We start from the raw sequence: 288,358 nt of genomic DNA, 5'->3' as shown, positions 1-288,358 counted from the left end.
ATGTGAACGATTACAGGAGGACCTTGCGAGACTGGGAGAATGGGCGTGCAAGTGGCAGATGAAGTTCAATGTTGACAAGTGCAAAGTGATGCATGTGGGTAAGAGGAACCCGAATTATAGCTACGTCTTGCAAGGTTCCGCGTTAGGAGTTACGGATCAAGAAAGGGATCTGGGTGTCGTCGTCGATGATACGCTGAAACCTTCTGCTCAGTGTGCTGCTGCGGCTAGGAAAGCGAATAGAATGTTGGGTGTTATTAGGAAGGGTATGGAGTCCAGGTGTGCGGATGTTATAATGCTGTTGTATCGCTCCATGGTGCGACCGCACCTGGAGTATTGTGTTCAGTACTGGTCTCCGTATCTCAAAAAAGATATAGTAGAATTGGAAAAGGTACAGCGAAGGGCGACGAAAATGATAGTGGGGATGGGACGACTTTCCTATGAAGAGAGGCTGAGAAGGCTAGGGCTTTTCAGCTTGGAGAAGAGACGGCTGAGGGGAGATATGATAGAAGTGTATAAAATAATGAGTGGAATGGATCGGGTGGATGTGAAGCGACTGTTCACGCTATCCAAAAATACTAGGACTAGAGGGCATGAGTTGAAGCTACAGTGTGGTAAATTTAAAACGAATCGGAGAAAATTTTTCTTCACCCAACGTGTAATTAGACTCTGGAATTCGTTGCCGGAGAACGTGGTACGGGCGGTTAGCTTGACGGAGTTTAAAAAGGGGTTAGATAGATTCCTAAAGGACAAGTCCATAGACCGCTATTAAATGGACTTGGAAAAATTCCGCATTTTTAGGTATAACTTGTCTGGAATGTTTTTACGTTTGGGGAGCGTGCCAGGTGCCCTTGACCTGGATTGGCCACTGTCGGTGACAGGATGCTGGGCTAGATGGACCTTTGGTCTTTCCCAGTATGGCACTACTTATGTACTTATGTACTTATCAAAAAGCATGCATCTCCAAAGGCAACAATTAACAAAACAAGATATATAGCAAGACATTCACCCATTAACCACTTGACCCTGCTTAGTCAGAAATTTCCTTAGCATGTTCGGATCCTCGAAGGTGCAGGTCTGATTGGCAAATGTGACCCGAAGGGCGAGCACGATAGAACAATCTGTATTGACTGCCTAGTTATTTCAGAGATGCTCTGAAATAGAGCAGAGCAATTGCTTTCCTGTTTGGGCAGTTGCTGGAGAAAAATCCAGAACAATGGTAATTCTCTAGACCCTCGCCAGGAGAGGTTAGGAGTAGCTTTCACTTTGGCCAGGATATCCAAGACTTGAGGATGGCACAGAACTTTCAGGATAAATGGTCGAGGTCCTCTCTTGGCATCCAAACTTCTAGCAGGAGTGTGATGACCATACTCCATCTCGAATGCATGTTGTGATCGCAGGCCGAGAAGATTCGGGAGTCACTGCTTTATGAAAATGATGGGGTTAGACCCTTCCAGGCACTTGTGAAGGCCTAGAATGTGCAGGTTAATCCAGCGACTGAGATTGTTGTCCTGTTCCAGGTCAGACTGAATGTGCTTGATATGTCTATTTTGATGCTGAAGACCATGCACTTGATTTTCCAATTGCAATACTTGACCATCCAGTAGGCCTTGTTGCTCATTGAAAGACTGTACCTGGGTGCTGAGATATGAGAAATCATTTTTGAGATGCAGAACCTGATAAGTACTTCCCTGAATCATAAGTTTGATTTGGCTGAGTTCAATGAGAACCAGCTCCGACAGTTCTTGCAGCGTGGCCATCTTGATCGGCATTGGTAGTTCTTGCTTGGGATGCTTGGCACTGACTGTGTCAATCTTCTTATCCATTGGAGCAAACATGGTATTGGCACCAGAAAATGGCTTTAGGAGATGGAAATCATAAGAAAATCTGCTAGGGAAGAAAGTAAATGAAAAAAATGTGCAGGAGTTCCTTCCTAGCCGTCCATGCTGGTGCAAGAGCAAACCAGAAATCAATTTTATGCATGTTATTTCACAGGTTAGCTTGTGTTAATCGATTTTGTATTGCACTAAATTTTTCAGGCATACTAATGAACTGATTGCGTGTTTAAAAATGTACATCTCTACTAAAAACAAAAATCACTATTGACATACAACTGAACCACTGCCTTCTACGCCGTCCCAAAAACCATGACAAAATGCATTCAGAGCTGACTGCTTTCTGGAAAACAGTGCCTCATATTTTTTTTTATTTGTATATACATTTCAGTCATGTGTTTTGGAAATAGAAGAGATCAAGCACATACTGTATAAGGTTCCAAAATCAGGTATTCTGAGTCACCACATGCTCAAGGAATAGGCGACGTTGATGATCGCCAGGAAGACAAAAGCCAAAATTCTCATAACATTGAACAAGAAGTTTATTTTCCATTGCCTCAGAAGAAAATTAGATGTAAGTCTGGTGGAGCAGGGAAATACTTCCTATAGCTGTAACTCACCTCGAGCTCAAGCTTGTAAAGATGAGTAATGAAACCAAAATTCAGTCCAGTCCTGATCTAAGCACATAGAGAAGTAGAATGAAGAGTGAGGGCTGTACACCCGCTTCAGTTCTTGGGTTAGGATCCCTTGGTTCTGTAACCTGCTAGAGGGTTCTATGTTTGTTTGTTTTTTAAGTATTTGTATGGAAGTGAAGGACAATTCTGTAGCTGGGTATCCACATTTACATGAACCTTGCACAGGACATTTATTCATGAAAGTGCCAGCAGGGCTATTCTATAGGGGAACACAAAAGTGGCATGAGGCTGGATTCTGTAAATGACACTCAAATTTAGGCAACAAAGAAAAAAGAAAAGAAAAAATAGGAGATGACCAATCGAATTCCAACACAATGGTTACTTGTTTATTAAAAGCAGAACAAATATTTATTGATAGCAGACTCGATACAACCCTGTGTTTCGGCCCAAGGCCTGCGTCAGGAGTCTTTCTATTTAATCTGGAGAATAAAACCATCCAATGGTGAATGTACCAAAAGACATGGGAAGTGAGTGGGCTTTAAAAACACCTTTTAAAGAAATTCACAAAACAAAGCATAATCGTGCTAAAAGGGTGGCTGACCACAAAATTCAATAGAATCCCAGAGGTTGTCTTTCTTACCAAGGAAAATGAACAAAGAAGCAATGAATGCAAAGAAAGAATTTTGAATCACAGCAAAGTGTCCCACGAAGGCTCTCCTCCACAAATTCTGCAGGATAAAAAAAAAAAAAAGACAAACTGGTCAATATTCAGCTTGTGGAGGTCAATGCTTTTTTGTTTTTTTTGAGATGGTGACTGCAGTGGGCAGAATTAACCCTGGATATTCAATGCCAGGCCATGTTAGAGCACCAGCATTGAATATCTGGGGCTAATTTATGATATGGAAGCTGCTGGGGATTATACAGGTCCCACTTTCATAACCACTTATTTGGGCACAGGCTGAATATTAGTCTGGATCATCCCCCCTCACACCCCCGAATTGTGATCCCCCCCCCCTCCCTCCCAAAGCGACTAAGTAAAGGCTGGCCACCCTATTAGCAAGTACTACAAGACTGCTACTAGGGATCACAGAAGCCATATTGGAAAAGCAGCCATGACAGGCAAGAGAGAGTGGGCATCACTCCTGCCTTATGGACCCTGCTAGACCACCAAGACATTACAAGATAAACCCAGAAGCCTATGGGGTGGGGTGGGGCCCAGTTTCTACTTATTTGTTTTAGAGGGAGGGAGGGGATATCACAATAGGGGGGAACAAGGGTGCCCCAGAAAACCCTTCAGCCACTTCTGGAAGGTAACTGGGTTTTGGCTGACATTCAGCTCTGTTGCTAAAGCTAGGACAGCCTTTTTGCCGCTTACTGGCTCTTCCCGAGCTCTGCCCAAGCTCTTCACATGGACCAATCCTGCAGGGGCAGTTTGTGCTGATATTCAGTGGCACTATCTGGTTAAGTGCCACTGAATATCATTGGTTAAACTGCCATAAGCGATTTAACCAGGGAGGAACCTCTCCTGCCTGGTTAAATCATTTTGAATATCGGATGGAAAGTCTTTGTCATTCAATTTAACACATTTGTCAAGGAAATTTGTTGGAAAACATTGCTTCCAGAGCCACTGCCTGGCAGCCTAAGGTCAGCTTATACTTCTCTTGCGTGGCTCTTGAAAAATCAGAAAAACATATTTATTAGCCCCAAAACAGAGCTCCCTTAAATTAGAAATAGTTTCATAATTCAGTTCCTGTCAATTTTTAGAGCAAAGGTGACTCAAAATAGTTTTAGATGTTATATTCTCTTGAAACCTTTCATGAAAACAAGCCTGTTCAGACATTGGTAACATTGAGCTTTAATTGATGAACTCCAGACTCAACATAATAAGCCGTAGAGAAAGGGGCTCAGCTTCTTTAAGGATGTGCAAAATCTCAGTACAATAACATGTCCATTACATTTTTTTAAGGCACAGTAATGAGTGCTTATCCCTACTACTTATGTGTCTATCAGGTCAACTTTGCTTCTTCTGGTATTTCTATCAACTTAGCTGTACTTTATCTCAGTTATGGCATTTTAGGAGTGGTTCCGCCGATTCGGGTTCTGCTGTAAATATCCTCTGTTTCAGCATATGCCTCTAACTCACTCCTCCACTCCTTTGGACATGGTGGTTGAATAATTTGGGAGCGATGGAGTTGTTTTTTCCAGGTCCAAGAACGTCGACGCTCCTTCGCCGGCGTTAATCAAAGGACTCGCCAACCCTTTCATCTGTGGGCAGTTCGTTGCACAGTGGTCCCACACTTGCTGCTCAGGGGACAAAACACTGGCCATCGGCAGCTGACCGCTGGTTGTCCCCTTCCTTTCAGTTAAGGTAACTGCAATTGCAGAGAGGAAATTTACGTAAAGAATACGAAACTTCAGAGAGCAGCTGGGCCGTTGGGCATATGAACTTCAGGTTGCCATCTTACCACTCTCCCAGTTTGGGACACTCTTTGTCTGGTTTCTCCTCAGAGGCCTGTCTGATAGGGGTAACCCTTCAGCATAGCCCTCTGAGTCATTGAAACACAGAAGCCCCTCCACCACTACAAGGTGGTGTCCCTTCGGAGGGGGGTTTTGCTGCTTTTTAACATGAATTAATGGCAGAAACCTTACTGTGAGTTAGCAGTTTTACACTAAAAATAATACCTCAGCAAGTTTAAAGGCCTTTAAAGGCCTAGTCTGCTTGTGTCTGTCACTTAAGTTAATAAGCTAATGTCCCATCCACTTGGGATTATGGCTTCAGTATGTTAAAAATAAATTGTCTTTTCAATGTTGTGTTCTTTTTGTTTCAGTCTGCTTTTCCAGTTATGTCATGGCTGAGTCTGTAAAATTATGCAAGAAGGAGCTTAAGTTTAATTACGTAGACAATGCGAACAGTGGCTATTTTAAGTAAGGGTGGAACTCTCTTCACTCACAAGATGCAACACTGAGGCACGATAAATTGTTTTGCTTCTCCTTGACATACAATCTCCTGTTTACCTGAACAATTCAGGCCCATGTGTCACTAACATATGTGACCCACTGAGTGAAAGGGTACCAAAAGTGGGGTTACAAATAATAGAGGTAAAGGCTATGTAGGTTTGGAGAGGCAACTTTCATTTTTGAAAGTTTTGTGTACTATAAGGTCAGTAGAATGGGACTATGTCATTTTTTTCACAACTTTGATGTTTTTTTTTTTTCATTTTCTACAACCTAAAAACTGCAGGTACCTTAAGTGGGGTACGTGATTTCTGGGGTTAATTACATTTTGTATTGATAAATGTTTTTTGTTTTTTAAAGATGTAATAAGTCCATACCTGAGGCTGAAATTTTGCAGGACTATGCAGTTGATATTCTTATATCTTGTGGTATAAATGAGTTACATACCTCACATTTGGTACCTTTTCACTCAGCGGGTCACATATGTTTTAGAAAGGCAAAACATAACAAAACAAATGGGTGACTTCTGCCAATGTACCCCTAACTTGACTGACAAATTTTTGCTTTCTTCCATTTAGAATCCGCATCTTCTCTGGTATCTGTTGATTTGATCATATTAGTCTCTTGCTTAAATATTATCATTGACTTCCAATCACCTTCTGGATTCAGTACAAAATTCTGATATTAACTCATAAAGTTCTTCTTTCCGATGCCCCTGCTTATCTTTCATGTTTGATGATCCGGTATAGGCCTACTCATGTCCTCTGGTCTTCTACAGCCAATCAGCTTTCCATCTCTGCTCTGTCGCATACCAGACTTCCAACTACACGCCACTCTGCATTTTTCTCGTTAAAATCCTTCTCTTTGGAATTCTCTGCCCTTTACCCTTCGTAACGAAAACGGTAACGGAATTCAAACATGCGTGGGATAAACATAAAGGAATCCTGCTCAGAAGGAATGGATCCTAAGGAGCTTAGACGAGATTGGGTGGCAAAGCCGGTGGCGGGAGACGGAGATGGTGCTGGGCAGACTTATACGGTCTGTGCCAGAGCCGATGGTGGGAGGCGGGACTGGTGGTTTGGAGGCGGGGATAGTGCTGGGCAGACTTATACGGTCTGTGCCAGAACCAGTGGTGGGAGGCGGGGCTGGTGGTTGGGAGGCAGGGATAGTGCTGGGCGGACTTATACGGTCTGTGCCCGGAAAAGGACAGGTACAAATCAAGGTAAGGTGTACACAAAAAGTAGCACATGTGAGTTTATCTTGTTGGGCAGACTGGATGGACCGCGCAGGTCTTTTTCTGCCGTCATCTACTATGTTACTATGTTACTATGTAATGAACAATCTTACCAGCATTTTAAAATTTTCCTTAAAACTCACCTTTTGTATCAAACCTTTGCTATATAAGTGGTCCTTTTACAAAAGCACGCTGAAAAATGGCTTGCGGTAGTGTAGGCGCAGGTTTTCGGTACGTGCCGATCCATTTTTTAGCATGACCGTAAAAAGGCCTCTTTTTTTTTTGCTGAAAATGGATGTGAGGCAAAATCAAAATTACCACGTGTCCATTTTGGGTCTGAGACCTTACCGCCAGCCATTGACCTAGCGGTAAAGAATCTGGGTGGTAATGACCTATGTGCATCAAATGCCACTTGGTGCACATCCATTAAGCGTGCCAGAAAAGAACAAATATTTTTCAGGCGTGCAGTAACTGGGCGGTAACTCCAATTTGGTGCACATAGGTGCCTATCAGGCTTATTTTCGAAAGGGATCGCCGGCAATCTTCCGACACAAATTGGGAGATCACCGCGATCTCTCAATCCTGGCCAAATCGGTATTATCAAAAGCCGATTTTGGCCGGCGCCAATTGCTTTTTCATTGTGGCGTCGGCCAACCTTCAAGGGGGCGTGTTGGTAGGGTAGCGAAGGCGGGAAGGGAGATGGAGTGGGGCGGGGTTACGAGATGGCCAGCTTCACCTTATTATGAAAAAAAAAACGCTAGCTCGAACGAGTATTTCGCCGGGCGGACTTGGTCCTTGTATTTTTAGGACCAAGTCTCAAAAAAGAGCCCTAACTGACCAGATGACCACCGGATGGAAGCGGGGATGACCTCCCCTTACTTCCCAAGTGGTCACCAACCCCCTTCCACACACACACAAAAAAAATTAAAACATTTTTTGCCAGTCTGTATGCCAGCCTCAAATGTCATACCCAGCTCCCTGACAGCAGTATGCAGGTCCCTGGAGCAGTTTTTAGTGGGTGCACTGCACTTCAGGCAGTTGGACCCAGGCCCATCCCCCCACTACCTGTTACACTTGTGGTGGTTAATATTGAGCCCTCCAAAAACCCCCCAAACCCACTGTACCCACATATAGGTTCCCCCTTCACCCCTTAGGGCTATGGTACACTTGTGGGCAGTGGGTTTTGGGGGGGTTGGGGGGCTCAGCACACAAGGGAAGGGTGCTATGCACCTGGAAGCTAATTTTGTTTTTTTTTAAAGATTTTTTAAGTGCCCCCTAGGGTGCCCGGTTGAAGTCCTGGCATGTCAGGGGGGCCAGTGCACTACAAATGCTGACTCCTCCCATGGCCAAATGCCTTGCATTTTGCCGGGTTTGAGATGGCTGGGTCCGGTTTCCATTATGGCTAAAAATCAGAGCCGGCCATCTCATCTAAACCCGGCGATTCACCGGCGATCCTATTCTAAACCCGGCGAGCGATTTGGCCGGCGCCAAGCGTATTTCGAAAATACATTTGGCTCCGCCCGCTTACTGCACCGGGCCCAAAGATAGCCGGCCATCAATTTTCGCTGGCGCCGTTCGATTATTCCCCTCCATGCGGCTTAGTAAAAGGGCCCCTAAGTCCTTTATCCTAGTCACTCGCCAACTGGCTGGTCAGCTTTTATGCTCTCTGTTGCTACCTCTTCTCTTTTCTGGTCTGTCCTTTTCTTTATAGTTGGTATTTTTTGAAATTAAAGAAGTCTTTATTAAATAATGAGAAATAAGACAAAGAGTCAATCACAACAGCAAATGCAAACAATAATAAACAGCGGAAAAGTATCAAAAACAGGTTTTATTTGCAAACTGCTTTGATTTTATGAAAGGCAGTATATTAAATGAAAACTAAAATAAACTTAAGTGCATAAGACATTCAAACTGAGGGGCCCTTTTACAAAGGAAAGCCAACAAGTGGCCTGTGGTAGTGTGGGTGCATGCACTGGACGCTCGCTGGACCATTTCTCCCGCATGTCTGGAAAAAAGGTTTGTTTGTTTTTTTGTTTTGGGCCAGAAAATGGATGTGTGGCAAAATGAAAACCAGCGCCTGAGCCCTTAATGCCACCCATTGACTTAGCAGTAAGGGCTCACAGGCTACACGCGCAGTGATGGGTTGATGCACGCCAACTTCCGATTACCGCCGGAAACACTGCACATGGGAGGAAATAAATGAATCATCCAGGAGTTATGGGCGTGTGGCAAATCTGAAATTACCGCCAGGGGGGCGGTAGTCTCATTTTGGTGTACGCTGCATATGCGTAGTCCCTAACGTGCCTTTTTAAAAGGGGCCCTATGTGTACTCATCTACCAAATAATCCGTGGTTTATCTCCATCTTACATGCAAAACCTAACTGAGTTACCGATATGCAATACTGAGAAATCCTCCAGAGACTTCCTTGCATTATATTTCCCACAATGCAATAAAATTAAATATAAAACAATTCATGCTGCTGGTTTCTCATATCAATATACCAAGAGATGGAATTCATTACCTAAACAATTACGTCACACTAATAAATATCTCTCTTTTTGCAAATTGTTAAAAACATACTTTGTAAAATTGACAATGTTGAAAACAACCAACCTAATATATAATCCTCAAATTGTAAATTCATTATTCTCATTGTATTCATCGCCTGTTACTCAATTGTTCCTCACTTATATCGCCTATAAACCTGTTGTCATTGAGTTCTATATTATAAGTTTAATATAATGCAGCAATGATTTATTGATTCGATTTGTTCAATGTAAGCCACATAGAACCCAAACTTGTTTTTGGACAATGTGAGGTACAAATTAGAGAATGACATAGGGACAAAGTTTGTCCCTGTCCCTGCCCCATCCCCATAGATTCTGTCTCTGTCCCCACCCCATCCCCGCAGGCCCTGTTCCACCTCATCCCCGCAGGTTCTGTTCCCATCCCCGCGGGCTCTGTCTTCATCTGCAGGAGCCTCAAACACTTATGATTTCATACTTAAATCTTTTTATTAAAGTATATAAAGAAACAAAATGCTGTGCAACTCTTGTTTATAAATCACAAATAGAAAACATTAATAACAATGAGCAACTACAAAAACTATATTAACCCCACCACCACCTCCACCCTCCACCCTTCCAACCCCAACAATAGCTGACTTCTACTACCCCAAGGAATCCTAATCCACCCTGTTAAAATGTCCAGGGGTATAAAATACAACCCGTTCTGTATGCCCAAGAGGGGAAAAATATGCCCTATGAAGCACAGTTGTGATTTTTTAATCTGTGGATGAATAAGAAGTCATCAACAATCTCAGGATTCAGTCTAACTCTCCTGTCTTCCACAGTCCTTCCTGCAATAGACAATAATCGAAAGAGAAAAACGCCTATATTGCGACCCAAATCGGGAGATGGGCGTCTTTCTCCCATGGGCGCCCAAATCGGTATAATCGAAAGCCGATTTTGGGCATTTCCAACTGCAATCCGTCGCGGAAATGGGTAAAGTTGACGGGAGCGTGTCGGAGGCGTGGTGAAGGCGGAACTGGGGCGTGGTTATCGGCTGAGGAGAGATGGGCATCTTTAGCTGATAATCGAAAAAAAGGCGTTTTTACCGCGATTTTGGGTCACTTTTTTTGGACCCTTTTTTTTCACGAACAAGTCCCAAAAAAGTGCCCCAACTGCCCAGATGACCACCAGAGGGAATCGGGGATGACCTCCCCGGACTCCCCCAGTGGTCACTAACCCCCTCCCACCAAAAAACCCCCACTTTAATAACTTTTTTTCCAGCCTCTATGCCAGCCTCAAATGCCCTACCCACCTCTATGACAGCAGAATGTGTTCTATCCTGTGACAGCCTTTCCCTGGTTCTGATGTGGCTCTCGGGTGAGTGTGACAACTTTTCTGTTATGCGTACTGCAGAGTCACATCAGCAATGCATTGTGGTGGGTGTAGGGTATTGGGCTCCGTGATTCCACTAGCTTGTGGCAAATGCTCACGATGTTGGTAGTTGGTAGGCTCTACTCCCATGGTGCTTTTCCCCCTGCTTACTGGGTCAGAGTGTGCCCTGTTTTGTTTCCGGTAGTCCATGAGGTAGTGGCCATTTTTGTAAGCCAGTTTTAGATCCCTTTCACGTGTTAGCCACGTTACAGAACTTAGTTCTTACCTTGAATGTGGCTGAAAGAGGGCATTGTACACCATTCTGCCAGCTCTGACCTACTGCTAATCTCAGTACCAGGGAGACTCGTTGCCAGTGGGGCACAACCTCTGATCTGCAGTTAACTGTGAGTAAACGCGGTTATTCCAATAAAGGACGTTTTCGGAGAGATTAGTCTTCAGGTGTAAACTGGTGTGCCAATGTTATATAGCAGCAACCAGTCCTAGAGGCCTGCATGTATGCAGGTCCCTGGAGCACTTTTAGTGGGTACCGCAGTGCACTTCAGCCAGGTGGCCCCAGGCCCATCCCCCCCCACCTGTAACACTTGTGCTGGTAAATGGGAAGCCTCCAAAACCCACTGTACCCACATGTAGGTGCCCCCTTCACCTCTAAGAGCTATGGTAGTGTTGTACATTTGTGGGTAGTGGGTTTGGAGGAGGGGGGTTGGGTGCTCAGCACCCATGGTAAGGGAGCTATGCATGTGGGAGCGTTGTCTGAAGTCCACCGCACTGACCTCTAGGGTGCCCAGTTGGTGTCCTGGCATGTCAGGGGGGCGAGTGTACTACAAATCGTGGCCCCTCCCACGACCAAATGGCTCGGATTAGGACGTTTTTTAGCTGGGCATTTTTAGTTTCCATTATCACTAAAAAAAACCAAATGCCCAGCTGAAAAACGTCCATTTTGTTCGAAAATACGGTCTGTCCCACCTCTTCACGTACCCGTTTTCGGACATAGACGCCCATGGAGATAGGCATTCGTGTTCGATTATGCCCTCCACGTCTTCTTAGAAGATGTGCTGGTAGCAGTATGTTCAGGATCCCCCATTCAAAGTTTGCTAGCTGTGGCCAGCATGTTTGCTTATTTTCCCAAAATATCATTCTCTGTAACTCATACATAAGCAATAGTCCAGTTTATTAACAGGCTTCAAAGTAGAAAATGATATTGGGACAAAGTTTGTCCCCGTCCCCATCCCTTCCCTGTCTCAGTGCGATCTCTCCCCGTCTCTGCCTCATCCCCACAGTCTCTGTCCTCACCCCGTCCCTGCGGGCTCTGTCCCTGTCCCTGTGTCATTCTGTAGTACAAATGTCATAAATAAATACAATAATTAAATAACAGCGTAAACTGGGCTACATAAAAAGCAGTCCAATCTTATGCAATTAAAGGCTGAATATTGCACTTAACCGTATGTTTTAATGGCCAACATTCAACCAGATATTCAATGTCAGTGACTAGACATGACCTGGCATTGAGTATCCGTGAATCCTGCTGGCAAAGAATCTTGCTGGCGAAGGACATAAAAACACTGACTGTCACAGGCTGAATATTGGCTGGAAAATCTTTGGCTGTAGTGACTCCTGTAGCTTAAACTCATATATTGTCTGTGCCAGCAAATTCATACAAAACCACGTACGTGGCCAAAACCTAATGCTGCCCACAAAAGAGTTTCTGAATATTGGCCCGAATCTTCACAGCACCAAATGTTCACTGAAACATTGTTTGTGCAAGTTTACTGCCAGTAAAAGAAGAGTTAGTTTGTTTTATATTTCACCAGGAAATAGAAACAGAGATTTGTAATGTGAGCCAACAGTCACCTATGGGCCCACGGAGAAGAGGTTAGTGTAGCGGACTTTGATCCTGTGGAACTGAGGTCAGTTTCTACTACAGCTCCTCCTGATTCTGGGCAAGTCACTGATCAAGTCCCATCCCTTTTCCCTTTTACTGAACTGTGATAAAATTTGCAGTTGCTGCTGCTTAACGTGGGACTTCACCCTGCAGCAGCTACAAATTTCATGTGGCAGCTATTGGGGTGGGGGGAGGGGGGCTTCCCAGTATTTTTGAGTGCAAAGAACCTGCTCCTGGATAACACAGAAGCACTTAGCATCTCCTATTTAAGTCCACATTAGTCAGATATTTATTTATTGGGAATCTATTAACAGCCTTTATGAAGAGATTTTACCAAGGCGGTGTACAGCAGGTGCAGTTTAACATAAAACTTACAATTTTGTTAACAGCATAGCAATAGTAAAATAACCAAGAATAAACATAAATACAATACATGAGGTAAATTTGAGAACAGCAAATTAAAACCTAATAATAGGACTACCATGAAACAGTGTCAAAAATATACACATATTAATAGCACTGAAATTCAAATAGAGATATACCTGTAATACAATGTCAGCATAATATTAATAAAACAATAAAACAACTTATAAGCATACACTCAAACATTCAGATAACATAGCTATGATGTTAATACTCAGTGTATCTGAATGTAACTCACCCTGAGCTACTGCTGAAAAGGTGTGAGCAAAATCCAACTAACTAACTAACTAACTAACTAACTAACTAACACTTTTCTACAACACAGATATCTCGCAGTTGGGGGTCCTTTTACTAAGGTGCGCCAAAAAGTGTTCTGCGCAGGTGTAGGTGCATGTTTTGGATGCGCGCAGGTCCATTTTCCAGCGCTCCTGGAAAAAAGGCCTTTAGTTTTGTGGCTGAAAATGGATGTGCGGCAGAATCAAAATGAGCACGTATCCATTTTCAGCCTGAGACCTTACCGCCACCCATTGACTTGGCGGTAAGGACGCCAACCCAGGAGGTAAGCGTCAGCACACGTACACTTCCGATGGCCACCCGGTTAGCGCCACGCGGTAGAAAATAGAAAATATTTCCTGCCGCACATTTTGGACATGTGTAAAAAATGGAATTACCACCCGGGTCATGCGGTAGCTGGGCGGTAGTTCCAATTTGACGCATGTTGGGCTCACGTAGGTGCCTATGCGCCTTAGTAAAAGGACCACACCCACTATTCTTACTTGCTATGCCCCTAGACACAAAAAGCACTTAGGGCTAGATTCTATATATAGTGCATGAAAACTCCACACAGGAAACAATTAAATCTAAGCGTTTTCTCTAAAGTATGCCTACATTTTATGGAATAGACTTAAATTTCAACTCGGTATATAGAATACGCTGAGCGGCTCTCCACGTGACTAAGTGTGATCACCTCCATTTAGGCCACATTTTACTTGGTGTAAATCCCAATGCCTAAATTAGGCGCAGATTGGGTGTATTCTATAATAATACGCATAGATTTTAGAAACACCCATGGCCACACACCCTTTTCAACTATGCAACTTAGAATTTAAGCTCACCATGTTATAGAATACACTTAGCGAGTTGTGTACGTAAATCTCAATTAATGCCAATTATTTATTTCATTTATTTATTTGTTACATTATATCCCACATTTTCCCACCTATTTGCAGGCTCAATGTGGCTTACATATGAGCGTAACGGCGTTTGCCAGTTCCGGTATAACAAATACAAGGTTTAATAGTGGTAGGATAAGGTTCAAGTATGGTAGATACATTGGGGGAACATAGGAGAAGAAGAGGGAGAGTTGGGTTGTGTCCATTATGATAAATTAGTGCTGACAATTGATTGTTAACAACCAATTAACAGTGCTGATTAGCTAGTTAACCAATTAAGTTATGTGCATTATTATAGAATACGTTTTGGCTTCCGCACAGATTTTCAGGCGCCATATACAGAATCTGGGGATTAACGCATAATAACTTGTAAATTACTAGAAAACCTTTTGTGTTAGCAGTTACCACATGGTAAACTCAGTGGCGTAGCAAGGGGGGGGGGCGGGAGGGGCGGTCCGCCCCGGGTGTCAGGGGGGGTGCTCCCTGCCAGCTCTCCCGCCTCGGCGAATCGACACCCCCCCCCCCCTCGACCAGCTCCCGCACCCTACCTTTAAAAAGAATATTGGGAGGCGAGGTGCTGCACGTAAAAGAAATGTGGACCGTCGGGTCTTCCCTCGCTCTATCTGTCCCGCCCTCCGCTAACGCAACTTCCTATTTCTGCAAGGGCGGGACAGACACAGCGAGAGAAGGCCCGATGGTCCACATTTCTTTTATGTGCAGGGCAGGCGCGAGGTGCTGCACCTCGCCTCCCGATATTCTTTTTAAAGGTAGGGTGCGGGAGCTGGTTGGGGGGTGTCATCGTGCTGCACCCGGGGGGGGGGGGGTGCAACGGCGAACCGCCCCGCCCCGGGTGGCAGCCCCCCCTGCTACGCCACTGGGTAAACTGCATGTTAAATGCTTAATGCAGTTTAGTGAAAGGGCATTCATGTTATCCTTTCTCCATGACCTCTGCAAAAACAACGAGATCCATTGTTTCAGGACAAACTGATCAGCCCTGGTTATATACCACCAAAGTGATTTGCAGATCACAAGAAGCTGCAGTGGGATTTGAATTAGAGAGTTGCACAGGGTCATAAATCTTACCTGTCCCCGCCCGTCCCTGCTGGAATCTTACCGATCCCCACTCGTCCCCACTGGAATCTTACCAATCCTCACCCGTCCCCGCAAGAATTTAATGATACATAAAAAAATTTCCAGTCAGTCTCTCTCTGGGTTCGAGCCTCAGCACTGCAGGCAAGGAAGGAACAGAAGTTGGAACTTGGAACACTCTGGTGCGCACATGTCTCTGACATGTCTCTGATTCACTGGCACTGTGTACTGAGATAGCGCCACATGCACGCGCCAGTAGGTCAGGTGACATTTGATGCTCGTGCCTGTGTCAGAGCTGAGGTCTGTGCATCAGCCCGCGAGCAGAGAGGATTAATAATAACATAGTAAGTGACAGCAGATAAAAACCTGAATGGTCCAGTCTGCCCAATATTCACACTCATTATTAATATATAATTAAATCAACAATGAATGTGATATTATATACTTGATTTTGGTCTTTCTTTGGTGTTTCTGGGACATAGACCATAGAAGTCCGCCCAGCCCTATCCTTATGTTCCAATTGCTGGAGTTGTTGTCGAAGCCCACTCCAGCCTATTTGTCTTCTCATTTGCGGGAAAAAGACTGTAAAAGTCTGTCCAGGATTGTTCTCATGTTCCAGCCACTAAAGTTGCTGTCTAAGCCCTTTCCAGCCCATCCTAAACCAGATTGCCATATATGAGACACAGACCATACAAGTGTGCCCAGTATCGGCCCTGGTTCATCATAGCCAGAGTCACTACCATCTAAGCGTCACTCGACACATCCACACATCCATTCCTGTGCACCCCGTTCCCGTTCAAGTCTCTAATTTGAACCAGTTCTCAGTCTGCTACTCTAAACATTAGACTATTCCTACTGAATATGCATGAGATAAATTTGCATACCATAGAGGTAGCATGCATGCATATCTATGTCACGCATGCTCAACAGGGAATATTCTGAAAACCCAATCTATTTGCGGTCCTTGAGGACTGTCGGCAATGCTGTAAATCATGTGTACTTGAAAATGTTATTCACCATGAGTTCAGATTTGGAAAATGAGAGTAATTAAATCTAAACTGTCAATCCAGTTCTTGATTTCCAAAGGCAATAGCTGATGGTTAATATGCTGGGGCCACCTTCAACCAGACAATGGTAATTTTTATTGATCAAAAAATTCCTACTTTTCCCAGCTTTAGCTATCATTTAATATTTATCGTTTATTTGTTTACTATACCATCACATATTGCATAGCAAGCCAGAATGGTTTAAAAGTTAAAAATGGTACAATAACACACAAATTAATTTAAAACTAAGAAATCCATTGTATGATAGGACAGAAAAGACAAAACTTCCATACTGAAGATAAAATCATAGGCACTCATTCCAACAGTCATACATAATTATCTAATGATTAACATCTCCCAGTATAGTGTTAAGCACTCTGTAAGCACCTGTGTGGTCTTCCTACTAAAATACAACGATCCCCTTTTACTAAGCCGCGTAGGCGCCTAAGCGCGCCGAATGCACGCCAAATTGGAGTTACCACCCGGTTACCACATGGCCCTTGTGGTAATTTCAATTTTGGCACGGGTCCGCTATGCGCGTCTGAAAAATATTTTTTCTTTTCTGGCGCGCGTAACGACACGCTCCAAGTGGCATTTGATGCGTGTAGCTCATTACTACCCAGACTCTTTACCGCTAGGTCTATGCCTGGTGGTAAGGTCTCAGACCCAAAATGGTCGTGCGGCAATTTTGATTTTGCCGCACGTCCATTTTCGGCAAAAAAATAAAAGACCTTTTTTTACAGGTGGGCTAAAAAATGGATCGGCACACATCCCAAAACCCATGCCTACACTACCGCAAACCATTTTTCAGCGCACCTTTGAAAAAGGATCCCAATGTTACATATCAAAGGCTGTTTGGTAAAAATAAGTTTTCAGAGCTTTAGGAAAAAGAGGGTATGATTGCTCTAACCTAATTGATTGTGGTAGGGGCAGAGCCGTAGCAAGGGGAGCTGACACCCGGGGCGGCTCGCCGCTGCGCATCCCCCCCCCCCAGGTGCAGCATGGTGCACCCTCCTCCCGCTGGAGCGCACCCCCCCGGAGCGCATACCTGTGGCGAGGGACGGGCGGGAGGGCCGATCTGCCCCGACTGCACGTTGCTGGGGTGTGTCGGCTCCGCACTGGTTCAGTGCTCTCTCTGTCTCGGAACAGGAAGTAACCTGTTCCGGGGCAGAGAGGGCAGTGCACCAGCGCGGAGCCGACACCCCCCAGCGGCGTGCACCCGGGGCGGACCGCCCCCCCGCCCCCTTCCTACGTCACTGGGTAGGGGATTCCACAATGCTGGGGACTTCAAGAAAAATGCTGACGCACGGGTTATCTAGCCCTTGAGGGTGGTGGTATTACTAGTCTGTTGTCTGTGAGTGAATGGAGCGTTCATGTCGGTGTGTATGGAATAGTTTAGGGTCACAAGGTAAGAATGAGTTGCTGTATAAAGCACTTTATATGTCAAAATGAGAACCTTAAATTTTACTCTTAAGTCTATTGGGATCCAGTGAAGGTGGCGTAAAAGAGGAAAAGTCAAATATTATGAGGCTTGTACACCAAAATGCATTTGCATAGTGCTCTAAGAGGTCCTGTTTTAGAGAAAATTAATTTTCCCACCCCTAATTATTTCAAGGTAAACACTACTTCTCTGTTTGAGCAGCGCCCTCTTTTCACTGAGCTGTGACAAGGAATTCAGACCCAAAGGAGTGTAGGTAGCTGAAAGAGGTGTACTTTGTACAAAGCAGCACAAAGGAAAGTCACTCAGAGAAAGCAGCAGCTAAAAGGATCAGTGTAGAAGCCTGACCTGCCTCGACAGGTTTAACTTGCAAGTTAGCCCTGATAGCTGTGCTTTACTTACTGCCTTCATTAAAAAAACACACACACAATTTCCTCAGCAAACTTTGAATCACAGTACACAAAAGGCCTCTGCAAGAAAGGACCGTCAAGAGATACAGTACACTGAAAGATTTTTTTTTCTTTTATTATTTTCTTTTAGAAAATTTAACATAACTTTCAAGCATGAACTTGAAAAAGAAATCAGAAAAAGACGTAGAAATACAGGGAACCCCAATAATAGAGGAAATCAATATCATCCATTAGTTCACGATATTGCTGGAGACAAGCAGGAAAAAGAAAAAAAAAAAACCCGAACAACAAGGCAGATAAATCCTATACACACTGAGAGGCAGATTACGTGCTAACCAAAGGGAACTGCCATCATAGTCGGATCACCCTCCCAAGCCACCAAAAATTGCAACAATTTCTTAGGTTCGAAAAATAACAAATCACCACCATAAAAGTTTTACATGACATATAACAGGAACCTTTAACAAGTAAGACGGCCCCGTCACCAAGACCCTTGGGCAGAGTCTCAAAAATTTCATTACAGTGCCTTGGGGTCACCTAAGAAAAATCAGGAAAAAATACAAGCATTAGAACCAAGAAATTGTTCATACATGTATCTGCAGTAATTACATTGTAAGTCACAGTTTAGATAAATCTCATGATTTCAGAGACTATATAAATGTATAGCAATCGATCACATCCCCAGTTCAATACGAGGTGGGGATAGGGATAAGAAATTAATACAAACCGAACAAAGATGGATTTATAGACTGGGGTCTTTGACCCCGGCAGGCTTAAATAGCAGGGTTGAATGGAAGGCTTTTTTTGTGATAGAATGGGAAGCAAGAACGAGGATGTCTCTTTAACTAGAATCCAAACAGAGGTTGACTAAATGATGAGCGTCTGACGTATTAAAATCAGCTGACAGGCGCCATGTTTAAATTATTACTGAAGCCGGAAGACACACAAGGCGGCAGATTATAAGAGGTACAGCTAAAACCAGAAAACGAAGAGTGAGTACATGAGTTAGAGATACACAGTTGAATACTAAAGAAATGTATTTGTTTTCAGGGCAATATTGAAAGAGGTTCGGCTCCTAACGAAGCGGAAAGCGAAACAGGAGCTCACTGTAGAGCGAACCTACTAGAACAACGCCAGCAAAATAAGATAAGTGTTACAATTGCAATATACCTATATACACTGTATAACAGTAAGCGATAAAAGGAAGTTTTGACTGATGAGGATTCCCGCTGGTTACCGCACTGCGATTAGCAATACCCAGCGGTAAAGCGGAGCGGTGCTGTTCTCATATATAAAAAAATAAGGAGAATGATACCGGCAGTGGTGTGCTGGTAAATTTTTAACAAGCTCTCTCCCCGGTCCACCTCGGTGCCCCCCATCCACCACTGTGCGCCCCCCATCCACCTCTGCGCCCCCCCCCCAAATTGCAAAGCTGGCTATAGCCGGGGGGGGGGGGGGGGGGCAATGCATTACTCTCTCCAGGAAAAAAAAATTAAATAATCCCAGGTTCCAATCTAATTCATGTTTAATATGGAATAAAATGTCATAAATAAGTAAATAAATATAAACTTTTAACGTTCAGCACCTGATTCTCAAAGTGGACATATTCCAAACACTATAATGAAAATAAAAAAAAAAATTTCTACCTTTGTTGTCTGATGACTTTGTTTCTCTGATCATGCTGGCCCAGTATCTGATTCTGCTGCTCTCTATCTGTTCCCTTGACTCCGTTTCCAGGGCTTCCTTTCCATTTATTTCTTTTCTTTCCTCCTTTCTTCTTCATTTCTGGTCCTCCGCAGACTTGACTGTACAGTGGATCCAGCTTCTGCCTATTTTCTCCATCCATGTGCAGTTTCTCTCCTCACTACCTTTTCCCTCATCTAATCTCCTTCCTCTATCTTCCCTCCATGTCTAGCATTTCTTCTCTCTCCCTTCCCTCCCCTCCATCCATGTCCAGAATTTCTCTTGCCCTCCCCTCCATCCATGTCCTGAAACTCTCTTCTCTTCCCTGCCTTCCTCTACCCATCCATGCCCAGCAATTCTCTCCCCTGCCCCCCTCTGCCCATCCATGCCCAGCAATTCTCTCCCCTGCCCCCTCTGCCCATCCTTGCCCAGCAATTCTCTCCCCTGCCCCCCTCTGCCCATCCATGCCCAGCAGTTCTCTCCCCTGCCTCCTTCTGCCCATCCATGCCCAGCAGTTCTCTCCCCTGCCCCCTCTGCCCATCCATGCCCAGCAATTCTCCTCCCTCCCCTGCCCTCCCGCTCCCATCCATGTCTAGCGATGTCCTTCGCCCCCACCCTCCCCTGCCGCTCCCATCCGTCAGTTTCAATTACCTCCCTCGAAGCGCCGCATTATTTAAGGCCCTGCAGCCCGTCTCCAGCTGCCTTTCCTGCTTGCTTCTGAGGAGTTTGCGCCCTTAGTTCCGCCTTCGCGGAAAAAGGAAATGACGTCAGAATGACGTCAGAAGGCGGTACTAAGGGTGTGAACTCCTCAGAAGCAAGCAGGCAAGGCAGCTGGAGACGGGCTGCAGGGTCTTAAATAATGCGGCGCTTTGAGGGAGGTAATTGAAACTGACAGATGGGAGCGGCAGGGGAGGGTCGGGGCGAAGGACATTGCTAGACATGGATGGGAGTGGGAGGGGAGGTAAGCATGGCGCCCTCCTGCCATGCTTACCTCGTGCAATGGAGCCGGCTTGCCCCGAACAACAACCGGCTCGCAAGAGCTGTCAAAATTTAACAAGCGGCTCTTGCGAGCCGGTGCGAGCCGGCTCCAGCACACCACTGGACACCGGGGATCTGAAGTCTTTTAACCTCTTGATTAGAAGACTGTGTGGAGACATATATTATTTGCTACAGAGGGATTGGATTGTTGAAACTCACAGAGCAAATAACCAGATAGTATAAATATTCAGTAATTACATAACAGCAAATTTCTGTCCAGTTCCAGTTCCAGGGCAAAGGTTACTAACAAGGTGGATCTAAACACCCTGTATTTTCACTTTAGCCTGGATACCTCAGACTTCTCCAGAAATAGCTTCACAGTTTGTTATAGGGACAGGTCCAGCATCTTGATGGTTTCCCATATGGTGTCACAGTCGACTACCACTGGTTTCTGTAATCCACCAAGGGCAGTGTCATGCTGAACCAACCCAGCAGTGCCAGAAGTTTATTTATTTATTTATTTATTGCATTTGTATCCCACATTTTCCCACCTATTTGCAGGCTCAATGTGGCTTACCATATTACAACAAGACAAGCATCTTTACAATATTACAACATGACAAGTTGTTGCAGTGTCAAGCAGTGTCATACTGAGGGGGGTGGGAGCAGCCTACCCCGGGTGAAGATAAAAAGGGGGTGCTGCCATGGGTATCTCCCCCTCCCCTGACATGGATGTTTCCCCCCCCCCCCCCCCCCCCGAGTGTGGTGCTGCCATGGACGCTTCCCCGACAGGTGCGGTATCACTCTCCCTCCTTTCTTCACCCCCCTTGCCCGCTGCAGGCCTTTAAACTTTCAGACCTCCAGCAGCATCAGCAGCATCGATGTAAGTGCTGCCTTCGGCCATCCCCAGATGCTTCTCTGTATAGCGTTCCACCTACGTGGGAAGCTGTACAGAGAAGGCTTCCAGGGCAGGCCGAAGGCAGCGCTTACAACGCTGATGCTGCCGGCGGGCCTGGAAGCTTAGGAACCTGTAGAGTAGGGCGGGGCTGGAGAGGTGGGAAAGTGATGCCAGACCACAGGAAAAGGGAAAGAGAGTGGAGAGAGGATGTTGTGATATCAGACCGAAGGGGAAGGGGGACGAAGAGGAGGGAAAGCGATGCCAGACCACAGGGAAAGGGGGTGGAGAGAAGAGGGAGAGTGTTGCGATGCCAGGACCACAGGGGAAGGGGAAAGAGGGATTGAGAGAGGAGAGAGAGCAATGCCACACCAAAGGGGAAGGAGGAAGCGAGAGCAAGGATAAACAGTTGGGGAAGAGAGGGGGCAGGGAGGGGAGAGAGAAAGATGGGATGCATGAGGGAGGGGAGACTGGGAGGGGGAGAACGAGATGCAGTACTATATTCCTCCACTCCCACCCCAGGGCTAGCAACATGGGAACTGAGGGGAGAAGGGATGGGGACACAGAGGGCAGATGCTGAACATGAGGAGAATAGGGACAGGGACACAGAGGGGAGGTTATGGACAGGAGCCAGAGGAAATGGTGGTGGACATGAAGAGTGAAAAAAAGTCAAATAGTCATAGGATACTGGAAAGCAGAAGATGGATGGGGATGGGGGTCGGGAACAGAGAGAAGAGAGATAAAGATGGACAGAGGGGTAATGCTGGAATGCATCATATATAAAGGAGAGAGGGGGCACAGGTTGGATGGAAGGGAAAGAAGGGGCAGACAGTAGATGGAAGGGGCAGAGAAAGTGGGCAGACACCATATGGAAAGGGGGAGAGGGCAGACAAAGAATGGAAGAGAGAGAGAGTCAGTGGATTGAAGGGGCAGAGAAAGTAGGCAGATGCTGGATTGAAGGGAGGGAGAGAGAGAGAGAGAGAGAGAGAGAGAGAGAGAAAAGGCATATGCTGGATGGAAGAGGAGGAAAGCAGAAACCAGAGACAAGAAAGGTGTATATATATATATATATATATATATATATATATATATATATATATTTTTTTTTTAACTTTAGGATAAAGTAGAATTGCAGCTGTGATAATAAATAGAAATGAATATAGGGTGATTTTTTTATGCACTAATATTAATACCTCTTTGACTAACTTTCAGAGACCAAACCCTTATCCTCAGGTCAGGACAGGATACTGTACTGACCTGAGAAAGGAGGGTTTGGCCTCTGAACGCTAATTGAAAAATGTATTAGTCCAATAAAATGGTATTATCTTATTTTCCATTTTATTCTGTTTTATTTCTATTTGTTAATTTGTAAAGTGGTGATTGATATTTGAAGTTTTTTTTTTCAAATTTACATTTGCTACCTTTATATTTTGCACAGTACTAGGGAACGTGCATCACTGTTTCTGTGGTGTTGCATTGTATGCAGAATCTGGCTTCTTGGGGGTTCAGTTTAATTTTTGTCTACATATTTCTATTTTAGGTTTGTCATTAATTTTTCAATACTGAGTAAGGATGTATCTGTGTTCTATGTTTGTAAAAAAGACATGTTTTTCTGTTGGCAGGATCATCTTTACTAATCTGGCTTGTTTAGTTTTACAATGGGTGTTTCTTTCCTGTTTCTGGGTCCGGCAGAGCCAGCGGCAGCACGCAGAGGTGAACATCCCAGGGGCGTACCCAGACCTCGGTGGGAAGAAGGTCCAGAGCCCAAGGTGGGGGGGGGGCACATTTTAGCTCGCCTCCCCCAGATGCTGAACCCCCCCCCACCACTTTCGACCCCCCCTGCTGACACTCCTCCACCAAAAGGTACCTTTTGCTGGCGGGGGTCCCCAACCCCCACCAGCCTTAGTCTTCTTCAGCGCCGGTCTCCGGCGCATTCGCTGATCTGTGCTGTAAGTCCTGACATCCTGCACATTCCTTTAAGTGAAACTATCTCAGTTTCACTTAAAGGAACGTGCAGGACATGCTGGACGTCAGGTCCTGGAAACAGAGTTCAGAGCACAGAGACAGGGAAGCGGAACCAGAGACAGAGAACAAGATGATTAGAAAAATAATATCACCAGATCACAAAAGTAAGAAAAATGATTTTATTTTCAGTTTAGTAATTGAAACACGTCAGTTCTGAGAATTTACTTCTTGCTGTCTATATTTTTCTATATTTTGTACTGAACAGGAGGAGATGTGTGCGGGATGCTTTACGCGATTAATCGCGTGATTAAAATTTTTAGGCGATGAGCAGCCCTAGTAATGAACCACCTACAACTAGTTGCTTGATCACTAGGAAGGAATTTAGGTGAGAAGGCTCAAAGAAATCATATTTAGAGGCAGATGCACTAAAGCTAAATGAGCCTTTAATGACCCTCCAACGAGGAAAATTTGATCCGTTGCATGCATCAAAGGGCTTTTACCGAGGAAGTCAGCAGCTAACGAAAACGGAATGGAGATGAGCAATTAGTGTGAAAACCCCATTGAAACCACATGCACTAACCTTTTCCGATTGCCTTTACGCAGGAAATCTAACGAGAGGTCTGGACCTCTCATTAGGACAGCTCTGTGCCAGGAAAAATCATTAAGTGAAAAAATAAACAAACTTTGAGCCAATCCCAGCGCATTAGCAGAGCTAAAAGCGCTGTGATTGGTCCAAAGGACGTCAGAAAACACATCAAATAAAAAAAAAAAAAAAAGGATCGGGAGGGGGCAAGGGCGCTCATCAGGAGCATCCTGTATGGACGGCCTTGCCCCCCCCCCCCGCTGCTCCCCACTTTCCGCCGCTCCCCCCACCCGAAAAAGCAAAATTCTAGCAGCCCCGGCCCCCCTCCCTTCCTCACTACTCTGTCTCCCCCCAGCTCCGCCTCCCGACATCCTCCGCCCTGTGCCCCGCCCCCTCTTGGGGTCGTCACCGCCATTCCCCTCCTCCATCGGGTCCCCCTCCCTCTTACCGGGCCTGTGCAGCGCCTCTCTCCTCTGTCTGAAGGCGCTGCATGGGCAAGAAGAAAGCTGATGCCTGCCTTCGCCCAGCTTTTGTCGCGCGTCTCTCTCCTCCTGCGCCCGCCCCTGTCTGACGTCAGTAACCTACGTAGGGGGGCCGGGGCTGCTAAAGGTACGTTTGCTTTTCTTCTTGCTTTTTAATTTAGAATGCAGGGGGAAGTGGGGCGGGGGGAACGGCGACCACGGGTGGGGGGGGGCAAGGACGGCCATACAGGACGCTCCTGACCAGCGCCTTTGCCCCCTCCCGACCCTTTTTTTTTATTTTTGTTTTGATTTGGGAGCCATGTGCTTGTGATTTGACTGTGTTTTGACTGTTTGTGGCATGCGCAGAGCAGCTAACATAACGCTTGGCTGCTCTGCGCATGATTTGGGGGCCGATTAACGATGTGTATTGTGATTCTTTGATACATTGTACGTTTCAATACCGATCTCAGTATGTGTGACTTTTTTTTTTGGTGCATTTTTCGTTATTTTAAAATCGTTAGGGACTTTAACGATTTAGATTTTTTTACGTTTGGTTGCTGCATCTGCCTCTTAGATTGGTACCTAATGACACATTTGCACAGAACTCGAAGAAAAAAGGTAACACCTATTTGAAGAAAGTCTCAATAGCATAAATTGCTTCCTATGTCTTTGGGTGTCTCTTTAGTCATCCAGAAAGGACCTAATCTTAAATCCATAGAAGTATTGTCTCTATTTCTAAAAATACATTCTCAGGAGTCATTGTTTGTCCGGGATTAAAGCCACAACTGCAAGCAATGTAGAACTACCTGGAACTTCAGTATCCGATATCTCAAACAATTCTGATACATCTAATGGAGCATCTACTTCATTTGATGTTTGTTGAACAGTATTGTATTGATCTGTTTAGAAAGTGGCAAATAATAAACTGAGAAAAAGGTGATATATTTTCTTCCAGAACATTCAAAATTTTAACAAGATATTTTTTCAACATATCTCTTGGAGTAACAGTAGTAAAAGGGGGAAATTCTTGAGAGAATCACATGATGAGTGGTGTCATTGGAAAGTTGTTCTTCCCCTACTTGCTCTGGAGCAATTCCAACAGCCTCTGTTCAGAGCACTCAACTAACTGCTCTTGGTGAAATTGAGAAGCACGGTTGTGGAGAAGGTACTCTAATGTCAGGGCTTAGCATGACATCAAGTTCCATGCCAGGGTTTGATGTCATGCTAAGCCCTGACATTATACCTTCTCCTCAACCGTGCATAAATTGCTTCCTATGCCTCTGGGTGTCTCTTTAGTCATCCAGAAAGACCCTAATCTTAAATCCATAGAAGTCTTGTCTCCATTTCTAAAAATACATTCTCAGGAGCCATTGTTTGTCCGGGGTTAAAGCCACAACTGCAAGCAATGTAGAACTAGCTGGAACTTCAGTATCAGATGTCTCAAACTGTTACTCCAAGAGATATGTTGAAAAAATACCTTGTTACAATTTTGAATGTTCTGGAAGAAAATATATCGCCCTCTTCTCAGTTTATTATTTGCCACTTTCTAAACAGATCAATACCGTTCAACAAACATCAAATGAAGTAGATGCTCCATTAGATGTATCAGAATTGTTTGGTTTAAATCTGGAACTGATAATGACAGTGACTGTTGGGCAGACTGGATGGACCGTACAGGTCTTTATCTGCCCTCACTTACTACGTTACTATGTTACTATATGTTACTATGGCACCTTTTTGCCAAATACTAGGAAACTGAAATTTGAGCAACACATTCAGTTTTAATGTATTATATTCTGCTGAGTAATGACAGTTGTTGAAACTGTGACCTTTGTCACATGAATGTTCTATGTATTGCACAAGTGCAACATTTCTTCAACAAGTATTGGAATGCAGTGCGTTGCAGTCACCAAATTCTTGTCTTTGATTTATAACTTAGCTTCCAAAACTAATCTGAATATGTCTTACATGGTAAAAGCTTAATTTTCAGTTGTTTGATTGGCTGCGAGCCTTATTATTGGAAATGTTTTTCCATTTTCTGATTATGATTTAAAAAATGACTTTGTCCTAGTCAGAAATGTGGGAAAGTACTTGTGATTCTACCTGGCTATATTAGACCAGGATCATCAGTGTTGAACCCTATTTGGGCACTGGCATTGAATATCTAGGTTTTTGGTGGTGCCTGGAGTCAGTTTTAGGGAAAGAAGGCAAATAGGGTGATTGCTTAGGTCTCCATTGGCAAAGATGGCTGATTTCATTGAGGCTTCTGGCCCTGGCTGAGTCACTTCTTAGTGTCTACCCTAAGACTCAGTCCCACTGATATTCAGCCTGCGGGAGGCAAGCCGACTAAGTCCTGTGATCGGCCCTGTGCCCGGATAGTCAATGCTGGACTGTTTCCAGTGATCGTCATTGAATATCTGGGTTTTTGCAACCGGCTTAAACTTAACGAGCCAAGTCAATGTTCAGCGCTGGCCAGTTAAATTTATAGTGGCCAAAGAAAGACCTTTTATTTGGGTGGTCTGATTTGGCCACCAAACTTAGCTAGTGATATACTGAATATTCATGGCTAGCTGGTTACATTGTGCAATATAGGCAGTTAGCTGCTATGGACCAAGTTCTCTATATGGCGCTTAAAAAATTAACATGGAAAACATTTCCACTTAGACGTATTCTATAAGATTTAGTTATGGTATATAGAATACGCTTAGTTGATAGCCCAGCACCTAAAACTATGCACCTTTGTTTACACTAATAAAAATGTGCAGTAAATCCCTGTGCATAGATTTATGCAGACTGGGCCATATTCTATAACAACATGTGTAAATTTGGGAATGCCCATGAACTACCCATTTCCCCGCCCAGGGCCACACCCTTTTTGAACTGTGTGCTTTAGAATTTAGGTGCAGTTCATTGCAGAATGGGTCAGATTCTATATATGGTGCTTAAAAAATCCGCACATTGTTATGGAATATGCTTAGCTTTCAGCGTGGAACACTAGGTGTGATATATGGAATCTGGAAGTATACGCTTAGCGAGTTATGTGCGTAAATTCAAATTATTTCCAGTTAGTGCTCATTGTCGCTTGTTAAGTGCTGTTAAAAATGCTGATTGGCTTGTTAAGCTAATTAAGTTACGCACGTTGTAATGGAGTACGCTTAGATTTCAGCGTGGAATGCTAGGCGCAATATATAGAATCTGGCAGTCTGTGCTAAGCGGTAATATTCAGTGAGGATAACTGGCTATCTGGCATTGAATATTAACTGCTTGCCCTGGGATTTGTAGTATGGTGTGTTGCTACTCTTTGAGATTCTGCATGGAATCTTGTCACTCTTTAGGATTCCAGAATTTTGCTATTCTTTGGGGTTCTACATGGAATGTTGCTACCAGGGGTGTAGCCAGACTTCGGTGGGAGGGGGGTCCAGAGCCCGAGGTGAGAGGGCACATTTTAGCCCCCCCCCCCCGGCGCCGCCGATCCCCCCGCCGCCATTGCCGACACCCTCCGCCGCCGCCAGCACCACCACCACCAACTTTGATGCCCCTGCTGACGACCCTCTCGACCCCCCCCCCCCACCTGCCATCGTGCAGGACATCAGACTCAGAAACAAAACGAAGGAAGAAGACTTTGGGTGGCGGGGGTTGCGGTCCCCTGCCAGCAAAGGTAGCAGACGGTGATGGCGGGTTGGCGGCGGGAGGGGGGGTTGAGAGGGTCATTGGCAGGGGGGTCCAGGGCCAAATCTACGGGGGCCCCATAGTAGCTACGCCCCTGGTTGCTACTATTTGAGTTTCTGCATGGAATCTTGTCACTCTTTAGGGTTCCAGAATCTTGCTATTCTTTGGGGTTCTACATGGAATGCTGCCACGATTTGGGTTTCTGTTAGGTACTTGTGACCTGGCTTGGCCACTGTTTGGAAAACAGGATACTGGGCTAGGTGGACCACTGGTCTGACCCAGTATGGCTACTATTATGTTCTTATGTAAGTGCTATTTAACTGGCCAGGAGCCGTTCCTGGCTGTTAAATAGGACTGAATATCTGCCGGAGTGTTTCTAACACCTGTTCTATACCTGTGAGCAACTCACTTTATCCTCCATAGCCTCTGCTAATGAAGAGTTCTTTCAGGACTGTGGATGCAAAGTCACAAACCCACTTGCAGGAATTTTTGTTCTCTTGCTTTTTAAATCTAAGCTGAAGTGTCACTGGGTGCATCGCATAATTTACATCCCTATTAACTGTTGTCTCTTCACACAAATGCTTTAGCTCTGCCCAGTCTCCAATTAAGCTTGTACCCATGAATCCACACCCCCTTCTTTGGTCTTCTGACATTTCTGAAGGTCACATCAACATAACCTATTGAGTCAGGTCCTGAATGTTGTCAACTGACAGCAGAACTGGAATGACCAACAACAGTGTATGAACACAGTGTTTTCAATGGTCCCTGTCTTCTCCTTATCATTCAAGTCTGTACGTGGAAGCTTTATTGGGTATGGCTGGCACATGTACAGTGAAATTGCCTCAATTTTGAAAATTAATTGTTTTCTTTCAGAATACAGAAAATTAAGAAATTCATATATTCATATTATTTTATGTATGGTTTTTTTTGTAAGACGCTTTGTTTTAGGCATAGACATGTTTAAGAAAGAAAGAAAGAAAGAAAGAAAGTATTTAATGAGTTTCTCCCTCGATATTCAATGCTATTTAACCAGCCAGGAATGGCTCTTAACCGGCTATCTGTGAATATTCAGCGGGAGACAGCTGATAATCTCCCACTGAATATTAATGGTCAGCACTTAGGGGTAAATTCTATTAGTAGCACCTAAAAATCAGTACTGATAATGTGATGTGGTTAGTGCAATTCTATAGTGAGGGAAAGGGGAAAGGGAAATGGGACTTGATATACTGCCTTTCTGTGGTATTTTGCAACTACATTTAAAGTGGTTTACATGTACATAAGTAATGCCACACTGGGAAAAGACCAAAGGTCCATCAAGCCCAGCATCCTGTCCACGACAGCGGCCAATCCAGGCCAAGGGCACCTGGCAAGCTTCCCAAACGTACAAACATTCTATACATGTTATTCCTGGAATTGTGGATTTTTCCCAAGTCCATTTAGTAGAGGTTTATGGACTTGTCCTTTAGGAAACCGTCTAACCCCTTTTTAAATTCTGCCAAGCTAACCGCCTTCACCACGTTCTCCAGCAACAAATTCCAGAGTTTAATTATGCGTTGGGTGAAAAAATATTTTCTCCAATTTGTTTTAAATTTACTACACTGTAGTTTCATCGCATGCCCCCTAGTCCTAGTATTTTTGGAAAGCGTGAACAGAAGCTTCACATCCACCTGTTCCACTCCACTCATTATTTTATATACCTCTATCATGTCTCCCCTCAGCCATCTCTTCTCCAAGCTGAAAAGTCCTAGCCTCCTTAGTCTTTCTTCATAGGGAAGTCGTCCCATCCCCGCTATCATTTTCGTCGCCCTTCGCTGCACCATTATCTTTCTTGAGATCCGGCGACCAGAATTGGACACAATACTCAAGGTGGGGCAATGGAGGGTTAAGTGACTTGCTGACAGTCACAAGGAGCTGCAGTGGGAATTGAACCCAGTTCCCCAGGATCAAAGTCTGCTGCACTAACCACTAGGCTACTCCTAAGTTTCCTTTAGAGATTTGCGCTTAGCATTAAGGTGTGCCTAACTATAGGCAGCAGTAATTATGATTAAATACTGGCACATAAGTTAGGTCAACTTAGGCATGATTCTGTATAAACATGCATAGAATCCGGGAATGCCCCTAACCATGACCCCATATTGTTATGCGTGATAGGATTTAAGCGCAATCCATTGTAGAATCCGATATGCGCCTAAATTCTAATTATTGTCAAAGCTTGTGTTCAATTAACTGGTGGGCACTCAGGGCTTTTTTTGAGGGGGTACTGAGTACTGGCACCTTTTCCATTGACTGCTAAAGTTGACCCATGGACCACAAGTTTTAATGAAAGAGCTCAGGCTCTACACATCAATTCTGTCTTATTTATTTATTATTTAGATTTTGCTCACACCTTTTTCAGTAGTAGCTCAAGGTGAGTTACATTCAGGTGCTCTGGATATTTCTCTGTCGCAGGAGGGCTCACAATCTAGGTTTGTACCTGAGGCAATGGAGGGTTAAGTGACTTGCCAAAGATCACAAGCAGCAGCAGTGGGATTTGAACTGGCCACCTCTGGGTTTCAAGACTGGTGCTCTAACCACTAGTCCAGTCCTCCACTCCACTGTCATAGATTCTGTGACTGGTTGCAGGGGGCCTGGCTATTATGAGGTAGGTCCCTCAGTGACCACCCCACTCCTAAAGGGTGGCCTAGCATTTGAGTACCAGCATCTTTTTCCCTAGAAAAAAACGCACTGTGCGCACTTATTATAGAAACATGCTAAGCGTGTCTTTAATCGACGCTGATTTTTCAGGCACAATTATAGAATTTGGTCCTTAGAGGATAACTGGTTATATCACATGATATAACTGGCAATTCACTAATATTCAGTGCATTGCCAACTAAGTTTGGTGGCCAAATTGGGCATTGAAATGGCAGGCCTATCTGAATATTCAATGCTGATCACCGGAAATGGCCCAGCATTGATTATCCGGTCTCATAGCCGACTATCTGAGTTAGCTGGGCTGCTTCCCGTGATCTATATATCGGCCCCTTTATGTTTATTTCAATTTGAGATCTCTCTTTACAGTATCAAGATAGCTAACAAAAATCATACATATAACATAAAACAGGGAAATCTGAGTGGCAGATAGCAAACCAAAGTACTACAGATATACCAAGCTCCTAGTTACCAGACTAAGCTACAGAAACACCAAGGGTTTGATTTCCACTAAGATAGACTATCCCCCTCATTCTATAACTTGGTTCACCCCTCAGTCATGGCCAGAGTAGAGAGACACAGCCGGGCCAGGGGCAGAACCAGACAGCCAAGTGCCGTCCCCCATTCATGCCACCTCCCCACTCGCATCACCCAACCCACTCATGCTGTCCCCACCCGCACTGCCACTCCCTCTCGCCCACCCCTTACCTTTCTGTCTCTGCCTTGCAATCCTTTACTTCAGTAGTGCTTCTGTTGAGTTCCAATTATGAAGATTCTGCTAATGTGCCTCCTCCCTTTTCATGTCCCAGGAGTCGACTTCATTTATCTGTCTCGCTCCTATTTCCAGTGACGGATTCAGCAGTGCTGTCAGTGTTGCCCCCAGCTAAACTTTAACCTCCCTTGATATTCTTTCATTGCTTTGAATTTCAAAATTAAATACTGCCAAACTGCAAAGTAGTGGTGTAAAACCATCTAGCAACAATCTTCCACTGATTTAGGTTACTGCGATGCTTTTACCCAGCTGTTCCAGGAAATATACATGCAGGGCTGAAAAGGTATGCAGTGCATGTGAGTACTATTAAAATGTATGAGATCACATGACAGTATAACAAGTGGCCAGGTGGAAGTGGAATGGATCAAGGTACGTGTGTGTGTGCGTGTGTGCTAAGAATGTAAAAAGAATTGAAGCGGTGCAAAGAAAAGCTACGAGAATGGTATGGGATTTGCGTTACAAGATGTATGAGGAGAGACTTGCTGACCTGAACATGTATACTCTGGAGGAAAGGAGAAACAGGGGTGATATGATACAGACGTTCAAATATTTGAAAGGTATTAATCCGCAAACGAACCTTTTCCGGAGATGCGAAGGTGGTAGAACGAGAGGACATGAAATGAGATTGAAGGGGGGCAGACTCAAGAAAAATGTCAGGAAGTATTTTTTCTCAGAGAGAGTAGTGGATGCTTGGAGATTTCTTTATTTACAGCAACGAATAACAAAAATACAGAAATCATATAAATACCAATATTCACATGCCTAACACAAACCATTCTATCACCAAAACAATCCCTTCTGCCCCTATACATATATACACCCCTCCCCCTCCCTTTTCCCCCCCTTATTCCCCCCCTAAAATTACAACCAACACAACATCACAGTAACTATAATCATAAGGCCTTTAACCTCACATGCTTCCACCACAAGGACACCATCTGTGAATCCCTCTCCACTCTTTCCCATTGCGCCACTTGCTGTACAGCCCGCACCACATCCCAACTGACCTGTTCAATGGATCGATCTTCTTGGTGCAGGGATACCCGGCAACGAGCCATCCAAAGACAGAACCGGAGAATGAGCGAAATCAAGAACCCCGTCCCCGGATCCAGCTGACCTCTCTTGAATCGATATCCATACACCCAGTCCGCATACGTATAGGAACGGAACGTGGGGATCTGGAGGAGAGCAGAAACCCTGTCACCCACCCCCCGGGAAAAGGGACAGTCCTTCAAAAAGTGGTCCATGGTTTCTAACTTCCCCACACATTCCCCCCTTGGACAATTCCTGTCCTGGATCTTCCTATCTCTCAGATTCTCTCTGACATATAATTTGCCGTGTAGGGACAGCCAGGCAATGTCCCGATATTTAGCCGGAATCCTCTCCGAATTGATATTCCGTAGCCCTTGCCTCAGCACTTCCCCGGGAGCATCCCTAAGTACCAGAGGGGACGAGAACATCTGGGAGCGCACTCTCTCCACCCAGATTCCTCTCTTCCCATCCCTAATCTCCCCCACTAGAATCCCCCAGACCCGAACTAATTTTACTAACGTTTTATAGTACCCTACCCTTTCCGGAGCCCCTTTCCGCAATACCCCTACCCTCTCCCCTCTCCTCCACCCCACCCAAACCCTCTCCCACCACCCCAGCACACTACTCGCCCACCCTGGAGGAGCCTGACCCACCGCTCTCCCTAGATTAAAGTGCACAAACAAAGAACTAAAAAACAAAACCGGATTGATCATCCCTACCCCCCCCTCCTTCCTAGATAGATATGTGGTGTTTCGTTTGACTGGATTCAACCGATTGCCCCACAGCAACTGGAAGAAAATGCTATACAACGAGGCATAGCACTTTTCAGGTACCAAACAAATGTAGCTGATGAACAAAAAGAGGGGCACCAAATGGGTCTTGATGAGTTTCACCCGATCTTCCATGGACATTTTCCACCTCTTCCACCTGTCCACCCGCCCCTTTGCTTCCTGAAGACAACGGTCCCAGTTGAATTTAGCATAATCTCCTATCTCAAAGTAAATCCCCAAAACCCTCATTCTATCCACCACCCCCGGGAAACCCCCTCCTAATTCAAACTGCTCCCCTACTGGCCCTAACCACAAACTGTTGCATTTGTGGATATTCACCCGTGACCCTGTATCCCCTGCGAAATCGTGGATGAACTCCAAAAGTTTATCCCCTTCTGCTTTGTTTGCCACCCACACAGTAATATCGTCTGCGTATGCCACCACCCGCAACTGTTCTCCCGTGCTTACCTCCACCCCCCTCAATCCTCCCACCCCACCCTGCTCCAGACGCCTAATAAAAGGGTCTATAGAAAATGCATACAGCAAAGGGCTTAAAGGGCACCCTTGCCGAACCCCTGCCGTCAGCTCAAATTCCCCCCCTTTCCACCCATTGATCAATGGAAATGCATGTGCATGAGAATATAACAACCGTAATTGTGCCACCCAATCCCTAGGGAACCCGTAATACTCTAAAACCCGCCAGAGGAATCCCCATTGGACCCTGTCAAAGGCTTTTTCTTGGTCAAGCGCCACCATCAGCCACCCTGACCCCTCCTCCCGACTCCGCTCTAAACCTTCCCTCACCCATGCCGCAGCCTCCAGCACCCCTCTACCCGGCACCCCACAAGCCTGTGAGGCTGCCAACAAGTCCCCCGAGAATTGCCGCATACGCTTGAAGAGCATCTGCGCAAAGATCTTACGATCACAGTTTAGTAGCGCAATAGGCCTCCAGTTAGTTAACAGCTGCGGATCTTTGCCCTTACTTAACAAAATCAATGCAGACTCCAACAAGGATTTTGGAAGAGACCCCCTCTGACGTGCCTCTTCCCAGAGATCCAATAAAATCGGAGCCAGGCGCCTGCGAAACGTATGATAGAATTCTGCCGGCAGCCCGTCCGGCCCCGGAGATGTCCTCTTTCTCAGGGCCCCTATAGCCTCCTCAACCTCCTGCAGTGTCCAGGGGCACGAAAGGGCCTGGAGATGAGACCCCCAATTCCCCACCCCCGGAGTCCCTTCCACATACTGATCCATCCTCCCCCCATCCAAGTGCTGATCCGAAAAAAAACCCCTGAAGTGCTCTTCCACCACCTTCAATATTCCCTCTTTGGAATCCTGCATCACCCCCCTAGTATCCCTAAAACCCTCCACCACCCTATGCTCTCTTCTTTCCCTACAACAAACGAAGGGATCTGGGCTAATCAATTTACCAAAGTCCCTCTCATAAACTAAAGAGGAATACCGATCGTATTGAGTCTTCTCTAACAGAGACTGTAATTCTTGGATATCCTCTTTCCTCCCTCCCTTGGAAATCAAATAATCCTTCCTTTGCTTCAAGGCCATCCCCAAACGTGTCCTTTCCCTTCCCCTCCTCCGTGCCTGTCCCATGAAAAGGAAACGCGTCCGTTTTTTCACTACCTCCCACCATTCTCCTCTGGAGGGAAAGATCCCCCGTAAGGATAACTGGTCTTCTAAAAAATTCAAATATTTCTTTTGAGCCTCCTCATCCTGGACCCATCTTAAATTCATCCTCCACAACCCCCTACCTATCCTATGAGCCGCCGACCCCCCTACTTCCACAAGAAGCAGTTTATGGTCGGAAAAATCCACGTCCAGCAGGCGAGGCCCCCGCTGGCATACCCCTCTACGAACCAAAAAACCGATCAATTCGGCTCCTACATCTCCCCCTGCTAAACGTGAATCCATCCTCATCTGGGAAATGTTCTATGTGAACATCTATCAGCCCCCCCTCTTTCATGATCCCGAGCAAGCGCACCCCATCATATGTCACCTGTACCTTAGTACCCCCACTATCCTGTTTCCTAATAATTAAATTGAAATCTCCCCCCCAAATTACCTGGCGTGCAGTAAACAAGTAAGGCCTGATCTTCCCTAATAACAAACTGCGCTCCTTCCTAGTCTGCGGCCCATAAAGATTAATAATTCGCAACGCCATACCCTGCCATAATACGTCTACCACTAAACACCTCCCCACCCCGAGTTCCATCACACGCTGAATTTCCACCTTATGTGTCTTAAATAAAATCCCCACTCCCCCATATCGTTCCCCTGCCAGCCCCCACACCGAGGGTCCCCATCTCCAATCCCTGCGCGCCCTTCTCAGCTGCTCCAGGTTCTGCAAACGCGTTTCCTGAAGCAGAAAACAATCGGCCTTAACCTGAGAAAAGCACTCATAGGCCAAACACTGAGCTCTCTGGGAAGCCACACTCGCCACATTTAGGGTGGCGAACGTCAGAAGAAGCCCTGCCATACCCCCCATTAGGAGTCATGCAACTCCTCACTCTCCTCCTTCCTTTGCATACTATCTACTCTCTGTGGCAACCTGCTACCCAGAATGTAATCCTCCTCTCCATTATCCCCTATCTCTGCCGCCCAGTCCCGTATCCCTGTATCCTGATCCCAACCTTCCCCTCCCCCCTCCCTCATACCTTTCTTCCTCCCTTTCTTCTTTTTAAACCCTACGGAATCCCCCCCTGCAACCTTCCCCTCTTGAACCTCTCCCCTCTGCACCCCCTCCCCCTCCTTTCCTACCTCTACATTACCGTCCCCTTGAGCTTGCTCCTGGCTAACCACCCCCTGCCCCATCCTCCTCTTACCCCCCCCTCCCTTCCCTACCGGAACCCCCTCCTCCTCCCCAACCTCAACATCTTCCACTTCCATCCCCCCCTCCTCGTCATGGGTACCCCTTCCCTTCCTACCTTGACTCCTTTCCCCCTTGACCTTTCCCCGACTCCTCTCCCCTCCTCCCTCTTCCTGAGGTCCCTTCTCCCCATCATCCCCCTTCCCCTGTATCTCTGCCCCCCCATCCTCTTCTTCCAAAATCTGAAATCGATTACCCCCCTGCCCCACCCCAGGCAACCCCTGTAATGTCAAACCCTTTCCCTTTGAAACCTTCCGTTTCTTTAATTTTGACACTTGAACCCACTCTCCCTTTCCCTCCTCCTCCTGTCCCCCTCTAGTCTCTAGACCCCCGCCCTCCTCTAACCGTAAACCCTCCTCTTCCCCCTGCAAACCACCCCTCCCCTGTACCCCCAAACCTCCCTCTCCTCCCCCTTCCTCCCAAGCCCTCCCAACCCCCAGACCCCCAGAACCCTGACCTAGATCCTGCCCCTCTCCCCGAATCATATTCCCCCTGCCCTCATCCCTCCTATTATGACGCGCCCTCGGGCAGTCTCTAAAGGCATGCCCCAGACCCCCGCACAAATTACAACGGATAGAGGAACAATTTTCTGTATAGTGCTCCTTACTCCCGCACTTTACACACTGTTGCACTGGGCAAGACATACTATAATGGCGAAAGGATCCGCAACGGAAACACTGCCGTGGCTGTCCCTTGTAAAAGCAGAGAATCCTGTCCCGGCCAATAAAAGCCGCAGAAGGAATGTGCTTGACCACTTGCCCTTCCTGTCTTAGCTTAACCCAAGCCCCCCACCCCCCTGCCCACACCCTACTTGGATCCGGGAGTTTGGATAACGGGGTTCTCAAATCCGCATGCCGCTGTAACCAGTAGGCCAGGTCTGCCCCTGAAATGGACTCGTTTCGTACCAATACAGTGACTTGCACCAAGTCAGGTCTACTAATAGGAATAACCACATAATTGCTCCAATCCCCCCTTCCTTTCACCCCCTCATACCTCTCCCAAAAGATTTCCATACCCCTCTGCGTTAGAAAACTAACATCGTACTCAGGCAAATTAACTGGGTGAATACAGGCATAGAAGTCCTCCGGCACAAACCCCAGGCCCATGACCATCCTCAAAACCGTCTCCCGAGAAGGCATAGCCCCCTCCCCCACCCATCTAATCTGCACCACATTCCTTCGTTTGGGGATTTGCCCCACCCCTCTCCCTTCCCCCCCTTTCCCCCTTGATCCCTCCACAGACACTGGCCGCCCCCCCATCTCCCCTCCCCCCTCACCCCTCACCACCGCCGCAAAGGAAAGAGCACCCTGCCCCTCCCCCGCCCCCCCTCACTTCTCCCCTACCCTTCTTCCCTTCCTCCGAATCCCGGCTCCCCACATCCCCCTCCCCCACCTTCCGACAAGAAAGCATACCCCTCTCTTGACCAAGACCCTCCCCCCGCCCCCCACCCTCCCCTTGCACACAGCCCCCCCCTCAACCAGTTCAAACCCAGACCTTCAACTGGGACATCAGGAGCTTTAAAAATTAGTGCACTTTCAGAGCTTACTCTGGTCTGAGCAATTGGTCCAATGTCCTGCTCCATTCCATGCAACTCCTGTTCCAGTTCCTCTTTCTCCTGCTGATTCTCTATGTCCTGGGCACCATACCCTAGCAGGTCCCCTGCAAACTTGGCTGCAGATTGAACAGAGATCTCTCCTGATTCTTCCTCCTATCCGTCCTGACCTCGCGGGCAGACCTGCTCTGAGCCAAGCTGCACAGCTGATGATAATTGATCACCAGAAACTGCTGCCTCAATCAGAGCACCTTTGGAGTGCTCCTGCAGTTGGAAGCCTGCTGGTTTTTGCTTCTCTTGCAATCTCTCCACACAGGTAAGTTCAATACTTTTTTCCACACCCTGTTCTTCTTCCCCACTAGTGGGTACTGAAAAAGTGTCCTGGGTGGAAAACCTGTCTCCATCCGTTTCAATAATATGAAAGTGTTGTAACTTTGTGTCTTTTCCTTTCTGTTCTACCGGAATACCTGAGGCCAAACAATCCGCCCCTCCCCCTTCTCCTGGAACCGTATCCAACCTGAGTACTCCCTCTTCCCTTGGGCTCATCAGGGCTTTCATAGTTTGCAATGTACTTTGACTGTTTGGACTTTGTACAATCTCTGTTACCAACTGCCTTTTGTGAAACAATGTTCCTGAGCTTAAACTGGTAGAATCCTGTGCTGGGGAAAAAACCTCCTGGCTCATAGTTTTAGATGTACCAGCCTGCATCCTCTCTTGATTCTCATAAACCTCCCTCAAGGGATTTGCAGAGCCTGTTTTAAACAAGCAATTCTTTTTTCCTTCTGTTTCAGCAACTTTGTTAAGCGCTTTTCTTCAGTCTTATACTTTTGACCATGCTCTGCTGGGGCCAGCCTACTCATGGCTTTAGTCATTTTCAACCGTTTCCCCAGCTCCTCTATTTCCTTCTCCAGAGACTTGATGTGCCTCACCCGCTCCACCGTTTCTCTGGCACACTGTCCTGGGTCCATATTCTCCCACTCACCGGCCTCCTCCCCTTCTTCTGACCACTCTTCTTCACTGCCGGCTGCCTCAAATCCCAACTGGGCCTCCTGCCCCACCTCCATTCCTTCTTGTCCTTGCTCCTTCTGGGTCTGCACCTTTAGGGCCTCAACCTTCCTCCTTCCTCCCCCATGATCTTCAGGCTCCTTACCTGGACGCCGCTGGGTCATGGAGGAGGCATCAGATCCACAATCCTCCCTGGCCCTGGGCGCTTTACGGTCCAGGGGACTACGCTCCCTTCGTGCTGGAGGAGGGACTGGCTGAGAGCTACTCCGCCGGGCCTTCAGATCCTTCGGCCTTGTAGGCCCCATAGCCTGGGAGTTTCCTGGGCCTCCCTCCCCAGGCCCCCTCCGCATAGCTGGGGAAGGGACCAGGCCTGGCTCCCTTTCCTCAGAGCCTCTGACCGCACCTCCTTCCTGCCCTCTGTCTGACACCGACTGACGCTTGGAATGCCCTCCCGCGGGAGGTGGTGGAGATGAAAACGGTAACGGAATTCAAACATGCGTGGGATAAACATAAAGGAATCCTGTTCAGAAGGAATGGATCCTAAGGAGCTTAGCTGAGATTGGGTGGCAGAGCCGGTGGCGGGAGGTGGAGATGGTGCTGGGCAGACTTCTACGGTCTGTGCCAGAGCCGGTGGTGGGAGGCGGGACTGGTGGTTGGGAGGCGGGGATAGTGCTGGGCAGACTTATACGGTCTGTGCCAGAGCCGGTGGTGGGAGGCGGGCCTGGTGGTTGGGAGGCGGGGATAGTGCTGGGCAGACTTAACCGGTCTGTGCCCTGAAAAGGACAGGTACAAATCAAGGTAAGGTCTACACAAAAAGTAGCACATATGAGTTTATCTTGTTGGGCAGACTGGATGGACCATGCAGGTCTTTTTCTGCTGTCATCTACTATGTTACTATGTGTGTATACATGTATGTATGTGGCTGATGATAGAAAGATGAAGAACTAGAAGGTCCAATGTACTGTCAATTCATGGCCAGCTCCAGGAAATATTTTTTCACAGAAAAGGTGGTGGATTGGAGAAGGTAATGGAGACAAAATTTAGTGCTGGAATTCAAAAGGATATGCATAGAAGATCCCTAAATAGCAAGAGGATGGAAAAAAAGAATTGAATGCTTCAGCTTAAAACAGTAGTAAAATGACTTTTGTCTTGTTGAAGAAGACATGGAGGAGGAAGGGTATCCATACTGAGCAGCAGTTATAGCAGACTGGATGGACCACTTTGATCACTTTTTGTGGGCCCAGTACTCTAGAGGAGATATTCTGCCACTTTACCATTCTGTGGTGAGTTAAATGGGAAGACATGGTTGGGACAGACTGGGGTCCTATCAAAAAGTTATTCAGATAGAGGCAAAATTCAGCTGCTCTCCAAATAACTTTTCCATTTAAATTGGGCCAGTGAAGTAGCATGCTTAACTCAAATGGATAAGTGGCAGCACCAGCCACTGCTCAAATATGTATTCAGTTGCACTGTTTAAATACATAGGCTTCACTGAATGTACGTATAAAGTGTCAGCCAGCATATTACTTTATCTGGAGGTCGATGCTGCTGAAACTCAGGACTTATGTTACTATTCTGGGTATTGTAAATGGCAAAGACAGATCAAGATCAAGGCTGGAGAGGGCTTCAAGGCAACTCCAGCAGTTGGGAAGTAAGACTAATGCTGGACAGACATTAAGTGCCCCAAAAAATTGCAAAGAAAAATCAGGTTTAAGTATGTGTATTTTATATCATATATGCAGGTGCTGCATATCTCGGTGGAGGAGGGAAAGACAGCTTAAGACTGAAATTAATGGCATTGTGGTATTATGTTCCAAGATTGAATCATATAACTACCTATAAAAGGTTGGCAAGATGGAAAATTGCTGACTGCCCTGTTTATGACGTTTAATCATGAAGAAATGTAACCTGCACAGAGTGCCAGATACAACTCTGGCTGCCCTTGTTGGGCAGACTAGATGGACAGTACGGGTCTTTTGTTTGCTGTCAATTACTGTGTTACTATGGTACTATCACGTTAGTGAGTAAGATATAAAAATTCTATAAATAATAGATTATAAATATGTATGAATAAGAAAGCGGAAAAGGAGGGTAGAGGGAGATAAGAAAACTAAATAGAAAGGTAAGGGATATCTTAAGAGGAAGTTTCCATCATTTCTTCCTCGTACTAGAGACTCTGAGGCTTAAGCAGTTCCTTTATCCTTCAAGGTTTGGACTTGCTTTTCTTCTTTTAACTTGCTTTAAGTTAAAGTAGTTGATTTATTTTTATTTTTTATTTGTCTTTGTTTCAGCTGTGTCAAATTTGCACTTTTTTTTTCTTTGCAGACACAGATGGTGACCTTAATGAAGTCTTAATTGGGTCGGGTATTCATTTTTCACATATTTTAATTATTTTTGTTACCGAATGTACTGTCGGCAATAAGTCAGGCCGCCACATCCTTCGACTCAGTTCTTTCCGGTTGAATAATTGAGAAAGGGACACTCCTTGAAGGATAAATAAAGGGTTAATGAAGCATGAAAAGTCTGTAATAGCCAGACTGCATTCTTGGGGAAAAAACATAATCTATTTTGCACATATTTGTAACCAGTTCAAATGAGATGCTACGCTTCAGCTTGTTGTCAATTTTATTTTTTCTTAATTGCTCCATATTTCTCATCTGTCTCTCTCTTATTCAAGTGTATTCAATATTTTTGAATCCCAGATATCAAGGGAAATTATTCTAATGAAGACTAGCCTTTGGTACTCTCAGGGGTAGATTACAGGCAAGAGAGCATCCCTCAAGGTTGGGGAGGGGTCCTCCAGCTTCCCCCAGGGAGTGATGTTTTTAGTTTTTTGCTTTCCCTTCCAGGGAGAGTTGAACAGGGAGCAGTAGGGCTAAGGGCTTCCACAAGGTGGGAACAGAGCAGTAGGTCTTCAACCTCTTCAGGTCATATTAGGGAGATACAGGCTATCAGCAAGGAAGGCAGAACCAATGGTTTGACTCTTCAACTCCTGTGTGTCTCCTGGGAAGAGGAATGTCATAGGCAGCTTTACTCATCAGCCTCCATGCTCCTTCATCTTCTCTTCTGGTAGCCTGGACATTTAAAAAGGATCTATGCATGGAAGTCTTCAGGCCTGCAGCACAGAAAAGCAAGACGTTGGAACAGGAAAGCAAAATTAGAAAAGGTTCAAAGAAGGGGGACCAAAATGATTACGAGGATAGAACTCCTTTCATATAAGGAAAGGCTTAAGAAGGAACCTTCAGCTTGGAAAATAGACAACCGGGGGGGGGGGGGGGGGGGGGGGGGAGCGCATGTGATAGAGGTCTACAAAATCCAGCGTGGTGTAGAATGGATAAGTTTTAATCAATTTTTTACTCTTTCAAAAAGTACAAAACTAGGGGACACTCAAGGAAGTTACATGGTACTACTTTTAAAGCAAGCAGAAGGAAACATTGTTTTTTCACTCAGTGAATAGTTAAGTTCTTGAATTCATCGCTAGAGGATGTGGTGTCAGCAGTTAGTGTATCTTGATTTAAAAAAGGTTTAGACAAGTTCCTAGAGGAAAAGTTTATAGTCTGCTATTGAGAGTTATATAGGGAAAGCCATTGCTTGTCCATGGGATCAGTAGCATGAATCTTGCTACTATTTGTGATTCTGTCAGGTACTTGTAACTTGGATTGGCCACTGTTGGAAGCAGGATACTGGGCTAGATGAACCATTGATCTGACCCAGTATGGCTATGCTTATGTTCTTAAAGCCAGCACGAGGATAGCAAGAGAAAACGGCTTTATCCAAGATCAACTATTATGAGGATCTGCTAGTGGAAGTTCATTTATCATCAACTGCTTTGAGTTTCACCATGGATACCAGTGCTATGGGTTAAATAGTATTGCTATAAGGTTCTGTTTCTAAACAGAATGTGAAAATGTTGAAAATAAAGCCCACAGCATTTAGGGCTCTATAGATTCAACATGAACAGATATTTCAGGTTGCTGAAGAACTGTGACTTTTTGTGAACCCAGTGCATGCTAGCACTCCCTTCAAAAGCCTTCATCTGGAGATCAGCACTCACACTATCTAGCAAAGACGCTCCTGAGGAACAAGGGGGTATGGTGATATTACCTTTCACTAGGAATCCACAGCAGATTCCTGCTCAGAGCTCCTTATGGCATGTGTAAGCACCTTCAGGGATTCCAACTTTACCTCTTGGACTTCTTCTGCAGAGATATAGCAGAACGTCTATGCTCTTTGAACCTGATTCACCTAAGAAATCTAAGACACTGCCCAATGGGGAATCTCTGAAAAATCAGTATACCTGACATCAAGGCTATGTATCATAGAAATATAGAAACAGAGAAAATAATGGCAGATAAAGACCATATAGCCCATCAGGTCTGCCTATCCATACCATCTACTATCGCTTCTTCTTCCTTAGAGATCTTATGTGCTTGTCCCATGCTTTCTTGAAAACTTATACCTCATTAGTAAGGGGCAAGAACCTCATGGACACTCTTACTTAAAAAGTAGGGGGTGGTGTTTGTAAAATTTCTGAAGGAGGTGTATAACTATTCAGATCAAGCCCTTCCACCTATACAGGGAATATACTATCTTAAAACTTTGCCAAGATCTAATAAGAATGTTCCGGGAACTTCAGACAAGACTCCTGAACTATTGGACTTAACAAACATTCTGGAACAATCGAATGAAACTATTGAGACTAGAGCTACTTTAATTGTCTCATTTGTTTTCTTACAAGACAAAGAAACTCTGTTGAGACTATACTTTAAAAACATATACCCAGAATTTAAGGGTGCTAAAATCTCAATTTTTCCTGACATATCTCGTTGGTCTCAGCAGAGGAGAAAGAAACTTCTAGAGATGAAACAAGAATCTTTGGCTATACAGGCAAAGTATCAACTACACTTTCCATGTAAATGCATGTTGACTTTGAATGAAAAAAGATATATTTTTTATGAACCTGACCAATTATGTACGTTCCTTGATGCGCAAGGCGAAAAGGGTTAAATCCATATAAAGAAAGGTTGTATAATTAAGGGTTATCCTCCTGCCATTCTTAAGGTTTATATTGTTTAATCCAACTCCCATTGGTTTTCTTATTAACCATCTTGAATCTCTCATTTATTTTAGTGGACTATAAGCAACTAAGGTTATTATTATTCTTATTATTGGAAAGATTTTCCTTTGTAAATATGTGATATGGCTGTATCTTATCAAAGATGATATCTTTGTATTGTATGAAACTAATAAACAAATTTAAATATAAAAAGTAGGGGGCGGTACATCTTCTTTATTATCTGGAAGCTGGTGTTGGTGCCTTGTGTAATATATGTAGTGCTGGAAGGCAGTAAGAGCTTCCTGATTCAGGAGCACATGCAGCTTTTGGCATGAATTTAGTATGATATAGAACACATTGCTATATGTATCTTTGTAAAATAGTGTTTCGAACAACTATAATCACTGGTGAGAAGTGCTGCAATACAGATACTATTTCGGAAACTGAAAATCTTCTCAAGTCAGTCCTGGAGCACACCCTAGCCATAATGAATCTGTCTCATGCATATTAATTGTGCCTTTGCATAAGTCTCTGGTAGATGGTAGATGGAATCAATCCAGAGGGTGGCTACTAAAATGGTCATTTGTCTTCATCATAAAGTGAATGGAGATGGATTTAAAGATATCAATGTGTATATTTTGGAAGAAAGGCAGAAAAGGGGAGATATGATAGAGACATTTAAATACCTTTGCTGGAAAAATACACAGGGATCAAGTCTCTTTCAACTGAAAGGAAGCTCGAGAAATAGGGGACCAGGGCTGGTCTTAGGCAGAGGTGACAGGGACGACCGCACGGAGCTTCGTGCTCACAGGGGCCCACGGCTGGTGGCGTCCCTATTGTGTTGTGATTAAACTTTACCTGCCTTGTCATCCCCAGCCCACTCCCACAGCAATTTCTTGTCTTACTGAGTGTGCTGGGTGCCTCGCCACCCCTCACCCCATTCCCGCTGCCAGCCCGCTGCACCAATGTCTGCTGCTGCATTGTGCTGCCTGTGCATATCTTCTCTGCTCTGCCATGCTGGTACGCCAAGCAGTTGCAGCACTTGTCGGTCCTACTGAATTGACACCCCGCCCGCCTGGTCCGCTGGTTGTTGACACCGGCCCACCCCCTGATGTAACTTCCTCCCTCAAGGGTGAGCCACGGCAGAGAGTTCCAAGGCAGCACTCACTTCAGCAAAGAAGACCAAAGTACAAACATGGGGGGGGGGGGGGGGGGGGGGGGAGGAGGTTGGACTGGAAGAACAACTTAATCAAAGTCTGAGTCTCAATAATTTGTCTTTATTTCAAATTTCATAAATAAAAAATGTTTACAAATTTAAATAATCTTGTCAATGGAGGCGGAGCTAGGGTAGGGGTGGGGCTATGATGGGGCCCTACCAAATCAGTCTGCACAGGGCCCTGCACTTAATAAGACTGGCTCTGTAGGTAGTATAGGATGAAGATTAAAATGGATAGACTCAGGAATAATCTAAGGAAATACTTCTTTATGGAAAGGGTGGTTGATGTGTGGAGCAGCTTTCCGGTCAAGGTGATAAGACAAACTGGCCGATATTCACTACTATTTACAGTGGGGGAAATAAGTATTTGATCCCTTGCTGATTTTGTAAGTTTGCCCACTGACAAAGACATGAGCAGCCCATAATTGAAGGGTAGGTTATTGGTAACAGTGAGAGATAGCACATCACAAATTAAATCCGGAAAATCACATTGTGGAAAGTATATGAATTTATTTGCATTCTGCAGAGGGAAATAAGTATTTGATCCCCCACCAACCAGTAAGAGATCTGGCCCCTACAGACCAGGTAGATGCTCCAAATCAACTCGTTACCTGCATGACAGACAGCTGTCGGCAATGGTCACCTGTATGAAAGACACCTGTCCACAGACTCAGTGAATCAGTCAGACTCTAACCTCTACAAAATGGCCAAGAGCAAGGAGCTGTCTAAGGATGTCAGGGACAAGATCATACACCTGCACAAGGCTGGAATGGGCTACAAAACCATCAGTAAGACGCTGGGCGAGAAGGAGACAACTGTTGGTGCCATAGTAAGAAAATGGAAGAAGTACAAAATGACTGTCAATCGACAAAGATCTGGGGCTCCACGCAAAATCTCACCTCGTGGGGTATCCTTGATCATGAGGAAGGTTAGAAATCAGCCTACAACTACAAGGGGGGAACTTGTCAATGATCTCAAGGCAGCTGGGACCACTGTCACCACGAAAACCATTGGTAACACATTACGACATAACGGATTGCAATCCTGCAGTGCCCGCAAGGTCCCCCTGCTCCGGAAGGCACATGTGACGGCCCGTCTGAAGTTTGCCAGTGAACACCTGGATGATGCCGAGAGTGATTGGGAGAAGGTGCTGTGGTCAGATGAGACAAAAATTGAGCTCTTTGGCATGAACTCAACTCGCCGTGTTTGGAGGAAGAGAAATGCTGCCTATGACCCAAAGAACACCGTCCCCACTGTCAAGCATGGAGGTGGAAATGTTATGTTTTGGGGGTGTTTCTCTGCTAAGGGCACAGGACTACTTCACCGCATCAATGGGAGAATGGATGGGGCCATGTACCGTACAATTCTGAGTGACAACCTCCTTCCCTCCGCCAGGGCCTTAAAAATGGGTTGTGGCTGGGTCTTCCAGCACGACAATGACCCAAAACATACAGCCAAGGCAACAAAGGAGTGGCTCAGGAAGAAGCACATTAGGGTCATGGAGTGGCCTAGCCAGTCACCAGACCTTAATCCCATTGAAAACTTATGGAGGGAGCTGAAGCTGCGAGTTGCCAAGCGACAGCCCAGAACTCTTAATGATTTAGAGATGATCTGCAAAGAGGAGTGGACCAAAATTCCTCCTGACATGTGTGCAAACCTCATCATCAACTACAGAAGACGTCTGACCGCTGTGCTTGCCAACAAGGGTTTTGCCACCAAGTATTAGGTCTTGTTTGCCAGAGGGATTAAATACTTATTTCCCTCTGCAGAATGCAAATAAATTCATATACTTTCCACAATGTGATTTTCCGGATTTAATTTGTGATGTGCTATCTCTCACTGTTACCAATAACCTACCCTTCAATTATGGGCTGCTCATGTCTTTGTCAGTGGGCAAACTTACAAAATCAGCAAGGGATCAAATACTTATTTCCCCCACTGTAACTGGAATGGCTCCTGGCCAGTTAAATAGCATTTAGCCAGCTAACCACTGATATTCATCGAGAGATAGCCAGATATCTCTGCTGAATATTCACAGTTAGCGCATACCTCTGAATTCTATATATAATGTGACTTAAGTTGCGAATGCAAATCCGGTCATATTCTGGATTTGCATGCACAACTTAATTAGCTTAACAAGCCAATCATCACTTAAAAAGCAATTATTGACACTAATTGGCATTAATTTGAATTTACGTACATAACTATTGAAGTGTATTCTATAAAGTGATGTGTGTAAATTCTAAGATGTGGCTCTGAAAAGGGGGTGTGGCTACGGGAGGGGCATGGATGAGTGTGGACGTTCCTTGAATTTGTGTGCGGTGTTATAGAATATGCCTGTTTCACATGTAATTTAGGCGGCATTTATAGCAGGTTTTCATTGGCGTAAATGGCCATGGCTAAATATAGTCCCAGAAAATGGGCACTGGGCATATTCTATAAAATACGCCTAAATTTAGGCGTTTTCTGTAAACCGCTCCTAACTTTAGGCGTGGTTTATAAAATACACCTAGGTGGGTTTTTTCAGCGTCGATTTTGTAATCATGATATATAGAATCTAACCCATAGTGGCTAACCAGCTATATGACATGATATAGCTGGATAGCCGTGAATATTCAAGCACTGGCCAGCTAAGTTTAACGGCCAAACCAGACCACCTAAATAACAGTCCTATCTTTGGATGCTATAAACTTAACCAGCCAGTGATGAATATTCACTTAGCTGGTTAAATTTGAGTCAGCCATAAAACCCCCGGATCTTTAAAGCCAGTCAGCGGAAACAGCCTGGCAATGAATATCCGGGGTCAGTGCCGATCTTGGCACTTATGCGAGCTGCCTTCCACAGTCTGAATATCGGGCCCAAAGACTTTATCTTAATTCAAGAAAGTTTGGGACTTGCGCATATGATCTCTAAGGTAGAAGAAGGGATAAGTAGATGGTAAGGATGAGCAGAGTGGATAGGCAGAATGGTCTTTATCTGCTGTCATTTTCTGTTTCTATATCCTGAAAAGCACACTGGCTAGGCAGTGCTCTAGAACTGACTTGTGGAAAGCTGCCTCATCTGATCCGGAGAGCAGAAGACCTGACCTTGGCATGAAACCTATGTCCGTCAGCACTACAATTCACAGTAGTGCCCCTGAGCCATTGAACTGGTCCCTGGAATGTGCTTGTAGGAGGTAATTCCTGGTATAGCAAAAAGAGGGAGCAAAGTACAAACAAAAGTCCAAACAGCAAATAACAGCACCAGGAGCCTTTAAAATAGGGACACAGTTCCTTTAATCATACACCTTTGTAAAACAATCTTTGAAAATGACCCGACACAGGCCGTGTTTAGGCGCACAACGCCTGCATCAGGGATCACAAAGGTAGCAGGAGCAATATTCAGCGATATAATTTAACTCAACAAGCGTAATGGAAGCTATGTGCAGCGACGGTATTTGTTCCTCCACACAAATAGTGAAGTAGAAGCGCTCTCCTTGCAATTTTAGAGTCCGAGCACATTCAAGGTACATTCCTCACCCATATATGCTAGTATTTCATAAAGACAAGGCACTAACTAAGGAATTCCATAATTGGCACCAAAATTAGACACTAATTCCATGCCCAACGTTCGGTACAGAAATGAGTTCTAATGGATGCAAGGTGACAAAGTGGGGTTGAAATTGCAGATCGGCGCATAAATACACTTACACGCCCAGTTATAGAATAGTGCCTAGGTGTATTCATGCACAACTGTTTGGCATCCTACCTTGTACACACTTGTCGATTCGGAGTCCATTATGTGTACTCTGACATCTTATTTATTAAAAGCCTGGTGTTTTTCAAGGCTGTGTTTTGTCAGTATATAAGATGACCCCTGAAGAAGGCTTTATGCCAAAACACAGCACATGTTGGGTCAGGATTGTTTATGCCTTTGGTGGGTCAAGATTGTACACACATTTGGTGACTTGTTGAAGAGTAGAGTTTTTAGAAGCTTGGACTTGTTTTGTCTGATTACCCTGGAACATTCTTCTTCCACCCTTTTTGTTTTCTTTCGATTTGCTGTGGAGGTATTAAAGCAAAATACTAGCTTTTAAAATGAAAACCCTAGAGAAAGTGGACCTTTAAAGATATAAAGTGTGGTGGAGGAGTAGCCTAGTGGTTAGTGCAGTGGACTTTGATCCTGGGGAATTGAATTCAATTCCCACTGCAGCTCCTTGTGACTCTGGGCAAGTCACTTAACCCTCCTTTGCCCCTGGTACAAAATAAGTACCTGAATATATGTAAATCACTTTGAATGTAGTTGCAAAAACCTCAGAAAGGCAGTATATCAAGTCCCATTTCCCTTTTCCTATTTGAGATTCTACATGGAATGTTGCTACTATTTTAGATTCTATGTGGAATGTTGCTATTATTTCAGATTCTTATGAGATTCTACATGGAATGTTGATACTATTTGAGATTCTACGTGGAATGTTGCTACTATTGGAGATTCTAGATGGAATGTTGCTACTATTGGAGATTCTACATGGAATGTTGCTATTCCACTAGCAACATTCCATGTAGAAGCCTGCCCTTGCAGATCAACAACGCGGCTGCGCAGGCTTCTGTTTCTGTGAGTCTGACGTCCTGCACATACGTGCAGGACGTCAGACTCGCAGAAACAGAAGCCTGCGCGGCCGCATTGCTGATCTGCAAGGGCAGGCTTCTACATGGACTGCTGCTAGTGGAGGAGTAGCCTAGAGGTTAGTGCAGTGGACTTTGATCCTGGAGAACTGAGCTCAATTCCCACTGCAGCTCCTTGTGACTCTGGGCAAGTCACTTAACCCTCCATTGCCCCTGAATATATGTAAACCGCTTTGAATGTAAGTTGCAAAAACCTCAGTAAGGCAGTATATTAAGTCCCATTTCCCTTGCCTTCATTAGAAAATGTTGTTGATTCTATTTAAAAACAGTAAGAATGGCTTTTTTTTTTTTTAGTTCTTCCATTCCTGTGAATTTGAATGCATGTGATTCTGAATGTGAGATATAAATATGAAACTTGAGTGATGGTTGTATTGCATAAGGAGGATGTGGTTAGCTTTTCTTACCTAGTGCCACCATTCACCTCCTGCTGATCTTGTGATGTGTCCTCTGCTTCTGATGCAAGCTCCGCCTTGAGCAAAGATTGTGTCAGCTTGCACTGAATTGTCTGGCGATGTTATGAGGCAGTAAAATGTTTGTCAAGATCTTGAGTTTAATCACTAATTTAATTTCTGGCCTAAATCAAATTTGAACCTAGGTCTTCCAGTAGACTAAAAAAATGTCACCAAGTCATCTTTGATCAAAGCTCATTAGCATGAATGATCATGACTTGGAAGCCGACCAAATTTCAGTTTGGGATTTTGGCTGAAAATGCCAGGGCATTTTCGGCTGAAACCAAAACTCCCCCACCCCCAGCTGCTGCCACTGTACACAGCCTCCGTTCCCCTCTCCCAGACTCACCTGTCAGACAGCTCCCCCCTCCCCCAGGCCTACCTTAGGCACCCTGGTGGTCTAGTGGCCTAGCAGGGGCAATAGCGATTCACAGTTACTCTTGGCCTGATCATCTCTGCTGCCAAAATGGCCACCACTGAAGCTCTCAGTGGCCATCTTGGGATTGGAGCAGGTATAGGCAGGAGCAATTTACAGTCGTTCTTGATTATACCGACTCCAAACTCAAGACGGCTGCTGTGACCTTCAGTAGGAGTCTTGCAAGACTACTACTGAAAATCTTGATAGTCATTTTAGTGGTGGAGATGACCAGGGTGAGAGTGACTGTGAATCACTCTTGCCCCAGGACATCTAAGGTATGCTCAGGGGGTGGGGAGGGAGGGAGCTGACTGACCGGTGGCTCCGGGAGTGGGTAAGGTATGCTGTGTGTGGTGGTGGTGGCAGGGGGAGGGAGGATGGGTGCAGTGACAGTGGTGGGGTGGGGATCTGGATGGTTACATTTTCTGCTTTGGTTTCTGCCCAAATCGAGAGACCTATTTTGGTCATGGATTTGGTTACAGTAGAAACCAAAGATTCTGGGTTCAACTGGGCTCTATCATGTGTAACAGTCTGCACAAAAAGGGGTGTAGTTACTAACATGGGCTACTATTAAGATGTATTTTACCACTAACTCCTGCTATTTTAGCACAGGTCCCATTTCATGCAGTGAGACCTAGTTACTAATAACTGGGGTTAACTGCAATATAACACTTCTTAATGGTAGCCCACATTGATAACTTCCTCCCAAAGAGGTGCTGTAAGCAAGAAGAGGCAGGTTGCTCCAACAGATGGTTCTGATTGTGTCATTCCTGACAGCAACAAAGACCCACTAGCAGATCTGATGTATTGTCTCTTAATAAACTGGCCATCAACACAGACTCGTGCAATATTTTCTAGACTTTGATAGCAAAGGTTTGTGGGAACTGCCCAGATCAGCCTAAGAATGGTCACGACTAATGAGGAAATGGGGGAGGAGAGAGAGAGAGAGAGAGCAAGCAAAACTATGTTGCATGAAACATCAAGCGTTAGTCAAACTAAGCCAAAACAGGACACAGAAAGGTAGTGGAAGTCTTTTCGATGTGTACCTGAAGAAAGAATGGCTTTCTGGTGTACTATAAGGTTAAAAAATCAAAATGTTTGAGACATTGCTCTGTAAAGGACATCAATCTTTTAATTAAGAGATCTTGTAGTTTGCTCTTATAAGAATAGATTGCCATGGCTGACGCCATGACTCAAAGCCCACTCACCTCCCACTTCTGGGGAGGAGGGTGCCAGGGTCGGGTTCCATGCCTGCCTTTTAGGTGCATGCCACGGCCCATGTTTTAAAGATTCAGTGGCAGGAAACCTACAGAGATGCTCGGAGATGACATCATGGCCCTAGGCCTATTTAAGGCAGCCATGGACTCTCCAGCACTACCTTCACAATTGGTCACTTAGTCTAGTAGCTACAGCTTGCCCTGCCTGTCTCCAGTCCAGTTTACCCTGCGTGTCTTCAGTTCAGACCGCCTTGCCTCAGCTCCTGCCAAGTCTTCAGCTCCAGTCCAGCCTTGCCTCTGCTCCTGTCTAGTCTTCTATTCCAGCTGAGCCTCATCTTCAGCTCCAGTTGGGCCTGGTACCTAGTTGCCGATTTGGGTGCCGTTTATAGAATAGTACCTAGTGCCGGGATCTGCTTTGATTGCAGCTGCTATTTTCTGTCCCCCCTCCACCTCCTCCCCCACCCAGAAGCTGGTGCCCTAGGTGACTGCCTAGTCATGCCTAATTGGTGGGCTGGCCCTGCCTAATTTTTATGCATGTATGCCTATGCATAATTGTATAAGAACCTTTTCCCACGTGCAAATCATGCTTTATACAGGGCAAAAGTTATAAATTACTGCCACCATGAAGAAACAAAGCAACTACTTCTGAGCAAGACCGATGTGAGACGAAGCTAATAATTCATGATCATGACATCGTTTCTTGCTAAATATAAAGATGTCACGCTCATGTGATTTTCCTGCTTATGACTCAGACTGTTATGTTATGCCTTTTTCGAATGAAAGTTACACCTCTGGGCTTGAATAAAAATACGATCAAATATCCATTGAATATAACTAAACAACATAAAAACACTGGCGGGAGCTGGCAGGTTGGAGAGGTGATTTTGTTAGTGCTGAAGATGTACAATGAGCAGACTTGTAGTTTACTTTTGCTGCCATTTTCATGATACTTTACTAAAAGCCGCCCAAAAATAATAACTTTGTTTAAAAGCAGGGTGACTGTATTCTCAATATACTGTACAGATTCCTTCAGTATACAACTGCTAAATGTTTAATTTCTCTTTCTACCATTCATACTGCGTGTGATTTGCCTGATAGGGAAAAGAATTTGTCTTCCATAATTAAATAGAACCGGATGTTGTAATGCTCTGTTCTGAATATATTTCCAGTGCGCTCCGCCAACTTTTCCTTGCAAATGCTCTATGTTGCTCCAGTAAATTTTGTTTTGGTATGAATTGTTATCTGAAGTCTTCTCCTAAGCTTAAGGAACAGAAATCTATGCAAAGAAGGCACTGGGGCAATTTTCAGACTACTAACAGGCCTGGCAGCTGAACGAGCTCTTTTTCGAAGTGCAGGCTGACAGGGGAGTGTGGAGGGGCATAAATGAATGGCGCCAGCCATCTATATGGCCGGCGCGGTAAAGCGGCGGCCGAACCTTATTATCGAAAAAGATAGCCGGCTATCTTTTGTTTCGATAATACGGTTGGAGCCGGCCAAATGTCAGCATTTGGGCCGGCTTTAGAGATGGCCGGCATCGGTTTCTGGCGATAATGGATACTAATGCCGGCGATCTCAAACCCGGCCAAATGCAAGGCATTTGGTCATGGGAGGAGCCAGCATTTGTAGTGCACTGGCCCCCCTCACATGCCAGGACACCAACCGGGCAACCTAGGGGGCACTGTAGTGGACTTCAAAAATTGCTCCCAGGTGCATACCTCCCTTACCTTGTGTGCTGAGCCCCCCAAATACCCCCAAAACCCACTCCCCACAACTCTACACCACTACCATAGCCCTTAGGTAGCATCGATGGTAAGGAGGGCGAATTTTAACCAGGTTCGGTCAGCCGAGTATTCTCCAGTGGTTGGGTCCAACTCATTAAGGAAGATTTCGATGTCAGTGTTGTCCTGAGGTAGCATGTTGCGTAGGTTTGCAATTTTTTCATTGAAATACTTAACAAGTTTGTCTGCAGATGGGATGTCTGTATTCGATGTAGTGACCAAGTTGGTGTCTAGGAGTTTGTTCACGAGTTGGTATAATTTCCTCGTGTCTTTGTAATCTGTCCCTATTTTAGTTTTACAGTATGATCTTTTGGTCTGTCTTATTGCGTATTTGTATTTTCTTTGTGATTGTTTCCATGTGTTGAGTGTGTGTTCGTCTTTTGTTTTTCTCCATGCTCGTTCGGGTTTCCTGGATTGTGTTTTTTGCTTTTTCAGTTCATCATTGAACTATGGTATCGAGTTATGCTTACGTGAAGTTCTTGTTCGTAAGGGTGCTATTTCATCTAGTATGTATTTGCATCTTTTATCCCATTCCACGAGGTAATATATGGAGTCTGTTTGTGTTGTCCATTCATTGTTGTATATCTGTTGCCAGAATGTTTTCGTGTCTACTTGACCTCTTGTGCTGTAGGATGTGTGCTCTTGTATTTGGTGTAATCCCTTCTTCTGCCAGTGTAGGGATAAATTTAATTTGTAGTGATCAGTCCAGGGTGTTTCTGTCCATTTAATATCTGTTAATATTAGGTTCTGGTCTGTTGAAAGTTTGTGTGGGATAAGATCAAGTGTGTGCCCTTTGATGTGGGTTGCTTGCATTTGTGGCCATTTGAGATTTCATAGGTGGAGGAATTCCTTACATTCTCGTGTGTTGATTGAGTTGATGTTGATTGGGCTATCCCTATTGCAGGGTCTTTTAGAAGCAGGGAGATACTTGATTTTCTAGAGGGGGAACTATTCCAGCAGTTGATAATGGAACCCATGCGGGATGGGGCCTTAGTGCTTACTAATGAGGAGAGTGTTTCTGATATTAGGTAAAATAGTAGGTAAAATGAGTTTATCTTGTTGGGCAGACTGGATGGACCGTACAGATCTTTATCTGCCATCATTTACTATGTTACACACGTTAGGTAATCATCTGGTATCCAGGGATCACCAGATAGTGTGGTTTAATATTAAGATAGGTGTGGAGAGGATTCATTCAAAAGTGAAGGTTCTAGACTTAAAAAAAAACTAACTTCGTTCATATGGGGAATTAACTTAAGGAACTGTTGTCTGGATAGGAACATCTAGAAGAAATTGGAAAGCAGTGGACAAAACTGAAAGGAGCTATTGTAAGGGCAACAAACCTTTTTGTAAGGAAAGTAAATAAAAGTAAGAGGAAAAGGAGGTTGCTTTGGCTCTCAAAAGTAGTAGCTGAACAGGTTAGGAAAAAAGGTCAGCCTTTATAAACTACAAGAGATCACAGAAAGAGGAAGACAGGTAACAATATTTGGAAAGGCAAAGAGAGTGGGACAGCACTTCACAGAACCAGGACACTGTACCAGTGATTTCATAGTGAGAATACTGAAAGGTAACTTTAAAACCATACAAGAACGTAAGACCTTTGAAGTCAGAATGATTGAATATTTTAACACCCAACAGAAAGGACTTAACAAGGATCTGGGGTTCCTAGCCCATTATAAACCATAAAGCTGTATGTCTCTGTTGATCACCCCACCCCTCACCTATCCACACCCATCCTGTTAGAATATCAATGATATGCTTTGATGTCCCCATGCATACCTCCTACCCACCCCCATCCTCCCACCCTGTCAGACTGTCATAGTAATGCTTGAATGTTTTCACTTATATACACTGTCAGCTAGCACATTTGCTTATTTCCGATCTGAGGAAGAAGGGCAACCTTCGAAAGCTAATCAAGAAATGTATTAAGTTATGCCCAATAAAAAAGGTATCATCTTATTTTCTTTTCCATGTTTTATTTTGTTTGATTTCTATTGATAACCTTAAGAGTGGACTAACACGGCTACCACACTCCTCAAATATTGGAGTAGTTAGGAAAGCAAAAAAGACATTTTTTAGATAGGTTAGTGATAGGATGAAGTGCAAAAGTGACTTTGTGAGACTCCAAGGTGAATATGCAGAAGCTGATAAAGGTAAGACAGAATTGCTTAACAAATATTTATGTTCTATGTTCACAGCTGAAGGGCCAGATGCAGGACCGCAGAAGACAAATACAAATAGGAATGAAAGGGTGGTAGTCCTCGAATGATTTTCAGAGGACTGTCTTCATGAGGAGCTATCTAAACTAAAGGTGAACAAAGTGATGGGGCTGGAAGGCATACATACAAGGGTACTGAAGGAACTTAGGAAGTTCTAGCATCTCCACTGTCTGATCTTTTCAATGCTTTTCTACAGTTGGGATTGATCCCGGAGGACTGGAGAAGAACAGATGTGGAACCTCTCCACAAAAGTAAGGAAGAGGTTGGGAACTAACAAATCTAAAAAATGGGTGCTAAAATGACTGACTGGGTTAGGAACTGGTTGGGTGGAAGACGACAGAGGGTAGTGGTAAATGGAGTTCATTCTAAGGAAAAGGATGTTATCAGTGGTGTGCCGCAAGGTTTGGTTCTTGAGCCGGATCTTTTTAACATTTTTGTAAACGATATTGCTGAATGGCTGTCTGGTAAGGTTTGCCTCTTTGAGGATAATACCAAAATCTGCAATAGAGTAGACACCTCTGATGGTGCAGATAACATGAGGAAGGACTTAGCAAAGCTAGAGGAATGGTCTGGAATTTGGCAGCTAAGATTTAATGTTAAAAATGCAGGATCAAGTATTTGGGCTGCAAAAGCCTGAGGGAACGGTACGGTTTAGGAGGTGAAGCACTTTTGTGCATGAAAGAGGAATGGGACTAGAGTGTGATTGTATGTGATGATGTTAAGGTAGCCAAACAGGTAGAAAAGGCAATGGCAAAAGCTAGAAGGATGCTTGATAGATATTATTATTCTTGGGGTTGATAATTTAGGAGTATGTTTACTAAGGTGCATTAGTGTTTTTAACGCGCCTTTAAAGTTAAGGCACGTTAAATGCTAACATGCCTATACATTTCTATGGGTGTGTTAGTGTTTAACACGTGTTAACCATTAACATGCATTAACCATGCTAAGGCGCCTATAGCACACCTTAGTAAGCATAGGTGTTAGGTTGCGAGACCAAGGTTTACTGCACTTTCCTATGCCCAAAGGAGTCAGGTATAAATCTATTCATGCAATGGGTTTTGTTTATATCTCAGCAGAATGCTGGAACTTGCTGCCTTCAGAATTAAGACTAACTTGTAATCATTTAGTTTTCGTAAGCCATTAAAAATGCACCTACATGAATGAGGTATTTAGTTAGTAGTGTTGGCCATTTGTTTAGAATGATGTCACTTCTTAGGATTTCCTAGTTTCATTTATATATTGTAATTCGCACAGATCCAGTAATGGTATGTAGCGGAATATAATTTGTTTTTATTGTATTGTAATCTGAAAAAAATACTTCTTCACAGAAAGGGTGGTGAATTTGTGGAATGGCTTCCCGATTGAAGTGGTGGAAATGAAAATAACATCTGAATTCAAGAGAGCTTGGGACAAGTACATAGGATCTCTAAGGGAGTGATAGGGAGAGGAGATGGCATGGATGGGCAGACTGGGTAGGCCATATGGAGGCATATTTTCAAAGCACTTAGCCTACCCAGTCTGCCCATCCATGCCATGAAATCTATCTGGGCAATTCTATCAATTGGTGCCTCAGTTAGGCGTCCCAATCCCAAACACTTAGCACCAATTCTAATCTAATCTAATTCATGATTTATAGACCACATTGCTCCCAACAAAAGGTTCTAAGCAGTTTACAATTCAGATAAAGACCATGAGGCATACTTTCAAAGCACTTAGCCTTCCAAAGTTCCATAGGTCTTTATCTGAATTGTAAACTGCTTAGAACCTTTTGTTGGGAGCAATGTGGTCTATATATCATGAATTAGATTAGATTAGAATTGGTGCTAAGTGTTTGGGATTGGGACGCCTAACTGAGGCGCAGGTTTTTTAAAATTACCTTCCTGAAGCATCTTGCTGCTTTTCTTAAAAACCTGATGTGACTTTTCTTCAACCATTTTAACGTCACCCTTTTATATATTTTCTAGGATAAAAAAAATAGTAGTTTGGAATCCATTGAACCAAAGTTGATTTAGTATTTGGGCTGTTTATCTTTTAAACACCATTAGGCACAAATTAGCTGAATTCATCTGTGTCTATAAGTTAATAGATGCCATTAGTAAATTGTCAATTATCGCATGATTACTTTTTCAACCAAACCCTTTTAGCTATCTGGGTTTTTAATTCTTCCCCCCCCCCCCCCCCACCCCAAGAATATGTAAGCAAAAAAAAAAAAGGTAAAATGAATTATTGCATTTATCAAGCAATGGTAATATATTAATCTGTCAAGAACTGATGTAAAATTTCTATGTTACATCTCAACTTAGCTTCCAAACTCTAATGACCATTCTTGCGAGTAGGCTTCTTCTACAGTATTCTGTGCTTGTGTGAAGGATCTTTACTGAAGAGGGTTCAAAGAAAAGAAATCATGTCCACAGAAACATGAGTGGAGTTTATTAATATTATCTAGCGATTGGTACCCTTCTATGACCCCCTGACATAAATTTGGAATATTTGGCAGGAATAAGTTTTCTCCCCTAACAAAGCATTTTATGGTGCATGTTTGTGTAAGAGGGACGATGACAGGGTGGGAGGAAAACATGTTGATGCTTGTAACTGCTATTCATTGTTTGATTCCTTGGATCCGTGCCTGATGTGCTATGGTTTTCTTTTGGAAATACTAGTAAAAAGCTGACCTTTGCACATGCAGTACGTTGATTATTCTCTTTAAGCTGTTGCCTCCTTAAATTATTTAAATGTTTGTTAATATTTATTGGGAATTGATAAAACCGCCCTTGTTACAGTTGCAAATTGGAGCGATGTACAATCAAAAATTAATAAAAGCAAGGAAAGGAACTCTATAAAAATAGATGGAAACATACTAGGAGAGAAGGGGTAAGGAACCTACTGGCAAAATTGCCTTGATAAAAGAGCAGAATATATCAGCGAATTGTGAATCATCTATAGAGCGTAGACATCTATCAGTATGAGGCAAAAGGAAAAAAAAGTAAGTTTTCAGGCCACCTTTAAAATTTATAAAGGAGGATTAAGACCAGATTGAGGGAGGGAGTCTATTCCATAAAGAGGGTACTAAAAAAATAAAAGGCTCACTTCCTAGTAGATTCTAGTTGTGCACGAGAAGGACCGCGGAGAACAAGTCTATGATCATTTAGGAGCCCTTTTACTAAACCGCGTAGGCGCCTGTGTTTGCCCAATGCACGCCAATTCGGAACTACCAACCGACTACCACGTGGCCCAGGCAGTAATTTCATTTTGCGCACACGTCCACTACGCACGCCAGAAAATATATTTTATTTTCTGGCAAGCGGTGCTACCTGGGTGGTAATCGGCATCATACGTGTGCTGATGATTACCGCCCGGTTAACGTGTGAGACCTTACCGCTAAATGAATGGGTGGTGGTAAGATCTCAGGCTCAAAATGGATGCGCACCAATTTTCATTTTGGTGCATGTCCATTTTTGGCCAAAAAACGAATCTGCGTGCGTCCAAAACACGTGCCTATGCTAGCACAGGCCATTTTTCAACGCACTTTAGTAAAAGGACCCCTTAAAGATCTTAACAACTGTGGGGAAGAAAAAGGGATAGTTTGCAGAAGGGTGCAGAAGGATTGCCATTGAAGAGGTAATTGTATATAATACAGCAGCCAGGCCTATATTTGGAAAAACACGTTATGATAGCGCCAAACCTCTCCGAGAAAAACTGCACTGGCTCCCAATCAAAGAACGCATTGCTTTTAAGGTCTGCACCATGGTTCATAAAATTATATACGGCGAAGCCCCGGGATACATGACAGACCTCATAGACCTACCAACCAGAAACACAACAAGATCAGCGTGAACTTACCTAAATCTCCACTACCCAAGTACTAAAGGACTCAAATACAAATCAACTTATGCATCCAGCTTTTCTTACTTAAGTGCACAACTATGGAACGCTCTGCCAAAGATAATAAAAACAACGAACGACCACCTAAGTTTCCAGAAAGAACTAAAAACAAACCTGTTCAAAAAGGCATACCCCACCGACCCAACATAAAAACCTAAGTTCCTGCAACACTGCAAAACCAAAGACTGTAATGGACATACCTTAACCCTCATCCCCCCTCCCTAACTTCCCCAATGTATCTACCAAGCACGAACCTTCTTTTACCACAATAACACCTGTATTTGTTCATACCGTTGCGGTACCATGTAAGCCACATTGAGCCTACAAATAGATGGGAAAATGTGGAATACAAATGACACAAACAAACAAATAAATAAATAAATAAAGCTTTGTTTTACCGTGTTTCCCCGAAAATAAGACAGTGTCTTATATTAATTTTTGCTCCCAAAGATGCGCTAGGTCTTATTTTCAGGGGATGTCTTATTTGGGAGTAGTAGGGGGACTGTGGCGGTCGGGAACAGTATTGAAGTGGGGGGTGGTATCCTGCAGGAGTAGGCCGTGGCTCGCCTATCTGCCCACAGTGACCGCAGGACTCGAGCGGAGCAGAGCCGCCCTGGCCGGGCTGGGAATGGAGGAGGGGTATGAACTAGGGAAGGTAATGGAATGTGGGGCCAGGCTGCTCTGGCTGGGGGTCTCGGGAGGTTGTGAGAGGGCTTAGGGCGCAGGATCATCCCTACCGTATTACAAACGTTAAAAAAAATTCTACTCCGTTGGTGGCGCTTTTTGCGCTCCTCCTGTACATTCGCAACACTTTCCATCCTTCTAGTCTGACTTAGCCCTTGGGCGATGGAGCAGCGCCGAAAGGGCTCGGTTACTCATTTTCTTTTCTTTTATTATTTCTGCAAGGGGGATGTTTCTTTTCTTTCCGGGCTCACTTACCAGTAGTTGATCTTCACTTTCGGGGGAGGCCTTATATTTAGCAATTCAGCAAAACCTCTACTAGGTCTTATTTTCAGGGGATGTCTTATTTTCGGGGAAACAGGATATGTGTGTAAAAATTAATCCAAAGATTATGGTGGCCATAAATTGGCTACCACAAAATCGCCGCGCTAAGCGACAGTTTTATAGTGTCACTTAGGCACAACTAAGTTATTATAGAATAAATGTTGCATTCACACAGCAAAATGTAGACATGGCCACTGATGTTAACTCAATGGCAGGCATAAGTGGGAAGTGCCACTGGGCTACTACAGCACCCTGGCAGTTGTTTCCTCCCCCAGAATGTGCCATTTGTGGAGCTGTGCAAATATTTCAATTGTCGTAGGGCCGGTGTGTACCCAGCAGTAATCTGGCAGTGCCGTGCACTGCCCGGTTACCGTCAGGTTAGCGCGGGAGCCCTTACCGCCACCTTAATGGGTGGCAGTAAGTGCTCTCCCCCAAAATGGCCGCACAGCAAGTAGTTCAGTTGCCACATGGCCAAGAGAAACCTGCTTTTTACCCACTGCGGTAAAAGGGGGCCTCTGTTCGTGTCAAAAACAAGTGCTGATGCCAGCATAGGCCCCCTTTTGCCACAGCTTTGTGAAAGGACTTCTAAGTTTTTGGCCTGGGGTAATGGAGGGTTAAGTAACTAGCCAAAGGTACTGCATTTGGGACTTGAACCCAAGTTGCCAGGATCAAAGCCTGCTGCACTAACCATTACGTCACTCCAGGGTGTCTCTACTTTTTAGTGCGCACTAAAAAGGCTAGCATGCCTTTGTAAAAGGCCCCCCCCCCTCACACACACAGTTTGAGGTTGCCATAATTCAATTTTATTAATTTGGGGGGGGGGGGGTTTCACTCTCTATACAGGAGCAACTTATATGAAGTGCAGGCAATGTTTTTTTTTTTTAAAGCTTTAATTTAAACACTCCTTTTCCAAATTCTTGACTTAAAAATTTTCCAGTTTATTTCATTTTCTCTTCGTTTCACTGCTGTTGCTTTACTGTGGCAAATCGCACCTGTGTATGTTAGAAGTTCACAGGAAAAGTTCTCAGTAAATTCTAGCACAATCCTAGGCAGCCTATTTATAACATTGAACATAATGAATCCTAAATTTAAGAGGCTTAGTGAAAATTCTTTTGAAACCAAAGAACAGCGATTACAAGCTGAGGCTAAATGGGGCAGTTCGAGACTTGTGGAAAGTAATTTTATAACACACATGTTTCCTTGCTGAGACCTCATGATCGTGGTTGCAGCAACACCCACAACCCTGCTGAGGTGTGCCATGATAACAACGCCTATGTAGTGCCCGCCTAGCTCGCAACTCCCAATGTAGAATGTGGGATCTCATTTGGGGTCGCAACCCACAGTTTGGACATCGCTGGCCTAGGTTGAGAGAGCAAGGAGGTGCCTATTTTGGTCTATTTTACATAGATTATACATAGGTAATTATATGACTTTATTAACTCAAATTCAACATCAATAGCCCCTGCATTTGAGGTGCTGACATTACGCATGCTTAACAGCAGATGTAAATATAGGCCTCAATTCTGTAAAAATTAGCGTATGGCGCTCAGAGTTGGGTGCCATTTATAGAATAGCATTTGGGGCTGGGATCCGAGAATTTACATCAACTGAAACCTGGTGTAAATTCTTGCGCCTATATTAGGCGTGGATCCCCTGAATTCTATAACATTGTGCATAAATTCTAGGAATGTCCCTGATCTGCCCATGACTCCTTTTCTGATCCGTGAGTAAAATTTACTGGTGGATCCCGAAGCCTAAAGCTGTGCGTGCAAATTTTAATTAATGCCAATTAATGCTGATAATTGATTATTATTAGCGCCCAAATATTAGGACTAATTGTCTCATTTATCTATTAAATTGCTCCTTTTACCAAGCTGCAGCAAAAGAGAGACGGTGCTAGCATTGCCGCATGTTTTACACGTGCACCGAGGACCCCTTTTACTAAAGGAAATAGCCGGGTGGCAAGTAAAGCACTTGCCATGTGGCCATTTTGGGGGGGGAGACATCAACACCACCCATTGAGGTGGCGGTAAGGGCTCCCGTGTTCACCTGGCAGTAATCGGGCAGTGTGCGGCACTGCCCAATTACCGCTAGGCATGCTCCAGCGGTACAAAAAATAAATAAAACTTTTGTAGTGCTGGAAATGATGGTGCGCTAGGTGTGGGAAGTACTGCTGGGCTGCTGCGGTAGCTCGGTGGTACTTCATGTATAGTAAACGGTAAGCCCACGTTGGGCTTACCGCCGCTTAGTAAAAGGAGCCCTGAGTGCACACCTAAATTTGCGTGTGCGATTTTGAGCACCATAAATAGAATGAGGGCATAAGCACATACTTTACACATGTATATGCACGTTATATAAAATAAGTGCATACATTGTGACTCCACCCATGCTCTTTCTCCCTGCCTACTGTACAGCTATATTCCAACTTGCACTGCATGTTCCTTTAGTTGTGACCTAATTTTATAAAAGCCCACTTATCCCTGGATTCTATATATGGCGACCAAGTTGCACACACAAAATTGTTTAACAAATTGGCACCGATAATTGGCCACTAGCAAGCAATTATCGGCACTAATTGACGCTAATTAGAATTTACATGTATTCTGTAAAGTGGTGCACAAAGATTCTTAAGCGTGGATTTCAAAAGGGATCGTGGCCATGGGAGGGGCATGGGAGAATAGTCCTGATCTGTGTCTGTTAGGCACGGACATTTACACCAGGTTTTAGTTGGCATAAATGGTGACGCCGACATTTTAATCATGGAAATGAGGACTACGCATATTCTATAGAACGAGGTTTGTAAAATAGCACTAAGTGATTACAGAGTGGCGATAAGCCCTGCACGGGCTATGTAGAATAGATTTTGCCATATTGAGGAAGACGATTCTTACTGATATGGAGTCTTCTTATTTTGCTAGTGTATCTTACTGATATCTTGGATCGAAATGAACTAGGAACCCAAAGAGAAGGAGATCGGCCCTTCACCCAACTGACATAAGAACACAGGTGAATTCACTGCTTCAACAGAGACCCAAAAATCAGATTCAAACCTTCTACTGGAAAGTTCTTAATGTGGCCTTTCTAGAAAAAAGCACTAAGTTTTTGTCTTAACACACTATAATGCAGGATTTTAATGTTTCGCAAGCCCAAAACTAATGCTGCATCAAGAAGGGGTATTCCTACTGCTTTTTATTGCAGGTCGGATGTTAATATTCAGATTAACGTGTGATACCTGCTCCCAATTAATGTGGAAGCACTTAGCACCTCTTATTTAGTAGGTGGTAAATAGTCCTAGGTTAACTCTGCATTAGCCAGTTAGCATGTGGTAGATGTAGAGGCGTATTTTCAAAGCACTTAGACTTACAAAGTTACATGGAGGGGCATTTTTGATATGATTTCTAAGTCCGACGTTTTGCACAAAACTTCCAAAATTCGAACAGAAAAGAAGGCATTTTCAAAAAAGATAAATGTTTATCGTTTATCTTTTTTTTTTTTTTAAAATACTCTTTTGATCAAGGTTTTGTGCTTTGGACTTCTTGTTTTTTGGTCCATTTTTGAAAAAAAAAAAAATGAATAAATTCAAAACGTAGAAAATCAAGCCATTGGGATGTAGGGGAAGCCAAAATATTTAAAGCAGATTGGTCCCACAGACATCCCAGTAGAGCAATGGGGCACCCTAGGAGGCACTTCTTTGTCCTTAATAAAAATGTTCCCAGGTACACCTCTCACCTTTGCTCCCTTATCTTGTCCCCATGAGCCCAACAAAACCAATCCCAAACCTACTGCTCCTACCCTGTACACCACTACAATAGCCCTTATGGGTGAAGGTGGCACCTATATGTGGGTACAGTAGGGTTTTGTTGACTTTGGGAGGGGGCGCAGTTTCCACCACAAGTGTGACTGGTAGAGGGAGATAGGGACCCAAGTCTCCCACGCCATGGTGCACTACACTGACCACTACACTACTCCAGGGACCTGCATGCTGCTCCAATAGACTGTCATAAAGGCTGGTAAGTCATATTTTTAGTCACATATTTTGGGGGTGGGAGTGGGTCAATGACCGCTGGGGGGCATTGGGGGGTTCATCCCTGGTTCCTTCCAGTGGTCATCTGGTCATTTAGGGCACCTTTTCGTGCCTTATTCATCTTAATTTTTGTTTAGTTTTGTTCCATTATAGCTGAAAAACACCTAAGTCTTAGGAATGCCCAAATCCTGCCCTTAACACACCAACATGCCCCCTTGAGATTTGGACGCACTGCAGACAAACAGTATAGAAAAAGTCTGAAAAATAGGTTTCAAAAAAACGTTGAAATTATGCTTTATGCCACTTTTTAGGCATTTTTTCTTTTTAAAAAATGAGTCCCGTGCATAGTAAACTATGGAACTTTGCAAGTATAAGTGCTTTGAAAATGAGTTTTGAAATGTGCTACTTGACTAATGCTCCTATGCCTACTCTCTGCACATGCTACACCCCCTGACAGAAAAACTCAGTAATGCATGGTTTAATGAGCGGAAACAGGGAAACTACCGCAAAACCCCTTAATGTGATCCTGCAGTAGCCAGTTTCCAGGCATTAACAGCATGCTAAGGGCTGGATTCTGTAGAAGGTGCGGTGAGTAAGTACATAAGTATTGCCATACTGGGAAAGACCAAAAGTCCATCGAGCCCAGCATCCTGTTTCCAACAGTGGCCAATCTAGGTCATAAATACCCAGCAAGATCCCAAAAATGTACAAAACATTTTATACTGCTTATCCCAGAAATAGTGGATTTTCCCCAAGTCCATTTAATAACGGTCTATGGACTTTTCCTTTAGGAAGCCGTACAAACCTTTTTTAAACTCCGCTAAGCTAACCGCCTTTACCACATTCTCTGGCAACGAATTCCAGAGTTGAATTACATGTTGAGTGAAGAAACTTTTCTCAGATTTGTTTTAAATTTACTACTTTGAAGCTTCATCGCATGCCCCCTAGTCCTAGTATTTATGGAAAGCATAAACAGACACTTCACATCTACCTGTTCCACTCCACTCATTATTTTATAGACCTCTATCATATCTCCCCTCAGCCGCCTTTTCTCCAAACTGAAGAACCCTAGTCGCTTTAGCCTTTCCTCATAGGGAAGTCGTCCCATCCCCTTTATCATTTTCGTTGCCCTTCTCTGCACCTTTCCTAATTCCACTATATCTTTTTTGAGATGCGGCGACCAGAATTGAACACAATATTCAAGGTGCGGTCGCACCATGGAGCGATACAAAGGCATTATAACATCCTCATTTTTGTTTTCCATTCCTTTCCTAATAATACCTAACATTCTATTTGCTTTTTTAGCCGCAGCAGCACACTGAGCAGAAGGTTTCAATGTATCATCAACGACGACACCTAGATCCCTTTCTTGGTCCGTGACGCCTAACATGGAACCTTGCATGATATAGCTATAATTCGAGTTCCTCTTTCCCAAATGCATCACTTTGCACTTGCTCACATTAAACATCATATTAAATTGTGTGCATGGCCAATTTCCATGTGTTACTCAGTTGAGTAACGAGTCAATCAATGAGGCATGTGGGATCTCTTAGGGAAAGGAAGAGATAATGGTTGCTGAGGATGGGTAGACTGGATGGGCCCTGCGGCCCTTAGCTGCTGTCATGTTTCTACATTTCTATGTTTCTATAACTGGCTGATGACAACCAGTTAACATCGCTAGTTGGCAATAATTGGAATTTACACGTGCTTCTTTTTAGTTATATTCTAAAAAGAGGCACACGTAAATTCTATCATGCATAGCTGAAAAGAGGGCATGGCCACGGGGAGGAATGTGGGCATGTTGGGGACGTTACTCAAATTTACGTGTGTTGTTATGGAATTCTGGGGAACATGCCGACATTTAGGAATGGGTATTTACACCAGCTTTTTAGTGGCATAAATGTCCCTGTCTAAACGTAGGCACATTCCCTGGTCCTATGCGCTATTCTATACATTGTGCCTAACATTAGGCATGTTACTTGGAAGCGTCCAAATTTTAGATGCCATTTACAGAATCTGACCCTAAATGCTTAGCGCCCTTTAGTTGAAGGGCCTCTGTAGGAAGTATGTTAATGTTCAAGGAGAACGTTACTAGAAATTCAAAACTATCATCAGCTCATTGTCAAGTTGAAATTGAAGACCCTGAGCAGAAGCCAGGCAGCAGTGTGATAGAAAGTCTGTTCTTGAGGGTGGCTCTCTGTAAACATTTTGATAAAATTATCCTGAGAATGAATTGTTGAGAGCACACGAATATAAGATAAAGGAAAGAACACAGGTGCATGGTGTACTATCAACTTTTTTTTGTTTTGTGGCAAACCGAGGAAGACACCATCTGTTGTGTTACCGTATAGAAAGATACACACCTGAAACATTTTTCCCAGCTACATTTTCTTTTTCTGATGCTCACACTTGCAATTGTTTTGCATATATTGACACTTTATAAAGATACATAGTAGCAGTGACTTTTTCATCTTGTTTTAAAATGTGTCAAGGTAAAAAATTATACTTGCGTAAATAATGGAGAGTTGACTAAATTCTGAAGCAAACTTCAAAATGTCTTAGCCAAAACTCTTCCAAAAAAATGCACACTCTTCTGAAAGAGTTAACACTATTTCCCAAAAGTAGGGGCAAAAACTCATTACTTGATTTGTGCATGCATGAATAGTACGCATATGCGGACACTATCGGGAAAGAGTTCACACTCTTCTAAGAGAGTGAGCATCATTTCACAATAGTAAGGACATGCACTCATTATTTGCACATGCGTGAATAGTACGCATATGCAGGCACTAATAGGAAAGAGTACATACTCTTCTAAGAGAGTGAACACCATTTCACAACAGTAAGGACATGCACCATTATTTGCACGTGCGTGAATAGTACGCATATGCAGGCATTAATAGGGAAGAGTACACACTCTTCTAAGAGAGTGAACACCATTTCACAACAGTAAGGACATGCACTCATTATTTGCACGTGCGTGAATAGTACGCATATGCAGGCACTAATAGGAAAGAGTACACACTCTTCTAAGAGAGTGAACACCATTTCACAACAGTAAGGACATGCACTCATTATTTGCACGTGCGTGAATAGTACGCATATGCGGACACTATCAGGAAAGAGTTCACACTCTTCTAAGAGAATGAGCACCATTTCACAATAGTAAGGACATGCACTCATTATTTGCACGTGCGTGAATAGTACGCATATGCGGACACTATCAGGAAAGAGTTCACACTCTTCTAAGAGAATGAGCACCATTTCACAATAGTAAGGACATGCACTCATTATTTGCACGTGCGTGAATAGTATGCATATGCAGGCACTAATAGGAAAGAGAACACACTCTTCTGTGAGAATTATTTCACAATAGTAGGTACATGCACTTGTTGCTCGCACATAGAGAAACATGGAAGCAAGACGGCAATCTGTCTATCCTCCACTATCTCCTCCGTTCCCTAAGAGATCCAACGTGCCTGTCCCATGCTTTCTTACATGTAGATACAGTCCTTGTCTCCACCACCTCCACCAGGAGGCTATTCCATGCATCCACCACCCTTTCCATGAAAACGTATTTCCTTAGATTACTCCTGAGCCTATATCCTCTTAACTTCATCCTGTGCCCTCTCATTCCAGAGATTTCTTTCTTTTAAAAAAGACTCATCTCCAGTACATTAATGCCATGGAGATATTTAAATGTCTATCATATCCCCTTCTCTCCTGCCTTACTTACTATCTCCTAAATAGGAGGCAGTAAGTGATCCAGTGTTACTTTTTGGAGGTTCTATGTGCTAATAGGAATATTAGCATGTGACCTGCAAAAACAAAATGCGCCACGTTAAAATATGTTACGCCCAGATTTTATTGCACTTTAGTGAAAGGGGCCCCTAAATTTCTTGTATACCATCAATACCCTGAACTCTAATTAGTTATAAGTATATAAGAACATAAGTACATAAGCATTGCCATACTGGGACAGACCGAAGGTCCATCAAGCCCAGCTTCCTGTTTCCAACAGTGGCCAATCCAGGTTACAAGTACTTGGCAAGATCTTAAAACAGTACAACGCATTTAATGCTGCTAATCCTAGAAAAAAAATACTAAAATTCAGTTTAACAATGCAAACAACTGATCTACAAAAATAATACATGAAAATTAGTGTAAAAGTTATACAAACAACCAGGATTTCAAAAATTTATGACATTTTTTCAATAATTTATTTCAGCCAGTGGCGCTCCTAGGGGGGCTGACATCCGGGGCGGATTGCCGATGCGCCCCATCCCCCGGTGAAGGAACCCCCCGGGCGCATGCCGCTGGGGGGGGGGGGGTGTGTGGAGCGCGCCTGTCTGCTTTGTTCGTTTCCATACTCCCTCTGCCCCGGAACAGGAAGTAACCTGTTCTGGGCAGAGGGAGCACAGAACGAACGTAGCGGACAGGCGCGCGGCACCCCCCCAGCGGCGTGCACCCAGGGCGGACCGCATCCACCGCCCCCCCCCTAGGAACGCCACTGATTTCAGCCCTAATCTGTCAGCACAGCATTCCAAAAGGAAACTGTAGGTATTTCCACATGATTGGAGTAAGTGACTCAGGGGCCCCTTTACTAAGGCGCACCGAAAAATGGCCTGCACCGGTGTAGGTGCGTGTTTTGGATGTGCGCAGGTCCATTTTTCAGCTCGCCTGCAAAAAAGGCCTTTTTTTCGTGGCCGACAATGGACGTGCGGCAAAATTAAAACCTGCACGCATCCATTTTTGGCCTGAGACCTTATTTGCCACCCATTGACTTAGTGGCAAGGTCTCATGCATTAAGTGGGCAGTAATCATCAACGCGTGTACACTGCCGATTACCGCTGGATAAGTGCCACGTTGGTAGAAAATTTCTACCGTGTGTTTTGGACGTGTGTCAAAAAATGAAATTACTGCCCGAAGCTTTTGGTGGCAGGGCGGTAGTTCCAATTTGATGCGCATTGTATGCGCATAGGCACCTACTGGCCTTAGTAAAAGGGCTCTTCAATTAGGGCATAATCCAGAACTAAATTGGATTAAGGCTGACATAGAAGGGGCAGCATCCATATAATATTTGAAAAATAATATACAGAGAGCTAATGGTGTGATTTTAATAATGGAGTAACTTGATCCTATATATTTTATTTAGATTTTGCTCACACCTTTTTCAGTAGGTAGCACAAGGTGAGTTACGTTCAGTTACACTGGATATTTCTGTGTCCCAGGAGGGCTCACAATCTATGTTTGTACCTGAAGCAATGGAGGGTTAACTGATTTGCCCAAGATCACAAGAAGCAGCAGTGGGATTTGAACCAGCCACCTCTGGATTGCAAGCCCAGTACTCTAACCACTAGGCCATTCCTCCAAACCAACCAGTGCATGCATTATCCAAAGATATTGTAAGGATCTATCTGGTATGAAAAGGTCAGTGTCCTTTTTTCTACAAACATCTTTCAATACTCTTAATAGAAATAAAACTAACATTGCATAGATATGATGTTTACTAAAAATTAATTCAAGACCAAACAAAACAGACAAAATATGAGTAAAACCAATCATTCAGCAACTTGAATGAGAACCAAATATTTTAATCCCTCTTACTAGAAAAGCTTTTCTGAGTTCATTGGCATACTGTTTATTTTACTTCCCTGAAAAATACATATGATGGAGAGGTATTATGATAATAGCACATGCTGAATAGCATAAAGGCATTCTTGGTCTCTGAATAGACTAACCTACGATCCTTCATTAAACAATTCTCTTTACCAGTGGCAGTGAATCAAATACTTGTGTGTGAGGTTTTTAGGACAAATATGCTGAAATGATGCTGTGGTTGATGAATCTGGTGCGAAGGTCAGAGGAATGGGATGGATATGATTAGAACAGCTAGGCCAGAATTAAAAGGTGGACACTGGAGGAGAGGGGAAAGCCCTACCCCCACCCCCAACAAAAGTTATCAAAGAAGGTGAGTGGGATTGGTTCTCCCAGAAATCATTGAGAAAGGTGATAGGAAGGAAGTCGCTTACCCATAGAAATCCTTGTCAGAAGGTTATGCTCATTCCTACAGCCATAGGAGCCGGCTCTGTGGGTGCTGTGGGTGCTTGAGCACCCCCAATGTTGAGCAAATTCCTTGTATATGTCCAGGGAGGGGTTATTTCCATTGGGCTTAGCACCCCCAATAATTTTGAAAAGTTGGCTCCCATGCCTACAGCCAATTTGTAGGTCTTCTCCAAGATTTCCTTACCTTTGGGTCTGCCGTCAGGTCAGGCACAGCAGCACTGTCATAATAGCTCAGAGCAGTGACGGCCCTACCATTAGGCCAACTGAGGCAGGTTCCTCAGGTGGTACTAATTATGAAGTGGCATCTTTCTCGCTTCCTTCCTTAACTCCCCCTCCACAGCCTACCTCCTTTTTTTGTTTTTCAAAAGTCATCCGCGTCAGCAATCTCCATATGCTGCCCTGCTGCCGACACTGGCGTCTTCTTTGTACTGCAGCCCGCCTCTTTGATGTAACTACAAGTTTCCTCGGAGGCGGGCCACTGTACAGAGGAGACGCCGGTGCCAGTGGCAGGGCAGCGTGTGGGGATCGCTACCACCTCCGACTTTTGAAAACAACACCAAAAAAAAAAAAGGTAGGTTCGGCTGGGAGGGAGAGGCAGGAAGGAGTTGGCAGTGGGGGGCATGATGCTGGGGGGCTGGGGGTGCCATTTCATCCCTGCTTCAGGCAACAGATTGCCTTGGGCCACCCCTGGCTCAGAGAAAGCTCAGCACAGGGCATTGGAGACAGCTTGCAATCTAGACTCAGTGGCACATTTTTCCACAAAATAATTTGAAAATATTGTTTACAATGGGGCTTCCCAAACCCGTCCTAAAGACTCCAAAGGAAGTTGAATTATCAAAATATACACCTTTACTGGGGCAATTTTATAAAGACATGTGGAGGGGCATAATCGAATGGGGCGCCCAAGTTTTCGTCTTTGAAGGCCGGCCTCGCGAAGGGGCAGGGAAACCTGTATTATCGAAACAAGATGGGCGTCCATCTTTTGTTTCGATAATACGGTCAGGGACACACAAATCTCAACATTTAGGTTGACCTTAGAGATGGTCGACCTAAATGTTGAGATGGTTGACCTTAGAGATGGTCGTCCCCGGTTTTCAGCCATAATGGAAACCGAGGATGCCCATCTCAAAAATGACCAAATCCAAGCCTTTTGGTCATGGGAGGAGCCAGAATTCGTAGTACACTTGTCCCCTGACATGCCAGGACACAAACTGGGCACCCTAGGGGGCGCTGCAGTGTACTTCACAAATTGCTCCCAGGTGTATAGTTCCCTTACCTTGGGTGCTGAGCCCCCCCAAAACCCCTCCAAAACCCACTCCCCACAACTGTACACCACTACCATAGCCCTAAGGGGTGAAGGGGGGCACCTACATGTGGGTACAGTGGGTTTCGGGTGGGTTTTGGAGGGCTCACATTTACCACCACAAGTGTAACAAGTAGGGGGGGTGGGCCTGAGACCGCCTGGCTGAAGTGCACTGCACCCACTAAAACTGCTCCAGGGACCAGCATACTGCTGTAATGGAGCTGGGTATGACATTTGAGGCTGGCAAAACAATTTTTTAAAGATTTTTTTAGGGTGGGAGGGGGTTGGTGACCACTGGGGGAGTCAGGGGAGGTCATCCCCGATTCTCTCCAGTGGTCATCTGGTCAGTTTGGGCACCTTTTCACGGTTTGGTCGCAAGAAAAAATGGCCCAAGTAAAGTCGGCCACGTGCTCATCAGGGACGCCCTTCTTTTTTACATTATCAGCCAAGGACGCCCATCTCTTAATCACACCCCAGTCCCGCCTTCGCTACAGTGCCAACACGCCCCTGTAAACTTTGGTCGTCCCCGCGACAGGAAGCAGTTGAGGACACCCAAAATCGGCTTTCGATTATGCTGTTTTGGGCGACCCTGAGAGAAGGACGCCCATCTCCCGATTTGTATCGGAAGATGGGCGCTCTTCTCTTTCGAAAATAAGCCTGGTAGGGTCTCTTTTACAAAATCATGGTAAATTTTGCACTTATTGCATATTAATAGGTAAAATTAACATATAGTAAGCCCTGCTTTAGCCCTGCATTTACTGAATAAGGCATACAATTAATGCACAGCCACCATGTTGCATGCCTGGGTCAATAACCTGTGCCCTCCATGCTATCAGCCCAGGGACATTAACATGCAGTAAGCTACCTGCGGTAGTGCACCTGTTCCTAGCTTTCCCCCCCCCCCCCCCCCCCCCCAGTGCCCCAGATCAGCACTTTCTTCTGATTGGCCATACCCTGTTCTGAACACCCTGCAGGTCTGATCCCCTCCCAACTCCCCTTCCCCAGGTTGGAACCCTATGACTCAACACCCTGACCCTCCTATATCAACATCTTAGCCTCAAGTCAACACCCTGACTCCCTGACTTCAGACCCCACTGCTGACGAACCCTGAACCTGCACACAAAATCCCTGCCCCCCAGAAACCTGCCTCCCTCCGACCTCAACCCATTCTGCAGCCCCCTCAGGTTGGAATCAGGATTCAAAATAGCACCGATGACAGTACTACTGCAGTGGTCATCTTTCCACATAAGGAGTGGATCTTCTTATGTGGAAGGATGGTCCCTAATGTAGTATTGTTAGACTATTGCTAATGTCATTGGAGCTAATTTGAATCCCAGCTGGGGGGAGGGAGGAGGAGGAGATATAGGGCTCTGAGGGGAGGAGTTTAGGAACAGGGGTGGAGTTTTATGTGTCAGCAAGATTTGGAGTCAGTGGTCGGGTGTTGACTTAGGGGGGTCAGGCTGTTGATTTGGGGGAATTCTGACATTGAGGTGGGGTTCCAACCTTTGGGGGGAGAATTTAGAGGCCATCTTTTTAAAAACCATGCTACCAGTCTGCTCTTACTGTTACCTCATAAGTTCATAAGAACAGAAAAATACTTACTGTACCTAAATAGATAAGACACCTTCAAGCCTGAAGACTATTGAAGTAGTGAACGTTCAATTACAGTAGGCATTTCTGTTTCTGGAGGGATCACATTTACAAAAAAAAAAGGTTACAAGGGGATTTGAACCAGTGTCTCTTGGTTTATAATCCACTGCTCTAACCACTAAGCTGTTTCCCTATTCTGCAAGGATATCTGCGTGGCAATTTTCTGTGCCTTGTTTTCCCCTGTTTATAATTTAAATGTTTCAGTTTGTAAAATGGTTGTTCAGAATGGATGTCTCCAGCGTAAGGATGTCCTTCTCACTTATTTTTGAACAGGAAATCTGGACGTCTTTCCTGTTTGAAAATTATTGTGAGATAGACTTGTTTTTTTTTAGGGGGGGGAGGGGGGAACATTATGAGCAGGAAGTCCCAATCCTGACTTGAATATTCTTTCGAAAAAGCTCCTCCACGTCTTTATAAAATAGGTTACAAGAGGCATCTTCTTGCCTTCTCAACCTAGGCTACCTGTTACAAAATTACCCTCCACATGTGGAAGTTCATAACTACGGTATAAATGTTGACAAAACCACTGAACTCAACAGCATCTTAATCGTAACTACTATAAGTCAAATATTGGGGAATGGCCCATGCCTTTACAAGGACACCTAGCTCACATGATCAAATCTATGACTTATATCTCAGGAGTAGGCCTATAAAGCTGCCTCCTTCTAATGCAATAGGACAACTAGTCATGTAAGACTTGCCCCAGATTTTGTCCTACAATCATCTTTGATTGTCGTGAAGACTAATTTGTTTGCGGGTTGCCATGAAAAGCAGGAGAGGATCTCTCATGCACATTAGCCAACTAGCAGTGGGATCATCCCATTTATAGAAACCGTTTCCTTCCTGTCATCTTGTCACTTTTAATTTCAAATATTTTCTCTTTCCTATGGACCAGGAAGGCTATTTTGCTGTTTTTCCTGACCAACGTAATTCAAAACATTTCAAACATTACTTACTGCTTAGCCTTGACATGGCCAATCCTACTTTGACATGCTACAACTAAGGCTGATTCCTTAATATGCTCATTCTCCCAGCCCAAAGGCTAGTCAGCGGTTATCATGGTGCCAGGGCAATGGCTGGGTGAAAAAGCCAGTGAGAATGGAAGAGCTTGGCTACAAGCAAAATAGTTGTTGTCTCTGGCTTCCCACCTTCTTCGTGGATCCAGTTTGACAGGCATGAGCATAGTGGGAAAAATTCTACCACCAGTTTGGAAATCAGCTTAAGCATTCACCTACAACAGCCAACATCCACCCTCCCTCCTAGCCCCTCACTAGACAAGCTAGCGTGGGTAGAAGTCAGAATGACTGGGCCTGATACTGGGTTGGAAATTTGGCACCTCCCAGGTTATGGCTTTGTGGTCTTCCTTCCTCATATGGGCATCAGACAACTCCTGAAGTTTTAAGGGAAAAAAAGTTTTTTAAAAAAATGTTGGCTAGAATATTAATGTGAAATAATTATTTTGATTTCTTGCTTTTCTATAGATATACCTACCCTGAAAATCTTGTTGCTGTAGGTAAAATGGTTCAGAAATTTATTGAGAGACAATAACTTTTTAGGAGAAAAGTGCTAAAACAGGCACATTGACAATTTGGTAAACCGAGTTAGTACAGCTCATTCACCAGAAGTGGCTCCATGTGTGTATGCATATCTACTATAATAAAACTCACCCTCAACGTTCTGAAGACAACGTTCTGAAGTCACTCAGTCACTCCCTGAAGGGTTCATGGATTCATGTTGGTGAAGCCACAACACTGACCATGTCTCTCTGCCCCGCCCTCGCATGACGGACCAATCAGAAAAAACACCCTCAACATTCTGAAACACAAAGGACCATCACAACACCGTTCCCAGGCAACACTAGGCAACGTAAGACGGACCTATCAGAGGAAACTACGTGGCAATAAGGGAGGAGCATTCACCAGCAGAACGGCTCATTATCTGTGCAGCACGGAGAGCACAGAACCACCGCTGGAAAAAAACAAAACAAAACAAAAAAAGACACACATCAACAACCTGCACACACACCACACACACACACACAAAATAACTCTGTGACACATACACACACACACAAAAAAAGCCACATGCTAGCGCCCATTTCATTGGTTACATACTTTTTTACTAGTATGTAGATATATATAAATTAATTTTCACTTTTTTGTTTGTTTGCTTGTTTTAGTGAAAGCAGCCAGTGTAGGCTGACAACACCTGGGTCATGGTAAAGCACAGATGATAATGCTTTTTGGCAGCATCTCTAGTCTGGCTCTGTCAAATCCCATTCTGTAGAGAAAATAAATCCTACAACAGATGAGTCTGCATGCGTACAGTGCTGGGCAGTTCAGTTGTGCCTTTCAAACTATTTCTGTGTTTCAGCACCACAGCAAGACAGCGAGAGACACCTCTGCAGAACTTCCGTTTGTTGAAAATGTCTACATTAGTCCCATTTCAAATAAAGTTAGAAAAACCAGACTGCAAAGAGAATGCTTAAGGAAAGATCATTCTTTTGAGATAATAGTACCATAGGTTGGAAACCAGTTGGGCAAGCCAAACCAGTCCCCTTGTTGCTGAATTCTTTTTAGGTCTTTGAGTTCTTCACTTATCTTAGGTAGATCTTTCAGTTTGATGGTCTTTAGGTGGGGGGGGGGGGGGGATGGGAGGGAAGGAAGTTCCTTGATCATGATTATCATAAAATTGGGCTGCAGGGAGCCACCTGCAGCCTTGAATAACAGTGCGCCTGAAATGCGTGACATCTTTGGAAACCCAAGTCCTCTTTGCAACCATATTGAACAGGTATGGTCTGGGCCAAAGCAGTTCAGGCTTCTCACATGCACACACATCCATGCACACACTGTCCTTCCCTGTTTTGGAGGTTGGGTTTTTTTTTCCACTTGTTACAACAGGCCTCTATGTAGTTTAGTCAGAGGAAAAAGGACACTGCAGTCATTTTCCTTAAACTACATATTCATGAGAAACTGGCATGTGTTTTTATTAGATCTTGAAAAAAAAAGCAACAACCAGAGCACCCCAGATTGATATGTACATCTAACGTTTACCCAGTGATAGCAACATTTGTTCAGATGCATTAATAGCAAACAAATATTTTTTCCCTATGTGAGTACTGGCAGTTTTCAAAAAGAAATGATGCACATTCTTCTGCTTTGAAAATTAATCTGTGGAATTTATAATACTACTCGTAAAAAAAGGCCCGTTTCTCACACAAATGAAACGGGCGCTAGCAAGGTTATCATGTAATGGCGATTATGTTTTTAAGGGAACCGTTAGGAGAAATGTTCTGTCATGATAAGTAATAATTGGGAAGGGTATGTAATGAGTAATATGCTCCAGGGGTATGAGCTTTGGATTGTTTATCTATGTTTTTTTTTTTTTGTTTTAATCTTTTTTTTATGATTTTTATTTATAGTATTTTTTAAAAGATAAAGAGTAGGCAGACTCCATCTATGTCCAGCATTTCTCCTCTCTTCCCTCCCCTCCATCCATGTGCATCTCCTTCCTGACTTCCCTCCCCTCCATCCATCCATGTCCAGCAACTCTCCATTCTCCCCTGCCCTCTCCTCCATCCACCCATATCCAGCAAATTTCCTCTCTCCCCTGCCCCCATTCATCCATCCATGTTCAGCAATTCTCCATTCTCCCCTGCCCTCTCCTCCATCCATCCATGTCCAGCAACTCTCCATTCTCCCCTGCTCTCTCCTCCATCCATCCATATCCAGCAAATTTGCTCTCTCCCCTGCCCCCATTTATTCATCCATGTCCAGCAATTCTCCTCTCTCCCCTGCCCTCCTCTCCATCCATCCATGTCCAGCAATTCTCCTCTCTCCCCTGGCCTCCCCTCCTGTCCTGTCCAGCCATCTCTTCTCTCCCCCTGCCCTCCCATCCATGTCCAATGATTCTCCCTGCCCTCCCTCAGCTCCCTGACAGCCCTTCTCTAAGTTCCTCCCCTCCCCGCACGTTTAACCCTTTTACTTTCAGGCACAGCGACGGCAGTGAAGAGGGCAACACACCTTCTCCCTTCCCTCACACAGTGTCCCGCCCTCGCAGAAACAGGAAATGCATCATCACAGAAGGCGGGACACTGTGTGAGGGAAGGGAGAAGCTGGAGGCGAGCCCGCTGTGTTGTCCTCTTCACTGCCGTTGCTGTGCCTGAAAGTAAAAGGGTTAAACACGCGCAAGGGGGGGGAGGAACAGAGGAGGGCTGTCGACTGGGGAGCTGAGGGCAGGAAGGAGCTTAGGAACCGCCTGAGAGCTGTCTGGCTGCAGCACTGCTGCGCCAGTCAGCCCTGCGTTTGGGGGGGGGGGGGCAGAAGCCAGGGGAAGGTCACGATCCCCAAGCCTACAGGGCACCTATGACTGTCCTCCCATCTCATCCATGCCCATCAATTCTCCTCTCCTCTCCTCTCCTCTGCCCTGCCCTCCCCTTCCCTTCCTCCCTCCCTCCCTCCCCTCGATGTCCCGCGATTCTCTCCTCCTGACATCATCTCGCCTCCAGCATTCCCTTCCCCCTCATTGTTCCACCCTCTGACGTCATTATGTTTTGACGTGAGGGCGGGGAAATGAGTGGGAATAGATGTTACAAACCCAGGCATCCAGACATAGAATGTTGGAGGTGCAAATTATTATATAGGATAGTAACACAGTAAATGACAGCACAGAAAAAAAAAGTTCACATTTCTTCTTCTTTTGTTTGTTTTTTTAATTATTATTATTTAAATTTTATAAATTTATAGATTGCCATACCTGATATTTCAGGATAAGCAACAGAAATGATTCAAATACAAGGAGTAATACAATCAAGAAGGAAAAAGAAAGCTTTGGATGGTGGAGGAGTAGCCTAGTGGTTAGTACAGTGGCCTTTGATCCTGGGGAGCTGGGTTCAATTCCCAGTGCAAATTCTGGGGACTCTGAACAGGTTACTTAGGGGCCCTTTTACAGATCAGTGGTAATCCCAACGCAGGTTTACCACTTGCTTTTTCAGGACCACCGCCAGCCCAATGTGGCTGCCAGTGGAAGTGCCACCCCGAGTGCATGCCACATCTGAGGGAAAAAGAAAACCCCCGGAAATGGCTCACCCGGCAGTAATCAGGCATCGCCACGTGCTGCCCGGTTACTGCCAAGTTAGCACAGGAGCCCTTATTACCACCTCAGTGGGTGGCGGTAAGGGCTCCCCATCACATGACCATGCGATAAGAGTTCTCTTAATGCATAGCTAGGTGTGCTGGGGGCTTTTTTACCTTCTGTGGTAAAAAGGGTCCTGGCAAATGGGGAAAATGCCCCCCCCCCCCCCCCCCCCCGCAGCCAGCACAGGGCCCTTTCTCCTGCAGCTTGGTAAAATGGCCCCTTAACTCTCCATTGCCCCAGGTACAAATAAGTACTTGTATATACTATGTAAACCGCTTTGAATATAGTTGCAAAAACCACAGAAAGGCAGTTGAAAAAAAAAGCAGAGAGTGAAGCAAAAAGTTGTCATGCCAGGACTTCTATTGCTAGAAAGGTATTTAGGGTTTTAATTCATGCTTTTGCAGGAAATATTTAAGAAAACAGCTAAGAAATAATGTAAAACATCTCGATGTTTCAAATTCTTCCTTATAGCTAGTGCCACTGTAAGTATTTCTTATATGTGGAAGCATAACCCTATACATCTAAAACCCTGGATGCCTGTGTTACATGTATAGATAATGCAGCTTGCCTTGGATGGGCCGTTATATCTGGTTTTCCACATCTGAGCCAAGAATATAATCTATCCAGTCAATATTCAGCCAGCAGCAGTCTGCAGATTTTTAAGCTGTCACTGGCTAAATTAGCCCCAGATATTTAATGGCTGACCAGCCACGATTATACGGGTCCCGGCTGAATATTGACTGTGGCCCACAAGCGAGGATCAGTCTTCCCCTCTTCCTAAATTCCACTCCCCTCAGGACCCCGACAGCATAACACAAATTCTTCACCCCACAATTTTGCTTCCCCCAATTCTATGCTCCTCTCATGTGTAAGTAGGCTTCCCGGGTCTGCCTCAAGGTTCCTGGTGATCAAGCATGTCAGTGGAGCAGGAGTGAACCTCACGTGTTCCTGCCCCTAGCGACTGCTGCTTTGAAATGGCAGCTGCCAGGCTAGAAGTAGTCTAGAGGTCAGCCGTCCATATATGACTTCTATGCCCATCCTCCATCCATGACACTTTTCCTGTTACAAATATTTTTTAAAAAGTAATACATGTGTAAACAGGCAATTTGTGGTAAACCTTTCTTGTGCACTAATCTCATGTTAGCCTGCCTTATTAAATGTGCCCCCTCATTAAATCAGACCACTGCACCTATGCACACATGTATTAGGGATATCCACAGGACAAACATTTTCAATATGTTTGGATTATTCTCCAAATTCTTAGACATATTTTCCATTTGTTTCACACATTCATGTTAATTAACTTTTTTAAACATGCAATAATCAACTTAATTCATGCTAATTTGTAGGTACCCATACATTCAGTTGATTTAGTGTGTGCATAATTTTTAAGGCTCACTAACAAACCAAATGCGCACTGATGAATGCACAGCCCTATTAAATATAAGCTTCTCTGTCTCTTCAAGCGTGTTACTACATACCCTGTGTCAAGAGCGTAATATTTTGCAAGTTGGGGCTATCTAATAATCTACCTCACATTACACCATACTTAAGATAAATAAGGAACCAAAAATTGCTTGACTCTTACTCCAAGGAATTAAAAAATTCAGTGATGATTTATGACATAACTTTACTCTGAATCTACACAGAGGGGTGATTGTTGCTGCTTGCAGACTGAAAACTCATAGAAGAGAATCCATGACGATGACGACAAAAATAGTTTAGGCAACTGCTTTTTATCTAACATGGTGTCTGAATACTGCAGTCCATGTGTCAATCAAAGAAAATCAAACATTTCAGATGTGTTACTCTTCAGTTTGAGTGCAAAATTCAGTCTCTTGGTGCAGTGGACTGTCGGCAAATCAATAGGCGCTTCCCGTCTCAATATCTCCTGATCTCTGTGTGACCAGTAAAAAAAAAAAAAAAGAGAGAAGCTGTGTTCACACTTCCAATTTTTGTCTTTTAGCAGGTTTGCTCCATCTGTTAAGGATGCATTTGTGACTTATTTACAGGAGACACAGCCCTGGATGCTTATTTTGCACAGCAAGAAGTGATCTGGCACTTTCTATTTATGAAAAGTGGAGTTGAAAAGCTGCAGTTTGCATGTGAAATGTCTCGGGGTAGTTGGGCAGTGGAGAATTTTGTTTTTGCTTCAAAGCAGTTGTGATGTCCACTTGTCACCAAAACAATACATGAAGTGACCAATGCACGGCTGAAGTCAAAGTAGGACAGAGGAGATCAAACCTAGAGCTCATGTAGATTTGATTAGAATTTCAGCTGAGGCTTCCCGGTGCTGACTGCTATCCTGATTTCAGCATCGTTGTATTCATGGTGAGGCAGGGGCGGACTGAGAGTACTCTGGGCCCCTCTGTCATGCTGCTGCCACCCCCCCACCATGCTCCTGCCGCTCCCCCGCCATGCTGCTGCTGCCGCCACCAGTGCCCCACCCCTGCAATGCTGCCTCCCTCCCACCGTGTTGCCACTGTCCCCCCTCCACCTTGAAGGGCCCTGGTAGTCTAGTGGCGGAAAATAAATCCCCTGTTTCCTGCTTACCCGCTGCCTCTACTCTGCCCGGTGCAGCGCCATGTTTACAAAATGGCTGCCGAGACGGGAGTCTTGGCAGCCATTTTGTAAACACAGCGGTGCAACCAGAGAGTATAGCAGCAGCAGCAACTAGACCACAAGTGCCCCTTGGGGGTTGTAGTGCATGGCGGCGGGCAACCGGTCAGAGCCTCTGGGCCCCCTATTGCCTCCTGGCTCTTGGGCACTGCCCAGTTACCCAAATGGTCAGTCTGCCTCTGTGGTGAGGTATTACACAAGATAATCTCATACCATAAAGTATGGCGCTGCTGGAAGAGGAGGGAGTGTACTACCTCTCTCCTCCAACAAAGGTATGGGGGCGTGGAAGAGGGCTTGATTTGCGGCCCACTTGGACACCAGGGCTTTTTGAGGGGGATGTAAGGGAGGGGGGGGGGGTAAACTTGTGTCACTGGCTTGGGATGGGAGTTCGGTGGGAGCACTAGACCACCAGGGCCTTGCTGTTTGGGGTCTGGTGGTCCCACAGACCACCTGCCCCTGTGTTTGACAGGGTTAGGCATGCTCAGGCACAATCCTCCCACACTTTACCCTATCATCAGAAATAATAGTGTGCATAAATTTGCATGCTATTATCTCTGATCATAGGGGAGGTAAAGCCCCGTGATCTTCAAGAGCTATTTTTAGAGCACTGTTTGGAAAAAAGTGCAGGGCTTTCAATCATAATTACATAAGTACATAAGCATCGCCATCAGGGCTTTTTTTGAGGGGGTACTTGGGGGTACTGAGTACCGGCACCTTTTCTATTGTCTGTTAAAATTGACTCATGGACCCAAAGTTTTAATGAAAGAGCTCCGGCTCTACACACCAATTCTGCCTTGTCATAGATTTTGTGACTGGTTGAAGGGGACCTCGCTATTGTGGGGTGGGTCCCTTAGTGATCACCCCACTCCTGAAAAGTGGCCTAGCATTTGAGTACCGGCACCTTTTTTGGTAGAATAAACGCACTGATCGCCATGCTGGGACAAACCAAAGGTCCATCGAGCCCAGCACCCTGTCTCCGACAGCGGCCAAAAGAACAAACAATTTGTCCCGCCCATCCCAGAAATAGTGGATTTTTCCCACTTCCATTCAATAACATTCTATGGCCTTTTCCTCCAGGAAGCCGTCCAACCCTTTTTTAAAGTCTGCTAAGTCAACCGCCTTAACCACTTTTTCCGGCAATGAATTCCAGAGTCTAACTACGTGTTGAGTGAAGAAAAATTTCCTCTGATTTGTTTTAAATTTACTACACTGCAGCTTCATCGCATGCCACCTTGTCCTAGTATTTTTGGAAAGCGTAAACAGACGCTCCACATCGACCCGTTCCATTCCACTCATTATCTTATAGACCTCTATCATATCTCCCCTCAGCCGCCTTTTCTCCAAGCTGAAGAGCCCCAGCCTCTTCAGCCTTTCCTCATAGGGAAGTCGTCCCATCCCCTGTATCATCTTTGTCGCCCTTCTCTGCACCTTTTTCTAATTCCACTATATCTTTTTTGAGGTGCAGCGACCAGAATTGCACACAATGCTCGAGGTGCGGTCGCACCATGGAGCGATACAATAGCAGAATAATATCCTCATTTTTGTTTTCCATCCCTTTCCTAATAATGCACAACATTCTATTTGCTTTCCTAGCAGCACATTGAGCAGAAGGTTTCATCGTATCATCAACGATAACACCTAGATCCCTTTCTTGGTCCGTGACTCCTAACACTGAACCCTGCATGACGTAGTTATTGTTTGGTTTCCTCTTTCCCACATGCATCACTTTGCACTTGTTCACATTAAACGTCATCTGCCATTTAGATGCCCAGTCTCCCAGTCTCGTAAGGTCCTCTTGTAATTTTTCACAATCTTCCCGCAATTTGACGACTTTGAATAACTTTGTGTCATCAGCAAATTTGATTACCTCACTAGTTACCCCTATCTCTAGGTCATTTATGAGTATGTTAAAAACAGAGGCCCCAGCACAGATCCCTGAGGGACCCCACTAACTACCCTTCTCCATTGCGAATATTGACCTTTTAACCCTACTCTCTGTTTCCTATCTTTCATCTGGGCATAAGTATTCTAGCATGTATCTACAGAGGAGGTGTTCCCAAGGGTGGGGCATGGGCATTACAAATATTTTAGTGCATGCATTATAGAATAGTTGTATTTTATGCACCCAACTGCTGATTTTAGGCACCAGCATTTACACCAGCCAGAGGCATGGCGTAAGTGATCACATATAAAGTCTATGGACTTTTCCTTTAAGAAGCCGTCCAGACCTTTTTAAATCCCCACTAAGCTAATCACCTTTACCACATTCTCTGGCAACAAATTCCAGAGTTTAATTACAGGTTTTGTACGTGGCTCTGTCATACTTCTTCAACAAGGCCTACAATGAGAACCTATAGCCTCACGAATCCACTTCATGAATCCATTTCACCAACCCATTCAGATATGATAGCCCACCTTCTATAAGTACCCTAATAAATCCCTTCCTTCTGCTGTGTTCCCCTAATTAATCTCTGCACAATACTAACTGTACCTGATATCCTGGAATGACATTACTAACAAAACTATGTAAGCCACATTGAGCCTGCAAATAGGTGGGAAAATGTGGGATACAAATGCAATAAATAAATAAATAAAATAAATTAGAGTATTGCTAGCTTAGTGCCAGATTTTTGGCTCCTAACTTTAGGTGCCATTATAGAATTCCCTCCATTACATTTTATTGGAAACCTCTGAGAATGGTCAGAGATTGGTGAGCTAAAGATGTTTTCAAATAAATACATTTGTTTGTATTTGTGTCTTCACTAGACTGTAATTGTCATGGAGCAGGGACAATATTTTATATGTGTCTGTACATCTTACACTATTATATAGATCAAAAATTAAGGGGGGGCAATATTGAGACAAAAATACCCAGGTAAAGATGGCCGTATACCTTTGATATATAAAATGATATCCAGAGAAATCTGTGCTGCATGTTAGCGAATCCCACTGTGCATTTCAGTTTGTGTTGCTGCAGCTGGGAACATTATGCATTCCTGGCCATAACAAAAAGGATAGCAGACCCAAAGTCAGACCAACTGTCTTTAAAAGGGGTCATTGCTGTAGGAAAGAATTCTCCAACCCTTCTGATCCTCCCCTCAACAAGATCTATCAAGTCTCCCTCACTAGACTTTCCCACCCTATATAAATCCTACCCACCAGAATTCCCCCTCATGATATTAACTCTCACCCAGCAAAACATGAATCTTCCCAATAGACCCCCCCCCCCCAATCTCCAGCATCTACCTTGGGCTTCTCTGCTGCCTAATGTGTGTATGGGGGTGGGGGGGGGGGGGGGAAACAGGAGCAATCCCCATTGCCTCAGTTCAAAATGGTGCCCAAAGCCCTCTAACAATAGTTAAGGCTTCTGGCAAAACAAGTTAAACCTATATAATTTCACATTTGAAGCAAAGGGGCCGGGCCATATGATAAATTGTCAACATTTTTGCAAGAACAGTAGGGTGTGCAAAAAAATTCACCAGTGACTTTCACAAACGTAAATTTTATACAAACACTTTCACAAACCAACATTTTGCCATGAAACAACTGTATCTCAGGGGTACGTGGCTGAGTTGTTTTGTTTTCCTCGTGATAAAATCTGCAATTTATCACAGACTTTATAGCAAGAAAAATGACACAACATCTCATGTGCCTGTTATTTAAAAGGTCCCATCTGTTGACTCTTTACTGCAAGCTCTTCCATAGCTGATTAGCTCCATCTCGAAGAATGACAGCAGCATTATACTGCCGGATGAAAACCATTGAGGGTTATGGTGATTGGGGGGCAGTGTGGGGTCCTCAGTTGCTCTGGTCAAGCTCCCACTTCATTTCTCAGGTAAACTGATCACCTGCTTATCTTAGGAACTCAGAAGGGCAAGTCTTAACATGTGAAAAGAGAAAACCCAGCCCTGACTCAACCTTTCCATGATGAACTGAAACTATCTAGTAACCTTAAGACAGAAAGAGTAAATGGTTAACACCACCTCTGCCCCCTCCACAAACACAAATTAATTGTAGGGTAGCTGCTACTTGCAAAAAGATATTTTTCACCTAACCAGTTCTTCCACAGATGGAGCAGTTGTGGATTGTTTTGAGAGGTAATTGCAGTGTTTACTGTAGCCTTTTGGAGCAAACATAATTTGATGGTTTTGCTTATCTTTTAGTCAAGCTAGAAATCGGAATTGCTAGCCTCTGATAAACATATAGATTAAAAAATGCAAAGGAAACTGCTTATTCATATTACAGCTATAACCTGTAATGCTGGTATAAAGTTCTGAATTTGGGGGCCCTTTTACTAAGCCGTGTAAGCATCTACACGTGCGCAACACATGCCAAAATGGAGTTACCACCCAACTACCACGTGGTTTTTTATGGTAATTTCATTTTTGGAGCGCGTCTGATACGCACATATTTTTTATTTTTGGACGCGCGTAATGGATGTGTGCCAAGTGGCATTTGACGCGCATAGGTCATTACTGCCCAGTTACCATGTGAGTCTTTACCACTAGGTCAATGGCTGGCGGTATGGTCTCAGACCCAAAATGGACGCACGGCAATTTTCATTTTGCCGCACGTCCATTTTCGGCAAAAAGTTTAAAAAGGCATTTTTTACAGGTGTGCTGAAAAATGTATGGACGCGTGCCCAAACCCTGCGACTAGACTACAGCAAGCCATTTTTCAGCGCGCCTTTGTAAAAGGACCCCTTGTTTTCTTCAATGAATTACCAAGTCTGGTATCAATGCTCCATAGTACTTGTTGGTCTATATATAAATGGAGTTCATAGTTCTGGAATCAGGATGAGAAGAACCCATTGGCCTCTGGCCTTATCTCTAACCATGGGACACAAACCATCAATACATGTTATTGCTAGCGAATTATATGGGATTAAGCAATAGCTTTGTAGACTATCAAAAATAATCCTCATTAAATATTGACCAATGTCATTCAACCACTAGAGCTTGCCATCTCTCTATCTAAGCCTTGAGGTGTACAAAGCAGGATTTGTTGGACAAACAAAATATTTATTTATTTAGAACAAAAATACACCCCATCTTTTCCAACATTTTTTTCAGAATATTTCTTTGTATGAATTAGCCCCAAATCAGAAAGTCATTTTAAGGGTAATATTCATATTATAACAAGTTGTCTATGTGTAAAGTAGGCGCCTATTTCAATCCTATTTTATAAAGGTACATAGGTATCTACATGTCTTTATAAAATTCCAGGGGCAAAACCAACAGAAATTATGCCTAGATTGAAAACGTAAGACAAGAAAACAAAATCAAAAATGGGCCTTCACGAGTGGAATAATCAACAGTCCTTTATTCATAAGACTTGACATGGGCCATGTTTTTTTTAAATTTTTTGTTACATTTGTACCCTGCGCTTTCTCACTCATGGCAGGCTCAATGCTGCTTACATGGGGCAATGGAGGGTTAAGTGACTTGCCCAGAGTCACAAGGAGCTGCCTGTGCCTGAAGTGGGAATTGAACTAGGTTCCTCAAGACCAAAGTCCACCACCCTAACCACTAGGCCACTCCTCCACTGTTGCTACTATGTGAGATTCTACATGGAATGTTGCTATTCCACTAGCAACATTCCATGTAGAAGTTGGCCCTTGCAGATCACCAATGTGGTCGCGCAGGCTTCTGCTTCTGTGAGTCTGACGTCCTGCACGTACGTGCAGGACGTCAGACTCACAGAAACAGAAGCCTGCGCAGCCTTCTACATGGAATGTTGCTAGTGGAATAGCAAACATTCCATGTAGAATGTCCAATAGTAGCAACATTCCATGTAGAATCTCCAATAGTATCTATTTTATTATTGTTACATTTGTATCCCGCACTTTCCCACTCATGGCAGGCTCAATGCGGCTTACATGGGGCAATGGAGGGTTAAGTGACTTGCCCAGAATCACAAGGAGCTGCCTGTGCCTGAAGTGGGAATTGAACTCAGTTCCTCAGGACCAAAGTCCACCACCCTAACCACTAAGCCACTCCTCCACTCAAGTGCCTCCATCAGGGGTCAAATGGAACACTAAGCTATTTTATTCATAGTTTTATCTAAGAGCATTGATCTCCATTTGACCCCAGATGCAGGCGCATGAGCGCCGAATCACGGCCCATGTCGGGTCTTATGAATAAAGGACTCTTGATTATTCCACTCCTGAAGGCCCTTTTTTGCTTCTGTTTTCTTGTTGCACGTGACTGCATTTTTGGACCCTCTCTTTTTTGCTACTTGATAGATTGAAACCATGGACACTGACACCCAGTGGCATACCAAGGGGGGGGGGCGGTTCGCCCCGGGTGCACGCCGCTGGGGGGTGCCGTGGCGCGCGCCTGGTGCGCTAGTTTGCTAACTTCCTGTTCTGGGGCAGAGGGAGCTGCAGCGAACGAGCAAAGTTAGTAAACTCGCACCAGGCGCGCGCTGCGGCACCCCCCCCCAGCAGCATGCACCTGGGGGGGCTCTTTCGCAGGCGGGGGTGTCTTTCACCAGGGGGGGTCCTCGCTGCATCGGGGGGGTGGGGGGGCGCTGCACCCAGGGGGCGGGGCACCGCCCCCCTAGGAACGCCACTGCTGACACCTGCTCAGGTGCGGAAGTAAATGCTCACATCTAAAGTACACCTGCACGTGGCTTCCCAACCATTAGGCCACCTGAGGCGGGGGCCTCAAGCTGCACTCTTCAGGAGCAGCATCTCAGGAAGTGACATCTCCCCCTTCATGGCATTTTATGTCATCATGTTCCAAACCCGGCAGCAGCAGCGATTCCCATATGCTGCCCTGCTGCCAGCACCCGCCTCTCCCCTTTACTGCAGCCGCCTCTCTGATGTAACTTCCTGTTTCGTCAGACGAGGCTCAAACAGCAGCAGTAAAGGGAAGAGGCAGGTGGCAGGGCAGCGTATGGGAATCACTGCTGGGTTTGGAACATAACGAAGTAAACGCTGCCCAGGGGGGGCGGCATCTCGGCCCAGGGAGAAGCATGTTAGCTCCACCTCAGGCGGCATCTCACCTTGGGCCAGCCCTGCCTGAACACATGTATTTTATAAACCTCATATGTAAATTGCAAGTCCACCTATGCCTAAATAACAACCCTGAACATACCTACATGAGAGTCACTTAAAAGGGCATGTCTTCTTGGTACCAAGCATAATTTTACATGTGTAACCCCTGTTGTAAATTTATCAGAGTCCTTTCACACATTTAAAAATGCACACAGGAATTCCTTTACAAAATTAACCCTTTGGGGGGGTAATTCTGTAACTGGACACCTGGTAGGAGCCTATTCTATAAAGCGAAAATAGAGAATGAAAAACACTCTTACGTTGGAAAACTTCACAATGCCCACGTATAGAAAAAGCGTTTTTCATTATTATGGATATTCCCCTCTACATGGATAAACGTTGCTTTTTATCACCAACTGATAAATTGTGCCTATGCAGAAATAGGGAAATGTACATTTATACAACAACTTGGAGAAGCACAGAAGGGGATAACTGTCATGGTTGGGTTAAGATGATGAATGAATGTGAGTGTGTGTGTGAACATCTTGGGTGATCGTGTATGGATGGAGGTATGGAAGGTTATGCTGGTGGACTTATAGAGAGTTTTCCGCTTTGACAAATTCTGCAAATGTTGGTATTGTTATCTGGATAAGCGATATGATAGGGGTTGTGTGTGGGGTGCCCAGCTGACATTTAATGTGGTTCAAGGGAAGGAGAGACGAATTTGAAGTGGAACTGGGATGTGTAGCATGGAGGGGTTGGGTTGTAGAATGGATACTTATTTTGTTCTGAAGAAAATTTTGTTTTGACAATGGGTAGGGGGTATTGGGATCAAGTATTGGTCTGGCATTATTGATGATCTGAATGTTATGTGTTACGTGTTACGAAAAGGAGGAGTTAGTGGTTATTGTGGATGAGCAGACTGGATGGGCCATTTGGCCTTTAACTGCCATAATGTTTCTATAGTGGGAAGCTTCCCTGTGTTTTTACTGGTTGCTGGAGTAAGAGCTGGGCACTTTGGCAGTTCCTTGTTACAGAGTTTTTACTGGCAGACATATATACCATTAATTGTACTATCCAAGAAGTTCTGTTCATGGAAAGTTTCAGGTATCGATTCTTCTATCAAACGAACAAAAATATTACAGACACTGAAGCGACATAGATCTGACACAATCTGTTTGCAGAAAACTAAAGTCACTGTTTTGGAACACCAAAAATTAAAAGGTGGATGGCTACATACATGCTACTCAGCCTCCTTAGGGAAAAAGAGAGTGGGCGTGGCTATTTTCATTACCAAATCAGTTACCTTTCAACTAAACAATTGATACAAGACCCTGAGGGCAATTATGTGGTAATTCATGGTTGGCTTAATAGGACTCTGGTTACAGTGGCTTTCATATATGCCCTCAATGTCAATCTTGACATCATTTGTACCTTCTAATTTGATAGTAGCAGGTGATTTTAATGCTATCCTGCAAGCTAAACTTGATACTAAGCCCAGTCACATCTCTAGATCAGATATGGGTTTAACAACACTCATGAAGAGCTTAGACCCATGGAGATTGTTACACCCTACTGACCTGGATTTTACTCATTTCTCAAGGGTGCAGAACTCTGTCCCAGATCGACTTTATTTTTCTATCACAAGATTTTTCTATTCCAAGAGTCGAAAGGACAAATATTGGTCCCCTGGTAATTTCTGATCATATTTCATTATTTTTGGAAATGCAAGGATTGGGGTCCAATAGGGGAGGAGATTTGAGATGGAAACTTCTCACACAACTCTATAGAAACAAAGTTCCTGATATTAAGACCATGGGAGGGAGCCTAGCTAACTCCCACGGTCAGCGGTCAGCCAGGGTGTTCAATGCTGGGCCGCTTCCTGTGTCCGGCATTGAATATCCAAGTGGTTTAATCTGTTTGTGTTTGTGCATCTGACATCCTGTGTGCAGGACGTCAGACGCACACACAGAAACAGATTGCAACTTGATCAGATGATTCGTCCACGCCGCGCGGCCGAGAAGAGGACTTTGGCTGGTGGGGGTTGGGGTCCCCCGCCAGCACAGGTATGCGGCGGCGGCAGAGGAGGGTTGGCGGCGGGAAGGGGGGCTCGAGAGGGTCACGGCAGGGGGGTCCAGGGGTCAGGAACTTGGAGGGGGGGTCTGGAAATCGGAGGGAGGGAGGGATTCTTCTGGCGTCGCGTTACCATGGGCGAAGCTATTACGAAGCCTACGAACACTTCAGGGCTTCAGGGCTTCACTTCCAAGCTGCCACGGAGTCAGCTTCAGAACGTTGGAGGTGCGAATTATTATATTAGATAAGACCAAAAATTGGTAATAATTCAGAAGAAGCCTCATGATTCTGGCCTGGGTGAAAACAAATTCCCAAATGCTAAAAAGTAAAATATGCAAATATTCCTCTTGCTCCAGTTCAACACCAAAACCATCTCCTCTGTTATATGCTCGTATAAACTGCTTTTATTGTACCACAAAAAGGCAGAATAGCAAATGCATTACCCTTACCCTTGCAGTGAGGGAAACCTGCATGTTTTAAATGGGTGCGTGCCCAATTTGCATGTATAATTTAACACCTTTTATAGAATCAGGGACTAATTGTGAATTCTATATCACAATTAAGCATGTAATTGCTGATTTAAAAAACTAGTGTAAGTCTGCAGTTATTTGCTTAACTTACAAGCGCTTCTGCAAGCCCAATGGCCGGTGTAAATCCTTGTGCTTAACTGCTGTCAGGTAAGCATGTAACTGCTAGTGTTCTATAACCTGTGTGCATAAGTGCGAGGCATGCCCCTGACCCACACATGCCCCTCCTAGGGACCATTTTACTAAAGTTTATTGCATGCTAAATGCTGCAAGTTTTATTTTGTACCTATGGGTTATGCAACAGAGAATCAAATGCAACGAAAGGGAACACTCTGTTATAATTTGTCAATACAACAAAACTATGGGTAGCGAGTCTAATCTCACAGGGTGTGTGGGATGTGAAATAATATGTGGGAGAAGGGAAGAGACCTCAGACCGGTGAAGTTCCAGCACAACTGCTGGCTATACTCCTGTTAGGGCTGTCACCATAAATCAGTCATTGGTCTCAAACCCACCTCCTCCCTTTATGTGGACATACACATTTTTTTATAAATAATTTTTATGAAGTATGCTGTATCGACTGTGAGTCACACAACTTCAAGGATGGTAAAAAAAAACCACTTAGTTCATTGCAGCTTCGGTAATGGGGTTCCCCGCCCAACAGATCCGTTTCGCCGGAGGGGCTTCTTCAGGGGAAAGCGAGCACCCAATTTAGCCGCACTGCTGAAGCGGCAATGTAGCAATCATTCAACCAGACAGACTTCGAATTTGGAGTCTGTCTGGTTGAATGATTGCGGGGAACCCCATTACCGAAGTTGCAATGAGCTAAGTGTTTTTTTTAACCATCCTTAAAGTTGTGTGACTCACAGTCGATACAGCATACTTCATAAAAATTATGGCACAGAGACAAATTCAGTAAATGGCACCAAACGTTAAGTGCTTTGCTGTTTATAGAATAATGTTTAGTGCATATTATGGCACCTAATATTGGGTGCAAGAACTTACACCAGCCGAAACCTGGTGCAAATTCTATAACACTGCACAGAAATTCTTTGGAACGCCCCTGACCCACCCATAGCCACACCCCCTTTGGGCTGCACATGAGAGGATTTGGGCGTGGATCTTTATAGAACTGCGTGCAGTCGGTCCACATACAAATCAAAATTAGAGCTAATCAACTTTGATAATTTATTGTTAACAGCCAATTATTGATTGTTAATGGCTCATTATCAAATTTATTTGCATGGGCATCTCAGGATCGCATTCAATTTTGGGCACCATTTATAGACTCTGGGGGTTAGTGCACACCAATGTCCATTAGTGCTTAATAAAAGGGCCTCTATCGTGTGTAACTGCAAATTAGTGCCAAAAAACACCAATTAACACCAATTATTGACAATTATTACTTAGTTCCAATTAGCAGCTAATTTATCAATTAAGTTATGAGTGTAACTAGCACTATTCTATCATTCACAGGCTAAGCAACAAATTGTGCCCAGAAGTTTATAGACATAGGGACAAGTGTGCGTTAATGAAGGCACATCGTTAGAACATAATGTTTTGAAGAAAATCTCACTTTCCACATGGTGGAAGTACTATGCAAGGAACAGGTTATTCTGCATACTGCAGATCTCTTAATACAGATGCACCATTTTTACACTGTACTTCAGAAAACAGTATTTTCCATTTTATGATGACAATATTGGGAGATTTTTTTTACCAGCTGTTGTAAACAAGTCATCTAGTTGATTAAATTTTTTTTTTATATCACACTTCATATTTAATTCATGCAATTTACCTTTCTAACTTGCACGGTCATTACCATAGCTTTTGATTATTATGTGTTTTGCTACAGCATTATTTCTTTCTGACAAGCTCATTGCTAATTCAAACCCCCATCAGGCTTTTTCTGATGGCTCTCTGTGTTCCAACATTTTATTTTCTCTATCTGCTCCTTCAGTTTTTATCCCTGCTGCAAGGATTACTGTAACGTGCAAAAACAAGAAGGATCATCTTCTTGTAGTTTGAAGCCTAGTGAATTAATTCCATTAATTTCTGTTGAGATTAATTAACTAATTGTTAATGTCTGGAGGCAAACTTGCATTTTTGAATGTCAGAATGTTATACATAATTTAAAAAAAATCATTCGTTTAGGAGGCTGACACTGGGAATGTGGTTTGTTCCACTTCTGCACTTTGTGCATATTTGTCAAGACTTTCTGTAAATTATTCAGAATTTTGTCAGGATATAAACTTCAACTGCTTGTGATCTACAAAGCAATACAATTTGGGATAGGAATTAACATTTCAGAAGTTCCTAACAAACGTTTAGCCTTTGGAAATACTTTGTGAAGATGTAACAGTCTGTTCACGCTTTCCAAAAATACTAGGACTAGGGGGCACGCGATGAAACTACAGTGTAGTAAATTTAAAACAAATCGGATAAAATTTTTCTTCACCCAACGCGTAATTAAACTCTGGAATTTGTTGCCGGAGAACGTGGTGAAGGCGGTTAGCTTGGCAGAGTTTAAAAAGGGGTTAGACGGTTTCCTAAAGGACTAGTCCATAAATCGCTACTAAATGAACTTGGGAAAAATCCGCTATTCCAGGAATAACATGTATAGAATGTTTGTACGTTTGGGAAGCTTGCCAGGTGCCCTTGGCCTGGATTGGCCGCTGTCGTGGACAGGATGCTGGGCTCGATGGACCCTTGGTCTTGTCCCAGTGTGGCATTACTTATGTACTTATGACTTCAAAGCAAAAAATGTTCCATGTATGTCCTTTTATGAAAATATGACTCCTAGTGGTAGTTGCGTGAGAATACAGCTAGGACACCATTTTGAGGGATGGTGCCAGAAGGGCAGGAGTGACTAGGGATCTCTCCTGCTTGGGGACCCACTAGATCATCATGGAATTAAGGTGTGGCCACACGAGTGGTGGGGGGTATGTTTGGGGAGTACGGAGCTTGTTCAGAGGAGGGGCTTATTTGGGGGGAGGGGATCATTGTTTCTCATCTGTCTAAGCAGAGCTTCCAAAACCAACTGGAAAAAATATTGTGCCTTCAATAACTTTTTAGCAAACAAAAAAGAAGCAAAAACTGGGCCTTCAGGATTGAGAAAAAATGCAGTCCTTTAATATCATAAATACATCACTTTCAATAACTTTTTAACATGTTTTAACGATCCCTCAGCTTGCAGAGCTAAAAGTAGGGAGTCCCACAAGGTCATGGCCAAATAATAATAATAATAAATGCCCCTGCCCTTGTGGATGCCAAATGGGCCTTGGTAAAAGAAGGTACTTGCAGCTGAACTGCAGTTACTCACTACAATGCCCTTCTTGAGACATATGGCAACACTAATTTTACAACAGCGCAGGCCATTTTTCAGCGCACCTTAGTAAAAGGACCCCTAAATGTTGACATTTGTAAAATGGATGCTCCCACCACCAGGGGCATAGCCAGACTTCGGCGGGAGGGGGGTCCAGAGCCCGAGATGAGGGGGCACATTTTAGCCCCCCCCCCCCCCGGCGCCACCAACCCCCCAGCATTGCCGACCCCGCCCCACCACCGTTGCTACCACCACCAACAACAACTTTGACCCCCCGCCGATGACCCTCTTGACCCCCCTCCCGCCACCAACCCGCCGTCACCTACCTTTGCTGACGGGGACCCCAACCCCCGCCAGCTGAGGTCCTCTTCTTCCGGCGCAAGGCTTCGTTCTGTTTCTGAGTCTGACATCCTGCAGAAACAGAACGAAGCCTTGCGCCGGAAGAAGAGGACCTCGGCTGGCGGAGGTTGGGGCCAGCAAAGGTAGGTGACTGCAGGTTGGCGGTGGGAGGGGGGGTCAAGAGGGTCGTCGGCAGGGGGGGCCCAGGGCCAAATCTGTGGGGGCCCAGGCCCCCGTGGCCCCACATAGCTACGCCATTGCCCACCACATGTAGTTGGTACATCCATGTTCATTTGTGCATGTATTTTAGTAAAGGTGCTGCTAAATACTACCGGAATTTGACACATCCTGACCCAGTCATCTTAATTCCAATTTGAATGTTCTGTCTAAAATCTGTCTTTAAATGTGGCCCACCAGTGCTCAGCCAGGTATAGGAAAGGCACAGAATTCTATACAATGCACAGTGACTTTGGTTAGAAAATGAATAATCACCGAAGCTAGGGAAGGTCCGTAGTGAGGATGGATGTGTCACATGAGATACAGAGCTATATTTTAGGTGGGAGGAGCCAAACACTTTATGTTTAATGTACCCATAGAGATAGAATGGTTGTTGCACACTTCAGGATGTGCAGTTTTGAATGGAAGCACATGTCCAACATTTTCAATTGCAACCCATTTGAGGGCACCTAAATTCATGTTGATTTTTGAGTTTGAAAATAAAAATGATTACTACTACTACTATTACTACTATTTAGCATTTCTATAGCGCTACAAGGCATACGCAGCGCTGCAAGTCAAGATAGATTTGCAAGCTATCATGGTACTGACCATCCTAGCTGTAGAATTTCTGAACTTTAGCTATCAACTAGAACTTGGCATAGTTCAAAATCTGTAGTCCCATTAGGCTCTAAGATCTCATTTTACATTTTTTCACTCATCCAGATTCTTTTGCTGTCAGGAGAGCGACTCTGCAAATTGTAAATGAGATAATGGGAGTTCAGCATATTGTGAAAAAAGCTAATAATCTTATTTCAATTGTGCCCAGATCTTTCTCAAATCGCATAACATCTCTAGAATTCCCAACAATTGAATATTATTCCCCAGCTCCAATTGTTTAAATTCTCTAGTGAACGTTCCATAACTTTTAGTTGTTTTTGCATGGCGGACATTCTGTTGGTGTCAGCCTTGTGATCAACCTGGACAAGATGTGCTTTGATGCCTGCAATTTACTTTTTGAACTCTCCAACCTTTTCTTTAATCATTGTTAAAGCTTCTCCATTTTCTTTCGCGAGGTTTTAATTTCCACCAGTTCGTTAAACACTATTTGTAATGAAACCTCTGGTTCCTTCTTGGCTGCATCTTTCTTAGAGATGATGGTTTTGGCTTGGAGCACTTTGCTTCTTGTGCAGGTACAGAATTATACCCTAGTTTGCCAGGTTTGATCCCAGACATTTTCTTGACACCTTGAGTTAATAGTCACTGATCTGTGTGAATATTAGTGTCCTGCTGAGGAAGAACACTGTCCCCTGGATTCTACATATTACACCCCAAGTTGCATGCTGAAATTTGGGCACATGCAAATTGATTGATTAACGAGCCCTTAACTATTTATTTATTTATTTATTTATTTAGATTTTGCTCACACCTTTTTCAGTAGTAGCTCAAGGTGAGTTACATTCAGGTACTCTGAATATTTCTCTGTCCCAGGAGGGCTCACAATCTAAGTTTGTACCTGAGGCAATGGAGGGTTAAGTGACTTGCCCAAGACCACAAGGAGCAGCTGTGGGATTTGAACCAGCCACCTCTGAATTGTAAGAGTTGTGCTCTAACCACTAGGCCACTCCTCCACTCCACTAGCAATAATTGGGTGCTAATAACCAATTATATTGTAGTTAATTGCCTTTGATTAGAAGTTGCTCATACATCTAACTGCACACTATTCTATAAGGATCGGCACCCAATGTTTTTAGTGTATATCTGAAAAGGGGGTGTGGTCATGGATATGTTGGGGGTGTTCCAAAAAGTTGCATGCAGAATTACGGAATTTGGCCTAAGCACATCTAACTTGGGTGCTGGTATTTACTCCTAGTTTAAGCAGGTATAAGTCCAGCGCCCAAATGTTAGGTGAGGAATCAGCGCCTAACTGCTATTCTATATAAGGTACGCATCCTTTATAGAGTAGTGCTTAACAAGCAATAATGAGTACATATTGGTCCTGAGTAGAATTTAGGCGCACAACTCCTTAAGTGTATTCTGTAACGATGTGTGCCAAACTTCTAATACGCGGAGGCAAAAAGAGGCGTAATTATGGGTGGGGAAGTGAGCATTTCATGGGCGTTCCAAAATTTAGGTGCCTAGTTATAGAATATGACCCAGTGCGTCTAAATCTACGCACTGATACTTACACCAGGTTTTTGTTGGCATAAATGGATGCATGCAGATATCGGCACTGAAATATCAACTAAGCATCCTATATAATAAAAAGCACCTCCAACATTCTGAAGCTGACTCCGTGGCAGTGAAAGTTTGAAGGGTTCATGCTGCTTGTAATGCTGTATCCATCTTCTGGGTTCGTCCAAACAGCACTGACCAACCACAGGATAGCAACACGAGGCACAGCCTCAACGTCTATAGCCTTCCCTTCGAGTTCATTCCCTCAGAGTCCTGCCACGGAAAGAGGAAATGATGTCAGCAGGTGGGACTCAGAGGGAATGAAGTCGAAGGGAAGGCTACAGACGGGCAGGGCTTTCAAAGATGCGGCCGCTTCGACGGAGGTAAACAGGGGAATGAGGAGAATCGATGGGTGGCTGGAGGGGGGGGCAGTGGAGCAAGGAGAATCTCTGGGTGGCTGGAAGGGGAGCAGGGGAGAGAGGACAATCGCTGGGTGGCTGGAGGGGGGGCAGGGGAGACAGGAGAATCGCTGGGTGGCTGGAGGGGGGCAGGGGGGATAGGACAATCGCTGGGTGGCTGGAGGGGGGGCAGGGGAGATAGGACAATTGCTGGGTGGCTGGAGGGGGGGCAGGGGACAGAGGAGACACTCGCACCCAGCAGTCTCACTCTCTGTCACACACACACACACTCGCACATTCACTTCCTCTCTCTCTCTCTCTCTCTCTCTCTCACATACAATCACTCTCACACACACACTCTCTCAAACATACACACTCCGAGAAAAACCTTGCTAGCGCCCATTTCATTTGTGTCAGAAACGGGCTTGTTTTACTAGTATTCTATAATCGGCACCTAAATCTAGGTGCCGATTATAGAATATGCTTAATCGGCACTGATTTCAGCGCCAAATTTGTAGGCACCATATATAGAATTTCCTCCTTTGTGCCAAAGTTTTTCGGCACACAAGGTTTGGTGTTATTTATAGAATTCCCCCTGTATCTGCAGTAAATCACATTTCAAGGAAAGTGAACTTTTCTAACATCCCATTGCCAACCCGACAATAGGCTTAGTTTCCAAAACTTTTTGTGTATGTTTATTTTATAAAAACCTTTGAAAACAAAATATATTATCAGGTTGGCAAATGAATGTTTAGAAATGTTCACTTTCCCTGAAAAGTGACTTGCTTCAGTGTTCTTGTTTAGCAGGGCAGATTAGGGATTGATGACGCAAAGTAGGCAGCCATCTTGATTGAGCTCACCAATGCCCTTCTCAAATAGTGCACAATTCTAACTTTGAAAACACAGGGCTAATCTTTGAAAATAAGTTTACAGGATGCTTTGAATGAAAAAGACTTAATGGTGGTCTCCATTGGACAAGGTGATACCATGCAGCCTGGAAGTATTTTAGACATTCTGAACGGGTTTAGCATAATAGTTTAAGCAATTATACTTGATTTATATAGAAATGATTATAAACTGGTTAGAAACTAAGGAAATAGAAAGCAATTCAGATGCTAAATGCTAATGTGAACTCTTTAATATCCCAGTAAACCTAATGTGATGAAAGCCTTTTGAATTCTAGCATGGATTAGCTCTTCTGCTTGAAGAGTGATTATACACTGACCATTGTGATTAAGTTCAGCATATGATGACAATTTGTGGCTCAGCACATCATTTTGTCAAGCAGTATTCATTTCACAATATGAAACAACTGCTTTCGTAAAAATTACTTTGGCAAAGGTTTGCTAGAGGAAAAAGTACAGATTGAGAAAGCATCTTAAAGGGCCATCTTCAGTTTGGGGATTTAGTTTTTATTGTTTTCATAAATGCAGCACTGCAAAAAAATAATTATCACTCTTTGAGACATATTTATTTATTTGTTACATTTGTATTCCCCATTTTCCAACATACTTGTAGGCTCAACGTGGCTTACATAATTCCGGAGAAGTGGTTACAACTCCAGTAAAACGGATACAAGGCTGTTGTTGTTGATTAGTTAAGTGACGCTAAAGTGAGTTAACCACGTAAGGGACCATGAGACGGAAGTTATGAGTTACGTTCCTGTCATGTTTCGGTCAGGGGCGTAGCCAGACACCCCATTTTGGGTGGGCCTGGGCCCAAGATGGGTGGGCAGAAGATCTTCATCTTGTCGCACAAGTGATTTGGTCTCTCCCTCTCTCACCTGCATGCCATATGGTTCTCAAACATACCCCCTCCCCTGCATACTTTTTAAATAGCAGATTTTCACAAAAATCTGGCTGTGAATACACACTGCTCATGTTGGCCCCACAGCCTTCCGTCTGATGCAACTTCCTGTTTCCGTATAGGAGGGAATACATCAGAGGAAAGGCTGTGGGGCCAGTGCGAGCACCATGTATCAGTTGCTGCTCGCTGCAGGTGAAGATCTGCTATTTAAAAAGTATGCAGGAGGGACAGTTGTTGGGAGTTTTTGGCTGGTGGGGCTTGGAGATCCCTGCCAGCCACATCATAGGTGTGCTGCTACTGGGTGGGCCTGAGCCAAAGTGGGTGGGCCTGGGCCCACTTGGGTCCACCCTTGGCTACGCCACTGGTTTCAGTTATGTTATGTTGCAGTAATCGGCAATTACGTTGGATCAGTGGGATATGCTTTTTTGAAGAGATGCGTTTTCAGGTTTAGGAAGGGGGAAGAGAAATTCTAAGGAAAACAGTGAGCTGCATGCACCAATGGAGGAGCAACAGTAATAACAGAAGCAGGCAGTGTTGCCAGGTGGGCGGTTTTACCGCCCAATTGGGCGGTTTTCCGCGACACGCCACGGGAAATTTTGCCCGCGGCGGGTTGCGGTTTTTTGGGCTTGTTTTGGGTCTTTTGGGCGGTTTTTAAAGCGGTTTTTTCGGCCACGGGGGGCGGGGTTAGTGACGTTTTGGGCGGGGTTAGTGATGTTCTGGGCGGGGCCGATGACGGGGAGGCTGGGCCGATGACGGCAGGGGCGGGGTTGATGATGGCGGGGGCGGGGGTGATGACGCGGGGGTGGGGGTGTCAGGGGCGGGGTTTGACTTTGGGCGGGTTTTGGGCTGGATTTGGGCTCGTTTGGGTGGGAAAAAATTTTTCCACCTGGCAACCCTAGAAGCAGGTTGTAAATTAAGGAGTTTGGGATTCGAATCCCGCTTCTCCCGTTGACACTTTAGGTCTGAAATTCAGCCAGCCTCTTCAACATAGAAGGTTAAGCACTGTCGCTTAACTTTATTTGTATATTTAATGGCTCTATCCTTTTAAATAACAATGTTGAATATATGGCTGATTGGTGCATCAGCTCAGAGGCATGCACAAGTTTTTTTTTTTTTTAATTCTCTGTGATACCCCAGACGGGGGTTACAGGGTAGCCCTGTGAATAACTCAGCCAAACAAGGAATATAAATGTGAAAGTAAATGTTTTATTCACCTGAACCCTGGGACCTGTTGCTTCACAGGCCAGGAACATGAGATGCAACACTTTCTCTTATTGAGTAACAGTCTTGAGTAGGCCTCTGGCTAGCAGGCCAAGCAGTCTGCGGCTGGTGAGGCTGCCCTGCCCCAAACACAGCCGTAAGTTCTTAGGTCTGGCTTCAACCAGCCCTCAGCAACGTTGGCTTACCTCAGCCAGCTCACAGCAACTAGACGTATTCAGTAAGGGCATAGACTGAGGCTTCATTTCTTCCTTCCCGGGGCCTCTCTAACTTCAGCCTGGCCCTGTCTTTTAAACTCCCAGGTATTGACTCCACCCCTCCCAGCTCACTTTCATGGGGGGGGGGGGGGGGTGGGAGAGAGGGAGGGACCTGTGCTCTGATGGTGGCCCATGCTATCAGAGGGACTTTTCTTAAGGATGAGGGGCAGTGTTCTATACACTCTCTCACATGCTCTTTTTGGCCAGGGCTTTACATGAGGGATTAAGGGGGGGGGGGGGGGGTCGCTCTCCCTAATTCCATGTAGTTTATTTCCACCTCTAAAATGAAAACATTAAAATTGCAGCCTCAGTACTTAATCGGTGGCAGTTACATTTATAGATTTGTAAAATGAGGTAGCTACACAAGGAATCAGCTCCAGTTAACACATGAAAGTTGTGAAATTGCTGATACCTCCATGTAAAAGCTGCCAGGATAATACCATTTGTGTTACCCATGTGTATTTTTTTAAAATGACTGCTCCCGCTGCACATGCTTGCAAATATAAATGTACTCTTGTAGGTATTTTAGAAAAGACTTTGCATTGACAGTGTATTTTCTAAAATGTCGTTGAAATTAGCACATCCCAATCTGGACTCATCAGTTCTAATCTCCCTACCCTATGTAAAATTGGGCTGTAATGTATAGGTGGCATCTCTGATTTTGTCTCGCCACCATGCCAGCCCTTTCTATGCATAAAATTGACCTGCAAATTTTTGCACCCTTCTGCTCTACTTTGGCCCAAATCTTCAAGTTTTTGGCCCATTTACTCTTATTTCACTTTCTGTCAGAAATGAGTCTAAAAACTTTTCAGCAGGGGGCAGAGCTTATCTCCTGTTCTGTGTCATATGTAAAAAGCGACATTTACATATGCAGATTGCATACAAGTATATGCGAGCCATGCTTTTGCTACCTGCTGGCAAATACATAACTCGCTTTGCATATCAAGCCCTTGGGCAAATAAGTTCACCCTCCATTTGCCAGAATATAGCTTGCATAGAGCACTGTTGTAGCATAGCCATGGGGGGGCTGCCCCACCCATTTTGGGTTCAAGCACCCCAGAATTGTGACACCATATGCTGTGGCTTGTGGGGACCCCCAAGCCCTACCAGCAGAAAAAGTTCTTCACTTGAGGCCTGGCAATTAGAGGCAGTTTCCCAGGGCCCAATACCTCCACACTGTGCCGAACCCCTCCAGGCACATGTATAAAAAAAGTGAGCATCTGTAGGGTGGGGTGGCATGGCTAGTGGAGGATCTTTTCTGCTGGTGAGGCTTGAGGATCCCCGCCAGCTCAGGTACTTAGGTGACATGGGGGGAGAGCAGTGGCGTAGCCAAGGGTGGGCCTGGGTGGGCACAGGCCCACCCGCTTTGGGCTCAGGCCCACCCAGTAGCAGCAGAAGCATGATGTGGCTGGCAGGGATCCCCAAGCCCCACCAGCTGAGATCTCCCAACAACTGTCCCTCTTGCATACCTTGTAAATAGCAGATCTTCACCTACAGCGAGAAGCGACTGTTGCGTACTGTTCACATCAGCCCCACAGCCTTCCCTGAGCAATGAAAATCTGCTACTTAAAAGGTATGCGGGGGGGGGGGGGGGGGGGGGGGATGTTTGAGAGACCATATGGCATGCAGGCAAGAGAGGGAGAGACCAAATCACTTGTGGGACAGGGCGGAGTTCTTCTGCCCACCCATCCTGGGTCCAGGCCCACCCAAAATTGGGTGTCTGGCTACGCCCCTGGGGGAGAGGACAGGAGAGCAGGGCAAAATTTTGTTCCTTCCCACTTTGAGCTTAGCACTCCCTCCCCCCATATTTAAGGTCTGGCTATACAACTGGAGTATAGGTTTGGAAAATACAAGTAATAAATCCAAAGCCAAAGTGACTCGCGGATTTTTCTACCCTTTAGCCCTACTTTGGCCCTAATCTCTTAATTCTGTCAGGCTTTATTCTTATTTCACTTTCTGTCAGGGATGAGTCTAAAAATTTCTTCAGCAGGGGACAGGGCTTATCGCCTGTTCCGTGCTACAGCAGTCAATAGTTTCCTGTCTTTTATTCATAGAAATCAAACAAAATAAAACATGGAAAAGAAAATAAGATGATACCTTTTTTATTGGACATAACTTAATACATTTCTTGATTAGCTTTCGAAGGTTGCCCTTCTTCCTCAGATCGGAAATAAACAAATGTGCTAGCTGACAGTGTATATAAGTGAAAACATTCAAGCATTACTATGACAGTAAAATAGATACCATTAGAGATTCTACATGGAATGTTGCTACTATTGGAGATTCTACATGGAATGTTGCTACTATTGAGATTCTGTTGCTTCTATTGGAGATTCTACATGGAATGTTGCTATTCCAGTAGCAACATTCCATGTAGAAGGCTGCGCAGGCTTCTGTTTCTGTGAGTCTGACGTCCTGCACGTCAGACTCACAGAAGCAGAAGCCTGCGCGGCCACGTTGGTGATCTACAAGGGCCGACTTCTACATGGAATGTTGCTAGTGGAATAGCAACATTCCATGTAGAATCTATAGAAATCAAACAAAATAAAACATGGAAAAGAAAATAAGATGATACCTTTTTTATTGGACATAACTTAATACATTTCTTGATTAGCTTTCGAAGGTTGCCCTTCTTCCTCAGATCGGAGATAAGCAAATGTGCTAGCTGACCGTGTATATAAGTGAAAACATTCAAGCATTACTCTGACAGTCTGACAGGGTGGGAGGAGGGGGGTGGGTCTTTTATTCAAAACTCTCATGTGGTTGATGCACAGTCACATAGGAACTGGGTCTAGAAAAAAAGATTTTGGTGGCGGCATAATTTAGATGCATTTTGAGAGCTCCTCTATCTTCAGTTGCAAAACCTTTTAGGTTTCAACCATTGAGGACTTCTAATTGTTGCCTTTTCATCTGGTCCAACGGCTAGAACTACACAAGTAATTTAAAGTATTTTGCCATTTCCTTTCTTAATTAATGCCAACTGTTGCATTCTGAGTAAAGCACGGCATCAGTATTTGATGAGGATATTATGGCTTCATCGCTGAGGCAGTAGGGCTCTTCCTGCCCAGTCTCGAAACACCAGACAAGCCGCAGAGTTCAGTCTCCACGTTCTGTCTTTCATTAGGTCCCAGACTTGGGGAGTACCCAGCTGCGTCTTCCTGTAAGGTCTGTCAGTCTTCCAAGGCTTGTTAACATGCTAATATAAAAGGAAGTAGGATTGACTTCAAGGAATTTACAACTGTCCTTAAACTTCAAAGGCTAGAGCTGTACAGATTTAATGCACACACACACAAAAAAAAATACAAGGGACAGATCTGTCTATGTCAAACACTAGAGAAGGTTTTGCAGCATGTGCACATTTAAATAGCAGGTTTCCATGTGGAAATGACCTTATACATGTAAGTAGTGATTTTGAAACAGCTATTCCTTAAATGGGTATACCCACAGCGTGCACAGTCTTGAAGAGGGTGTGATCCGGGTGTGGTTTGGGTAGGCCTGAAAAATATGCGTGCATTTCCTATTCTACAAGAGCAGAGTACTTATACTTCACAATATTTACCTGTTGGCATTTAATTAAACCTGCTCTGAGTCACATGTTAACCGTCAACTAACTGCTTGTTTGGACCTGAGCTTCAGAGGAGTGATTGAGGGGGAAGTTAAGCTTACCTCTACGCTGCTTAAACCTACTTCAAATAATAGAAAAAAAAAATAAGTTTTGGCACTCAGTTCCTTAATCGAGTCTTCGTGGATTGCAGTTATGTGGGATCTGGCAGTTACCTGTGTAAGTGGTGCTCTTACAAGAGTAGATACAGTAGAAGTCCAAAATTCGGGACTGCTCAGGGGTCGGGTCAGTCTGGATTTTTGGATTTTCTGGATTTCAATGTGCCAGAAGACATAGAGGGGCATAATCGAAAGGGGCACCCAAGTTTTCATGAGGGCGTCCTCGCAGGACGGCCCCGTGAATGGGTAGGGAAACCTGTATTATTGAAACAAGATGGGTGTGCATCTTTCATTTCGATAATACGGTCGGGGACGCCCAAATCTCAACATTTAGGTCAACCTAAATGTGTGGAGGAGTGGTCTAGTGGTTAGAGTGGTGGACTTTGGTCCTGGGGAACTGGGTTCGATTCCCACTGCAGGCACAGGCAGCTCCTTGTGACTCTGGGCAAGTCACTTAACCTTCCATTGCCCCAGGTATAAATAAGTACCTGTATATAATATGTAAGCCGCATTAAGCCTGCCATGAGTGGGAAAGCGCGGGGTACAAATGTAATTAAAAAAAAAAAAAACTTAGAGATGGTTGACCTAAATGTTGAGGTGGTCGACCTTAGAGATGGTCGTCCCCGGTTTTCGGCCATAATGGAAACCAAGGGCGCCCATCTCAAAAAACGACCAAATCCAAGCCCTTTGGTCGTGGGAGGAGCCAGAATTTGTAGTGCACTGGTCCCCCTCACATGCCAGGGCACCCTAGGCGGTACTGCAGTGGACTTCAGAAATTGTTCCCAGGTTCATAGCTCCCTTACCTTGGGAGCTGAGCCCCCCAACCCCCCCCCCCCCCAAAAAAAAAACCCCACTCCCCACAACTGTACAACACTACCATAGCCCTAAGGGGTGAAGTGGGCACCTGCATGTGGGTGTGGTGGGTTTTGGAGGGCTCACATTTACCACCACAAGTGTAACAGGTGGGGGGGGGGGGGCTGGGTCTGCCTGCCTGAAGTGCACTGCACCCACTAAAACTGCTCCAGGGACCTGTATACTGCTGTCAGGGAGCTGGGTATGACATTTGAGGCTAGCATAGAAGCTGGCAAAAAATATTTAAAAAGTTTTTTTTTAGGGTGGGAGAGGTTTTGTGACCACTGGGGGAGTAAAGGGAGGTCATCCCCGATTCCCTCTGGTGGTCATCTGGTCAGTTCGGGCACCTTTTTGAGGCTTGGTCGCAAGAAAAAATGGACCAAGTCGGCCAAGTGCTCGTGAGGGATGCCCTTCCTTTTTCCATTATCGGCCGAGGACGCCCATCTGTTAAGCATGCCCCAGTCCCGCCCTCGCTACTGTGTTGACTCCCCCATGAACTTTGGTCGTCCTCGTGATTGAAAGCAGTTGAAGACGCCCAAAATCAGCTTGCGATTATGCCGATTTGGGCAACCCTGAGAGAAGGATGCCCATCTGCCGATTTGTGTTGGAAGATGGGCGCCCTTCTCTTTCGAAAATAAGCCTGATAGGCAGAGCTCCCTGATGACTGAGCCAGCAGCATCCCAAACTTACACCTGTACCAGCAGGCTAAAATAATTCTGAATTTATAATTTACTTTCTTGTAAGTCAGCAATAAAAATCCAAAATTGTTCAGGATTCTGGCTCAAGTAAGAACCTCCTCTCTTCTACTGGGTGTTTTGGTATTTGAAAACAAAGCCATCAGAAGAGGCACTACAGCAATGAGCTTCACTTAATGACAAGGTCATTTTATTGATAAAAGTTAATATTTTTGAATGGTTTGAGGTTTGCACAGAAATTTGTAGAGTCTAGCATTTAAAACAGTAGCCCAAGCAGGTTCCTCAAATTATTGTCCCCGAGGCCCACCCGTTGCTACGCCTCCCCCTTCATTCCCTCCTTCCCTCACTCCTCGCAAGGTCATGCATTTTTTCCCTATACCTGGCTCTGCCTGCTTGTTCTCACCTTTTTCTGAAGTCTTCATACTGCAGTGGCAGTCTTTCTCTCAGGCTGCTTCCAGCATTCGCCATGCCTTTCCCTTCTGACCCTCCCTTGTGATACAACTTCCTATTGCTAGGAAAAGACACGGAAAATGCCTACGTCATGCAGGTCAGGATGGAATATACGGGCCAAATTCTATAAATGGTAGCTTAAAAATCAGAACCGAAAAACCATGCGCTTAGCATGATTCTATAAACTATGCCTAAAGTTAGGCTTAGTTTATAGAATATGCTCACATGCTGTTCTTGCAACTAAAATTTAGGTGCACCCATTTGGGCCACCTAAAACCAGGCCTAAATACTTGCACCTAACGTAGGCACAGATCGGGTGTATTCCATAATAGTGTGCATAGTTTTTTTGAAACACCCACAACCCACCCATGGCCACGCCCCCTTTTTGTCTGCACGCATTAGAATTTATGCACACTACATTGTAAAGTATGCCTAGAAAGCTGTATGCAGAAATTAAAGCCAATTAGTGCTGATTAGCATGCACAACTTAAGATGCCCTTCGTAGAATTTGGGGGAGAATCTGCACTCTACCACATTTAGGGGCCCTTTTACTAAGCCACGAGGGCACCTACGTGCACCCAATGTGCGCCAATTTGGAACTACCGCCTGGCTACGACATGGCTCGGGTGGTAATTTCATTTTATACGCTCGCCCACTACGCGCACCGGAAAATATATTTTATTTTCTAGCATGTGGCACTAACCTGGTGGTAATCAGCATTGTATGCATGCTGACGATTACTGCCCGGTTAACGCCTGAGACCTTACCGCTAAGTGAATGGGTGGCGGTAAGGTCTCAGGCCCAAAATGGACGCACGCCAATTTTCATTTTGCTGCATGTCCATTTTCAGCCAAAAAAAAGGCCTTTTTTGCAGGTGCACTGAAAAATGGACCTGCGTGCGTCCAATACATGCATCTATACCAAAGCAGGCCACTTTTTGGCGCACCTTAGTAAAAGGACCCTTAGAAAAGACGGCTGAGGGAAGATATGATAGAGTTCTATAAAATAATGAGTGGAGTTGAACGGGTAGATGTAAAGTGTCTGTTTACGCTTTCTAAAAATACTAGGACTAGGGGCATGCGATGAAGCTACAATGTAGTAAATTTAAAACGAATCAGAGAAAATCTTTCTTCACTCAACATGTAATTAAACTCTGGAACTCGTTGCCAGAGAATGTGGTAAAGGTGATTAGCTTAGCGGAGTTTAAAAAAGGTTTGGACGGCTTCCTAAAGGAAAAGCCCATAGACCATTATTAAATGGACTTGGGGAAAATCCACTATTTCTGGGGTAAGCAGTATAAAATGTTTTGTAGTTTTTTGGGATCTTGCCGGGTATTTGTGATTTGGATTGGCCACTGTTGGAAACAGGATGCTGGGCTTGATGGACCTTTGGTCTTTCCCAGTATGTACTTATGTACTTATATACAATTGTTGTGCACCATTTCTGAGGGAAAGCCACTTAGCAAAAGCTGGCAACAACATGCATCATTTAATGTATTTATTTATTGGTTCTTATATTCCACATTATCCAAAAAAAAAAAAAACAATTTCAGTTCAAGGTGTCTTACATACATTAGAAAAGTTGACTTACAATGAGCAAGATTTGAAGATTACAAAGCGAGAGAACAATTTTACAGCTAGTGCAGTATTATGATGGTCAGTGGCAATGCTGAAATTAATTAGTGTCTTGAGATTAAAGCTTTAATTTGACATCTGATTGGCTTAGCAAAACAACTTACCATCGAGTAACCATAAAAACAAAAGAGTACATTTACAATCTCCCACAAGTGTAGCTTGAAGCCAGATTGGCTAAATCAGTTCTTGTCCAAGTAGATGCGGTAACTAAATAATCCCAATGGAGACCTTCCACCCCCAATGTGATCAACCAGTCTAACACCACCCACTGTGTTCCCACTGAGGTACACATAGATTGTAAGCCTTTCTACCTGGATGTAACTTGTTGCCTGGACAACCAGGGAAAAGCAGCACCTAGAAAAAATGTCTATAATGTGCTCTTAACATTTATTTTTGTTACATTTGTACCCTGTGCTTTCCCACTCAAGGCAGGCTCAATACGGCTTACATGGGGCAATGGAGGGTTAAGTGACTTGCCCAGAGTCACAAGGAGCTGCCTGTGCCTGAAGTGGGAATTTACTATACTATTTAGCATTTTTATAGTGCTACAGAGCGTACGCAGCGCTGCACAAACATAGAAGAAAGACAGTTCCTCAGGACCAAAGTCCACCACCCTAACCACTAGGCCACTCCTCCACTGTTGCTACTATTTGAGATTCTACATGGAATGTTGCTATTCCACTAGCAACATTCCACGTAGAAGTTGGCCCTTGCAGATCACCAATGTGGCCGCGCAGGCTTCTGCTTCTGTGAGTCTGACGTCCTGCACGTACGTGCAGGACGTCAGACTCACAGAAACAGAAGCCTGTGCAGCCTTCTACATGGAATGTTGCTAGTGGAATAGCAACATTCCATGTAGAATCTCCAATAGTAGCAACATTCCATGTAGAATCTCCAATAGTATCTATTTTATTTTTGTTACATTTGTACCCCGCGCTTTCCCACTCATGGCAGGCTCAATGCGGCTTACATGGGGCAATGTAACTTGCCCACAGTCACAAGGAGCTGCCTGTGCCTGAAGTGGGAATTGAACTCAGTTCCTCAGCTCCCCAGGACCAAAGTCCACCACCCTAACCTCTAGGCCACTCCTCCAGCTTTTGACATTTTTTTCTGGGTGCTTCTTATCCCTGGTTGGTCGGTGCATCCACAGCACCAGCTTCTTTCTGTGAACTTGTTGCCCGGAGCCAGGTCTTGGGATGCTAGATACATGCTGAGAGAAATAAACAAATTCTGTTAGATAAGCTGTCACTGGAACAGTCACAGGCAGCTCCTTGTGACTCTGGGCAAGTCACTTAACCCTCCATTGCCCCAGGTACAAATAAGTACCTGTATATAATATGTAAGCCGCATTGAGCCTGCCATGAGTGGGAAAGCGCGGGGTACAAATGTAACAAAAAAAAATGAATGGATCATACTTGGGAGGGGGGGGGGGGAAGACATCTTTTCCACATGTCTTGCAAACAATCGATTTAGAAGATCTATCAGCTGTTGTTTTTCTTTTTCTCTAATATTTGGTTACACAATCAGAAACTGGAAGATGGAAAAAAAAACCTCCCATAAGTCAACTTCAGAAAGATAGAGAGAAATGACAAAAATGCAAGAAGAGTTTGCCATTCTTCACACTGCTGTGTCTCCGACAGCTTGTTAAAGACACTTGGTGGAGAAGGTGCTACTGTCATACTTATTCGGTGCTAATTAGAACAAACATTAGCGGAATTAAAAATGGGATTTATTGTTTTAATTGGCATAAAATGAAAACTGGCTCTAGTTTAATAAAGGAGGGGGGTGCGAGGGGGTAGAGTCCTTCCATGGTATCTGTATTAACCATTACTACTAGCACATCCCAGGAATCCGTGAATATACCGCTGAAAGTGAAAAAAAAAAAGGAAACAAATGATTCAATGTCCTGGGCAGATTAGCAAAAGGAAGGATGAGACATTCAGCATTTCTGTGTGACAGTGGCTAGAAACAGTATTTTTTTTTTTTCTCAGAGATGGCCTCCTGAGAAAATTAAAAGCCATGGGATAGGAGGCAATGTTCTGTTGTGGATGGGGAACTGTTAAAAGAAAACAGAGAATAGGGTTACATGGCCAGTTCTCTCAATGGAGGAAGATGAATGGAGCGTCACAAGGATCTGTACTGGGATAGATGCTTTTTAACATATTTGGAAGTTATCTGGAATGGGATGACAAGTGAGGTGATCAAATTCGCAGATGACACAAAACAATTCAACGCTGTTAAATCACATGCGGACTGTGTGAAATTGCAGAAAGACCTGAGATGCTGGAAGACTGGGCATCCAAATGACAGATGACACTTTTTGTGGACAAGTACAAAGTAATGTAGTTTGAGAAGAATAACCCAAATTATAGCTACATGATGCTAGGTTCCATATTAGGAGTCATCAGCAAAGAAAAGGATTTAGGGGTCATCGTGGAAAATATATTGAAATCTTCTGCTCATCGTGCCTCTGGTTCGCTCCTTGGTGAGACCGTATCTTGAGTATTCTGTGCAATCCTGTTCAATGCATCTCAAAAGAGAGGTAGTGAAACTGGAAAAGGTATAAAGAAGGGAAGGAAAAGCTAAAGAGGTTAGGGCAATTCAGCTTTGAGAAGAAATGGCTGAGGGCACATATGATTGAGGTCTATAAAATCTTGAATGGAATCTTATCTAGATTGTGAGCTCTTTGAGCAGTGACTGTCTTTTTTGTCTATGGTGTACAGCGCTGCGTATGCCTTGTAGCACTATAGAAGTGATAAGTAGTAGTAGTAATATAGAAGCCTGCCCTTGCAGATCAGCAACGCAGCCGCGCAGGCTTCTGTTTCTGTGAGTCTGACGTCCTGCACGTACGTGGAGGACGTCAGACTCACAGAAACAGAAGCCTGTGTGGCCGCATTGCTGATCTGCAAGGGCAGGCTTCTAGATGGAATGCTGCTAGTGGAGGAGTAGCCTAGTGGTTAGTGCAGTGGAACATGGAATGTTGTTACTATTTGAGATTCTGGAATGTTGCTATTACTTGAGATTCTACATGGAATGTTGCTACTATTGGAGATTCTGTTGCTACTGTAGGAGATTCTACATGGAATGTTGCTACTATTGGAGATTCTGTTGCTAGTATTTGAGGTTCTACATGGAATGTTACTATTCCACTAGCAACATTCCATTTTTAGATTGTGAGCTCTTTGAGCAGGGACTGTCTTTTTTGTCTGTGGTGTACAGCGCTGCGTATGCCTTGTAGCGCTATAGAAATGATAAGTAGTAGTAATAGTAGGAATGGGTAAATGCAAATTAATTGTTTACTCCATCAAAAAGCACAAAGACTAAGGGGACATTCCATGAAGTTACATAGTATAGCATTTACAACAAATAGGAGAAAATCTGAGAAAGCTACTGCTTATCCCTGAGGTAAGGAACATGGAAGCTCATTACTTTTTGGGACTCTACCAGGTATTTGCGACCTGGACTAGCCACCACTAGAAAAAAGATAGATGGGCCCTCGGTCTGGCCCAGCCTGGCAACTCATATGGGATAGTTTCCTATTACTAATTTATTGTAATTTTAATGTGTTTAGTTACCTTGTAAACTGCCTTGCGTTGAACTTTGGTTTATGGAAGGTGAAAAAAAAAGTGCACTATAACAACATACTATCAACTGCTGGAAAATCCATCGTACCCAAATCTGTATCCAATATAAAATAATTGACCCAAACTCTCACTGCATTGGCTGGACTGAACTGGGAGTGGAGATATTTAGAAAGAGGAAAAACAATTTTGCTGATGCTCCTTGTGATCTTCGGCAAGTCACTTAACCCTCCATTGCCTCAGGAATAAAATTGCATGTGGTGGACTTTGGTCCTGGGGAACTGTGGAACTGAGTTCAATTCCCACTTCAGGCACAGGCAGCTCCTTGTGACTCTGGGCAAGTCACTTAACCCTCCATTGCCCCATGTAAGCCGCATTGAGCCAGCCATGAGTGGGAAAGCGCAGGGTACAAATGTAACAAAAATAAATAAAGAGGAAAAACAATTTTGCCTATACTCCTTATGATCTTCGGCAAGCCACTTAACCCTCCATTGCCTCAGGAATAAAATTACGTGTAGCCTATTTTACAAACTTCAATGTCGAAAATAACAGCAGTCATACGACTGTCCACCACCCGTGATTCCACTTTCAGTTATCTGGGCCCTGAACTTTGCAATGACCTCCCCTATATGTCAGAAATCAACCCTCCCTGTCTTCTTTCAAACAAGCCCTAAAGACCCACCTTTTTTTTTCTATTTCCTATTTCCTGTTTAGACAAAACAGATCCAAAGAAGCTTAGCAGTGGTTAGACAGCAACACCAGTAATTGGGAAGCAAAGCCAATGCTAGGCAGACTTCTATGGTTTGTGACCTGATCATGGCCGGACAGATTTGGGTGGACTGGAGTGGGGCTTTGATAACTTCAGAAGTTGGAGAACAAGCCCATTTCCAGGCAGTCTTCTACCAATCTGTGCCCTGATCTTGGCTGGACAGATTCATCTTCAGAAGTTAAGGAACAAGGCCAGTGCTGGGCAAACTTCTACAGTCTGTGCTCTGATTGTGGCTGGACATATTTGGATGGGCTGGAGTGGGGCTTCAATTGCAAGTTCAGAAGTTGAAGAACAAGGTCAGTGCCAGGCAGACCTCTATGGTCTATGCCCTGAAAGTGGCAAGGACAAATAAGCGGGTATATATATATGAAGTATCACATCATACCTTACATAATGAGTTTATCTTGTTGGGCAGACTGGATGGACTGTACAGATCTATATCTGCTGTCATCTAGCATGTCAATATGAGGCTCATTTTCAAAAGAGAAAAACATCTAAAAAGTAGCATAAAGCAGCATTTGTATGTTTTTCTCACGAAAATGTACAAATTAGTATTTTTTTAAATCCATTTTCAGACATTTTTCTATGCTGTTCATCTGCAGTGCATCCAAATCTCAAGGGGGTGTATTGGGGGCATGTTAAGGGAGGGGTTTGGGCGTTCGTAAGACTTGATCATTTTTGAGCCATAATGGAATAAAACAAAACAGTGTCCAGGGCTATAAGTTGGACGCTTTGGTCTAGACCTGTTTTATTAAGGAATAAGCCACAAAAAAGTGGTGTAAATAAGTAGATGACCCCTGAAAGGAATCAGGGATTACCTCCCCTTACTCCCCAGTGGTCATTAACCCCCTCCCACCTCCCAAAATATGATTTAAAATATTACTTACCAGTCTCTATGTCAGCCTCAGATGTTACGCTCAGGTCCATGCAGGTCCCTGGAGTAGTCTAGCAGTGGGTGCAGTGCACTATAGATAGGTGGACCCAGGCCCATACATCCCCCTACCTATTACACTTGTGGTGGAAACTGTGAGCCCTCCAGAACTCACCAGAAACCCATTGTACCCACATATAGGTGACCCCTTCACCCATAAAGGCTATTGTAGTGGTGTACAATTGGTGGTAATGGGTTTTGGGAGTCAGAAAGACAAGAAAAGGGAGATGTGTACCTGGGAGCATTTATTTAAAGTCCACTGCAGTGTCCCTTAGGGTGTCTCATTGCTCTCCTGGATGTCTGTGTGGCCAGTCTATTAAGAATGCTGGCTCCTTCTACAAGGTCATTTTTTTTATTTTTATTTTAGTCGTCTTTGCTGTTTTGTTCTTTGTCTGTTTCCTGCAAAGGCTTGTTTCTTCTGTTTTTTTTGCATGGCTCCTTCTACATCCCAAGGGCTTGGTTTTGTGCATTTTTCACTTGGACATTTTTTTTTTCAAAAATGGACCAAACAGATAAATGCACAGAGCACAAAAACATTTAGCAAATAGCCATTAAAAAAAAAAAAAAAAAAAAAAAACAAGAACAAGATAGATGTTATTCTGTTTTGAAAATGGTTATATTACCCACTTGAATTTTGGAAGTTTTTAGCAAAATGCCCAAAGTTGAACTTACACCTCATATTGAAAATGCCCCTCCATGTTATTACCACCTAGCCACTCTTTTTCCTTCTCCCTGTTTTTCCTTTTTAAGTTTGTGATTTGTAAACTGCTGAGATTTTCGCGAGGAAAGAAAAAAACAACCCAAAACAGTCACAACAAGGACGAATAGAATGGTGTCACTTTTTCTAGCTGAGGTCTGATTGGGAGTTTGTCTAATTTATTTATTTATTTTTGTTACATTTGTACCCTGCGCTTTCCCACTCATGGCAGGCTCAATGCAGCTTACATGGGGCAATGGAGGGTTAAGTGACTTGCCCAGAGTCACAAGGAGCTGCCTGTGCCTGAGGTGGGAATCGAACTCAGTTCCTCAGTTCCCCAGGACCAAAGTCCACCCTAATAGCGTCTGATGTCATTTTTTGGATTTATATATAACATATTTATAAATGACCTAGAGATGGAAGTAACTAGTGAGATAATTAAATTCGCTGATGACACAAAATTATTCAAAGTCGTTAAATCGCAACAGGGTTGTGAAAAATTACAAGAGGACCTTATAAGACTGGGGGTCTAAATGGCAGATGATGTTTAATGTGAGCAAGTGCAACGTGATGCATATGGGAAAGAAGAACCCGAATTATAGCTACGTCATGCAAGGTTCCATGTTAGGAGTCACAGACCAAGAAAGGGATCTAGGTGTCATCGTTGATGATACGTTGAAACCTTTTGCTCAGTGTGCTGCGGCAGCTAAGAAAGCAAATAGAATGTTAGGTATTATTAAGAAAGGAATGGAAAACAAAAATGAGGATGACATAATGCCTTTGTATCGCTCCATGGTGCGATCGCACCTCGAATATTGTGTTCAATTCTGGTCGCCGCATCTCAAAAAAGATATAGTGCAATTAGAAAAGGTAAAGAGAAGGGCGACGAAAATGATAAAGAGGAAGGGATGACTTCCCTATGAGGAAAGGCTAAAGCAGCTTGGAAAAAAGGCGGCTGAGAGGAGATATGATAGAGGTCTATAAAATAATGAGTGGAGTTGAACGGGTAGATGTGAAGCATCTGTTTACGTTTTCCAAAAATACTAGGACTAAGGGGCATGCGATGAAGCTACAATGTAGTAAATTTAAAACGAATCGGAGAAAAGTTTTCTTCACTCAACGTGTAATTAAAGTCTGGAATTCATTGCCAGAGAATGTGGTAAAGGTGGTTAGCTTAGCGGAGTTTAAAAAAGGTTTGGATGGATTCTTAAAGGAAAAGTCCATAGACCATTATTAAATTGGACTTGGGGAAAATCCACTATTTCTAGGTTAAGCAGTATAAAATGTTTTGTACTTTTTTGGGATCTTGCCAGATATTTGTGACCTGGATTGGCCACTGTTGGAAACAGGATGCTGGGCTTGATGGACTTTTGGTCTTTCCCAGTATGGCAATACTTATGAACTTATATGTACTTATGGGGCCATTTTGAGTACTTTCGGATGACATGTTAGGCACTTGGAGCCAACTGCAATGCCAACACTATTATGAAATTGTCTGTGCTGTATAACTGAAGGCACTGTGGTGAGAGCTGGTAGTGATTTTATTTTTCTCCTTTCATAGAATCGCCCCGATAACCAGGACCTTGAAGCAGCAAAGCGAAATACTGGCCATCGTCAGCCTGGGAGTAAGTGGAGAGAAGCAACATAAATCCTTTAAGTGCCTATAAAGATAAGTGCTTATAAAAATAAGTGGTTTATTTCTGTATCAATGATAAGTAAAAAATAAAAAAAGAGTTAAGTAAAAAGAGACAATTTTGAGGAGAAGGTTTTTTTGCCGATGATGAAGAGAAGATCATTTGATCTGGTTAGCTCTGTAAATCTAAAGGATTTTGAGCTCTTTGAGGCTTTTTCCTTCTCTTTCTGAATATTTATGAGCATTTATAAATATTCACTAATGGTCTCTTACTAATATCATTTTCACTCTGTGGATTTTCATTATTATATTATTGTAAATAATTTAATCTGGTGCATATTGTCTTCGGAGAGATACTTTTTTTTCTTCTCAAAAAAGTGCTGAATTTGCTCAAATGAAGTTTTTCAGGGCATGTTGTAAACATTTCTTTGTTGCAATGTACAGCAGAACATCACAGACCAGTCTGAAAGATTTAAAGGAGACACAGGCAAGGCAACTAGCAAGTTCCTGGAAGAAAAGTCCATAAAATGATTAGCCAGTAGACTTAAGCCTAGAAACAAGCTATGAAAAATTTGATCTGCCTTTTGGAATCTGATGGGTACTTGTGACCTGGACTGACCACTCTTGAAGACAGGAAAACCTCTTGGCAGGGCCGCCGAGAGGGGGCAGCGGGGGGGGGGGGGGGGGCAAGATTCCCAGTGCCCACCCTCCAAGAAGGGCCCGGTGCCGGCGTTTGAAAGATATTGCTCTGCCGGCCATGAGTCCTTCTTCCTGCCACATCTTACCTAAACGGAAAGAGGAAGATATTTCCCAGGAGGCAGGAAGCGGCAGGAAGAAAGACCCATGGCTGACAGATCACTCTCTCTCCTTCACTGCTGTAGGGGGGGGAGGAGGGGTCCTGAAGATCGTTTGCCCCAGGCCTGGCTTTGTCTCTCAGTGGCCCTGCTTCTTGGTGTCACTTTATTGAATTGCCTTCTTAGAATATGAGCCCTATAGTGTCAGGGAAATTTCTACTATATCCGAATGTAATTCATCTCGAGCCACTGCTAAAAAATGGCGTGAGTTAAATCTAGATAAATTACTGAGAATCTTTTTGAGGTGAAAGAGAATGGTGGTTCTGGCGATGTAGTTGGACTCCAGAGAAATGTTTTGATCAAAGACCTTAAACCAAGAATCAGATTTAAAGTTTGGAGAGAATTTTTTTTTCCATTCTGCTGTGGTATTGGCTAAACATGTTGTGGTTTTTGTTTTTGCCTTTTATGTCTGGACTGCCGTGTACAGAACTGTTAGAATCAGAAGATGGTCTAATTTGTGAACCTCTGATCTGCTTTTAACTTAACCATCTACTCTGAATAAACAAGAAAGATGGGTTTGGAAGTTTTAAGTTGAAAGTAGTCAAATGCTATTCATAACAAAAAGCTAAAAGCAATTTTTAAACACACCAAACTCTTGAAGAGATAGAAGTGAAATACAATAAAAATAAAAACCTTCAGTAGAAAGAAACCATGGCACAAAATGAACCCGATATAAGTAACATGGACTCCGCCCTTTCAGAAAGCTTGGAAAAGTTGTAAGATGACAACATTCTGGTCGATAGTCAAAATGATTTAACCAGCCGGAAATGGCCACTGACCAGTTAAGTCGCTTGTTCAGGGCTATCCGCTACTTTTCAGTGACACTCTCATCCTTCCTGTCTCATCAGCTCGTAAACTTGGGCTCATCTTGGACTCCTCTCTCTCCTTCTCTGCACATATTCAGCAGACTGCTAAAACCTGTCGATTCTTTCTCTATAATATCACCAAAATTCGCCCTTTTCTTTCTGAGCACACTACTAGAACCCATATCCACACTCATCACCTCTTGCTTAGACTATTGCAACTTGCTTCTAAAAGGTCTCCCACTTAGCCATTCTCTCCTCTTCAATTTGTTCAAAATTTGCTGCACGACTTATATTCTGCCAGTGTCGCTATGCTCATATTAGCCCTCTCCGCAAGTCACTTCATTGGCTCCCTATCCGTTTCCGCATACAGTTCAAATTCCTCTTATTGACTTACAAGTGCATTCACTCTGCAGCTCCTCAGTACCTCTCCACTCATCTCTTCCTACACTCCTCCTCGGGAACTCCGTTCACTAGGTAAATCCCTTTCATCTGCACCCTTCTCCTTCACCGCTAAATCCAGACTCCATTCCTTTTATCTTGCTGCCCTGGAATAGAATCCCTGAGCTGGTACGTCAAGCTCCACCTCTGGCCATCTTCAAATCTAGGCTAAAGGCCCACCTTTTTGATGCTTCTTTTAACTCCTAACCCTTACTCGCTTGTTTAGTACCCGTATTTTATCATTCCCACCTTAGTTATTCCCTTATCTCTTATTTGTCCTGTTTGTCTATCCTAATTAGATTGTAAGCTCTGTCGAGCAGGAACTGTCTCTTCATGTTCAAATGTACAGCTCTGCATACATCTTGTAGCGCTATAGAAATGATAAGTAGTAGTAGTAGCAGTTTTAGGGATTCCGGAATCTTGCTACTCTTTGGGATTGTGCACGGAATCTTGCTACTCTTTGGGATTCCGGAATCTCGCTACTCTTTGCCTCTTATCCCTCATTTGTCCTGTTTGTCTGTCCTAATTAGATAAGTAGTAGTAACTGAACATTAGCAGTTAGTGCCTAAATGAAAACCGGCACTTATACCTGCTTCAAGGCATGCAGCAGTATCAGCTAACTGCCTACTTGGGCCTGGGGTTTGGGAGGAAATTGTGCTAATCTCTGTAGCGTTCAAAACCACCTCAAATAGAAAAAAAATTGCAAAAGGCTCACTGACTGAAGAGCCTTTTGTAAAATATGCTGCAATATGTGAACATCCCTAACTCCAGAAATCTAGGGACAATAAGCATAGGCTTTGCAATTCATTTGCCTAAATTTAGATGCACAAAGGACATATTTTGCAAATTACATTAATGCGTATCGACATGCAGTTTTGGTTAACGGGCCCCATTATTCCCCTTGGGGCCTACTGACTGATGATATACATTAATGTATGACAAAGAACATATCCCACGCTTTCCCACTCAAAGCAGGTTCAATGCGGCTTACATAGTAACAGGGGATACAGAGTATTGATAAAGAAGAAAATATAGTCTAAGTATAGCAGAATAATAAAGGAGATCGGTAGGTAGAGATGGGTAAGGGTGGAGGGAGTAGAAGAGTTATAAGTAAAGGGTAGGTGAGCACGGAAGGAGGGGTATTGGAGGCAGGAGGGGGGATGAGCAAGGGGTAGGTAAGCACGGGGAGGGGTAGTGGAGGTGGGAGGGAGAAGGACACTGGATAAGTTTTGGGAAGTTTGTAGGGAGATGTAGCTTGGATCAATGTCGTTGTCTCATGGATATATATAGGGTAGATGGGTTCATAAGATTAGTTTGGGTCATTTGGGTAGGCTTGCTTGAACAGATGGGTTTTCAGTGATTTCTGAAAGGGTAGATAGTCACTAAGTTATGCCGGTCATAGACCTGCCCAAATGTATCAAAGGCATAGGTAAATTACTGTATTTTGTAAATGATGCTTGGAAGTGGCAGCCAATCCATGTCCCTTCTGTGCTCTACCTATTTGAATGCCTTCCCCTTGCATTTACATGTTATGCTCCTTACTTGAATGCCTTACCCTTACATTTGCATATTATGTTCCTTGCACATGCCCTTACAGAATAGCAATTAGGTATTTCTCTCCCATTTAAGTGTGTAAGTGTACACAAGTGGTGTGTAACTGTAGGCACTCTGTTATAGAATTGCTGTTTAGGTCCCTATCTGCCCTGTAGCTATCTCCTTCCAAGGTTCTTAAATGTAGGTGTCTACTCCCTACCTTTAGCCTTCATGGGTGTAGTGAAGGAGTAGCCTAATGGTTAGTGCAGCAGGTACTGGTCCTGGTGACGTGGGTTCAATGTCCAGTGCAGATCTTTGCAACCTTCCTCAAGTCATTTAACCCTCCATTGCAAAAATCTTAGGGCCCTGTTTACATAGGCAGGCTAGCATTTTTAGGTAATGCTAGAGACACCCATATATTCCTAAAAGTGCTAGTGCACCTTAGAAATAAGGCTCTTAGATTGTGAGCCCTCTAGTAACAGAGAAAGTACTTGTATATACCCTTGGATTCAATATAGCACAATTTAAGTTGCATATGCAAATCTGGTTGTATTCTGGATTTGTGTGCAACTTAAATTAGTTAACAAGCCAATCAATATTAATAATTGCCAACTAACACATACATGACAGAATACATGACAGACTTCATAGACTTACCAATAAGAAACAAAGTCAGATCATCAAGATCCTACCTAAACCTACACTACCCAAATTGCAAAGGACTGAAATACAAAACAACTTACGCATCCAGCTTCTCCTACATAAGCGCACAGCTATGGAACGGGCTCCCAAAAGCTGTGAAAACAATCCACGACCACTTGAACTTCAGGAAATCACTAAAAAACAACCTCTTCAAAAAGGCCTACCCCAACGACCCCACGTAACCCTCTTCACCTACCAACACAGCATGACTATGATCGAACAGGACAACACGCAATCTTCATCCATTCGACCCTCCACTTATACCTCATACGATCACTATACAACTTTGTATTTGTTATCCACCGACTGGGCAAACGCCTTTGACAGTACTATGTAAGCCACATTGAGCCTGCAAATAGGTGGGAAAATGTGGGGTACAAATGCAATAAATAAATAACAAGCAATTATTGACACTAATTGTCATTAATTAGAATTTATGCGCACAACTGTCTAAGCGTATTCTTCAATGTGATGTATGTAAGTTCTAAGTTGCACAGCTGAAAAGGGGGCGTGGAATGGGTGGGTCATGGGTGTTCCTCAAATCTATGCGCATTGTTATAGAATACACCTGGTCTGCGTCTAAGTTAGGCATCAGGATTTACATCAAGTTTAACTTGACGTAACTGCCCATGACCAAATTTAGTTGCGCGGACAGGCACTCAGCGTATTCTATAATCTGGGTGGAAATGTAGGCTTATTCTGTAAAGCACACCTAAATTTAGGCATACTTTATAGAATATACCTAGGCGTGGGGGTTTTTTGGTACAGATTTTTCAGGCACTATATATAGAATCAAGCCCATAAGAGTGTACTACGCTGCATAAGTCTAGTAGCACTATAGAAATGATTAGTAATAATAAATAAATAATAACCCTAGCACCCTATGGGCATCCCCTTCCTAGTTTCTTAAGTTTAAGGGCCCTGTTTACTAAGCAGCGTTATAAGTGCGTTAACATTTTAAACGCGCGTTACCATGTACACACATTATGCTCATGTCTACAATATTCCTATCGGCACCTACTTGGTTAGCGCACACGCTAAGTGTAGGCGCTCTAAAAACACTAACACACCTTAGTAAACAGGGCCTTAAGTGTCTGCTGAAAATACAAGCCTAAATGTATGTGCTCAGACCTAGTCAGTTTTCAAAGGGGCTTATTTAGACCCCAAATGTGCCTAAACCCTTCACCAACTGACTCCTGAGTCTTCAGCTTTTGCTCCATGTGTGGTCTGTAATCTCCCAGTCTCGTATGAAGAATATTAGCTGAGGTAGCTCTACCCTGGGTGTCTGTGTTGCATAGGACACGTTGACAACATCTGACACTTAAAACAGTCCAGATCCTTACCCAACCGATAGTTAGGGCCATAATAAATATTTGCGCTTATGTTCTTCAGTGTTGCACAGTCACATTCATCAATCCATTGTGGCATGATAATAACGACCATTAAAGAGAATGCATCATTTCAAAGGGAAACCAGAACTGTAAGGTGTACATTTCTGAAAGGGATGATCTCTGACCTGCAATCTTTTCCTCTTCAAAGGTTTTGAAAAAAAAAATAAAAAAAAGTGAACAGTAAGTATGTATAACGTAATTTTGGAATAGTGTTGCAATATGCTGAGACTGGTACCATGCTTAAGTTAACTGTCTCAAATCTTTGCCCCCTTTATTACATAGTAACATAGTAAGTGACGGGAGATAAAGACCTGTACGTTCCACCCAGTCTGCCCAACAAGATAAACTCATTTTACATGATATGCGATACTTTAAATGTATACCCGAGTTTGAGTTGTCCTTGACATTCTCAGGGCACAGACCGTATAGGTTTGACCAGCACTCTTCTTGTACTAACTTTTCTTATGAAAATTACTAGCTGTTCCCGCTGGCATTGCTCAGCAGTAGATTAGTACTTTGCAATTGAGAAAAGCAAGGTTTATTTGTGTGTAATAACACTGTATAAGTATGTATTTTTAACTCATTTATGATGATTGTTACATTTTGTTTAATGTCTTTAATGCGACACATGAGTTGACAGCCGCCTGGATCAGCTGTGGCATTTTTGATTGGTTGCCGATGACGCATGCGTTGGCGTCTGGCTTATAACAGATGCCATTTTTTTTGAGGCACTCCTTGCAGGAGTCTCAGTTTGTAGCTTTTGCCGAGGTGGTTACTTTCATTATGGTGTATTATGATTTTCTCTGGTGTGAGTGGCACTGCATGATGGTTTTAAATGTGTGCGGTGATGTTTTTTGTTTTTTTATTGTTTTGTTGGTTTCCTCACAGCGCTGCTGGTAGCAGCAAACTGCATTCAGGATTCGGTATCCTCTATCCCCTGAAGAAGCCCCACGGTGAAACGGGTCCGTTGGGTTTGGATGCCTACCTAGGATGTTGCTTGCAGTCAAGCTCAGTCAGCTAAGTTGAATCTATAACATTATGATTCCAGTAATGGGGTGGTGAACGCTTATTTTTCAATCAAATGTTATTTTTGTGCACTGAAGCAATACTAGAAAAACAAGTAAAATTTAAAGTGTCATTACAACACATGCAGGTTGGATCAGGGGAGTTTTCAGACCGATGACTAAAGAAAAAGAACTGTGACCATTAAGTTTTGAATGTTCCAGCTTTGTTGCTGGGGGCCACAACTTTCTGAGGTCTTTTCCCTCGCTTTTCTATTTTTTACATGTTGAACCCACACTAATATTAGCCTCGCTTTTTTGATGATTGATGTCTTTAATGCGAGCAATAAAGCATAAAGAATAAGTATAGATATATGTATATGGATATATTTTTATTTGTACAAACAGAAATAGAACACACAGGAGTAGATAAATATTAAATATGTGTAATATAATTTGTAATAAGTTCTCATTTGAGTGCATTTTGATAGACCACATCTTTTGTTTTTCGATTTGGAGCATATATACATAAAGACTTATTTGAGCCAGCTCGTGAACAGGCCACATATAATTGACCATGTGAAAAACATGGGTTTTGTAAGTTGACACCTGTGACTTTTAACGTTTGACCTTGAGCCTTACTTATTGACATTGCAAAGACTATTTGAACTGGAAACTCCAGTCTTTTGAACAGTATCTGATAGTCAGATGGAATAAGAGGAATTTTAGGTATAACAACGTGCTGTCTTTAGCCATAACCTGTCAAGGTTGTAGCTTCGATGACGTGTGGCATTACAGTTTTAAGAGCTAAACGTGTGCTGTTGCATAGCTTTAGAGCATTTAGATTTCGTAGCAGTATGATTGGCAAACCAGTTTTGAAGTGTTGCTGATCTGCAGCTGTATTTCATTTTCCTTTGTAGTTTCAACTGCCCTGGATAGAAAACATAACTGACCCAAAAATTGTGGTCTGCTTTAAATATATTCTACTTTAAGCAAGTCTTAAATATTGACAATGCTGAGGGGTGTGTGAAAATGGCTGAGTGGGGGTGTACTGCTGAGAGTGAGTGTGAATGGGTATGTTAGAATGGGTAAGTGTGAGTGAGCTTGAGGGTATGCTACTGAGGAGTTGTACTGTTGAGTGGAGGTGTGAGAATGGGTGAGTGTGAATGGGGGTGTGGTAGTGAGGGGGTGAGAATGTGTGAGTGGGGGTGTACTGCTGAGGGGTGAGTGTGAGAATGAATGAATGTGAATGGGGGTGTCCTGGTGAAGAGGGATTGAGTGGAGATTTTCCTGGGGTGTGTGAGAACAGGTGAGTGTGAGTGGGTGTGTGGTACTGAGAGGTGAGTGTGAGTGGGGGGGTGCTATTCTAGGATGTGTGATTGGGGTCATTTTCCTGAGGGGTGTGTGAAAATGGGTAAGTGTGAGTGGGGTGTTTCGCTGAGTGCTGTATTAGAATGGGTGAGTATGAGTGGGAGTGTGTGAAAATGGCTGAGTATGACTGGTATGTTTTGCTGAGGGGTATGTGAGAAAGTGTGACATTGACATTGTCTGGGAGCAGGTGTAAATATCAATGTTGATCTTGGTGCTCACAGCCATGAATTCCCCTTCTAAAATTTTATTTATTTATTTCGTTGGCTTTAGCTCAAACTTTTTCAGTAATAGCTCAAAGTGAGTTACATTCACGTTAAGCAATAGCATAAAGTACATGCATTAGCCATGCCTCTACTACAGGGGTGCATTTTTAAAAATGAAAATGTTCAGGCATAGTTTTCAACCACACCTTTGGGAACACCCTGCAGAATATCTCGATTTTTGTGTTGCTGAAAGGTTGGGTGTTAGGAAAGACTACAAATCCATTTAGCCAGATATGACTGATTGAGGTGGATAAGCTCTATATAAATTCTTTAGAAAAGCACCAAAACCTTTGACGATCTAACTGCTGCTTAAGTTTGAAGGTAGCTTCCTTATCATACTTTTACAGTAAAGGAGTTGCCATGTTAGAACATTTTGAAATAAAGGTTAATAAATACATAATAATAATAAGAATATATTTTGATACCTTTCCATTGGACCAATTTAAAGCATTTTTTGTTTTCGGGAATTCCCTCTCAGTTCTGCTAAGGTTTAAAGTAGTTGACCGTGTGCAAATACTGTTGCAATCCAAGCGAGCGAGCTTAGCTACTTACAATAAACTGTCGGAGCACTGAATTCAACGCTCAACTTTGCGCACAAGGAGTTATGCAAGATGAAACCAGATGCAAATCCTGGCGTACAGATTGGGCATGGGTCCCCACTATTCTGTAAATCTGTGTGCATCTTTTGTGACTGCCCCTGACCCTCCCCATGCCTCTCTCACGGCCACGCCCCTTTTGAGTTCCATACGATCCATTTTAGGCCCTCATTGTTACAGAATAGCATACAGCCAGATCGGCAAACAAATCACAATTAGTGCCAATTAAGTGCTTATTAGCTCCCATAATCAAATCATTGGAGCCCATTAACTAATTATTTTTGGTGCTGATCTGAGATTCATGCCCATTTTTAGGTGTCCAAATTTGGGTGGCCTTTATAGAATCTGGGGGATTAAGAATATCCATGTTAAACCAAGTTTGTTTACATATTTTGCTTTCAAATTTAGGAGGATTTGGGGTTTGTTTGGTTGGTTTTGGGTAGTGAAAAACTCCAAAGTAAGAACAAGTGGTGTTCTACCTGTATTATCTTCTACCTGTGTGCTTACTCACCGTAATAAAGGGCATTGACAGCCTTACGGAAGTTACTAAAGACTAACCTGTTCAAAAAGACTTATCATAATGATCCTTCATAAATGACCTGACATCAAAACTCTACCAGAACAAGATAACATTCAACTCTTTATACTTGTTTACTTCAATTACTTTGTCACCAATTGAACGTTATGCATTACCCCCTTATCTCTTACGCCTGTTATGAGCTGTTTATATATTTACTTTAATTTATTTTAATACTTTTGTACTTTAAATGTTATAATAACTTGTAATTCTCATTCCGTAAATGGCGATCGCCATTACAGCTTTATGTAAGCCACATTGAGCCTGCAAAAAGGTGGGAAAATGTAGGATACAAATGCAACAAATAAATAAATAAATAAATAAATAAATACTATACACTAGAGTAGAGAGTTGCACGGGGACAGAAATCTTACCCGTCCCCGCCCGTCCCCGCTGGAATCTTACCCGTCCCCACCCATCCCCACTGGAATCTTACCCATCCCCACCCATCCCCGCAAAAATTTAAACCATCCCAACCCGTCCCCACCCGTCCCCGTAAGAAGTTAACCCATCCCCACCCATCCCCGTAAGAATTTAATAGTACATAAAAGAAAGTTCCAGTCAGCTCCCTCAGTCTCTCTCTGGATTTGAGCCACAGCACTGTAGGCAAGGAAGGAGTGGAAGCTGAAACTTGGAACACTCTGGTGTGCACATGTAAGATTTGTCTCTGATTTACTGGCAGTGTGTGCTGAGAGGCCGCCACATGCACGCGCCAGTAGGTTAGGTGACATCTGATTCTTGTGCCTGTGTCAGAGCTGAGGTCTGACACAAGTCTGGTAGCAAAGAGGATTAATAGTAACAAAGTGACAGCAAATAGACCTGAATGGTCCATCCACTCTGCCAATAGTCACACTCATGATCAAGTCATCATTAAATCAACGAGTGTGATATTATATACTTGATTATGGTCTTTCTTCCGTGTTTCTGGAACAAAGACCACAGAAGTCTATCTGGCCCTATCCTTATGTTCCAACTACTGGAGTTGCCGTTGAAGCTCACTCCAGTCTATTCGTCTTCTCATTTGTGGGACACAGACCGTAAAAGTCTGTCCAGCATTGTCCTCATGTTCCAGCCACTGAAGTTGCTGTCTAAGCCCTTTCCAGCCCATCCTAAACCAGATTGTCATGTATGAGACAGAGACCATACAAGTCTGCCAGGTATCAGCTCTAGTTCATCACAGCCAGAGTTGCCATCTAAGTGTCACTTGACACATCCACACACATGCAGCCATTTAAGGTTAGCTTTTATATAACTTCCATTTTCTAATTAGAGATCCTCTGTGTTCATCCCGCGCCTTTTTGAATTCCGTCATCATATGTGACTCTACCACCTCCTTAATGGAAGACTTTCCACATTTATGCTGTTAAAGCAAGGAAGAAGAGGAGGAGGAGGAGGAGACAGCACTCAAAATAAATTGGTATTCGGTAGATGAGAGGCTGGTGCAGGTGCAGCTTACACTTCTACGGGAAGCCCACAGAACTGGTTCCATCCCCGTGGGAACCCCACAGGAACTGCCTCCGTCCCCGCGGGAACCCCGCAGAACTGCTTCCATCCCCGCGGGAACCCCGCAGGAACTGCCTCCGTCCCCGCAGGAATCCCGCGGGTTCCGCGGGATTCCCGCGGGGACGGAAGCCGTGCAGCTCTCTACACTAGAGTTACTAATGTTTTACTACTAGTAATTCTTGTCTATGGTATTTGGGGTTGACCATTTCTGTTAATATGTGTTGTTACTAACTGAGGGAACCTTTAATAAAGGGAATTAAGCTCTCAACATGGGGTTAATGTGCAGAAAGAGGCTACTATGATATTGTATTAAGGGGCTTTGAAGTAGTTTAGCTGTTTCCACTGAATTTTTCAAACTTTTTTTTCATTCAGGGGACATGGCAGGGACAGAGAGTGGGTGTGGAAGAGTTAACCAGCTAGTGCATTATAGTTACTGCGCACTAACTTGCTAACACACTGTTTACGTGAGAGCCCTTACCCTTAATTCTAAAATGTTGCACATCCAACTTGCCGACCAGTATGCAAAGTTGCACACGCAACTTATAGAATAAGGTCAGTTGCACGTGTAACTTAATAGATTACTTAGATAATAATGGGCCTTTACAACCAATTATTGGCTATAATTGGCCTTGATTGGTCTGCAATTCCAAGGGTCTATGGACATTGGAGGGGCATGGACAGGTCGAGGTGTATCAGACAGTGATGCCTTGAAGCATTTACACTACTCTAGTATTCTATAAAAGCACTCACATATGCAACTTCTATTATAGAATACACGTGTGCAGGGAAATTCTATAAATGGCACTTCAAAATGTGTGTCCCAAATTTGGGTGCATGTCCAATTTGCATGCATAATTTAATTAAGTTAAAAGTCTATTAGCACCAGAAATTGGGTGCTAACAATCAATTGTTGGTGTTAATTGGCAACAGTTTGGATTATGTGTGCATCTCACTAACCGCTATTCTATAAAGATGCACGCACAAACCCTTTAGCACACAACAGAAAAAGGGGTGTGGCCATCGGAGGACATGGGTGGGTCAAGGGCATTCACTAAAGATGCATGCATTATTATAGAATTTGGGAGATTTATGCCTAATTTAGGTGCAGGGATTTACACCAGGGTTCAGTTGGTGTAAATCCTTGTGCCTAAAAGTTGGGCACGGATCCTGGCGCTACACATTATTTTAAAAATAGCAACCAACTCGGAGCACCATTTATAGAATACTGCTCAGTGCACATTTGTTTGGCACCCAAATTTGGGCAGCAAAGCAGAGCACCTAACTGAAGACTATCTATTACGAATTTCCCCCTTAGCAACTCCTTAATAGGAGTTGGTAAGTGCTCCCATGTTAACTAGGAGCAGGTAGCACATCTTAATCCAAATGTAAGTCATGAACTGCAATGCAAAAAATGGTGGGAATGCCCTTTACTGATGCAGCATTAGTTTTGGGCTTGCAACTCATTAAAGAACAAATTATCAAGAAGCTCCAAACAGCCCAAAACACAGCAGCCAGACTCATATTTGGAAAAACGAAATACGACAGCGCCAAACCCCTAAGAGAAAAACTACACTGGCTCCCACTTAAAGAACGTATTACGTTCAAAATCTGCACTGTGGTTCATAAAATCATTTACAGAGAGGCCCCAGTCTACATGTCAAACTTCATAGACTTACCACCCAGGGATACTAAAAGATCAGCATGCACATTTATTTTATTTATTTATTTATTTATTTATTTATTGCATTTGTATCCGACATTTTCCCACCTCTTTGCAGGTTCAAAGTGGCTTACAATGTATCGTTCTTGGTGGTATTGGATTAGAACATAGTTACTTATTGTTACATGGAGAATTAGAGTAACATAGTAGAAGTTTAGAACAAACAGATATTATAAAAATGGGTCTGTGTAATCTCCACTATCCCAACTGCAAAGGACTAAAATACAAATTGACATATGCTTCCAGCTTCTCCTACATAAGCACTGAGTTATGGAATGCATTACCACTCACCATGAAACAAATGCACGTCCTAACCAACTTTTGGAGATCAATGAAGACCAGCCTGTTCAACAAGGCATACCACACTGATCCAACCTAATCACCAGATAATGAAACTCAACCCTGAACTGGATAAAACCTACTCTCTGCACGTGACTACCAAAGTCTACTCAACCACGAGAGATCTTTAACGCAATACCTCTTTATCTCTTATTCCGAATATGAACTCTTTATACTTGACTGCTTAATCTACCATGTCAATCATGATCTTAATGTAATAACACCTGTATCTCTCACTCCGGAACTGGCGATTGCCATGACGGAACAATGTAAGCCACATTGAGCCTGCAAATAGGTGTGAAAATATGGGATACAAATGCAACAAATAAATAAATTCAGCATTATAACGTGTTAAGCCCAAAACTAAATGCACTTTAGTAAAATGGACCTGTAGTAATGCACATTAGTAACCTAGCATTATGGGGGCAATCATATAAAAAGCTGCCCACTTTGGCAGTGGGCATGATCCTGGCTGGAGTTTAAGCAGAGCAGACAGGTATAACTCTATCATTTATGTTTGTTTGATTCTTGATATACAGCCTTTCTGTGGTAACAACCAAAGCAGCTTCTGTTTTTTTATATTCAGGTGCGTTCTCTGTCCCTAGTGGGCTCAAAATCTAAGATTTCTCCCTGGGGCAATGGAGGTTTAAGTGATTTGTCAAGGGTCACAAGGAGCTGCAGTGGGAATTGAATCCAGTTCCCTAGGATCTCAGCCTTCTGCACTAACTATTAGGCTGCAGTAGGATTTGAACCCAGTTCCCCAGGTTCTCAACCCACTGCACTAATTAGTGGGCTACTTCTCCACGCCTAATATCTCAGCTAGAGTTAGCTCCAGCACCCCTCTAGTCCAGAAGTAAAGGTGGTGCAGTTCCTGGGGATCCTCTGGTAGCTTTAGCTGGGATCTATCGTCTCTACAGGGGCACTCATCATACCTAGAACATCCTGAAGGAGCTGCAGGTCTTATCCTTGCATCTCGGGGTTATTCCCAGAAAATGATGGAGTAGAATGTCCGATGTGGAGAATGGGTGTAAATTCCATATATATGCTAGCATTCTAAACTGTGTGTGTGTAAATTCTAATTAATGCCAATTAGTGTCAATAAAAGCTTGTTAATTGGCAAATATCAGTGCTCATTGACTTGTTAGCTAAGTAAGTTGTGCTCACAAATCCAGAATATGACCGGATTTACGCGCACAGCATAAAAGTTGCACTATATAGAATCCAGGGGCATGTGTGTTGCATTTGGAAACGTGCTAAAAATGTCATTCTGAACGCTATGTCAAGAAACTATTAATATCTAACAACAACTAACATTGCGAAAAATATATGAGCTGTTTTTATTTGTTAAATTATGTGATATATGGTATTTTTAAAATAAAAATATGTATTTGACAATTTACTAGGAGCCCCGGCGGTAGCATTCGCCAAACTGGCATTACCAGCAGGGTAGTGCATGTGCCCAGCGGTAATTCTGAGTTTGGCATACGCCGAATCCCATGGTAGAAAATATTTTTCTATTTTCTACTACAGGGGGCGTTCGCAGCGGTAATCAGCAGTGCAGCCACAATGGTGCCTGCTACATGGTTACCATGCAGGTAGCGTGTGAGCCCTTACTGCTAAGTCAATGGCTGGCGGTAACGGCTCAGGCCATAAATAGGCGCGCACTAGTTGTAATTCTTGCACACGCCCATTTCCCGACCCATTAAAAAATGGTCTTTTTCCCAGCCACGGTAAAAAGTGACCCAGCCTGTGCCCAAAAAACGCGCCCACACTACCGCAGGCCACTTTTTACTGCAGCTTTGTAAAAGGACCCCTAGGTAATTAATATGTTCTCTTGTGCTGTGAACGATAACACAGCAACAGGCAAATGTCACAACCAAAGTCCTGGACAGATTCTCCCAGTGAATTATGTGGGTAAGTGAAAGAAACTCAGGAGCACATTTCATCTCATCCCAAAAAGTATTTCAAAACTCTTTTGAGAAAGAAAAGAAATAGAGGTGAAGAAATAGAAATGTTCTAACAGGTAACTTGTTCACGTCTGTGCAACTCATAACACACACATCTGTTTTGGTCTTTTGAGGCTGACACACATCAATTACTAAACACTGGACAGGTGGATGTGAGACGTCTGTTCACGCTTTCCAAAACTACTAGGACTAGGGGGCATGCGATGAAACTACAGTGTAGTAAATTTAAAACAAATCAGAGAAAATTTTTCTTCACCCAACACATAATTAAACTCTGGATTCGTTGCCGGAGAACATGGTGAAGGCGGTTAGCTTGGCAGAGTTTAAAAAGGGGTTAGACAGTTTCCTAAAGGACAAGTCCATAAACCACTACTAAATGGACTTGGGGAAAAAACCACAATTCCATAAATAACATGTATAGAATGTTTGTACGTTTGGGAAGCTTGCCAGGTGCCCTTGGCCTGGATTGGCCGCTGTCGTGGACAGGATGCTGGGCTCGATGGACCCTTGGTCTTTTCCCAGTGTGGCATTACTTATGTACTTACGGAACAGTAGCTGTATGAAGCCCATAGAGGCAGATACAAGGGGCCACCTCAAACCTTTCCTCCTCTTCCTCCATCTGCTGGCTTCACAGGCCAGAACTAGCTGATTAGGACCCTTCTACTAGTCATGGTGTTTTTTTTGACATCCCTTCTGTGCAGGTGATTTTCATAGAACCAGGAAATGTTTGCATTGATTGTTCAGTTTGGGCTCTGCGTTATTCTGATGCCCTACCACAAACTAACCTGCTTGGTGCTGTATCACATCCACCCCAATTATCGAACCCAAATATCCAGTTTTTCAAAATGTTGACTACTGCAACCTACTCCTCACTGGCCTCCCACTTAGCCATCTATCCCCCCTTCAATCAGTTCAGAACTCTGCTGCTCGTCTTATCTTCTGCCTGGACCGATATACTCATATCACCCCTCTCCTCAAGTCGCTTCACTGGCTTCCGATCAGGCACCGCATACAGTTCAAGCTTCTGCTACTAACCTACAAATGCACTCAATCTGCAGCCCCTCATTACCTCTCTACCCTTATCTCCCCTTACGCGCCTTCCCGAAACCTCCGCTCACAGGACAAATCCCTCCTCTCAGTACCCTTCTCCACCACCACCAACTCCAGGCTCCGCCCTTTCTGCCTCGCCTCTCCCTATGCTTGGAATAAACTTCCTGAGCCCATACGCCAAGCCCCGTTCCTGCCCATCTTCAAATCCTTGCTCAAAGCCCACCTCTTCAATGTCGCCTTTGGCACCTAACCACCATTATACCTCTATTCAGGATATCTAGACTGCCCCAATTTGATTGACTGCACATTTTGTCCTTTAGATTGTAAGCTCCTTTGAGCAGGGACTGTCCTTCTTTGTTAAACTGTACAGCGCTGCGTAACCCTAGTAGCACTTTAGAAGTGTTATGTAGTAGTAGTAGTAGTAGATAATACTTGAACGCATTGATGGTAAAACATTTCTTTACTAGGTCAAGTTTTAATCTTCCTTTCAAAGATGCAACATTTCCTAATGCAAATGCATACGGAGAAGTAGCCTAGTGGTTGAGTACCAGGCTAACAACCTGCAAATCCAAGTTCAAATCCCACTGCTGCTCCTTATGATTTTGGGCAAGACACTTAACCCTCCATGTCTCAGGTAAAATTTAGATTATGAGCCCTCTGAGGATAGGGAAATACTTAGAGAACCTGAATGTAACTCACCTTGAACTACTACTGGAAAAGATGTGAGCTAAATCCTAAGGCGGAAAGGGTGCAATCATACTTGCGAGCTTCCTCGGCCACATTGAAAGAGGAGGCTGCTCAGCCAGGTGGTACTGCCGATCGCTACCCTACTGACCCCAGAGAACCGTATGAGACAGAGGCAGACCAACGACCAAGAAGTGCTCAAAGCCCTACGGAACAAGGGGCTCGCTGGAGCGATCCAATAGCTGAAGCGCTGAACCCTCCCGCCCCCACGAACACCACTTCCTTCAGGAGTTCTACCAGTGAGATTGGTGTCACGTTGAGGACCACGGCCAGGATGTCGGCAGGTGAGAGGAGTGCCAGATCGCTGAAGCACCCCTATTGAAAAGGCAGTCCTATCTTTTCTCTATTTGCACAGCTACCTGAATACTGACTGGCACCCATATAACTTCGGGTCTGCTGCTGATCGGTATATTCAGTGCTGATACCCAAACATGGCCTGGCATTGAATATCCATGGGAGGTGGGACTGGTGGTTGGGAGGCGGGAAATACTGCTGGGCAGACTTATACGGTCTGTGCCCTGAAAAAGACAGGTACAAATTCAAGGTAAGGTACAAATTCAAGGTAAGGTATACACATATGAGTTTATCTTGGGCAGACTGGATGGACCATGCAGGTCTTTTTCTGCCATCATCTACTATGTAACTATATCCAGGTGTAGTTTACCCAGCAGCTGCTGTTAGTGGCTTAAAAACAACCAACACAGGCTGAATATCATCCATTTACATCCTCTCCAAGATAAACGCCTCCAATTTGTTGATCTTTGTTCTATACACTCTGTGTCTGTAATGCTCATCGTTGTAGGTGTTCTACCATGACTCATCCTTCTTCGAATAGGGAGACAAATATTTCAGGACCAGATACACAAAACAATAACAAAGAAACCTATCATTTTCCATCGCTAAAAGTTTTAACAATGAAACCATAACAAGACTGACACGTCAAATATTTTCTCTCCTATAATAAGATCCTTCATTAAGCAATATCCCTGGCTATATACAATGAGGACAGTTTTCAAAGGCATCTCCAGCCATAAAATAGGATTTGGGAGAGTAGGTGCTAATATTTATGCACCAATTATATGCATAAATTATCACAACAATGGCATATATGTGCACATATGCCAGTGGCGTAGCCACAGGTGGGCTTGGGTGGGCCAGGGCCCACCCATTTATGGCTCAGGCCCACCCAATAGTAGCACATGTTTAGTGGTAACTGATGGGAATCCCAAGCTTTGCCAGCTGAAGATTTCCCCCTGATGGTAATAAAAACGCTACTCTCCATGACACTGGCACCTGCTCAGTTTTCAGTGCATTCCTGCTGCCAAGGTGGAAAGAAGCGTTTTCCCACCAGCTGAGATTTTTTTTTTTTTTTTGGGGGGGGGGGGGGGGGGGGAGAACACTTGGTGCCCACCCAATTCTTGCCTAGGCCCACCCAAAATCTGTTGCCTGGCTACGCCCCTGACATATGCACATTCATTCATTCATTTATTATACTTCCTATACCACCTTTGCCAACTGGCAGACCAAGGTGGTGCACAATCAAAGACCAATTTACAATGGTTCAGGAGTAATGAAAAGAACTACAATGGTTGAAAGGAAAGAAAAGGTTCAGGGACACAAAGAACATACTTTACAAGGGAGGGAGAAAAAGGGGAAGGACTTAGGCAAGGGCAAGATGGCCAATGGATGTGGAAAAGGGTACAAAAAGGTCAATCTAGCAGCCCTAACATACTTCAGTTGTCATTGAAAACCTGAGTGAAAAGCCATGACTTTAGAGAGATCTTCAATTGCTTCAAGGATTGTTCGGCACAAAATGACAGAGGCATCGAATTCCACAGGGAAAGTCCTGCAAAAAAAGAAGGCTTGGTGTTTAGTGGATTCTAGACTGGCCTGTTTAGGGCCTGGACAACCAAAAGGTGATAAATTAAGGGAACAAAGTGCACTATTCTTGTAAATATGTACAAATCTGGTCAAACAAAGAGGCAAAAAAACAGGAATAGTGATCAACAAAATAACATGGTACAGGAAGTCAAGGATAACCAAGACGATGAAAGGATGAGCATAATGTAACAGCGCATGCAAATGGAGATTTATTGGTTGAACACAAACCCAGCACAGACACATTTCCTCAGTTGCCTGCATCAGGGGTATAGTTTCAATTTGCACAGAGTGAATTCTCTTTCTGCTTGATATTGGTGCAACTGTCAATCAAGATGCTGCTGAGTTTCAGCCATGACTAATTTCTAATTGTTTACTCACTCATGTCATGTTGTCAAGTTCACTCTGTGCAAAGTTGAAACTATACCCTTGATGCAGTCAACTGCAGAAACGTGGTCACATCAAGTTTATGTTCAACCAACAAATCTCTGTCTGTATGCCATACTGGTGTTACATTGTGCTCTCCTGTCATCATCTGGTTATCCTGGACTTCTTATACCAAATTATTTTACTACTAATAATCATTTCTATAGCACTATTAGATGTACACATTATATGCAGATACTTTTTCTGTCCCTAGTAGGCTCACAATCTAGGTTTTGTACTGGGGGCAATGGAGCGTTATGACTTGCCCAAGGTAACAAGAGCTGCAGTGAGCATCAAACCCAGTTTCCCATATTCAAAGCCCACCACACTAACCGTTAGGATACTGAATATGTACAAATCTTGCATCTTGCATATTTGGTAAATGGGTACACACATAAGTGATTATAAATTGTACATTGAGGTGTGTTTTTTTTTCAGCTAGGGTGTTCTTTGAGAATATAAAATAAAATCGTATCAAGATTTTCATGGCATGGGTACCATTGCTGGGTATCTTTTCCAGTGGAATCAAATGTATAATTTAATGCAGCTGAGGACTTCTCAGTGTGAGAAAGACAATAAAAGAGAGTGGAAGATCCAAGGCAAACAAGGGATGAGAGATCTTTTAGGAAGTGGGTGTGGTATCAATGTTTATCAGAAGACCTAATTATGGTTTGTGAGCACCCACAAAACTCACATGTAGAGATGCACAGTCTTCTTCACACGGATGAATTTGCAAACCTGGGACCATTCTGATGATACATTAAAATGGTTCAGTGAGATCTGAAAATTCACATCTGATTTTCAAAATGTTAGAACTGGGTCTCAAGCTTCTGGGAATCTATTTTGATAACATTTTTAAAAATTCTTTTGAATTGCCCTCAAAATCTTCTAGCCAACATCTCATAGATTCTCCTAATGAAAGCAGGAGGATAAATCCATCAGCCTAGAACCAGATTCAAATGCATCTGGTTCATGGACAACTTTGACATTTTAGAAAACAAGTGGGCAAGCGATCCACTAGTCCCAGTAGAATGGAAGATGCAGGATCAGACATGGTGAGAGATGAATGAGAAACAGGTGGAAACACAACTTCAAGAGATCAATCCAGGACAAGAGGTGAGATGCTCCAAAAAAAACTTTATTGAGGACCCAACACGGTCCGTGTTTCGGTTTTTTAAAAAAACCTTCATCAGGGGTCAATCAGTAGTTGCACAGGAGATATACTGACAGACAAAGGAGCTCGTAAAAATGTAGTCTCTGTGTGCCAGGACGCCAACAACGCCGGAGGATGCAACCGTCTGTGTGTGTGTGACAAATGGTTGCATCCTCCGGCGTTGTTGGCGTCCTGGCACACAAAGACTACATTTTTACGAGCTCCTTTGTCTGTCAGTATATCTCCTGTGCAACTACTGATTGACCCCTGATGAAGGTTTTTTTAAAAAAAACGAAACACGGACCGTGTTGGGTCCTCAATAAAGTTTTTTTTGGAGCATCTCACCTCTTGTCCTGGATTGATCTCTTGAAGTTGTGTTTCCACCTGTTTCCCTTTTGTGTTGAACTTTTGTGGAAATTTTGGACCTTTTATTTCTACGAGAGATGAATGAGAACCTTTATTTTATTTTATGTATTTATTTATTAGGATTTATTTACCACCTTTTTGAAGGAGTTCACTGAAGGCTGTGTATGGTAGGGGTGTAGGGGTGTACCTCTACCACCTTCCTCCCTTACCCATCTTACTTACCCACTTTTATTGTCCACCTCTTTATATACTACTAGTAAAAAAGGCCCGTTTCCGAAACCAATGAAACGGGCGCTAGCATGTGGCTTTTTTTTTGTGTGTGTGTATGTGTCACAGAGTTATTTTGTGTGTGTGTGTGTGTGTGTGTGAGTGAGTGAGTGTTTCTCCCCCCCCCCCCCCCCGGTCTATTTTTGCACATACCCACAGCAGGAATATTCTTCTCTCGTTCCAGCGGTGGTTCTGTGCTCTCCGTGCTGCACAGATAATGAGCCATTCTGCTGGGGAATGCTCCTCCCTTATTGTCACGTAGTTTCCTCTGATTGGTCCGTCTTACGTTGCCTAGTGTTGCCTGGGAACGGTGTTGTGATGGTCCTTTGTGTTTCAGAATGTTGAGGGTGTTTTTTCTGATTGGTCCGTCATGCGAGGGCGGGGCAGAGAGACATAGTCAGTGTTGTGGCTTCACCACCATGAATCCATGAACCCTTCAGGGAGTGACTGAGTGACTTCAGAACGTTGTCTTCAGAACGTTGAGGGTGAGTTTTATTATAGTAGATATTCTGCTGTTTTATCCATTTTGTATTCTTGTAAACCTGTTATATTTGTAAGCCGCATTGAACCTGCTAATAAGTGGGAAAGTGCGGGGTATAAATGTTACAATACAATACAACTAGGTGGGGCCACGGGGGCATGGATCCCCGCAGGTTTAGCCCTGGCCCCTCTGCTTTCACCCCCCCGCCGCTGCTGCTGACCCCCTGCCATATTTGACCCCCCCTCCCGCTGCCACCAACCATCCCCCGCTGCCGCCATCAGGTACCTTTGCCGGCGGGGGTCCCCAACCCCCACCAGCCGAAGTCCTCTTCAGTGCCAGTCTTCAGCGTGTTGCTGATCTGGATTCTGTTTCTGTGAATCCTGACGTCCTGTACATTTTAATAGACAGCGTAGAGTATAAGCAAAGATGGAATATATAGATAGGTAAGAGGAGTTAGAAAATAAGGGGACTAATTTAAAGAAAGTTGCACATGAGATCAGAGAGGTGATTAAATATTATCTCAGCTAGGGTAAGAGTGAATAAACATGCCTTGCTGCAATATGTGTAGCCCATATCACTCCTTGTGTGTGTGTGTGTGTGTGTGTGTGTGTGTGTGAGAGAGAGAGAGAGAGAGAGAGACTAACAGGTTAGTTACTTCTTCCATTAAAGGCCTGGTTGAAGAGCCAAGCTTTCTCCTGCTTCCTGAAGTAGAGATAGTCTTGCGTTAAGCACAGCCTTCCAGGGAGTGCATTACAGAGTGTGGGGGCTACTCCAGAGAAGGCTCGCTTGCGGGTATCACATCATGTAATGTCTTTTGGAGAGGGTGTGGTTAGGGATACTCCTTGGGAGGACCTTAGTGTCCTTGGAGGTGTGTATCGGGTGATCTTGTTCTTCAAGTACTTGGGGCCTTTTTCTTTAAGAGCCTTGAAGATCAGACAGAGTAATTTATTGTAAAATGCGGGTAAAAGGGTGCCCGACACGGCCGTGTTTGGAACTGCTGTGCTGCTTCAGGGGCCATACAATACTAGTAAACATAAATATATTAAATATATGCATAAAATTGTATATATATAGAGAGAGATATAGATAGATATAGATATAGATATATATAGATATATATATGCAAATGGTTAATAAATAAATAAATACAGTTACTTAAACAAATCAACAAATACTAGTGACATTGATATTACCACCAAGTGCATATAAAATGGTCTGGGAAGCCAATAGCAATATTATTACATACCCTTGAGGGTATTTATGTTTTTATATTTACTAGTATTATACCGCCCCTGAAGCAGCATGGCAGGGTGAAACACGGCTGTGTCTGTTTCTGCATCATCCATTCAACTTTAACATTTTTCTACACATGTAGGACAAGGTTTGGGGGGTCAGCACCTTTTGTTTCTGAGAATGGGTAACCCCATTAAGATCATTGGGTTCTTCAAAGTTACCTGGCTTGACCACTGCTGAAGGCAGGACGCCGGACTTTTATATGGCGCTTCTTCTTTTATGTTGTTCCTTTCTCTCCAGTTGTGCTTCTTGGTGAAATCTACTCATTAGAAATGTCAAAAGCTCCCATATATCAGCCACATATCACAGAGGTGTACCAGCAGATAACATAGGGCTGTCCCACTGACAATTATATATCAAGAAAGAACTGGTTTTGGAGGCAGGAGGAGCTACTCAGCTGAAATTTTTACCATCCAACAAGGTGCGTATCATTTATTGTTACTACCATGTAGCAAAACTGCCCCTTAAGAAAAGAACAGCTGACAGGGCAAGAAAGAACATCTGTATTTCCATTGTAGAGTCTTTTGTCTGATTCTCTGATCGGGGATGATGGTTAGCCCCAAGGAAAGTTATAAATTTTGCATGGAATTGCACTGCAATCTTTCACCCTGGCAGCTTTGCCCTCTGGCTGTGCTCTGGTTATCTATAATTGTGGTAGATAATGGTTTTTTTATGGTAGGAAACATTCTTTGCAGGCAGGGGGACAATAACCAGCATTGAAAATGTAATTAAATTGAATGGATGAACTTTCGTGTTTTAAAAAAAACAGTGAGGATTATTGCTGGATCTTTGCATTCAACATGCCTGGGGCAAAATGGCAACACGTGAACTAAACCTGTGCAAATTTCAATGTAGGCTAAAGCTGGAAGGTGTGTATTGGGTTACAGCACTAAAACTTTAGATATGTGATGAAATGGAGAACTGAAGGGTTGAGATCGGTCAAAGAAAGTCAATGTAACATATTTTTCACTGTCAGACTTTATATATCTCAGCTGACGTGCCAATTTGTCATGTTTACAGAAATGCCATTTGTCTAAGAATTTCCAAAAACTATACATAACAATTGGCGTCTTCAGCCTGCAGGTGTTTTTATGAAGCATATTCCACACTCGGTTTCCCCTCATTAAGAATTTGCTGTTATTTGGTAGAATTCATGGTCAATGCTGATCAAGATAAGACAGAAGTGCATTCTAAAATGGCCACTAGCTGTTTCAGATGCCTATGGGAAATCTTAATGCAGGTGCAAAGAGACAGGTTTCAGCAGTAGCTTAACATTTGATGTCAAGTCTTCATGTTATTTGAAAGTTAAGAGTATGAGACAACCAGGGCTTTTTTTGAGGGGGTACTTGGGGGTACTGAGTACCGGCACTTTTTCTATTGACTGCTAAAATTGATCCATGGACACCAAGTTTTACTGAAAGAGCTCAGGCTGTACACACCAATTCTGCCTTTTCATAGATTCTGTGACTAGTTGCAGGGGGCCTGGCTATTGTGGGGTGGGTCCCTCAGTGATCACCCCACCCCTGAAAGATGGCCTGGCATTTGAGTACCGGTACCTTTTTCGCTACAAAAACATGCACTGGAGACAACTAACAAGGTTTTCAATGTGTGTGCATATCTTCTATAATAAAACTCACCCTCAACGTTCTGAAGACAACGTTCTGAAGTCACTCAGTCACTCCCTGAAGGGTTCATGGATTCATGGTGGTGAAGCCACAACACTGACCATGTCTCTCTGCCCCGCCCTCGCATGACGGACCAATCAGAAAAAACACCCTCAACATTCTGAAACACAAAGGACCATCACAACACCGTTCCCAGGCAACACTAGGCAACGTAAGACGGACCAATCAGAGGAAACTACGTGACAATAAGGGAGGAGCATTCCCCAGCAGAATGGCTCATTATCTGTGCAGCACAGAGAGCACAGAACCACCGTTGGAACGAGAGAAGAATATTCCTGCTGTAGGTATGTGCAAAAATAGACCGGGGAGGGGGGGGGGGGGAGAAATTTTTAAATGCTTAATGCCAGTACTGAAGAGTGCCAGAGGGCCTATAGCACAGACTATATTTGGGATCGCTTGACATGGAGTCAGAGGAGCCGGAAAACAACGTGCCCGTCACCATCTGGGACATGGGCGAACAGGACAAGCTGCGGCCCAGCTGGAAGGATTACCCGCGACCCAGCCAGCAGCAAACAGCGACCAAGGACAGCACAGCACATCCCCAAACCCCCAAGCAAAAAACAAAACAAAAAAAGACACACATCAACAACCTGCACACACACCGCATCCTCACACACTCACACACACACACACACAAAATAACTCTGTGACACATACACACACACACACACACACAAAAAAGCCACATGCTAGCGCCCGTTTCATTGGTTTCGGAAACGGGCCTTTTTTACTAGTATTTATATAGGTAAATATATAGGGATGGGGTCAGTATTCAAGGATATGGCCACACATAAAGATAAGCAGGTGAAGGACCATTCTGTAACTGGGTGCAGAATATGCGAGTAGAAGCAAACTCCCTGGGTCTGGAAATTTGGGTGCAGATCCATGCAAAAACGAATTAATTAGGAGTTGTGCGCAGATCTTCTCCGCACCCTATTCTATGGCAGCATGACTACATTTCATAGCACACAACTCAAAAGGTGCGTGGTCATGGGAGGGGCATGGGCAAGTAAGGGGTATTCCCAGAAATTAGGCGTGATTTTATACAATAGGGTCATTTATGAGCCCAACTTCCACTAGTTGTGCCACAGCATTTACACCAGGTTTCAGCAGGTGTGAGTGTAGTGCCCAAAGTTAGGCTCGAGATCTGTGCTAAGCTATAATTCAGCAAAGGGTGCTCTGCACTGAGTGGCCTTTGCTGGCCAATCTCACTATTCCATATTCCCCAGTTCATGTTCTCCCATCAATTAACTACTACTACTACTACTTATCATTTCTAAAGCGCTACTAGACGTACGCAGCGCTGTACACTTGAACATGAAGAGACAGTCCCTGCTCGACAGAGCTTACAATCTAATTAGGACAGACAAACAGTTCAAACAAGAGATAAGGGAATATTAAAGTGAGGATGATAAAATAAGGTTTCTGAACAAGTGAATAAGGGTTAGGAGTTAAAAGCAGCATCAAAAAGGTGGCCTTTTAGCCTAGATTTGAAGACGTCCAGAGATGGAGCTTGACGTACCGGCTCAGGAAGTCTATTCCAGGCATATGGTGCAGCAAGATAAAAGGAACAGAGTCTGGAGTTCGAAGTGGAGGAGAAGGGTGCAGGTAAGAGAGATTTACCAAGTGAATGGAGTTCCCGGGGAGGAATGTAGGGAGAGATGAGAGTGGAGAGGTACTGAGGAGCTGCAGAGTGAATGCACTTATAGGTCAATAAGAGGAGTTTGAACTGTATGCGGAAACAGATAGGAAGCCAGTGAAGTGACTTGAGGAGAGGGCTAATATGAGCATAACGACACTGGCGGAATATTAGTCGTGCAGCAGAATTTTGAACAGATTGAAAAGGAGAGAGATGGCTAAGTGGGAGACCTGTGAGAAGCAAGTTGCAATAGTCTAAGCGAGAGGTTCTAAGAGTGTGGATGAGGGTTCTGGTAGTGTGCTCAGATAGGAAAGGGCGAATTTTGCTGATATTATAGAGAAAGAAACGACAGGTTTTAGCAGTCTGTTGAATATGTGCAGAGAAGGAGATGGAGGAGTCGAAGATGACCCCAAGGTTATGAGCTGATGAGACAGGAAGGATGAGAGTGTTATCCACAGAAATAGAGAATGGGGGAGGAGGAGAGGTTGGTTTAGGGGGAAAGATGAGAAGCTCAGTCTTGGTCATGTTTAGTTTCCGATGGCGCTGAGACATCCAGGCAGCAATATCAGACAGGCAGGCTGTCTGACAATTATTGCTTGGTCCTTCCCAACCCTAAGCAAGCAATACTTGATACAACATGCTTTTTTTTTTTTATTTTGCAGCCCTTGCTATTGGAACTCAATGTCCCACAATATTCGTGCTGAACTGTCTTTGGGAAAAATTGAAGGCAGTTTTAAAGTCCTGGCTTTTTGGCCAAGTCTATCATTCCAAATAGGTTTTTGCTGTGGAGTTTGTTGTTCCCTGGTTCCTCCTCCCCTGGTTCCTTCCTCTCTTTCCCTCCTTGCACCCTCCTCCCCTTTTCTTTTGACTGTTATTATATCTTAGTCTTACCTGTCATAATTGTGGTTCCTTTCTATTTCTTGTTTTAGTATTGTAAACCGCTAGTTAGCTGAGGGCAGTATAGCAAATCTTAGCAAATGAAATGAATACTAGATTAGCATGGATCTTCCTGGTGCCTAGCTTTGGGCATGATTTACCGATTTCCACTCAAAGTGACTACCAGTGGTGGTAGAAAGCAGAGTGAGGTGGTAGCCACTGAACTTTTTTGGTAGACCATTCAGGGTGGGCCTCAGCCAAGAATGGCCCACCCAGGCCCACCTGTAGCTACACCACTGGTCTTGACCTGCATTCTCCCATCCATGTGCTAGCCAAGGACAGCTCAACCCAGCCTAGCTCTTGAGTGACGATTCTGGAGAAGCAGCAGTGCACGTAGAGAAAAAGTTACTGTTCGACAGATCTCACTTAACCAAAACTCAATAAGAACACATTATTATCTCACACACGATCATAGTTATAAGAAAACAAGACAGAGCTAATCCTTCTTTGTAATTGAAAAGTATCAGAGATGAACTGAAGCGCATCAGTGATGACTTTCTGCCGTATCTTTTCAAATGGCGCGTGAAATTCAAGCACTGAGCTGCAAGCATCCCAGCCAAATGGAATCATCCTAATTAGAAGAAATTGTGACATTTTCCATTTTTAATAGAAAAGGGACTGTATGAAAAACAGACGTCTGTCTTCAAATGGAGAAGCCTTTTAACGTCAGCATAATTGAAAGAAAAGTGTTTATTTGAAATCTATTAGAACAGGAACCTTGTGACACAAAAACAAACAAATTGATTTTTTTTAATTTCATTATCGAAAACAGAAAATTGGAAACTGCCTGAAGAAAGCGAAATGGATAGTGAAAGGGGGAAAGAAGAGGTATTGTTTCTTAAGAAAACTGCCTAACTTTGGTTACAGAAAGAGAAATCAAATGTAGGGGTTATTTTAGTAAGCTGAGGTAAGAACTAACACGTGCTTAACTCAGGTTAAAAAGCACTACCGCGGGGTCCGCTCAGGTATTCTGTGGTAGTTTTGGGATCAGCATAAACTACCCACATGCTAAAATATAGTTTTATTTTTTAGTACTAGGGGTGAGTCTGGGGGCAGAAAGTAGGCGTGCTCTGCGCTAATTAGCACAGCTACATTTCTTTTTGCCAACTTATTAGTATAGGGTTAACATGGCTTCTAAGTTAGGCTCCTAAATTTGTGGCCTATTTTAAGCCAAACTTAGGCGTCTAAGTTTTCAGCTAAAAATGTATTTCAGTTTAGGAGCTTAACAGTTATGGGATCTATATAAGAAGTGATTTAAGCAGGCAGAAGAGGATTCTGCCTGCTCGAATCATACTCAGTGCATATTCAGCCGTACTTAACTGGGCAGTGGCGCTGAATATTGGCATTGACCAGCCATCTTGAAACCAGGCTGGAGAGGGGCGTTACAGAGGCGGAGCCAGGGAGGAGCTGACAGATATGTTGGAGTGCCAGTGCCTGCATAGCTAAGGGGCCCTTTTACAAAGCTGTGGTAAGCCCTAACATGTGCTCACTATAGCTTAAAATGATGTATTACAGAATGCACTGAGACATTCTGTGGTAATTTTTGAGTGTGTGCACACAACCCACACTCTAGAATATATATATTTTTTTAAATGGCATAGAGAGGTAAATACATTTTCTCTTCTCAAGATGGCGCCGTGAGCGGTTGTGTTTGAAGCGGTCTCCTGCCTTCCCTGCTGACTAAATAGATATTCCTGTTAGAATGCCGCATACAAAACGTAAAGGGACGATCCGGGGAGTTCCCCTACCTTCCGGGACATCCACTCCGGCGAGGACAGGCTTGGAGCGCCTCTTCCCCGTGGTTTCCCGCGTTAGCGGAGCAGAGTCCTTAGCGGGGGGAACCGGTGAAGCGGCTCTCCCGCTGGACATAGAAACATCTCTTTCCCCGCTATGCTCTATAACTCCTCCTTGCCCGGCAACTCTCGCTAGTCGAACGGGGTTTCCTCCAGGACCCGGAAAGGGTGATTCTGAAGAGCCCAGAGGGGAGCTCGACCTGACGGGGAGATCAGAAGTTGCAGGAGAGACGGAGGTGAATCTAAGTCGGATCTGGCTGAAGTTATTAGAAATTGAAAGAACCCTGAAACAATCTTCTGATGAGGTAAAGACATTAAATTTATCGGTACAAGAAGTGAAGAACTCTATGGAAGTAGCTAACCGGGATTTTTCAAAGAAAATTGAGGCCTTACAGACAGACTCTAAGCAAACGGAAAAATTCAAAGTGGCTGTGATTAAAGATAGTATTGAGATTAGAAGAAAAATGGAACAAATGGAGAACTATAACAGGAGGTTAAACCTTCAACTATTAAATTTTCCTAGAATGTTGGGAGTCTCTCCAAATGATATGTTTTGTAGATTTTTGAAAGAAAATTTGAATTTTCCCCAAGAAATATTTCCTCCTTTGAATAAAATTTATTACATTTCAAATACAATGAACAAACTAGAGGGAGAAGACTCAGTGGACTTACAAAATGTCACAGCCATTTTGGAACAATCAATTACAAACGCGATGGAAAGAGGAACGTTGATAGTCTCTTTTGTTTTCCAGCAGGACTTAAATGCAGTAATGAGACTTTATTTTAAATCAACCAACCGCATGTTTGTAGGCCAGAAGATCTGGCTTTATCCTGATGTGACTAAAATAACACAGGAAAAAAGGAAAACGTTTCTGTCAATGAGGTCAAAAATTTTGGAAATGGGAGGCTCCTTCCTTCTTGCGTATCCTTGTAAATGTGTTATCAGGATAAATCAAACAAAATATATATATTATATGCCTGATCAGCTTCAGAACTTCTTAGATACTAAACAAGCTTAGAGATAAGAAGTAAGGGAATAACGGTGTCACTATTTTTCTTGTTTAATGTGTGATATTGTGTAATACACTTCACTAATCCCTACCCCCCCTAACCTTTACATTGTGGTCTAAGGAAGCCAATGTTATATAAATAATTGAACAAAAGTTTTTCTTTTTCCTAAGTTTGTAAAGTTATTACAATTGTGGCTGTATTACACTTTGCAGTTGTATTTATCTGTATAAGTATATATAAAATAATAAAAAATTATAAATCATAAATGGCATAGAGGGGCCATGTCTGGGGCAGAGAGTGGGCATGCCTATGCAAATCGGTTAGTGCATCGGCATTGCTGTGTGCTAACCGATTAGTGCAGATTTATGACAGAGTCCCTACTGCCTACAAAATAGTAGCATTAAGGGCTGAAGTACTAATAGGAAAATTAGCACATGACCATTAATGGGAAAATAGGAAATTCAGTAATTGTAACCCTGTGTTAAAAATGATCTTTCTAAATCACAGACCAGAGCTGTAGAGTATCACTCCGTTTATAAACTGATCATATATACAGTGCCGTAGCGAGGGCTAATGACACCCGGGGCGGGTCGCCACTGCGTACCCCCCCCCCCGGGTGCAGCACGGCGCGACCCCCCCTCTCTGCGGCGCACCCCCCCTCCGGAGCGAAATCCCCCCGGACCGCATTCTTACCTGCGGGAGGGCCGATCCGCCCCGAGTGCACGTCACTCGGAGCTGCGTCGGCCCCGCTGGTTCCCTGCTCTCTCTGCCCCGGAAAAGGAAGTAACCTGTTCAGGGGCAGAGGAAGCAGGGAACCAGCGGGGCCGGCACCCCCCGAGCGCGTGCACCCGGGGCGGACCGCCCCTCCCGCCCCCCCTTCCTACGCCACTGCATATATAAGATATCTACGGGTATCAATGTATCTGTTACTGTTGTAGGAGGAAAAGCCTCAAATGTTGGGAAACTCCTTTGTCAATTCTTCAATCAACCTTAGGGAGGCCCACACATTCATCACTGGCAGAAAAACCTCCTGTCTTTAATGCTCTTGAATGTTCATACAACCTATTCACAGTTGCTGTTGTACCAAAATATGAAAAGAAACTTATCTTTCCAGCTGACCAGTCTTCCAATCAATCTCTTCCCACTGGGTGGTTCTATAAACGAACTGTCATTCAAGGGGAGGAGCCAGAACGAAGGCATGTGATGACAGAAGCTTTTAAAATCCCCCGCCATTTTGAGTGTCCAACTGGAGTAATGATCCAGCTCTGAAAGTGAGAAGTCGTTAATGGGGATGAGATGTGAGGTCACACGTGTGCAGAAATATGCGAAGTAACTAATTTGCTCTTTTACAGATACCAGCCGATAGACACCGCGGACCCTGATGCAGGATTCAAAATCTTGGCCAAAGTTGGGCCATGGTTAGTGGGAAGCACGTCCATTTTGGGTCTGAGACCTTACCACCACCCATTCACTTAGTGGTAAGGTCTCACGCGTTAACCAGGTGGTAATCATCAGCGTGCGTACAATGCTGATTACCGCCCAGTTAGTGCTGCATGCCGGCGCGCACAGCAGATGCACATAAAAAATGAAGATACCGCCCAGGCCATGCTGTAGCCGGCTTAGCAAAATGGCCCCATAGCCACTTAGGCTGATATTCATCACTTAAGCAGTCATAGGTTTCCACCTAAAAATAGGATAGACATTTATGCATACCTGTTTAAGCACTGAATATCAGCACATAAGCAGCTAAGTGCTGAGTCCGCCCCAAAATATTCGGCTTTGTGTTTGGCGCTAACCATGATGTTCAGCTATACAGCTTGGAGAAGAGACGGCTGAGGGGAGACATGATAGAGGTATATAAAATAATGAGTGGAGTGGAACAGGTGGATGTGAAGCGTCTGTTCACGCTTTCCAAAAATACTAGGACTAGGGGGCATGCGATGAAACTACAGTGTAGTAAATTTAAAACAAATCGGAGAAAAGTTTTCTTCACCCAACGTGTAATTAAACTCTGGAATTCGTTGCCGGAGAAAGTGGTGAAGGCGGTTAGCTTAGCAGAGTTTAAAAAGGGGTTGGACGGTTTCCTAAAGGACAAGTCCATAAACCGCTACTAAACGGACTTGGAAAACTCCAAAATTCCAGGAATAACATGTATAGAATGTTTGTACGTTTGGGAAGCTTGCCAGGTGCCCTTGGCCTGGATTGGCCGCTGTCGTGGACAGGATGCTGGGCTCGATGGACCCTTGGTCTTTTCCCAGTATGGCATTACTTATGTACTTATGTACTTATTCAGTGACACTTAGGGCCCGGCGCTGGCGTCGGTGCGTGTTTCACATGTGCACCGAGGCCCCCTTTTACTGCAGCTGATAAAAGGGAAGTCTCGCTTTCCTACAGGAAATGGCTGGGCGCATGGCACTGCCTGATTACCACCGGGTACACTCCGGCGCTACAAAAATAAATAAATGTTTGTTGTGCCGGAAATGATGGTGCGCTAGGGGTGGGAAGTACCGCTGGGCTGCTGTGGTAGCCTGGCAGTATTTCCTGTATAGCGAGCGGTAAGCCCGCATTGGGCTTACCACCGCTTAGTAAAAGGAGCCCCTTGCCAATTAGTTGTCACTGAATATTAGCAGCTAACCCTGACCAAGTGATTTAACCAGTCAGGAGCTGGCTAAATCGTTTTGAATATTGGGCAGTTTGTCTTTGACACACCTAAGTGGCACCTACCTCTAGCCACCATTTTAGAATTGCTCCCTTAGAGGCTCTTTTACCATACAGTGGCAAAAAGTGGCCTTAGCGCACCCTTATGTGGGATTTCCCATAAGCTAAGGCCATTTTTACTGCTGGGGTAAAATGGTCGAGTTTTCTATGTTTTCATATTAATGGTCACATGCTAATTTTCCCATTAATACGTGAGCCTCCTACTGCCTCCTATTTTATAGGCAGTAGGGACTCACACACTAAACCTGCGCTAATTGGTTAGTGTGCGGCAGTGGCGTAGCTACATGGGGCCTGGACCCCCCTGCCGATGACCCACCCGACCCCCCTCCCGCCACCAACCCGCCGTCGCCGTTGCCTGACTTTGCTGGCGGGGGACCCCAACCCCCACCAGCCGAGGTCCTTCTCACAAAAGGCTTCCTTCTGTGAGTCTGGCGTCCTGCACTTACAACATGCAGGACGTCAGAAACAGAAAGAAGCCTTTTGCGAGAAGAAGAGGACCTCGGCTGGCGGGGGTTGGGGTCCCCCGCCAGCAAAGGTAGGCGACGGCGGGTTGGCAGCGGGAGGAGGGGTTGAGAGGGTCGGCGGCGGGGGGGGGCAATGTTGGCAATGGCGGGGGGGGGGGGGGGTCGGCAGCACCGGGGGGGGGGGGGCTAAAATGTGCCCCCTCACCTCGGGCTCTGGACCCCCCCTCCCGCCGAAGTCTGGCTATGCCCCTGAGTTACCAGTTAACTAAAGTGCCATTTCACCATGAAAAAATTACCATGGGGTTAAAAAAAAGTTCTGGGGGTGTTGCTAATTCTACAAAAACGATACAGCTTGCAAAGTTTACCACAAATTGCATTATATTTTTATTTGCCTAACAATGATCTGTTTTGCTTGCAATTGCCTACAATGCAGCTAATTATCGTTGGTGCAAGTTGAACCACTTTTTTTTTGCATTAAAAGCAAATAATACACATTAGTCAAAATATTAATTGCGCAACAACAAACACTATAAGTGCCTTAGATTTTAAGCCCTCTGGGGATAGGGTAATACCTACTGTATCTGAAAGTAACTCACCTTGAACTGTCAATGAAAAGGTGTGAACTAAATCCACATACAAGAACAGAGAGAACAGCCAGCATGTCATTGTATATTGCAGTTCACTTCTCCTTCCCTTACAAAAATACTTTTGCAAATAGCTTGCTTCTTTCAGTGTTTCAAATTGTATAGCTTAGTGCCAACAAACCTATTGTTGGAATATAAACTCCTATCACAATACATCAACTCTAGATTTAAATGCATATCTCACTTTGCAAATTTCGAATGAGCAGCAGAGCTGAATGCATTAACAATCTTTGCTGCATTATTTACAAATTAAGGTCTTTGTTGTAAGCATGGATATTTAATGGCACCTTGCCTGGTGGGTATTGTACTGCTACCTGCCCGTGAAAAATGGATGCAGCAACGGTATTTCAGTATTAGTTACAGTTTTTGTTTGTGTGACAAGAAAAAGTCTGATTTGCAAAGGCAATTTTAAGGGTCCTTTTACTAAGCTGCTGAAAAAAAGGGCCCTGTGTTAGCAGCCGGGGCCGTTTTTCCCGCGCCCCTAAAAAAAATGGCTATGCGGTAAGATTACTCCCCCCGCGCCGCTCGCTGCCGACAATGAGGCCCTCCCCGCCTCGTTGGCAGCTCTTATGCGGCGCGGGACACCCTCCGTAGCCCCGCCCCCTTCCGGCTTCCCCGCCAATAGCAGGCAGGGTCAACTACCATGTCGTCACTGATGTCAAAGGGGGGGGGGGGAGCCGGAAGGGAAGGGCCGTTTGGGCCGGGCAGCTGCCGTGCGGCAGCCGCCATGTTACGTGCGGCTGCTCGGCATGCTCCTCGCCGGCCTTCCTTTCCTGAACCAGCTGCTCCCTGGCATGCTCTAATGTTACATTTTTCCAGTCAATATTGGAGAAATTGAAATTACCCATTATTATTGTGTTACCCTCCCTAATTTATGCTACCATTTTAGCATCTGTCTGTTCCTTCTGGCCAGGTGGACAGTAGTAACACTCCTATCACTATCATTTTTCCCATTTACACATGGAATTTTTACCCATAAGAATTCCGAGGAGTATTTCATGTCCTGTAGAATTTTTTAGTCTATTTGATTTAAGGCCCTCTTTAACGTATGGGTGTGTGTGCGTGGGGGGGGGGGGGGGGGATTCTATATATGGCGCCTAAAAAAACTCACATTGAAAACATTTCCACCTAAGCATATTCTATAAGGTTTCGGTGTGGTATATAGGATATGCTTAGGTGTAAATTTACGTGCCTCCATTTACTCTTTTACACCAATGAAAACGTGGTGTGAATCCTGGCATGTAGATTTAGGCACAGAGGGTCATATTGAGGGGCATAATCGAACGGGGATGACCATCTCTAAGGGCGCTCATCTCTAAGGACGGCGCCGCGAAGGAGCAGGGAAACCCGTATTATCGAAACAAGATGGGCGTCCATCTTTTGATTCGATAATACGGTCGAGGACACCCAAATCTCAACATTTAGGTCGACGTTAGAGATGGTCGACCTTAGAGATGGTCGACCTTAGAGATGGGTGACCTCGGTTTTCGCCGATAATGGAAACCGAGGACGCCCATCTCAAAAACGACCAAATCTAAGGCATTTGGTCATGGGAGGAGCCAGCATTCGTACTGCACTGGTCCCCCTGACATGCCAGGACACCAACCGGGAACCGTAGGAGGCACTGCAGTGGACTTCAGAAAAAGGTCCCAGGTGCATAGCTCCCTTCCCTTGTGTGCTGAGCCCACCCCCAAAAAACAAAACCCCCAAAACCCACTCCCCACAACTGTACACCACTACCATAGCCCTTATGGGTGAAGGGGAGCACCTACTTGTGGGTACACTGGGTTTTGGGTGGGTTTTGGAGGGCTCACATTTACCACCGGAAGTGTAACAGGTGGGGGGCCCTGGGTCCGCCTACCTGAAGTGCACTGCACCCCCTAAAAACTGCTCCAGGGACCTCCATACTGCTGTCAGGAAGCTGGGTATGACATTTGAGGCTGGCATAGAAGCTGGAAAAAAATGTTTTAAAATTTTTTTTTAGGGTGAGAGGGGGTTAGTGACCACTCGGGGAGTAAGGGGAGGTCATCCCCGATTCCCTCCGGTGGTCATCTGGTCAGTTCGGGCACCTTTTTGAGGCTTGGTCGTGAAAAAAAAGGGACCAAGTAAAGTCGGCCAAATGCTCGTCAGGGCTGCCCTTCTTTTTTCCATTATCGGCCGAGGACGCCCATTTGTTAAGCACGCCCCCGTCCCACCTTCAGTACACTGCCAACACGCCCCCAGGAACTTTGGTCATCCCCTCGACGGAAAGCAGTTGAGGATGGCTAAAATCGGCTTTCGATTATGCCAATTTGGGCGACCCTGAGAGAAGAATGCCCATCTCTCGATTTGTGTCAGAAGATGGGCGCCCTTCTGTTTCGAAAATGCCCCTGATTCTATAACAGTGAACATAAATGTTGGAACGCCCACAACACACTCATTTTTCCCCACAAAACCAAGCTACGTTTTGCCTGCGTATGTTAAAAGTTAGGTGTACCGCATTACATAATATGCTTAGTGAGTTGTGCGTATAAATTCTAATAATTATCAATTAATGCTCATTATTGCTTGCTAAGTTCTGTTATTAATACTGATTAGCTTATTAAGCCAATTAAGCTACATGCATTGTTATAGAATATGCTTGGATTTCAGCATGGAACTGTAGGCATGCTATATAGAATTCAGGGGATAATGGCTAAGCTGTACTCTAAACTAAAAAAACTCTATAAACTGAGGTTTCTTGTGATCATTAGCTGTGCTCTATACTGATACGATGGTATACTCTAAAATAGTCCCTTTAAATGCTAGCCTATGGAATTGTAACAGAGACTTTTAATACAACCCCCCCCCCCCCCCAAAAAAAAAAAAAACTATTTCCTAAACTGCCTTTGCTAAATAAGCTTAATAATATAAAATAAAGTCACTGAGGTTACCTATTTATTTATCAAATTTATACCCCTCCAACATATCTATGTGGGTTACAATGTACTTTCATAAAAACTAAAATATACTACACAATAAAACATACATTATCTCCAAAAATGACAGCAGAACACAGCATAGAATTATGTCACATCATCAATAAAATGCCTCACCAAACAAAAAAAGTGTTCAATTGTTTTTCTAAATATTATCAGTGAGGTAATTTGATGAATCTCCAATGGCAGCGTATTCCACATAACTGTCCCGGTACAAAAAAATGTTAGAGCATGGGTTTCAGCAAGATGAACTTGATCAACTGAAGGTACCTCCAAAAAATTACATCCCTGAGATTAGAGAATGACATGGGGACAAAATTGGGCTCCGTGATTTCATTAGCTTGTGTTACAGTCTCACGATGTTGGTAGTTGGTAGGCTCTTCTCCCATGGTGCTTTTCCCCCTGCCTACTGGGTCAGAGTGTGCCCTGTTGTGTTTCCTGTTGTAGTCCATGCAGAAGTGGCCATTTTGTAAGCCAGTTTTAGTTCCCTTTCCTGTGTTAGCCATGTTAGACAACTTAGTTCTTCCCTTGAATGTGGCTGAAAGAGGGCATTGTACACCATTCTGCCAGCTCTGACCTACTGCTCATCTCAGTACCAGGGAGACTCGTTGCCAGTGGGGCACAACCTCTGATCTGCAGTTAACTGTGAGTAAACGCGGTTATTCCAATAAAGGATGTTTTCAGAGAGATTAGTCTTCAGGTGTCAACTGGTGTGCCAAGGTTACATAGCAGCAACAAGTCCTAGAGGCCTGCGTGTATGCAGGTCCCTGGAGCACTTTTAGTGGGTACCGCAGTGCACTTCAGCCAGGAGGCCCCAGGCCCATCCCCCCCCCACCTGTAACACTTGTGCTGGTAAATGGGAGGCCTCCAAAACCCACTGTACCCACATGTAGGTGCCCCCTTCACCCCTAAGAGCTATGGTAGTGTTGTACATTTGTGGGTAGTGGGTTTTGGGGGAGGGGGGTTGGGTGCTCAGCACCCGTGGTAAGGGAACTATGCATGTGGGAGCGTTGTCTGAAGTCCACCGCACTGACCTCTAGGGTGCCCAGTTGGTGTCCTGGCATATCAGGGGGGCCAGTGTACTACCAATCCTGGCCCCTCCCATGACCAAATGGCTCGGATTAGGACGTTTTTGAGCTGGGCGTTTTTAGTTTCCATTATCGCTAAAAAAAACAAACGCTCAGCTCAAAAATGTCCATTTTTTCGAAAATACGGTTTGGCCCGCCCCTTCACAGACCTGTTCTCGGAGATAAACGCCCATGGAGATAGGCGTTTCCGTTCGATTATGCCCCTCAATGTCTTCTTAGAAGACGTGCTGGTAGCAGGATGTACAGGATCCCCCATGCAAATTTTGCTAGCTGTGGCCAGCATGTTTGCTTGTTTTAAAAAAAAAAAAATATTGTCTGTATCAGTCAAACATAAATAACAGTCCAGTTCATTAACAGGCTACAAAGTGACATAGGGACAAAGTTTGTCCCTGTCCTCACGGGCTCTATCCCTATCCCCGTCCCTGTGGGATCTGTTCCAGCCCTGGCCCCATCCCCACGGTTACTGCGGGTCCCCGTCCCCATGTCATTCTCTACCTGAGATCTCAACTCCCTAAGGTTCTCAGTTATAGCTAAAGTGGCTTCATAAGGCAGAGCTTTAAACGCTAAAATCAAAATTTTAAATTTGATGTGCCAAAAGATAGGCAACCAATGACGCTTCTGCAACTGGGGAGTCACATGTTCAACCCCACTCATACCCCCAAATACCTGAGCAGCAGAGTTTTGGGCTACCTGCAGTGCCCTCAAGGATTTTTGTGAAAGACCAGAAAAGAGGGCATTGCAGTAGTTCAGATGCAGTAAAACATAATTCTACATTACTGATTGAAAATTCTCTACAGAAAGAAAGTCCTTGAGTCCTGTAACCAGCTGTATTTTGAAAAATACAACTTTAATAACAGCAGAAATTGTTGTTTTAAATGACAAAGTGATATCCAGAATCACTCCCAAGCTTTTCATGGATCCTAGTATAGGAAGGGATGTGTTCTCAAACTGAATAGTCAACACTGGACATTTCCCCCCAGAAAACTCTAAGTCTACCTTTCCCCAAGTTTAAAAGCAATTTCCCAGCAAACACTTACCAATGAAATTCTCTCTCTCTCTCTCTCTCAAAGTCCTCTCATAGCACCTCTTCTGGATCATTGAAAATTTCAGAATTTTTGATTCATACCTGATGATGTGGCTCTAAATATTTGAGTTCCATAACATGGCTAATGTTTATATTGATTCAAATGTAACACAACTGAGAAAGCAATTTTTTCCAGGACAAGCATGGCTACTACAATGACTTACATTTCTGCTAAATTTCATTTGTGATATGCATTTTGGTTTTACTTGGTTAATAGGGCAGAGCATATCTTTATATAATATAGCACAGCTCCTGCAGAAATCACACTTAGATTTAAGGCGAGAATTTTACGCATCCTTGAGAGCAGGTGTAACAATTATTATTATTTTTTTAAACCCTTTATATACCCTCTTCTTGGCAAAAGCCATTCAGTATGGTTTACAAGCAGAACATACTGTAAATCAAAGCAAACAAAACAAAGTATAAAAACATAAAATAGCAAGCTTTAACAGTAGCCTACATTGATAACTCCCCCCTTAATTAGGGGCCCATTTACTAAGCCATGTAGGCACCTATGCGTGCCCAACACATGCCAAATTGCAGTTACCACCCAGTTACCGTGTCGCCCTTGTGGTAATTTCAATTTTGGCGTGCGTCCGCTACACGCATCTGAAAAATATTTTTTATTTTCTGGCGCATCAAGTGGCATTTGACACGCACAGATCCATTACCGTCCGGTTACCGTGTGAGACCTTACCGCTAGGTCAATGGCTTGCGGTAAGGTCTCATACCCAAAATGGACGCGCGGCAATTTTCATTTTGCCGCACGTCCGTTTTCGGCAAACAAAAAGGCATTTTTTTGTAGGTGTGCTAAAATATAATTCTGCACATGCCCAAAACATGTGTCTATACTACCACAGGCCATTTTTCAGTGCACCTTAGTAAAATGATCCCTTAAAGAAAAATAATCTCTATAGAAATCACTGCGATATGTAATAAAAGTGAGCCAAATATAGGGCAATCAAGCCACTATGACATCACTGATGAGACTGGCTCTTAGGCATTGGTGAATGAGGCATTATGACATCACAATATCAGCTCTGGTTACCAGAGATTGAAACCCTTCATGCTAAGGGGAGAAGTTATCTACTTGGGTTACCGTTTAAGGCATGATACCTTGCCACTAACTTGTGCTACTTTAGCACCGGTTTCATTTTTATGCAATTGGACATACTGTAGCTACTAATAACAGTAAAATAACATGTCTTAGCAGTTGCCCATGTTGTTAAATTCCCCACTCAATGACTTACTCATTTTCCTGTTTAGAAAGAAGCAGCAAAACCCCAATGGAATTTTTGCTACGACAATTCCATTTCACAAATGAATGCCAGGCACCATTATGAAGAGTTAGGTTTAATCTGCTTACCAGTGGATACAAAGGGAATGACTGGTTTGCGCAGAAACTATCACTCATGTAATTAAGGCTTTGGTTAAAGGCGTGACCTTAGTACTGTATGTTCACCTGTCTCTTTTCATATGAGAAGGCAACTCTTTCATGCTAGGTAATCCCTGTATAAAGGGTTCCAGAAGAATTTATCCAAGGTCATAATTATCCTCATCACCAGAAACTAGAAAGAAAAATCTTTGGTCTTTTGTTCAAAATGTATGTATTTTTTTTGTTTCTGAATTTAATTACAATGTTGATATCTACCTTTAGCAAATTCTAAGACTTTTTAATTGCTTCTTGTTCATAGGCATATTAGGAAAGGGTTGATGTATGTCTCTGCATGGAAGGATTATTTCACTTATGTTTGTTAAATATAAATCCCAGATACTAAAGGGTTCTTTTGCTAAGCTGTATTAAAGCAATAATGCACACCTACAACAGCTAAAAATGGATTAACTTGGCTGCTTTAACTAAGAGTGCATTGAGGTTCCCTTTTACCACAGTGGGTATAAGGCTGCAGGGCCACCGAGAGGGGGGGGGGGGGCAGGGGGGACAAAATTCCCCAGGCCCGGGCCTCCAAGGGGGGCCCGGTGCCACAGTCCCCTCTACCCGCCCCCCTTCGTCCACCACCGGGCCGCGCCCCCCCTGAATTCAAATCATAGCGCCTCACCTTGACCGTGTGAAAGAAACGTAGCAGTGGCAGTCTGCAGATTGCCTCCCTTTGGGCCTTCCCTCCCTGTGTTCCGCCCTTGCCTGATGTAACTTGCGCAAGGGCGGGACTCAGGGGGGAAGGTCTGAAGGGAGGTGATCTGCAGACTGCCTCTGCTGCGCTTCTATCACACGGAGCGAGGTCGAGGTGAGGCGCTATGATTTGAATTCAGGGGGGCCCGGCCCGGTGGTGGACGGAGGGGGGCGGCGGCGACAATGACGACCTCAGGGGGGCGGCGGCGGCGGGGGGGGGGGGCGAGGCCCCGGGGACGGCCTTGCCCCGGCCCAGTCTATCAGCGGCCCTGTAAGGCTATCATTTTGGTGTCATTTTACTAAGGTGCACCCAAAAGTGGTCTGCACTGGTATAGGCGCGTGTTTTGGACATGCATTGGTCAATTTCCTGAGTGCACCTGGAAATAAGGGATTTTTTTTATTGTACCGGAAAATGGATGTGCGGCAAAATGAAAACCAGCATGCGTCCATTTTCAGCCTGAGACCTTAACGCCACCCATTGACTTAGTGGTAAGGTCTCACACTCTAACTGGGTGGTAAGTGTCCAGTGTGTTCCAACTGCCGATTACCGCCGGGTAAGTGCGTGTTTTGGGCATGTGCCAAAAATGGAATTACCACCTGGGTCATGCAGTAGCTGGGCAGTAATGCCAACTTGATGCCCATTGGATGTGCGTAGACACATATATTCACCTTAGGAAATGGGCCTCTATTTTTCTAAGAATTGACTGTACAGTAAGTGAACTACTTGCTGTGTAGCCATTTCGGGGGGGGGGGGGGGGGATCACTTACTGCCACCCATTGAGGTGGTGGTAAGGGCTCTTGCTCTGACATGAGGAAGGATCTGGGAAAACTTGAAGAATGGTCCGATAATTGGCAACTAAAATTTAATGCTAAGAAATGCAAAGCCATGCATTTGGGCTACAAGAATCCAAGGGCATGGTACAATATTAGGAGTGAACTGCTTCTGTGTATGAAAGAAGAGTGGGACTTGGGGATGATTGGGTATGATGACCTTAACATGACCCAACAGGTAGAAAAGGTGACGATAAAAGCTAGAAGAATGCTTGGGTGCATAAGGAGAGGATGACCAGCAGGAAAAAAGAGATGATAGTGTCTGGTGAGGCCCCATTTAGAGTACTGTGTGGAATTCTGGAGACCACACCTATGGAAAGATATAAACAGGATGGAGTTGGTCCAGGGCTGCCGAGGAGAGGGGGGTAAGGGAGGCTAAAATCCCCAGAGCCCGGCCTCCAAGGGGGACCTGACGCACGCACAGTGCTAGCATGGCTCTCCTACTCCTGTGTGCCGCAGAACAGAGTTACATCCCGCCTCCTGTGTAAAATACTTCCTGTTTGGACGCGGCAGGAAGAAGGACCTGTACAGCAGAGTGGAGCTAGCAGAAGAGAAGACAAGCAAGTAAGCAGGCCTTGGGGGCACATGGGTCTGTGGTGGGGGGATGGCACGCAGGCCCAGAGGGGAGGCAGAACATGAGCCTGGGGGGCTGCGCAGGAGCCCTTATCGCCACCTCAGTGGGTGGCGGAAAGGGATCCCTGCCACATGGCCATGTGGTGAGAGTTCTTTTACCATATGGCCATGTGTGTGTAGGGCTTTTTTTAACCTGCTGTGGTAAAAAGGGCACTGGCGCGTGGGAAAAACGGCCCTCACCGCTAGTGCAGGGCCCTTTTTCCCACAGCTTGGTAAAAAGACTCCACAATAAGGAAAGCCAGCACACATTTTGTGCATACAGTTGCCAGGTGTGTGCATTCCCTTTCTGACCTGTGCGCGCGCACACACACACACGTGTATGACTTAGAGCAAACACTGGTTACCCACATAACTATCCAGGCAAATTAGGATAACTATTTGTGTGGTCCTTCTTGGCCAGAGAGTTAAATATCTGTGGTGCCCTTGCTAGCTTCCCAGTCTGCAATGACTCTGCCTCCAGTTCACCCTGAAACTACTGGAGAATTTTGTGGTAGTCAGAGCAGCATCCTCTGGTTGCTCCAGGACTACTTAGGGTTTCATTTAATGAAAAATGGTTCAGAAATGGTGCTGGGATTTAGAACGCGTTGAGCAGGTGGAAGTCTACACTGCAAAGTTTGGCTGTTACTAAGCCGCAACTGATGAGATATCTACAGCGCAAGAAACAGTAGCTCACTCAGCATGAATCACGCAGGACATATCACTATCTTTTGGCAGCATCTAAATCAACATATTAATTTCTCCTTCAAACCCCACCAATGATCTCTTGGTCTTTCTGCAAAGAAATGCTGAAAGCCTTCAATGAACAGCTTAATTACGTATAGTCTGTCTTGCTAATTAGCCTAATTAATGATAGCACTGATACCATCTCCTAGCAAAAATATGAAAAGCAGTGTTATCCATATTTATGAGCAATGGTGTATTTTGACAGGTAACCGCAGACTGTGATGCCGAGGTGGTCAAGGTGTTTACAATGTGACGCTTACTGTATGACAGATAGACACTTGAGTGCATTTGCTGCAAATCATGTCAAGCCCATAATTATTTCTACTTTGGAATCTAGAAAGTGCCACTTTTCGTGAAGTTCCATTGTAAGCAGAAATAATGGAGGGGAAGAAGTAACTGCATTATCAGGCATAATCTAGTTTGCATTCTTTATGAAACTGGAGCGAGGGGACTCAGAAAGCAAACTGAACCAGGACTGCTCATCTGAATCTTTGTACCCCACAATGTTTAGGGGGAAATGTTCGGTCATCTGTGCTGTGTGCAGTACGGCTGACTGCATTGCGGCAAATTTTCAAAGCGGTACAATCCATTTTTTTCCCCATTGAAAACTTGCAGCTGAAAAGTCTGCTCCAGATGAGTCAGTGTACTTTGACCCAGCTATTTCTGCCAGGGGCTGAGTGGAGGCTAAATAGTGTGTGTACGGGAGGGAGGGAGGGAAGAGAAGGAAACTGAGCTGTAGGATGAAGGAAAGTGAAAACTGAGGTGCAGGCAAGAGGGAGAAGACTGAGGTGCAGGATGCAAGTAGGAGACTTAGGTGCAGGTAGGGGGGAGGAGACGACTGTGGTTTGAGAGAAGCCTGAATTACAAGAGGGAGAAGGTGAGGGTGGTGCAGGCAGCAAGGAGGAAAAAAGAGAGGGAAGGAAGAAGAGACTGAGGTACAGGCCAGAAGGAAGAGGAGACTGAGGTGCAGGAGGGAGAGAAGAGGAGACTGAGGTGCAGGAGGGAGGGAAGAGGAGGCATTGAGTTGGAGGGAGGGAGAAAGAGATTGCGGTGTAGGTGGGTGGTGAAGGGGGGGAAGATTGAGATGCAGGAGGGAGAGAGAAGGAGATTGAGGTACAGAAGGGAGGAAGGAGGGAACCTTGTTTTATGCAGTTTTTTTTTTCTATAATCTGGGTTGAACAACTTCAAAGAAAGTGGTCTACAAATGTATCTTAACGCAACGTCAAGACAATCCTTAGAAGCAAAGTTGCCAGGGGGGCTGCAGGTTTCTTGCCCAATTGGGCTCCTTTTTGCGACCCACTGCGGCTTTTTCACACCGCGTGTGGGTTGCGGGATTTTGGGTGGCTTTTTTTTGCCCTGCCGCGATTTTTTCGCCGGCCACAGTTTTTTCGCACAGCCGCGGGTTGGCTGGTTTTCCCGCGGCCACGGCCAATAGAAGCCCCACGGAGGCGGGCTTAATGGCGTCATTTGTATGCTAATGGCCTCGTTAATATTTATTAATGATGTAATTCATATGCAATTTGACATCATTAATATTTATTAATGATGTCATTCATATGCAAATGACTGTGTGGTTTTTGGGCTAGTTTGGGGCATGGAAAATTTTTTCCATCTGGCAACACTGCTTAGAAGCTGTTCTTTTGTGGCTTAAATACACATGAAATTTGGAATCTGTATGCAATTTAGCTGCATCTGAGGAGGACAACTTCTTGTCAGGCTCTTTTATCCAGGTAAATACTATATAGCGTAGCTCTATACATAGAAACATTTTTTGCTTTCTGTTGTTAAGATGTTGTTTAAGTTTTATGGGCCCTGAGTCCATATGTCCTCAAACAGTCCATTGTCTGGTGTGAATTAGTCTTTGCTACTACTAATTTCTAAAGCACTACTAGACATATACAGTGCACACATGAGAAAGTTCCTGCCAGGGGTGTAGCCAGACAACAAATTTTGGGTGGGCCTAGGCAAGAAGTGGGTGGGCACTAAGTGTTCCCCCCCCCCCCAAAAAAAATATATCTCAGTTGGCGGGAAACGCTTTTTTTCTACCTTGGCAGTCTGCAGCAGGCATGCGCTGAAAACTGAGCATACGCAGGTGCCGGCATCGTGGAGAGTAGCATTTTCGTTACCATCAGGGGGAAGTGTTCAGCTTGCAGACCATGGGATCTCCGCCAGCTACTGCTAAACATGTGCTACTGTTGGGTGGGCCTGAGCCCTAAGTGGGTGGGCTCTGGCCCACCCAGGCCCACCTGTGGCTACGCCACTGGTTTCCTGCTCTCTTGAGCTTACAATCTGGTCAAGGCAGTGAAGAGTCCATGCTATTTGTATTGAAAAACTTTGCTGATGCAACATCTTCTAACTTTGGTTGTACAGCACATTGCAACAGGTATTGTGACACTTGTGCTACAAAAAAACCCCCAAACTCTGAATGATTCCACAAAAAAGCTCAGTTTAAAACAAAAACATGTGGAAACCAACTTAACCTTGAAAAATAACACCACCAAAGACAATGGACCTTTTAAACTTTCCTAATTTTTATTTTTCTAAAAGGGACGAGAAAAAGCCTCAGCAATCACAGGTTAATGTTGTGGAAACTGGGCACTGTTTTGTTTAACCCAGTAAACTCTCAGCATGAGAACCACAGCTTCCTTCTGGCTCAGACCAATCATCGGTAAAAACCTCCCAATACTCTTTTTAAATTGTTCACAATTATTGTAGCAAACATGCAATAACCTTGTATATCTGATGTTCAGTTATACAGCAAAAAAAAAAAAAAAAACACTCAACTTAAATGTACTCCATCTTCATCCTGATCCCAACAGGGACCTGTGTCACCATCATAGGCTTCTTCAGGGGAAACTTTGAGGGGTCCTTTTACAAAGGCATGCTGAAAACTGGCTTGCGGTAGTGTAGGTGTGGGTTTTGGGCGTGCGCAGAATCATTTTTCAGTGTGTCTGTAAAATAGGCCTCTTTTTTCCCCAAAAAAATGGCCATGTGGTAAAATCAAAATTGCCACACATCTATTTTGGGTCTCTGACATTACCGCCAGCCATAGACCTAGCGGTAAAGAATTTGGGCAGTAAGAACCTACGAGCGTCAGATGCCACTTGGCGCATGTCCGCTACGCGTGTCCGAAAATACATTTTTCAGATGCGAGTTGCAAACGCACGCCAGAAATGAAATTATCACAAGGGCTACGCGGTAGTCGGGCAGTAAGTCCATTTTGGCATGCGTTGGGCACGCATAGGAGCCTACATGTCTTAGTAAAAGGGGCCCTGAATCTTAGTTCTCGACTTGCTGTTGAAACCTCATGTTTACTGGCAAGGAGACAAAGAGAAGAACAACATTGCTAAAAGAGGGATCAGTCGTAGGTATTCTGCATACTGTGGGGCAAATTCAGTAACCACTGGTATACAGGGTACTAAATGTCCCCTCCGAAGGGACACCACCTTGTAGGGATGGAGGGGCTTGTGTGTTTCAATGACTTAGAGGGCTATGCTGAAGGGTTACCCATATCAGACAGGCCTCTGAAGAGAAACCAGACAAAGAGTGTCCCAAACTGGGAGAGTGATAAGATGGTGACCTGAAGTTCGTATGCCGAACGGCCCAGCTGCCCTCTGAAGTTTCGTCTTCTTTACGTAAATTTCCTCTCTGCAATTGCAGTTACCTTAACTGAAAGGAAAGGGACAACCGGCTGTCAGCCGCCGATGGCCAGCGTTTTATCCCCTGAGCAGCAAGTGCGGGACCGCTGCGTGATGAACTGCCCACAAAATGAAAGGGTTGGCGAGTTCTATGATTAGCGCCGGCGAAGGAGCATCGACGCTCTTGGACCTGGAAAAAACAACTCCATCGCTCCTGAATTATTCAACCACCATGTCCAAAGGAGTGGAGGAGTGAGTTAGAGGTATATGCTGAAACGTTTACAGCAGAACCCGAATCAGCGGAACCACTCCTAAACACCTATAAGAAATCAACTTGGAGTTTTTGGCTCCCGTGGAGGTTACTTTGAATACCATCTGGAAGGCGCTTCGGGACCTAACGGTGGCAGTAAATAATTTTGTTTCAGATATAATTTTATTAGAGAGTTACATGGACAATTCAACTGAACCCTTTGAGAATGAAAAATTGATATAACTAATGAGCAAGATGTGGTTATGATTTTGAAAATGATAATAGACCAGAAATTTTGAATAATAAAATGAATATTATTATAGACTAGTAAAAAAGGCCCGTTTCTGACACAAATGAAACGGGCGCTAGCAAGGTTTTCCTCGGAGTGTGTATGTTTGGGAGAGTGTATGTGAGAGTGACTGTTTGAGAGTCAGAGTGAAAGTGTGAGTCCAATCCATGCTCCTCTGTCACCTGGCCCCTCCATTCATCCCTATCCAGCAATTCCCCTCTTCCTGAGTCCTGCCCTTCTAATCCATGCCCATCCATGCTCCTTTGTCACCAGCCCCCTCCATTCATCCCTATCCAGCAATTCCCATCTCTCCCTGAGGCCTGCCCTGCAATCCATATCCATCCATGCCCATCTGTCCCCTCCATTCATCCCTATCCAGCAATTCCCCTCTCCCTGAGTCCTGCCCTTCCAATCCATGCCCATCCATGCTCCTTTGTCACCTGGCCCCTCCATTCATCCCTATCCAGCAATTTCCCTCTCTCCTTGAGGCCTGCCCTCCCAATCCATGGCCATCCATGTTTCTCTGTCACCTGCCCCCTCCATTCATCCCTATCCAGCATTTCCCCTCTCTGCCTGAGGCCTGCCCTGCAATCCATATCCATCCATGGCCATCTGTCCCCTGCCCCCTCCATTCATCCTTTTCCAGCAATTCCCCTCTCTCCCTGAGCCCTGCCCTCCCAATCCATGGCCATCCATGTTTCTCTGTCACCTGCCCCCTCCATTCATCCCTATCCAGCATTTCCCCTCTCTGCCTGAGGCCTGCCCTGCAATCCATATCCATCCATGCCCATCTGTCCCCTCCATTCATCCCTATCCAGCAATTCCCCTCTCCCGGAGTCCTGCCCTTCCAATCCATGCTCCTCTGTCACCTGGCCCCTCCATTTTTCCCTATCCAGCATTTCCCCTCTCTGCCTGAGGCCTGCCCTGCAATCCATATCCATCCATGCCCATCTGTCCCCTCCATTCATCCCTATCCAGCAATTCCCCTCTCCCTGAGTCCTGCCCTTCCAATCCATGCCCATCCATGCTCATATGTCACCTGGCCCCTCCATTTTCCCTATCCAGCAATTGCCCTCTCTCCCTGAGGCCTGCCCTGCAATCCATATCCATCCATGCCCATCTGTCCCCTCTATTCATCCCTATCCAGCAATTTCCCTCTCTCCCTGAGTCCTGCCCTCCCAATCCATGCCCATCCATGCTCCTCTGTCCCCTGCCCCCTCCATTCATCCATTTCCAGTAATTCCCCTCTCTCCCTGAGCCCTGCCCTCCCAATCCATGGCCATCCATGCTCCTCTGTCCCCTGCCGCCTCCATTCATCCTTTTCCAGCAAGTCCCCTCTCTCCCTTCCATGACCCCCCCTCGCATCCATCCTCCTCTCTCTCCCATGTGGCAGCCTGGGCCGGCCTCTTCTCCCCCCCCCCCCCCCTTCGCATCCATGCTGTGGTTTCTCCCCTGCCCTCCCGCTCCCATTGTTGTAGTTTACTGGCCACCCTCTTCTCTCCCCCCAACATGCGTTTTTTTTTTCTTGTTTTTAAATTTACCTCCGTGGCGGTTCCGGCAGCGAAGCGTCAGGGAAGGAGGCGGCGCTCTCGACGTCTAGCCTTCCCTTCGCTGTGTTCCGCCTTCTTTTGACGTCATCCTTGACGTCAGAAGAAGGCAGAACACAGCGAAGGGAAGGCTAGACGTCGAGAGCGCCGCCTCCTTCCCTGACGCTTCGCTGCCGAGCGATGCGATTGGTTGTGTCATAGCTCCGCCCTCGACGTCATCACGTTTGACGCGTGGGCGGGGCAGACACAATGCGATCTCACCCCCTTCACTTTGCTAAGAGAGGCTTCAATAGAACGTTGGAGGTGCGTTTTATATAGAGAGATGATTAATATCGAGATTATTGTTTTTCCAAGAGTTCCGGGTATGACTCGTAAAGTTTTCCTCAGAAATATTTCCTCAAATTATTACTTTAAAAGGAGTGAAGCCTTTGAAAACTGGGATTACTTTAATCAGTGGGATTTGAATTAGAGACTTAAGTATATGTATTGTTAAATAACTTCTGGTTTTTAAAAGAGAAAGAATGTAATCAGATGTATTATTTCTAACTAATATTGGATAATAAGTATGTTTTCAATGAAATGATTTGACTATACACCGTATTGGCCTTGAAGAAGCCAACCAGATGATCAATGTGGAATAATGAATTAGACGAGTAATATCTGGGGATAGTCAGGTTAATACCACATTTTTTTTCTGTTTATTGTCTAATTGATCTCCTTGTCTTGTTTCACTCTCCCTATTTAGTGGTCTAAGGAAGAGAATAGAATTAGCTGACTGAAATAATTCCTACATATTACTTTCTCTGTATTTCCAGCAAGTTGTTTTATCGCTTGTAAAAATTTAAATGGTTATAAATAAATAAAAAAATTTTAAAGGTGCTAAATGTGAATTTCATAATGGCAGTTCTGTGCAGAACTGCAGCTATAGAATATTAGCTTAAGTCTGCATTTTTACGCCTAACTACTTAAATTACAAAAATAGTCCCAGCAACCATATTTGCTGATTACAAGGAGCAGCACTAGATTTTTCAACTGAACATAGTAACGTGGAGGGGCATAATCGAACGGGGACGCCCATCTCAAAGATGACCAAATCCAAGTCATTTGGTCATGGGAGGTGCCAGCATTCATAGTGCACTGGTCCCCTTGACATGCCAGGACACCAACCGGGCACCCTAGGGGGCACTGCAGTGGACTAACTGATGCACTGACTGAATGGAAAAAGGGAAGGGAAACGGGACTTGATATACCGCCTTTCTGAGGTTTTTTGCAACTACATTCAAAGCAGTTTACATATATTCAGGTACTTAGTGGTCACTAACCACCTCCCACCCCGAAAAAAACAACTTTAAAAACTTTTGTCTTTTTTTTTAGAGTATGGGTGAAGGATGTCCTTCGCTATTTATTTAGATTTTGCTCACACCTTTTTGAGTAGTAGCTCAAGGTGAGTTACATTCAGGTACAATGGATATTTCTATGCCCTCATCCAAAATGTGGATGTTTGTGACAAGGATGTCCATGCCTGCTATGCCTCTGACACCCCCTTTATTTATTTGGATTTTGGATCACAAGTAGCAACAGTGGGATTTGAACTGGCCACCTCTGGATTGCAAGACCAGTGCTCTAACTACTAGGCCACTCCTCCACTTGTTTGAAATTTGGCAGTCCCTGGGGGGGGGGGGGCAGTTGAGGCCATCCAAAATGTTTAAAAGAAGGACATCCACGCCCTCATTATGCCTCTGCTGACACACACATACCTCCCCCCAGGGACCTGCATACTGCCCCCCCCACAGAAATAGCCAAATTTCAAGGGAGTAGAGTGGCATGCAGGAGTGGAGGAGTGGCTTAGTGATTTGAACACTGGTCTTGCAATCCAGAGGTGGCTGATTCAAATCCCCCTGTTGCTACTTGTGATCCAAAATCTAAATAAATAAATAAAAGGGGTGACAGAAGCATAGCAGGCATAGACATCCTTCTCACAAACATCCACATTTTGGAGCATGGGCGTAGACTGGGTGGGGGGCGAGGGGGGGCAATGCCCCCCCAAATGACGAAGGCGACAAAAACAGAAAACAATTTAATCTTCTTTCCCGCAGCGACGAACGGGCAAGCGTAAAAACAGCAAGCAAGCGCAGCCAGGCTCAAGTACTCCGTCCTTTGCTTTCTGAATCCTGACCTCTCAGCGTCCCACCTTCCTCTGATGTCATTTCCTTTCAGGCGGGACGTAAATTCCAATTCATTCCTCCATATTAGCATATTCATTTGCATATGTATATATGCAAATGAATATGCTAATATGCTCTGCCCCATCCTTTGCCCCCCCCCCAAATGAAACAGTCAAACTACGCCTATGTTTTGGAGTCTTCAACTGCTCGCATGGACGGAGGCATATGAAAGGACTCGCTGGGACGGAGGCATAGCGAAGGAGGTCCTTCACCCATACTCTAAAAAAAAAAGACAAAAGTTTTTAAAGTTGTATTTTTTCAGGGTGGGAGGTGATATTTTTTCACTGGAGGAGTCAGGGGAGGTCATCTCCGATTCCCTCCAGTGGTCATCTGCTCATTTAGGGCACCTTTTTGTGTCTTGGTCGGAAAAAAAAAAGGACCAAGTAAAGTCAGCCAAGTGTTCATCAGGGACGCCCTTCTTTTTTCCATTATCGCTTGAGGACACCCCTCTGTTAGGCACGCCCCAGTCCCACCTTCGCTACACCTCCCACACGCCCCTAGAAACTTTGGTCATCCCCGCAATGGGAAGCAGTTGGGGATGCCCAAAATCGGCTTTCGATTATGCCGCTTTGGGCGACCCTGAGAGAAGGACGCCCATCTCCTGATTTGTGTCGTAAGATGAGCGTCCTTCCCTTTCAAAAATAAGCTAGATAGTAAATGACGGCAGATAAAGACCTGTACGGTCAATGCAGTCTGCCCAACAAGATAAACTCATTTTACATGGTATGTGATTCTTTATATGTATACCCGAGTTTGATTTGTCCTTGCCTTTCTCGGGACACAGACTGTAGAAGTCTGCCCAGCTCCCGTTTTGTTTCCCAATTACCGGCGTCACCACCCAATCTCCGCTAATTTTCCGCAGAACCATTCCTTCTAAACAGGATTCCTTTGTGTTTATCCCACGCATGTTTGAATTACATTACCGTTTTCATTTCCACCACCTCCCATGGGAGGGCATTCCACATATCCACCACCCTCTCCATGAAAAAATACTTCCTGACATTAGTCCTGAGTCTGCCCCCCTTCAACCTCAATTCATGTCCTCTAGTTCTACCGCCTTCCCATCTCCAGAAAAGGTTCATTTGCAGATTAATACCTTTCAAATATTTGAACGTCTGTATCATGTCACCCGTTTCTCCTTTCCTCCAGGGTATACATGTTCAGGTCAGCAAGTCTCTCCTCGTACGGTTTGCAATGCAAATCCCCTACTATTTGTGTAGCTTTTCTTTGCTCTATACAGAGCATCCTTTATAGAATACCAGCTTAAAACACTACAATCCCAGGGTCTGAATGCAGAATTAGAGTAGTGGTCTTTAGTTTGATCTACTCTGATTGGGTTTGTGACAGGGGCGTAGCCAGACTTCGGTGGGAGGGGGGGTCCAGAGCCCAAGGTGAGGGGCACATTTTAGCCCCCACCGGCGCTGCTGCCGCCACCACCAACTTTGCCCCCCCCCTGCCGACGACCCTCTCGACCCCCCTCCCGCCGCCAACCTGCCGTCGCCTACCTTACAACATGCAGGACGTCAGAAACAGAAGGAAGCCTTTTGCGAGAAGAAGAGGACCTCGGCTGGCGGGGGTTGGGATCCCCCGCCAGCAGAGGCAGACGATGGCAACGGCGGGTTGGCAGCGGGACGGGGAGTTGAGAGGGTCGTCGGCAGGGGGGGTCCAGGGCCAAATCTACGGGGGCCCAGGCCCCCTCTGGCCCCACGTATCTATGCCACTGGTTTGTGAGAATGCAACATTCAGCCTATCAGCTTTGTGTTTGCTGATCAGCTGTTTACTATTTAATTGGTGACATAAGACATGGAGGGGCATAATCGACCAGAAACGCCTATCTCCATGGGCGTTTATCTCCGAGAACGGGTCCGTGAAGGGGCGGAGTGAACCGTATTTTCAAAAAAAATAGACGCCCATGTGTTATTCGCCAAGGTGTGAGCTGGGCGTTTTTGCTTTTCAGCGATAATGGAAAATGAAATCGCCCAGCTCAAAAACGAATAAATCCAAGGCATTTGTTCGTGGGAGGGGCCAGGATTCATAGTGCACTGGTCCCCCTCACATGCCAGGACACCAACCGGGCACCCTAGGGGGCACTTTTACAAAAACAAAAAAAAAGGTAAAAGAGCTCCCAGGTGCATAGCACCCTTCCCTTGGGTGTTGAGCCCCCCAAATCCCCCTCAAAACCTACTGCCCACAAGTCTACACCATTACTATAGCCCTAAGAGGTGAAGGGGGGCACCTACATGTGGGTACAGTGAGTTTGGGGGGGTTGGACGACTAAGCATTAAGCAGCACAATTGTAACAGGTAGGGGGGGGGATGGGCCTGGGTCCACCTGCCTGACGTCCACTGCACCCCCTAACAACTGCTCCAGGGACCTGCATACTGCTGCTTGGGAGGAGGGTATGACATTTGAGGGTGAAAGTAAAAAGTTGTGAAACATCATTTTTTTGTGGTGGGAGGGGGTTAGTGACCACTGGGGGAGTCAGGGGAGGTCATCCCCGACTCCCTCTGGGGGTCATCTGGTCATTTAGGGCACTTTTTGGGGCCTTATTCGTGAAAAAACAGGGTCCAGGAAAAGTGCCCTAAATTCTAGCTACAAACGTATCCATTATCGGCGAAAGGCGCCCATCTCTGTTCGGGTGATAACCACGCCCCAGTTCCGCCTTCACCACGCCTCCGACACGCCCCCGTCAACTTTGTCCGCATCCGCGACGGAGTGCAGTTGAAAGCGTCCAAAGTTCGGCTTTCGATTATACCGCTTTATTTGTTTTTGTGAGAAAAACGCCCATCTCCCGATTTAGGTCGGAACTTGGGCGTTTTTCTCGTTCGATTATAAGCAGGATGGTCACATAGAATCATGATGACAGATAAGGGTTAAATGGCCCATCCAGTCTGCCCTTCCTCAGTAACCACTAGCTCCTCCTTTTCTTAAAGTATCCCATGTGCCTGTCCCACACTTTTTTAAATTCCAACACAGTCCTCGTCTCCACGACCTTCCCAGGAGGCCATTCCACCACCCTTTCCATGAAATAGTATTTTCTTAGGTTGCTGGGACTATTTTTCTAATTGGGTTGTGGATCTTTGCAAATGTAAAATTGGTCCTATTTACTGGATGCATCTAACTCAGTGGCGTAGCTAAGTGGGGCCTGTAGGGGCCTGGGCCCCCGTAGATTTGGCCCTGGACCCCCCTGCCGCCCACCCTCTCGACCTCCCTCCCGTTGCCAACCCACCGTTGCCTGCCTTTGCTGGCGGGGGACCCCAACCCCTGCCAGCCAAGGTCCTCTTCTTCCCACAAAAGACTTCTTTCTGCGGAAAGAAGAGGACCTCGGCTGGCAGGGGTTGGGGTCCCTCGCCAGCAAAGGTAGGCGACGGCGGGTTGGTGGCAGGAGGGGGGGGTCGAGACAGTCAACGGCGGGGGGGGGCAAAGTTGGTGGCGGCGGCGGGGTCGGCAATGGTGGGGGGTGGCAGCGGTGGGGGGGGGTGTCGGCGGCACCGGGCGGGGGCTAAAATGTGCCCCCTTACCTCGAGCGCTGGACCCCCCTCCTGCCGAAGTCTGGCTACGCCCCTGATCTAACTCCTAGCATTTAGGTGCATAAATGTCAGTATTTTATGAAACTGCACTAAATGCTGGGCACACCCTTGACCCATCCAAGTCCTTCCCTTGGTTATGCCCATTTAGAGTTGCACAGGGTAAAATTTAGGCACACTATTTATAGAATAGGGTCGTAGAACAGTTATGTGCATAACTACTAATAAAGCTAATTATTGATAGTTATGGTCAATTAACTGCTAATTATATGTATAGACCAGGGGCGTATCTGCGTGGGGCCTCAGGGGCCTGGGCCCCCGCAGATTTTGCCCTGGACCCCCCTACCACCATCAACCCTCCCCCGCTGCCGTTCTTACTTTTGCTGGCGGGGGTTAGGTCTGCTTCCACCTGCCGCTGCCGTAAAAACTTCTTCTTCAGCCGGCGGGGGACCCCAAACCCCCGCCAGCCGCCCCGCGGTGTTTAAAATTCATCTTCGGCCTCCGTGGCCGTGCTGCTGTGATAGGCGCTGTTGAAATCCACTTCGGAGTCTGACGTCGCAGCACGTACAACGTACAACGACGTCAGACTCCGAAGTGGATTTCAACAGCGCCTATCACAGCAGCACGGCCACGGAGGCCGAAGATGAATTTTAAACACCGCGGGGCGGCTGGCGGGGGTTTGGGGTCCCCCGCCGGCTGAAGAAGAAGTTTTTACGGCAGCGGCAGGTGGAAGCAGACCTCGGCTGGCGGGGGTTGGGGTCCCCCGCCAGCAAAAGTAAGAACGGCAGCGGGGGAGGGTTGGCGGCGGGAGGGGGTTGGAGAGAGTCATTGGTGGCGGTGGGGGCTCGGCGGCGGGGGGGGGGGGCTAAAATGTGCCCCCTCCCTCTGGCTCTGGCCCCCCCTACCGCCGGAGTCCAGATACGCCCCTGGTATAGACTATATAAAAATATAAGTGTTGCCATACTGAGACAGACCGAAGGTCCATCAAGCCCAGTATCCTGTTTCCAACAGTGGCCAATCCAGGTTACAAGTATCTGGCAAGATCCTAAAACAGACAATACATTTTATGCTGCTTATCCTAGAAATAAGCAGTGGATTTTCCCCAAGTCCATTTTAATAATGGCTTATGGACTTTTCTTTTAGGAAGTTAGCCAAACCTTTTTTTTAAACCCTGCTAAGCTAACTGCTTTCACCACATTCTTTGGCAACGAATTCCAGAGTTTAATTACATGTTGAGTACAGAAATATTTACTACTTTGTAGCTTCATTGTGTGCTCCCTAGTCCTAGTATTTTTGGAAAGAGTAAACAAGCGATTGATCCAATTAGTTTACGCATGTAAATGGCCCTATTCTATAACCACATGCCTATCTCTGGACATCATCTATAGAATGAGAGGGTCATATGGAGAAATAGGAGATCCTCAAGCTGTGAAATCAGAGACCAAGAAAATGTTGCAGAAAGATACAGAAATCCTCTCGATTGTATTGGGAGCCACCAGCATCATTTAAAAGAACTTCCAAGCTCACCTTGATCTATTTCCTGTACGTATTACCCCTTATGGAGGTAAATCATCTCCACTATATCCTGATTTATGAGTGAGATTCATTTCCTGTCCTGGCATCCAGAGAACCAAATTTGGTCACACATCCCCAACACAATTCTGAATGACTGGTAATTTGTTTCTCATAAATTAGATACATTTGCTTAAACTGATTTATTATTCTCTGTCTGTTCTCTAACAACTGCTGGTGTTTGGGTGACTGAGAAGTACGAAATTCATAATGATTTCCATAAAAGGACAAAAGACGTCCATCATGAGATGTGGGGAAAAAAAACCATGTTGCACGCTCTGAGAAGGAGTAGGTAACTCATGACTCATCTCTGTGACTTATGCACATCTCATTTCTCCACACCCAGAAGCCAATCCCTGCTATTCCCAGCAGCTTGCATCCAAAAGCTATTGTTTTCAATCTGCCCTTGTTAACCTATTGTGAAATGGGTGGCAACACAGTTCATTGATAATGAATACAGACATTGTCCATGACAATTATTCTTGTTTGTGCATGTTATTCACCAACAGGCCAATGTAAAGTAACACCAGCTCTACAGGCGATTAGCGCAGGACTAGCGCCAGCGTTCGTGAGCACTACTACTACTACTACTACTTAACATTTCTAGAGCGCTACTAGGGTTACGCAGCGCTGTACAAATTAACAAATAAGGACAGTCCCTGCTCAGAAGAACTTACAATCTAAAGGACGAAATGTCAAGTTGGGGTAGTTAAGATTTCCTGAGAAGAGGTGTAGTGATTAGGTGCCGAAGGCGACATTGAAGAGGTGGGCTTTGAGCATTGATTTGAAGATGGGTAGGGAGGGGGCCCGGCGTATGGGCTCAGGGAGTTTGTTCCAGGCATGGGGTGAAGCGAGGCAGAAAGGGCGAAGCCTAGAGTTGGCGGTGGTGGAGAAGAGTACTGAAAGGAGGGATTTGTCTAGAGAGCAGAATGCTGTAGCGTGGAAGACTAATGTGTGCATGAAAGACTAGTGCAAATAGCATGCAAATGTAGTCAAACGGATGTTAATGAGCTCATTTCCTATTCCATCCCAATGACCAGAGAACAGCGCACAAAACAAAGCCACCCTTACCGCTGAAAATCTAATGTCAGCTCAGAGCAGGCATTAGGGTGTTTGAAGAGAGGAATTCTCGCGATTACTACTACTACTACTATTTGACATTTCTAAAGCGCTACTAGGGTTACGCAGCGCTGTACAATTTAACATAGAAGGACAGTCCCTGCTCAAAGAGCTTACAATCTAAAGGACAAATGTACAGTTAAAGTAGGGGTCATCAAATAGGGGCAGTCTAGATTTCGTGAAAGGTATAAAGGTTAGGTGCTGAAAGCAACATTGAAGAGGTGGGCTTTGAGTAAGGATTTGAAGATGGGTAGGGAGGGGGCTTGGCGTAAGGGCTCAGGAAGTTTATTCCAAGCATAGGGAGAGGCGAGGCAGAATGGGCGGAGCCTGGAGTTGGCGGTGGTGGAGAAGGGTACTGAGAGGAGGGATTTGTCCTGTGAGCGGAGGTTTCGGGCAGGAACGTAAGGGGAGATGAGGGTGGAGAGGTAATGAGGGGCTGCAGACTGAGTGCATTTGTAGGTAAGAAGAAGAAGCTTGAACTGTATGCGGTATTTGATCGGAAGCCAGTGAAGTGACCTGAGGAGAGGGGTGATATGAGTATATCGGTTCAGGCGGAATATAAGACGTGCAGCAGAGTTCTGAATGGATTGAAGGGGGGATAGATGGTTAAGTGGGAGGCCAGCGATTCTTTCTTTAAAGCACATTGTCTCATCATAAGTACATAAGTATTGCCATACTGGGAAAGACCAAAGGTCCATCGAGCCCAGCATCATGTTTCCAACAGTGGCCAATCCAAAACATTTTATACTGCTTATCCCAGAAATAGTGGATTTTCCCCAAGTCCATTTAATAACGGTCTATGGACTTTTTCTTTAGGAAGACGTCCAAACCTTTTTTAAACTCCGCTAAGCTAACCGCATTTTAAACTCTCATCCTCTCATCCCAACACAGCTTGGGCAACCCCACAAGAATTGACACACCAGACTGCACCCTTCCTATCTCAGATAGTCTGAAAATCCTCGGCGTAACAATGGACCATAACCTAACACTGGAGAGCCAAGTGGCATCCACAACAAAGAAAATGTGTCACTCTTAAAACAATTCTTCCCGAGGCAAACATTTTGCACCCTGATACAATCAATGATACTAAGCCACGCAGACTATTACAATGGAATCTATGCGGGATGCAAAGAACAAACCTTAAAGAAACTTCAGACCGCACAAAACATGGCAGCTAGGTTTATATTTGGAAAAATGCGCAAAACCCCTCTGCAAAAAGCTACACTGGCTCCCAATCAAAGAACGCATTGCTTTCAAAATCTGCACTCTGGTTCACAAAATCATCTACGGTGAAGCCCCGGGATACATGACAGACCTGATTGACTTACCAACCAGAAACATATCCGAATCAACACGAACATTTCTAAATCTTCACTACCCAAGCTGCAAAGGTCTTAAATACAAATCAATCTACGCATCCAGTTTCTCCTACATAAGCACACAATTATGGAATGCATTACCAAAAGCCTTGAAAACAACGTACAACTACCTAAACTTCCGGAAATCACTAAAGACTAACCTGTTCCAAAAGGCATACCCTACCGACCCAACTAAATGTCTGACCTCTGCTACACAAGTAACACAACAAAACTCAAGTACGTAATGGACATTACTCAACTCTTCCGTTGTACAACTCCCTAATGTGACAGTGCTACATGAACTCTATCCTATCACAACATTACCTTGTAGTTGCTCACCGGAGACTTCAAAGCCTCTCCGGTACTATGTAAGCCACATTGAGTCTGCAAATAGGTAGGAAAATGTGGGATACAAATGTAACAAATAAATAAATAAAATCTGCCAGTTTTGATTTCTTTTGGAAGTGGAAAAAAAACCCATGCAAGTCTGTTTCCTGTGCTTAAATATAAGCCTTCCATGTTAAAAAAAATTGTTTAAAGCTTATATTTAAAGGAGCACAAAACAGGTGCTAATGTGTGCTTTGCTTTCAGGTTTGCCTGGTGCATGCTTACAAGAGCTGAGCTTACTATAAAACTCTTTAGCGTATGTGCCAAGCACTTTTCCCCCTTGCGTTTGCTTTTACAGTGCACATATAGTTTGAATACCATTTCCATTGAGCATTGGCGAGCTAGCTTTCTACGCTGTTCTGGGGGTATGGGTTTGGTGCTGTTGGCTTTACTGTGGGAATTCTGAGCATCGACCTGTTAGTTACCAAAAATGTGACTAAGATGAATGAGGTGAATATTAAAAAAAATCAGTTTGCAAATACAGGGGCTCTTTTACAAAGGCGCGTTGAAAAAGTGGCTTGCGGTAGTGTAGGCGCAGGTTTCAGATGTGTGCTGATTCTTTTTTTAGCACACCTATAAAAAAGGCCTTTTTTGGGCTGAAAATGGACGCACGGCAAAATCAAAATTGTTGCGCGCCCAATTAGGGTCTGAGACCTTACTGCCAGCCATTGACCTAGCAGCAAAGAACCTGGGCTGTAATGACCTGCGTGCGTCCGTTATGTGTGCCCAAAAATAAAAAATATTTTTCAGACATGCGTATCAGATGCATGCCAAAAATGAAATTACCGCAAGAGCCATGCGTTAGTCGGACGGTAACCCCATTTTGGTGCATGTTGGGCACACCCAGACGATTATGCGGCTTAGTAAAAGGTCCCCACAATGACAGCTCTGCCCGATGCCCGCCCATGCTCTCTGCCCTGTTGAATGCCCTCCCTTACATTTACACACTATGGTGTTTATTTTAGTTTTGTTTATTTGGGCTTGCTACCACCTTTGCCAGCTAGCAGGTCAAAGCGGTTTATACAATATCAAAAAAATTACAGAAAGACAGAAAAGAACTACAATATTTAGATAGAAAAAAAACAATTATCCAAACAATGCTAACGATGGAGGCGAGGCATTGGACTGTTACACAAGATGAATAGAAGTAAGGGAGGGGGATGGAAAAAGGTAAGGTGAGAAAAGATACTCCTACAAATGGGTAAAGGAAGAGGCAGAACAAGAGAAAAGTGGAAAACGGGGTTAAGCAGTACCAAAAACCAAAGAGAAAAGCCAACTCTTCAGTGCAACTTTAAATTTATCAAACAACGTCTGACTCCTAAATTCCTAAATTCATTTGGGGGGGGGGGTTCCAATGAAAGGGGGTAGCAAAGAAAAAGACACAGAGGTGAACTCCAAATTAGCCTTTTTCGGTCCAGGAAGAACTAGGCAGTGATCATTGAAAGAGCGCAAAGTACGTGCAGGGGAATGGGGAACTGTATGCCTAGACAGAGAGAACATGGAATACCTATTCTGAAAGCCTTGAATGTGTTAGTAAGAAGTTTAAGCAGAACTCAGGGAACCAGTGGTGTTGATTTAAGAAGGGGGAGGAGGAGTGATCGAAATGATGTGCATGACAGAGAAGGCGGATAGCTGTGTTTTGCAAAGATTGGAGTTTTTTAAATTGGTAATGCGGACAACCAAGATAAATGATGTTGCAATAATCTTGTCATTAAAAGAGACAGAATAAAATGATTTTGGAACGAAATAGCAGTGAATAAAGCATAGTTGATGTGGAATAAAGAAACTTGTTTTGCAAACAGCAGAAATACGTGAGGCAAATGAAAGCGGGGAATCTAAGAAAACTAAGTGTTAGAATGAAGTAAGTGGGTGGATGTCAGTCCCCAAGTGAGTGAGGGGAGATGTAGGAGTACAGGGGACCCAAGTAAACCAACAGGCTACTGTTTTCTTGTGGATTGAGGAACATACACCAATACATTCTCTTCTGAACAATCATCCCCCGTAATTTTATCACATTTATACCTTTACTCACAGAAAATGTTATACCGAATGTTCTTTTGCTAATGTTCTTTTACCCTATCAATTTCCCGTTGTCTCTTTCCACTGTTCCATTGTTCTTTTCCTAGTCCTATTCCCTAACGATACTTTGCCTTTGTCTTCGCTTAACTTCTCACAATGTAATCCATAACTGATTTGTAACAAATCGTATTTCTTTTATTTACAATGTATTGTAAGCCACACTGAGCCCGCAAATAGGTGGGAAAATGTGGGATACAAATGCAATAAAATAAATAAACCTGTACCAGTGGAGCAAGTTGGTTCAGTGTATTTGAAAGGACAGAATGCAGCTCTTTTGCTTGATCATCAAGACTAAGAGAGGGAAAATCAGAGAAAAACAAAAAGTTACCGGAGGAAAGTTCACAGGGATCTATATGGGACAAGTGCTGAGACCATTTAGGAAGAACAGTAATTGATTAAATCAACAATGAACGTGAAATTATATACAGTAATACCTCGGTTTTCGTTGACTTCGATTATTGTCGGTTTCGGTTTTTGTCAATTTTTTTCGTGAAAAATTTGTCTCGGATTGCGTCGGTTGCCTCGGATTTTGTCGGCATGCCCACATGACCTCGCTGCTAATTTTGCAAAAGCGTGTTCTCATGCTCAGTGTGGCGTTGTTTCTCGTTGTGTGAGCATCACCCTGCGCGTCTAGCCAAACAATTCCATTGCTTTCCAGTGTTTTTATTCATATGGAAATAATTGCCTCGGCTTTCGTCGGTTTCGGATTTTGCCGATTGTTTTCGGATGGATTATCGACGAAAACCGAGGCATCACTGTACTTAATCATAGTCAATCAGTGGTGTTTCCATGCAGCTGTCCTTATGTTCCAAGTACTAGAGTTACCATCAAAGCCCACTCCAGCCTATCTGAATCTGTCATGTCATTCACAGGACACAGACCAAGAAAATCTGCCCAGCATTGTTCTCATGTTCCAAAATACTGGCGTCTCCATCGAAGCCCTCTCCAGCCCATCCTAAACTGGATTGCTATATGTAGGACAGAGACCATACAAGCCAGTCTAGCACCAGCACTAATTTTTACAGCCAGAGTTGCCATCTAAGCACCACTTAACATATCATTCATTTTCTAATTAGAGATCCTCTGTGTTCATCCCATGCCTTTTTGAATTCCGCCACCGTTTTTTCTCCACCACCTGCCTCGGGAGGGCATTCTAGGCATCAACCACCCTCTCCATGAAAAAGAATTTTCTGACATTACCCTGACCTGTCCATGCCCCTCCCAGATCAACATTCCCCTTGAAGTTGCTTGCTCTGGAATTTGAGCGTTCAGCTTGCAGTTATGCCTGTAATTGCTAACTGGTTCCAATTTGCATCATTAAGGCCAACTATATCCAATAATTGTCTGTTAACTCCAATTAACAGCCAATTGTCAAATAAAGTCACATACGCAACAGACTTTTGCAAATGTGCACACTAGTGAGAAATTTGAGGGCACAAGTTTAATGTTCAGTGCACAGAGCAACAGGACACCTTGGGGTCCTTTTACTAAGCCGAGGTAAAAAGTGGTCTGCTGTAGTGTGGGTGCGTGTCTCTGGCGTATGCTGGCCATTTTTTTTACTGTGACTGGGAAAACAGGCTTTTTTTAAAAGGGGATAGTAAATGGCCATGCGCTAGAATTAAAAGTAGCGTGTGGCTATTTACTGCCTGCGCCCTTACCGCCTAGCGGTAAGGGCTCATGCGCTACACACACAGTTATCATGCAGCACGTGCCAATGTGGCTGCAATGCCGATTGCGGGAATCAGCGCAAGCCAACTTTGAAATTAGCACCAGGTGGACACAGTAACCGTGCGGTACTGTTGATTTGCCGTGGACTACACGCATGGTAGCACTACCACCACTTTGTACCCCCTAATTAGATCTATGCAATAACCTATGATGCTCTATTTAGCTCAGAACATTAAACTTGACACCCTCCTGTCTCCATGCATATCTCCCTGTCTCTCACCTATCCACCCCCATCCTGTTAGACTGTCACTGAAATGCTTTGATGTTTTCACTCATCCCCTGTCTCCATGCATATAGACTGTCACTGAAATGCTTTGACGTTTCGCTCATATATACTGTCATCTACCAACATGTGCTTATTTCCGATCTGACGAAGAAGGGCTACCTTCGAAAGCTAATCAAGAAATGTATTAAGTTATGTCCAATAAAAAAGGTATCACCTTATTTTCTTTTCCATGTTCTATTTTGTTTTATTTCTACTGATTACCTTTAAAAGTGGATTAACACGGCTACCACACCTCTCTGCTTAGAATGCTCCAACTGAAATTCAGTTACATAATCAATAACAATATGCCTCCAAATCTATGACTGTTATCAGATTGCTAGTTCTTCAAAGTCAAGAATATGTATCATCTAGATATGAAAAACCTCTTGTCAAGGTGACAGGGAAGATCATTATTTCAGTTCTTACAATGTTTCACGTCTAGAGTTCTCTGTGGATGAGGCTGTGTTCAAGAGTAGAGGAAAAGCAGACTTCTACATGGAAGCTGGCATCTAGCCCAACACTCAGCCACCAACGGAAAAATGGCAACTTGTATGTTTTAGCTCTGAAGAGATGAAAAGAACAAGGAAAGAAAAATAAGCAAAGTACCTCCACCACTAAAATTAGCAAGAACTAAATATGTTGTTTCTGTTAGCATGCCGGAAATATGCCTGCTTGAAGCAAACATCAGATTTCCTCTTTATGACCATTGTGTTAAAGTAAAATCTCAGAAAAGCCATATAAGCATTTCTTTAATTCTTTCTATCATGCACTAATTTATGAAATCCTATGATACATGGGAAGGAGCATCTTGTAATTAAAAAAAAAAGTGTGTACTGTATTGGTGAAAAGAAAAATAGAATGTTTTAATTAAACTGATAATGTTCAGGGACATCTGCTCTGAATTGTTCAACATTCCGGTGATTAACAGATTTTGTGCATTTAGACAATGAATTACACATTATTATTGGCTTAAATAGTAGCTATGGTGCTTTTCATAGTAAGATCAGAGGCTTCATTGTCAGACGCTGGCTAACTTTACAGTCAAATAGCAGATGCCTATTGGAACCAATAAGTTTTAGCAGGGAGAAAAAAAGGGGGGAGACAGATTTAAACACAGGAAACAAGCGTCCAATGTCTACCAATAAAAATGATCACAAATCAGGACTGCTGATGTCACAACCTTTGGGGGTCAAAGGTCGGGAAGGAATAAATGGTTCTGAAAGGGACAGGCTGTCTGGTGCATTGAGCCGCTGTTGGCAGGCAGGCCATGGTACATGAGTAAATGGAAAACACAATGAGACCCAATGTGCCTCATTAACAGCCAGGCCCTGGGTGAAGAGAAGTGTTTGATGAGTCCTTCATATCCCACTGTGTCACTGTGTGATGTAAATGGATAATTACTATGATATAATGGCAGTCTCCTTCACATGCAGTTCCCTTTGAATGGAGCCCCTCTTTAATGTATTCATCCAAAGTAGTGTAAACTGTGGGGTGCCACTCTGAGTCGGAGCCTCTAAGACTGGTGGCAGGTCACTTTCTACCATGTCCTATTCACCCTGACTGGAACAAGGAGGTGAAGCAATTTAGTACCAGCCTCGTTCAGCAGGAGAGCAGCAGATTGAAGGTCACACTCCACTGCCTGTACTTACTTTCTATACTTCCAGAGCACTAGACAGATGCAGAATCCATTTGTTCAGGGCTTTAAGTTCACCCTCTCCCCCCCCCCCCCCCCTTTAATTGGCTACCTCACATTGCACTGGCATTGAGTATTTTAATAATTCACTCCAATGTAAGAATTCAAATCAAATTGCTTTTTGTTAGCAAATTACCTGGTTTCTGTTACATTCAATATTTGCACCTGCCGTGAAATATTTATGGTTTAAAGTTGTGCTTGGCAAAGTGGCTTTTAGAAATATTTTCACTGCATCCCTACAAGGTGAGGTTACTACTACTACTACTATTTAGCATTTCTATAGCGCTACAAGGCGTACGCAGCGCTGCACAAACATAGAAGAAAGACAGTCCCTGCTCAAAGAGCTTACAATCTAATAGACAAAAAATAAAGTAAGCAAATCAAATCAATTAATGTGTACAGGAAGGAAGAGAGGAGGGTAGGTGGAGGCGAGTGGTTACAAGTGGTTACGAGTCAAAAGTGGTTAGAGCTAAAAGAAAAGCCTTCAGAAAATGGAAGAAGGAACCAACTGAAAATAATAAGAAACAGCATAAGGAATGTCAAGTCAAATGCAAAGTGCTGATAAGGAAGGCTAAGAGGGATTTCGAAAAAAGATTGCGTTGGAGGCAAAAACACATAGTAAAAATTTTTTTACGCATATTAAAAGCAGAAAGCCGGCAAAAGAATCAGTTGGACTGCTAGATGACCAAGGAGTAAAAGGGGCAATCAGGAAAGACAAAACCGTAGCGGAGAGATTAAATGAATTCTTTGCTTCGGTCTTCACCGAGAAAGACTTGGGTGGGATACCGGTGCTGGAAATGGTATTCAAAGCTGATGAGTCGGAGAAACTTAATGAATTCTCTGTAAACCTGGAGGATGTAATAGGGCAGTTCTACAAACTGAAGGTTCTGTGTAATTAGGGCAAATTTTGTGAATATTTCCCATTAGTTCTTCCCTGCTTGATTCCGGTATTACTGCCCTACAAATTTGAGCACTACAATGCTCAGATCATTTTAAAGAAAATAACGTCATACCGCTATAAACACTGGCAACTTATTACAATAACACTTAGAGCAAATAATAAGTTATGTTAAAAAGTCATTAAGAGAAAAGTACAATATAGTAAAGTGCTAGAAGCTGTTGGCATATAAAAAAAACCAGAAACATGCATTTGAAGTGTTCATATAGTAACTTAGCAATTAAACATGCATAAGCTGGAATAAATAACCCTTTCTACTACCCTGTGTTTATATTTTGTATCTTTCATATTAAATCATGTTAAGAATTTTACTACTGCAAATATTTTCTATTTTAAATGCTATAAAGTTGCTAAATTTTCCCATAAGTTTTCTCAGGTTACTCAGAAAAAGCTAAATATAGTACCGTGTTTCCCCGAAAATAAGACACTGTCTTATATTAATTTTTGCCCCCCAAAATGCGCTAGGTCTTATTTTCAGGGGCTGTCTTATTTTTCGGGGAAACATCGGGGTTGGATCGGGGTTGGCCCGCCCGCCCTCTGTCGCTCCCGGAACTAACCTTAAATGCCTCCTTTCACCTTCGCAGCAAGCAGCAGCAGGGCAGGCCACTCCTTCCTTCTGTGTCCCGCCCTCGCCTGACGTAACGTCCGCGAGGGCGGGGCACGGAAGGAAGGAGAGGTCTGCCCTGCTGCTGCTTGCTGCAAAGGTGAAAGGAGGCGTTTAAGATTAGTTCCAGGAGCGACGGAGGGTGGGTGGAGGGGGGGCCCAGCAACCACGGGTGGGGGGGGGGCGGCCCGGGGGCGGCCTTGTCCGGCTCTCGGCAGCTCTGCTTTCAAACAAAAATTTGCTAGGTCTTACTTTCGGGGGAGGCCTTATATCTACCAATTCAGGAAAACCTCTACTAGGTCTTATTTTGGGGGGATGTCTTACTTTTGGGGAAACAGGGTAGCTGAAACTGTTTCATCAAATGCACAAGGCTCAGCCATTTTATTTATTTATTTACAGATTTTTATTCTGCTTACAACTAACTGGATCATAATACAACATAGATAATAAAAAATACTATAACATAATCAATGACCCAGGCAAAAAAAAAAGTTACAACACATTCCTCATAAAATAACACTCCAAACAGTCTCAGAATCTCTCCTCACCTCTGGGTTTATCTAAATGTTATTTCCACCACTAGGGGGTAGTTTCATGTATGCATCATCTTTAGGTGAAAAAATATTTCTTATTCTCTTCATTTTAGTCTATAGTCTCCCACCCACCAGACTCATATCATGATCCATGGCTCTAGAACTTCCTTTCCATGTAACTTCAGGAGATGCCCAGATAAAACTTACATTTTGAATTTCCTAACCGCCAGTCTAGTTGACTTTTACCGGGCAGCTTGTTGTATGAGCAAAAGTGAACCAGTTTAATATAGAAAGTGCATGAGGCATGGGGGGGCAGGGGGGGGGATGAAAAGGAGTTTATCTTTAAGCAGCTAGAGCTGATACGCAGCACTATCTAGTTAACGTTATCAGGTTACTGGGCTGCACAGACATTTGGCCTAAGCTAACCAAATAACTAGTTTAACTTTAACCAGGTGTATTCGTAAATAGTGTCTTAGGGGCACAGATATCAAAATGAGTTACTGTTAACGTGTTATTTATTTCAGCATAGGTTCCATTTTTTGTGATGAAACCTAGTCATTAATAAATGGTGTTAAGAGTAAAATAGCAAGTCTTAAGGGTAGCCCATGTTGATAACTTCCCTTCCCCCTAAAAGAGATAATAAATACAAGAATAAATACATTCAAATAAAATAATATTAAATTATATATCTTAGATATAGATCTCTTTAACAAGGCATACCACAAAGATCAACCAATGTGAACATACTCAACTTCTCCACATATATTCAGAACTGCCTTAGAATTCCTGTTTGTTATACTACTATCATGTTCTGTCATTATCATATTACCCAAGATCCTTCTGTAACACTAATTGTCTATTTTCTAATATATTTCCACTATCCATGATGTATTGTAAGCCACATTGAGCCTGCAAGGAGGTGGGAAGATGTGGGATACAAATGCAATAAATAAATAAATTAATTAATAAATAAATAAATAACATCAATAAAAGGTGTGGTGAGGTGTTTTCGATATGATGTCTAAATGTAATTTTGGAAGTTTGGGGGAAAATGTCCAAAAATCCAGTCTATTTTCAAACCAGAAAAATGTCCAACTTTTTGTTTCAAAAATGGCCATTTCCTAGATGTTTTTGTGTTCAGTGTGTCTATGTTTTAGGACCATTTTTGAAGAAAAAAAAAAAAGCCAAGTGACAAATGTACAAAAACAAGCCATTGGGATGTACCGGGGGGGGATCCACGAACCGTTATTCCTGTGAAGTTTTAGCAATAAACAGTATGAGAGATAAGGGTTTTTTTTTATGCCGATGAAGAAATTGGATCCATGTTATTTCCTCCAAACCCTATTCCAAAAAAATATATAGGGTGGAGGTTGGGGTACAGAGGCTTTTTCCCTTTCTCATTAATTATTCTGTTGCATTTCACAGGTATATAGTACTATATAAAGTACCTTGCAATTAGCTTAAGAGAGGTTTTTTTGTACTTCTATATACTTTGAACCTTTCTTATCCTTTTCGTTGATTAATTACCATTATTGTTGGAAAATTGTTCTTACAGATATGCAATACCTGTTCGTGCTCTGCTGATGACTTATTTAAAATCAGTGGAGATCCCTGCTTGGGCTCTATGAAGGACAACACTGCCGCTCCCCGATTTCCTGCTAGTGGTTTAGGGCGCGAAATAGGGGAAACTTTCCAAAGTATACACAACAATATCATCCTAGGAATTTAACAAAACAAAAAATAAAGTGCATTTAAAAGATAAACATAGTAAACATAGTAGATGATGGCAGAAAAAGACCTGCACGGTCCATCCAGTCTGCCCGACAAGATAAACTCATATGTGCTACTTTTTGTGTATACCTTACCTTGATTTGTATCTGTCATTGGTGTTTATAGTTCTTCAGAAAAGGCAGCCCATATATATGCAGGCTGTATAGTGGCTTGGATCAGGGCAGGGTGTTTCATTTTCTACTGCGCTCTTAATTACTGCCTTGCTTTAAGGATAAGAGGTCATTTTAGTGATGACCTGTCTTGAGTGTTTGTGGTCCCATGGAGTCCATCATGGAAGGATGAGGAGACCTTGCCTTCAGGCAACATGTCTGCTCCTAAAGAAACATCAGATTATAGATACACTGGAAGGTCAAATACTGGTCAGTAGCAATAGAGCGAGGCACAGTCCACATCTCTGGAAGAAAAAAACTGATTTCTTTTACAGTTGGCATCTAATTGACAATTAAACTATCATGCAAAAGCAACATAACGTAAGAGAAAATAGTTAATTAAATGCCTTTCCACTAAGTGCTCATGGGACAGAATAAGAATGTTAAAAAAAACACAATTATTATAGGGAAACAAAGCAAATTCATATAACACCATACTATGGAGTCTTCTACTAAAGATTAGCACATCCCATTTGCCACAGGACCCATTTTATTCCTTTGGGCCCTGCTGCAGGTAATATGTGCTAATCTTTCGTGAAAGACTCCCATGTAAATAACATAGAAATGTGAGTAACGTAGTAGATGATGGCAGAGAAAAACCTGTACGGTCCATCCAGTCTGCCCAACAAGATAAATTCATATGTGCTGCTTTATGCGTATACCTGACTTTGATTTGTATCTGCCATTTTCAGGGCACAGACCGTAGAAGTCTGGCAACCACTAGCACCGCCTCCCACCACTGGCTCTGCCACCCAATCTCCACTAAGCTTCTGTGTTGCCATTGCTTCTGAGCAGGATTCCTTTATGTTTATCCCACGCATGTTTGAATTCCGTTACCGTTTTCATCTCCACCACCTCCCGCGGGAGGGCATTCCAAGTATCCACCACTCTCTCCGTGAAAAAATGCTTCCTGACATTTTTCTTGAGTCTGCCCCCCCCCCCCCCCCCCCCAATCTCATTTCATGTCCTCTCATTCTACTGCCTTCCCATCTCCGGAAAAGCTTCGTTTACGGATTAATACCTTTCAAATATTTGAATGTCTGTATCATATCACCTCTGTTTCTCCTTTCCTCCAGGGTATACATGTTCAGGTCCACAAGTCTCTCCTCGTACTTCTTGTAATGCAAATCTCATACCATTTTTGTTGCTTTCCTTTGCACCGCTTCAATTTTTTTTACATCCTTCACAAGGTACGGCCTCCAAAACTGAACACAATACTCCAGGTGGGGCCTCACCAACGACTTATAATAATTCACAAAAACCAACAATCATAAAAAAATGGAAAATAAATAAAAGCAAAAACAGGACCTTGGCCAGATAAAAAGGCAACCACATCAATTATAATGTGTGTCTGTGGTTATCTTTGTTTTCCCAGTTCCTTTTCAACATAAACCAATATGTTTGTATACATGGATGCAAACTATTCTCCAGGTTATGCTGGACACCATTGACTGCTGCACAATGAATTGTTACCGGTGCAAATGAGTTTCCTTGTTCGGGTTCTGCTCCCTGTGTGTCAAAACTGTTCTTCTCAAGCCTGCAGTGCTCCAGAGAGCTGAATTTGTTCAGGGAGGCTGCGCTCCTTTCTATCAAATCCTATTTGTAGTAGACTTGTAGGGTTTAAAGACTAGGGTGAATAAACACACATATGCACATATGAACACCAGCTTGGTGCCGTTCTTGGCTCATCATCAATGCAAACAGCATTCCACACACAAAAGAGGGTGTGAAATGTTACCAAAATTATATATAAAGACAAATAACCACTAGCCACAGAATACTGAAAGATTCTGAGCAGTGACACAGAAGGGACAGGTCATGATGGTGAGAAGGAAAGTAGGGAAAGACATTGTAGGTAAATATCAGGAAAATTGAGTTTGCCACTTATATCGCCATCCCTCATGAGTTGTCTATTTTACTGCTGATGATATTTCAACAATGTCAGGCCTGTTTTAAATATTGCATTTAAATGATCTTTGCAAAACTCTTAGTCAAGACTTGAGGTGAGCCCTTGGGCTGCAGCCGAGTTGACACTACCTAGCGAACCCGAGGGCTGGCTAGGCCCCAACTGGCAGTGAGCGAGACACCTGGGAAAGGCTGGACTGAAGCCAAGGCTGGAGCTTAATGACAGGACTGGAGCTTGAGGTCAGGGCTGGAGCTTGGAGTCGGGGCTGGAGCTAGGTAGGAATAAGGTTGGGACACGAAGCAGGATAAGGGCTAGAACAGGACACAGGCAGGAGCAGGAGACAACAAGGCTGCAACACACATTAGACAACTCTAGGAGACCTGTTGCAAAGGCACTGGCTGGGAGTCAGGAACTTCCTTAAAAACTACTAGACATCAGCCACCCGCCCCCTTTCACAACCTGCCCCGCCCCCTTTCACACCCTCACTCCGCCCCTGTCACATTTTCACCTCCCCCCTGTCACATACCCCATCACCCCCTCTCCCTGTCACCCCCCACCTTACTACTGCCCTGGTGGTCTAGTGAACTCTTCGGGGCAGGAAAGAGCCCCCTCTTTCCTGCCCGGAGCGCTGCCCTGCATGCATCCTTCTTGTTGCTGATCCTCAGCGCCGATTCCAAGTGGCCGCCGAGAGTTGAAGTCTCGCAAGGTCACTTCAACTCTTGGCAGCCATTTTGAATCGGCGCCGAGGATCAGCAACAGGAAGGATGCATGCAGGGCAGCGCTCCAGGTAGGAAAGAGGGGGCTCTTTCCTGCCCCGAAGGTGGAAGAGGTCACTAGACCACCAGGGCACTAGTAAGTAAGGAGAGGGGAGTCTAGCAATCTGCCCGTTTGTCCAGATTTCTGGACAAACGGGCAGGCTGGCGGGCGGGCAAATGGGCAGATTGGCAAAACCCACCCGGTTGCCCGGACATGCCCTCAAAAAGAGGACATATCCGGGTAGATCCGGACATATGGTAACCCTAGCCAGTGCCCTCTTGCAGAGCTATAAGGGAAGTGCTGGGTTTCCAGGAAGTAAACATATCTTTCTTGGCATGGAATGCTGCTGGAGACCACAGAGAACAAGTCACTTTTATAATACATAGGTATTTGTTCTTAATATCTAGGGCTTTTATATAGACCTATTTATGCACAGAACTGTCTAAGCATACTCTATAACATGATGCATGTAAATTCTAAATCTCATCCTGTGATCTTGCATGCACATTTTCTTACTTAGCATACAAAATTGCAGCTGCAGGTTATAGAAAATTTCAGTTGTGTGCATTTTAATTGGTAAATTAGGCACTAATTGGCACTAACAATCAATAATCATTGATTAGAGACCACTAGGACTTCTTAAGGTAGGCCTGGGGAGAGCCTATGGGTGGTTGGAGGGGGAGATAGAGCTGCAGGTGGATGCCAGGTCTCAGGACAGTTTCAGTTTTGGCTTTGGTTTTGGTTGAAACCAAGCGATGGATATCAGCCGCAGATTCAGTTTCCACCCAAAACTAAAAAAACCCAGTTTCAGTCACTCTGAACTTGTGAGGTTGATCACATGGTGTTATTCACATTTGATGAGAGTCACTGAACTGCTGTACTGAGATACTACAAGTTAATGATTTCCACACTGAATTAGGGTGTAGTAAAAACCCAACACTTATCGCACCTTAGTAAGTACTTCCCTAAATTTACATAAATGTATACAGATAAGTTATACCTTGTGTGAATTAGCCATGGCTGAAATCCTTTTTTTTATGTGCAGATAATACCAGCTCTATTTTATTTACCAACTAATAAAAGAGACCCGTTTCAGAGCAAATGAAACGGGCGCTAGCAAGGTTTTCGTCGCCAACACCCCCCCCCCTCCCTGGCCAACCCCTTCGTTGTTCTTCCATTGCTCCGCCCCCAACGTCATGACGTTTGACGCGAGGGTGGGGCCCGGAGCGATTTCCCACCGCCTCCCTGCCTCCCTCCCAGCCAACGCCTTCGTTGTTCTGCCATTGCTCCACCCTCGAGGGCGGTGCCCGGAGCGATTTTGGTGGCTTCACCACCACGAACCTTCGAACCCTTTTGAAGGAAGTCAGGGTTTGGCTTCAGTGACGTCAGTGTCCTCAGAACGTTGAGGGTGAGTTTTATTATAGTAGATAATCTGATTTTAAGTGACTGGGGTACAAAATAATTGAAAGTAGAGTGTCCAACAACTGACACAGCCAAGACATAGCCTTGGTAGGTGAGCAGAGAAACATGCCTCTACCACCAAAGAAAACATCAGGTGAATATTAAGACTCCATAATTGGGATTTCATTTAAACACCAACCCCAGCAATTGAAGTTGTGGTTCTAATATTCAGCACTGGCTGGCATTTAGATATCATTGCTGAATATCAGTGAGTATCCAGATGTGGTGGTGTTCAGCACCATTATTCAAATAACCAACCAGATAACTTAAAAGAGCACCATTTTGCCTGAGAGTGACGTCACTGAAGGTCTACCCTTGTGCCTTGCATCTGTCTAACTCAATTGAAACCACAGCAATTTGCTTCTCATTCTGACCTACGTTGCTTCTGATGCTCAGTAAAGAAGCAACTAATATGACCCCAGTGCAAAACAGGAGCCTGAAATACTATTTTTATACTAGTAAAAAAGGCCCGTTTCTGACACAAATGAAACAGGCGCTAGCAAGGTTTTCCTCGGAGTGTGTATGTTTGAGAGAGTGTGTGTGAGAGTGACTGTGTGTGAGAGAGAGAGTGAATGTGCGAGTGTGTGTGTGTGTGAGAGAGAGAGTGTGTGTGTGAGAATGAGTATTTTTTATATACTTATAATGAAGTAAAGCATAGGATATATCATCAGTGACTTTACTGGGGTTCAAAATGGCTTTTCCTGTCTCAGCTGTAGATGAAACTGTTTTTAGCGTGCAAGGAGCTGTTGTGAACCATGCATTGTCCATGCCACATGATGGCAAACAAAAAAAAAAGAGAGAAAGCAAATAAACCTGGTGGTTTTTTCTTATCCAAGAAAGCTTGTAGATGAGAATCTTCCAGAAATTTGACTTGCCGCTCGGTTACCTTCTTTCAATGTTGCCAGTGAATAAAGGTGAAGATGTGTCCACTTCTGCTGAAAAGGGTTAAAATATCAATAATCGTTTTTTTTGCTATAAGTTCCTGCAGTGGGTGGAGTTTGGAATGTACAACAGACCACTCACATTTTTTTTGCTTGATTACCTTTAATTACTTCTGAGGGTTCAGCTAGTTTCCATTAACCCTCCAGGCATCAGTGAGTGACAGGGAATAATCTTAAATCCATTGATAGTGCTTCACTCATCATCAAATAACCAACAAACCAAAACTGACACAAAAGAAAAATGTATTATTTTTCACTAAACCCCATTTTCTTTTTTCTTTTTAAAGTTCTATTTACTGCTGAAGATCTTCCTTGCAAGCTGATGCTCCTTTAATAATATGCTGCCCTTTGAATGTTGTTCGTAAGAGAAGAAGGAGCAGCTGAAGAGCAGAAAAACAATTCTGTATTTATCTTTGTCTTCCAAAGTTAATATTGACAGCAGCAAAATTGCCAAAGTTATACATTCAGGCCCCAGTGCTCAGAAGTAAACCCGGGCGCTACAGGCCATTCGTGCCAGACTAGTGCCTGCGTTTACCAGTGCAAAATGCCCAGAGACCCTTACCACAGGAAACAACAAGCCCGCAAAGGAACAGTGCAAACAATATGCAAATAGAGTTGAAAGGATATAAATGAACTAATTTCATATTTCCCTCCCACTCTCAGAGAACAGCACAGTTCACACGGGTGCAGTTACCGCTGGAAACCCTAGGCCAGCTCCGAGCTGCCATTAGGGTGTCAGAAGAGGAAGGAGAAGCGATTGAACCTGATGGACCCTTCCCCAGCCCTGCAGCACTACTGCTACTACTACTACTTACCATTTCTATAGCTCTACTAGACATGCACAATGTAATGAAGGCTGCGGGCCCGCACCAGTCTGCTTCCACCCAGTAAGGCCTCCAAGTTCCAGGAACCAGCAAGAGATGCAGACACCAGAGCCCCTCAGATTTTTCCTAATATGAGTGCAGCAGGCTGGCAGGGTAATACACAATACTAACAGCACTACCTAATCCCCGAGGAGGCAACGAACTGCCGCCCAGGCCGCTGCTGTGTCAAACCGTTGTCAGTGAACTTCCTCCCCTTCTTCCACCCCCAATACTGGAGAATCATCGGCATCCATGCAGGGCTCCCATGCATAAGCACCCATGCATTGGCACCCATGCATAAGCACAAGAGCATTGCTAAGCATGCAGCTCTTGCGCGCATGCAACAGGCACAATCCCCTCATCCTTAACTTCCTAATGCTCAATGCTAACAGCGTACCTATAATTGCATACTATTAGCACTGAGCATTAGGGAGTTGTTTTGTTGCAGTGCCACCGAGAGACTGAGCCAGGTCCGGGACAAGGTCACCCCCGGGGCCCCCATGGTGCCGCCCCCGCCCCCCCCCCCAATCGCTACTCAGGCCACCGGTGCCACAGTCCCCGGTCTCCACCTGCCCACCCTGTCAACAGCACCCCTCCGTCCACCACCGGGCCCCCTGCATTCAAATCAGCAGCTACTCACCTCCGTGTGAAAGCAGCAGATCGCCTCCCTTCGGGCCTTCCTTCCCTGTGTCCCACCAATACAGAAACAGGAAGTTACATCAGACGAGGGCTTGGAATTTCAAGGTAAAGTTTCACATCTTTATTTGCTGTTGCTATCTACGTTTATGTGTCAAGTGGAATGAGATTATCTTTAAACAGACTTTTTAGCATACCCACCCAGCAATTTCTCCATATTCAAAAATGTCGGCATTTTAAAACTACCATTTATTTGAAACAGTGGTGTTCCGAGGAGCGCTGACATCCGGGGCGGATCGCCGATGCACCCCGCGCCGCCCGGGTGCAGCGCCCCCCCCCCCCCCCGTGTAGCGCGACCCCCCCCCCCGGCGAAGGGACACCCCCACCCCGGCGAAAGAACCCCACCCTGGGTGCACGCCGCTGGGGGGGTGCCACGTGCCGGTCAGCGTCGTTCGTTTCCATGCTCCCTCTCTGCCCCGGAACAGGTTACTTCCTGTTCAGGGACAGAGGGAGAATGGAAACGAACGACGCTGGACCGGCGTGCGGCACCCCCCCCCCCCCAGCGGTGTGCACCCGGGGCAGACCACCCCCACCCTCCCCCCCCCCTTGGTACGCCACTGATTTGAAAAAAACAAAATGAGGTACCAGTTTACTGTTAATTTATTTATTTTTGTTACATTTGTACCCCGCACTTTCCCACTCATGGCAGGCTCAATGTGGCTTACATGGGGCAATGGAGGGTTAAGTGACTTGCCCAGAGTCACAAGGAGCTGCCTGTGCCTGAAGTGGGAATCGAACTCAGTTCCTCAAGACCAAAGTCCACCACCCTAACCACTAGGCCACTCCTCCACTAATGCCATCACAGTGGTGTAGACTTTTCTCTGGGAAGTTGTGTTGGAGGCCAGTCACAAGCTCCACCCAATGCTACAATCACTAAACTCAAGGAAGTGCTGCAGATGATCTGGGAAAACCTGCCACAGGGACCAATCAACAAGGCTGTTAAGAACCTCCCAAAGTGACTGAAGGCCTGTGTTAAAACTGGGGAGTGGACACTTTGAGCATTTACAGTGACTGTGAAATTCTGACACATTGTTAACTGTATCATTTGAATGACGTTATTTACTGTATTTTAGCTCGAATATTTTTAATGCGCAAAATAACGCTAGGTAATAACGCTAAAATGTCAGTAACTTCGACACAGTTTAAGATAATTAAATGTTTAATAATAATATGTAAGTATGATGACTAAATAAATATGTAAAAATTCCTGTGGAAATTCAAAGTGGTTGCTGAGAAAATGGCAGAAAACTTTAGGGGGGGGGGGTTACTTTTTTTGGCCTGGCTTCACCCCGTACTCCTGGGCTGCTCAGTGTGATTTAACTGGAATGTCAACCTGTTAATTAAAAAAGTATATTTCTTTCTGCTTTTCCATGCATGTGCTGTTTACATGGGTCTATGCATGAAATATTCAAAAATATTGTTAAAATACAGCACAATGTTATTTCTCAAATAGTTTCCCATTTAAAAAATATACAAGAAGAATAATCAATAATGTCAGGGTCAGAAAATAATTTGAATTTATGAATCTTTGCAGGTGGACCATGATATGTTGACGTCTTACTTTACGTTTGATTCTTTCAAAAGTATATCCTACTTAGGGGTCCTTTTACTAAAAGGCTGCAGCATGGCAACCAAGAACTACCTCTGGTGCAAAGCGGGAGCCGGCAGTAGTTCCACCCCAGCGCACACCATTCTGGTGCTAGCAGAAATATTTTTAAAATATTCCGCAGGGGGTTACCTGGCAGTAATTGGGCAGTGCCACATGCTGCCTGGTTACTGCCGGGTTCGCACGGGAGCACTTACACCACCTACATAAGTACATAAGCATTGCCATGCTGGGACAGACCAAGGGTCCATCGAGCCCAGCACCCTGTCACTGACAGCGGCCAAAAGAACAAGCAATTTGTCCCGCCCATCCTAGAAATACTGTATTATTCCCTCATCCATTCAATAACATTCTATGGCTTTTTCCTCAAGGAAGCCATCCAACCCTTTTTTGAAGTCCGCTAGGTTAAACGCCTTAACCACCTTCTCCAGCAGTGAATTCCAGAGTTTAACTACGCGTTGAGTGAAGAAACATTTCCTCTGATTCGTTTTAAATTTACCACACTGCAGCTTCATCACATGCCCCCTTGTCCTAGTATTTTTGGAAAGTGTAAACAGACGCTCCACATCGACCCGTTCCATTCCACTCATTACCTTATAGACCTCTATCATATCTCCCCTCAGCCACCTCAGTGGGTGATGGTAAGTGCTCCCCCCCAAAATGGCTAGCAGCAAATGCAAACTTACCACACGGCCATTTTGTTTCTGGCCTTTTTACCCGCTGCGGTAAAAATGGCCTTGGATCAGGCAAAAATGGCCACCACCGCTAGCTCAGGGTCCCTTTTAACCCAGCTTACTAAAAGGATCCCTTACTTTCTTTCAGCATAAGATGCTTCTGTTATGAATCATCCAGCAGTTTCATAGTGTATCTATTAATGGAATGCAAGTCCTACAAATGCCCAATTCGAGACCTCTGGAGACACGCGATAGCCCCTTGCTTACATTCTGAAGAATAGAGCTCTTTCATTCCTATGATGTAATAAACCCCACTTCCTGAAAGTTTGAAGCTCTCATTAACTTTATGAAATTATCCCATTTGCTGAATTACTTTCATAGTCCTTTCTGGATATTCACAATGGACTACGCTCTAATAAATGAGTCAACAAGCCACTGATGAAACTTCAAAGTGAATCCTGCCCCAGCCCAAAAAAAAAAAAAAAGACGAAGAAAAGAAAATCACACCCTTGCTTTGCAGTTTCTATAAATGCCATTGTCACTATTCCAGCATTTAATTCAGCCGGAGCAAAAAAATCAGTAGCCACTCTGGTTCCCCATCAGTGGTATGGTGCGTGTTACAATGTATCTTTCTGCCTCCAGAGGAATTATCAGATTGAAAAGCTTATATTAAAAAAAAAATTGCTCTGATCTGGAATAATCCTTGTGTAACATAATTTCAAGCAATGAGTCACTAATAAACTCAAACATTCACATTCACAGGATGTTGCCATTACAGCTGTTATGGAGAGACACAGTTACTTAAAGCAGATGTGTTACATAAATTCCTCAGAGCTTGGAGATGTTGAATGGAAAAAATAAACCCACCGTTTATGGAAATTTGCCCATGAAACTGGAAGTAAATAATGTGTGCATACATGCCCAAGGCTTTGACAGAAACATTTTTTGAGCTATTTCCTGTTCCACTATCAGGCCAGCACCAAACTGAGGTTGGGGGGGGGGGGGGTGCTTCATTATTGTGTTTTCAATCACTAAGGATAGCTAGGTTTCCTAGAGTCCTGCAGAGTTTATCTGTCCCTCATTATTGAAAATGTGATGGTGAGACAGCACCCCCCACTGGTAGGACTACACCTGGAGGACTCCAGACCAGTTAGGAAAGCCAAGCCTAACACATTTGTGAACTTGAAAATGTTTTCGAGCACCAATATTCAGAGATCCTATATAAGTTTTGGCACAAACCTTTTCATCCAAGCTTTTGTGAGTTAGTCACTCATGAGCATGCTTGACAAATCAGTCTGAAACTAACAGGTAACCATTGGGTGGATCAAAGAATGGCGTATTAACCAATGACTTATTGTGTAAGCTGCCATTAATTGGCAGAGCTGTGATCAAGCTATAGCTTGTGTTTTCAGCCACTCAGCAAAAGGTTTATAAATCAGATGAAATCCAAGGCAGACATTGCAGATACATGTAAGACAGTCATCAAGCCCAACCGGCTTGTAAGTGGCCTGCGGAACGCAGGCAGGCATGGCCGTTAGAAACAGACTGTACCTTTTATTTAGAAAATAGTCTTCAATCCTGGAAAAAATGAAACATCTTTCCATGGACAGTCATCAAAAGACATTGGTGCAAAAGGACTAAAATAATCCTGCTTTTTGATCACAATACTAACAGACTTAATTAAGCAAAGATGTAATCAATCTAATTTGCATCTACAGTAACAACTTCACTGGCATTTTTTACTGGCTTAAATTAAAATAGTATGCACTTACAGCAGAATTCCCTTGTTTCCAGAACATTCTACAGCTCTTCACTAGGGAGGGAAATTCTCAATAAATCAGATAAAGTTTGGTGCTGATTCTATATAAGGCACAGCGAATAGTGCACATTAAATTATGTAGACAGCCAATTTACATGTGCTACTCAATTGAGTAACGAGCCAATCAGGGATGATAATTGGCCAATAACAACTAATTATCATCACTAATTGGCAATAATTGGAAATTATGTGCACTTCTTTTTAGGTTGATTCTTTAAAAAGGTGTGCATAAATCCTAATGTGCATAGCTGAAAAGGGGGCATGGCTATGGGAGTATAGGCATGTCAGGGGTGTTACTCGTATTTACGCACATTGTTATAGAATATGGGGGAATGTACTTACATTTAGGCATGGGTATTTACACCAGGTTTTCACTGACATAATGGCCATGCCTAAATGTAGGCACATTCCCAGGCTTATGCACTATTCTATAAAGGGAAAGGGAAATGGGACTTGATAGACTGCCTTTCTGAGGTTTTTTGCAACTACATTCAAAGCGGTTTACATATATTCAGGAACTTATTTTGTACCAGGGGCAATGGAGGGTTAAGTGACTTGCCCAGAGTCACAAGGAGCTGCAGTAGGAATTGAGCTCAGTTCCCCAGGATCAAAGTCCACTGCACTAACCTCTAGGCTACTCCTCCACTAGCAGCAGTCTATGTAGAAGCCTGCCTTTGCAGATCAGCAATGCGGCCGCGCAGGCTTCTGTTTCTGTGAGTCTGACGTCCTGCACGTATGTGCAGGACGTCAGACTCACAGAAACAGAAGCCTGCGCGGCCGCATTGCTGATCTGCAAAGCAGGCTTCTAAATAGAATGCTAATAGTGGAATAGCAACATTCCATGTAGAATCTCAAATAGTAGCAACAGAATCTCAATAGTAGCAACATTCCACGTAGAATCTCAAATAGTATCAACATTCCACGTAGAATCTAAAATAGTAGCAACATTCCATGTAGAATCTCAAATAGGGAAAGGGAAATGGGACTTGATATACTGCCTTTCTGAGGTTTTTGCAACTACATTCAAAGCGGTTTACATATATTCAGGAACTTATTTTGTAGCAGGGGCAATGGAGGGTTAAGTGACTTGCCCAGAGTCACAAGGAGCTGCAGTAGGAATTGAGCTCAGTTCCCCAGGATCAAAGTCCACTGCACTAACCTCTAGGCTACTCCTCCACTAGCAGCAGTCTATGTAGAAGCCTGCCTTTGCAGATCAGCAATGCGGCCGCGCAGGCTTCTGTTTCTGTGAGTCTGACGTCCTGCACATATGTGCAGGACGTCAGACTCACAGAAACAGAAGCCTGCGCGGCCGCATTGCTGATCTGCAAAGCAGGCTTCTAAATAGAATGCTAATAGTGGAATAGCAACATTCCATGTAGAATCTCAAATAGTAGCAACAGAATCTTAATAGTAGCAACATTCCACGTAGAATCTCAAATAGTATCAACATTCCACGTAGAATCTAAAATAGTAGCAACATTCCATGTAGAATCTCAAATAGGGAAAGGGAAATGGGACTTGATATACTGCCTTTCTGAGGTTTTTGCAACTACATTCAAAGTGGTTTACATATATTCAGGAACTTATTTTGTAGCAGGGGCAATGGAGGGTTAAGTGACTTGCCCAGAGTCACAAGGAGCTGTAGTGGGAATTGAACTCAGTTCCCCAGGATCAAAGTCCACTGCACAAACCACTGGGCTACTCCTCCACTCCATCTTAATGTAGCTGTGCTCTGTAGAATAGTGCTACATGCTTTATTCCAACACGCCTACATTTTAGATGCGATTTACTGAATCTGGTCCTAAGCATGGATTCTATAATGGCAGCTGTGTGCACAATTACCATTATACTGTAGATTATTAGTAAAAATCTGTGTGCAAGCACTTATTCCACTAAAATGGTGGATGTAAATGCTAATATTCTACAACCCATGTGCACAAGTGCCTGATATGCCCCTGACCCTCCCAGGTCCATGCCCCCCTTCGAGTTGCACACTCTTGAATTTGGGTGCATAACTTATAGAATACTAAGGACAGTTATGCATGCAACTGACAATTAGCATCAATTAACACCAATATTTGGTTGTGTGGGCTAATTAGCAGCTAATTAATCTGTTACGTTATGCACACAATTGACATTATTCTATAAGTTGTGCACACAACTTTGCGTGCTTATTGGCAATTTGGGCATGCAACTTCCTAGACCTAGGGGAAAATACTTTACCTTTTGACTTCTTTAATGACCCTACAGCTGGGTTTCAATAGATGCAATAAGTAAAAGGAAACTACTAATATTTTTGTTTAATACAAACAGTCTATATCTATCTATCTAAATCAAAGTAGCATGGCTTCTTTTTACAAGATCTGTACACTACTAGCCCTGTTAATGAAAACTACGGCAAAATGGACAATTGACTATTTCAAATATTTGAAGCATTTTCTCTGTGCTATAATGAATGCAGCACACAGCTGTAGTTAATATATATCTGATTGCTCTAACCTTTAACCCTCTGAGGAAGTTGTCTAGCAGAGAATATAACCTTTTTTTTCTTATTTAATCAAAAGTATTACAGGTTATACATATTTATGCCATTTTTAGCATCTTTGCCAGTGTTTAGAGTGCAGTGGAAGAGGTGAAACCCAGTTATATAGAGCAGAATAATTTCCTGTGATATTACTGGAATTAAGTTCCTAGTTCAGGACTCACCGCATGTTATCACATAACAACAATGGTGGCAATTCTATAAATTGGCATCAAGAATTAAGCATGTCAGTGCAATGCCCTTAGCACTGATTCGCTAATAGCATCTAGGCACATAGGCGTCGACTCCGTGGGTGCTGTGGGTGCTCGAGCACCCTCAATATTTCACCCGCCAGAACCAGAAGTTCCCTTCGCTGGAGGGAGAGAGCCTGGAACTAGGAGGGAGGGGTCTGGAACTATGAGGGAGGGGGCCTGGAACCCGGAGGGAGGGCCTGGAACTAGGAGGGAGGGGTCTGGAACTAGGATGGAGGGGGGCCTGGAATCTGGAGGAAGAGAGGGGGGCCTGGAACTTGGAGGGAGGGAGAGGAGAGGGAGAAGGGAGGGGGTGGGGCAGGGGGGAGAGGGAGTGGGGACGGGGGAGGAGGGGGAGAGGGGACGGGGAGGAGGGGGAGGGGGGAATGCACCACCTATAAAAAAAAAAATTTCAGCACCCCGAATCATTTTGAAAAGTTGGCTCCTATGTCTAGGCCCCAAGATTCCATTATAGAATACCAGTGTAAGTTGGCACTGAAGCTCCTAAAGTTAGGTGCCAACATTTAAACCAAATCAATGGCAGTTGTAACTATTGGCACCTGAAGTGTGCATAATTTGTAATACTCTATAAGTTATGTGTGTATCTCAGAGACACACCTATGGCGTGCCCATGCTACTCTCATGTGTACATCCCTCACACTTATACATTAAGGGCCAGATACAGTGAATGACACTGAAAAATTGCAACTGGAAAGCAAATCAGTGCTAAACACTATTCTTTGCTTTACTGTACTTTACCCATTGCTTAAATTCCACCTACACCATATCTTAGTTTGAGGCAAATTACATTAAAAAAAATATAAGAAAACCAGCAATAAAACCTGGGATGTACATGCAATATAATTTTATATGCTCCTGTCAATAAAGTATTAAAATAAAGCTGAATTACTAATGACCACTAGTTTAAGCAACTTTAGGGACCCTTTTCCTAAGCCACATAAGCGTCTACATGCGCCCAACGTGCGCCAAAATGGAGTTACCACCCATCTACCACGTGGCTCCTGCGGTAATTTCATTTTTGGCACATGTCCGGCACACATGGCTGAAAAATAATTTTTATTTTCATACGCACGTATCAGACACGCACCAAGTGGCATTTGGCGCGTGTAGGTCATTACAGCCGGTTACCGTGTGAGACTTTACCACTATGTCAATGGCTGGCAGAAAGGTCACAGACCCAATTTTGATTTTGCCACACGTCCATTTTTGGCAAAAATTTTAAAAAGGCTTTTTTTTACAGGCACGCTGAAAAATTGATCGGCGCACGTCCAAAGCCCGTGCCTCCACTACTGCAAGTCATTTTTCAGTGCACCTTTGTAAAAAGACCCTTAAATAATCTTAATACGCTTACAGAAAGAGACATAATGGGTCATAAGAATTACGTATGCAGGCAATACATTCTAGAACTTTGCTGTCTGATATGAGAAAAAAGTAAAGAAGATTCTCTTGAATTTTAAACCCTTGCAAGTTATGAGTCCCATATCCAGCTTACATCGGTGAAAACATATAAGATGGAGCAATTCCATGAATGACCTTGAATAATAAACAACAGAATTTAAAAGAAATCCTGGCCTCCATAGGTAGCCAGTGAAGCTGAACATAATAAGGTGTAATCCTATGAAATTTCTTTAGTGAGTAGATCAACCAAATAGCTTTTTTTTTTTTTTTTTACAGTTTGAAACTTCCTTAACAAATTCTTGGAACAACCTAAAGAGGTTATATTGTAATAATCTAACCTGAATAGTAGTAAAGCTTGTACTACTAATCTGAATTTATCCTGTGTTACATATTTTTGGATTCATCTAAGATTGTACATCAGCCAAAAACAGCTCCTGAAAAGAGTATTTATTTGGGCTTCCAAAGCTAAATTCTGATCAAGGATAACGTCTAGAATCTTCAAAGAAGATTCTAACTTATAAGTCACTAGTAAAACAGGCCCGTTTCTGACACAAATGAAACGGGCGCTAGCAAGGTTTTCCTTGGAGTGTGTATGTTTGAGAGAGTATGTGTGAGATTGACTGTGTGTGAGAGAGAGAGAGAGTGAATGTATGAGTGTGTGTGTGTGACAGAGAGAGAGTGAGACTGCTGGGTGCGAGTGTGTCTCCTCTGTCCCCCCTCCAGCCACCCACCGATGCTCTTCTCTCTCCTGCCCCCCTCCAGCCACCCAGCGAATCTCCTCTTTCCCCTACCCCCTCCAGCCACCCAGTGATTCTCCTGTGTCCCCTGCCCCCTCCAGCCACCCAGCAATTCTCCTCTATCCCCTGCTCCCCCTCCAGCCACCCAGTGATTCTACTTTTTCCCTTTCCCCCCTCCAGCCACCCACCGATGCTCTTCTCTCCCTTGCCCCCCCTCCAGCCACTCAGCGAGTCTCCTCTGTCCCCTGCCCCCCTCCAGCCACCCAGCGAGTCTCCTCTGTCCCCTGCTCCCCCTGCAGCCATCCAGCAAGTCTCCTCTCTCCCCTGCCCCCCTCCAGCCACCCAGCAATTGTCCTATCTCCCCTGCCCCACCTCCAGCCACCCAGCGATTCTCCTTTTCCCCTGCCCCCCTCCAGCCACTCAGCGATTCTCCTTTCTCCCCTGCCCCCCTCCAGCCACCCAGCGATTGTCCTATCTCCCCTGCCCCCCTCCAGCCACTCCTCCACTTTAATCAGCATATATTAAATTCCCCCCATGTGCTACAGAAAAGCACCGAGCACATCCTATATAATAAAACGCACCTCCAATGTTCTGAAGCTGTAGTTCCGGAACGTTGCAGGAATGCTTCAAGGCTTGAAGGCTTCACTTTCTCGGCTTCAGAATGTTGGAGGTGTGTTTTATTATATAGAATATTATTTACTACAAAGGAGTAGTCCTGAGTAGAAACCCCTTTAGATTCAACCAAAATAAACTTCGTGTTGTCACTATTTGGTTTCAGCTTGCTATTAGCTATCCAAGTGACAATTAGAGAGATACATCTCTCTAAACTTGATTAAATCTCAAGAACATCAGTAAAAGTAGGAATTAGCACTATAATGTAATCAGTGTACATAACTACTGCTTTTTCTCGTTCAAAGCCCAATGAAGACACCCCTTCCCGTGCACTCCGCTCCATGGATAAATCCTTCTTATCTGTTCCCTTCTCCACTACTGCCAACTCCAGACTTCGCACCTTCTGTCTCGCTGCACCCTACGCCTGAAATAAACTTCCTGAGCCCCTACGTCTTGCCCCATCCTTGGCCACCTTTAAATCTAGACTGAAAGCCCACCTCTTTAACATTGCTTTTGACTCATAACCACTTGTAACCACTCACCTCCACCTACCCTCCTCTCTTCCTTCCCGTTCACATTAATTGATTTGATTTGCTTACTTTATTTATTTTTTTGTCTATTAGATTGTAAGCTCTTTGAGCAGGGACTGTCTTTCTTCTATGTTTGTGCAGCGCTGAATACGCCTTGTAGTGCTATAGAAATGCTAAATAGTAGTAGTAGTAGTAGCAGATTAAACAAAACAGGAGAGAGTGGTGAGCCCTGTGGGACCCCACCCCACACTCCACAATCCATTTATCTGAGAAAATCCCCATTCATCTTGACCAGATATAATCTCCTAGTGAGAACGCCCCTAAACCATTTTCTTCAAAATGTTTAGCAATAGCTTGTGATCCACAACATCAAATGTGCTTGATGAGAGCTTTTTTTCTTCACTCATCAAAACCTTGATCTCAGATATTAAGGCGCTTAATGTGGTTTCTCTGCTAAAATTGGCATGGAATCCCAATTGAGAGCATCGTAAAATATCAAATCTGTCAAGGTAATTAGTCAATTGAGTGGAAACAACCTTCCTATAATGGGAGATCCGGGATGAGAGCCCTTTATAGAAAAGTGTTTAGAACCGATTCCTGTGCTTAAAGTTGAGTGACGATATTTACGCCGGCTGAAACCCGGTGTAAATGCTGGCGCCCGACGCATGGTATGTCAGTGCATAGAGGCATTATTCTATAATTCTGCAACACTCCTTTGACCCACCCGTGCCCCATGCCCCTTTTCAGTTGCACACTACGGGATTTAGACACCCAGCGTTATAGCACAGCGTGGAGGCAGGTGCATGCACAAAATCAAATTAGTGTCAATTAATTGATTCATAAGGTCAATTCATTGATAGTTAACAGCTCGCTAATCAATTTGTTTGTATGTGCACCTTGGTTGCACATTGAAATTTCGGTATAGAATCCAGAGGTAAGTGATTTTGGCACGTGTTCTAGAATAGCTCCTAGCACTTATGTGTTTAATTGCCAATTAGTGGCGCCAATCACGAGCTTTGCTAGTGTTCTATAACTTGCACGAACAGTTGCCAACTATCTTTAAATGCCAATTTATAGAATTGCCCTTAACAATTAAGAGTAACTCCAGAAACTGCACTTAGGAGGATGGATCTTGGGCTAACCTTGAAATTCCTGGATGCTACATCTATATTGCAGGGATAAACAGCCGCTGAGCGTTACAGTTGATAGGTAGCTTTTCTACTCTGCCTACTAGCTTTAAGATTGCAAGCTCCATCCAACAGGGTCTGGCTCTATATAGCTCTGGGTATATATCATAGCACTATTTAGACCACTAATAATAGTCTTAGGAATTTGATGGGCACTCTGTAAACTACAGTTACTCCAGAATACAGTGGTTCATCAGTTGATTTAAACTGGATACTAGGAGAAAATCATTGCTGTTCTTAAATCTTTACTCTAGCGTCTAGTAAATTACATTTCATATTTACATTCACATTTCACCTTTATTTAATATACCGCAAACAAAAAATATTAGCTAAGTGGTTTATACATACAACAATCAAGAAAAGGAGATGTAAACAAATTAGGAAATCTAGGACCCCTTTTACCGAGCTGTGGCAAAAGGGGGCCTGCGCTAGCATCGATGTGTGTTTTTCACTCAAGCCGAGGCCCCTTTTACCACAGCGGGTAAAAGGGAAGTCTCTTTTTCCTGCAGGAATGGCTGTGTGGCAATTAAAGCACTTGCCACATGGCCATTTCAGGGGGGAGCCCTTTCTGCCACCCATTGAGGTGGCAGTAGGGGCTCCTGTTGTAACCCTGTGGCAACCGGGCAGTGCGATTACCACCAGGTACACTCCGGTGCTACAAAACTAAATATAATTTTGTAGCTCCAGATATGATGGCATGCTAGGGGTAAGAAGTACCGCCAGGCTGCTGTGGTAGCCCAGCGGTACTTCCTGTTTAGCGAGCGGTAAGCCTGTTTAGTAAAAGGGGCCCCTAGTTTACAATATTGATATAAAAACAACAGATTTCTGTTGTTTTTATATCAATCCTAGTGGAACCATGCCCATTTCCTCAACAAGCTGTCATGTAAGCTTTTTTTTTCTCTCTCCCCTGCCCTCCCCTCCATGTCCATCAATTCTTCCCTCCCCTCTCCTCCCCTCCCCTCCATATCCAGCGATTCTCCTCTTCCCTGCCCTCCCATCCGTGTCCCGCGATTCTCTCCTCTACTGTCCTCCCATCCCACCCATGTCCATCAATTCTCCTCTGCCCTGCTTTCCCCTTCCCTTCCTCCCTCCCTCCCCTCGATGTCCCGCGATTCTCCCCTCCCCTCGATTTGTACCTGAATGTTCTCTGGCTGGCTGGCGCTGGCTTCCGTTCCGTTCGAAACACCCCTCTTGATGTCAGCTCGCCTCCAGCGTTCCCTTCCCTCTCACTGTTCCGCTCTCTGACGTCATTACATCTTGACGCGAGGGCGGGACAGTGTGTATTAGCATGCACTAGTCTGAGTTATGCCCTTGCAAGCAGATGCTCAGAAGCACATGCGAGCACTAAAGGCCATTAGCGCTGGAATAGCACCCACATTTGCTACTGCAAAATGTTCAGAGCCGGCGAGCGCGAAGAAAGAGCAATCTTACCACATGACCATGGCTATTTTCAGCCTTTTTTACCCGCTGCGGTAAAAAGGGTTGCAGTGTGTGACAAAAACAGCCCCCCCTGCTAGCGCAGGGCCCTTTTTACTCCAGGTTGGTAAAAGGACCCCTATGAGATTTAGAGGCATATTTTCAAAGCACTTTGGGAGGCTAAGTTCCATAGGTTTCTATGGAACTTTGGGAGGCTAAGTGCTTTGAAAATGAGCCTCTTGGGCTCCCACCACTATAGAATAAAATACAAATCACAATTAGCACCAATTAACAAATAATTAGTTGTTAGTGTCCAATTGTTGCTCATTAATGGCTCATTAGTCAATTAAGATGCACATGCCTCTTGGCAACAGGAACTACAATTGGGTGCCCAAATCTGGGGCCCATATATAGAATCCAGGGGGGGTATGCTCTTTACCTTTCAAATACAATAGTCAGGGCATTGGTCTTTAGCGTAAATGTCCCTTGTGAGCAATGCCAGAAAAGAGAAATGCACGGTGAAAATGTTTTACTCTTATTTTAGGTTCACATCAGGGTCTAGAGTCAGGAAATGGCACCTATAATGTAAGCTTGTTGGAATAACACATGTAGCACTGTTCTATAAACCACCTCTACAGTAACAGTACCTGTGTGAAGCCTAATCTATAAAGAAAAGTAGGCACCTACATTCCTTTCTAGAATACTGGCATAATTTGGTACAGGTTCATGGTAGGCACAATTGCTTATTTCAACCATAGACCTGGTGTTAATGCTCGAGTCTAGATTTGGGACAAGTGTTTATAACATAGAGGGGCATAATCGAACAGAGCGCCCAAGTTTTCATGAGGGCGTCCTCGCAGGATGGCCCCGTAAAGGGGCGGGGAAACCCGTATTATCGAAACAAGATGGGTGTCCATCTTTCGTTTTGATAATACGATCGGGGACGTCCAAATCATGAAATTTAGGTCGATCTTAGAGATGGTCGTCCTTAGGTCGTTTTTGAGAAGGTCATCCCCGGTTTTCGGCGATAATGGAAACCGAGGATGCCCATCTCAAAAACGACCAAATCCAAGCCATTTGATCGTGGGAGGAGTCAGCATTCATAGTGCACTGGTCCCCCTGACATGCCAGGACACCAACCGGGCACCCTAGGGGGCACTGCAGTGGACTTCAGAAAAAGGTCCCAGATGCATAGCTCCCTTACCTTGGATGCTGAGCCCCCCCAACCCCCCCCCTCCAAACCCCCAAACCCACAACTGTACACCACTACCATAGCCCGTAGGGCTCAGGCCCACCCAACAGCAGCACACGTATTAGCGGTAGCAGGTGGGGATACCTGTGGGTACAGTGGGTTTCTGGTGGGTTTTGGAGGGCTCACATTTACCACCACAACTGTAACAGGTGGGGGGGATGGGCCTGGGTCCACCTGCCTGAAGTACACTGCACCCACTACAACTGCTCCAGGTACCTGCATACTGCTGCGATAGACCTGAGTATGGCATTTGAGGCTGGCACCGGAGGGAATCGGGGATCACCTCCCCTTACTCCCCCAGTGGCCATCTGGTCAGTTTGGGCACCTTTTTGACTCTTGGTTGTGTAAAAAAATGGACCAAGTAAAGTCGCCCAAGTGTTCGTCAGGGACGCCCTTCTTTTTTCCATTATCGGCCGAGGAGGCCCATCTCCTAATCACGCCCCAGTCCCGCCTTCGCTACACTGCCGACACACCCCCGTGAATTACCTCTGAAGTGTTTTTCTTCCACTGAGGTCCCAGAAGAAATTTTCCTTCTACTTGGATCTTAAAAAAAAAAAACACTGTCTTTAGCATATGAATTTTAAGAGAACTAAAACAGGTTTGTGCCTGAGGTGCTCAGAGACAGGAATCTCCAAGAAAGATGGAAGATTTTCTGAGAAGGCTACTGATGATCTTAATGATTTGTTGACATCCTTTGCTGACATGTACAATGATGGAATTTTTTGAAAGGATTCAGTAGAATATAACTGACTCAGCTAAAATGGACAGCTTGATGGAATACCAAAAAAAAAAAAAAACCTAGAAAAAAGACTTTCAATTGAACTTCATTCCTAATAAGAGGGATTCATCTAGCACCCTGACCAGCAAAGGGCATTATAGGGTCCTTATAATAGCCTGTACCATTCTCTTTAGCATGAATACAGGACTGCAGAAACGTGCAGGGTATTTCAGTAGTTGGAATGCCAATGGGCCAGGATGCTGAGACCTCATATTGTTCACCACCATCACTCACTGTACTTTCTTATGCCAGCTGCTTAATCTTCTTTAACTTCCCCATTAGGATTTATCTGCTTCCTGATAGGGTCATTGCAATCATAGCCTCTGTTCCACAGAGTTAAGTGGTATACAAAAGATCTCACACCAAATGTCCCCATACCTCCAATGGCCAACTAGAGTATTTCCCCCTTTTTTTCAGCACATTAAATATCTCAAAAATATTCAGCACCTCTGAATTTTAATGCCTAGTTAGACTAGAGGGCTCATTGTACATAGAAAGCTGAGATCAGAATTCAGGCCTTCAACTCAGGCCATGCTCAATTCAGGCGGTATTCTATAAAAGGATGTGCTAGACAGAGAGCCTTTTGCAAAATACCAGTAAGGACATGTAAGGGTGCATGTGGATAAACGATACAGGAAATGACATGAAACAAAAAGGTTCTGGCTGCCCATCCTTACACTTCAGTTCAATGAGGAAGGAGGAGAAGAATTTGTACCATATTGTTATTAACATATTCTATTCATCCCCCCCAAGTGTAAGGGTTTGAAATACAAATCAATGCACGCATCTACCTTTTCCTATACGAGCACGCAGCTCTGGAATACGCTGCCACGTAACTTGAAAACGGCCTATGAACTGACCAATTTCCGCAAATTACTAAAAACCTCTCTCTTTGACGAGATATATCACAAAGATCAACATGTGTAATTGTATAATCTTCTGAACTTTTAGTACTGTCCTATAATGTCTTTTGCTTTAACACCATCATGTAATTCACCACCATGTAACACAAACCCGCTGTAAACCTAATGTATATTCACTTCTATTTCCAGTACCCATGATGTATTGTAAGCCACATTGAGCCTGCAAAAAGGTGGGATAATGTGGGATACAAATGCAATAAATAAATAAATAAAATAAAAATGAAGAAGGGGGGGGGGGGGGAAATCAAAAATAGAACGAAAAAGATGTTACAGATAAACAAAATAAAAACTGCAAGCTACCAATCCCAGGGCAAGCAGTAGCTTCCCCGTGTCTATGGACTTTTCCTCCAGGAACTTGTCCAAACCTTTTTTAACCCCTCCGGTGGTTAACCTTTTTTAACAGTTCCAGAGCTTCACTATCCATTGAGTGAAAAAAAAAAATGTCCTCCTATTTGTTTTAAAAGTATTTCCATGTAACTTCCTCGAGTGTCCCCTAGTCTTTGTACTTTTGGAATGAGTAAAAAATCAATTCACTTACACTCATTATACACCACTCAGGATTTTATAGAGCTCAGTCATATCTCCCCTTATTCGTCTCTTTTCCAAGTTGAAGAGCTCTAACCTTTTTAGCCTTTCCTCATATGAGAGGAGTCCCATCCCCTTTACCATTTTGGTCGCTCTTCTATGAACCTTTTCTAATTCCGCTATATCTTTTTTGAAATACAGCATCCAGAACTGAATGCAATAATCAAGGTGAGGTCACACTGTAGCTGCTGCAGTTTCAAATATATCTTTAAAGCTGTATTTTTGTATCTGATTCAGCATAATCAATATTATGCTACACATTTAATTCTGATGATTAGACTCATATCACGCTACAACACCACAGAGTGATACAGAGGCATTATAGTATTTTTGGACTTACTTACCATCCCTTTCCTAATAATTCCTAGCATCCTGTTTGCTTTTTTGGCCACCGCTGCACAATGAGCAGAAGATTTCAGCGTATTATCTACAATGACACTTTAATATTTTTTTTGGGTGCTGACATCCAAGATGGATCATAGCATCAGGTAACTATTATTCGGATTATTCTTTCCAATATGTATTACTTTGCATTTGTCCCAACTAAAAAAATCGTCTCCGTCACACTGAAAAAGAGACCCTGGTTACAGAATTGGTAATAATATATTCAGTCAATAATAATAATATGTGTGAATGAAAAGACCGTTAGTATACATCCCTATTTTCTCAAAACCACTGTGGTAACAGGGATTAACAGGAATACACGGCCATCATAAGTCCCCCTTAATTAACAAAAATATCTCAAGTTTATGGTGTAACAGCACATTAGTGCTTTAACTGCTAACAGTCACAAATGACTCGTGTGTACCAACAAAAAAATTCAGTAAAATGAAGCACTTATTTTAGGTCGCCAACATTGTGCTCTTCCTTCGGGCATCGCCCGAGCAGTATCCATTCTTCAAGCATCACCCAAATGCTGAGTAAAATGCAGTCCAAGATGCCTACGGTACCAAATTTGGAACCAGTGTCTGTTTTACAATTTTATGGAGAGACATTTTTCTGTGCCGTAACTGAAGTGCTACAGTTTTAAGAGCCATTTTAATGAAGTAATTACAAATGCAGGTGCATATTTAGAAGATTCTGGAAGGAACTGCACAATCTATGGCCTCTAGCTGAATGCTGTCACTATGAAGGGTGGGAGAGAGGAGTATACAAGGGGAAAAAAGTAGTCTGGGCAGTTATGAATTAAGACTCGAGGTGCTATAGGCCATCAAAACCTGGTTCTGACTGAAGTGGAAGCCCGAAGGAACAAAAGGAAAATTAGCAGCTCCTGAGAAAACAACCAAACCTAAGAAAGCAACTTTGCTTATCCAGTCAGATGACTGGATTGGCTAAACAGTTTTTAGACCTCGAGAAACAGAATGATCAATTAGCAGGCATTCTAGAGCACTGTAATATTTATTATCAATTAAGTGGATCCACACCAAACACTACTGGAAAAGCTAACAAAATTCATTTCCCTAAAATTAAAATGTAGTTCACTTGTCTGGCACAAGGCTCACACTGTGGACTTTTAGGGACACTTTTACTAAGCCGCGTAAGCGTGTGTCCAACATGCGCCAAAATGGAGTTACCGTCCAGCTACCATGTGTCTCTTACGGTAATTTCATTTTTGGCACGCGTCCCATACACACAGCAGAAAAATAATTTTTATTTTTGGGCGTGCGTATTGGGTGTGCACCAAGTGGCATTTGATACGCATAGGTCATTACTGCCCAGTTACTGCGTGAGACTTTACCACTAGGTCAATGGCTGGCGGTAAGGTCTCAGACCCAAAATGGACGCGGAACAATTTTCATGTTGCCGCACATCCATTTTCGGCAAAAATGTTTAAAAAAATGTATTTTTTACAGGTGTGCTGAAAATGATTCTGCGTGCACCAAAAAACACGCGTGTACACTACCGCAGGCCATTTTTCAGCGCGCCTTTGTAAAAGAGTCCCATAATCTAATGAACCAATTAAAAAGCCTTTTCCCTATCCAAAACCTCTCCCTTTACCTTTAAGATAAAAGGCAGAAAGGGCACTGGAGAAATATTTCAGACAAAAAAAAAAGCCACATATCTAATTGCACCCTACACTATAAGTACTGAAAAAAATAGAACTTTTAAATAAATTCTTCTCTCTCTGGATGCATTTTCAACCCATTTTTTTTCTCTTAATATTTTTTTTTACTGACTTTTGTATTGATTTTTTTCAAATACTAGATGCTGGGAAAACTATAAATATTTCACATTCTACAACAGGTCAGAGATGTAACTTAACTCATCCATTTTCAAATCAAAATGAAAAAAAAAATAGAAAAAAAGGGAAAAAACAAAGAAGAAGAATTTGGCTAGGAAAGAAACACTTCACTGCACGAGAATCTAACTTCATGACCAGAGGGGAATAGAGAATCCAGAAGGGCTATTTAGATATTATGTGGGCGAGAACATCATGTGTTAGTCACGCATCTCACTCCATTCCCTCTCTTTTAGAAATTCTGCTCTGTCTGAAATATAGATAATGCTGCTAATTTCAGTATGTTAGCAAAATAGGGGTAGACAGGAGGAGCTGTGACAGATGTCACAGTATGTTCAACTCAACAGGAGATGGGTTTAGCTTCCCGTTATCCACTGCTGGAAGACAGCCTCCAACAGCATTTGGAATAGCCCACGGCAGTGCGGCCATGTGACAAGGACTAGAGATATTTTTGAGACACTGTGTATTTGAGCTCTTGGGAAAGAAATGTTGATATGTGGTAACCATAGTCAAAGTCAAACACTGTACTTTAGGAAAATTAATGGCAGAATCGTTCTTTGTTTGTCCTGTGGCTTATGCACACTGCCATCAAATCAACTGCAGATTTCTTGTAGATTAAGGAGGTAATTTTAGAAAGGCATTCCAAGTGTAAAGCTTGGTTTTAAACATGGAAAAAGTTGTTTTTAAAATAATGGGCCACATATAACTTTTAATTGTTTTTTAAGGGCCCCTTTTACTAAGCCGCGTAGGTGCCTACCAGGCTTATTTTCGAAATAGAAGGGTGCCCATCTTCTGACACAAATCGGGAGATGGGCGTTCTTCTCTCAGGGTCGCCCAAATCGGCATAATAGAAAGCCAATTTTGGGCGCCCTCAACTGCTTTCCGTCACGGGGACAACCAAAGTTCATGGGGGCGTGTCGGCAGCATAGCGAAGGCGGGATTGGGGCGTGCTTAACACATGGGCGTCGTCAGCCGATAATGGAAAAAAGAAGGGCGTCCCTGACGAGCACTTGGCCGACTTTACTTGGCCCATTTTTTTCTTGCGACCAAGCCTCAAAAAGGTGCCCGAACTGACCAGATGACCACCGGAGGGAATCAGGGATGACCTCCCCTTACTCCCCCAGTGGTCACCAACCCCCTCCCACCCTAAAAAAAAAACTTTTTTTTTTTGATAGCCTCTATGCCAGCCTCAAATGTCATACCCAGCTCCATGACAGCAGTATGCAGGTCCCTGGAGCAGTTTTAGTGGGTGCAGTGCACTTCAGGCAGGCGTACCCAGGCCCATCCCCCCCTACCTGTTACACTTGTGGTGGTAAATGTGAGCCCTTCAAAACCCACCCGAAACCAACTGTACCAACATGTAGGTGCCCCCCTTCACCCCTTAGGGCTATGGTAGTGGTGTACAGTTGTGGGGAGTGGGTTTTTTTTTGGGGGGGGGGGTTGGGGGGCTCAGCACACAAGGTAAGGGAGCTATGCACCTGGGAACAATTTGTGAAGTCCATTGCAGTGCCCCCTAGGGTGCCCGATTGGTGTCTTGGCATGTCAGCGGGACCAGTGCACTACGAATGCTGGCTCCTCCCACGACCAAATGACTTGGATTTGGTCTTTTCTGACATGGGCGTCCTCGGTTTCCATTATCGTCAAAAACCGGGGACGACCATCTCTAAGGACGACCATCTCTAAGGTCGACCTAAATGTTGAGATTTGGGCGTCCCCGACCGTATTATCGAAACAAAAGATGGACGCCCATCTTGTTTCGATAATACGGGTTTCTCCACCCCTTCACGGCAGGACAGCCTCAGGAAACTTGGGTGCCCCGTTCGATTATGCCCCTCCACACGTGTCCAATACGCGCCAAATTGGAGTTACAGCCCGGTTACCGCATGGCCCTTGCGGTAATTTCAATTTTGGTGCATGTCCGCTACGTGTATCTGAAAAATAATTTTTATTTTCTGGCACGCATAGCGGACGCAAGCAGGTCATTACCGCCCAAATTCTTTACCGCTAGGTCTATGGCTGGCGGTAAGGTCCCAGACCCAAAATGGACTCCCAGCAATTTTGATTTTGCCACACGTTCATTTTTGGCAAAAATGAAAAAAGAGGCATTTTTTGCAGGTGTGCTGAAAAATGGATCTACTCGTGCCCAAAACCCATGCCTACACTACTGCAAGCCATTTTTCAGCGCGCCTGCAAATGACTCACATGTAAAAGGACCCCTAAGTGCACATTCCCAGATTTTGTTGAACGGAGTTTAGGGTTTGCATGTATAGATTGCAAAACACATGATGCACATGTAAATTATCTAATGAAAGCAGCCCCATCCTACTTTCTTGATCATCTAACATCCTAACTCAATCATATGCTTCAGTGTGGTTTATTTCCAGAGGATAATGGAAGCATAGCTTTAACACCCATACCGAAAGACAGCAAGAAAAAGGTTGCCGATGTGACTAATTATAGGCCAGTAGCATCCATTTCACTTTTAGTCAAGCTAATGGAAAGTGTGGTCACCAGTCAACTCACGGATTATATCCTAAATTTCAATCTGCTTGCCTCTTCTCAATCAGGCTTCCGTGCAGGGCACAGCACTGAAACAGCACTGCTCAATCTACTAACAAAACTCAGGCAGGAACTTGCCACCAGCAAGAACATACTGCTCCTCCAATTTGATCTGTCGAGTGCATTTGACATGGTCAATCACCATATTCTTTTAAGACTGCTGGACGAAATGGAAGTAGGAGGCAACATACTCAAGTGGCTGCAGGGATTTCTCACGCTTCAAACATACAAGGTCAAAGTGAACACACACTTCTCATCGGCATGGCGTGCAGACTGTGGCGTGCCTCAAGGTTCTCCCCTGTCACCAATCCTTTTCAACATTATGATGACCCCATTGGCCAACACATTAGCTCATTTGGGGCTAAATCTGTATATTTATGCCGACGATGTTGTAGTATATATTCCATTCAATTCTACAGTCCCAGAAATTCTTCAGTCTATCGAAACCATCCTGCAAGTCATGGACTCATGGGCAACCGCTTTCAAGCTAAAACTCGATGCTGAGAAAACACACTGCCTTGTTTTGACTTCCCAGTGCAAGTACAGCCCTCCCACTTCTATTGTGGTCAATAGTCTAACCCTTCCAATCTCTGATAGTTTGAAAATTTGGGGAGTAATATTTGACCGTTTGTTAACATTTGAAAGTCAAGCAAAGGCGCAAGTCAAGAAGATGTTCATCATGCTGTGGAAGCTCAAGCGAGTACGCCACCTCTTCCCAAGACCACTCTTTAGAAATATGGTACAATCATTGGTGCTCTGTCACACGGACTACTGCAATGGTACATTAGCAGGGTGTAAGGGCTTTGTCTTGAGAAAGCTACAGACTGTCCAAAATATGGCGGCGAGGCTTGTCTCTAATAAAGCTCGGTTCGATAGCGCGATGCCTCTTCTGGCTAAACTTCACTGGCTTCCGATTAAGGAGCGTATTGAATTCAAGGTTTGTACCATGGTCCACAAAATCATCAACGGGGTAGTCCCAAGTTATATGCTGAATATGTTTGACTTGCCGGCCAGAAATGCAGACCCATCTTCCAGATTATATCTCACCTTGCACTACCCCAGCAGGAAAGGCTGTAAGCACAGATCTATTCAGGCATCAAGCTTTCCCTTCATCAGTGCACAGCTATGGAATGCACTTCCTAGAGACATCACCAGTCTGAGGGACTACCTGACCTTTCGCAAGGCACTAAAAACACATCCGTTTACCAAAGCATTTTCTCTGGGAACAATGTAGGCCATTGCTTCTACCACCTGGCATACGTGGATCTTGTTTAGTCCTAATCTTATGTACTGTTATATGTAACGTTTCCTTTCTTTCTTGCCCTTCTACTCTACTATTCTCATTTGTATCTGATATCTCTGGAGTTCTCTCTCTCTCTCTCTCTCGTTTATGTAAGCCACATTGAGCCTGCATGTCTGTGGGGATAATGTGGGGTACAAATACCTTAATAAATAAATAAATCCTAGCTGATACATACGGGCATATTTATACCTGTTCTGAAATGGGATGATCAGAACTGCACACAATACTCAAGGTGAGGTTGCATCATAGACCTACCCGGAGGCATAATGATCTTCTCCATTTTGTTCTCCCTGTCCTGTTGCGATTGGCTCCCAGTTTGTCATGTTTGCTTTATACAGTATGATGGCCTGGTGATTCTAGTAAGGAACCAACAGTAGTTTACAGAGATATATATACAGTAGGATGAGATAGAATGAGTGAGTAGGTTGGAAGCAAGAGAGAGATGATGGAAGTATAAAAGAAACATTGGATTCAGGTACTAAAAATATTTCCACTAAGAATAAAAGTTTATCTGATTAGATGTGCACATAAATTAGAAGTGGAGGGGTATATTCTATATAACTTTTCACCCCATTCCCTCTTTTTCGAAATTCTGCTCTGTCTGAAATATAGATAATGCTACTAATTTTAGTAGGGGTAGACAGGAGGAGCTGTGATAGGTGTCACAGTATGTTAAAATCCAAAGAAGACGGCCATATGGGTATTGTCAGCCGCTCCTCTCGGCCGAGTAATTCTGTCTCTCCCTTATCCGTGCTGTCTGCTTCCGACGCCACACTTGTCAGTGCAATTCGCTCTCACTGCCACACAGTTTCGCTAGCAAGGCGGTGCAACACAGTTCAGCTTGCCAGTCTTTTAAACAAAGTTCAGCTAGTCAGGCTTTAAACACAGTTCTGCTAGCCGGGCTTCAAACACAGTTCGGCTAGCCAGGCTTTCCCCCACCGCCCTCTTCAGCAAGGCCTCAAGACAGTTCCACTTAGCTAGGCTTTAAACACAGCACGGCTTAGCCAGGCTTTAAAGATCCACCACCAAAACAGTTCCACTTAGCTAGGCTTTAAACACAGCCCAGCTTAGCCAGGCTTTCTCCCCAAAGTTCAGCTAGCCCAGCTTTCAAACACCGCCCTCTTCAGCAAGGCCTCAAAACAGTTCAGCTTTGCTAGGCTTTTTACACAGCACGGCTTAGCCAGGCTTTAAAGATCCACCACCCTCATTTGTCAACACTTTACCCTTTGACCTCCACCCGCCGGATCTCTCCTGACTACTATTCTTTTCTTGATACTTTTGGGCTCCTCTAGAAGTCCCTCTTCTTCTCCAGCCACTTCCTCTCCCACCGCCATTTCCTCTTCCACACCTTCTCCTCCTACCTGCTCCAACTCCTCCCATTCCATCCCCTCATTCTCCACCCCCTCCCTCAGGTGTTCCACCCTCTCCTCAGCTGATTCCATCTCCCAATCAGCTCCCTCTCCTTTCCTCTCCTGCAGCTCAGGTAATCGTTTGTCCTCCTCTCTCCTATTCTTCCAGGCAGTCTGAAATCTGTGTTCTCTACGTTCCTGCCTCCTCCCCTCCCGCAATGCATTCTGAGATCTGTAGTTTTTCCACTCTGGCTTTTCTCTCTCCCCCCCCCCCCCCCCCTGCATTCTGGGCTCTGTGGCTTCTCTGATTCTCACAGTATACATAGGTACATAAGCATCGCCATGCTGGGACAGACCAAGGGTCCATCAAGCCAAGCACCCTGTCACCGACAGCGGTCAAAAGAACAAGCAATTTGTCCCGTCCATCCCAGAGATAGTGGATTATTCCCACATCCATTCAATAACATTCTATGGCCTTTTCCTCCAGGAAGCCGTCCAACCCTTTTTTGAAGTCCGCTAAGTTAACCGCCTTAACCACTTTTTCCGGCAACGAATTCCAGAGTCCAACTATGCGTTGACTGAAGAAACATTTCCTCCAATTCGTTTTAAATTTACCACACTGCATCTTCATCTCATGCCCCCTTGTCCTAGTATTTTTGGAAAGCGTAAACAGACGCTCCACATTGACCCATTTCATTCCACTCATTATCTTATAGACCTCTATTATATCTCCCCTCAGCCGCCTCTTCTCCAAGCTGAAGAGGCCCAGCCTCTTCAGCCTATCCTGATAGGGAAGCCATCCCATCCCCTGTATCATCTTTGTCGTCCTTCTCTGCACCTTTTCCAATTCCACCTCTTTTTTGAGGTGCGGCGACCGGAATTGAACACTATTTGCTTTCCTAGCCGCAGCAGCACATTAAGCAGAAGTTTTCAACGTATATTTGTACCTGCTTTGAAATGGGATGACCAGAACTGCACACAATACTCAATGTGAGGTTGCACCATGGACCTATACAGAGGCATGATGATCTTTTCCATTTTGTTCTCCCAGTCCTGTTGAAAGATTGGCTCCCGGTTTGTCATGTTTCCTTTATATTATGGCCCGGTGATTCTAATAAGCATCCAAAAGTAGTTTGCAGAGATGTACATACAGTTGGATGAGAGAGAATGAGTAGGTTAGAAACAACAACTCCACGATGCCTGACCACTGACGGAAAATGAACATATCTAACATTTACTCCACACAGCACTGTAACAAGTCTAACCCAAATACATTGTAAGCCACATTGAACCAACATAATGCAGAAATAAATAAATAAACTTTAGACGTTTTTGATGAGGACATCCAAAACTCCAGTAGGGAACATGGCCATTTTCAAACTTGAAAAACATCTATCTTTTTGTTTCAAAATTAGTCATTTCCTAGACTTTTTTTTAGATGTTTTGGCTCAGTGCATTTTTATTTTGTAACCATTTAAAAAAAAAAGTCCAAGTGAAAAACACACTAAATCAAGCCATTGGGATATAGGAGGACTCAGCATTCTTAGCAGACTGGCTACAAAGACATCCCAGCAGATCAGTGGGGCACCCTAGGGGACACTGCAGTGGACATCATATAACAGGTTGCAGGTATACATCTCACTGTTATCCACCTATATTGTAAGGGGAGCCCTCCAAAACAGGTGCATAGCTACGTGGGGTCACAGGGGCTTGGGCACCCATAGATTTGGCCCTGGACCCCCCTGCTGACAACCCTCTTGACCCCCTCCTGCCGCCAACCCGCCGTTGCCTACCTTTGCTGGTGGGGGACCCCAACCCCCGCCAGCCGAGGTCCTCTCCTTCCTTTGTTCTGTTTCTGTGAGTCTGACGTCCTGCAGAACAAAAGAAGAAGAGGACCTCGGCTGGCGGGGGTTGGGGTCCCCCGCCAGCAAAGGTAGGCGACGGCGGGGGAGGGTTGGCGGCGGGAGGGGGGGTCGAGAGGGTCGTTGGCGGGGGGGGTCAAAGGTGGTGGTGGTGGTGGCGGGGGGTCGGCAATGGCAGGGGGGGTCAGCGGCGCCGGGGGGGCCTAAAATGTGCCCCCTCACCTCAGGCTCTGGTTATGCTCCTGCTCCAAAACCCTACTGTTTCTAACTATACACCACTACAATAGTCCTTATGGCTGCAGGAGTCAGCTATATGTGGATTCAGTGGGTTTCCGATGGGGTTCAAAGGGCTCACACTTTCCACCACAAGTGGAACAGTTAGAGTGGGATATAGGCCCGGGTCCCCGTCTCTACAGTGCACTGCACCAACCACTAGGCTACTCCAGGGACTTGCTGCTCTAATAGGACTGCCCATAACATCTGATGCTGTCATAGAGGTTGTTATGTACTGTTTCTTTCACATGTTTGGGGGGTAGGATGGGGTCAGTGACCACTGGGGGAGTAAGGGGCGGTCATGCCTTAATCTCTCCAGTGGTCATCTAGTCATTTGGGGCACCTTTTTGTGTCTTAGTTGTTATTAAAACAGGTCTACCCAAAACGTCCAGGTTTTAGCCTTGGACTTTTTTGTTTTCTTCATTATGTCAGAAAAACATCCAATGGATGCCCAAATCCCACCTTGAACCCCCCCTCCCCCATGCACTCATGCTTTGGATGCACTTCAGACGAACTGCATAGAAAATGTCTAAAAATATGTTTTGCTATCTAAATACTGCCCACTAACTATTTTTAATTATACAGCGTTCACACGATTCATCAATCACCATACACTATCACTGTATATAACTAAGGAGAGTCTACTTGGACCGAGAGAGAATATATAATCTTGAGAGAGAGCACATAATCTTGAAAAAGCCGCAAGGCGAAACACGTGTCGATGATGTGATGTGAACCTAAGAGCGAAAGAATTATTTTCCGAAAAAAAGTTGGTGTGAGCCGTTGGAGTAAGAGATATCTCAACAATTAGAATGCGCGCCTCAATAAGCTCGGAGGAATAAGAAAGAACTTATAAATAGAAACGAACATAGACGATAATTGAATTGAGCTTTGAGAGCGCAAGACTATTTGTAGTCTGAGATATGAGCCATTGGAAGGTGCTAGAGTTATAAACACCTCAACAAGCAGAATCACCAACTAATGGTATATTTATGAGAGCCTTTGAAGTGATATCAACTGAAGTTATCAAAAAGATAAGTGAATCTTTTTATCATTATATGTTTTAAAAGAAAAAAATGAAAAAGATAGAAAAATTTATATTTGACCAATGACGAGAGGCATATGAAATTGATTTCTGATGTGAATAACATCAAAGTGGAAATTCACTTCAACAACACCTCTGAGGTCTAATATAATAGTCATTAAATTGTTATATACAGTGATAGTGTATGGTGATTGATAAAAATATGTTTTGAACATAGTGGTAGTGATTTAGACATTTTTGCAAGAAAAACAGCCAAATACTGATTTGGGCCATTTTTTGGACATTTTTCTCTTTTGAAAATGAGCCCCTTAGAGGGGCATAATCGAATGCGAACGCCCATCTCCATGAGCGTCTATCTCCGAGAACGGGTATGTGAAGGGGCGGGACAAACCGTATTTTCAAAAAAAAATGGGTGTCCATCTTTTTTCCGATAATACGGTTTGTGCCAGCCAAATGCATCGGATTTGCACGGATATGAGCTGGGCGATATCGTTTTTCAGCGATAATGGAAACTGAAGGCGCCCAGCTCAAAAACAAACAAATCCAAGGCATTGGGTCGTGGGAGGGGCCAGGATTCGTAGTGCACTGGTCCCCCTCACATGCCAGGACACCAACCGGGCACCCTAGGGGGCACTTGTAACAATTAAAAAAAAAAGTTAACTACCTCTGAAGTCCATAGCTCCCTTCCCTTGGGTGCTGAGCCCCCCAAATCCCCCCCCCCAAAACCCACTCCCCACAACTGTACACCATTACCATAGCACTTATGGATGAAGGGGGGCACCTAGATGTGGCTACAGTGGGTTTTGGGGGTGGTTTGGAGGGCTCCCATTTACCACCACAAGTGTAACAGGTAGGGGAGAGGATGGGCCTGAAGTGCATGCACCCACTAAAACTGCTCCAGGGACCTGCATACTGCTGTGATGGAGCTGGGTATCACATTTGAGGCTGGCATACAGGCTGGAAAAAAAAAGTTTTAAAATTTGTTTTTTTGGGTGGGAGGGGGTTAGTGACCACTGGGGGAGTCAGGGGTGGTCATCCCTGATTCCCTCCAGTGGTCATCTGGTCATTTAGGGCACTTTTTGGGGACTTGTTCGTGAAAAAAAAAAAGTCCAAAAAAAGTGACCCAAATTCGCGCTAAAAACGCCTTTCTTTTTTCGATTATCGGCCGAGGACGCCCATCTCTCCTTGGCCGATAAACATGCCCCAGTCCCGCCTTCACCCCGCCTCCGACACACCCCCGTCAACTTTGTCCGTTTCCGCGACAGATTGCAGTTGAAGACGCCCAAAATCGGCTTTCGATTATACCGATTTGGGCGCCCACGGGAGAAAGACGCCCATCTCCCGATTTGGGTTGAAATATGGGCGTCTTTCTCTTTCGAAAATAAGGCGGTTAGTCTTCTTAAAATGCTTAACTAGGATTACAAAGAAGTGAGGGGGATCCAGAGAACAACTTGGATTTCTGGCATTGCAGCAGTGATTAAACTGGGCAGACCTGATGGGCCAACAGGCTGGATCTTTCATTCTACTCTGTGTTTTCTATATTGCCGTAACATATCCATGAAATGAAACAGATGGTTTGTGGCTTTGATATTCTAGGCTAGTGATTCTTGTACTTGATTCCAGGCAAGATCATCCTAATATACTTTTTTTTCACGTGCCTTGTCAACAACACGCCTTCTTGAATGTGAAATAAAAAAGCCATAAAACAGATTATTTTTTTTCTCAGAGCTAGAAGAACAAATCATATTCACCGCAACCAAGAATGACCGATTTGTTTTACCTATCATCACTTTTTTGGCTGCAAATGATCAGGACCCCAAAATTGAGAACCACTTGTAGTTATCTCATTGCTGGCACATCACTGCAATGACTTCCTCCAGGAAATTGCAAAAGGAAATCATTACTGGAGAGAGGACCCTGCTAGATGGTACAAGTGAAGCCCAGATGACATGCAAGCTAAGACAGAAGGGGGCGTGTTTTGCAGGTCATTTACCATGTTCTTGTTTGTGAAAGTTTCCTTTTCCACGATTTGGTTGTTGACCTTAATTGTTTCCATGCACATGAGGTAAGTCTTTGTACTCCCACTGAGGCTTAGCAGAGAGGTCTGGGGACCTGCATCTGCTAATTGCCTCCTTTTCCCCCTGAGTATCCATGGCAAGCTTATTCCCATATGCCTCCAAAATCTAGTTTAATAGAAGGGGCAGTGACATTCAGCTGATGACATATGCTTGGATGTATTCAGGGTTCACTGAAGCGTGCATATTGTATTACATAAAAGGAGAGGGCAGTACAAAACAGTTTCCTCCTCCCCCCTTCCTCCCCTTTCCCCAGATGATGGCTTAAGGATTGTGCAAATGAAGCATAGATTTTGAGCTACAAAAAATAGACTTGTTATCAGTTGTATTCTGCCTGCCTTTGAATTTATAATAATGTACTAAAAGGTATAATTCTATAAATGGCGCTCAAATTTAGGTGCTGGGAAAAATCAACACTAAATTTTTATAGCATCGGATCTGACAGTGCGCTAGGAGTGGGAAGTACTGCCAGGCTGCTGTAGTAGCCCGGCGGTACTTCCTGTTTAGTGAGTGGTAAGCCCACGTTGGGCTTACCAACGCTTAGTAAAAGGGGCCCTTAGTTAGTTAGGGGCCCTTTTACTAAAGAGTTGCGACGTGGCAACCCGGAATTACCACTGGCCCAACACGGCTACGGGCAGTAGTTCCGTCTCCAGAGTGCACCATTTCCGGCACCGCTGGATTTTAAAAAATATATACCACAGGGGGTTACTCGGCACAGCCAGGGTAATCCTTATTGCCGCCTCAGTGGGTGGTGGTGTAATGCTCCCCACTGCATGGCCACGTGGTAAGAATAATCTTACTGCATGGTCATTTTTTGTTGGGGGCTTTTTACTCGCTGTGGGATAAGGGCCCTGGCGCATGGGAAAAACCGTTCCCACTGCTACCACAGGACCCTTTTTCCTGCACCTTGGTAAAAGGACCCCTTAGTTAGTTTGTTATACACATGTAGCCATGCTAAAATTTCTCTATTTAGTGGCTGGAAGGGCTCAGATCTGTCAAATTTCTTTGCTGGTGAGCAAGTATAAAATTTGTATAACGAAGCTTCATGGCAAAAGGATATCAGTTGCCACATTTCTTGCCTGGATCTGACAGTTTTCCTCTAACACTAGGCCAAAAAGCCTAAGGCAGTGAAAAGTAAACTGTTCCTGCTGCCACAGTATCATTTTGTTTGTCATTCCCAAGTGAGTTCGATATTTATTTGAATTTTTCCTCAAAGCCTTTGCTGTCACGAGTTGATTATTTGGTCTCATAATCTGCAGTAGCGTGTTCCAAGAGCTTTCAAGAGGTGGAAGTTTTGTATAATGGGGCCTGTGATTTCATCACTGCCATCCATGAAAGCCAGAAATTCTTAGGGCCCATCCTATACAGCCCTACATAAGATCTCCAGTAGGAAAATGATTTCCAGACTTCTTTGTTCAAGAGTGCATAGGTCAGAGTGAGGTATCTCTGAGGAATGCTACTGAAACAGGAAAGTTAGGACATCCCAATAGAGAGGATGCAACAAAGGCAAACTTAAGCTATAAAACCTTAAGAGAAGAGCAGAATAAAGGTGGCAAATTATCCTTGTCAACTGCTAAGCAGCTTGTATATGCAAACAAAAAATGTCTACATACAATGACAGAAGCCTTAAAATAAATATGGGAGCATAAGAGTATATAGCACTTTACCAAGCGACGGTAAAAGGGTTCCTGCGGTGGTGTCAGTGCATGGGTTTGCCACACTCCAAGGCCCCCTTTTACCACCGCCTGGAAAAAAGGAAATTTTGGACAGGGAATGGAAATGGTTGTGAGGTAAGTGAAACACTTGCCGTGTGGCCATTTCCTGGGGGAGGCCTTACTGTCACCTATTTAGGAGGTGGTAAGGGCTCCATGGCTACCTCTGTGGTAGTGCCAGATTAGCACATGGCAAAGAGGCGGTACGTGTACCGCTGCTTTGTTAAAGGTGCCTTAAATGTCTTCATTTAAGTCATCTTTTACAAAGCATACATATACAGTAGTAGGCATCTCAGAGACCTGGTGGAAGGAGGATAACCAATGGGACACTTTAACCAGGGTAGAAATTATATTAGAATAATAGGGTAGATCAAACTTGGGGTGGGGGGAAATGGCTTTAAATATTAAACAGGGAATTAAGTCTAATAGAATAAAAATTTGACAGAAAACAGACAGCAATGTGGAATCCTCATGGATAGAAATTCCAGGTATGAAACAAAAGAGAATACCGATAGGGCTATATTACCCTCTGCCTGGCCACAATGAACAGAGAGATGATGAAAGGTTATCAGAAATTAGGAAAGCTAACAAATTTGGTAACACTAGAATAATAGGTGATTTCAATTACCACGAGATAAATAAGTAGAGTCTATCAACAATATAAACCTAATAAGTCACTTATAAAAATATTTAAAATATCATAAAATCAGAAAAGAGGAATGTCAGTATAGCTATAAACACCTGAACAACATCACGAGACCATCACCATCACTGGTCTGAAAAGTCACCACTAAAAATTGTGTATTGTGCAAAATTCCAAACATAAATGTTCTCTAAAATTGAAACAAGAGTCTAGACATTGAAGAAACAGCCACAATAACGTCTACAAGAGGAATATCATTGAAAGTACTCATCTGTCCATTAAGTTCCACCGTCGGTAAATATAAGCCAATCACTGAAGTCCAGGCATTTAAACCAGAGTCTTGATCAACTTCACAGGGCTTAGACAGTGATGCCTCTATGCACATTTGATCTGACCAGTATGGCAATTCTTATAAAACACAAGGGCAGACAGTCTGCTATTGTATACATATTTTAATTGGTTTTCATCAATAAAATATATTTTGGTCTTACAACGATCTGCTTTGTATATATTTTCCATTTGGCAATTCTTATATTCTCTTTTCAGCTCCACCAAAATGTTTTACAGAGTCTTCATGTTGTCATGTGATCTTACATGATTAAAATGCTTCAAAACTTTATTTCCTTAACTTTTCTTATGACCAAAGCACAAAAAGGTGCCTGAACTGACCAGATAACCACTGGAGGGAATCGTGGATCACCTCCCCTTACTCCCCCCCCAGTGGTCACCAACCCCCTCCCACCCAAAAAAACTATGTAAAAAACATTTTTTTCCAGCCTCTATGCCAGCCTCAAATGTCATACCCAGCTCCATCACAGCAGTATGCAGGTCCCTGGAGCAGTTTTTAGTGGGTACTACAGTGCACTTCAGGCAGGAGGACCCAGGCCCATCCCCCCTACCTATTACACTTGTGGTGGTAAATGTGAGCCCTCCAAAACCCACCCAAAACCCACTGTACCCACATCTAGGTGCCCCCCGTTATCCTTTAAGGGCTATGGTAGTGTTGTACAGTTGTGGGTATTGGGTTTTGGGGGGCTCAGCACCCAAGGTAAGGGAGCTATGCACCTGGGATCAATTTGTGAAGTCCACTGCAGTGGCCCCTAGAGTGCCCGGTTGGCATCCTGGCATGTGAGAGGGGACCAGTGCACTATGAATGCTAGCTCCTCCCACGACCAAATGGCTTGGATTTGGACGTTTTTGAGATGGCCGTCCTCGGTTTCCATTATAGGTGAAAACCGAGGTCAGCCATCTCTAAGGTCGACATAAATGTTGAGATTTGGGCATCCCCAACCATATTATCAAAACAAAAGACAGCCGCCCATCTTGTTTCGATAATAAGGGGTTTCCCTGCCCCTTCGCCAGGGCGCCCTTAAAGATGGGCGCCCAGATGGGCGCCCAGTTCGATTATGCCCCTCTATGTGCACTAGGCACTATTCTATAAAGTAGTGCCTAAGTGCCATAATAGAAACATAGAAACATGACGGAAGATAAAGGCCAAATGGCCCATCCGGTCTGACCATCCTCCATAACCACTAACTCTTCCTTTTCCTAAGCGATCCCACATGCCTGTTCCACACTTTCTTAAATTCTGACACAATCCTTGTCTCCAATACCTAATCGCAAGGAGGGTGTACTCATGGGTGGAGCATGGGTGGGCCATAGACATATCTCTAAGTTAAACACCTACCCCCGAATTCTATATAGCGTGCCTAGAGATCCATGCTGAAATCCAGGCATATTCTATAACTACGCATTTAACTTAGTTGACTTAACAAGCTAATCAGCATTTGTAACAGCAGTTAACAAGCAATAATGAACACTAATTGGCAATAATTAGAATTTATGCGCACAACTAGCTAAGCATATTCTGTAATAAATTGCGCCTAAATTTTAATGCATGCAGGTTAAAAGAGGCATGGCTATAGGTGGGGAAATGGGCATTTTGTGGGTGTTCCCAAATTTCTATGCATAGTTATAGAATATGGCACTGTGCACATAAATCTACATGCAGGGATTTATGCCATGTTTTCATTGGCGTAAATGAACGTGTGTGGTTGTAGGCACTGGGGTATCAACTAAGTGTATTCTATATACCACGCGTAAATCTAGGCACCGCTTATAGAATTCACTTAGGCGGAAATGTTTACCATGCAGATTTTTTTAGGTGCCTTATATAGAATCTGGCCCCTAGTTTATATAATATCATAAACCAGGGGCGTAGCCAGACTTGCGTGGGAGGGGGGTCCACAGCTCGAGGGGAGGGGGCACATTTTAGCCCCCCCCCTGCCGCTGCCGCCCCCCTTCTGCCGCCATTGTCGCCCCCCGTCTCTGCCAACCCCACTCCCGCCGCGAACCCTCCCCCGCCACCGCCTACCTTCCGTTTTGCTGGCGGGGGACCCCACTCCCCGCCAGCCGACGTCCTAGAACGCAGCGGCACTGTCTGGCAGAGAAAAGTCTTCTTCCTTGCATGCTGACGTGCAGGACATCAGACTCAGAGAACAGAACGTTCTGTTCTCTGAGTCTGACGTCCTGCACGTACAACGTGCAGGACGTCAGCATGCAAGGAAGAAGAGGACTTTTCTCTGCCAGTGCAGCTGCGTTCTACGGGACAGGACGTCGGCTGGCGGGGAGTGGGGTCTCCCACCAGCAAAACGGAAGGTAGGCGGCGGCGGGGGCGGGTTCGCTGGGAGGGGGGTCCCCACTGAAATCTACGGGGGCCCAGGCCCCCTCAGGCCCCACGTAGCTACGCCACTGTCATAAACTAGGCACATGACTTGGCAGACTTAGGCATGCCAACGTACACGTGCCATTTGACATGGAATAAGCAGGTGAACCTACACATAGGTGTGCTAATGCCAACCTTATGCTACTATTCTATAATGGAACCTTGGCACCAAGATGCCACTGAAAAATTGGCACGAAGCGCACAGCATCGGGGCATCTAGACTGAATTGATCTTGATAAGTCTTGGTCTCATGATCTCCCACTAAGTTTTTCAGGATCTACTAATTAGTGTTTTCCAGGTCATCAGGGGCAATCTGAAGTTTTTCACTGATTGCAGGTTGGAAAGCCTTTTCATAATACCCTCTTCTTGTTAAAAGTACAGTTAGACTAATTGTGAAAAGTCTCATCAAGGACTATCCTCTTAAGATAGTTCAAACTATAGAGTCCATGTGGAGGGGCTTAATTGAAAGGGACGCCCAAGTTTTCCTAAGGACGTCCTCGCAGGATGTCCCGGCGAAGGGGCGGGGAAACCTGTATTATCAAAACAAGATGGGCGTCCATCTTTCGTTTTGATAATACGATCGAGGATGCCCAAATCTTGGCATTTAGGTCATCCCTAGAGATGGTTGCCTTTAGACTTGGTCATTTCTGATTTTCGGCGATAATGGAAACTAAGGACGCCCATCTCAGAAATGACCAAATGCAAGCCCTTTGGTCGTGGGAGGAGCCAGCATTCATAGTGCACTGTTCCCCCTGACATGCCAGGACACCAACCGGGCACCCTAGGGGGCACTGCAGTGGACTTCATAAAAAGCTCCCAGGTACATAGTTCCCTTACCTTCTGTGCTGAGCCCCTAACCCCCCCCCCCACCAAAACCCACTACTCACAACTGTACACCACTACCATAACCCTTTGCTGGTGAAGGAGAGCACCTAGATGTGGGTACAATGGGTTTCTGATGGGTTTTGCAGGGCTCACATTTACCACCACAAACATAACAGGTAGGGGGGGATGGGCCTGGGTCCTCTTGCCTGAAGTGCACTGTAGTACCCACTAAAACTGCTCCAGGGACCTGCATACTGCTGCGATGGATCTGAGTATGACATTTGAGGCTGGCACAAAATATTTTTTAAGTTGTTTTTTGAGGGTGGGAGAGAGTTAGTGACCGCTGGGGGAGTAAGGAGAGGTAATCCCCGATTCCCTCCGGTGGTCATCTGGTCAGTTCGGGCACCTTTTTGTACCTTGGTCGTAAGAAAAACTGGACCAGGTACAGTTGTCCAAATGCTCGCCAGGGACACCCTTTTTTCCATTATGGGTTGAGGACACCCATGTGTTAGGCATGCCCAAATCCCGCCTTCGCTACTTCTCCAACACGCCCCCGGGAACTTTGATTGTCCCCGCAACGGAAAGCAGTTGGAGATGCCCAAAATCGGCTTTCAATTATTCCGATTTGGGTGACCCTGTGAGAAGGACGTCTATCTTCCGATTTGTGTCGAAAGATGGGCGTCCTTTTCTTTCGAAAATAAGTCTGTTAGACTCCTACCATGTGTTCTTTGGGCAACTATTTATAGGTATACATCTATTGGATTACCTCCAAAGTGATTATTATTAAAGATCTTATATGCTTTAATCAATTTCTGTTGTCTTAATTAGTCAATTAAAAAGTCAACTTAAACAGTACTACATTTGGAGAAAGAGGGAGGCCATCTTGGTTCCTGGGAGTCTACAATGCTCAACAGTGCATTGCAGGTCAGATATCACTTTTTAGGTACAGAAGAGACTTAGCTTTGCTTTGTGCATCATAAAGTATTCATGGCTTGATAATACTTCAAATATGCAATTCTTATTTAAGGAGAGTTGTTTTTTCTTTTCAGTTTTACCAAATTTAGTCATCCTGTTTTGCCAATAGACTGTAAAATCATTAGGTCACCAGTGGGGTCTGGTGACAGGGCATTAACCTCTCCCCCACATTGTGCTAATTCTCAGTCTCCATCAGAAGGTCAAGAGGAAACCATGTTCAATTCATAGCTCAGTGCTTGCACTTGGAGTTTAGCCAAAAAGAGGTCAAGATTACTAAGTAGAGCGGTCTGAATAATACAGAAATATGTTTACGAGGATATGAAATATCAAATCCATGCAAGTCATGACATTAAGGTAAAAAGATACTTTTTGTTTAACATGGGAACATGGATATTCCCATATCTTGTGACTGTCACATAACATTGACTGACACTGATTTTCTGTTTGCTAATGTTCTGGTTATTTAGTTTCAAACTGTTGAATAATGCTGGGAATCAGGGCAGTAAATTTCTCAGCAGTCACCTTCTCCTAAAACTTTGATCCATGAGTCTAAAAAGGTGGCTGCGTACCTTAAGAGTTACTTGCACGGCAAGAGCCAACTTTTCAAAAAACTCTTCTGAATATGCAATGCAGCTATTCAAATAGGACCACAGAGTCAAATGCAGAGTACACAAAGAACGCATTCAAAATATTGCACTCATGAAAATAGTTACGCCAAGATACAACATCACTTGCATTCAGAGAAGCAGAGTGTTCATGGTGAAAGAACTCACAAACAGAGTCAAGGAGTAGCTTGGAGGTTAGAGCAACAGACTGACAGCTAAGGAAACAGGATTCAAATCCCACTGCTGTTGTTCCTTGTGATCTTGGGCAAGCTGCTTCATCCTCCACTGTCTTATGTCATTTAGAGGAATATGGAAATCATAAGTTCTGGATGTTCAAGTCACTGACTGCTCATAATTTATATTTGTTTAAAAGGAGTGGGCTGTAGGAGCAATGAAATTCAGCCTGTTTTACTATAATGTATATGTCCAAGCAGTGATGGCCAAGCAAAAGTTACAAATATAAATAGTAACATAGTAGATGACGGCAGAAAAAGACCTGCACAGTCCATCCAGTCTGCCCAACAAGAGAACTCATATGTGTTACTTTTTGTGTATACCCTACTTTGATTTGTACCTGTGCTCTTCAGGGCACAGACCGTATAAGTCTGGCCAGCACTATCCCCGCCTCCCAACCAACAGCCCCACCTCCCACCACCAGCTCTGGCACAGACCGTACAAGTCTGCCCAGCACTATCCCCGCCTCCCAACCACCAGCCCCGCCTCCTGATCTCAACTAAGCTCCTGAATCAGTTATCTATCTAAGGGGGGGGGGGGGGGGTAAGTATGAAGATGATAAAAGGAGTGCTTTTAACATACCTTAGTTTCCCCTCAGGAATGACTAAACTGAACTATCTCAGTACCAAGCAAGCAGCATTATTTTTCCACCCGAGAAACACTGGGCTGCAAAACTACAGCTCGATGCTCCTGGGATGCTTCTTAAACAGAACGGGTCGAAGTATTTCCTCCCCCTGTTGCTAGTGTCCTTCCCCCGATGGCATCTCCAATCTTGGTCTCCTCAAAGACCCCTCAAATTCTGTACCCTCCCAAACACCCCCAACTCTGATCCCCCCCCATAAGGTACCCCTCTTTCTCCAACTCCCCCACCTGTCCCATAGTCTCCCCTAACTGTGCCTACTTTGCAAATCCCGGCAGGTGTATTGGGGTCAGAGCATGAGTGATTCCAATTTCTTTCCTGCCCTTGCTGGGTCCAGGATCAAAAAGGCACCGACAATCTCTAGAGGTAGTCCTGGTACTATGGTTCGAGGTCAAACCAGTGGCGTTCCGAAGGGCGCTGACACCCGGGGCGGATCACAGATTCGCCCCGCCCCCGGGTGCAGCGCCCCCCCATGCAGCGTGCCCCCCCCAGTGAAGGGACACCCCTACCCCGGCAAAAGAACCCCCCCCAAGGTGCACACCGCTGGGGGGGTGCCACGCGCCGGTCAGCGTCGTTCGTTTCCATGCTCCCTCTGCCCCGGAACAGGTTACTTCCTGTTCCGGGGCAGAGGGAGCATGGAAACGAACTACGCTGACCGGCGCGCGGCACCCCCCCCCCCCCCCAGCGGTGTGCACCTGGGGTGGACCGCCCCCACCGCCCCCCCCCCCCTTGGTATGCCACTGGGTCAAACAGCTGTATTCTAGCAGTAGTATTTCTGCTATTAAGCTCTGAACTCATAACAGATTTAAAGGTTTTACCTAATGCATCAGGTTCTGCCTGCCTTGAAATGCCTACTTAAAAAAATAAATTTAGATTGCTAAGCAAAGACAAGAATAGAATGGTAGGGTTCAAATTCTTGAGCTGAGAATTTTTGTATAGCACAATGGCAAAGTAGAAGTACTACTACTATTCAGAGAAAATTGTTCTTTTTTTTATTTCCAATTTTTATTTTACAAGAGAACTTGTACAGAAAGAAGTATCATCTCTACATTTCAGGAAATAGTTATATACATTCATATTTTCAATGACAATTACTACTAAATTCCACAATTAGGGCAAGGCACAATTCAAGGATTTATCTTCTGATACTTTTAGGAAAAATGAATAGAAAGTACTCCGAGTATATTTCTTTACGGAGTGGATATAATAGGAGTTGTCAATGAGGGAAGTGTAGTCGAGTCCTGTTTAGAGTCCAGGAAGGCTAACAAGTGTTCACTTTAAAAAAAAAAAAAACATATTTAACAGATAGAAACTTTACAACACATTTACAGGGAAAATTAAGCCAAAAGGTTCCACCTAATTGAAGCACCCGAGAATGAAGTTTCAGAAAGGCTTGTCGCCTCTTTTGTGTTGGCCTAGAAATGTCAGGAAAAACTTTAACTTTACAGTTCAGAAAAGCTTCCTGTCGGTGTTTGAAGAAAGACTTTAAAATCCAATCTCGGTCAGGCTGAAGGACAAAGTCCACAATTAAGGTGACAGAGAAAATCGTTCTATAATTTCATCTTTCTTACTATTTTACATCTTAAGTTCAGTGAAATCCATTGTAAGAGACAGTTACGTGAACGTCCAGATTTGTCTAAAAAACAGCAGCTAGCTAAGTACTACCAGAAAATCATTCAAAGTAACAACATATGTCTGTATTTGGCTCTCTCTGAGGCATTCAGTTATAAGTTCAGAACCAAATTGTTTTTTTAATCTAACATTTTGGGTTTTGCCTTTGTGGTGTGATAGTATCAGTCCACCAATGATGGGAAGCAGAGAAATACAGCCTCATGTTTCTGGCCATTTTTTTTTAGCGCTGCTTAGTGAAAAGGCCTCTAAGTTAAATATATCAAATAATCTAAAAAGCCTTGTTGCAATTGGATTCTTTGTCGCTCAGTTATGGAGCAGAGCTGAGAGAGAGAAGGATTTGCAATAGTCAAGGTGAGGCCTAACAGAGCAAAGGAAGGGCTAGAGAGAGGCATGAGGGGAGTAAATAAAATAAGCCATCCTAAAGCCAAAATATTATACTGCTTAAAAACCAAAAATAGAAAGTATCTCTTCCTGTCCGCTCTAAATATTCAGAACTGCTTGTGTGTTTTTTTTATGGGCGGCTACTTAACAATTCTTTCCCCCTCTGAACAACAATACCAGCCTCTCTGCAGGTTCTGTTGATGATTTGAAACCTGTTCCTCTAGTATCTGCTCATAAATACTGCACTCTGAAGTTTCTTCCCAGGGAAATGACTGCCCTCTTCTGGTTGTATGAGGAAGGGTAGCTAAAAAAAAACATCAAAGGAAAGATCAGAACATGAGGCATTAATAAGAAAAGGCTGGGCAGTTTGCTTCAGCCAGAAACAGGGTCACAGGATTCTCTCTGGGACAATAGGACAGGGTCAGTTCTGAGCCTGCAGAAACTTGGAACTGAGGATTCAGTTAATGTGCCGCATCCAGGCCTCTGGCAGAAACAATCACTTCAGTCATCAGTTGCATAACCCATGATGTAGCTAAGTTCAAGAAGCACAGAGCGTACCATACCAGAGACAGAAAAATGTCTCAGCTCAAAAGGACTGCTAATGAAATAATGAAAACAAGTTTGTGGTAGATTACCAGGATTTTGGTGCTCTGGCGAGTGCCACAGATAATACAGATTTTATCCCTGTCTGCCCCAGGCATACAACAATGGATTTTCTTTTAATCATATTGTTTCCTTGCTTGCATTCATGTGTATAACCACATATTTTGTGAGCTTCTCACGAGGAAACAAGAAAAGCAGTGCTGGTTAGTGATATAGCACCACTGAGAGAGACTTTAGAAATATCCTACGTTCTTCTCAAGAAAATAGGGTTCTGCACTGGGGAGAAAAAAAGACAGCAGTATTCAAGAATTAGCAGTCCAACTTTTCTTCTCCAAAAAGCGGGAGGCCTTTAATTGCCAGAATGCATTGACAGAGAAATTTAAGAATCCAAGGGGTCCTTTTACTAAGGTGAACTGAAAAATGGCCTGCGGTAGTGTAGGCGCGTGTTTTGGGCCTGCACAGATCCATTTCTCAGCGCGCCTGCAAAAAAAAAATGCCTTTTTAAATTTTTGACCGAAAACGGATGTGCGGCAAAATGAAAATTGGCGCGCGTCCATTTTGGGTCTGAGACCTTACTGCCAGCCATTGGCCTAGCGGTAAAGTCTCACATGGTAACTGGGTGGTAATGACCTAAGCGCATCTGATATGCGTATCCAAAAATAAAAATTATTTTTCGGACGTGCGTATCAGACACATGCCAAAAATGAAATTACCGCAAGAGCCATATGGTAGCCTGGCGGTAGCTCCATTTTGGCGTGTGTTGGGCATGCACAGACATTTACGTGGCATAGTAAAAGGGCCCCCAAGAGGCCTAACCTTAAGCAGATCTGTTGCTAAGATATTCAACTTACCTTAGAAAGGTCTCGTAGTGCAATCAGTAGATTGCTGGCCTACTGCACCCACAACCTAATTTCAAATTGCGCACTGCGATTTCTGTACGGTAGCCAGGCTGTGGCCAACCCAGCCATTCACCCAGTTTCAGTAGGTGAATGAATACCCAGTCTTAGACAAAGGGGGTAAAGATGACTGAGGAAGGCAATGGCAAACCACCCCACTGTTAATCTGCCGAGAAACTGTCATACAAGTGGTGGCCCCTATAAGTTGTTCATAATTTGTATACATGGGACTGTCTTTACCTTACTTTCCTTAGTCCTATGTCCTTAAAGCAAAATTCCAATGAAAACATCCACACAGGATTCTAGCAGATTTGAGAGACTGAGATCATACTCCATATGCTTGGCTTAGTGGAGTGAGATTCATTCATGTCATAGTAAGCACAAAACTAACCCATTTGGAAAAAATGCCCCCCCCCCCCCTCCCCAGGCTTGGCATCTAGGGGAGTCTGGTTCAAATTCCACTGTCATTTCTTGTGATCTTAGGCACGTCACTTAACCCTCCGTTGTGTCAGGTACTAAATTAGATTGTGAGCCCTCCAGAGGCAGGGAAAGGCTTGTTGTACCTGAGTGTAATTCACCTTGATCTATCCTGAAAAAGGTGTGAGCAAATTTTAAATAAGGGGCCCTTTTACTAAGCCGCTTAGGCACCTACGTGCACCCCACGCGTGTCAATTTTGAGTTACGCCCGGCTACAGCATGGCCCTTGCAGTAATTTCATTTTGACGCGTCTGCTAGGCGCGCCAGAAATTATATTTATTTTCTGGTGCACAGGCGGTAATCATCATTCTAAGCACGTAGACCATTACCGCCCGGTTACCGCATGAGGCCTTACCGCTAGGTCAATGGCTGGCGGTAAGGTCTCAGACCCAAAATGGACGCACGACAATTTTCATTTTGCCGCACGTCCATTTTCAGCAAAAAAATTTAAAAAGGCATTTTTTACAGGTGTGCAGAAAAATGATTCTACATGTGCCTAAAACATGCGTCTACGCTACCACTGGCCATTGTTCAGCACGCCTTTGTAAAAGGGCTCCTAAATTAAAGAGGGTATGATTTACTGGAATGGATCCAAGTTAATATCAAGCATATCTACTAGATGGAAGGAGTCTCCAGTTTGACCAACTGGAGTCCTGTCACCTGAAACATCACAGCAATTTGCTTTCCCAATTATATAAGGTGGAAGAGCAGTCTATCTGTCTCCCTAGATCACTTTAAGTCTCCTCCTCACACAGATTCTGAGTAGAAAGCTCCTAAACATTAAGGGCTTGATTTACTAACAGGACACTTATGTGGTGAGTTCAAGATGGTGCCTAATTTATAAGACAAGATAAGGTCATGGTCAATGTGCATTTTTTAACAGAATATTTATTTATTTATTTATTGAGATGTATTAACTACCCATATGAAGAAATTCATCCAAGATGGTATACAACAGGTATAGCTTCGTATAAACACTTTACAATCAGTGAGGTAAACTTGGAGATTGAATTCTAGCAGTAGCAATGAATGACATGGAGGCACATTTTCATAGACTTAATAAGTCTTATAAGTGCTTTGAAAATGAGCCCCATAGAGGGGCATAATCGAATGTCGCCGGCCAAATAGATCACCGGCGATCTATGTTGGCAGCGGCGGCGCTACAACTGGCCGGAACCTTATTATCGAAAAAAATGGCCGGCCATCTTTTTGTTCGATAATACGGTTTAGCCCGGCTAAATGCCTTGGATGTCGCCCGATTTGAGATGGCCGGTTTTGTTTTTCAGCGATAATGGAAAATAATGCCAGCCATCTCCAACCCGGCGACATCTAAGGCATTTGCTCGTGGGAGGAGCCAGCATTTGTAGTGCACTGGTCCCCCTCACATGCCAGGACACCAACTGGGCACCCTAGGGGTCAGTGCGGTGGACTTCAGAAAAACCTCCCACATGCATAGCTCCCTTACTTTGGGTGCTGAGACCCCCAACCACCCCCAAAACCCACTACCCACAAATGTACAACACTACCAATGCTCTTAGGGTTGAAGGGGGCAACTACATGTGGGTACAGTGGGTTTTAGAGGCCTCCCATTTACCATCACAAGTGTTACGGGTGGGTGGGGGGGCCTGGGTCTGCCTGCCTGAAGTGCACTGCAGTACCCACTAAAAGTGCTCCAGGGACAGGACTTGTTGCTGATGTATAACCTTGGCACAGCAGTTCACACCTGAAGACTAATCTCTTTGAAAAAGTCCTTTATTTGAATAAGCACGTTTACTCACAGTTAACTAAAGATCAGAGGTTGTGCCCCACTGGCAAAGAGTCTCCCTGGTACTGAAATTAGCAGTAGGTCAGAGCTGGTAGAATGGTGTACAATGCACTCTTTCAGCCACATTCATGGTAAGAATTAAGTTCTCTAACACATGAAAGGGATCTAAAACTGCCTTACAAAAATGGCCACTACTTCATGGACTACCGGAAACACAACAGGGCACACTCTGACCCAGTTAGCAGGGGGAAAAGCACCATGGGAGTAGAGCCCAGTACCCTACACCCACCACAATGCATTGCTGATGTGACTCTGCAGTGCACCTAACAGAAAAGGTGTCACACTCACCCGAGAGCCAAATCACAACCAGGGAAAGGCTGTCAGAGGATAGAACACATTCTGCTGTCATGGAGAGTGGGTACGGCATTTGAGGCTGGCATACAGGCTGGCAAAAAAGGTTTTTATTTTTATTTTTTTAGTATGGGAAGGAGTTGGTGACCACTGGGGGAGTATGGGGAGGTCATCCTCCATTCCCTCCAGTGGTCATCTGGTGAGTTGGGGCACCTTTTTGAGGCTTGGTCGTGAATATAAAAGGACCAAATAAACCCGGCGAAATACTGCTTAACGCCATTTTTTTTCCATTATCAGCGAAAGTCGGCTATCTGGTAGCCACACCCATACCTGCCCATGTCCCGCCTTTGCTTCGCCGCCGACATGTCCCTTTGAACTTTCGCTGGTGAGGCGACAGGAATGCGGCGATGCTGTCAAAAAAAGCAGCTTTCTATTATACCAATTTTGCCGCTTTTCCGAGATCGCCGACCATCTCCTGATTTGTGTCGGCCGGCGATCACTTTCAATTATGAGCTGGATAGTATCACAATAAAAAATCATTAAAAATAAAAATGATGTCAGCAGAATACAAATGATACCATAATAGTAACATGGAAGAACATTCATATAACATAAATATGATGCTCACAATGTCAGCATGCCCTAAATTAAAGAGTGGGAACGTTGGACAGTTATTAAACTATAAGGAACAACGTTGGATCTTTCAACTACAATCACTTCACCCCTCGGGATTGGATTCTGAGATTGATTGGTGGTCCTTGATCTGATTGGTTGACACTTCAGTGACATGGTCCAATCGGGATTGCAGCTTGACAATCAACTGTACGCTATTTAAAGACTAAGCCCACGCTTAGATGCCACGGTCATTTTCTTCTCTATGCAGGAGCGTTGCGTGACATGTATCTTTTTCTCCAGTGACCCTCTTCCCTGAAGAAGAAACCAAAACCTGGCCAGGCGGAGGTTCTCCTCTGGTGAAAAATTGCTGCCAGTTAAGTGATAATTTCTACAATAGCAAATAAACCTCTCATTAATATGCTACTGATATTGTGAAGGAGAATTTCTTCTGAAGTGTGGGGCAAAAATGCATAAAAGAACATAGTAACATAGTAGATGACGACAGAAAAAGACCTGCACGGTCCATCTAGTCTGCCCAACAAGATAAACTCATATGTGCTACTTCTTGTGTATACCTTACCTTGATTTGTATCTGCCATTTTCAGGACACAGACCGTAGAAGTCTTGCCCAGAACTAGCCCCACCACCCAAACACCAGTGGAGGAGTGGCCTAGTGGTTAGGGTGGTGGACTTTGGTCCTGAGGAACTGAGTTCAATTCTCACTTCAGGCACAGGCAGCTTCTTGTGACTCTGGGCAAGTCACTTAATCCTCCATTGCCCCATGTAAGCTGCATAAAAGAAGATACTTTTAAAGTACCTTGTATTCAATTTATAATAAGGTAGACATTTTTGAAAAAAGAAACAAAATAACCCTTATCAGATACTTGCTCCTGATTCATGTCTGTTCTTGTTGTTGACAAAATTGAAGTGTTTGGAGACCTGTGAAAAAAAGTTCATAAATATACTTGTTAGATAGCACTTAAGAAATTCTTTTCTGCATTCACTATTTAAAGGAAACTTTAGCACTTGTTGAGTTTAAAAGAATAAAACTTTAAAACTCCATGTCCTTTAGTAAAGTATGCACTTACATATTAGAAATTGATAATCAAATTTGAATGCAGTGTTTAAATTGATGAGAAGACTGGTTCTCAAACTGAGCACTTCTTGACTGTGTTCCTCGCTCCTGAGATAATAGCACTTGGCCAAGCAGGACACTTGAAGGTAAAGTAAAGAGTGAGTGAACAAAAATGTTGATGAGTTACAGTCTAACACTCATATAACATAGATATGATACGCAAAATATTAGTACGATAAAAATGATACACCTTAAAAGGCAACACATTAGCTCATTCATATAACATAAATATGATATTCATGATGTTGGTACAACAGAAATGAAATCCCTGAAAACCACAATACAACATTCATAAAACAGGGATACAATAAGCTCCCAGAACCAGTCCCAAAAGCACACAAAGCTAATGCACAAATGTACATCTTCTCTGAAGAAATGTCTGCATAAGAACATAAACATTGCCATACTGGAACAGACTGATGGTCCATCAAGCCCAGTATCCTGTTTCCAACAGTAGCCAATCAAGGTCACAAGTATTTGGCAAGATACCAGAGCAGTAAAACAGATTTTATGCTGCTTGTCCTAGAAATAAGCAATGGATTCTCTCAAGTCTGTCTTAATAATGGCTCACGGACTTTTCTTTTAGTAACTTATCCAAATCTTTTTTTAAACCCTGCTAAGCCAACTGCTTTTATCACATTCTCTAGCAACAAATTCCAGAGTTCAATTACATGTTGAGTGAAGAAATATTTTCTCCAGTTTGTTTAAAATGTACTACTTAGTTTCATTGCATGCCTCCTAGATCTAGTATTTTTGGAAAGAGTAAACAAGCGATTCACATCTACCCATTTTACTCCACTCAGTATTTTATAGACCTCTATCTTATCTCACCTCGCCTCTCTTCTCCAAGCTGAAAAGCCCTAGTCACTTTAACCTTTCCTCATAGGGAAGTCATCCCATCCCCTTTATCATTCTCTGTACCTTTTCTAATTCCCCATGTGTATACACCTATTCTATAACATACCCATGTGCATTACAGCTCTACACCTACTAATGGCTAAATGTAGATCTCATTAACGTAGGTGCACTCTTTTTGTATGAATAGTTTTCATGCAATGTGGGCACATAATTTTTAAAAAAGTTCTTTTCTGTATATAAACAGGCTTAACACATGAAAAGAGTAGGAACGTGCAGGACGTCAGGACGATTCATACCACGCAAAGAGAGTCGGCTTTCCGCTTGCAGAATCAGATCAGCTGCTGCAGCAGTCTGCAGCAACGCGCCGACCCAGAGACGGGCTGAAGAGTCTTCAGTGAAGACACAGAACTTCGGCTGGCGGGGATTGGGGACCCCCGCCAGCACAGGTACTCGACGGCGACAGGGGAGGGTTGGCGACGCCGGGGGAGGGGGTCAAAGATGGCGTCGGCGGGGGGAGGTGTAAAAAATGGCGGCATGGGGGGGGGGGGTTCGGCTGGGGGGGGGGAATGTGCCCCCTCACCTTGGGCTCTGGCCCCCCCTCCCGCCGAAGTCTGGCTACGCCCCTGCTTTGTAGGCCAAAATGCGACGCGTGTCAAGTCTTAGATGTTCTAATGATGGTGTTATTTTTGCACATCGTCTGCTGCCCTTTCCTTTGTCACCCTTGTTGTGACTGTTTTGTCTGTGTTTTTCATTGAGCGTGCACTCTTCTGAAAGAGTGATTGCACACTATTTGCACAGAGAGCACACGCTTTCGAAAAGAGCATCCACTCTTAAACACTTTGCTCCCATAGGGGCCCTTTTACTAAGGCATGTAGGGGCCTTTCAGCGTCCAATGCGTGTCAGATTGGATCTACTGCCCGGCTACCGCATGACCCAGGCGGTAATTCCATTTTTGCTGCACTTCCAAAACTCACAGTGGAAAATATTTTCTATTTTCTACCGCGAGGCACTTACCCGGCGATAGCTGCCAGTTTACTACTAAGTCAATGGGTGACGGTAAGGTCTCAGGCTGAAAATGGAAGCGCACTGGTTTTAATTTTGCCATACGTCCATTTTCAGCCACACAAACTACATAAGTATTGCCATAGTGGGAAAGACCAAAGGTCCATCAAGTCCAGCATCCTGTTTCCAAGAGTGGCCAATCCAGATCACAAATACCTGGCAAGATCCCAAAAGGTACAAAACATTTTATACTGCTTATCCCAGAAATAGTGGATTTTCCCCAAGTCCATTTAATAACGGTCTATGGACTTTTCCTTTAGGAAGCCGTCCAAACCTTTTTTAAACTCCGCTAAGCTAACTGCCTTTACCACATTCTCTGGCAACGAATTCCAGAGTTTAATTACACATTGAGTGAAGAAAAATTTTCTCCGATTCGTTTTACATTTACTACATTGTAGCTTCGTCCCATGCCCCCTAGTCCTAGTATTTTTGGAAAGCGTGAACAGACGCTTCACATCTACCCATTCAACTCCACTCATTATTTTATAGACCTCTATCATATCTCCCCTCAGCCACCTTTTCTCCAAACTGAAGAGCCCTAGCCGCTTTAGCCTTTCCTGGAGGGTAGCCAATGTTACTCCGATTTTTAAGAAGGGTTCCAGAGGAGATCCGGGAAATTATAGACCGGTGAGTCTGACGTCGGTGCCGGGCAAGATGGTGGAGGCTATTATTAAGAATAAAATTGCAGAGCATATACAAAAACATGGACTGATGAGACAAAGTCAGCACGGATTTAGTGAAAGGAAGTCTTGCCTCACCAATCTAATGCATTTTTTTGAGGGGGTAAGCAAACATGTGGACAATGGGGAGCCGGTTGATATTGTATATCTGGATTTTCAGAAGGCGTTTGACAAAGTGCCGCACGAAAGACTCCTGAAGAAATTGCAGAGTCATGGAATCGGAGGTAGGGTATTATTATGGATTAAGAACTGGTTGAAAGATAAGAAGCAGAGAGTAGGATTGCGTGGCCAGTATTCTCAGTGGAGGAGGGTAGTTAGTGGGGTCCCGCAGGGGTCTGTGCTGGGTCCGTTGCTTTTTAATGTATTTATAAATGACCTAGAGATGGGAATAACTAGTGAGGTAATTAAATTCGCCGATGACACAAAATTATTCAGGGTCGTCAAGTCGCAGGAGGAATGTGAACGATTACAGGAGGACCTTGCGAGACTGGGAGAATGGGCGTGCAAGTGGCAGATGAAGTTCAATGTTGACAAGTGCAAAGTGATGCATGTGGGTAAGAGGAACCCGAATTATAGCTACGTCTTGCAAGGTTCCGCGTTAGGAGTTACGGATCAAGAAAGGGATCTGGGTGTCGTCGTCGATGATACGCTGAAACCTTCTGCTCAGTGTGCTGCTGCGGCTAGGAAAGCGAATAGAATGTTGGGTGTTATTAGGAAGGGTATGGAGTCCAGGTGTGCGGATGTTATAATGCCGTTGTATCGCTCCATGGTGCGACCGCACCTGGAGTATTGTGTTCAGTACTGGTCTCCGTATCTCAAAAAAGATATAGTAGAATTGGAAAAGGTACAGCGAAGGGCGACGAAAATGATAGTGGGGATGGGACGACTTTCCTATGAAGAGAGGCTGAGAAGGCTAGGGCTTTTCAGCTTGGAGAAGAGACGGCTGAGGGGAGATATGATAGAAGTGTATAAAATAATGAGTGGAATGGATCGGGTGGATGTGAAGCGACTGTTCACGCTATCCAAAAATACTAGGACTAGAGGGCATGAATTGAAGCTACAGTGTGGTAAATTTAAAACGAATCGGAGAAAATTTTTCTTCACCCAACGTGTAATTAGACTCTGGAATTCGTTGCCGGAGAACGTGGTACGGGCGGTTAGCTTGACGGAGTTTAAAAAGGGGTTAGATAGATTCCTAAAGGACAAGTCCATAGACCGCTATTAAATGGACTTGGAAAAATTCCGCATTTTTAGGTATAACTTGTCTGGAATGTTTTTACGTTTGGGGAGCGTGCCAGGTGCCCTTGACCTGGATTGGCCACTGTCGGTGACAGGATGCTGGGCTAGATGGACCTTTGGTCTTTCCCAGTATGGCACTACTTATGTACTTATGTACTTATGTACTCATAGGGAAGTCGTCCCATCCCCTTTATCATTTTCGTCGCCTTTCTCTGCACCTTTTCTAATTCCACTATATCTTTTTTGAGATACGACCACCAGAATTGAACACAATATTCGAGGTGCGGTCGCACCATGGAGCGATACAAAGACATTATAACATCCTCATTTTTGTTTTCCATTCCTTTCCTAATAATACCTAACATTCTATTTGCTTTCTTAGCCGCAGCAGCACACTGAGCAGAAGGTTTCAACTGAAAAATAGACCTACACGTGTCCAAAACATGCGCCTAAGGCAGCATAGGCCACTTTTCCGGCGTGCCTCAGTAAAAGGGCTCATAATAAACAAAATGGCAAAAAAGACCCTGAAGAAAGTGAACATTTCCGTAAATGACATGGGGGAATGACATGACACAAAAAATCTCCATCTGCACACCTCTAATCAACAGTAGAACGGTTCCGAATTATACTACAGCAAATCGCACAAGGTAATGATAAGAAGTGTCTGAGGCTACTCTTTGACCAAGTTTTGGACCCTGTGGCATTGGAACCTAGTTATAATAATAAATCTATGACTAACCTGAATTTTGCAGCAGCCATTGCAGAGGAATTCTCACCTGTGATTACACAGCAGGAGAAATCCTTCGCAGTCAGTCAACCAAGCTTTCCAAAAGTTACGAAAAAAACAAAACATATTTCACATGCAACATTTTAGCTCATCAATTTCCAAACGTTATTTCCTTCTGACTTAAGGATTTAGCTCCAAACATTCATCACTGAGCAAAAATGTTGACATAGATCCGGAGGAAGAAACTTTCCACAATCAAAGCTACAATGTGACAAGGGAAAGTCAGCAGGTCTCCCATCCCCCTCAGTGCACTTCAGTGCAACATAGGAGTTGAAGGGTCATAAATCAATTATCTTGTCCATGATTACACTAAACTGGATAATGGAAGCCATAAAACCAAGTACTGTACTTCAGAAAGCAAAGTTTAAAAGCAGGACCACCAGTTCCCTTCAGGTGCCTGTACATTATCATGCAAGGAAATTTGAAAAACCATTATGCGTAATTTTGAACATAAACCAGCCGATATTTGCAGTGCTGCAGACAGATTTTGCCCCAGATGTTTAATGCCAGGCCATGTCTGGGCACCAGATTTGATATATCCAGGGCTAAATGAAGATAAGGAAGCTGCAGAGGTTTACGAGAGCCCCTGTTGAATACTGGCCAGGACTCACATGGAGTGGCCTTTGCTCCTCTAAATCCTCCTTCCCTCTCTGGTGACCCTGACCCCCCCCCCCCCTCCACACCTCCTACCCTGCACGTATGTAAGGGCCGACTAAGGCCCTGTTTCTCACTCCCACCCTTGTGGACCACTGAGTGGCACTTAAATATGTGTAGGGCGGGAGGGAGGGGGATTGGGGTCATTTGGGAGGGAGGGGCAGCAGAAAAACACTAGTGCCATAACCCAGAGGTTAACCAGACACCAGCAAATATTCAGACTGGCACCCAGTTAGCTTTGTGGCTAAAATTAGAACTGTAGTCGCCTACTTTACCTGCTAACCAGTGACGTACCAAGGGGGGGAAGTGGGAGCATGGAAACGAACGACGCGGACAGGTACGCGGCACCCCCCCCCAGCGGCATGCACCCAGGGGGTGTTGCGCTGCACCCGGGGGGCGGGGTGCATCGGCGATCCGCCCCGGGTGTCAGCCCCCCTAGGAACGCCACTGCTGCTAATGGTCTGAATGTGGCAGTTAACTGGTTAAGTCCCAGCTCCTCCCAAGCTCTGTCCATGGACCACCTCGGCACTAACTGGACAGTGCAAGGGCGCGGTCTGTGGTGAAATTCAGTGGCACTTTCCAGTTAAGCACCGTTAAATATTACTACTTAGGCAGACAGAAGTGATTCTATCAGTCAGGTACCAACCCTGCCTGGTTAAATCCCTTTGAATATTGGGCAGAAAGTTCTCATGATTTTAAGGTATATTTAATTTATACCGCTGAAATAGAAAAATGAACATTTTGTTAAACATTACTTGGGAGTAATGTACTTCCATTATCTCATCGGTATGCTACTCTGATTCCCATACACACACATTCATACATAAAACCTAGAATTAAACAATGACCAACAAAACCAAAGACAATACAGTAGGAAGGGTAGTTAATAATGCGCATTAATGGTTAATGATTTATGGTTTAATAGGTTTGATATGCCGCCTTTCGTGAGGATCACAACAAAGCGGTTTTAAGGGAAAAGCGTACAATATTTGTTTCCTAGTGCATGTTAAACAGCAAAATCGTGCACTGTTTTTACCATAATGCATATTAGTGTATGTCATCACAGACTGCATAGTAATGAGATGCAAAACATGCAAATGAATGCAAGATAGCTCATTAGTGAGCAAATCAAATAATGACACTTGCATTGAATGCCACAAGATGTTTTATTCGTGGAAAAGTATTGTCAACTCAAAGTTGAAATTATTGTTCCTGAGCAGCAGCATCAAGTCATTAATCCATGGCTCAATGCTCCCAGGTGCATCTAAAAGGGACCAGAGCTGTATAAATAGAAGAGTACTCTATTGGTCCCCTCCCCCACCTCTGTAAAGGTTCCCCCAGAGATACCCACCCCGCAATGATACACTATCAGGCTTATTTTCGAAAGAGAAGGGTGCCCAGCTTTCGACACAAATCGGGAGATGGGCGTCCTTCTCCCAGGGTCGCCCAAATCGGCATAATCAAAAGCCGATTTTGGGCGCCCTCAACTGCTTTCCGTCGCGGGGACGACCAAAGTTCCCAGGGGCGCGTCGGAAGCATAGCAAAGGCGGGACTGGAGCATGCTTAACACATGGGCATCCTCGGCCGATAATGGAAAAAAGAAGGGCGTCCCTGACGAGCGCTTGGCTGACTTTACTTGGTCCATTTTTTCTTGCGACCAAGCCTCAAAAAGGTGCCCGAACTGACCAGATGACCACCGGAGGGAATCGGAAAGATGACCTCCCCTTACTCCCCAAGTGGTCACTAATCCCCTCCCACCCTAAAAAAAGAACTTTAAAAATATGTTTTGCCAGCCTCAAATGTCATACCCAGCTCCCTGACAGCAGTATGCAGGTCCCTGGAACAGGTTTAGTGGATGCAGTGTACACTTCAGGCAGGCGGACCCAGGCCCATCCCCCCCTATCTGTTACACTTGTGGTGGTAAATGTGAGCCCTTCAAAACCCACCCGAAACCCAATGTACCCACATGTAGGTGCCCCCCTTCACCCCTTAGGGCTATGGTAGTGGTGTACAGTTGTGGGTAGTGGGTTTTGGGGGGCTCAGCACCCAAGGTAAGGGAGCTATGCACCTGGGAGCAATTTATGAAGTCCACTGCAGTGCCCCCTAGGGTGCCCGGTTGGTGTCCTGGCATGTGAGGGGGACCAGTGCACTACGAATGCTGGCTCCTCCCATGACCAAAGGGCTTGGATTTGGTCGTTTCTGAGATGGGCGTCCTCGGTTTCCATTATCGCCGAAAACCGGTCGGCCTAAATGTTGAGATTTGGGCATCCCCGACCGTATTATTGAAACGAAAGATGGCCGCCCTTCTTGTTTTGATAACACGGGTTTCCCCGCCCCTTGGCCGGGACATCCTGCGAGGATGTCATCAGGAAAACTTGGGCGCCCCATTCGATTATGCCCCTCCACATCTGTATTGCAACTACCCTTTAAGCCCCCTCCCCCGCCCTGCCCCTCCCTGAACACCCATGCCTCCCTCTAGGTGCCACCCCCAGGTCTACCTCAGTCAATTCCTGGTGGTCAAGTGAGTCTGGGACAAGAGTAATCCCCACTTGTCCTTGTTGGCACTGGTTTCCAAATGGTGCTAGTAACCCTTAGTGGTAGTTGTCAAACCATCATACAGTATGAAGGCCAGATGGTCCAGGGGGGGTTTATGGGGGAGGTTGTTTTTTTTCGGGGGGGGGGGGAGCAGGAAGGGCTTTCAGGGGGATTGGAATATAGGTATGAAATGTGTCTGTGGAGGTTAGTGGTTCTCTAAGAGATGGAGGACATTTTGGGAGGGAGAGGGGTGCAGAGGATTCTCAAAGTAGCTCTTGCCCTTGGCTCCCTAGAGCTCAATAATGCAGCTTGCAAGGTCCATCACAAGTTGAGTTACTGGAGTATTATATATTTATTTAGATTTTGCTCACACCTTTTTCAGTAATAGCTCAAGGTGAGTTACAGTCAGGTACTCTGGATATTTCTTTGTCCCAGGAGGACTCACAATCTAACTTTGTACCTGAGGCAATGGAGGGTTAAGTGACTTGCCCAAGATCACAAGGAGCAGCAGTGGGATTTGAATTGACCACCTCTGGATTGCAAGAATGGTGCTCTAACCACTAGGCCACTTCTCTACTCATGGAAAGGAAAAAGAAACAAATAAACAAAAGAATCCAGATTACAATTGCAAACCATTCCAAAATATCTAGCCATTTGACTCTAGATATGAAAAAAATAAGAACTTCAGAGACAATTACCCATAAAACAGCAGTGTTCAAAAAACAATAAGAATCATGGGGATTATTCAAAAAGGAATAGAAAACAAAAGCTATGAATATCATAACGCCTCTGTGTGGATCTGTGGTGCAAGGAAATCATGAGTATTCATGCAGTTGCAGTTCTTCTACTAACCTATAAATGTACTCACTCTGCTGCTCCCCAGTATCTCTCCACAGTCGTCCTTCCCTACACCCCTTCCCGTGCACTCAGCTCCATGGATAAATCCTTCTTATCTGTTCCCTTCTCCACTACTGCCAACTCCAGACTTCGCGCCTTCTGTCTCGCTGCACCCTACGCCTGGAATAAACTTCCTGAGCCCCTACGTCTTGCCCCACCCTTGGCCACCTTTAAATCTAGACTGAAAGCCCACCTCTTTAACATTGCTTTTGACTCGTAACCACTTGTAACCACTCGCCTCCACCTACCCGCCTCTCTTCCTTCCCGTCCACATTAATTGATTTGATTTGCTTACTTTATTTATTTTTTGTCTATTAGATTGTAAGCTCTTTGAGCAGGGACTGTCTTTCTTCTATGTTTGTGCAGCGCTGCGTATGCCTTGTAGCGCTATAGAAATGCTAAATAGTAGTAGTAGTAGTAGTAGTAGTAGTAGTTGCCTCCCCATCTCATAAAATAAATAGCAGAACTAGAAAAGGTGCAGAGAAGGGCAGCCGAAATGATAAAAGATGGCGTGGGTATCTTATGAAAAAGAGTTAGACAAGTTAGGAATCTTCAGGCTGAAAAATAGATAGGTGAGAGAGGAGAAGATAGGAGAGGCCTAGAAATGTATGAGTGGTATAGATCGGTATAGAACAAGTTAACAAGGAACAATTATTTACCCTTTCAAATGATACTACGAATAAAGGATACTCCATAGCACTAATATAACAGATCGAGAACAAATTTAAGAGTGCATTTCTTCACTCAACACATGATTAAGCTGTAAAGTTTGATGCAGAGAATGTGGTCGAGGTTAATAGCTGAGTAGTTTACAAAAAAAGGTTTAGCCGACTTTCTGGGGGATAGGTCCATTAATGATTATTTGACTGCCCATCCCCCACCCCACCCCACAAGTCCACTCCATTCTCTTTTTTACTTCTATACATTGTTTTATAGGACATGGGCTCAGTTCTTCCAGCTTTAACTAATTAGATAAATTGGTCTAAGTCTTCAATTAAACTGCACCTATTCATCCATCATTGAAACTTCCAGTTCTCCCCAAACACTTATTGGGCTGATTTCCAAAAGATGCAGGAGCCCAGCTTTGGTAGTTAGGAATTTAAATTGGGCCTGTAAAAACTGACCAGGGCTGAGCTCCTAAATTTATGTGCCTTGTTTCACTAGCTTCCTAAATGTAGGGGCCTAAACAGGAGGTATCTATGGGGGTGGGGAAAAAGTAGGAACTGAGGGGCCCGTTCACAAATCACACTATCCCAGAACTACCACTGGCCCAATGTCATTTCTGACACTCTAGGAAAAAAAATTATAGCGTGGTGCTAATCCTGCAGTAACCAGGCATCGTTGTACGCTGTCCGATTACCGCTGTGTTACAGCGGGAGCCCTTACCGCCACCTCAATAGGTGGCAGTAAATGCCTCCCCACTGCATGGCCATGTGATAGTAACATAGTAACATAGTAGATGACGGCAGAAAAAGACCTGCACGGTCCATCCAGTCTGCCCAACAAGACAACTCATGTGTGCTACTTTTGTGTATACCCTACTTTGATTTGTACCTGTGCTCTTCAGGGCACAGACCGTATAAGTCTGCCCAGCACTAGCCCCGCCTCCCAACAACCGGCTCTGGCATAGACCGTATAAGTCTGCCCAGCACTATCCCCGCCTCCCAGCCTCCAGTCCCGCCTCCCACCACTGGCTCTGGCACAGACCGTATAAGTCTGCCCCGCACTATCCCCGCCTCCCAACCTCCAGCCCCGCCTCCCACTACCGGCTCTGCTATCCAATCTCGGTGATAAGAGTTATCTTACCGCATGGCTATTATTTTAGGGGTTTTTTACTCGCTGCGGTAAAAAAGGCCATGACTGCGGGGAAAAACGGCCCCCACTGCTACCAAAGGGCCCTTTTTCCCCACAGCTTAGGAAAAGGAACCCTTAGTATTTTCAGCGTTAGGCACTTAACAGACTCCTACATCAAGAGAAATGAAGAGCAGCCCTAAATTAAAGAATTCAAGTTTGGGGTGAATTTTCAGCCGTAAATTTAGGGGTTGAAATGCAGGTACTAAGCGGAGAAGTGCCAGTGAGAAGGATATTCAATGGCACAAGATAATACTGCTGAATGTCCTCTCATGCCTCAACAGTAACCGGATAGTGCAGGGGTGGTCCATGGGTGGAACTTAGGCGCTGCAAAAATCGGCGTGGAAAGTAACATGCTTAGCGTTATACTATAACCTGCAGCTAACATTAAGTACAGTCTATAGAATACACATATTAGCCAGACCCATGACTAAATTTAGGCACGGCCATTTACACCAACTAAAACCTGAGGTAAATGCCCGTGTCTTACTATAACAGTGCATGTTTCTAGGAATTCACATGTACCACCCATCCCCTTCCCATGGCCACACCCCTTTTTGAGATCCACACGTTAGATTCTATGTGCACTACTTTACAGAATACGCTTAGAAAGTTGCACGTATAAATTCTAATTAGTGTCAATTAGGGCCCATCATTGCTCGCTATTGGCCAATTATCATGCCGATTGGCTTGTTAAACAATTAAGTTGCGCATGTCAAATTTGTGTGTGCAACTTTAGTTGCCTTATATAGAATCTGGGGGTTAGTGGCAATATTCAGACTGCTAACCAGATAAAGTAGACCAGCAATGAGGCTGTCATTTCATATTTACATCCCCCCCCCCCCCGATATTCAGTGGTATTTAACTGGCCAGAACAGCTGCCGACCGGTTAAATAGCTCTTAACTGGCTATCCGCTGATATTCAGCGGGGGATAAATGGCTATCCCCTGCTGAATATTCCCGGATAGTGGCTAGCAGATAGCCAGTTATACCAGCCGATATAACCCTCTGGTGGTTAAGATACATGCATTGTTACAGAATACGCTTTGATTTCCATGAAGAAATGAAGGTGCAATATATACATAACATAGTAACATAGTAGATGACGGCAGAAAAAGACCTGCACGGTCCATCCAGTCTGCCCAACAAGATAACTCATATGTGCTAATTTTGTGTATACCCTACTTTGATTTGTACCTGTGTTCTTCAGGGCACAGACCGTGTAAGTCTGCCCAGCACTATCCCCGCCTCCCAACCACCAGCCCCGCCTCCCAACCACCGGCTCTGGCACAGACCGTATAAGTCTGCCCAGCACTATAGAATCGGGCAGTTAGTCCCCACTTGAAATGGGGGCTAAACATCTGTGAACTTGTCATGCCCTCGTTCTGTCCAAGACACAGCCTCTTTCCATTTGCATGGACTTGGGTTTGAGACCTGTATATTCCGGATTTGTAAAATGGGGACTTAGACATTTATGCAAGATAAACATTTAAATGCCAGTTTATGGGTGTATCAAACTTGAGTAGGGCTTGTAAACCTGTGGTGCTCCTTCTGGGATATCCTTGCAGCACCTCTACTTCTTGTGGATTTGTTTGATATTTCTCGTAAGAGCTTTGTTTACTCCTTTTTTTTTTTTTGTAGAATGAGGGCCATTATTTGCAAAATATGCATATCATAAAACTTTTATATTATTTGTTATAGCACTGTCCTAATTGTATGTTGCCCCGTGTCATTTTGCCTTCTCGCAATGCTGCCTATGGTGCGAGAGAGTACCTGCTCCATAATTTTCCTACCTTTAAGTAAGTAGTCTGTAAGTCAGTTTTTTCTGCTACTTTTTCTTACCAAGATGCTAAGTGGTGGAATTCTTTGCCGAAATACATTAGATCCCAGCATGATTACTTAGCTTTTTTGCAAGTTTTTTGAAATCTTTCCTTTTTAAAAAAATTCTGTACATTGATCCTGATGCCTAGTTTTTTTTTTTCTCCCCCTCCCCCTATTGCATGTGTATTTCCCTTTGTTGCTATGTGTGGGTTTATGTTTTTTATATCCTACTAGTAAAAAAGGCCCGTTTCTGACACAAATGTAACAGGCGCTAGCAAGGTTTTCCTCGGAGTGTGTATGTTTGAAAGAGTGACTGTGTGTGTGAGAGAGAGTGAATGTGCGAGTGTGTGTGTGTGAGAATGAGAGTGTGTGCAAGTGCGTATGTGAGACACAGTGTGTGAGATAGTGTGTGTGTGAGACACAGACTCTCTGTGAGACTGAGTGTATGAGACCAAGAGAGTGTGTGAGTGACTGTGTGACAGTGAATGTGATACAGTGAGAGACAGTATGTGAGAGTGAGAGAGAGAAAGACATTGACTGTGAGAGAGAGAGAGTGAGTGTGTGAGAGAGAGAGAGTGTGTGTGTGTGTGACATAGTTACCTCCCCCCCCCCTCTCTGGTGTCAGGCCCCCTCTCCCTCCCTCTCTCTGGTGTCTGAGCGTTACTGTGCAGGACACTGAGCTCTGGTTGTGCTTCAAGGAACTGACCAATCCTATTTAATAGAATGCACCTCCAACATTCTGAAGCCGAGAAACCTCGTGTGGTTGGTCACTTCTGCTTGTGACGAACCCGGAAGTACATGATGTCAATTCAGGAGATGGATACAGAGAGCAGGATGCCTCGGCCATGCAGTCAGCTTCAGAATGTTGGAGGTGCATTTTATTATATAGGATTTTGTATTGTCCTCTTGTGTCTTGTTACCACATTGAACTCGAATCTGTGCGGGAAAATGTGAGGTATAAATGTCATAAAGAAATAAATGTGAGTCAATTCCAAACCAGATCCCCTGTTGTTTATATTAAGCAGATATCTCTCCCAAATAAATTATACTACGATCTAAGTTAATCTGCTTGCTTAATAGTTCATTTATATATCCTTTATTATAGTTATGTCCACTATGAATTTTCTTCAGGCCTCAGTTTGGGGGATTAAGCATACCCATTATTTACGATTGTGCCTAAAACTACCCATACTCATCACTGGCCCTTTTAATTAACGTTCCTAGATTCAGGGATTATTTCAATGTTTCATCTTTTTCTAATGTTTGCCTTGCTTTACTTATAGAGAATTTCCCGTTAGGGTAATAGATTTTACTTAGCTTTTTCAGCATAGAAGGTGTTGGCCTCAGAGGGATATTTTTCCGACATTAGACATGTTTCACCGTCAAAAATGTTTTTTTCAAGGATACCCCCTAGGTGAAAGCATAATACACTCATAATACACAAGTCTTCTGTTATATATCAATTTATGGGCGGAGCAAGGACATTTTATTTAGACTCATCTTACCTCTTGCTACTGCTGTGCTACCATGCCGACTGATCAGGGATTGTAAATCCTTTAAGATGGCGTCTGCGCGCCCTAGTTCACTATTTAAAGAACTAACCCTAACCGACATGAACCAACCAGGAAGCTAGAACTGTAATCGAACATCCAAGTTTAAAGGTTTAGGGGCCTTAGATCAGAGTAGACCACTCTAGTATATACTAAAACAATTTAGAACACACAAAAATGACATAAACAAATGATATTTCTTTGCAACACACATAAAAATAGGAAAATATCCGGGTTTTCCTTTGACCATAAAAAGGCAGCACATTGCTAATCTCAGGACTTCTCCAAAATACACATCACATCCATTTCCTTCTTTCACAGAGTGGAATATTGCACGGCAGTCACCTGTGCCATCTTCTAATAAAGAGAAATGCCAATCGATTTTTTTTTCACATGTTAGTTTTTGTTGCTTTTAAACGCTGGGTAAGCTCTCATAGTCGGCCCTAGCAATTTAGGTAACATAACACCTTAACACAACCTAAGCAAGATCCCCTGTTACGGAGTCTTCACAGATCCAGCTGCTCATAGATTAAAGCTGAAGATTGCAACGGCATGTTTAAACAGATTTTAATATCTTTTTTGCAATAATCTGCCAACTAGAGAGCTACATTCTTACAGCAGATAAAACCAAATCCCAACGACAGCACATTGGTTAGGCAGGATCATTAAGCACAAATGTCAGCGGTCTTTATTATTTGCGGTATTTCTTTGACATCACTGTGATGTGGCCTCTGGCACATTCCCAACGGAATGAGTGAAGCTATATTTCTTTCAGCTAAGTTTGGTAGATCAAAGAATTCAGTAGACAAGAATGAGTGTGTATTTCTCTGTTCACTGTGATGTGCTGGAAGTCACAACGGGCAATGTGGTAGCCATAAAGCAGAGGCAAAGAACATTTTGCAGATGAGTTGTATTGATGTGTACTGGTAAAGACAGGAGCACATTCCAAGACTAAGCAACTGGCCAAGCAGGGGGAATCTGCCAGTATTCAGCGCTACTTAACAGGTTAGGAAAGGCTCCTGGCTGGTTAAATAGCACTTAGGGGCCCTTTTACTAAGCTGCCTAGGCACCTACGTATGCCCAACACGTGTCACTTCGGAGTTACTACCCAGCTACCGCGTGGCCTGGGCAGTAATTTTGGTTTTTTACACGCATCTGCTATGTACGCCACAAACCGGGCGGTAATTGTCATTCTATGCGCGTAGATGATTACCGCACGGTTACCGCGTGAGACCTTACTGCTAAGCCAATGGGTGGGGGTAAGGTATCAGACGCGAAATGGATGAGCACCAATTTTGATTCTGCCATACGTCCATTTTCAGCAAAGAGTTTTAAAAAGGCCTTTTTTACAGGCACGCGTCCAGAACACTAGCACAGCCCATTTTTCAGCACACCTTAGTAAAAGGACCCCTTAACTGGCTATCTGTGAATATTCAGTGGGTGATAGCTGGGTATCTCCAGTTGAATATTCATGGTCAGTGCTTAGCGGCTCACTGGCCATATCATGTGATGTAGACGGCTAACTGTGAATATTTAAAACCGAGCTGGCTAAGGGGTTCTTTTACCACACTGTGGCAAAAAGTGGCCTGCGGTTGTGTGGGCCGTGTTTTTGGCACATGCCGAGCCAGTTTTTACCACGTCTGGGGAAAAGGGCTTGTTTTCAATGGGCCGGGAAAAGGGCCTGCGGTAAAATTGAAACCAGTGCACATCTATTTAAGGCCTGAGCTTGTAATGCCACCCATTGAACTAGTGGTAAGGGCTCACGTGCTACATTTGTGGTGTCTGGTCGGCGTGCGTCATCTGATGATTAATGCTGGAAATGCCGCATGTGGTAGGAATCCACTTATACCCATAAAAATATTTAAAGTAGATCACAAAATTAACACAAAAAATAAGCAAACTGAAATCACAAGCAATTAATAAAAAGAAGATATGCAACCCATGCATTCCTATACAATAACCCTACCCACTATACAAATTTCAAAAAATGGTGACAATCAAATCTAAAGCATCTAGTAATGTCCTATCTTTTCCTAAATTAATATATTACAATAAAACATTCCTCACTTTGTAAATTACAATATCCCATGCCATAAAATACACATATTCATTTCAGTAAAACAATCCTCCCACATTGCAAATCACAAATTTCTAATTAAAATATAATTCAAGGTAAACTACCCTATCTCCACATCCATACAATTCCAGAAATATAACATAAGCAGCATCCTGGATCAGGGGATATCCAAACATGCAGTGAATAAGCTTGTGAAAAGAACCAAGTCTTAATTAAGTTTCTGAACTGCAAATAACTTAAGTTCAGATTTACTTATTTGGGTTTGGATGTCAGAGTAGAAGGTAATCTACTCCATAATTGTGGAATTTATCAAAACAAAGTTTGACTCCGAGTTGAAACCAACCTGATTTCCTGAAATAAAGAGATTTTAAAGTGGGTATACAACTACTACTTATCATTTCTATAGCGCTACTAGACGTAAGCAGCGCTGTACACTTGAACATGAAGAGGCAGTCCCTGCTCGACAGAGCTTATAATCTAATTAGGACAGACAAACAGGACAAATAAGAGATAAGGGGCAAAGAGTAGCAAGATTCCAGAATCCCAAAGAGAAGCAAGATTCTGGAGTCCAAAAGACTACTACTATTATTACTTATCATTTCTATAGCATTACTAGATGTACGCAGCACTGTACGCTTGAACATGAAGAGATAGTCCCTGCTCGACAGAGCTTACAATCTAATCAGGACAGACAAACAGGACAAATAAGGGAAATACTTAAGGTGGGAATGATAAAATAGACATGGGTACTGAATAAGTGAATACGAGTTAGGAGTTAAAAGCAGTCTCAAAATGGTGGGCTTTTAGCTTAGATCAATTAGACCACAGTGAACTTGCAAGAATATATTATTATACCTATTGATATAAATACTGAAGAGTCACTCTCCTCAATGTACAAAACCTAAAAACCAATGGAAGCCAGTGCATCAAATCAAGAGTGGAGTGGCCCTGTCCCAATTTTTTGTAACCAAACCACTATGTATTGTGACTATTCCAGCAACATTGGCAACCAGAAAACCTTCCCACACAACCTCTATGGATCTGGGCATTTTCACTCCACATCAGCACTCACTCCTTCCTCAATGTACCACTAGGTCTATGCACCAAAAAGAGACTAGTGGTCCAAGCAGAAACTCTTTCAGGCCGAGATATTGCCCTTCCACTTTTCTTGCCCACCGTCCCCAAGCCCATCCCTCAGCCTAACCCCCTCTTCCTTCATTAACCATTCTCTTCTCTCCCCTACCTTCTCCACCATCCTCTCAAACACACCCTCCCCAGTCCCCACCTGGTACTACACATCATTGCACCTACAATGCCTAGATCAGGTCACCACACATTCTCGTTCCACCCACTCCACTTATTACCTAAGGCCTGAGAGAACAGTTTTAAAAATCCACCTGTGAGCATTACTCATCCAGCGAACCTCTCTTGACATTTAGCTTAATTACCCCGTTCACTGAGCCAGCTGTATTGTAGTTCAGTTTGTCAGGCAAGTCACCACATATAGTTCTTTTATTACATCAAAGCAGATTCTATCATGTGTTCTTGTATCTGTCTGCTACATGTATGCTTTTGAGCCCGAACAGACAACATTTTTATACAAACTAAGGTTATCAATAGAAATCAAACAAAATAAAACATGGAAAAGAAAATAAGATGATACCTTTTTTTATTGGACATAACAATACATTTCTTGATTAGCTTTCGAAGGTTGCCCTTCTTCGTCAGATCGGAAATAAGCAAATGTGGTAGCAGATAGTATTTCTGATCTGACGAAGAAGGGCAACCTTCGAAAGCTAATCAAGAAATGCATTAAGTTATGTCCAATAAAAAAGGTATCACCTTATTTTCTTTTCCATGTTTTATTTTGTTTGAGTTCTATTAATAACCTTTAAGAGTGGACTAACAGGGCTACCACATCTCTATACAAACTAAGATAGCACTGTTGATTCCATGCATAGTCACTTTCTGTCCTCAGCCACCTCCATGGCATCGGTAACCTTTCACCCCCATATCCTCCACGCCCCACCTCTCCCACATCCAAAACTGCAAATAAACACCAAAACTCCCTACCCATCCTTTCCCTCACAGAATTCATATTTCTACACTTATTCCCACTAAACCTGCCACACTGATCAGACCCCACCACTCACAGATAGACTTTCTCTTATAACTCTTAGTTATTCTTGGGCTTCCTCATTGCCTCTCCATAAGCACACACCTTTCTAATAAACAAAGCTACTTACCAGTAATGGAAGTTCTCCATGGACAGCAGGATAAGTCAGTCACATATAGGTGACATCCTCCGATGGCTCCCATTGGATGGATATGCTCTCCAATAGCTCAGATATATATTTTTTTAATACCTCTGAGCATGTGCAGTAGATACACCTGGCAGGCAAGGCCTGGCAATCCCACTTCCTGCCTCAGTCGATCTCTAGCTAGGGGCAGATCATCCAAAGAGGAGAGGTAGGTGGGTTGTGTGACTGACTTATCCTGCTGTCCATGGAGAACTCCCGTTATAAGTAAGCAGGACAATCAGGATACATCAGCCACAAATAGGTGACTACTGAGCCAAGGGGCATAAGTGGGTAATTGCCACAGTGGATTTGGTTTTTACATTCCTTGAAGTGCTGAGGGAGGATGGTCCATCCCATCGAGATTCAGGAAACAAATTGGAACATACCCTCCCTAGGCAGGTGAAACAGAGTAGGTTCATTCATGGGGCTCCACAGTGTGTTAGGGCCCATAGGATCCATAGTATTGGTAGAATGCTGGAACCTGTTTGAGAATGCCCATGGATGACATGTGAGCATCCACTAGGTGAACATCTACTAGATATACATGCTACTTTGGTGTAGCATTCAAACTTGGCAGTCTGAGTGGGGGCATTGCATGGTAACAAGACTGATGAGTGATGACTACCCTATCAGGCACGACCATGCATGGGGTGTATGCAGGGCAGGGAGTAGGGGAATACACTAGGAGGCATAACAGTGAGAGAAGACCCTTGTTAGGGTGATAAGGTTTTATGGTGGCCCTGCATTTATATGGCAAGAAGGACTAAGGGGAAGTAAGGCACACTTGAGATAGAGATATCCAGTCTGTGTGAAGACTACCGGAAGATGATGTCTGCAGGGAAGAAGAGCATCACAGTGAAAGTGGAAGGCACTACTAGAGAGCCCTTTTAGGGTGGGGAGGGCAGTGGAAGGGTTGGTGTGGTAAGAAATCTGGCATGAAGAAATTGAGGTGAACTGGGACAGCTGCCCACATAGGAGCCGACTCTGTAGGTGCTGTGTGTGCTTGAGCACCCCCAATATTGAGAAAATTCCTTGCATGTGTCCAGGTAGGGGTTCTTTTCATTGTGCTTAGCACCGCCAATAATTTTGAAAATTGGCTCCTATGGTTGTCCATAGGGTATGGGCAAAACCACAGTATTTGGCAACTGTGGGTATGGAAGGAGGAACCTCTGATTGAATTGCATATATCCTCTCACTGTGTGGAGTGCAGATAGGCCAAAGAGGTGATCACTGCGCCAAGTAGGTATGAGTGCTGCAATCCCCCTCTTTGATATGCAAAGGCTATGGCTTGAGCTATCCAGCGGGACACTGCAGGCAGGTGTTCTGGTCAGCTGGGATTTGGGACACCATCAGTTAAGAGAATGATTGGGTGTGCATTGTCCAGTCAATGTAGCGTTGCACCGAGGATGTGTGTGGCTCTGAGCAAGTTTAAGCAAAGTAACATAGTAGATGAAGGCAGATAAAGACTTGTACGGTCTATCCAGTCTGTGCAACAAGATAAACTCGTATGGGCTACTTTATATGTATACCTGACCTTGATTCGTCTGGCGGTCTTCCGAGGGGCAGTTTCTGCAGGATCACATTAAACATTCATCAGCCATTTAGATGCCCAGTCTCCCAGTCTCGTAAGGTCCTCTTGTAATTTTTCATAATCCTCTTGTGATTTAACAACTTTGAATAACTTTGCGTCATCAGCAAATTCAATTACCTCACTTGTTACTTCCGTCTCTAGATCATTTATAAATATGTTAAAAAGCAGCAGTCCCAGCACAGACCCCTGGGGAACCTCACTATCTACCCTTCTCCATTGAGAATACTGACCATTTAACCCCAATCTCTGTTTTCTATCTTTAAACCAATTTTTAATCCACAATAGGACACTCTCTCCAATTTCCTCTGGAGTCTTTCGTGAGGTACTCTGCCAAATGCCTTTTGAAAATCCAGATACACAATATCGACTGGCTCACCTTGATCCACTAATATATACTAAAGAAGGAAAACAGGAGTGGCCTAGTGGTTAGGGTGGTGGACTTTGGTCCTGAGGAACTGAGTTCGATTCCCACTTCAGGCACAGGCAGCTCCTTGTGACGCTGGGCAAGTCACTTAACCCTCCATTACCCCATGTAAGCTGTATTGAGCCTGCCATGAGTGGGAAAGCGTGGGGTACAAATGTAACAAAAAAAACCAACATAAAATAATAGAAAAAAAAGCATACTATTGAATTAAAAAGAAAAAAAACAGGAGAGCTTGAAAATCCATAGGAGCTGTTGAGATCTGACAGTGGTGTATGTTAGGAAGAAGAATGCAGTTTTACTTGATTAGCTAGAACAAGTCCTAGTGTCTCCTCTTTTGAAGGGATATGGTGGCATGCTTTCTCTCCCACTACCCGTGTCTTGTGAATAAAGGGAAGGCTTTCACATACAGTGTTATCTATCCAGCAACATCTATCTAAATGCCTTAAATCCACTTGAAAGCCTTATTATGGTAGACAAACTAAATACTTTAATTAATAGAAAATTATTCCCAGTACAGGCATAGAAAATCCTCTGATTCTCAGTACTGCTGTACTGTCTTTAATTGAATGGATTTAACAGATCTCGAAGCATGCAAACTTTAATTAGACAGATTGCAAAGTGCTGAGCTGTTATTTTGCTGGTAAAAGTTACAAGTCTCGGCATTTACCTGCATCTGAAGGGTAAATTTCATTTAACCCTCTATTGCCTCAGGTACAAGCTTAGATTGTAAGCCCACCAGGGACAGGGAAATACTTACTATACCTGAATGTAACTTGCCTTCTTGAGCTTTAATCAGAAAAGATGTGAACTAAATCCAGATAAATACATTTCTAGTGAGCTCAGACCCTCATCTTGTGTGTGTACATTATGTTTTCTGGGATCAAGAAATGCCAGTCTAGAAAACAGAAACTACTTACTCCTACATCTATCCAACTGCAAAACCACCACCTACAAAACTATCTACACAGCAGGATTTAGCTATCTGGGTTCCAAATGGTGGAACTCGATACCAAAAACCATAAGAAGCGTCACAAATCTCCTCCAATTCAGAAAAAAAATGAAAACCTATCTCTTCAAAAAATTCTACAGCTAATCACAAAGATATCGCCACCTTCCTTTCAAATCTACCTCTTCAAATATGAATAACCATCACCAAAACTCTACAATTGAACACAAAAGCGATCACTACCTTTTCCACTTCCTTTCAAATCTACCTCTTCAAAAACTATGGGGTCCTTTTACAAAGGCGCACTAAAAAATGGCTTGCGGTAGCATAAGCGTGGGTTTCGGGTGTGCGCCGATCCATTTTTTAGCGTGCCTGTAAAAAAAGGCCTTTTTAAAATTTTTGTTGAAAATGGACATGCGGCAAAATGAAAACTGCCGTGTGTCCATTTTGGGTCTGAGACCTTACCGCCAGCCATTGACCTAGCGGTAAAGACTCACACGGTAACTGGGCGGTAATGACCTATGTGCGCAGAATCGGCATTTTCTGCTCTAGAATCTCTCTTGTGCTCTAGAGTTGCATCAATGGACACCACGTCCTCCCTCTCCTTTCACCCTCCATACTCATCACTGCCCAGGTAAAATAACTTTGAAAAATGCCTTCCCATGATCAGCTGCTGGATTATTTGGTTAAAACCAAAGTTACATATCCTCAAAACCCCACTACTACTATGTTTACTACAACTTGTAACATTCTTCTTCAGGACTTTGTAATTCTATTTACTATGTAAGCCGCATTGAACCTGCTATGTGTGGGGTACAAATGTAATTAATAATAATAATAATAATAATAATAATAATAATAATAATAATAATAATAATAATAATAAAATATGTCAAAGCTCTGCCTCAGACCCATAGGTGTAGGAAGTGGGTAACACAAGTCGTGGCCTTTGCACTTCATAGCAGAGATGTGAACAAAAAGCTTACTTCCAGTATCTGAAAGCATCCTTTGAAAGAAAAATTAAGCACTACAACATTATTCAGCATCAGATTTCAGGGTATTTCAAGAGTTATACTACTACTTTTCACTTCTATAGCGCTACTAGACGTACACAGCGCTGTACACTTGAACATGAGGAGACAGTCCCTGCTCTACAGAGCTTACAATCTAACCAGGACAAACAGGACAAATAAAGGATAAGGGGCAAAGAGTTGCAAGATTCCGGAATCCCAAAGAATAGCAAGATTCCATGCACAATCCCAAAGAGTTGCAAGATTCCGGAATCCCAAAGAGTAGAAAGATTCTAGAATCCCAAAGACTACTACTTCTACTTAACATTTCTATAGCGCTACTAGATGTACGCAGCACCGTACACTTGAACATGAAGAGACCGTCCCTGCTTGACAGAGCTTACAAGTTATAGCTTCCTTATACAATATTTTAAGGCCAAAGGAAGTCTCAGTGTGATATTAAGCAGCAATTCCAAGATTAAAGTTTCCAAGATTTATAAATTTGACAGGCAGCACTATTAAGAAATCTTTCAGAGGCTTAGAAATGTGAGACATCTTGGATCCTGACATCCTGGCTCCTATTAAGTTTTGTATGAAGGAACCAAATTTACAGTTTCTCATGATGTGTTTTTAATTACACTAAGATCCCTATCCAGAATTTCATTGCTGTTTCCATTGCATTATTCCCACCTTCTGTAAATCTTGCACCATGTAGGCAGTCATCTACTTTAAAGTGTCTTTGTTATTGCAATTGACAAAAAGAAACCCTGAAATGCAGATTCCTGAATGTTGGTGGTTAGATGTAGGGTGTGCAGCTTATGTCCTGATTTATGAAGCATTTTCCCCATAGACACAGACTGGGAGAACAGCTTCAGTAAATCAAGCCTTTAAATTGAGAGCAGTAAGTTTTCATTTGGCGATGCTGTTTTTCTTCTGATCAAGGTTGCCAAAAAAAGGTAATTTTCTTTTTTGGTTTTTGCTTTGTGAAATTATTTTGAGCAATTTTTCTCAAACTTGCAGTTGGGGGTAGGATTTAAATTTATTTATTTATTATACAGTTTCTACATCACGCTGTCAAACTTTCAAGGTGGTTTACTATGTTTTTTGGGGTTTTTTCGTTAGCTGCTTAGGTTTAAGCAGGGTACACATTTTAAAAATAAATACACAATAAAAACAAATCAATAACAACACTTGCTCTTCCAGCAAAGCAAACAGAAATCACAGTAAACATCCCTAAGCCTCCAGATCAGTACCAAAGGCCTTCCTAAAAAGGAATACCTTCACATGTTTTCTCACTGCTCCCCCCCCCCCAGCGAATCACCCCCGGCACATCACCTCCACCCCGCTCAAGCGCACCGCTCTTACCTCCTAGGGTTGCAGGGAGCAGTTGCACAGCTGTCGGCTCTGCCGGTTCCATACCCCAGAACAGGAAGTAATGTCAGAGGGAGCAGGGAACCTGCGGAACCGACAGCCGCGTGGCTGCTCCCTGTATCCCCTTGCAGCATGTACCTGGAGAGGACTGCCCCCCACCACCCTGTCCTTGGTACACCACTACATTTTCTAAATTGATTATAGTTTTTCAACAGGCAAATTTGATCTGGGAGCTGATTCCTCAACCTCGCTCCTTCCATATAAAACATTCTCAATCTATGATCTTCCATTCATATATATGGACTAGGGGGCATGTGATGAAGCTAAAAAGTAGTAAATTAAAAATGAATCAGAGAAACCTTTTCTTCACTCAACGTGTAATTAAACTCTGGAATTTGTTGCCAGAGAATGTGGTAAAGGCGGTTAGTTTAGCGGGGTTTAAAAAAAAGGTTTGGCTGGCTTCCTAAAGGAAAAGTCCATAGACCATTATTAAATTGACTTGGGGGAAATCTACTGCTTATTTCTGGGATAAGCAACATAAAATGTTTTGAACTTTTTCGGGATCTTGCCGGGTATTTGTGACCTGGATTGGCTACTGTTGCAAACAGGACGCTGGGCTTGATGGATCTTTGGTCTGTCCCAATGTGGCAATACTTATGTACTTAAATTTCACAGTAGGGAATGGATCCTCAGAAGCTTAGCCGAGGTTGGGAGGCGGGGCTGGTGTTTGGGTGGTGGGGCTAGTTCTGGGCAAGACTTCTACGGTCTGTGTCCTGAAAATGGCAGATACAAATCAAGGTAAGGTATACACAAGAAGTAGCACATATGAGTTTATCTTGTTGGGCAGACTAGATGGACCGTGCAGGTGTTTTTCTGCCGTCATCTACTATGTTACTATGTTACTATGTAAGTAACAAACTTGTTATCAGAGCAAAGGGATCTTTAGTGCAAAAAGTAGCAAGTTACTTTACAGCACACCCTTCAGGAAAAAAATGATGAATCTGACGTTCAAAATGATTTTTGCAGCTAAGTGGTAGTTAACCAAATACATCATTTTTGCTGAAACTTCAGGAACAGCCCTGGTAGAATTTTGGCCATAAGCACATAAGCACCACCATACTGGGAAAAGACCAAGGGTCCATCAAGCCCAGCATCCTCTCTCCGACAGCAGCCAATCCAGGCTTCAAGAACCTGGCAACCCCCCCCCCCCCCAAAAAAAAAAAAAAAAGAGATTTTTTAATAATGTTCAACAGGAATCTGTCCAAACACCCCTTAAATTCCGTAAGGCCAGCTGCTGTCACTACATTCTCCGGCAACGAGTTCTAGAGTCCAACTACACACTGAGTAAAGAAAAACTTTCTCCTATTTGTTTTAAATCTACCATATTCTAGCTTCATCTTGTGTCCCCTGGTTCTATTATTGTTTGAAAGTGTAAACAAACGCTTCATATCTGTCCGCTCTACTCCGCTCATTATCTTGTAGACTTTTATCATATCACCCCTCAGCCGCCTTTTCTCCAAGAGTCCTAACCTTCTTAGCCTTTCCTCATAGGGGAGTGGTTCCATCCCTTTTATCATTTTTGTCGCCCTTCTCCAATTCCTTTATATCTTTTTTGAGCTGCGGCGATCAGAATTGGACACAATATTTGAGGTGCAGTCACACCATGGAGCAATACAACGGGATTATAACATCCTTGTGTTTATTTTCCATCCCTTTCCTAATAATACTCAACATTCTGTGTGCTTTCCTAGCTGCCGCAGCACACTAAGCAGAAGTTTTCAACATCTTATCAACGATGACTGTAATTTGGGTTCTTCTTACCCACATGCAGACAGCTTGATATTTTCTCAGAAGTTATCTATTTGGAAAGAAGAGAGCTGAGATGCATCCTAGAGAGCAGCAAGTATTCTTTGGATCACACTAATACATTACACTATCTGGATAACTTTATTCATTTAATTAGGACAGCACAAAGGGCTGCATAACTTAGGGGCCCTTTTACTAAGCTGCAGTAGTAAGTGGCCCACAATAGTGTGGGCACGTGGAATTGCCACGCTCCCAGATCGCTTACTACCACACCTGTAAAATCCCTATTTTTTTCAATGGTGGCGTAAATGGCCATACACTAATAAAAAAAATCTGCCTACGGACATTTACTGCCTGACCCTTACTGCCTCCTGTTTAGCAGGTGGTAAGAGCTCATGCATTAACCCAGAGGTAATTGGTCAGCGTGCACTGCTGTCCGATTATCAGTGGGTGCACCTACACCGCGGGTCTGCACCGGAAAATAAAAATATTTTTTTTTCCGGCACAGGATACAGCGCACAGCAAAATAAGAACTACCGCCAGTGGGCTCACAATCTAAGTTTTTTTTGTATCTGGGGCAATGGAGGGTTATGTGATTTGCCTAGGGTCATAAGGAACCACAGTGGAAATTGAACCTGGTTCCCCTGGTTCTCAGCCCGTTGCACTAATCATTAGGCTACTCCTAATGGACACAACAAGTGGAAAATCTCCAACCCCTTTAAGATGGCCTCTAGAATGACATGAGGAAGGACCTAGCGAAGCTAGAGGAATGGACCGATATTTGTCAACTAAGGTTTAATCCCCAAAAATGCCAGGTCATGCACTTGGGTCGCAAAAATCCGAGGGAACGGTACAGTATAGGTGGTGAAGTGCTTCAGTGTACGAAGGAAGAGCAGGACTTGGGGGTGATTGTATCTGATGACCTTAAAGCTTCCAAACAGGTAGAAAAAGCGACGGTCAAAGCCAGAAGGATGCTTGGGTACAAAAAGAGAGGCATGACCAGCAGGAAAAAGGAGGTGATAGTGCCATTGTATAAGTCTCTGGTGAGGCCTCATTTGGAGTACTGCATGCAGTTCTGGAGACCGCACCTATGGAATGATATAAACAGGATGGAGTCGGTCCAGAGGGGGGCTACAAAATTAGTAAGCAGTCTTGAACGCAAAAATTATAGGGACAGGCTTATGAACCTCAACATGTATATGCTGGAAGAGAGGAGGGAGAGAGGAGACATGATAGAAATGTTTAAATATCTCAAGGGCATTTATGTACAGGAAGAGAGCCTTTTCCAAATGAAGAAGAGCTCTGGAATGAGGGGGCACATGATAAAGTTAAGAGGGAACAGGCTTAGGAGTAACCTAAGTATTATTTCACAGAAAGGGTGGTGGGAGCGTGGAATGGCCTCCCGGTGGAGGTGGTGGAGTCGAGGACTGTTCCAGAATTTTAAAAGGCATGGGATAAGCATGTGGGATTGCTTAGGAACAGGAAGAATTAGGGGTTACAGAGGATGGGCAGACTGGATGGGTCATATGGCCTTTATCTGCCATCATGTTTCTATGTTTCAATGTTTCTAGAAGCATCAAGTCATGTGTTAGTAGACTAATGCTCCTGAGGAGTTGTAATGTCAGCTCAAACCTGACATTATTTTCCAGGAATACACAGCTTGTGAAGTCAAACACCAGCTGCACTATTCAATTTACATATTAATGAGCTGCTTTGCATCTGATTACTAATGAGCTCATTTTGCTGTAAAATAACCCACAAATTTGTCATTTAGGATGAGCTAAAAATCATGTGTTATGCCCTTAATGCAGCTCAGATATGGTTAGTGCAGCGAGCTTTGATCCTGGTGACCTGGGTTCAATTCCCACTGCAGCTTCTTGTGATCTTGAGCAAGTCACTTAACTCTCCATTGCCCCAGGTACAAAAACAGATTGTGAGCCCTCTAGGGACAGAGAAAGTACCTTCATATGTGTACAGCACTTGGTACATCTAGTAGCGCTATAGAAATGATTAGTAGTAGTAGTAATAACCAGATATCTCCCCCCTCCCCTTGTTAAATGGAAAACTTATCTTTTTAAGTTTCAGACAGCCTACCATATTCAGTGGGCCACCTTAAACATGTAGTGTGACTAATAATCAGTATAAAGAGAAATGTCATTCACTATCTTTTTTGCAAGGGCCAACCCACCAAACATTCACACAGTGACATTAATGGTTTGTTGATGCCATACTGCTATAACTGTATAAAAATTACCATTTTTGTTTTGTGGCTATTTTACATGAGCAAAAGCAGCATTCATATTTCTCACAGTACCACTTCTGACCAGAAGTGTTGCCAGGTGTTGATGTCAGGGGAAGCAGACCTGTTGTGAATTAAGCAGCAGTGTGACCCTCAAATGCTGATCTGTATAGGTGGCATTTTATTCAAAATCTGTTTGGGGGAGCAGATGCTCCCTTTGCACCCCTCCCCCCACCTTAGCTATGCCTCTGCTTCTGACCCTAGAAACATATAAAAAGAGATTACAACACTATACTAGGAAGGGTTGACAGCAAGGTTTATAGCTGAATACCAACTTAACTGTGGAGGAGTGGCCTAGTGGTTAAGTTGGTGGACTTTGGTCCTGGGGAACTGAGTTCAACTCCCACTTCAGGCACAGTCAGTTCCTTGTTACTCTGAGAAAGTCACTTAACCCTCCATTGCCGTATTGAGCGGGGTACAAATGTAACAAAAAAAAAAATTCAATGTCAAATGCTAATCAGGTTACAATCACCTTATTTGTGTTGAACAGGATTTTAGGTTTTTCCTCAAATTTGGTGGGCAAAAATATGTCTAAGTTTCTCCAAAACATCTAGGACAAAATACTTTCTGATCTTATCCAATTCACCAGAATCTGCCCCCTGAGGATCCCGTGACTCAAGCAATCAGCTGATAGTCCCATAAAGCCCAGCATCTAAAGCTTTTAATTCTACAGTTTTTATTAAGTAGAGGAGTGTAGTAGCCGTGTGGTTATCAATAGAAATCAAACAAAATAAAACATGGAAAAGAAAATAAGATGATACCTTTTTTATTGGACATAATACATTTCTTGATTAGCTTTCGAAGGTTGCCCTTCTTCGTCAGATCGGAAATAAGCAAATGTGCTAGCTCACAGTGTATATAAGTGAAAACATTCAAGCATTACTATGACAGTAAAATAGATACTATTGGAGATTCTACATCGGAATGTTGCTATTCCACTAGCAACATTCCATGTAGAAGGCTGCGCAGGCTTCTGCTTCTGTGAGTCTGACGTCCTGCACGTATGTGCAGGACATCAGACTCACAGAAGCAGAAGCCTGCGCGGCCACATTGGTGATCTACAAGGGCCGACTTCTACATGGAATGTTGCTAGTGGAATAGCAACATTCCATGTAGAATCTATAGAAATCAAACAAAATAAAACATGGAAAAGAAAATAAGATGATACCTTTTTTATTGGACATAACTTAATACATTTCTTGATTAGCTTTCGAAGGTTGCCCTTCTTCGTCAGATCGGAAATAAGCAAATGTGCTAGCTGACAGTGTATATAAGTGAAAACCTTCAAGCATTACTATGACAGTCTGACAGGGTGGGAGGAGGGGGGTGGGTAGGAAGTATGCATGGGGACATCAAAGCATATCATTGATATTCTAACAGGGTGGGTGTGGATAGGTGAGGGGAGGGTGATCAACAGAGACATACAGCTTTATGGTTTATAATGGGCTAGGAACCCCAGATCCTTGTTAAGTCCTTTCTGTTGGGTGTTAAAATATTCAATCATTCTGACTTCAAAGGTCTTACGTTCTGGTATGGTTTTAAAGTTACCTTTCAGTATTCTCACTGTGAAATCACTGGTACAGTGTCCTGGTTCTATGAAGTGCTGTCCCACCGGGGTAGGGGCCCTACTGGCTGTATTGTTCATGTGATGTCTATGTAAATTGAATCTTGTATTAAGCATCTGGCCTGTTTCTCCAATATAGCATCCTTCATTACATTTTTTACACTGAATGATATATACCACATTGGAAGATGAGCAAGTGAAAGATCCCTTTATGTTGAATATCTTTCCTTTCTGGATGACTTTGGGGTCCTGTGAAATATTTTGGCATAGTTTGCAACTGGATAAATTACAGGGAAGTGTGCCCTTCTGTTCCTTTTCAGTCTATGATGGAAGTTTACTTCTGATTAGCTTGTGTTTTAAGTTGGGTGGCTGTCGGAAGGCCAGTACTGGTGGGGATGGGAATATCTCTTTCAGTAATTCATCCTCCTAGAGTATAGGTTGTAGATCTCTTATGATTTTCCTCAGTTTTTACAGCTCTGGATTGTATGTCACTACAAGGGGGATTCTGTCTGTGGATTTTTTCTCCTTGTACTGTAGCAGATTCTCCCTGGGTGTTTTGAGGGAGGAGGCAATATTCTTGGAGATTATTTTGGGGTTGTAGCCTTTCTGTTTGAAGGATGCAGTCAGTATTTGGAGAAACAGGCCAGATGCTTAAGACAAGATTCAATTTACATAGACATCACATGAACAATGCAGCCAGTAGGGCCCCCATCCCGGTGGGACAGCACTTCACAGAACCAGGACACTGTACCAGTGATTTCACAGTGAGAATACTGAAAGGTAACTTTAAAACCATACCAGAACGTAAGACCTTTGAAGTCAGAATGATTGAATATTTTAACACCCAACAGAAAGGACTTAACAAGGATCTGGGGTTCCTAGCCCATTATAAACCATAAAGCTGTATGTCTCTGTTGATCACCCCACCCCTCACCTATCCACACCCATCCTGTTAGAATATCAATGATATGCTTTGATGTCCCCATGCATACTTCCTACCCACCCCCCTCCTCCCACCCTGTCAGACTGTCATAGTAATGCTTGAATGTTTTCACTTATATACACTGTGAGCTAGCACATTTGCTTATTTCCGATCTGACGAAGAAGGGCAACCTTCGAAAGCTAATCAAGAAATGTATTAAGTTATGTCCAATAAAAAAGGTATCATCTTATTTTCTTTTCCATGTTTTATTTTGTTTGATTTCTATTGATACAGTTTTTATTAAAACAAATATTTTTAAAACATACAGTCATAGCTCCCAGCAGCAACTCCAGATCAACTCTTTGCTCACCTTGCCTCTTTACTGGTCTATAATGACTGTATGAATTATTTTCATTTTTTTAAAATACTTTATGAATACTGTTTAAGACGTTAAAACAAATTCACATCCGGACTTTAGATTATTTAACTCATATCTCAAAAAACTGTGTTTTTTTTTCAATGCTAGATAACTTAGCTTTATTTGCTATCAAAGGTAATGGGACCGCTGACCGACATGTGACATGTTTTGCTTATGCGGCGTCAGGGTCCGGCCCACGCAATGTTCACCTTTGTATGTGTGCTCCTTGAAGTTAATTCAAGCAATCAACTGACAGAAATATAGAAAGACAGAATATAAAGGTAAGAAGCAGAAGGTCCATCAAACCTGCCCAGTTGTGTTTCTATTGTACCTTTAACCTACCACAATATCACCTTGTATTTGTTCCTCTACCGAACTTGGCGAACGCCTTTACGGTACTATGTACGCCACATTGAGCCTGCAAATAGGTGGGAAAATGTGGGATACAAAGGTAACAAATAAATAAAAAAATAAACTGTATACATGTGAAGGGCACTGACATTTATGAACCCATGTCTTGGAAGACTGCAGGCCTATGCAAATGTGAAATAATTTATTTATTTTTTTCATAATAGCCTTGAGAAAATAATGGCAACATTTAAAAAAATGAAAAAAAATCTGGCATTTTTTTAATGCTAGCTCCAGCAAAGGATGGTTTATGCTAACTATGTGCTACTAAATGATTGAATGTGTGTGTGAAAAGATGCCCTTCAGCCAATAATCCTAAAACCTTATTTCAAGATATCCGTCTCACTTAGCTAATGGGAAATCACATTTAATTAGACGAAATATACTTAGAGTGCAAAATTAAAGAGTTCTCTTTCGTTCTGACTGAAGTGTCAGCTGTTTATCAACTAAAGTAGATATCAGTTAGAATATAGTTATTCATATTTCCATTTATCTTGGTGTTCGTGTCATGTCTAAAGCAAAGAAAAAAATTCTCTGCTATTGCGCTGTATGTAAATTATCTTCTCATGTCCATCCAGCAGTCAAGTTTCTGCCGCTGCAGTGCGTCAGTAGGGATGCACGTTCATTTGAAATGAGACATGTCAAATGTTTCTTATGTTGTTTCATTTCATTTTCAACCTGAAACATCAAGTTGAGCATCATTGCCCACTATGAAGGAATGCTACGATGGGGTCCTTTTACCAAGCTCTGGTAAAAAGGGCCCTGCGCTAGCAGCAGGGGCCTTTCTAGCAGGGGCGTAGCTATGGGGGGGCCACGGGATATTCCAGGCACCTGTATTAAATATGTGAGTCTATGCAGCCGACTATCTTATGCGGTTAAGTGCAATATTCAGCACTTAACCACCTAAGTGTCAGCACATAAAGATAAGACCATATTTTTTGTGGTCTGATATGGCCACTTAACTTAGGGCCACTTTTACAAAACTGCGGTACCTGTACCACCGCTTTGCCATGCGCCAATCTGGCACTACCACCAGGCTACTCTGGGAGCTTGTCAGTTGTGCCTGCCTTCATCGCGTGCCATTTCTGACACTGAAAAAATAGTTTTCTTTTTTAGCACCAGGGGCTTACCCAGTGGTAATTGGGCAGCCCTGTGCACTTCCTGGTTACTGCCAGGTTACAGCGGAGCCCTTACTGCCTCTTAAATAGGTGCTGGTAAGGGCTCCCCTAGGAAATGGCTGTGTGGCAATTGTTCACCTTACCACACGGCCATTTCCTTTTCGTAAAACAAACAAACAAACAAACAAACAAACTTTTATCGCCGCTTGATAGAAGGGGCCCTTAGGTAGTTAAGAGCTGAATACTGGCACTGACTCTGCCCATGGACCACCCACAAAATAGCCAGCTCTCAGTTTAGTGGTCTGCAGAGGCGTAGCCAGACAACAGATTTTGGGTGGGCCTAGGCAAGGATTGGGTGGGCACCAAGTGTTCTCCCCCCCCCCCCCCCCCAAAAAAAAAAAAATAAAATAATTATCTCAGCTGGTGGGAAAACGCTTCTTTCCACCTTGGCAGCAGGCATGTGCTGAAAACTGAGCATGCGCAGGTGCTGGTGTCGTGGAGAGTAGCGTTTTCATTACCATCAGGGGAAATCTTCAGCTGGCGGAGCTTGGGATTCCCACCAGTTACCACTAAACATGTGCTACTGTTGGGTGGGCCTGAGCCATAAATGGGTGGGCCCTGGCCCACCCAAGCCCACCTGTGGCTACGCCACTGGTGGTCTGTGGTGATATTCAACGGCATTAATCATTTAAATACTGCTAAATATCAGTGGATAGCTCTGCATAAGTGATTTAACCAGCTAGGAGCCGTTTCTGGCCAGTTAAATCACTTTGAACATTGATCCCCTAGATAAAACAAACAAAAAATTCAACGTATGCACCTTTACAAGTCCAGCATCTGTGAGTTGGGCTCAGCAAGACCTCATGCCATGTTGCGACCATCCTCAAGCATTGGAGAGCAGCCTGGTCCACTTCTTGCCCAGCCATTGGTCTAGTCTGTAGATGATCCCTCTTTTGCCACGTTAACTTGGGCATAAAACATGGGTTGTCCTTCCTCCTCTGCTCCACTTGAAGCTGCTCAGGCACTTTGAAGCTTATACGAATTTCAGCAACAAGACAAGTGATAGAACAGAGACATTAAGGGACCCTTTTACTAAGCTGCGTAAGCGTCTACGCGCGTCCAACGCATGCCAAAATGGAGTTACCACCCTGCTACCGTGTGGCTCTTACGGTAATTTCATTTTTGGCACACATCTGATACGCGCGCCCAAAAACTAATTTTTATTTTCGGACGCACGTATCAGACGAGCACCAAGTGGTATTTGACATGCGTAGGTCATTACCACGTGAGACTTTACCGCTAGGTCAATGGCTGGCGGTAAGGTCTCAGACCCAAAATGAATGTGCGGCAATTTTCATTTTGCTGTACGTCCATTTTTGTCAAAAATTTTAAAAAGGCATTTTTTTGCAGGTGCGCTGAAAAATGATTCTGCGCGCACCCAAAACACGCGTCTACACTACCGCAGGCCATTGGGCTTTTATGTATATTATTATTATTGTTTTTTGCATTTGTATCCCACATTTTCCCACTTCTTTGCAGGCTCAATGTGGCTTACATAATACCGAAAATGGCGTTAACCGATTCCGGTGTGAACAAATACAAGGTGTGAACAATATCGAGGTGATATTATAGTAGAATGAGGTACATTGTCTTTACCATACATAAGTCCCAGTGTGGCATTACTTATGTAGTTATGTACATGTATGGTAAACGGTAAAGGCAATTGGGGAGACCTTAGAGAGGGAGAGGAAGAGTTAGGATATGTCCATTACGGTCTTTGGTTACGTTGTGTCGCAAATGTCCAGGTTTTTTATGTTGGGTCGGTGGGGTATGCAAAATGTTTCTTCACAAAAGTGTACTGGCTACAAGGAATAGCCTCACAGTGGAGAACGCAAGGACCAAAACAGTAAGAGAATTCAAGAAAATCTGGGATAAGCACAGATGATCCATAATTCTAAAGAAGTGACGATAAATCAGTGATTAACTGTGGTCTATGGCATGCAGCATAAAGTGTATCTTTCTTTCCCTCTCTACTTTCCATATTTCCATTTGTTGTTTTTCATCTAAAGTCCAAGCATATGAAGTATGTTTTTTTTCTTTCCCTTTCTTTCTGCTTCCCTTACTTTTGCATATTTAAATAAGTTGTTGGGGTTCTGCTGTACTATTCATCATCTGAAACCCAAGCACTTGAAAAATGTTTCTTTTTTTTTCTCTTTTTCTACTTTCCATATTTAAGTAATTGGGTGGGGTCCAACTGTACCATTCATCATGTGAATCCTATTCACATATCACATGGATACATGTACTGTTGGAAGTTAATATAAACTAGTAAAAAATGGCTTTGATTAATGAGCATTTTAAATTAAAAAAGAATTGTTTATCCTTTTAAATAATGCTAAGATTCTGGAAGAAACTATGAAACTAATAGGTAACACATTTAAAAGAAATCAGAGAAATACAATTAAGCTGTGGAATTTGTTGTCCAATGTGGTCAAGGCAATTATTCTAGCTCAGTATGAAAAGGGATTTAGACAAGTTCCTGGAGGAAAAGTCTAAAAGCCAGGGAAAGCCACTGCTTATCTTTGGGAGTGAATAAAAAGGAACAGATCTACTGTCCTTGGGTTCCAGTGGTACTTTTAAGGTTGCCAGCTGGCTCCAGATTTGCCTGATGGGATTGATCCAGTACAGTTTAGACCTCGTATGCAGCGATTTGTACTTCTGATTTTCAATCTGGATTACTTAAGAAAAGCAAGACTACAAGTACCTGCATGTAATGGGGTAAAACCTGTACTGAACCTATCAGGGAAATCTGGAACCAGTTGGCAGCACTGGCATGTGATCTGAATTAGCCTCTGTCTTTTTGCACCAACAGACAAGATGCTGGGCCTTTGGTCTGACTTAGTAAGGAACATCTTATGTTCTTAGGTTCCTATGTACAGACATATATTTTAGCAGAATATATATATATATATATATATATACACAGTGGGGGAAATAAGTATTTGATCCCTTGCTGATTTTGTAAGTTTGCCCACTGACAAAGACATGAGCAGCCCATAATTGAAGGGTAGGTTATTGGTAACAGTGAGAGATAGCACATCACAAATTAAATCCGGAAAATCACATTGTGGAAAGTATATGAATTTATTTGCATTCTGCAGAGGGAAATAAGTATTTAATCCCTCTGGCAAACAAGACCTAATACTTGGTGGCAAAACCCTTGTTGGCAAGCACAGCGGTCAGACGTCTTCTGTAGTTGATGATGAGGTTTGCACACATGTCAGGAGGAATTTTGGTCCACTCCTCTTTGCAGATCATCTCTAAATCATTAAGAGTTCTGGGCTGTCGCTTGGCAACTCGCAGCTTCAGCTCCCTCCATAAGTTTTCAATGGGATTAAGGTCTGGTGACTGGCTAGGCCACTCCATGACCCTAATGTGCTTCTTCCTGAGCCACTCCTTTGTTGCCTTGGCTGTATGTTTTGGGTCATTGTCGTGCTGGAAGACCCAGCCACGACCCATTTTTAAGGCCCTGGCGGAGGGAAGGAGGTTGTCACTCAGAATTGTACGGTACATGGCCCCATCCATTCTCCCATTGATGCGGTGAAGTAGTCCTGTGCCCTTAGCAGAGAAACACCCCCAAAACATAACATTTCCACCTCCATGCTTGACAGTGGGGACGGTGTTCTTTGGGTCATAGGCAGCATTTCTCTTCCTCCAAACACGGCGAGTTGAGTTCATGCCAAAGAGCTCAATTTTTGTCTCATCTGACCACAGCACCTTGTCCCAATCACTCTCGGCATCATCCAGGTGTTCACTGGCAAACTTCAGACGGGCCGTCACATGTGCCTTCCGGAGCAGGGGGACCTTGCGGGCACTGCAGGATTGCAATCCGTTATGTCGTAATGTGTTACCAATGGTTTTCGTGGTGACAGTGGTCCCAGCTGCCTTGAGATCATTGACAAGTTCCCCCCTTGTAGTTGTAGGCTGATTTCTAACCTTCCTCATGATCAAGGATACCCCACGAGGTGAGATTTTGCGTGGAGCCCCAGATCTTTGTCGATTGACAGTCATTTTGTACTTCTTCCATTTTCTTACTATGGCACCAACAGTTGTCTCCTTCTCGCCCAGCGTCTTACTGATGGTTTTGTAGCCCATTCCAGCCTTGTGCAGGTGTATGATCTTGTCCCTGACATCCTTAGACAGCTCCTTGCTCTTGGCCATTTTGTAGAGGTTAGAGTCTGACTGATTCACTGAGTCTGTGGACAGGTGTCTTTCATACAGGTGACCATTGCCGACAGCTGTCTGTCATGCAGGTAACGAGTTGATTTGGAGCATCTACCTGGTCTGTAGGGGCCAGATCTCTTACTGGTTGGTGGGGGATCAAATACTTATTTCCCTCTGCAGAATGCAAATAAATTCATATACTTTCCACAATGTGATTTTCCGGATTTAATTTGTGATGTGCTATCTCTCACTGTTACCAATAACCTACCCTTCAATTATGGGCTGCTCATGTCTTTGTCAGTGGGCAAACTTACAAAATCAGCAAGGGATCAAATACTTATTTCCCCCACTGTATATATATTTATTTATTTATAAATATATATATATACATACATACACTAAAAAAAGGAAGATCTGGCTCTTACATAAGTACATATAAGTACATAAGTAATGCCACATTGGGAAATGACCAAGGGTCCATCGAGCCCAGCATCCTGTCCACGACAGTGGCCAATCCAGGCCAAGGGCACCTGGCAAGCTTCCCAAATGTACAAACATTCTATACATGTTATTCCTGGAATTGTGGATTTTTCCCAAGTCCATTTAGTAGTGGTTTATGGACTTGTTCTTTTGGAAACCGTCTAACCCCTTTTTAAACTCTGCCATGTTCTCCGGCAACGAATGCCAGAGTTTAATTATGCGTTGGGTCTGCAAATAGGTGGGAAAATGTGGGGTAGAAATGCAACAAATAAATAAATATTTTCTCCAATTTGTTTTAAATTTACTACACTGTAGTTTCATCGCATGCCCCCTAGTCCTAGTATTTTTGGGAAGCGTGAAGACACTTCACATCCACCTGTTCCACTCCACTCATTATTTTATAAACATCTATCATGTCTCCCCTCAGCCGTCTCTTCTCCAAGCTGAAAAGCCTAGCCTCCTTAGTCTTTCTTCATAGGGAAGTCGTCCATCCCCGCTATCATTTTAGTCGCCCTTCGCTGCACCTTTTCCAATTCTACTATATCTTTCTTGAGATGCGGCGACCAGAATTGAACACAATACTCAAGGTGCCGTCGCACCATGGAGCGATACAACGGCATTATAACATCCTCACACCTGTTTTCCATACCTTTCCTAATAATACCCAGCATTCTATTCGCTTTCCTAGCCGCAGCAGCACACTGAGCAGAAGGTTTCAGTGTATTATCGACGACGACACCCAGATCCCTTTCTTGGTCCGTAACTCCTAACGTGGAACCTTGCATGACGTAGCTATAATTCAAGTTCTTTTTGCCACATGCATCACCTTGCACGTGGGAAAAAAGAACCCGAATTAATGCTACGTCATGCAAGGTTCCACGTTAGGAGTTACGGACCAAGAAAGGGATCTGGGGTCTTTCACCAGTAGAAGAAGAAATGGAATAGAGTGAAATTTTTTTATGTTTAAAATCAATAGGCTGGAAATAACAGTGGTTCAATTCAAACTAGCAGGTCAAGAGACAGGAACAGCCAGTACTGCCCTAAAATAGCAAATGAACATGTGTCACTAAAGCAAAATGTGGAGTAAATTTACCCTTTCCATTTAAGACAGATAATTCTAAATAGCCTGCGTAATCCTTTGAAAACTTCCTTTAAAGCTCTAGCAAAGATTGGCCAGTCACTCAGAAGTCTCTTCGGATTCCTGTTCTGTGCTTTAGATTCTGAGCTTCTCCACATACCACAGATGTTTATTGCTATCTGACTTCAGCCTTCAAAGGCTGAGCTTCTTTTCATGGCTTCACGGTTATTAAAAAATGAAATCATCTAAGACTTAGCCTGAGCTTCATTATGCTTTTAATGAGATGTAATAATCAGCTATCAGACTTGTACTACCTTCTCAAAAATAGGATGAAGAAGACAGTGTGGGTCCGCCATGTCATTCCACACAATTTAGTCATATGTTCAGGTTGCCATCCCTTGCTCTATGGAAAGCTGGAAGAACGTGGAGGGGAAGCCACTGAAAACGACCCTTATTACACGATTGTGAATGTGGTCTACAAGCCAGCCTTAACTAACCCCTGAGCACCCAAACTAAAGGGACCTTTTACAAGCATCAGTAAGCTCAACGTGGGCTTACCGTATGCTAACCCGGAACTACCACCGCAGTGGCGTAGCCAAGAGTGGGCTCAGGTGGGCCCAGGCCCACCCAGTAGCAGCACACCTATGATTTGGCAGGCAGGGATCCCCAAGCCACACCAGCTGAAAACTCACAACAACTGTCCCTCCTGCATACCTTGTAAATAGCAGATCTTTGCCTGCATCGAGCAGCGACTGATACATACTGTGTGCACTGGCCCCACAGCCTTCCCTCTGATGTATTTCCACCTATGCAGGAACAGGAAGTTGCATCAGAGGGAAGGCTACGGGGCCAACATGAGCAATGTGTATTAATTTCTGCTCGATTCGGTGAAAATCGACTATTTAAAAGGTATGCGGGGGAGGGGGGATGTTTGAGGACCATATGGCGTGCAGGCAAGAGAGGGAGAGACCAAATCACTGTGGGATAGGGTGGAGTTCTTCTGCCCACCCATCTTTGGCCCAGGCCCACCCAAAATTGAGTGTCTGGCTACGCCCCTGTACCGGCTCAAAGCAGCTGCTGGCAGTAGTTCTGCCTCAAGTGTGCGCCATTTTATTTTATAGCGTGGTGCTAACCCGGCACTAATCACTGCGCACTGCCCGGTTACCACTGGGTTACTGCTGGAGCCTTTACCACCACTTCAATAGGTGGCAGTAAACGTTACATCGACTCCCCCCCCCCCCCCCCCCCCCCCCCCCGCATGGCCAAGTGGTAAGAGTACTTTTACAGCATGGCCATTTTTTTAAGGGGCTTTTTACCCGCTGCGGTAAAAAGGTCCCTGGTGCACGGGAAAAATGGCCCCCGCCACTACTGCAGGGCCCTTTTTCCCACAGCTTAGTAAAAGGACTCCTAAGGCATGCAGGGCAGATGTGTGTGCAAATTAATTAGGTGTCAAAGTGTTAATCAATAATTGGAGTTAATTGGCAGCAATTTGCATTTCTGTGCACATCTGCCCTAGTCGATATTCTATAACGTCAGCGCTTAAACTTTCTAGCGTACAATTAGTGTGGCCATGAAAGGGGTATGGATGGATCAGGGGGAGTTCCTAGAATTTAGGTGCTGTTCTTTGCGTGCCCAGCCCCTGAAAATTAAGTACCAGCATTTATACCGTATTTCAGTAGACGTAAATGCTGACGTCTAAAGTTGGGTGCAGGAATCCATTCTAAGCATTATTTTATAAGGGGCACTCTGCATGGAGCACCTTCTATAAAATGCTAGTTTAGCAAGGATCTTTCCAGCACCTAATTTTGTGTGTCATTTAATGAATCTGACCCTAATGTCCGACCGAATGAACTTGCCTGAAAAACTGAGAAAAGAAATTAATGCACCGTGAAAAATGTAGAAAAGAAGACCAGGAAGTTCCACCCTGAAGTTAGGTGACTTGATTTTTCACTCATTCAGGGGTCCTTTTACTAAGGTGCGCTGAAAAATGGCCTGCGGTAGTGTAGACGCATGTTTGGGGCATGCACAGCGCAACAACACAAAATGCCAATTTAAAATTTTGGCCAAAAATGGACATGCGGCAAAATGAAAATTGCCGTGCATCCATTATGGGTCTGAGACCTTACCGCAAGCCATTTACCTAGCGATAAGGTCTCATGCGGTGACCGGGCAGCAATGGTCTACACGTGTCAAATGTCACTTGATGTGCGTAGCTGACGCGTGTCAAAAAATAAAAAATATTTTTGGGCGCATGTACTGGACATGCGCCAAAATTGAAACTACCACAAGGGCTACGCGGTAACCAGGTGTTAAAAGTCCAATTTGGCGCACATTGGATATGCATAGGCACCTATGGGCTTAGTAAAAGCGCCCCTCAGAAAGTACAAAGACTAGGGGATATGCGATGAAATTGCATGGAGATACTTTTAAAACAAATAGGAGGAAATTTTTTTTTTCACTCAAAGAATAGTTAAGCTCTGGAACAAGCTGCAGGAGGATGTGGTAACGGCGGTTAGCATTATCTGGGTTTAAAAAAAAGGTTTGGACAAGTTCCTGGAGGAAAAATCCATAGTCTGTTATTGAGATGGATATGGGGAAGCCACTGCTTCCCTCGGGATTGGTAGTATGGAAGGATGCAACTAATTGGGTTTCTGCCAGGTACTTGTGACCTGGATTGGCCACTTTTGGAAGCAGGATTCTGGGCTTGATGGACCATCGGTCTGCCCCAGTAGTGGGAGCCCAGTCCTCCTGAATTCAACATGTGAGGAAAGAAGATATTAAAAAGTTAAGAGGGAGGGGAATAAGAATTAGGGAAGATGGTATAACAGGGATTTATGAACTGTATGTTGCACTGCTGCTTTAACATAAGAGGCAGTAATGAAAAGCAATGCACCATGCCAAATGTTGACATGATATGTCTCATTTACCATTGTAGCCAGTTTAAGTTTCCTTTGAGTAGAAGTGACCCAAGACCGCGAAACTAAATAAACATTCATGTCAAATAAGCAATTGTATGTTCTGAAATCATTCATCAAAGACCTAAAAATTCCAAGACATTTTCTGATTTATATTCACGTTGGAAGCTAAAGAGGGCATGCCATGTGAGCCCAGCCCCCTGAAATTAAAATTAGATATAAGAAAGAGCTCAGAGCAACTGGGTGGAGAGAACATTTTTACAAAACCAGCAAAGATTTAGTAGCGCAAGCTTTTGGAATGATTAGGATCCTTCACTCAGTACAAAAATACGTCTCTGATGTTGCATCTTTGTAGCTCATTGAGGACTAATCAGATGACGAAAACAGAGCTCCAAAGCTAGATACAAATATATCATGTTAGTCTGATAAGAGGGTCTCACCTACACCTTGCTTTTTTAACTTTTCTTTTATTTATTTATTTTTTTGCTATTATGTGGATTAACATAGCAACCAGGTGACTTCAAAGGATCAGTCAAATGTATAATAAGCACTCCCAGTTTATTGATTGCCTGAGATTTATGGCATTCTGTCATTTGCATTAAAGCTGAAAGACAAGATGGAATTTAGATTTAGGTACTCACTTTTCCAATACTGAGCTCAGGGCAAGTTCCAGTGAGCTACAGTAGGTAGTGCCCCTGCGGGCTTACAATCTTAGAGCCTGGTTTACTAATGTAAGTTCTTAAAAAAAATTGCTACTCACCTAATGTTCACAGAGAAGTCAAAGTGAGGTACAATAAATACATTACAAAAAAAGTCCAGTAACATAAAATACAAAAGATACAGAATAACACTAAACAAAATAAATAAAACAACACAAAACACCCAGTTGGTATTATGCCAGCAATAGCCTGTGTGCATTCACATGTTGATGCTCAAATGCATTAGCAATATGCCTGATGTGTGTTAGGCATCAAAAAAAATATCTATATTACATTCTATATCAGTACTTCTCAACACATGCCTTGGGGCACACCCAACCAGTCAGGGTTTCAGGATATTCCCAATGAATAAGCAATAAAGATTTTCATATCAAGGAGGAGTGGCCTAGAGGTTAGAGGCCTAGTGGTTAGGGCACTGGTCTTGCAATCCAGCGGTGGCTGGTTCAAATCCTGCTGCTGCTCCTTGTGATCTTGGGCAAGTCACTTAACCCTCAATTGCCTCAGGTACAAACTTAGATTGTGAGCCCTCCTGCGACAGAGAAATATCCAGTGTACCTGAATGTAACTCACACCTTGAGCTACTACTGAAAAAGGCGTGAGCAAAATCTAAATAAAATAATAAATAAATCTCTTTTATGATTTTTCATTGTGGATATCCTGAAAACAGGACTGGCTGGGTGTTCCCCAAGGAATGTGTTCTGAACCACTGCCGTATATATAGTATCCTATATAGTATCCACTGGGTGCTGATCCAAGATCTGCATGCAACTCAATTGGATAACAAGCCATTAACAAGCAATAATTGAAGGCTAATGACTAATTATTGATGCTAATTGACCCCAATTAAGATTTGCACATGCATCAGGCTGTGAGCTATTCTGTAACACTGGGCACCCAAATCTCATAGCGTGAAACCCACACAAACCAAAAACGTTTGGGAACCCCAGAGCTACCAGATGTCCCATTGCAATTAAAGGGCCCTTTTACAAAAATGTGCTAAGCGCAGGTTTTAGCGCACATTAACTGTTAGCGCTCATGCATACTCTACACTAATAACAGCTACTGTGGCAAAAATCCTGCGCTAGTTGCTTAACGCAGCATAGGGTGGTGTTTGGGTGGAGTCTGGACACGCAGTGCACACTGCAATTAGCAATGCGCTGTGCGTAATTAATGCACTGCAGTAATTAATGCGCTGTCAAATGTGCAGTTAGCACAGATGCACTTAATCCCACCTCTAGAGGTGAGATTAGATAAATCCGCATTAATCACATTTGACATTAACCTGCAGTAGGGAACTGGCCTGTGTGGTAAGTGCAGGGGGAATGCTGGATATACTCCCAAAAGTTACCACACCTAACATGCTCTCGACCAGATTCTATATATGGCACCCAATTTAACGTGCATAACTTAATTGAATAATGAACCAATCAGCACTGATAATTGATCAGCATTAATTGTCCCTAATTAGGATTTACTCACATATCGTATCCTATAACGATCTGCGTGTAAACCCTAAAGTACGTAGCAATTTGGGGGCATGGCTAGAAGTGTTTTGGGGGAATTCTGGGGGTATTCCTAAATTTTATGCATGTACATATTGGAAGGTCTCCACCACCGGGAGACTCTTGGAAAAGTCTCCTGCACCGGGAGACTCTGGAGTCCCTCGGCCCTTTAGCTGAGCTGTGTGTGTAATCCACTGCTAAAGAGCACAAGGCAATCCACAAGGTCAGATCATTATACTTTATTGTAATCCCTTTGTGTCAACTGCTCCTCCAAAGGTAGTTCCAACCACAGCATTTCTCAAGAAGCATATCAGTTCAACAGCATAGTATTCAAAACAAGACCAACCCCCCCCCCCCAAAAGGTTCAAAAATCTCAGCAGTTCATATGAAGCAATTATGCAAAGCAATTCTTCAAACAAAGTAGCTCAAAAAGGGCTCAAACTCCCAGCAGTTCATGTATAGCAGATATGCAAAGTAATTCTCCAAACACGGTAGCTCCAGAAAGGGTTCAAACCCTCCCCAGCAGTTCATGTCAGCAGTTAGGCAAAACAATTCCCCAAACAAAGCAGTTCAGAAAGTGTTCAAACTCCCCAGCAGTTCATGTAAGCAGTTAGGCAAAACAATTCCCCAAACAAAGCAGTTCAGAAAGTGTTCAAACTCCCCAGCAGTTCATGTATAGCAGTTATGCCCAAAACCACCACTCCTCCTCTCTCCCTTTCAAAAGAAATCAACCTAGGGAGAGTGGCAAGGGTCCCTCCCCAACCAGGCCAGCATTATACCCTGACCACCACCCGCATGACCCTTCCATGGTAAACCTGTTCTCTCAGCTCCCCTCGTAGGATAGCCACCTTTTCACTTCTTCTACCAGGCTCTCCTCCCAAGCAGCCCTCTGCTGTTTCACCTCCTTTCCTTCCAATTTAGTCAGAGCAGCAATCTCCATCGGCTCCTCTTGCTCTAGTTCTTCCTCCTTTTCTTCCCCTTGCCAGTCCATAGGTTCCTCCCCACACCCATTGCTCAGCTGCTCTCCATTTGCTTGATCGGGCAGGTTCAGAACTCCTTCCCTCATCCTGGCTCTCTGGGACAGGTTTTTCCAACTCCCTTCTCTTGCCCTTCTCATGACCTCCTCTGTGGGCTGTTGGGGATTGAAGTCCCTGCTTCTACCATAGGATCTACTCAGGGGCTGCTGGGAATTGTAGTTTTTTCCTTTTCTCCAGGGGAAAAGACTCCTTCCTTTCTCTACCCAGTCTCCCTCCCTCTCAAGCCTCCTCATTTCTCCATGTGCCTTCATTCTCCCTCTCACCCTCATATTCCTCACAATATAGAATAATGCCTAACTGTAGGCTCATAGCAGGCCTAATTGCACATGTCTACAGTTAGGCGCAGTTATGCACTAACTGCGATTCTATTTAGAACACATACACCTTATAGAATCACTCTAACCCCCAGATTCTATATAATGCACCTAGAGATCCACGCTGAAATCCAAGTGGATTCTATAACAATGCAACTTAACAAGCTTAACAAGTAATGACTGCTGATAACAGCACTTAACAAGCAATAATGAGCACAGAGATATTGAAAATGCCCTCAGAAGCATTACCACCTTTAGTGAGGGCTTATTATTTATTGACACTGATTAGAATTTATGTGCACAACTCGCTAAGGGTATTCTATAACGGAGTGTACCAAACTTCTAACTCGCGCAAAAGAGGGCAAGATTATGGGCGGGAAATGGGCGTTTCATGGGTGTTCTGAAATTTATGCACGTAGTTATAGAATATAACCGTCTAACCTTCAAAATCTGCTCGTTAACTCACAAGATTATCTGTGGGGAGGCCCCTGCCTACATGGAAGATTTGATAGATCTATCATCCAGAAATGCTTCCTTGACAGCTCGATCATACCTCAACTTACACTACCCAAGCTATAAATCTGTTCGATATAAATTGCTCTTTTCCTCATCCTTCTCCTAAGTCAGCCCAAAGTCTTGGAACAGTCTAACAAGGTCCTTAAAAGAGATTGCTGATCATCAAATTTTCAAGAAATCCTTAAAAACATTTTTGTTTGAGAAGGCTTATCCCAACTACATCACTCAGTCCGCACCTTCTTCCTCTTGACTGAACCTGTTTCAAACAGTTATTCAGTCAATACCCTCATTGATATATAACTTTATGTAATTTTGTAAGCCGCATTGTGCCCGCTTTTATGGGAAAATGTGGGGTATACATGTACTATAAATAAATAAATATGGCTCAGTGAGCATAAATCTACGCACCAGGATTTATGCCACATTTTCATTGGTCTAAATGGATGTGCATAGTCTTAGGTGCTGAAATATCAACTACTTATATTGTATAATCGGTGCCTAAATCTAGGTATTAAATTTCCAATGCCGATTTTTAGGCGCTACTTAGAGAATTTGGATCTCTAAATGCAAAAACTTAGCCTCACTTTAGTAAAAGGGCTCCAAGCTCTGACACCAGCTATAGAGTGGCCTGGAAACTGTGATAAGAACATAAGAACAGCCATATTGGGTCAGACCAATGATCCATCTAGCCCAGTATCCTGCTTCCAACAGTGGCCAATCCAGGTCACAAGTACCTAGCAGAAACCTAATTAGTGTTTCATTATGAAGTGGGAAGCACAGAATATACTCTTGAATGGCGTATGCCATGATGGAACATTGTAAGCCACATTGAGCCTGCAAATAGGTGGGAAAATGTGGGATACAAATGCAATAAATATTATTAATCTTTTTATTAAACCTGCCTCATAGTGAGGTGGCAAGCATAGAATATTATTAATCTCTGTATTAAACCTCAAAGGCAGGGCAAACGCAGTATTTTCGCCTGTGAATCACTATGCATAAAGGCTTTCTCCTGATTATGCAATTACAACCAGGCCGTAGAGCATGCAACATTCTGTAAACATCCTGTCTTTGGAGAACTGCATACATGTCACATGTTATAACTGACAAGCTACCATTCTCCTATCACCATCGCTCTACTTCCCATCTGTGCCATTCCCTGAGCTAAATTAGTCATACGTACATTAAATGATCCTCTCCCTATCATCAAGCATTTTTTTTTCTTGGGGGGGAGATGGATTAATGTCATGACTTTGAACTGAAATCTGTCATGTTAGGCTTTTACAATAATCCACAGCCATCATCACATGATATCAAGAGAGTGAGACTCCACACTGTGCCAAACAGCTTTGGTATTACAATGCACACACCTTCATTTCGCCAGGAGGCTTTATACATGATTCTGTGGGAAGTGTTGGCAAGTTCTGGAGAGGTAATTCCCATTATCACTTCTAGTGTTCTAAGGTAAATAAGGCATGAAGAAGATAGAGGATCTTCAATGGGCCATGGAGAATATTTGTTGAAGTGATGACTGCAGGCAAGAAACTGCTTTCTATTATGTGACTCTTTCTTAATACAACATCTCCATCCTGAGTATTTTAACTGTTGTACAGAAGGGGTTAAATTCTATAAATGGCGCCCACAAAATCAGCACCGAGAAAAAAAGTACTAAGTACAATTCTATAAACACCTCAAGGTGTCAGCCTATCAGGTATGATTAATTTTGGTTTCTATTCTGCAGTAGTCCCTTGCCAGTTTCTAAGCCCTGGCCCATTACCAGAGTATATAACCAGGCTATGCAGAGGCCAGTGACGTACCAAGGGGGGGGGCGGTCCACCCCGGGTGCACGCCGCTGGGGGGGTGCCGCGGCGCGCGCCTGTCAGCTGAGTTTGCTGACTTCGCTAACTTCGCTGCAGCTCCCTCTACCCCGGAACAGGTTACTTCCTGTTCCAGCCGGGGCAGAGGGAGCTGCAGCAAAGTTAGCGAAGTCAGCGAACTCAGCTGACAGGTGCGCGCCACGGCACCCCCCCCAGCGGCGTGCACCCGGGGGGGGGTGTCATTTCACCGGGGGGGGGGGGGGGGCGCGCATCGGCGCTCCACCCCAGGTGTCATGCCGGCTAGGATCGCCACTGGCAGAGGCAAAGGTTGCTACGAGACAATACAGTAGGAAGATATTGGATAACGGCTCATATTCTATTGTGAAATAGGTGTTCTAACTTGCAATATCATGAGAGCCTCGCACATGTGTTTGCTGTAGATTCAGTTGAGGGTCTTTTTACTAAGGTGTGCTGAAAAATGGCCTGCAGTAGTGTAGATACATGTTTTGGGCAAGCGCAGAATTATTTTTTAGCGCACCTACAAAATAGTGCCTTTTTTTTGCCGAAAACGGATGTGTGGCAAAATGAAAATTGCTGCGCGTCCATTTTGGGTCTGAGACCTTACTGCAAGACATTGATCTAGTGGTAAGGTCTCACGCGGTAACCAGGCGGTAATGGTCTATGCGCATCAAATGCCACTTTTTTTCAGATGCGCATAGTGGACGCGCGCCAAAATTGAAATTACCGCAAGGGCCATGCGGTAACCGGGCAGTAACTCCAGTTTGGCGCATGTTGGGCGCACGAAGGTGCCTACGTGGCTTAGTAAAAGGGCCCCTTGGTTTGGTATTAGGCTCTTCATCACTTTACATTGGCAGTGTTGGGCTGTTTTTTAGTCATCTCTCAAAACTGTATTTTGTTAATCAAAAAAGTTTCATAAGACTGATAGGTAAACTGGTTTATTCCTTGGGTGTTTATGACCATGTTAGTTGCATGCTCTTTCACATTGTTGGGATGATATCAACCAGTTATAAAAACAGAAGGCCAAGATGGTGATGGAAAGGACACCCTGAGTGTTTGCTCCTCATCTTTCATTGGCTACGCTATATTCTATGACTCTAACCCCCTCTTGGTATGGGGAAGAAGAGGAAGGGAGCCACTTGTCAGCACCCTCTGGTTTTAGCGGTTCCCCGGAGGATGAGTCAGCTGACATTGGAGAAGTTTGGAGTCGCACTTGGGCCTGAGACACCACCCCCTTCCACTCTGCCGAGAAGATCATCGAGCAGCAGCATAGAAGGGGTTTCTTTGATTCCTTAACAGAGGCTTAACCCACCCTAACCCAGAAGCAATAGCTGAAGCTTTTTGGAAGAGTGCCAGCCTGTGGCCCTCCTGCTGCAGCCTCCTGCCTGTTGGAAACATCCTGTGCCTCCGGGAATCAATTGCAGCCTTCAGTCAACAAGGAAGCATGGAATCAGGGTGAAAGTGCTCCGGTTCTTGGGTTCTTGCGGTGAAGGAGTTACACAAGCCTCAGGTGATGACACTGGATTCTCTGTGGTATGCAATCCAAGTACTTAATTCCTCAATGCTAAAATAATCAGAAAAGTTCATTTCTGATATAGAAACTGTGAATAAAGCTGTGGAGGTCCAGACCCAAATAATGGCTCAGCACTTTGTAAAGTTACAATTCTATGAGAGTAAAATTTCAGAATTACAATTATTGTACAAAGCTATGGTAAAAGGTAAGAAGTCTACTGCCAGGAGACTTGAATTTATGGACAATCAGCTAAGAAAAAAATAAGTTGAGATTTTTAAATTTCCCTAAATATCCACTCATTGCTCCTGTGGATATGGTGTGGAAGTACTTAATAGAGATATTGAATATGCCCTCAGAAGCATTACCACCTATAGTGAGGGCTTATTATTTATCTCTTGAGTAAATCTTCCGATCCTGTAGATCCACAAGTAGCTCTTTCTCCTTCTCCTGGGATGAATTAACAGAATTCTTGGAATCATCACTCAATGTTATAACTCAAAGGACCACTTTGGTAGTGACATTCACATTGGAACCAGACCATAACGGACCGTTAAGCAGTTTTATGTATGTATTTCTGCAATACGGGGAAATTGTTTTGGGGATCAAGAGTATGGGTACTTCCTGATGTGGCTTGAATGACTCAGAAATGATGCCAGGAATTCGTGGCACTGAGGGGGGTCTTTTACTAAGCTGCAGTAGAAGTTTTAGCTATGGTAGAAATCAGCTGGCGGTAAATGCTGAGACATACATAGGAATATTTATTTATTAGGATTTATTTACCGCCTTTTTGAAGGAATTCACTCAAGGCGGTGTACAGGAAGAATAAATGAAACATGATCAACAGACAATTACAGCAGTAAAAATATTCAAATATAATGAGTGTCTTGGCGTTTACCACCAGCTGATTTCTTCCGCGAGCTAAAAACGCTACTGCGGCTTAGTAAAGACCCCCTTAGAGCTTTGGTCCTTGGCCTTACTTTTCTATTATGATTTCTTTGTTTTTGTGTGTTATCTCATTAGGGTAAAATATATGGAACCAATATTCAGACCATGGGAGGTAGCTGAGCTTCCTCCTGTGGTCAGTGTTGACGAAGTTTCCGGTGACAGGCATTGAATATCCGGTTTCTTTTTGGCCAGTTTAAATATAACCAGCTAAGCCAATAGTCAGCACTGGCTGGTTATGTTTAAACTGGCCAAATATTGCCACAAAACGTAGGGGTCCTTTTACTAAGATGCGCTGAAAAATGGCCTGCGCTAGTGTAGGCATGTGTTTTGGACAGACGCTGATCTATTTTTCAGAGCAACTGTAATAAATGCCTTTTTAAAATTTTGTCCGAAAATGGACGTGCAGCAAAATGAAAATTGGCGTGTCTCTATTTTGGGTCTGAGACCTTACCGCCTCCTATTGACTTAGCTGTAAGGTCTCACATGTTAACCGGGTGGTAGTGATCTACACGTGTAAAATGCCTTTTACTGCCCGGTGAGCGCCGCGCACGAGAAAATAAAAATTATTTTCCGGCATGCGTAAAGAATGAAATTACCGCCCAGGCCATGCAGTAGCCGGGCGGTAATTGCAAATTGGCACACTATGGCATGTGTAGGCACCTATGCGACTTAGCAAAAGGGCCCCTTAGCTAGTGATGTTCTAAAAATTGGCGGATAACTGATTATATTGAGCAACATAACTGGCTATGTGCTAAGCACTAACCAACGATAGTTATAAGTACATAAGTATTGCCATACTGGGAAAGACCAAAGGTCCATCGAGCCCAGCATCCTGTTTCCAACAGTGGCCAATCCAGGTCACAAATACCTGGCAAGATCCCAAAAATGTACAAAACATTTTATACTGCTTATCCCAGAAATAGTGGATTTTCCCCAAGTCCATTTAATAACGGTCTATGGACTTTTCCTTTAGGAAGCTGTCCAAACCTTTTTTAAACTCCGCTAAGCTAACCGCCTTTACCACATTCTCTGGCAACGAATTCCAGAGTTTAATTACACATTGAGTGGAAGAAAAATTTTCTCTGATTCGTTTTAAATTTACTACATTGTAGCTTCATCACATGTCCCCTAGTCCTAGTATTTTTGGAAAGCGTGAACAGACACTTCACATCTACCAGTTCAACTGCACTCATTATTTTATAGACCTCTATCATATCTCCCCTCAGCCGCCTTTTCTCCAAGCTGAAGAGCTCTAGCCACTTTAGCCTTTCCTCATAGGTAAGTCGTCCCATCCCCTTTATCATTTTCGTCGCCCTTCTCTGCACCTTTTCTAATTCCACTATATCTTTTTTGAGATAGCCAGCTAACTCCTGCTGAATATCGCCAGAGAGCCTGCTACATACTATTTAACCAAGAGGTGCCCTTCCTGTCTGGTTAAATGGTTTTGAATATCGGGGGGGGGGGGGGGATGAGTTTTTTTAACCCAAAGAATTATTGGAATTTATTTCAGCTAGAGAGGAACCTAGTATCAGGGTATGACACCCTCACTGTAGTAGTGGGCTTGGGGAGTGATAGCTTCTTTCCTTTATATTTTTCTTTATATTTAGTTAATTTTCCATGTCTTTGAATTTAAAATAGCCTCTTGTTTGTTCTGCTTTTTCTTACTTGTTGTGGACGAATAGATTTATTCAGTATTTCTTTAATGCGATGTATCACGTCGATGATTAGTTCTTATATCACAACTGTTTGCTGTTATTGTATACATGAAAATATTAATAAATAAGAGAAGGCAGGAGATGTGTAGGTAAATATTACTGAACACACTCGACAAAAGAGAAATATCCCGAGTTTAGACATACACAAATAGATATAGCATATTATTCATCAATGCTGTACTGGACATGTTTCATTGAAAAATGTATAAAATTCTTTGTACTCATAATAGAACACTGAAGGAGTGGGGGAGGGGATTATAGAAAAATGGGGTATAAGAGTGGAATGGAGAATGACGAAAAGGTTTTCAGAAAGGACAAAACAGAAGTAATTCTATAACTGAGCACCTATAAATAGATGCGGCAAAATGAAAACTGGCGTGTCTATTTTGGGTCTGAGACCTTACCGCCTCCCATTGACTTAGCCATAAGGTCTCACACGTTAACCGGGTGGTAGTGATCTACACGTCTAAAATGCCTTTTACTGCCTGGTGAGCACCGGGGTGGGGTGAGGTACCCACCCCACAATAGCCAGGCCCCCTGCAACCAGTCACAAAATCTATGACAAGGCAGAATTGGTGTGTAGAGCCTGAGCTCTTTCATTAAAACTTGGGGTCCATGGGTCAATTTTAGCAGACAATGGAAAAGGTGCTGGTACTCAGTACAATCAAGTACCCCCTGTTTATATCCCATATACTACCAGAGAGGTGTTTACCGACTCTGGTATGAACAAATGCAAAGTGATTTTGTGGTAAAATAAGGCTCATGTGGAACAGACACATTAGGGAGTCGTAGAGCGGAAGAGTTATGTTATGTCC

The sequence above is a fragment of the Microcaecilia unicolor genome, chromosome 8, assembly GCF_901765095.1.
Source record: "Microcaecilia unicolor chromosome 8, aMicUni1.1, whole genome shotgun sequence".
NCBI lineage: Eukaryota > Metazoa > Chordata > Amphibia > Gymnophiona > Siphonopidae > Microcaecilia > Microcaecilia unicolor.
This window is presented reverse-complemented; position numbering follows the sequence as displayed.